The sequence below is a fragment of the Sander lucioperca genome, chromosome 6 (genome assembly GCF_008315115.2).
Source record: "Sander lucioperca isolate FBNREF2018 chromosome 6, SLUC_FBN_1.2, whole genome shotgun sequence".
In the NCBI taxonomy this organism is placed as follows: Eukaryota; Metazoa; Chordata; class Actinopteri; order Perciformes; family Percidae; genus Sander; species Sander lucioperca.
In genome coordinates this window covers 6,768,257-7,056,614 of record NC_050178.1, presented here as the reverse complement: position 1 = coordinate 7,056,614, position 288,358 = coordinate 6,768,257, and the positions used below count along the sequence as shown (strand labels likewise).

The 288,358-nt window shown below is 39.0% G+C and overlaps 7 protein-coding genes and 1 long non-coding RNA gene across 13 annotated transcripts in view; 4 read left to right on the top strand and 4 right to left on the bottom strand.

Annotated features, from left to right (window-relative positions):
- The window catches only part of slc6a1b (solute carrier family 6 member 1b), a 15,895-nt gene extending 383 nt beyond the window's left edge, over nucleotides 1–15,512 (top strand). The window contains exons 1-15 of one of the 2 annotated variants that reach the window (XM_031301663.2): nucleotides 1–30; nucleotides 1,379–1,799; nucleotides 2,075–2,206; nucleotides 2,460–2,560; nucleotides 3,069–3,178; nucleotides 3,646–3,778; nucleotides 4,392–4,526; nucleotides 5,604–5,707; nucleotides 6,268–6,392; nucleotides 6,840–6,952; nucleotides 7,285–7,416; nucleotides 10,148–10,250; nucleotides 10,423–10,523; nucleotides 10,965–11,132; nucleotides 12,916–15,512. The exon at nucleotides 1–30 is cut by the window's left edge and continues 383 nt beyond it. In XM_031301663.2, the coding sequence (XP_031157523.1) occupies nucleotides 1,553–1,799; nucleotides 2,075–2,206; nucleotides 2,460–2,560; nucleotides 3,069–3,178; nucleotides 3,646–3,778; nucleotides 4,392–4,526; nucleotides 5,604–5,707; nucleotides 6,268–6,392; nucleotides 6,840–6,952; nucleotides 7,285–7,416; nucleotides 10,148–10,250; nucleotides 10,423–10,523; nucleotides 10,965–11,132; nucleotides 12,916–13,029 (1,818 nt within the window). In that variant the 5' untranslated portion in view covers nucleotides 1–30; nucleotides 1,379–1,552 and the 3' untranslated portion in view covers nucleotides 13,030–15,512. Of the gene's footprint in view, nucleotides 31–1,366; nucleotides 1,800–2,074; nucleotides 2,207–2,459; nucleotides 2,561–3,068; nucleotides 3,179–3,645; nucleotides 3,779–4,391; nucleotides 4,527–5,603; nucleotides 5,708–6,267; nucleotides 6,393–6,839; nucleotides 6,953–7,284; nucleotides 7,417–10,147; nucleotides 10,251–10,422; nucleotides 10,524–10,964; nucleotides 11,133–12,915 lie in introns of both variants that reach the window. The other variant, XM_036001923.1, reaches the window with a different exon arrangement.
- Nucleotides 15,513–56,781: 41,269 nt separating this feature from the next.
- hrh1 (histamine receptor H1) lies at nucleotides 56,782–61,783 on the top strand. Its single transcript, XM_031301657.2, has 2 exons — nucleotides 56,782–56,913; nucleotides 59,781–61,783. Exon 2 carries the CDS (start codon nucleotides 60,033–60,035, stop codon nucleotides 61,659–61,661), a length of 1,629 nt encoding a protein of 542 aa, XP_031157517.1. The 5' UTR covers nucleotides 56,782–56,913; nucleotides 59,781–60,032; the 3' UTR covers nucleotides 61,662–61,783.
- On the bottom strand, nucleotides 60,159–67,969 carry LOC116051334. Its single transcript, XR_004105328.2, has 3 exons — nucleotides 67,882–67,969; nucleotides 62,945–62,946; nucleotides 60,159–60,170 (listed from the first exon to the last, which is right to left on the bottom strand). It is a non-coding gene; the product is annotated as an uncharacterized LOC116051334 (long non-coding RNA).
- On the top strand, nucleotides 65,731–133,878 carry atg7 (ATG7 autophagy related 7 homolog (S. cerevisiae)). Of its 2 annotated transcripts, none has more exons than XM_031301656.2 (19): nucleotides 65,731–65,876; nucleotides 68,566–68,777; nucleotides 68,997–69,051; nucleotides 69,698–69,815; nucleotides 69,965–70,042; nucleotides 70,172–70,288; nucleotides 71,494–71,640; nucleotides 75,839–75,927; nucleotides 81,299–81,420; nucleotides 83,404–83,494; nucleotides 84,400–84,544; nucleotides 86,802–86,960; nucleotides 89,090–89,284; nucleotides 90,542–90,781; nucleotides 92,471–92,586; nucleotides 94,890–94,965; nucleotides 96,829–96,909; nucleotides 102,194–102,316; nucleotides 133,561–133,878. In XM_031301656.2, the coding sequence occupies exons 2-19, from the start codon at nucleotides 68,606–68,608 to the stop codon at nucleotides 133,591–133,593; spliced, it is 2,157 nt and encodes a 718-aa protein (XP_031157516.1). In that variant the 5' UTR covers nucleotides 65,731–65,876; nucleotides 68,566–68,605; the 3' UTR covers nucleotides 133,594–133,878. The 2 variants fall into 2 exon arrangements, with proteins under 2 accessions (XP_031157516.1, XP_031157515.1); XM_031301655.2 differs by having other exon boundaries at nucleotides 65,738–66,237.
- A 1,130-nt stretch (nucleotides 133,879–135,008) lies between these two features.
- Nucleotides 135,009–177,897, bottom strand: vgll4b (vestigial-like family member 4b). 2 transcript variants are annotated; one of them, XM_031301661.2, is made up of 6 exons: nucleotides 177,714–177,897; nucleotides 175,918–175,991; nucleotides 151,401–151,632; nucleotides 141,681–141,948; nucleotides 140,703–140,820; nucleotides 135,009–139,914 (listed from the first exon to the last, which is right to left on the bottom strand). In XM_031301661.2, the coding sequence occupies exons 2-6, from the start codon at nucleotides 175,979–175,981 to the stop codon at nucleotides 139,658–139,660; spliced, it is 939 nt and encodes a 312-aa protein (XP_031157521.1). In that variant the 5' UTR covers nucleotides 175,982–175,991; nucleotides 177,714–177,897; the 3' UTR covers nucleotides 135,009–139,657. The 2 variants fall into 2 exon arrangements, with proteins under 2 accessions (XP_031157521.1, XP_031157519.1); XM_031301659.2 differs by lacking the exons at nucleotides 175,918–175,991; nucleotides 177,714–177,897 and adding an exon at nucleotides 158,568–158,943.
- A 2,478-nt stretch (nucleotides 177,898–180,375) lies between these two features.
- tamm41 (TAM41 mitochondrial translocator assembly and maintenance homolog) lies at nucleotides 180,376–194,067 on the bottom strand. 2 transcript variants are annotated; one of them, XM_036002358.1, is made up of 8 exons: nucleotides 194,049–194,067; nucleotides 187,324–187,506; nucleotides 186,693–186,785; nucleotides 185,344–185,494; nucleotides 184,486–184,631; nucleotides 182,967–183,132; nucleotides 182,019–182,081; nucleotides 180,376–181,368 (listed from the first exon to the last, which is right to left on the bottom strand). In XM_036002358.1, the coding sequence occupies exons 2-8, from the start codon at nucleotides 187,498–187,500 to the stop codon at nucleotides 181,277–181,279; spliced, it is 888 nt and encodes a 295-aa protein (XP_035858251.1). In that variant the 5' UTR covers nucleotides 187,501–187,506; nucleotides 194,049–194,067; the 3' UTR covers nucleotides 180,376–181,276. The 2 variants fall into 2 exon arrangements, with proteins under 2 accessions (XP_035858251.1, XP_031157518.1); XM_031301658.2 differs by lacking the exon at nucleotides 194,049–194,067 and adding an exon at nucleotides 188,286–188,681.
- Nucleotides 194,068–198,707: 4,640 nt separating this feature from the next.
- On the top strand, nucleotides 198,708–279,819 carry syn2b (synapsin IIb). Its single transcript, XM_031301650.2, has 13 exons — nucleotides 198,708–199,722; nucleotides 242,468–242,525; nucleotides 244,255–244,346; nucleotides 249,284–249,440; nucleotides 249,782–249,871; nucleotides 264,616–264,678; nucleotides 266,560–266,702; nucleotides 268,202–268,276; nucleotides 269,496–269,598; nucleotides 273,279–273,455; nucleotides 273,730–273,796; nucleotides 276,405–277,236; nucleotides 277,718–279,819. Exons 1-13 carry the CDS (start codon nucleotides 199,271–199,273, stop codon nucleotides 277,869–277,871), a joined length of 2,463 nt encoding a protein of 820 aa, XP_031157510.1. The 5' UTR covers nucleotides 198,708–199,270; the 3' UTR covers nucleotides 277,872–279,819.
- On the bottom strand, nucleotides 251,173–264,015 carry LOC116051328 (metalloproteinase inhibitor 4). Of its 2 annotated transcripts, XM_031301654.2 has the most exons (7): nucleotides 263,970–263,988; nucleotides 263,516–263,717; nucleotides 254,757–254,854; nucleotides 254,145–254,259; nucleotides 253,431–253,555; nucleotides 252,201–253,074; nucleotides 251,173–251,624 (listed from the first exon to the last, which is right to left on the bottom strand). In XM_031301654.2, the coding sequence occupies exons 2-6, from the start codon at nucleotides 263,652–263,654 to the stop codon at nucleotides 252,877–252,879; spliced, it is 675 nt and encodes a 224-aa protein (XP_031157514.1). In that variant the 5' UTR covers nucleotides 263,655–263,717; nucleotides 263,970–263,988; the 3' UTR covers nucleotides 251,173–251,624; nucleotides 252,201–252,876. The 2 variants fall into 2 exon arrangements, with proteins under 2 accessions (XP_031157514.1, XP_031157513.1); XM_031301653.2 differs by having other exon boundaries at nucleotides 251,173–251,626; nucleotides 252,196–253,074; nucleotides 263,516–264,015.
- Nucleotides 279,820–288,358: the final 8,539 nt, after the last annotated feature.

The window sequence follows — 288,358 nt, the reverse complement described above, 5'->3', positions numbered from 1 at the left end:
AAACAATCTGGAAAAGAAAAGGATTTTATTGTAAGTATTCTGTTACACAGTATGCATTTGATATGAATCAGAGATCTATTAGTATTTGTTGACATAACTACTTATTACAATCGAGGACCGTGGAATTTGGCATGCAGATGCGCTGAATTTGGCAATGCGCACGGATGTGCGACTGCACTTCACTTGATGACGACGCAAGAGACTCATCTCATGAGGGTCATTAGCGTATTTGACCCTTCAGTCCTGCAGCCAAATGTTTTAAATATGTCAAATGTAAATGTGTGATCTGTGGGAAAATGAATGTACATATAATTCTTTGTTCAATTATTCTCAATTTGTCTTGAGGCTGTGCGTCTCATTGAAGTCAAATGTTACATGAACGTGGACTATTATAAACAGATTTGATATAAAATGCTTATTATATAAAACATCAAAAAGATTTGTAACCGTGCTGCCTCATAATGCCTTTCACAATTACGCATGCGAGTTGATGGAGGGCGCAGAGAGCGCGTTCCATGTTTTATCATGAGCAGATTATTTTGCACAAGTATATAAGTAAATAGAAATTAATAACGTACATTTTTAAATGCAGAACATGTTGTGTAGCTAATTGTTTGCATCAGTGTCAGTTTGTTAGTAAGTTAAATGAATGTTAAATATTTTAAATCTGCCCCGCAGATATTTAATAAAAATGTCTATTTAAAAACTCCAGTGAGTTGTTAGCCTCTCCAGGTGATTCATTAGACATTACCGTCGCGCCTGACTCCTAAATGTGTTTAATTGCTCTTCTCTTGTACCGGGCCATTGAATTTAGAGCATAATGACTCAAGGACAAGAGAAGGCTCTAAATTTCTGCTAACATGCATTCACTCCAGGCAATTAAAAGAGATTCTTATTGCATGAGAAGTATTTATTTGATCCTGTTGGGTTCACGGATCGTGGGGCACATTTTCTTCTCTCCACCCTGAAGAAATACCATGCAATTACAACGGATGCATGCAAAATAATCGTGTAACATAATTATTATTTGTTTTACCAGTAATGTAAAATATCTTTTTTTTGCACATGCCAGTAAAATGCCCACCTTAGTAAGCAATTTAGTCACATATTTAATCTTAAAATATTATTTTCTTCCAGAAAACAACAGGGAAATAATTCTACTTTAATCGAACTGCAATCAAGAATCACATATTGTTTTTCCTAAACTGCTAATATTTTAAACACTTAAGGCAGAATTACGTAAATGAATCCTCATTATTAAGACCTGCCATTCGACTTCATAAACTATTTCATACAAGTAAATTGACATGGAGAGCAAGTGATATTTTTTAAATAGTTTTTGTATTTATATGTATACATATTTCAATTATGTTTTCAGGTTGCTGGACCGCTGCTAAGCTGCTCCTGATCACTCATTACACCGATTATTCGTCTCTACTCCGCACTTATCTGGGAGCTGGGTGAATAGGACGGAGAAGCTGCTGTTAGGCTGGACCGGTGCTGAAACCCCTTCCTCTCCACTGGTCAGGACGATCCGACACGCATAGTAACCATGGCCACCAACGGGACCAAAGCCTCAGACGGACACGTCTTAACGGAGACGGTGAATGACGCGCCCACCACCACGCCGAACGACAAACCCAAAACCTTGGTGGTGAAAGTGCAGAAGACGAAAAATGAGATACCCGAGAGAGAAACGTGGGTTGGGAGATTTGACTTTCTTCTCTCTTGTGTGGGATACGCAATCGGACTCGGAAATGTCTGGAGATTTCCTTATTTATGTGGAAAAAACGGAGGAGGTAATCAGGAATTCCTGGCAATGTTCCATTTATGTATACACCAAAAGGAATGCAAAGATCTCGACATCAAAAAACTACCAGTTTGCTCCCGGAGGTTTTTAATTGAAAATAAAGCTAAAGTCATCTAAGCCGTGCGTATTTGCGCACAAGCAAAAGCCTGGGACTGGGGTGCAGTGTAAAAGCAAATATTCCTTTTATCAAATATCTTATGTGGGTTATGATGAATGTTAATAGGTAATGATTCACAGCACATGTACCTCTCACCTCTCATTCAGGGGCCTTCTTGATTCCCTACTTTTTGACCCTCATATTTGCTGGCATGCCCCTGTTCCTTCTGGAGACGGCTCTTGGTCAGTACACTTCTATTGGAGGGCTTGGAGTGTGGAAGCTGGCCCCTATGTTCAAAGGTAAAATACACTTGTACGTTATTCTTAAGGCCTGCACTTATTATGTTAATTGGCTGCTTCATTAGGCCAGGTTGATTAACAGGCAAAGTCGGAAACTGGGGCTCTTTATAATTACGCAACAGAGGGCATAGGTTTATCGTCTGTAAACGACCAAAACTTACAAAATATCTTACATATGTTATTATTTTCGTTTCATGTCAACACACATATTTCAGCACAATTTAATATCATGTCTGTACTCTCCCTGTTTCAGGTGTTGGTCTGGCTGCTGCTGTTCTGTCCTTCTGGTTAAATATATATTACATTGTAATCATTTCCTGGGCTATTTACTATCTGTACAACTCCTTCACTAGTGTGAGTATTTTATATTTATATAATATTGTTGTTTCCTAATAAAACAATGTAACAGGACTTGAATACCTTGAACATTCAGGGAAGAAATAATCCTAAAGTAGTCTAGCTTCTTAGATTCCTACTGAAAAATCATTGTGTCCCCTTAAATCAGAACAAAGCACAGTTTTGGTTTTTGGCCAGGTTGTATTTTATACATAGTAACCGTTTTAGTTGTGTGGCAGGCTCTTTTTGTTAACACATCTTACATAGGCCAAAGGATGAACGGCCCTTAACAGAGTATGACATTTACTACTTCCTTTCCCACATAATTAGAATCTTACACAAGGTATTGATAAATGCATTTGGCGATGAGGCATTCACTCTTCTGAGAAAAGCATGAAATCTCAATGAGTATCATGGTCTTGGCTGCTCGACAGCCAGAGAGAATGGGAGCCGGCGGTGGGAGAGTGGTCCAAGTAAAAAGAGCTGTCTGTGTGATTTTCTCTCTTTTATTTTCTTTAATTTTCAGGATCTGCCATGGCAGACGTGTGGCAATTCCTGGAACACAGAGCGCTGCTTCACCAACTACAGCATCACAGACACCAAAAACCTCACCAGCGCTGTGGTGGAGTTCTGGGAGTAAGCTGGATTTAAGAGTCTGCTTAGATCACAAGGATACTGCTCTGTTGTGAACAGATTTAAACTACACAGAAAGGCCGTGGTCCCTACTGTGCATAATGATAATCAGGGTTGGAGTCTGATATTGCCATCTAGATCTGAGGATCCAATGGTTCACAAAATCCCTTTACATTCATCTATTCAGATACCTTAAGTAGAGGAAAATTGTGCACATACAATTAAGGGCCTCAAACAAACCTAAACGCAAAAAAATGTGTGTAAACATGCATGCATGCAAGCATGACTTATCTTAACTGTGGTGCCTTAGAAAAGCTTTAGGGGTGAGAAAGGAAAGCCAAGCTGAGGGCTTTTTGTGAGTATCCAGACATGTGTGTGCATATTTGTGTGTGCACCCATGTGTGCTGCATGTATAAGATCAAGGATGCATTTGTGCATTGTAGTAAGACTACTTTACTCCTTCCCTGCAGACGTAACATGCACCAGATGACTGATGGTCTGGAGAAACCTGGGGAGATTAGGATTCCACTGGCTATCACACTCGCCATTGCATGGGTGCTCGTCTATTTCTGTATCTGGAAGGGGGTCAGCTGGACTGGCAAAGTAAGTAGAGGGAGAAGACAAAGACAGAAACAAAACAAAATGGAAATAAATAAAATCCATCATGAATTGAATTTGCATCATCTTCATGCTCAAGGGTGTAAAATTGGTACAATGACATGTTGGATTATTGTTCAAATGAAGGAATCACATAACTTCATCATACTTTTCTTTTTTTATGTATGGCAGATTCATCAGTCATTTGTATACATAGCAGTGTCAATGACAGTATCTCTGTTAGTTCATGTCTTATTCAGCAGAGTTTCTCATGAATGATCTGAGCTGTGTTGACTTTGATAGCACAGTGCAAAATTAGTTCAGATAAGGAGGAAAATAGTGCAATGAGAGTGTGCTGAACCCAACCATTCTAGGGTTATTTTGCCTCTGGGGAATAGCTGGCTAGGTCACTGCGCTGTACTGTGCTTTTGGGATGGTGCCACAGTACTGTAACACTGTTCATGATGAGTTGAACAACTTAGCAGTTTTCACTTTTTTTGTAGTTTTGTTGCCTTGCAGGACAAATGTTTAGTAAAATAATGCTCACTAGCTGTGCGATTTAACAAGTTAGTTTTGGTAGACAATATTCTGTTTTCTAATATAACTTTGTGTCCCACAGGTGGTGTATTTCTCAGCTACATACCCTTACTTTATGCTGTTCATCCTGTTTTGCCGTGGCGTCACTCTACCTGGTGCAATTGATGGAATCCTCTTCTATATCACACCAGACTTTCAAAAACTAAAGGAGTCTGAGGTATGCTCTTTGTTTTTCGGCCTAGATGTCTGAAACAGTTTCTGTTCAGGAATACATATAGCTCTTTATTGGACGCCAAAATAAAGGTGTCTGCAAGAGGATAAGCTGAGCCCCAGTGGGAGGTGTTTTTTGGGGCAAAGTTATATAGACTGTTTACTGGTTACCGTAATACCATAGTAGAGGTCTCTTATTGTACCTGCATATAGGCGAAGAGTACTGTATTTAGTCTACAATCTTATCCAAATAGATTATTGGTGTATGCACAGTATTAATACTAAAATCTAATATCTATAATAATCACTGTTAATTACATAGGCAGCAAAATAGTAGAAGGGATGTCTATTAACGCACAGCTATAAAAAACTATCAGTGTATGTTCCAAATATCTAGTATATATATATATATATATATATATATATATATATATATATATATATATATATATATATATAAAGTTGAACTCCTGCGATTGCTATGTATATTTGTATTCATAAGGCAGGTTAATTAATTTTAAAGTATACAGTTGGTCTCATGTAAGCATGCCAGTGGTATTTACAGTAGGCTGATGCATCTAATTCTGAGAAAATAAGACCCTACATGTTAGCATTGTTGATTTTCTTTTTAATGTTATGTTTTATTATGTAGTGATTGTGAATAAATTACTTAGGCACATCAAGCTCAAGAAGAACATGAGATGAAGCTAGATGCGGTGTGGACAGACATTATCAGACAAGGCAAGGTCCTGCTGTTAAGTCGATCAAGATAGGATGCAATTATTTGGAATCAGAGTGGATCAGATAGGACCAAGAGTAACAAGACAGCACTTAGGTGTAACAACTTCCTGGAATACAACTTTTTTCCAGGTCCTGCCATTACATCAAAGGTTTACAAAAGACAAGATACATTTGTCCATTGATCAGCAAAGCCAGTTAAATTGGCTGAAAATGACAAACGCAGTCACATTATCAGCAAAATAAAATGAAATTTTGCCTTTTTTTAAATAAATATCTCTATTTAGCACAAATGATGTGTTTACATCTGTTTTTTAACCTCTATTTTCTAATCTTTGTGTGTCAGGTGTGGCTGGATGCTGCCACTCAGATCTTCTTTTCCTACGGGCTGGGATTAGGCTCTCTGATTGCTCTTGGCAGCTACAATCCCTTCAATAATAACGTATACAGGTAGGTGACTATAATATTTTGCATATTTCAGGTTCATTTACCCCATGAATCAAATACATGTTCAGAGTGTTTTGTACCGATCACTCACACGTTTGTTTTTTAAGGAGACTGTGCAGATGTCTGAGCCTGGGATTATTTTTGGTTCCCTGGTAACATAGTGTCTGCTGTACCTTCTATTTTGGGACTAATCGAGCCTCCAGCTGTATCAGTCGTTTCTTTATTTTGGCTCTACGTTCTGTTTTACACTTATAGGCACAGCCGTTTGGTTTGTCTCAGCCTCTGTCACATTGTCGGATAAACACTGCAGCCCAACTACATACTGTCGGATAAACACTGCAGCCCAACTACATACATCTATGGTTCCAACTATATTGAAACTGCTGGTGCCATTTTAAAAGAACGGGTCAATATAAATTTGCTCAGCTGCTATGTAACTGTAGGATGCAAAATGGCTCTCCACCTTCCCTTCCCCCCACGTCTCTCAACAATGTGTGACGGGTTGATAAGGAATTGATATAGGCGTGACAATGGCTGCCTTGTGCTTCGTCTCTCCCCTACAGAGATTCTATCATTGTCTGCTGCATCAACTCCTTCACCAGCATGTTCGCTGGCTTTGTCATCTTCTCCATCGTGGGATTTATGTCCAATGTAACAAAGAGACCCATCGCTGATGTGGCCGCCTCAGGTAATTGCAATCAATGTTGAAACTCGATAGTGACAATCAGCACATGCAAGAGATACTTGCGTCTGTGCAAAGATTTGCCCTTGAAATTGCTAGATGTTATTCTTTTAGTCCAAAAGAGAGGGTTTTAGCTTGTCAATAGATGTTAGTTCTGACTTCTGGGTTTATTAGAAAGAAAAAATGCTCAGTGATTTTGCAAAAACTCTCTGTCCTGTGTAAATACTCAAGTTTGACATTCAGCACTCACACTTTGTTCTTCCATGGACACTTTGGATGTACCCAGAATTACACTTAATTTCATTATGGCTGCGTTTGAGTGTTGAAAATGATAGACAACACATTAACATTATTTTTATTTTCTTTGTTGCCATTTTGTTTTTGATCTCATCTTTTAATAGTGTCCTACTGTGAGTACATACCACCATGTCTAAAACATTTGTCTTTTGTCAGGACCTGGTCTGGCATTTTTGGCTTATCCTGAGGCCGTAACCCAGCTGCCCATCTCTCCTCTCTGGGCCATACTCTTTTTCTCTATGCTGCTGATGCTGGGAATCGACAGCCAGGTAAAGATAACCCAACAAAAATGGTCTCAGCTGTGGTTTTTAGGCATATTCATATAGCAAAGTGCTGATGTTCCAGCTTCTGTCAAGCAATGCTTTGACAAATGGAAGCAAACATTTAAATAAATGGCCAGGATTATATTATTTCAGGGTGGAAACCTTCACAATGTGTCATTGCCACGTAAAAGCATTACTAAAACATAATGTAATATGTCTTGCTGTTACTCTTCATTTATGAAAGTTAGTTATAAACCTTAGAAATTGAACTAATGTTTTTATTGTGACAACAATGAATCACGTAACACAGTTTTGACATGACTCTGCAACCTCTCCAGTTCTGCACTGTGGAAGGCTTCATCACCGCGCTGGTTGATGAATTCCCTCACATTCTCCGAAAACGCAGAGAGATCTTCATTGCAATCGTCTGCCTTATTTCTTACATCATTGGATTGTCCAACATCACACAGGTAAATACTTCTTTCTTATTGGATATTCCACCAACTTGCAGAGACATTACAGAGTAGTTAGTTTAAAAAAAAACAGCCTCTGACTAAATGACAAGGTTCATATCTGTTGCCATTATTCCGGTCAATATTAAGTCTCCAGTTCATTAAGAAATCACACTATGAGGATATACACTCTTTTCCTAATATTTGCAGAATCCAGTAGAAATGCTGCACAAGTTCAACAAGTTCACCTTTAATCAACTGAGTCAATACTTCAAATATGCAGGCATCAACACGCCTTTGTCATTTAACATTGAACATTTCTAACTTTGGCAATGTAAGCATCACACAGAACACCAGTAGTTTGACTTCAGCAGCTGACAGAGTAATATGCAAAACTGTTAACTCAGCCTGTCTAGTGGCCCTTATATGATATCCCAAGAGCAAAAGATCATGGGGTCATACTCCCTCTGAGTCTGTTCCTGTTCTTGCCAAAGTGGTTCAGGTCATTTAGCATCATGTTTCAGCCTGTAAACATGAAACAAAGGTCCACAGCCATGATTTAATTTCACTTATTTACCCGCTAGCTGCTGTACATGTGTATGGGTAAGGATGATTACATGGTCCGTTGATTTTTCTGTCCATTTGTCTATCTGCCCAACACTTTGGTCCAGAGGAAGATGTCTCACACCTACAAGCCAGATTCCTATGCCATTTATTATTTTTTATTAATGCTACCCCTACAGTGACTCCTAAAGGTTTTGGGGACCACCTGAGCTACTTCTAGAACCACCATCAGGCCACATTTACCCTTGACCAATACTTTGGTCCATGACATGGACTTATTAATGGCAATCTTAATATATTTCCATGAAATATGTTGTGTATATTCAGGGTCCACAGAGAATGAATCCTATACTTTTGGTGACCCTGACTTTTCGGCTAGCACCACCATCAGGCCACAACTTCCTTTAGTTTAATTGAAAAAAAATATATTATAGTCTAAGGGGAAGATTGCTATGAAATATTATTACTGAACACATTCATGCTCCTCAGAGAATGAACCATTTTGTGCATTTAATGCCTCTAGCACCCCCATAAGGTAAAAATACCACTTTTGCACACACAAATCTGATAAACAGGCAGATTGCCATGAAATGGGCTCTGTATGTGAGTTCTAATGTCCTATGGGTAAATAGTATTATATTACACTAGAAGATTTAAAAAATATTTCAATCTATTATGATTCTAACGAAAGATTTTAGAGTCTCAGAAAAATCATTGGTCACTTTACCTGATCAGTAGAATATTACAATGAAGTTGCTCTTTCTTTAATTGTATTGAGCTACTCTTGGTCTCACATTGCCAGACCTATCTCTGGAGTAAGATCTGGCTGCTCCACACGTACATTCTGGTATAGTAGAAAAAAACTCTCTGGGTTGTTTGAATTTCTTTAAACCAATCACAATCTTCTTGCCGATGGCTCTGTAAAATAGTTTCGGGAAGGAAGTTGTTTAGGTGGAACATTTTCAACCTGCAAAAGAAAACGCCACATACAATATTAAATGAAGTTAACTGTTCACACAATACAGTAACGTGAGCTTTTTAAATTAGCTGGATACATGGTTAAACATAATTTGCTCTTACTAGTGTATTGCCATGTGTACTTCGTCCATAGCGTTCCCCACTCATCGGTCCCAAAACATTCCAGTTAGATAGTAAATGTATTAATATTACTAAATAATATTAAACATATTCTTTGTAAGTCTTTACAATCATTCCCCGAAAGAACCAAGCAGACCTGCCTTGTTGCACAATCCAAATATTCTTCAAAACAGGCAATTTTCAGTGTGTAGCATTCTAGCTCGAAGTTTGTTGTTGTTTCCCGAAGCGAACAGTTTGAGAATTCAGGCAATTATCCTGGGAATGTACTTCCGTTGATTCAGACTAGGCTACTTTTATCTCCCAACATGTTTAACATGCGAATTGAGCCACATTTTAAAATGGTTGGCATTATTTGTAATGTTCAGACTATCATGCAGCAGGTCAAAAGAGATGTTTTAAGTATTTACTTTATCATTTTTTACCATTTAACACCACTACTACTGGCTACTACTGCACAAGGTACAGTCATAGTTTTGTTGCAATGTGGTTCAAACGTTTAAAAAAAATAATACATATATATATATATATATGCAAAAAGTCAGCATAAAGTCGGCAAAGAGGCTTCTGTTTCTGTCTACTTGTGAGCTAACAATGACAGAATCACTGCAGGCCAAGGTCGTGTTTGCCAATGACACTCGAAGACCCTGCATTGTCCCTTTACTTCTGCCAAACTGGATTTCCATCATGCCACATGCACAGCCCTGTTAGAATGAGACAGTTACCCTAATCACTGCTCCAGGCAATACAAAATATATCAAGCTTCACAGAGTAGGAGTCGACAAACTGTAGCAGGTCCCTTTGATCTGGTCTCCTTAACACCCTGATAGATTGTAGACAGACATGAAATGTTTCGTGGAGATGCTTTATCTACACTGGCCCTGCCTGTGCTGCAAATTGTCACACAATTTCCACAAAGAAGTCTTAGCACCAATTCGGTCCTCACTAATGAAACATCACTAACACTCACCAGCTACAGTTGTCGGTGCTCTCGCATTTGATGTTATTCCACTGTCCTGCACACAAAACTATTATTGCTTCTTCAACGTTTTCCCGCTTGCCTTTCCCTTTTTTCCTTCTCGTTTTACAGGGTGGACTGTACGTGTTCAAGCTGTTTGACTACTACTCAGCTAGCGGAATGTGCCTGCTCTTCTTGGTCTTCTTTGAGTGCATCTCAATTTCATGGTTTTATGGTGAGCCCCCTCTATGTCTAATCTTCTTAAGGATATTTTTTTTTAACTAAAAACATTCCTGTCTTTTGTTGCTGACTTATTGGGGGCTAAAGTCGCAAGATCCAGACTAGAAACGTATCTAGTGTTGTGTGACAACTAAAACTGTTTCATCATGCTTTATCTTTGGTTCCAGGTGCGAACAAATTCTATGATAACATTGAGGAAATGATTGGCTACAGGCCCTGTCTGTGGTGGAAGGCCTGCTGGGTTGTTTTCACTCCGCTCATTGTGGCTGTAAGTGTTATCTGTGGGTAACATACATGATGTTCCAGACACCAACTATAACACCCCATCAAGGACAATATTTAGGCTTAATGTATAAGGTCTTAGGTGAAGCTTTATATTGAGAATGATTGCTATAATCTTTATATGCTAAACTAAGCTATAGTTTTTCTTGTCGCTTTACCTTGATGGTTGTGTGCACGAACACCAAAAGGAGTCTAGTTATGTTTACTTAATAGCATTTACTTTATGTAATGATACCTTCATATTACTTTACACAGTGTGTCTGTCTGTTTTGTCCAAAGATCATCCAAAACCAACAGCTTATTCTAAGGTTTTACTGTAATATGTATTTGAAATATGTTTGAAGCCTAGAATTTAGACTCTGTTATAGTTAAATGTCAAAACATGATGAAGGCGCTGAGATATATATTCTTTGCCCCTCTTGTCCAGGGAGTCTTCTTGTTTAGTGCAGTGCAGATGGTTCCCCTCACCTTGGGTGAATACGTGTTCCCAGCCTGGGGCCAGGGGGTTGGGTGGTGCATGGCCCTCTCCTCCATGACACTCATCCCTGGCTACATGGGCTACATGTTCCTCACACTCAAAGGCACATACAAAGAGGTAAGGTCAATGTGGATTCAGTCAAATAGTTGATACATTTACTTAAATAATAGTATTTGACTGTTTTTCGCTGTATTTGCTCAGCAACAATGAATGTGCAGTGTAGGGCAAGTATTCATATATCTATAGAAAGCAAGTAGAGTTACGAAATGCTTATACAATATCTAGAAATATCTGCATATGCACATTAAATCTAAATACAATCTATATACATACACTTAAAGTAAATGTTATTACACTCACACATATGTATACTGGTATATAAATGCTGAACAGGCTGAAATACTAAGAGTTTTGGTTAGTGTAATGCAAATATGATAGCTGCAGATTTTCCAGAGCATATGCATCACTGCATTTCACACATCTATTAGCTGTTTGACAGGCAGGCTCTGTGTTGGGAGTTTCAAGTGGATTACTTGGTATGCAAGATTTTTGGCTCTCATATAGTATTACATACTGTATGATAGATCAATCCAACACAGGAGAAAAGTGGTATATTTAGAGGGTGCTGATGTTTTGTGAGGATAATGTAATGTCATTTTACAGTGAGTTTTAACCATTAAGGAAAGTTTGAATAAAGATTTAAGGTCGGTAGATTTTTACCGACAGTCTGGCTCAAATATGTTTAACAGAAAATACTGATCCAGTATTTATATAATCCTCACTTACATTTACAACATTTACATAATGGCTGGCAGTGAAAGTAGTACCTGAAACGTAATTTAGCAGCAAAAAGACTTTTCAGTCCAATGTGATTTTGCTCTGTGCATTATAACTGCACTGTGATTCAGTGCTTTTGTAATGAGCAAACACATGCAGGCATGCTCCGCAAAGACGTGATAAATTGCCATGAAGAGTTGAACAGTGATAAAAGGATTAGTAAAATAGTGTTTCTAATTAGTACTGTTAAACAATTTAAGTTCCTTTTTTGCTATACCAGCTACTGAGTTCTCAGTAAATTACATTCATTTGTATGCAGCAGAATGGTATGCTGCATTTTTATTGATCTAATGATTCTAATCATTGGCACATAATACCTTTTCCATCATGCCATTTACATTAAGAGCATTTGATTTGCAGTCATCCACAATGCGCTGAATAATAACCTTACATCTACGCGGTCCCTAGTGACAGATATAGCTTTATAGCCGGCGCTGACAGAATAAATGGGCCATAATTGCAGGCAGTGCAACAGAAGCTGTCAGAGGCGATGTGCAGGTGTCAGATCCTGCAGTACCAGCTGATGGCTGATTGTCTAATTGTAGCAATCAGCCAGCTGATTAGTGCTCTGCACCCAGGCGGAAGCTTAATTTCACAAACACTCCATATAAATGCCTGCTGTGCCGCAGAACCCCGGGTCCAGCACTACCCATAGTTAAGAACATTTGAAAGATTTACCAAGTTTGGGATGGTTTGATTTAGTTTTGTGGGCTCAGTAAGTTTGACCCATGAAACATTTGTTAGTGTCATGAACATTGGTTTTATTTTTCTTTATCAATCATATCTCAGGCTGTATTAATTCTTATAACCATATATCACTTCAGGGAAACTGCATAGATGTCTTTTCTGAGTGTCTTGTAGAAAATGTACACTCAGAGCCTTAGGCTGTGTATTCATCAAGCTCACAGCTGTGTAGCTGGTGTGTTTTGTTACAGTTTATTGGTTTGATCACAAACTTTGCAGCTGTTTGGTTCCTACAAACGCTGTATGACAGTGTTTAGTTGTAATTTCGACACCATCAGTGCATTTTTCAGCTGTGTTATCAGTGCTTTTCCATTTTTAGCGCCTGCGGATAATGTTGAAGCCTTTGGCACTGTCGAAGGCTCAGGAAAATGCCCCAGACCAGCAGACAGAAAACCAGAATCAGAACCCTGTCAATGAGGAAGCCTACATCTAGAAACCTCTGCCTGTCTCTCTGTCTCGACGGCCAGACTGGCGATCTACACAGAAAAAACATAATCAAGGTTTGGAACGACCACCAGACTTCCATGTCTGCTTTTATTCACCTACCTCCTGGGGACACGTGAGACCAACCTGATTACAGTTATTTGTAGGGGTTTTTCTGTTTGTTTATTTGTATAATACAGAGTTAAACTAAGGAAAAACAAACCACCCAGCAAAATTGTTGTGATATTATGAATTTCATTATGCAAAAAAGTTAGTCTTTTTAGAAAAAGAAATGTGACTTAGGAAATTACTGTATATTGAATATATAATTTAAATTTGGAGGCCCGCGTTGATTCAATAGTATTGTGCTACTTTGAAGATATTCATTAATCTACTAAAATACAATTACTGTACAAAGAAAAATATTGGTTAAATGCATTTTGCTTGTACATGAAATAAATACATTAAAATGTATGCAGTGTAGTAGGTGGAAAAAAAAAAGCGATTTGAAAGTTTGTAAAGTGAAAATTTAATATTGACCATTTTATGGCAAAGACATTATGGGAATGTGCAACAGGTAAGGCCAAAATCTGCTTGTATGTGTAAAATATAATTTAGCCAGACTATCACTCCCTTGCAGGATTCTGCAGTTCGCCTGAAATGTTTACCACCCATGTCTGGGCCTACCTTTTGAAAAGCACAATATGGAATTTTGAAGTGTCCAACTTTTTTTTGGCTCGATTGACACTAGTGACAACAGCAAAAACAACTTACATAGGATACATAGCAAGACTGTTATAATTGTTTCTTTGTTTTCTAAAGAACAATAACTTTGTATGTTGTCTGAATCTTTTTTGTAGAATCATTTTTAGGTCATTTTCTATATGTGAGAGTAAGAAGGACCAAAATCATACTCACGTTAGAAAGATTGGTGGAGATATTTGACCCACTGACTATATATGGATTCAATCAAGCATCTCCTTTTATCTCTCTGAAGAGCAACAGCGTACAGTAGAGCTGTAGCCAATACAAAAAAATGCCACCTTAGCATTGTGCGTACAATATTTAATATTTCTGCCTCCTGATAACAAGTTAAGTTGAAAGAGAGTTGTGTTGCAATAAGCCAATACTAATTCAGATCTATATTTTAAATTCTGAGAATGAATAAGCTGCAGGGGCCGCTGCATTGGAGACTGCATGATGGATTTCTATGATAGCTACCACTATTCTGACTGGAATTGTTTACTTTTATATCTATCTAGTAACCCACTCCTCAGGAACAAAGGTGGACGTGACCAAATTCTCTCAGATACTACCATTATACACTGAAACAATGAATGCCGTATTTAAGAAATGAAAAATTTCTGGCATTTCCTCTCATTAATCCAACGTGCTACCTTTAATGGGCTGTACTCGATATTTGGAACATTAATATAGCAGCAAAGAAATATTTGTTATGTAAAGATCTATTGGAGTAATGGCGTTCTGAGCAGAGAATTAAGTCACACTCCCTCTGTGTGTTGTAATCTGAGCTTCTCTGTTCTTTGTTTTGATAGAAAGTCCGGCCGTGCATGCATGTTAGTGCATGTAGCCGTGAAAAAACGTGGGTATTTCACGAATTGGGGAACGGTCTTTGAGAGCGGTGTGGAGGCATCCCAGCCTGCTGTTTTTTTTTTTTATTATTTCGAGTACAGCCCCTTTAAGCAGCAACAAAACATAAACACACAAACCAGTATAATATATAAACATACTTGGGCACACTCGAAAAGCTGATCCAAATTGTTGCCTCTTTTAGGTGTGCTATTCAGCTCACATAATTTCTTTCAGTGTAAATGAACTGTGATGGCCTTCACTCAGTCATTTTAGTAGACGCCATAGTGTGTTTCTATCCTGTGGCGATTGTGCAGATTTCTGCAGACTAGGAGAGAGAAACTTGGGCTCAGTCAGAGGACAAAGCCGGCAAAAGCACTGTTAACACAACAGGACATAGCCAGATGCTATATAATGTAGGCCAACACCACTGAATCTACTCCTTTTAATAGGGTAAAGAAAAACCTATTGTTACATATCAAGTTTGCTCGGCAGTATAAAAACATACGCGTAGATGCACTGTATTACTATGAAGGAGGATCAAGACAATTTGCTTCTGTGGCAGCTACATGCGACAGGAATCAGGTTGAATCCGTCCCGTTTATTATCTTTTATCTATGTTTTTTTTTTTTCAAAGATATGTGAATTAAAATGTGCAATGACAAAGGGTTCTGTGAATTTTGTATAAAGTTACCATACTGCAGTTTTCTCTCTTGAATGATGTTGTAAACTGGACTGTGTAATACATGTACCTGTGAATGTCCGTACAACCTGAGTTTTTCTTTTCTTTTGTCTAAATGTTGAACAAAAAATGTGATATTATTTGCTGTTTTCTGCAATAATATTATTATCTCAGAAACTAAAGCACATATCTCTCTACTGTACAAATTATAATTACAATAACAAAAATAGAGTAATAAAGATAATTATAATAATAATAATGTAGCCTAATAGAAATGTCTAGTCAGACAATATTGTTTTGTATATTTCTAGCTGTTTCATGGGCCTAATGTAAAATATTCTATGTAAAAAATATAATAAATGTCTTTAGATGGTGTTATATGAAAAAGCATGATTGCAATATATGTTATCTGCAAAATTAAATAAAGACCTATAGATTATAACATCTGTGTCATGTAATCTTTCCATTAGGGGGTAGGCAATATTTGTGTCCATTTATTTTTAAATGCATACAAAACCAGCCAATGGTGAAAAAATACAATAATAGGTTAATTGTGAAACGTACAAATACCATTTATATTTGTTAAATGGATGTGACTCTTTCAATAACTACAAGTGCTGACTTATATATGCTCTTAAAATATGCTTTCTGCATTGTTGAGTGAGATGCTTTTGCATGGCACTGACCTGCTCAGCTCAGTGTTATGCTACTGCTCAATTTATTACATAAGTGGAAATGTAATATGCTATCAGCTTCACCAAAACAGATGTTCTCTGTAAACTTAGCTGATAGTTTCTGACGAAATGGTGTTGCCACAGCAATATCGTTATGACACCTGCACTGAGAGTTGTGCCAGGACAGACACTAGAGCTGTCCAGGCTGACAGCCAATCCCTCCCGGTCACAATGCACCATCCATCTCCCTGCTGTTATGCAGTAGTTAGCCTACATTTGTTATGATCCAAATAGCCAAATCATCACAAAATGCACAGTGAGAAAAGAAGTACAGAATGTGTAGACATCTTTATTTCAAATAATTTATAAAAAGGGAACAATGGAAAAAAATTCTGGCATTGCACATAGGATAGTGAGCGTGAATTACAAACCATGTCTTAAAATAACGTGTCTGGATTACATATGTTGTTAGTCTGTTATCTTTTAAGGTATTTGGTGTCAAGGCTCTCCCAAAATCCACATCCCCAACCATCCCTAGGCTACAGGCCTCAGTGTGCTTCTATTGAATTACATTAAGAGCCTGTTACCATGGTTGTTCTCCTGCTGGACCCCTCAGACAATGAGGGGAGCATACAGTACATCTTGTGAATTGAGATGAAGAAATCTAAACCTAGCTAAAAAGTACAAGTACAAGGGACCAGGTTAAGTTGGAGCACACTATACATGAACATTTTCATAGGTAATTTAATCATGTGAAATACTACCACTTTCAGCAAATCATATGTATACAAATGAAGTGTATTACCGTGTTTCAGAGTGTCCTCCTTAAAGCAAAAACACCAAAGCTGGGAAATTAACTACTGCCTCTTTGGTGGGACAACATACAGCAGTGTGTTTGTGCAGATCCATGTCTCTGGTGTGTTTCAGGTGTTTGTATCTAAGCATATCTTTGTTTTGAGAAATTATTATTTATAGGCATTGAAACCCACTGGTGCAAGATAATGAATGGTGTGTGTCTGTATGTTTGTGTGTGTGTGAGAGCGCAAGAGAGAAATTTGGAAAGAGAGAGAGGCTGATTTTATACCTGATCAGACACATCCTATAATGGTGATGACTGTGTTTTTAAGCATGTGTGAGTGTGATTCAGCGTGTCCTTGTGAGTATGCATATACATATGAGCAGAGCAACTCTGACATCTCCAGTGTAGCAGAGGTAGTAGCAGCTCAGAAGTCTGCTCAAGGGCCCCAACAACACACACACTGTGGAAATGGTTATATATTCCCCTCCCTGCCAGCTTGGCCAAGGCTCCCAGTCGCATGCACACTCTCCAACAGCATCATATCGTATCACCATACGCAGCACGATGGGGCAAAAAAAGAGAGAGAGAAAAATACTCTGTTTATTCTTCTTATAGCTGCAAGGCTGTATTTTTCCATAGTTGTTTCACGTGAAAGATGCAGTGACGTCATGCAATTGACTTTGCAATAGGAGACAGTATCTAATATTGGATGGGTATATTACGGGAGTTTTTTGGGGGAAAGTCCGCTAGTCAAACACACTGACACATCCTTTGCTTATAAAAAATAATAACAGTAATAATGATAATATCTACCTCAGCCAGGTTTTTAGAGTTAATGTTAAGATTTTACTGATTACATTTAAAACACTTCATTAATCAGACTTCAACGTGGGAGATCACTTTGTTTCCCGTTTTCCAACCGACAGACTATATCCTTCACGTTCCACTTCCGGGATTGCTCAGGTGCTGCAGGAAATTCCGCGGGATGCATGTATTTTCCATTTCCTTCTGCTTTCTTTGTGTTGGAATTTAAAATTTGATGGACTTATGAGGACCATTGTTGACTGCTCCTCAGATCTCTGCAGGGCAAATTGAGACAGCTAGCTAGACTATCTGTCTACTTGACAGATAGTATACTGACTATTTTGCAGCGGCTCTGTGTGGAGTTTAGCATTGCCCATGACGATTCTGATTAGTTTAAAGAAATGCCATTAAACCAGAGCATGTTTTCCTCCCATCCCCAAATGCTATGTGGAGTAGCCAAACCCTCCTTCAGCACGTTTTGGGGGATGGTCTGGCAAAGCAAGACTAACCGACAGTCAACGTAGTCTTTTTAAGCATGACCACGATCGTTAAATAACCTTGTGTTATTATTGTAACTATGGCAACAAAAGTCCTTAACCTTAAAAAAGTAGTCATTTAAACCAAAATTGCAATGTTTCCCTGTAACAAAGAAGTTACATTAACCCACACCATGATCTTTCCCTAAACCTAATCAAGTTGTGTAGGCTACACTGCCAGGCCTTCCCTTCACCTAGAATTCCTTTTTCTCCAGCTGACCAGAGCTGAATCAGAATGTTGGTGAGCCTTCATGGCTTTCCCTCTGTTCACCTTTACAACAGACTACTGATAGCATATCTGCTCCCAGCAGACTGACAGACAGACAGGCAGTGCGAGAAGCAAATGCCTTTATCACTGCCTGCCATATGATGGGATTAGCTTGAGTGTTGTCTAACAAAGCATTAATGAGCAGTTTTAATTGCCTGCACGGCATACCCTGCCAAGCTCTGTCTGAACTCTACATACACACACACACACACACACACACACACACACACACACACACACACACACACACACACACATGCACAAGCGCACACACACACACACACACACACACACACACACACACTATAACACAAGGTTGTGACGCATATTTGTCCCATCTGAAATGGCGTCCAAGTGATACAGAATTTGTGTATATCACTGAAATACAAACAGCCCATTATTGCTGTCATTCCAATACATTGGTGTACAATGTGACAGCGAATATGGATTTGAAGACGTTCATTGAACCACCATTCACTCCCTCACACAATACAGACTTAATTAAAATCAATAGATTTTGATTATCTTATGGTGCTACATTACAGTGCAGCCTATGTAGCCACAGGACTTCAGCACTCTTGTGACCTGCAAATCCCTCTGATAACAGCAGGGCACAGGGCAACATTTTCCATTTGATTTAACTTTATCATTAACGTCATGTCTGATGGGCCGATCAATAAACATCTCATAAACACAGGTGGCAACATGGTCTATCTCTGCCTATCTTTCTCCTTATGAAGGCCATTTCTTAAAGGGAGAGTTCACCACAAAATCAAAAATACACATTTTTGCTCTTACCTGTAGTGCAATTTATCATTGTTTTGGTGAGTTGCCCAGTGTTGGATGTTTGCTGTAGAACTGTAGAACCAGTGCCTGAATTGGACCAAAAAAGATGCAAGTACCCAGTCACCTGGCACTGAATGTAACAAGATGGCACTTGGCTTGTGGTGCTCAAAGCGCCAAAAAAATACATTTGAAAAACTCAACAGAAATGTCTCTTTTCAGAAATCATGACCCAGTTTCTCAAGTTAATCCATAGACCTGGTTGTGAGCAGTGGCTATGTGCTCTGCAGACAGAATAGTCCAAAGTAAAGACTGCATTTCTGTTGTTGTTCAGTTGTTTTTCTATTTGGAAAACTGTTTTCTATGCATTTTGCATTGTTTGGCTAACCACATTTCTATTAATAGATATTTTTCTTTTGCATAGCCTCCAAAATTATTACAGTTATTGGACATCAGACTCGGGAATACATTCCTAACCACATTCAAGGTACTAACAATCTTGTGCTTAGAGCTGAATGCTAACATCTGCATGTTAACAAGCTCGTGTTTAGTAGGTATAGTGTTTATTGTCAGGGATGGTCGAGTGCCGAGGCAGGAACAGGATTCTGGACCCAAAATGCACAACACAACGAGTAGCAGGTGCAAGTGTATAATTGATTTAAATTGAAATCCAGGCTTACGTGAAAGAAGACTCCAAACAAGGGTAGAAATCTAAAATTAAAACAAAATCCAAAATGGCTTGAAAGATCTTACCTAAGCACCAACCTACCTGTTCCATACAGTGCCTTTCTCATGACAGCTAATTTTGTATTTGTCAAACACTTGAGAGAGAGTCACCATGATACAAACATCCCAGAATGGTCAGTAGCTGCCACACTCCACCAATCATGCTAATAATTAAACAGATGGTGGCAAACTACGCTACTAGTCTGACTGTACAGCACAGGCTGCACACTGACCCAGGAAAAGGCCATAAGTACTCAATCAACACATACCAAAGGATAAGAAAAAGTGCCTTGAGGCAGTCCTTTTACAATCCAGGATCTGAGTGTCCTTCTACCTAACACAGCTTCTGAAGAAACAGGGAGCAGAAAATTTGGGAATAAGAAAATCAATACAAGCAATGTAGTTTTGCATCAGCTTTATGTGAAGGTAATGCACAGTTTGAGGCTTGAACCAAATGGTGTTCTTCAGACCCTCTCTGTGTTTTAGTGATGAATGGACACAGAGGAGGCCTGTGTGACAAAACAGGGAGCGTGACTTCCAGCTGGAAACAGCTCCCTTCTTCTGGGACAAAAGAGTAAAGAGCCCCAAACAGAGCTCAACGCTCATTCTCTTTGCTCTCCTCCTCTCCCTACTTAGTCTCAACTGCCTCTTCCCACCATATTCTTCTCTTCTCTTCTCTTCTCTTTTCTTCTCTTCTCTTCTCTTCTCTTGTCTTCTCTTCTCTTCTCTTCTCTTCTCTTCTCTTCTCTTCTCTTCTCTTCCCTTCTCTTCTCTTCCCTTCTCTCCTCTCCTCTCCTCTCCTCTTCTCTTCTCTTCTCTTCTCTTCTCTTCTCTTCGGTAGAGTGAGTGATTGTCATGCCAAAGCCTCAACCAATGAACCTATCCTATCCCTTCCAGCCTCTGGGGTCGTTTGCCACGCCACATTTATCACCAAATGTACCACGAGTGCTGGCGTTCGTTGCATCTCAAATCTCAGAGGCAGCCCCCTTTCCTTGAGGCATCTTCTTCTACACTGAAGCTGAGAAAATGGAACACAACTACTTACAATATCAAGGAAACACATAATGCACCTGTTAAGGAAATACAGTAGTGTGAGAAAATGTGTTTTTAATGTGTCATATTTTGCACAGTACTTTGACAGTGCTCAGTGACCCTAGTCTTGAAAAATGATGTTTTTGAGCCAATATTGTAGGGCAGCCTGTGCAAAACCTCATGATAAGCAGTAACATGATGTTTTTACTGAGTCTGAAAACCTTATCTTACTATTGAAAAAGGTTTAATTACTGTTCCCTTTGCTGTCAAGAGCCATCGCCTCATCAGCCCAATGCTCTCTAACTCAGCCCGTTGTTAAGGGGCTTGTGTCTCTCAAGAAACATCATGTACTTGACACCATTTTCTGAAGAGTACTACCCACACAACCGACAAAAAGAAAAAATTGCATCAAAAGTATGTCTTGTTCATGGTGCAAGGGAGAACCAAAAAGAGAGAAATGAACAGTTCAGTACATGATTGTGAAAGCTGCTTGTTTGAGATTCAGCCACAGTCGTCGCCATGGGAACACAGTAAAATCTAACATCACAAGTGATTCACATGTGTTTGCCTTCGTGAAAGGTTACAGCACCACCTCACCTCACAGCAGGATAGAAAGGTTGGAACATACTGTAATATTTCCTTGATGTGACAAAAAAGAGCTGCATATTTGAAGTTTCACAGAGCCCCTGCACTCTGGTGGCTACTGTGAAAATTCTATTTAAATAAGTAATTTATATCATAAATAAAACAAAATTTCAAGTTAAGCTTATTTTTTCTGGCTGTAAAGGACGTAAAACAATACTTATAATTCTTGCTTTTTTATATCTCCTTTTGGACAATGTACACTGTTATTTCCCCCCTCTCTATGACAGCCAGCTTTTAAAACAACTATAAACACTTGATTTCTGACATAATCAAACAACGCGTATTATGAACGAGCTCTGTTCAAACATAACTCCATCCTAAGACTCCACAGCCATGCTATCACCTCTTTAAGGCACAGTGGTTGTCACCATTAAACACAAAGTACGTCTGTAGATGATGGGAATGTCATTAGTTTTGCCGGCATTATTGCAAGTAATGGTTAAAAAAATTACAAACTTGCCCTGGTGATGGCACTACATGAAAAGTTATGGGATCCCAGAAGTAGAGGTTGAGATTTTGGGCACTATGGATGACTGTACCAAATTTCAGAACAATCCATCATATTCATCCATTCCATCCCTAAAGTCACAATGCTAAAATCTACATTTACAGTTGATCTGTGAGTGTGTGCACCAAGTCACATGACTATAATACTTGAGCCAATCCCCCAATTAATATCTGATACTGAAACTAAGACAACTCAATGTTGACACAGTCGTTTAGTAAGTGACAGTATGTCCTTGTATACAAAGTCCATATCAGGGATAAAACAGAAATGCTAAAACAAATGCATCCTTGAATAAATGTCTTCTACTGTGCAACGATTCATTGCTCAACAGCACAGCATCTAACCAAGGATGCATCATACACCCCCCAATATCTCTCTCTCTCTCTCTCTCTCTCTCTCTCTCTCTCTCTCTCTCTCTCTCTCTCTCTCTCTCTCTCTCTCTCTCTCTAATGCTGCTTATGCAGAGAGGAAGAAATCTGATGTCATGCCTGCCTGCCCTCGGCTGTCAAGCCCTCTGACACACACAAACACACATACATACACAGACAAACGTTATTTACAGTATAATTACTTCCATGACAGTTCAGATGCAAGCCCATCACTCAGTATTATCAAACTATTGAGGCGTGTAACAGCCTATATATAATACAGACGGATATTTACAGATCCACACATATGACCAACGATACACCAACTGTATTCCAGCAGATTTCTGCTCACAAAATAATTTCTACAGTCATCTCAGAAAAGAATTGTTTTCTTATAAATTAACTTATACTGGATTCCAAAAATCCTTAACTCGTGAAGAGGCTTTCAATAACAAAAACCTTTAGGAGCCAGAATAACTCATCAAAACTGAATACTTTTTCATCATATCCATTATCAATCAAATTCAGGCTAGTGTGCAAAACTTGGCAGGACGTTGCAGGCAAGGGATATTTTTATGGGTTTCTATGGGCCTACAGTTACTATGCAAATCCAGTGCAGACGAGAGATTCTCTCTCCCATCCTGCTGCTCTCTCTCTCCAACTTCCCATAACCTGAGACACCGGAGCAGAACATGCACTTGTCTTTGCTTCATGCTTCAATTTTAACGTTGCTGAGGGGCATACTGAGAGAAATCAGATGTAATTAGGTGGATGTTGGAGAGGCAGTTGGATATTAACATGGGTTTAACCACTTTACATGGTGTTGAATGCCAGGCGCACATTTCCTGCAGTCACTTTGTTTGCAGACAGATGTTCTTTAAGGCCCCCCACCCCATCATGAAATTATGAAGCAAGTACAAGTAAGCACTAATTGTAGTTCTTGTACACATTTATGATGGAGATAATGCGGTTTAAATAGAAGTTTGAGTAAAGTAATTTTGTTTTGATAGAAGCTTGATCATAAAACTATAGAGGTCAGAGAATAACTACACATTCATGAGCTGCATGTCAAAACCCTGTCTCGTTTATTTGCTACTAATTAATTTTTCCAAATACGTTTTGAAGGAAAAATTGCTGCCTCAATTATTTGCACTTGCAGTTTTTCTTCAGTCAATGAAGGGCTAGGTTATTGTGCAGAACAAAATGTAATTTGGGCAGCATTATGTTTCTCTTAAATGTATTTGTTTTTTAAAATGTGTTGTACATAAATGTCATTGTGGCATGCCAAAAGAGGAAAGCATATACAGACTATGGGACAGACCATGCACACATGTAAAAACCAAATTATATACTTAAGGGCCAGATTTCAACAGTTTTTCTGTGTATCTGATCACAACAGATTTACCACTCATTTATGTCAGGCCAACAATGATATCTAGTATGTTTTTTGGACTGGGTAAATTATAATTTCTTACTTTCTTACTTGTGCTACTTTAGAATAACATGAGTACTGTGGTTACTGGTAGGATTGCAACTAAGAAGAACGCAAGACTGACAACAACAAAACAACTGAATAGGACATGCTCCGAAGAAAAATGGCAGAGACAGATTACAGATTAAGCGTGCCACATCCAGCTTTCTAACTGTCCTCTCTGTCTCTTTTCTCATGGTAAATGCTTTCCTTTTCTCTGTTTTGGAGAAAGTAGTGGGAAACAGTGAGTCAGACTGGAGTGCTGAGAGCTGGACTGGACTGTTAATGCTGCCCAATGAATTAAGAGTCGGTTCTGCTAGTTTACCATTTGAATGACTGGGAGGCTTGGGAAGGTAGTGAGCTCTGGACACAAAGAGATGCTTCACAGCCCAAATGCACTTTGGTTCACATCGACATGTCTAAATATTTGCTTCCAGGGACACAGTATGTTGTGCATAAGTGAAAAGACATTATACTGTACAACAACACCAAAAGAATGTCATTTTAATTTGTTGTCTAATTTGCATTTACAAGTGGGTTAATCATTGTCTTCCAGCAATATTTTTTAAACAGAGGCCTAATCAGAAAAATGTTTAAACACATTTAAATAATCCAATTCAGAAGCACTGTTATGGGCCCAGGTTAAAAAACACAACCTTTAACTAACCATGTTGTTATAAATGCATTAATGTCTAGCTGTGTATCGCGTAATTACGTACCCATCTATCAGAGACCTGAAAGTCCACCTATAGTTCAGGAGGTGGAGCAATCCATCATGTTTCAGCTGTAGCTGCTTACACAATGTTTCCGTCGTCAGCCGTTATGAAACGATTGTGGTGGTAGTTCACATAGCCTGACTTGGTTTTATAATGTTGCAAGGATAAGTCCCCCATCAGCCTACAGCTGGCAGTCAGCTGTAGTGAAGTGTTAATGATCTGCTTTTTGTAAACTATCAGGTCAATCAGGGCAAAACCTGTGTAAAAAAAGATCACAGGTTATCCTTTGTAACCCTACAATTATAGTTCTATTTGCACAGGAGGGAACTTCTGATCATTTTGTCCTGGCACTCTTCAAGACATTGACTTTCTGGACACTAGATCTGGGCCATTGTAATGGCCATTTATATATTTATATATAGCCTACAAGTATCGGCTGGCTTATGGAGCTTACTGAAGAGTCTGTCTGTGCTCACAGATCTAGGGGTACAATGTCCATCCATCCATCCATCCACCCATCCATCGTCAGCCTCTTATCTGGGATCTGGGGTCAGGTTGCAGAGGCAGCAGCTTCGGCAGGTACAATGTGTAACTACTTATTATTGTTTTTACAGACTCTTTTTTTTTTTTTAACAGGGTGACTCTGATTGCGGGTTATCTGGAGTAGGATGGTTGTGTGACGGAAGAGTATACAACTCAAAGCAGGTGAGCACTTTATTCCCCACTAGGTGCTTTCACAAGCCTCATCATCAGTGAGGCGAGCCCATCAACCGAGTCCTGATTACAAAGAGAGCACTTTACTGCAGCCTTACAGGATTCCCACTGTGGGTGCTATTTATAGAATACAAATGTTCAAGTCATATTTCAAGAATAAATTTTCAAAGTTTATAGGGGGAATCCAAAAGGCAGTTTGTGACGTTACTGTCGCCCGTCTCTAAATTAACCACAGAGGCTATAATCAACATGGTATCTGAAGACTTTGTGAGTACAAATTCTAATGACTTTCAGGATCTTTATAACCTAAAACATGAAAATTGCAGCACTGTGTGGCAAAAGCCTGTGGTATACATATTCAGAATTTTTTGGCAAACAAAACAGATTGTGTCTACTATGTACAAGGATCAGGTGAGAGGTTATATAACATTAGGACTACACACCGAGCAAGAAGTAGATATGTGCACTCAAATAAACAACAGATGCAATTTAATGATCTCTCCCTGAAGCTTAAGCCACTTTAAGAAATGTTTAACCCACAAATCACAAAAACAAAAATTAACACATCGAGGATCAGTGTGATCCAAATAGCGGGGAAACGGTTGCATCTGCTAATGGCATAATTAATCATACAGGCCACTGCATGTGTCACATACTAGAACAACACTTTTTTTTCATTTCCACATGGCACGAAATTCCCCTCTCCCACCAACTGCGCTTCCTTGTCTGGAGCAGGAATATCTCCAGGCAGCCTTGCAAGACAATGGCATACAATTACCCTGAGCAGAAAGCACCGTGGCACTGACAAATGTAGTTTTTACTGAGCAGGATACATTATGTTCTCACATCAGAGATAAATACCTCCTATTTATCTCAGCCAAGGCGAGGTAGAGAAAAGAGCAAAAGGAAAAAGAGGGCAGGGAGAGAGAAAGTCAGAGGGATCAAGACAGAGAGGGGGAAGTAAGTTGTTGTCTGTGGGGAGATTGCGAGACATTCCATGACAACCAAGCAGGAGGATTCTGATCCATTTCGTCTATTAGCAAAAGCACAGTACGAAGGTGCAGCTGCGTTATGACCTATAACTTATTTCTCACACAGAGATGAACGACACAGGCTATTTTGTGCAGCTCAACTAAATTAAAATTTATATTAGTCAGACACATTGAAAAACATTTTCATTTTATATGAGTCACAATCAAGGTTTTGGATCAAGGCTGAAAAGTTACTAAGTTAGTTTCATCTCTGGCTTGTCTGGATAAGTTATGTGGTTGCATCTACACTAAAGCTAAATTTGTAGCCATTGAGAAGAGGAACATTTTGCTTACGATGCTTTTTTAGCATTAACGACTTTTGTTATCAAGTAATGTATATCAAGGAAGATGATTGCATAATCAAATCAATAGGCGAGTGAACTAATTGTGCTATTAAAGCAAGTCACAGCAAAGTGCAGCAAAATACAATGAATATTGATGTGAAAAATACATATTATATTTCCAAAAAAAATACAAAAAAGGGGGATACAATATGTGTGTACTGTATAAGTATGTATCCATACTGCAGTTTCATTATCTATAACCCTTAACCTCCCTGCCACAGATAAATTCATACACACAAACACTAATTTGTGCTCATGCAAGCCCTCTTACATGCACACAAAAGACAGAATAAAGGAAAGAAACGTCTTTGTGTTAGGTTTATATGGCATTTGCATTTTCTATGATTTGCCAACATTAATAACACCATCATCATAATTAGTTTCTTTTGTTTCTACAGAGGCAGTATTTTATTTATAGAAATAAATGAGACATAATTTTACTTCCAATAGAAAGCATCTGTTCGGTGGAGCTACTGCCTCCTCCTTACTACCTACTGACACATGAATCAAGGTGTTTGTGTTGACTGTGACCATTTGTTTGGAAAGGGGTCATTTTGGGGGTCAGGGTTATTATTGTTCCTAAAATAGTTTTCTTGCCTTGCTGGCTGAGTGAATTATAGCTTTCTTTGCTCAAATTTGGACCACTGGCCATATTCTGCGGTCATTCATAGTGAATAGGATTGTTACGTAAATCATTAAGCACAAATGGAAAAAATGTGCTTACATAGACACACGCACTTATGTTTTTGGGCACAAATTCATGTAAAGTTGGTCAAGTGATGTCAGAGATCAGCCCTTTCTAGTCAGAAATTCCAATTATGTTCATTATTATTATTATTATTATTATTATTATTATTATATTAAATTTCAGCGTGCTGCATTCACTAAAACAACCAAAACAACATCTTTGTATTATCGCTACATGGTGCCTCGGCTCATTAGCGTCTTATTCTACATTATAATGGCATTAGATTCCAAGAGAACTAAATGCATCTTGCTTTGTCTCCAAACAGGTGACATCAAATTCAATGTCACACTGTCTTGATTTTCTGAAAACGCTTCACAGGCATGGCTTCTGTTTGTGTGTTTAGTGGCTCTCCAACAATCAGAGGTCCTTTTTCTCTAGTCTTCTTTTCATTTCAGAAGCCCAGCAGTGATTGTGTAAGTCTGGCCCCAGTAAATTACTGGGGATTATGGCAGGTTCAAGGTCAGTCACAGCTTTGAGTGAGGTTGAATGGAGAAGATTCAGCCCCATCTCCACTTCACCCAGCTCCTCTGCAGGAGTAGCCACTGTGATTGCAGATAATTACCTCTGCAATGTGTGATGTTTGAAGGGGTCTAGATAGATACATTGATAGATATTTTATTGATCCCAAAGGAAATGTCGACATCCAGTACCTACGATATATAAACACCGATATACACATGAATAAAGAATAGAAACAAACACAGCAGTCAGGTGATAGTCCAACCACCAGAACTACTACAGAGAGCTGTCACTATAATAGAGTGTGTACTAATAAAATGCTGCAGGAATAAGTCCTTAAACCCAGAAATGATTTAGCATTTGGTACTTCCGATTATCTCGTTTCGAAGTCAATGAGTTTTTGAATGTTTTTGGTTAGATGCCTGAAATAAGGAGATTTTAACATTTTGTTCTACGACATAAAATACATCAGCGAATACCCCACTCGTGAAATTTGAAGCTTGTACATGTCTTAAAGGCAGTTGCTAACAAGTAGCTAACTGAGACTAACTGAGACAAACGTCATCAAGCCGAACACGCAAAATCTGCTACCATGGTGTAGTTTGTTATATAATATTATAGCCTAACGTTAGCTTTTTACTTCTGGCGATTGCATTTATACATTTCAAAAATCACAAAAGTGGTGTTCATTTGTGAAGATTATCTTGTTAAACAGAACATGTTAGTATCATAAACATGTTTGCCACAGAGCTTTCTTTCTGCTATAATCCAAATGTAATAATCCCATTGGCTTTTTGTTGATGATGCTAACTTCCAAGTCGGCCTACAAAAATACACCATCCCAGCAACACTCTATGGATGTAGTGCACATGTAAGGTGAATAAAAAGTAATTAAAAAAGTAAAAACGAAAGAAGTACAAATGCAAATTGTGCATAAGACTAACATAACCAGTAGTTGACTTACAGTTCAGCTGCCTAATGACAGAAAACAGGTGAGCATTCAATCAATTTGACCCAACCTTCGCTGGAAGGGGTTGAATAGCCATATAGCCTGGGGGGCAAAAGACTTCTTCAGTATGTCTGTTGAGCCGGACTGAGACAGCAGCAACATCCTCTGCCTAGTGAGTGTGCTGTGCAGAGGGTGGGTACTAGTGTGTTCATGTGTCTTTGTCCATTGGCTTCTGTTTCTTATTTTCTCTATTTCTCAAAGAATTAGTTATAAGCTTATGTATTAGCAGTTAAACACTCACCATGTTTTTTTTCAATTGGCTTCAATCACTTTCAAAAACATTATTGTAAACACTTCCTCCTTTAGCTTAAATTCATTCAAAGTGAATTTTCCTGCAGCATGTTCTTATGAAGTCCTTCATGGAAGAGATGTGTATCAGTTCTACCTTAGGTACTTTTATTGTGTTGTTGCCATTTCCATTTTTCTTTTAGCTATTATTATTTTTGCAAAGGCAGCTATAATCTAATTGTTCTTTGGTTGCTACTGTATAAAAAGCCCACAGCTATATATACCAAACATACAGGCTCTTAAGGCTCTCAGTGAGCTGAGGCATAAGGCATAAGTGGCTGAGGGCGATGGGTATTTGAAAAGAAAGCTCTCATAGCATTTACTGCATTGCATAGTGCAGTGGGCACCAGTGGGCTCGAGGAATTAATCCATGGCCCTTTTCATAAAGTTAGTGAATGCCCTGAGTGGTGCTAGGAGAAAAGCATAAGGCCCAGCAGCGTTTGGAGCTGATGATCCATGATGCCATTAGACTATGCTGGTCTGCATCACTATGCCTTCTTCTTCACACTCTTCATCTGCTGTAGCTGTATCTGCTGAGGGAGAAAATCTGACTGCACTACATGAATACAGAGAAGCTGTCCAGAAAGCATTTGCTCAAAGACCCTCATACCACAACATTATCTTTCTTTCTTTCTGTGTGGTGTTAAAAGCTCACTAATGCATGGTGGCGTTAAATGATTACAGTGAAGTACATTACCCTTACTGTAAACACTTTATAGCACTTGAGCATTAGCAATGTTTGATATGCTATAAGTAAGCAAAAAATAAATAAGTATCATCATCATTAGCGAGCTAAACACACTTTCAATAAAGGTTGGAAGACAGGTGTTTGTCTTTGAGGTTTTACTGGAAGTAATAGTGAAAGTGTGAAAACTTGGACAAAAAAACAATAATAGTGATTCGAAATCAGAAAAACATGATACCACAACCATCCCCTCATTCACTAATTCACTAATTCACTGTACCAGACACTTACTTTACTCAAAAGTGAGCATTAAAATGGAGATTTTACTAATCATTTAGCGTCCTCACTGACAGTTGTGGAGATGCACAACGGTCATTTTCTCCTCTATAAAAGGTGAAGCATTGCATTGTGGGATTATTAGCAGAAACTAGTGTACAGATAAGAAGATATTGGTATTTCATTAAGCTGTGTTACTCTGTCAAACCTCCCCTGCTTTAACTCTCTTCCACCATTGCCTTTCTGATTTGTATTTCCTTTAGGCTTGCCATGTCGAGTTGCTTCAGCCATCTTTTTCTATTTCTCTCTTTTCTTTTTCTCTCTTGTTCTCTTAAGCGCCAGTGAACCCTACTGCAACCTATTTTTATATCAAAAACACAGCTGAGAGGATCACAATGGCTTTATTGCGAATGTACATTTGGTAGCTCAGTGTGCTGCTCTAAACAAAGACACTACTCCAAATGTACAATGTTTAGACCCATTGACCCAATGTTGTTGGATTCAGATAATACACCAAGGTTTACAGTTACAGGAAGTCAAGGTGTCCTCCAAAACAGTACACTTGCAGTTGTAGCCTCCATCACCAAATACACAAAGACAAAATACTTCCTTTCAACATTCGTGCCCATGTGCAGAATTATGCTGAATGATAAGAGTTTTTTGTGTTGCTCTGTGAAACTAAAGTCTATACCAGTCAACAGTCACTTCTTCACTCAAGAAGGATTCACTTATTTTCTAATCCACAGAACACGATTTGAGTTTGGTTGAATTGTTAGCTAACATAAGCTATTTCCTTCATTTCAAAGGGTTTCTAAAGGCTGCAAAGCCCCCCAATCCTCAAATGACCTAAATGTGGGAATGAGGAGAAATGTCTTCGCAGTTGTTCAAATAATGGTCATTACTTTGATGGAAATGTTTTGTCATTATGTCAGACAACCTTACATGCTATGCATATATTTCTTATGTTGATGCTGACAAAAGTGTCAGATAGGTTGACAATGTGATACATTAAATACCAAATACCAAAATGTGCTTCAGCGAAGGCCGTTTTCTTCAAAAAATAATTTGGTCTTGCTGGAGGACAAATCAATTAAAATTTTTTCGAACAACACACATCAGTAAACCCCATCAGTCTGTTTTACTCAATAGTTTTGGCCCCATGGGGTGAAAAGCACTGGATAATTGTTACTTATTTCCATTATCACAAAGTTGGATCAAAATTGACAATTACATTTTTCTAATATAAAATACATAGCCATAATCATTAAATCAGTAAACATGACCTCCCAATGCCTGAGGCACAACAAGTGAGATGGCAGCATTGTTCATTTTAATGATCTCATGTTGCAGTTAACTCATTACTCTTATTACTGTTTGCAGGCTCACAGGACCTTTGTTACAAATATATGACAAGGAGCGGATTTGTCACATATTGTAATGTACATATTTCCAGTTGGAAACCTGACCTTTGCTAGTCAGGACAGATTTTTACCCAGATTGTATGACGAAATGTTGTGAATCACAAAAGAGCCTCGTTGGTCTCCGAGCAGACCATCTCCTTAAATCAGTGCAGCCTGAATCTAAAATAAATTAAAAGTTCCTTATGGAGTGACTTACAGGTCAGATGTATAGATAGATAGATAGATAGATAGATAGATAGATAGATAGATAAAAACACATAAAGGTGCCAAAGAGTACCACATAGTCCTTGAGAGATTATTGCACGGTCCAGGGGGTAACTGTAAAGATAGTGGGTATGTGTGGGTAGTGCTGGCAGCATGAGGCTAATCAACTCTGACTCAACAGCAGACCATGCTCTTTTCACAAGTTATTATGGGAGGAGGTGGTGAGGTGCCAAAATATGAGCCATGTCTGACAAATTTTGCAATGACATTTAAAACAGAAGTCATGTCTTGGCCAGTTCATCTTTAGAAGTCTATTTTTTATTCCACTTCATTAGCTCTGTGACTTTCATACACTTCCCTACTGTAAGTCACAACCAATGTACCTCAACCCTGAGCAGTAAGTGATATAAGATTAAAAAAAAACATCTGCAAAAGATATACTGATGGGTGGCAATATAAAGGAAACAGAGGATTCAATTTTTATCCAATTGAACATCTGATTTGGGAGCAATTAAGCTTTTCTGGTTGCACTTAGTGGCCCCAACACCTTACTAAGACCACTGGCCCCCGTTTCATGGTGGTATTAGGTAACAGAAAAACCAGCATTGGTATCTGTACATCCAGCAGTAACAAGATGGAAAATGATGGGGCTCATTCAAAATAATTAGCTGTGTCCCTCTACCAGCCATTATACAGTATATAATAATAATAATCAGCCCAGTAGTATTTATACCGGTTCATTTCCAGTAGTACTCTGGTTTTGACTCCTTGACACAGATTAGCCTCCACAAAAAAATGTATCTACAGCTCTCGTCAGAAGTCTGAGGAGAATATTTTAATCATTGCTTAAAAAAAATAAGGAATGTGTCCGCTAAACTGTAAATTTAATTTAATTCCATGGAGAATCTGGACCAATATTTCCCTCAGTATGAGCTTCTTACTGTTCTAATGGATTGTTACAAAAAGGACACAGTTTACAAACACACATAACTAGTATAACTAATAATTTATACAATGAATCCATTAAACTGACATACTGAAATAATTTAAGTTACAAATCATTCTTATGCATGTACTCAGGTTTTGCTTGAATGTCAGGTTATTTGGGTTGTTGAGAGACCAGTCACCATTCCAAAGTTCTCATTAAACTGGGTCCATTACACCTCCAGAAAGGTTATCATCACTTTGCCCTCAACACACACAGATTCCCCCACCAGCTCGTAACTCACTCATCCATACTCATCCAGACCCCACGACACAGCAATATAGGTCATTTGTTGCATGCATGTATTCTAATTAATATTAAATCTAATATGAGCATTATACAACTGACTAAGTGATTATGCTGCCCTCAAAGAATGCAGTGTCTGATATTTGTGAATATATATGTCTGTCTGTGAACTGTACCACTACATGTCTGCTGGAACTGATTCAGTCTCCAGTGGACTAGAGATCTGGACTAGCCTGACTGCCTCTGACTCATGGAGAGAGAGAGAGAGAGAGAGAGAGAGAGAGAGAGAGAGAGAGAGAGAGAGAGAGAGAGAGAGAGAGAGAGAGAGAGAGAGAGAGAGAGAGAGAGAGAGAGAGATTGTAGAATATGACCTCGAGTTTCCCCTCCATCCACCCCTCACCATTCATCCATCCATTGTTAATGGGATACTCTAACCTGGCTGTTTAACACACATTAACATCAGAGCTCCCCTCAGCTGGAAGTCTAGCTTTGGAAGCTTTTGACTATAATGGCTTGTTTGGAGGGCATTATCATATACATTTGCAAAAGTATCTTGTTGATTTGAAACGGGTATGACATGTCTGGGTGTGATATGAATTCACTAACATTTTAATAATGCATACTGTATGTTCAAATACAGTCCGGGATCTTACTCAAAGGTGTAAGGTAACTAAGTTATCCTATAGGTTCACAGTAACAAACTGTGGAAAGTGTCTAATAAATGTCTTGGAAGTAGGCATGTTTATTTTCAAACACATGTGGAAAAAGGAAAAGTGAGAATTGAAGACACAGTATGAACAGACAAAAGAAGAAGAAGCAGCCTCATGACTTGTCAGTCAGTAAGAGAGCACAGATGGCAGAGAGTGATAGCTGGATGCCAAGGTAGGGATAAAAATAACTGAATAACAGAAATAATAGAATGTAAATTGCTCTAATTTTCTGCTTAAACAATCTTTCGCTTTTACAAAATATCAATCAGATCTCCTAAATCCGAATTTAACGCCTGCATACATATATTAGGCCTACTAATACATATAGTATATACCACTTTAAAAGTTTCATTTCTGTGTTTAAAAAAATGTCATGTTGGCATTATACTGAAGAGCTATAACCCAATTACTATTCCCATATAAAACTCTATAGACCAGTGTAAGCAATGAGGTAAGACAAGTTCCCATGTTTGTTTATCTAATGATGAATATACATTTACTGAGGGCAAAAATGAAATGAAGTGCTGCATGACACAGAGTTCATTACTCTGTAACGAGAAACAGTGGGAGAGTGGTTATTGAGAACACGGCTCCCTGCTGTTAATCTGTTCTGGTTGGCGGGCGTAATGATGTTAGTTTTACATTAACTTGATAATATTCTCTCCCAGTGGCAAGACCAACTATGCTTCCATCAGGGAAGATTGTGATGAAACTAATTTCTACTGATGTTGACAGTGTGCTGGGTTATAGTCAATTTCTTTTTTCTTTTTTGTTGAGATTTTGTTTTAAAGTTGCATTTTGGGCATTTGGCTGCTCGGATACAGAGGGACCATGCTTCAAAAAAAGCTCAACTAAAAACAACAGGTAAACTATCAATTTTCCACCACTACTGTTAGCTTGTTGTGAACATTATAAATCATTACCATATCAACAATATGTTAACATGTTACTCTTACCCTAAGTACAGTTTGTCTTAATTATATAATATATAATGCATATGTCCATAACACAAATAGTTAATTCACTTGTAATTACAGTGACAACTATAGTGGTTAATACTGAGAAAAGTGATATTTGCTAATGTGAGTAAGTTTTTTCAAGCTCATTATGAACAACTGTCTCTTTTTATGTGATTTATCATTCATGTGAGGTTGTACTTGACACAGCAGTGCTTTGAGCTAAATGCAAACATGCAGATGTTTAGCAGGTATAATGTTCACCATGTTCCCCATCTTAGTTTTACGTGTTAGCATGTGAGAATGTGCTAATTAGCACTAAACACAAAGTACAAATGAGGCTTAGGGGAACGTCATTCATTTTGAAAATAGTTAATCATCACGAAAATATTGGACAAACTGAATATTTGACCTGATGATGATGCTTGATAAAAACAACTCAAGGGGCTGCGTGGTAAACACCAAAGATTATGTAAAAGATTGTAACATTCTAATTTGCTCTGCGAGATAGATACTGCTACGTATCTCTGGGCATTCTTAGGTGGGTATATAGTAAATTCCCACGGCCCAGAGGTGGGTATGAGCAGCATACCTGCAAACAAGCATCACTACACCCCTGCTTTAAGGTTTGAAGTATATGGACTTGAAACTGGCCCAATACCAGATGTGTCCTCATCCTGCTGGTGTGTCAATCCACATTTAACTTGTTTATTAAGCATTGACAATTACAATTCATCGTGAGGGGCAGATGAATGTGTTCGTCAAATGTCATGGCAATCCATCCAATAGTTGTCGAAACATTTCACTTAAAATCACAAATGTGAAACTCACTGTGGCGCTAGAGGAAAAGTCAGGGGATGAAAAAGGCATTTGGATTTATCCTCCAGGGACCAAGAATTTCTGTACAAAATTGTATGGCAATCTACCCTGTAGTTGTTTATATATTTCAGCAGCGATGTACTTAAGTAGATTTTTTAGATATTTTTACTTTACTTTACTATTTATTTTTGTGCCGACTTTTTACTTTTACTCCTTACATTTTTAACACGAAAATCGGTACTTTCTACTCCTTATATTTTACAAAATTGGCTCGTTACTTTAGTTTCAAATAATTTCAGTGGAGTTACAGTTATTATTTTTCACATCATCAATACCGAATTCAATCTAATTGGATGGGAATATACGTTGTTATAATGTGCTGCAAATTGTGCCAACCGAAACACCACGAACTGCTGGCTTTCAAGAATTCACCATCGAATTTGAAAAACACAGAGGTAAATGCATCTTTTTGTTGTTATCAAAAGCTATTTGTTGTTTGTTTCAGTAACTTTATTAAGTTTATGTTAATGGTCAGTTACATTTGTTCTCCTGCTAGCAATGACTATGCCTTGGTTCGCTAGCATTTAGTTAAGTAACCCAAGTAACGTTAAGGTTAGCGAGCGTTCAGTTTATTGGAAAATAATTTAATACTAGCTGATACAATATCTGCATGTATAGCTTTATATTAAAAACAAATTCAGTAACTTGATTTAGTGTAACAGTGCTGTAGTAACGTTAACGTTACTCAAGGCCGTTCTTGTTTTTGAGACCACTTAAGTTAACGTTAACGTTACTTGGTCTTGTCTCAAATCAACTTTATTTTGGGCTAATGTTACAGTTTTTCTCAAATGCACCAAAACCCATTGGCTGAACAAAGTTCTCAGTTGCCTGAACTCATTTAGCTAATTGTGCAGTCTGTTGTCAATACCTTAAACCATTTCACATGGTAAAACACAATTTGCAGATCTCACTTAGACTTTTCAGCAAAACTCTAAACACATTCTCAAAACACATTCTGCACTCTAATGTACATGTCATCCATACTGGTAAACACAAGTGGCAACAATCAAATACAAATAGAGAACACATGTCATTTATTGAACACAACCACTCAAAATTGATTTCACTTGTTTCAAATTATGTGACACAACCAATATAAGCCAGTTCAGAGAGCAAACAGGTTGTTGAAGGTGGGAAGGAGAAAGTCTGATAATGGATAGATGAAACAATGTGAGAGGACGAGTGCGTATGCGAGGTGTCAGGGCTGGATACTGCACACAAGAGGCTTCTTCCCCCATTGCCTCAGGAGGGACAATATTGCTTGTGATGTCGACGAAGTGTTCTGGCCTGACCCAGCCCAAAGACGAAGAAGAAGAAGAAGAAGCACATTGATCACATGTTTACTCCTTTGATTTTTGTCCCTTTGAGTATTGTATACTGTTGTACAGTGCATTGTAGGCTGTATACTGTACAATGAACACATTGTATGGCCCTAAACATTGTGCTTTCCATTTGTTACTGCAAAATGTAGATTTTGACTGGTTGCAGGTTCATATCAACAAATAATTACAAGAATTACAGTATCACAGAGACAAAGGACAAGTTTGTGAGATGCAGGGTACAGTACTGTAAAAATAGGGGTACAAGGAGGAGGAAGAACAAAAAAAATTGCAAAGAGCAAAGCAGAGTAGTAATTTCTAATCAGTTTTGAGCTACTATGATAGAACATGTTCATCTAAAGACAATGATGGAAAAATATGAAATTTGTTTTGAGATTAAAAATGTACTTCTCCCTGAGAACTATATGTTTTGAACAATGTGTTTTCTATTTTGTGGTGTATTGTTTACTGACTGCTTGATAGTGTATATCATTTTGATCACTTTGTTTATGATTTGAGAGCAGTGTTTGATTTTGAACACAGGTAAAACTGTTTTGAGGCGAAAGTTTCATTTTGCAAGAAGAGTCAGAGGTTTTGTAAATAGTGCTTGAAGATGAGGTTTTGTGTTTAATGTTTTCAGAAAATGGAGCAATTTTCAGTAATTGTGTTTTAGCAATTGAGAAAAACTGTAACATTAATGTCTAAAACCTCTCAGACGTAAGTTAGAGGACTCATGTTGGGTTAACACAAGTATCTGTACTTCTACTTGAGTACGTGAAGTGAGTACTTTTGCCATCTCTGTATTTCAGTGGTGAACTGAACACCAACCAATCAACCAACACAGACTGACCTATAGGGATATGCTGCTAGCATGAAAAAGAACAAAAAAAGAAACATTACAGTATTTTTATGAAGCATCTCAGACGTGTGGACCAGTGGACAATTTGTTTAACATACTAAACAGACAACAATGATGAAGTTACTGTGATGAAATTTCCAGCTTATGAATTTGTGTAAATTGAGACAGTGGTACTAAGGTCTCATTCTGGTCAGTGTCCAACATAACTTCCTAACCTGTCCAGAGAATTGAAGAGTTTTACTTCAACTCTGTGTCTTCATTAGGGATGTAACAATTACCGGTGTAACGGTAAACCATGATAAAAATGTTGACAATAACAATTACTGTTTTAATACAGAAAACCGTGGTAATTAAATTTTACTTTAAAGTGTTCATGTGTACAGTTTTACATTTTAATTTTGATTATGAAGAAAACAAGTATATAATTAGTGGTGTTTCTTTGATTTGTTTACATATTTTTCTTTATGTCTTAGCTGAATGTTTGGATTTGTATAATTTAAACCTGCACTACTGGAAATGTTCCTGACAAATAAGCTGTTTACATGCTGAACCCTTGTTCCTTTGATGTTAAAAGTTGCACTTTTTATAAGGTTTTGCCTATATTTTTGTAATATAATAAACACTCTTACACTTTTTTAAACTATTTCAGCTTGTGTAGGAAAAACCGTGATCATTTTGGTCACTCTAACCGTGAGGTTAAATCTTCATACCATTACATCCCTAGTCTTCATAGATGACCGGAGACGTAACAGCTGTATGATAACACAGTGCTGCCTCATCCTGCCAAAGTCATGGAGGAAGTAAACACATAACACATTATGTCTGTGCTTAGGAATTTGGGTTAAGCGTATGTGTTTACGGCCCCCGCAATATTTTTGTTTAAATTGAAGGTTCAGCTAAACTTAACGCCTCCAGCATGAATACTCCTTCAGGAAGACAGGAACTTCAAAGAGTTGGGATGGCACAACACGATAACACATCTTGGTTAAACTGTACTGCCTGCCTAAATTTTCTCCTCAAGAATTGAGAGTCCATTAAATGCTTCTCATCAAAGTCTCCTGAACCTTCTTCACATATGTGAAATGAGTTGTGGTGCTCCTGAGTTTTTCCTTAACAGTTAACATTTATATTATGTTCACATAGCTTGTGTGCTCACATTTGTCTCTATAAATTACAGCCTTATCTTCCTAAAAATTAGATCCTACAGTTGTTGTTTATGTCTGCTTCGCTTTTCTGAGGTTATGTTTGATTAACTTGAAACACTGACTTCCACCACCCTTACACAGATACTCTGGTGTATTCAGCATTGAATTCATTTTTCACTTTAAAAACAAGACCTTTGTGTATCAAATGGGCCAGCGGGCTACTACAACACACACACACACACACACACACACACACACACACACACACACACACACACACACACACACACACACACACAGACTCACAATGCGAATGGCATCCTTTGGTTTATGGCAGGTTGCTGCTCCTCTCAGGCGGTATGATTAATGGTTTACCTCCATGAATGTAGGTCACCAATGACACCGTTATTATAACATTATATGAATAGATTGCCATTATTTATTTAAGGAAAATGAGTTGTCTGTGTGGGTATATTGAACATGTGGGTAGCGGACCGATCATGGAATTGTCAGGTTGTCACAATGGCTCTATAAGTAATACTAAATGATGCCATGTTTTATGATAAGGTGAAAAAACGAAAAGGAGAAGCCTATTTGTCTGTGAGGTAAGTTAATGCACTAACTCAGTCATCATAGAAATGTCTTTTTAATGTCTCTCAATGTCATTCAAGCTCCACAGTAAAGGTTATTTATGAGTATGTGATTTGGGTGCATGGACTTAGGTAAGTCATTTTAAGGTAGGTAGGTTTTCTTAACAGGAGTAATATAACTAACTTGTACATCCATTCATAGGTACAAATATGTCTTCTTTATTCTAGTGAAGCTGTTAAGGCTGTTTTTAATGTCCATTCTGTAAGAGATAATGTAGAGCAAGCCGGTCGTTATTGTGAATTAGAAACCCAAAAGGGTGATGCAGGACCCCAACGCGAAGCGGAGGTGTCTTGAATCAGCCTGAAGGGTGCAGTACACTCAGGTACAGAGGTTACCTGCTGATAACTTTACCGCTGATGACTGCTCTCCTGCGGAAGCCAGCTCGCCCCGGTGAGTGTGAGATAACCATGGAGCTAACTAATGCTCTGTTGGCACTGCTGCCATTAGCGCTGTTAGCGCTCCCCATTTTCCGCTTGATTCGCTGATCATTGGTATGAGCTCCGTATGAGCACAAATATTGATTAAAAAACTGTGATTTGAAAATGGTCCTCAAGAGTATATGATCAGAACTCAATCAATGGCAACGGTCTGTTATACAGAAATAATAGACCATAAAATGCCATGGTTGACCAATCTGAATTGATTATTCAACAAAGCCATGTAATAAACAGTTGCAAGTGCAATAGCAACTAAAGTATGTTCCCTTGTGGGTAGTTAAAATATGTTGTATTTTACATATAGGCCTACCTGAACATTAGAGTTAAAGATTGTTGCTTTAAAAAATAGCATGCCACAAAACTAATTACAGTGATTCTTAATTTATTTTCATTTTAACAGTATTTTATGATGGCTAGGTTTACATGACAAAAGTATGGAAGCCCTGAAAGGCAAGGTAAAAAAAAAAGTCCTACATAAGGAAGTTTTCACCTATGTAGGACATACTATCTAAAAGTTTATCTCCTACGTACTAAATGTTTTCTCGTTCATATGAGATAAACGTTTATGCTAATATAGGTTGTTTTGACAGTGAGAAAGCCGTGCAGAATGAAGCACTCATAGTTCACCATTTCAAAGGTATTGAACGTTCAGCCAAATGCAGCATAAACAAAAGGTTTACCTTCTCAGTTAAGTACAAATGCCCTTGTGTCATATATTGGGTCAGTACCACTGTGCGTATAGTACCACTTTCCAGAATCGTCATTGAAGTTTTGGTCATTGAAGTTTAAAAAAAAGCAGGCATACAGTACTGTACATAATACCAATGGTTTTCAATCATGTGCCATTGAGGCTCAAGAGTCTGCTGGTTTCCGTTCCAGCCAACACTATAGCAGCTGATTTCATTGATTACAGCTTCAAACTGAGTCACAGAGCATGAGGGCTGTCAGCATGTGCATTTGGTAGCATTTTTAAATATATTTCCAATGGAATTCTTTTTGATTGACATGTAATTGTATCTCTCATATTGTTTTAAAGAATAGAAAAGAAAACATTTGATACACAGAAATATTCAACATTTATAACAATTGCTCTAAGAAAATGTAAGAAGCCTATTACATGTTGCATGTCTCAATACATGCTGATAAGATCCAACACAGGTTTAAAAGGCTTTTAAGGCCCCCAATGCTATGTGTTTACAGTGAACAAGTCACTACTTATTTCCCTAACATGTAACACATTTCTTACTTTCATAGTAATGGGACTTTTTAGCATTTAACAAGCCCATAAGTGTTTGACCCTCACAAAATCCAAGGTGGCAGTAGCAGTTGGGCTTGGGAACCGAAGGGTGGCAGCCCCATAACTGTGTGCGTGTGTGCGCGTGTGACATTTAAGACATATTCAGATTAGTTCAGTCTAAGTTTGCAGTTGTAACAATGAAGAGAGGGCACCATGAAGTACAGTAAACTGTGTGATTTCATGCACATGAGGTTTCTATGATTTGTATAACTATATCAACATGCTGTTGAGCAAGTAAAATGACAACAAGTAGATAGTCTGCTGGTTCTCAAAGAACACTCTGACCTGTAGTTGAGGTTAGGCTAACGGTTTGGGAAACATGGCCACCATGGTTAAAGGAAACACATAAAGAAAGAAGAAGAAATGTAGAAGACAGGACACAAACATGGTCTCAGACGCTTTGAACAACCATCCATCCACCTCCACTCCCTCACATTTCAGTGTGCTGTAAATGTATCATACTACGTCCTGCGTTGAACTTTAACTGAGGTCATTTTTAAGCTGTTAGAACAGATAATCAATGTTTTCATCTTTAAAGAAAGACTCAAAAACTCCTGATGATGGTTCCTTTATCCTCCACTTTGACACTATCACCTCCCCTGCCCTCCTGCAGTGGGGACTCATGTGGTCACTGACCTCAGACTATGCTGACCAACAAACTTTTGTTATTTGTTATTACTATTTTGAAAGTATTAAGGTCAGGACATAATTGGAAACCCCTCTGCTCTCTGACTTGCAAGACAGCTGTCTGGTCTTGTTTATTTTAAATGAAGTCTGCCTGCAGAAAGCACATCTCATTGTCCTCTCTTTAAAAATAACAACATTAACACAACGTCCTGAACAGTAACATCATTAGGGGAAGTTGTGCATGTCAGGCACTGATTCATCACCTGGACATTCAGGGGGAAAGCCACCCTGAAGCAAGGTTTTGAATGAGACACTGACTGAGGGGATTACATGTGAATTTTGGAATTTTTGAAATAAGTATTCCGATCATTTATTTTCTTCCTTCATTAGATCACTATACAAATCACAAGTAAAAGTCAAAATTGAAATGAAAAAAAGTTAAGAAGTGTTCTCATTAAAATGAATATAAAGTATCTAAACATGCTCATTATGCAGCAGACTGGCCCTACTCAGTTACCTTACTCTATAGTGTACTATTGTATTACAATTGCTGACACATTAATCTGTAATTAGCACTTTAATGTTGTAGCTGGTTAAGGTGGAGCTGATTTAAACTCTTCACACGACTTTTTCATTTGTTCCTATTTGATTAAGCTTTGTTGTTTTTTTTCACGTGGGGAGGCTTTTGTCTTTTGGCATAAGTGATTATTTGGTCTTTCTTCCCAGTCATTTTTCATGTTGAACTCATGCTGTTCACTTTAATGTTAAAACAGGTCACAGGTCTTGTTCTAAATGACTAACTACCCTGTGGTCTCTCCTCACACACACTCTATCCTCTCTTCAGCAGTGTACCAAGGTATATTGGCCTTTATCAAATCTCTGAATAACTCACACAGGATGCAAAATATTAAACAACTTGTGCTTTGCTTACGAACACAATGCAGTCCAGCTGGATTTTATATTTCCTCTGCTGCTATGCAAACCATCTTGATATTTTCTTTACCCTGTTGGAACAAGGTTAAAAAAAATCATTTGGATGATCTCAAATCCGTCATCTCTTCATCGTTATGAAAATCAGTCAATATAAAATAGGCTGAGGCCTGTATTTGATAGAACAGGGGGCCCATTTTAAAACAACAGCACTATTATTGTTGTGGAATAAAGCCATAAAAGGTAATAATTTAGTTTTTTCTTTTTTCGCGGCCAAGATCTGGGCTCAAAACACTATTAATCAAAGTGTAGATCTGTAGAACAAAGATGAATTTGATTGCACTGAAAGGATCACTGACTAGGAGTGTGTGACAGGAAGAGAGCAAGTGTGTTTGAGTGGGAAAGACGGATATGTGTGTATTTGTGTGAGAATGGGTGGGGGCCATGTGATATGTTTTCGTCTGTAAATATATGTGTGTGTAGGTAGGCTGCTTCTTTATGTGTTTGATACAGTGATTCATAAGAATCTCCAGATTTGTATTTGATAGGTACACTACATTGCCAAAAACATGTGGACACTCATATGTGATGGTTGAACATCTCATTCCAACTCTTCCAGGAAGGCTTTCCACAAGAATGTAGGCAGCAGGGATTTGCTCTCACTCAGCCACAGGAGCATTAGGGAGGTCAGACACTGATGTTGGGTGATAAGGCCTGGTTCAGTCAGTAAAAGGTTGTTAGATGAGGGGGTGAGATCTGGTCTCTGTGCAGACCAAGATGGAAACCAAGCTATTGTTGAAAATATCATTGCATGTTGTAGCGTTAAGATTTCCCTTCATTGGAATTAAGGGCCTTATATCCCCAAAATGTACTTGAGATTTTTCTGATAAAGATGTTTAGTTCAACACAATGAAACGTTGAGAACACAATCTCACCATGAAGTCCATTTGGTAGCTGTTCAGGAACTTGCAATCATATCCCAAGACCTTCATCAGCAGATAGAGTTTGCCCAGTTGTTGTGGTATTGATAGCTCCACGATAAATACTAAATGGACTTTGTGGTCACACTGTTTACTCAACTACTGTAACCAAGGACAAGAATGAACTAGAACTCAATGAAATCTGAATATGCGAGAACAACATACTCTGCTACTGACGCATTTACAAACAAAATAGTATTTTTTGTCAGACGTAGAGTTCCAAGTACCACTTTATATGAAGAAGGAGGGCTGTTTGTTCCTAATGAACTCAATTGGTGCTCAAGGAAAAATAACTCTTACTATCTAAATTGTTTTTTTGTTAGATTATTGTGTAATGCTCACATCAACTCGCCTGTACACATAAAACTATTTGTCTTGTGAATTTTTCTCATATGCTGTTGCAAAATGCATTCTCATTATATGTTCATTATAGTACATTGTCTTATAAGGAAAGAAAAGAAAAAATAGAACAGACTAAGAGAGAGTAAGAGAATGAGGAAGGAAAGTCGAAAGAAGAAAGGGACTGTCTTCATCAATAAATGCAACAACAATAGTTGCTTCCTTTTCGCATATACGAAGACAAAGAAAATGCATCAGTCCTCAGTCCCTTCTTCTTTGGCAAATCCTCAAACATCAATAAAATGTGTTATGATCATCTGTCATTTACAACATTTGTTACAGTGCTCTCCCAAAACAGTAGAAAAACAGACACAGCAAATCAGTTTAGTTTCCCTCCCTTTTCTCCCTCCTTTCCAAACATTACTGTAATTAATTGCCATGAATGACAAGAAGGCAGTGTAGTGAGAAGCATTTTCCTTGTCTCCATTAGCAGGTCCTGTGTTTCCAGGGAGGCATCAAAGAGAGAGGAGCAGGAGAACGCAGGAGGGGAGGCACGCGTTAAGCTTCAAGCTGCACACAGAGATAAAGACCAGACATATTGCGTGTGTGTGTGTGTGTGTGTGTGTGTGTGTGTGTGTGTGTGTGTGTTTGAGATTAGGCTGACTTTGACTGGCTCTGCTCCATTGTGAGAGCAGCTCCTAAGAAGCTGCACACTGCCACATGATGGACAGGGCTTGAAATTGCACAGATAACATCTCTCGCTCTCTCTCTCTCTCTCTCTCTCTCTCTCTCTCTCTCTCTCTCTCTCTGTCTCTGTCTCTGTCTATGTGTAGTGTATGTGTGTGATAATGTCTCTTAGCCTCAGGACGCTTGCGCTTTACAAATCTGTGTGGCTGGAAAAACATGCAGTATGGGCACTGAAGGTTATTGGCTCTTGAAACTGTGCCATTATTATATACATTTGATTTTATATTTGTGTGAGTGCTTGAGAAATAAATTGTGTAAGAGAGAGTGGGTAAGGCAGAGAGCATGTATATCACAAGAGAAACTGTTATGTTGTATTGTTGTATGTGTTTCTGCAAAGATGCTGTAGACCTAAAAGGGAAAGATGTTACGCATCAAAAGTGTATTTACAGGTCTTGAGGAGTCCTACTGCGTGTGAAAAAGATGTATAAAGCTTGCCTGATATAAGATAGAATTGTGAACTCATTACACTCCGTTTCCATCTTCAGACTGACATTGCCTCCACTCTAACTGATTTCCGTTGGGGACGGGGATTCGATTCTCCCTATCCAATCTCTAGTGAGCGACGTATCCGCCTGAATCTGGTGCCATCTTAAGTCACTAATGTGTAGACATGCCAACATACTGGTTTTGCCAGGGTTTTAAGAGTGGAGTAAGCAAAGTAAAAATAAACTAGAATATTGGCGATATTGAGACAGCTTGACAATGGCATTAGTCCCGCCCATGGTACTGACTGGCTAATTTTTAGTCCCCCTGCAGCGCTCATTGGATCAATTTTGTTTTTAACCGAGAAACCAGTGTTTCATATCATGATGCCAAACAAATCTGTCAACTCGGTGGAGTAGGCGGATTCAAAGGTCTGGACCTAGGCAAGTATTAAGCTGAATGTGGCTTCAGAGGGAGCTGCATGAAGTCTGATAAATTGCCTCGCGTGATGTCACTTGAGTCAGCCTCAGTTGGGGGGAAAGACTCCAAGTTTGAAAATGAAAAAATCCAGGGGTGTGGAGTTAGAAAGAACTGAGTTTGCAAGACCTATGTGGCTTGTTACTCATCTTTGCTTGAGGCACGCGGCTTAAGGCTACATTAGCCGCTATGAGCATAACCTGAAGTCGAGATGCATTGTGGGTAATGTAGGTGGCAGGTTTTGAAAAGGAAAAAAAAAATGACAATAAAGGGACAATTGATATAAAGAGGGAGGGAGAACAGCAGGGAAGTGTTATCAGCACCACCAAATCAAGAAGACTTTCTGCTTTGATGTGGACTTTCTTTTCCCAGCTAAGTTTGATCATTTTACATATGTGGAGAGGATCTGAAACATGAAACAATGATGCAACTATCCACGTTGATGTGTTTGTGCACACTGCTTTGTGTGTAATCTTCATATGTGTGTGGTTCTGGAAGGCTGTGTAAGAGCTATTAAAGGTCCCATAACATAGTGCTCTTTGGATGCTTTTATATAGACCTTAGTGGTCCCCTAATACTGTATCTGAAGTCTCTTTCCCAAAATTCAGCCTTGGTGCAGAATTACAGCCACTAGAGACAGTCCCACAATGAGCTTTCCTTAGTATGTGCCATTTCTGTGTCTGTAGCTATTGAGGAGGAGAGAGGGGGGAGCAAGGTAGAGGGTGGGGGTGTGGCCTTGACCAACTGCCACTTTGCTAGTTTGAAAGCCATGATGTTGCTCTCTCATGGGTGGGCCAAATTCTCTGGGCGGGCAAGGCAGAGAAAGAGGAGGTAACCTTGCTCCTTATGACCTCATAAGGAGCAAGATTCCAGATTCCAGAGCTTTCATTTTCTCAAAGGCAGAGCAGGATACCCAGGACTTGGTTTACACCGATCACCATTTCTAGCCACTGGGGGACCATAGGCAGGCTAGGGGAACTCATATTAATGTTAAAAAACCTCATAAAGTGAAATTGTCATGCCATGGGACCTTTAAAGCCCAGAAACTGGGCCTGCAGGGTCTTGGATGTGTGTTATAGGTGCATGTGTGTCTGTGTACAATGCATGACTGTGTGTACGTATGCATGTTCGTCACGTGTGTGTGTGTGTGTGTGTGTGTGTGTGTGTGTGTGTGTGCGTGCGTGCGTGCGTGCGTGCGTGCGTGCGTGCGTGTGCGTGCGTGCGTGTGTGCGTGCATGTGTGTGTGTGTGTGTGTGTGTGTGGGGGGGGCTTTTGTCTGTGTCCAGTGCAGTGCATTATTCTTCATTAGAAACAGATGAGTGACTCTGTCTATTCCAGGACTGCCCCTGGGTTCAAGTCAATCCACCACCCAGGCACCCACACTGACATACACACATTCACATTATGCACAGTGTCTTAAACAACGAGAACTGAGGCAGATGCTCAGTAGAAATTAACGTTTTGGAGTTGTATCTCAGCCAACATAGCAGATTCATCTCTGCTTATGAATACAGACAGAACGTATTAAGTACATTAATGTTTCAGTGGACTTTTTTATTATATAACTTTAATGAATTACAGAGGGAATTAAACAGAATGGAAACATCTTTAAAATGGGCAAAAATAAAGTGCAAATGAGTTGTGTTTCCTAACGTGAAGTGATTTGAATTAAGAAGTTTTGTAGGCAGTTTTAACATTATTTAAATTTTTATCATATTTAAGGTGTAACTTTATCATCCTCATCACATTCAGTCTTTTAAGGAGTCTTAAGGACAAATCCAAAATAAAAATGTGCTTCTGGCAAATAATATGAAAGGTAAATGCAAGATGTACACTTTTACAATTACTTATTTATTTACTTAAAATTAAGAATGTAACATTCACAAAATATAAATAATTCCTATTTGGGAGCTCATGTGCTGAAAGACCCCTCCCAGCCTATTGTCATTCAGACCACGTTTTCCTGAGGTATAACTGGAGAAATATAAATTGAATTTCAGTATGGATAGACTTACATGCTGAGCCTCTCTGCTATCTATCAGGCGGCTTTGACTGAATATTGCCTACTTTCACATTGCCGGCTACTTGGTGGGATGGAATTATCCAGTATGCTAACACCTCACTATTTCTGCTTACTCAGGACAGATAAAGCTTTTATATTTGTTTGTTTTTCCCCCCAATATTGAGACATTTTTCAACTGTAAAAATAATTTCAGCATAATATCTTATACAAAGATAAGAGGAAATGAGAGAGTGTGTATACCGGTAATTATTTAAATAATTTTTCATTTAAAATAGCTAATGGAAAACAACACAACCAGTTGACATGTGCATCCAGCTGTGTGCATTAAAGTCTGCACATGTATTTACAATAGGATTCTTCCACATAAAGACAAGCAGTGAATTTGACTTCTGAACCATCCACTTCATTGTTAAATTAGCACCACTGTAGAGAGAAAGACAGACAGACAGACAGACAGACAGACAGACAGAGCAAAAAAGAGAGAGAGAGAGAGAGAGAGAGAGAGAGAGAGAGAAAGAGAGAGAGAGAGAGAGAGAGAGAGAGAGAGAGAGAGAGAGAGAGAGAGAGAGAGCGAGCGAGAACAACAGAAAAAAGACTGAGAGACTGTATGGAGACAGCAGATTACATACAAGTCCTTCACCTCACATGCCTGATTATGTGACTGCAAAATGCCCAAGAGACTGAAGGATGGAGGAAGGCAGCAAGAGGAGAGGAGGTGGGGGAAGCGGAGTAAATTGGAGAAAATTGAGTGGAAGAGGGGAGAAAAGCGGGATACAAGAGAGAGACAGGGTGAGTGAGAGGGAGAATGAGTGTGTGTGAGAGAGAGAGAGAGGGAGGCTGATGAGAGGTTTATAAAAAGGAAAGTGAAGATGATGTAGGGGGCGTATGATGTGGGCCTCTGTCATTCTAGTTAATGCCAGTTGCCTCACCTCAACAACGGCAAAAAGACTGCAGCTGAAGAGGGCTCTGATATGCAACCTGACAAAAGCTCTTATCAGATCCAGCAAGGCTTAAAAAATGCTGACATGCAGACAAAATGTTGAAATCAAGTCAACTGGAAGGCAGATTGATGACCTTATTAAAATTGTCTGGTTGATGCAATGTGCCAGAGAATAATGTTTTGTAATCATAATTTTTTACCCATTTTGGAAATTGCTGCATTCATCCTGCACATTTTAATTAAAAAAAAACAACATTTTAATGATGTGATGAAATATAATTTCTGCTTTGAAAAAACCCTGTCATATTTCCTTATGTGTTCCGAGTGTTTTTTATGCTGAAGATAAATGTGTCATCAAAATAACATGACTATAAGTCCTGAAATTACATGTTAACACAGTTCTCTTTTAAAAGAGATTGGTTCATGCTGCGCAGCTATACAGCCCCTGTTACAAATCCAAATCACTGGAGCTGCTGAGGATTAAGTGTGATGCTCAAGGACACTTTAGAAGGACGGATGCTTTTTTCAATTCCTCTGGTTGAAAAGCAAGCTCACCAAGTACATTTACTCAAGTAGTGAACTTAAATAATTGAAGTACTTGTACTTGGGCATTTTCATTTCATGCCACTTTATACCCATACAGTACAGGTCAGAAGGAAATTATCAAATTTTTACTCCACTACATGATTACAAACAGCTAATAATAATAGTTACATTACTAATTATAATTTCACATACAAAACACCTAAAGAGCTCATAAAGTATGATGCATTTGTATACATAAACTAGCCAAAAGTGTATCAATTTAGAGTTGAAACGATTCTTTGATTAATCAATAAGCCAATCAACAGAAAATGAATCTGCAACTATGTTGATAACTGATTAATCAAGTTATTTTAAGTGCAAAAATATTCCAAACATTGTCTGATTTCAGCTTCATAAATGTGAGAACTTGATGCTTTTTCTTGTCTAAAATCGTGGTAGACTGAACAGTTTAGAGATTTGGATTACTGATTGGATGAGACAAGCAAGCAATTGGAAGATGTCACCTCGGGCTCTGGGTAATTGTAATTTTTTCTTACTTTTTCTGGACGTTTTACAAACGAAACAATCTGTAATTAAAGTATTTGTTTTTCTAAAAAGCTGAAAAAAATTGCTCCCTCTTAACCAACCACAACAGAAAAAAATGCTGCTTACACATAATTGCATGAGTAATAATATATCATTATATACACCATTTTTCTCAATTATACTTACAGTGCTGCTCATAAGTATTCATACCCATGCTGAAGTTGACTAAAAAGAGGAATAAAAAAATCATCTTTTGGAAATTGATCTTAATGCCTTAATTAAAAAAATGAGGAAAAATCTGACCTTTTAAGGACACCATTTTTTTTTGTGAATGAATAATGTATTGTAAATAAATACATGTTCTTCCTTAAAATACAGGGGCCATAATTATACATACCCCTATGTTAAATTCCCATAGAGGAAGGCAGATTTTTATTTTTAAAGGCCAGTTATTTCATGGATCCAGGATACTATGCATCCTGATAAAGTTCCCTTGGCCTTTGGAATTAAAGTAGCCCCACACCATCACATACCCTTCACCATACCTAGAGATTGGCATGGTTTTATCTCAGTTAGCCTAATAGCTAACTGAGATAAGATCCATATCAATGTAAATCAAACCAGCTATTGGGCTAACTAAAATAAAACCATGCCAATCTCTAGCTATGGTGAAGGGTATGTGATGATGTGGGGCTATTTTAATTCCAAAGGCCAAGGGAACTTTATCAGGATGCATAGTATCCTGGATCCATGAAATAACTGGCCTTTAAAAATAAAAATCTGCCTTCCTCTATGGGAATTTAACATAGGGGTATGTATAATTATGGCCCCTGTATTTTAAGGAAGAACATTTATTTATTTATAATACATTATTCATTCACAAAAAAATTGGTGTCCTTAAAAGGTCAGATTTTTCCTCATTTTTTTTAATTAAGGCATTAAGATCAATTTCCAAAAGATGATTTTTTTATTCCTCTTTTTAGTCAACTTGAGCATGGGTATGAATACTTATGAGCAGCACTGTACATAGTTTTACCCAAGTAAGAATTTCAATGCAGGACTTGTAATGGAGTATAATCATAGTGTGGTATTAGTACTTTTACTTAACTAAAGTATCTGAATACTTGCCCTATCGCTGCCTCAGTCTGCTGTGTAAATGTTATTAGGTTTGGTTGCACAATGGCTGAAAAAACCTGACTGTCTGTAATTTGGATGAAATTAAGAGTCTCAGAAAGAATGTGCAAAACATCATAAACAAAGTGACAGAGTTGGACAGGAAAGAGCAGCTGCAGTTAAGGAAGTTGTGAGGTGTCGAAATTGGCAAGAGAAAAGAGAGAACAAGAGAGAGAAGGGAAGAACACACGAGGAGGGAACAGGAGGATGGAAGAAATGAGGGTCAACTCCACCTTCTGCAGTATATATTGTAAAATGAAGAGCAGATTCCACTGTCTCAATGTAATGATTGGCAGTCTGGAGTCTACTTCACTACTGTTACTAAGGTTCACCTTTCTTTTCACCATGAAGAGTTAACATTTGATGGGTTTGTTTACAGAGGCTGAACAAAGAGTTACAAAGTCAATTCCCATGGCTATCAGGAGAGTAAATCCCACATGTGAAGAGAGATTAGCTAGAGACTTTCTCCTTATTTTCAGAGACACTGATCTACTGGCAAGTGGCGAATTAATAGTGGAGATTATATGACTGGTCTTGAGTTTACAAAGGCTGTACTGAAGGTTATGTTGATTCCGGGGACTAAAGGAAGCTTTGATTTGTTTAGTGAGCTCGTAAATGTCCCACATATTGCCACACACAAGATGATTGCTACATTGCCAGGCTTCTTTTATGGAATATTTCAGCAAGTACAGACCTGACCAGCAGATGTCACTGTTGGCCTACAAAACACAGACATGGTTGTATGACTTTTCGAGCGTGGCTATGGAAAGGGGCCACAAAAGAAAATATTGCTTTTTGTCTAATAGAAAATACTCAGACTTAAACCATGTTGATGCTCACAATAAATGTTTATGGTCAAATCCCATAACTGTGGCCTAAGATGGACACATATATTTAGTTTGGGCAAATTACTTATGGAAATCAGTAACATAAATACTAAAAGTCATGTCTCTGACCAGTGATTGACTTCCATTAGAATCATCTGGCTTAATTTGAAAGATATAATTACCCCACACAACCACGCACTGTAACTGGCCTGTTTCTTCAGGCCAGTTACAGTTTCTTCTCTACTGTATTATGGGCTCCCATAGTACAGATTGACCTTAATGAAATTAGGAAGACCTCTGACGCACTCATTCACACACACGTTCTCACATCCACGTGCACAGTGCATGCACACACAAAAAAATCTGATTACTCACACACAGCTGTGGAGCAGAAATAGAAAACCCTGTCACTACTGCACATTCAAATCACAGTCTGTCAGTTTAAATCTTCATTCATGTAAGGGTTATTATCATGGTGACTACATTTTACATCGATTCTGTATGAATTATAGAACATACATATTGATCAACCCATATAAAATCCCTGGTGGCTCATTTATCCCACAGCTACCCTGCTGTTGTCCTTGTCTACTACTGTAATTCTTTATCTTCATCCAGAAGAGAATTAAGCATCCAGGCTGTTCGTAAACAATGGCTGGCTTCCTGTTTTCATGACTACATTCAAGATGTCCAGTCTTTGGCCACAGAGCAGCTCCACCTTGATGGTGTTTGTTGAAAAGGAGATTTTCCCAAAGGGGATCCAGGAGTTCAATATCTGGAAACCTTGTGGTCATAAGGACACTTCTGTCACAACCTAGGTTACCATTTCCTCCTCATCTTATCCTCTCCTCACTACACACACACACACACACTCCCTTTCTTCAAACCTTCCTTCCCCTTTTCATTTTATCCTTCATTTCTCCCTCTCCCTCTATCCTCCCTTCCTTCCTTTCCTTCCTCCTTTCTTTTCATCACCTCTTCACCCGCAGCATTTCCTGTAGGGCAGAACAGGGATGGTAGTAACACTCTATCCATTTTCCCCAGTAATCCAAAGATAATTTTGTTCGTGCATCCAGTGTTTTGCGGCAAGACTGATAAACATCAAGAATTCATTGCTACGACTCTCCTGCCACACAAAATATACCTGGCAAATGAAATAGATAATTAAATGCAGCCATCTACAGCAGCTGTGTAACGGTTCACACTTCACATTATATGCACACCACAGTGACCCAGAGCCTCTACTACAGGTCAGGTCTGTGGCTGTCTGATGGCAGACTCACAGCTGCCACTGTTGTGCTGGTGACATGCTGCTTTCGCAGCACAGCCTGTATGTAAAACAGGTGCCTGACCTCTTTTCATGCCGAAGTTGAGCAGAATGATGTTAAGGATTTGGTGGGATCACTAAATTTTAGACTCCAGAAGGGGTATTTGTACAACTAACAGGTGCATGAAAAAATAGTGAGGATGGAGATGTCAATGAAGGCCTGTCTGTATGCCCACACAGCCCCTGAGGAGAGGTTTACTCTGCCCACACATCTGTGTGATATTTTTATATAGGTTATTATATATATTCTATTTTATTATTTTTTTTTCATCACTGTAAATGAGCCAGTGTTAGACAAAAGGCTTATTGTCAACGGTTATCTCCTGTAAATTTGCCATTAAAACAACAATAAAACACACAAAATGTAAAATTAGAGCAAGAGAAAGCAGCCGAAAAAATATTGAACAGGATAAAAAAGCACCATGTGAATTAGAACATGTACAATTACGCTAATACAAAATAATGTTGAACAGACAATCCGTGCAAGCAGGTAAAACATGACGTCATATAATCACATAACATAACAGAATAAGATAAACATAACAGATAAATTGAGCACAGAAATTCATTCTTGACCTTTAGCAATAGTACACATTACAAAATAATGTAGGCTCAAATGTTCTTACCACATTTTGATGCTTTCAGCCTCATGGAACTGAATCAGGTGCCATCAGATGACCTATAAGTGGTAAAACAAAGAAATATCACAAGTTGTAGTTACTGTTCATTAGAAAACTACCTGTTGCTGCACGCTTGGCTTACTTAACATCAAACTGGTTGCACAATTTGAATAAAGTTGATGGTGGAAATTGTAAAATAAATGTGATGGCATAAACAGACAGAATAAAAAAATAATACAGTAAAACAACTTCACTCAGTAAATTACTTTCAATTAGTGAGAGTGCATTTTCACATATTATTAGAGCTAATTCGTGTTGATATCAATATACTGACACATACTGTGTTACCCGAACCAATCAGCTCATGTGAGTATTTTGAAAACATTTAAGAAGAAGAAGAAGACGACGACAACATACTTTATTAATCCAGCAAGTGGAAATGATTTTTTTTACTCTGTTGTTAGTTACACACAATACACACAGGGCTGTAATATACACACATGCTTAGGTCATATACATGCACAAATGAAGAGATGTCAGCGTGAGGGGTCTACTGCCACCCCCAAAGACTAAATGACCATATGAATACTGTAGTTCTAATTGTATTATCTTCACATATTATGCTCAGTTTATTCACCTTTTATATCATGTTTAAAATATTGAATGTGGATATGATTTCTAACATGTTCATACCTTGTTTAAAAAAGTGTTGTGTTTTCTGATTTTACACATTCGTCACTATCAGGCAGAGCTCAGCCAAACCAGTCATTTGTTATCTCAAGATAATGGAAAAATTAAATCTGATCTGAAACTAATAGGTTAAGACAGAATTATGACAAACCACAGCTGCCCTCAGCTTTCTTGCTGCTCAGCAGTTAATTGTTTTTGCACTTTTCAAAAACCCAGAAAAAAAGTTGGCAATACTTATTTTGAAGACATCTAGGTATGCAATGATGGATTTACTCCAATAATGTCCCTACTTTGATTAAGGTAAATAGATAAATGTAGGTTTACAAAGTTCATGAAGAATGTATGTAACATACTCAATTAATGGTGCACTGACTTTGTGTAGCCATATAATGTTTGTGAGTTTTTTCTCCATGAATGAATTACGTGTTGAGAACTATTAGAACTATCTGAGTATGAACCTCAGGCTCTGCCAAGGAGTGACAGTTTGTTTAGATACGGCCAGAGTGGCATAACAATCTAGTAAACACAGTCAACCTCCCAAGAAGGGAATCTACTTACTTCAGTGCGATCTATCTTGTAGCACCACCATTAAGCCAAAGTTTTATTTTGGCTGTCTTTTCTCTTTTTATCTGTTGCTTGCATACAGACCAAACAATTTTATCATAGTTCACACATCCAGCTGGAAGAAACATGATGTTGGATGTTACCCTTCATGACACTATCAGGCTCACCTTTGTGTAATTCCTATTATTCTATTCTCTATTATATTTTATTTGTGTATCTCCTGACACTTTATCATAAATACGTGCTTTCAATAAAAATAACTAAGCTTTCTGACTCATGAACCTTCCCCTACAGTCTCCATGCTGTTATCAGGTCGTACACATCATAATTCCATTTGGCCTAGTAGCCATTTCACAATGAGTCAAAGCCCAGAGGAGCCCCAGATGAATCCCAGACTAATTCTCTGAATCAGCGTGTTAGCAGCATCATTAGTAGCCTCATTGCCCCACCGCTGTGCAGACCGTCCTCACCCAGAAAACGACTGTATAGGTTGATTGTGCAAGCAGTTCATAACAACCCATAATTATGTTTCTTGTTAGGCAAGCGAAGAATCAAGGTGACAGCGCCAAATTCTGCACAAGGAGACAGGTTGGGTGGATGGGTCGCACAAACAAACACAGGACTTTCACTCAGTGAAGGAGACCAGGGTCTGTGTCCCTTGGGAAACCAAATGTCAACTGTCATTTGAAATTAACTGAATTTTACGGACAGTAGTCCATGACTAATGATGTCTGTGATGTCACATTATGTCATAATTTTACATGATTTTACATGACTCATTTTAAGCCAATCCCTGATGTTTACTAACCCAAACTTAGTTTTGTGTTCCCTAGACTTAACTAGTTCCATTTCACAATGTTAACTACGTTTTTTTTAAACCTGATAAATACAACGGTCACGATTCAATTTCCACCAACGTCATGTGTTATGGTTACATTTAAAAACGGCCACTGTGCAGCAGTAAATAGAACGGTCATATATGTCGTTTCTTCATGTTCCAACAACAACATTGTTGTGCCAATGTCACATCAGTTCGGACAAAACATCTTCTGATGGGCCTTTGGTCAACTGTTTTTATCTTCTTTTTTCTCTATACTAGTTTAACGCTGCTGCATTAACACATTAAATGGGCATTTTATATTTTTTAGAGAGGATTGTTTTTTGTGGGTTACTGGGCTCTTCAGTTGAGGAATCAAGTGAAATATTATGCAAAGACTGCAAATTGACTTTATGCTTTAATATTAGGCTTGCTGAGTGAACTTGATGACACTAACAGCAGTGTTAGACAACTGCCACTGCTTGGCACAAGCATGTGTGTTGCTTGTGATTGGAGGAATTATTGATGTAGCTATGGCCCCTTGTTGCTACTGTAGTCGCCCCTAGCCCACTAATGATCCACACAACTCCCACCCTCACCTCTCTCTAATACAGGATTCCATAGAATTCAAACATTTACTATATCCAAAATCCGCATTTATATCCAATTGTTTTCCCCCTATTACAGTAATGTCCAGATTTCACAGGGTTCATGACATGGAAGAAAGTTACATCCCACTGCTCACAGTCTGCGTGTGATTGTAATCATACACCAATCCTACCACGTCACTCCATCAGGCGAAAACCCATTCCAGTAACACGGTCCGTTTTATGTTTATAATTGAAATTGTAATCCAGTCTGTATTCAGTTGCAACTCAGTTCAGAGGGGAAGGATGGAGAGAGAGAGAGAGAGAGAGAGAGAGAGAGAGAGAGAGAGAGAGAGAGGCAGGCTTTTTTTTTTGTTGCAATTCCAACCTCTGTCCTTCACTCCCTTCTGATTTTCACCCGGAATACAAGCTGGAATTAAACGAACTTTCGTGGAAATTCATCATTTGTAAGTAAAAAAAAATGTCTACTTTGACAAAAGCTATTTAATTGTCCGACTATTGTGTTGAAAGCCTAAAAGTTTTCACGCAGCAGCTCAACAGGTGGTTCTTTGCGCACGGACTTCGCACGAGAGACATTATTCACATATAGAAATGCTCCAGGTTTAAGGAGGGCAAAAGATTAATCTGTGTTCCCGCTTTTTTGTAATGAAATCAGAGAGACAGTGGTCATTACTGTCATAATCATATTGAACAATTAACGTTGGATAAATATCCTGTCCTTTTCTGGTGCGATAAGAAGTGCTGCTCAAATGCTGAAAACACGCAGCAGTTCCGCGTTTTTCTGAGATTCATCCCTCTTTATCTTGTTATTCTTTGCGAATTCGGTGAGTAATATGGTTTCCAAATATTTATGTTATGGAGGCAGTTATTGTGTAAACACGGAGGATATGAACACAGCGAGAGAGAAAAAAAAGTTTACAATCACACATTTCAGCCTATATTCACATAAAGCCAAAGAGATTCATGGAAGCTAATAATAATTCATCTAGGAGCCTTAATTGAGTGGCTTCAATTAAAATGTCTTATGTGAGGCTCAAAATAAGCACAGATCAGAATCAGAACCAGCTTTATTGTTATGGTAAGTAGCCTAGGCCTATGTTTTGTCATTACTATCAATGTACTTACACAGAAATAGACACAATAGCTAAGAACAAGGACCGCAGCGCTGAACAAATAAAGGTAAGGAATAAGACAGGACTAATATGTGGCATACACAAGTATGTGAAAAAATAGGTAGGCCTATGTGTATATAAATATATAAAGCACCAATGACCAATAACATAAATATTATGAAAAAGTATGTATACAAGTCAAGTGTTTCTGTAGCCTAAGTGGTAAACTATACAAATAGTGCAAAGAAATGAATACTGAATGATATACATGGACTAAGTATGTACAGTATGTGCATATACATGTCTATACTGCATGCAGGAGCTATATTGACAGTGACAATGCATGATGATATGCACGTTATAAAACAATGTAAAATGTACAAATATAGTTTATAATGGGAGCAAGTGGATGTTTTGGTGTTGATGGGTTATTGACATAGCTGATTTAAGTGTTGATTGTAGATGTAACTGTGCATGAGTGTTTTAGTGTGCCCTTTACATTATCCCGCAATTGCAAATTGTAAAGCATTGCATAAAAACGACTTTATCACCAATTTGAAGCTGTTGGAACTGTTGGAATGCTCCTATCAGTCAGTGTCTGCACTTGACTTAATGATGAAGCTGGAAGCCAATGGAGACTTAACATCCACCAGCATCCACGTGGCAGTGCCAAAGTTTATTAACTGCTTCCAATACTTTCAGTCTCCTTGGCTTAGTTATTTATTTAAGTATTGCATTAGTGGAGGCAAAGAGATGTAAACAGGGGGGCTGATTAGAGCAAAGAAATCTTTATTCTTCCAACGTTGCACCAATTTAATATGACTACCAAGGTTTCCGAGAATGCTAAAAAACATTCAGCCCCCCCCCCACCACCCCCAACTTATGACTAAACTCTTGTGAGCTTGGAGTTCTATCTTCTTCTTCCTCCTCCTGAGTGTGTCATCTGTGGGTAAGCCAGCACAGATATACAGAGATACAGACAAAAAAAGATATAGTCATATCCATTGGATAGAATAGGATAGAAAATAGATTAATGGGAATGAAAATGTATGTTTCTACAGGATTTCTGCTTAGTCAATAGGCAACACAGGTTTCCTTCCTCCCTCTCTATATTTTGAAGGATTATGATTCAGATTATGTTTAAATTTAAGTAATGAAGTGCTTTTATCCAGCACCTTAGTGCTTTTTGTACAACACTTTGGTCAGCTTAAGCTGTTTAAATGTGCTCTAGAAATAATCTTACTACTTACTTACTTAAGTAGGTTTTCTTATTGATGACAAACCTCACATGTTCATATTCTTCTCTATAAAGTTTTACATTTTTTTATTTGTTTATTTACTCTTTTAGCAGGTTAGCCTTTGCTGTATACCAAGACATGAGTTTTCCTTGTTGTGAGGAATGATTCAACATGAGTGGGATGTGATGGTATTGTTGGCAAATTAACACTCTCTTTTTTTTATGGATAATAAAAGAAAATCTACGTAGGTATGAGTCCAAGGGTCCTAAAAAGGCCATATGAGGTATTCAAATAGACAAGTCTGCACAAGCAATGTACAAATACACCCACCCTGCTTCCATGGCAACAGGATTAGTTCAGTCTACTCTTTTAAAATCGATATGTTTTAATATGAGACATTGCTGTGCTTTGCAGATTACTTTTTTTCCCAAAATGGTGCAGTGTAAGACTTTATGAATCCTAAAACTAGATTCCTTCATGCAACACCAGCAGCATTTCACTGCCACCTTTCCTCCGATCACACAGATTTGTCTTCTGCTGTTGTTGATGTGATTTGCCACCCTCCCCTTTGAGTGAGTGTTAAAGAAAGCCATCTGGACAGCAAAAGTGAAAGAGCAAGAGAGATTTTAGCCTGTACATCCGAACCAAAAAAGTAAAAAGATTACAGGAAGTGTCAAGCTGTATTTAAGTGTCTTTATATAGGCACTTGTGTCTGACTGCATCTGGTCTGCATATTGTTTTTCAGGATAAGACATGCTCACATGTGCATGTCTTATACTCAAACTCAGATTTAAGGTGAGGACAGAGAAAGGTTAATCAAGTGTCAGACTCTGCACATTCATCATTGTGCACAGTGGTCAGACTTTAAAGTGAAGTAACAAAAAGTGAAACATTTCTGAGTGAAGAGGGACTTTAATTTAAACTATGTCACACGGTGTAATGTTTTTTCTTTGTGTTTTCCAGGTATTAACAGTTTGGATTTATATAACAAATGGACTACAGATCAAGACAACACTGATTAACACCTTTAATTTACTTTACCTTTTTAACATAAAGGTGCACTGGTCGTTATGCTGTAAGTGTTGGATCCAAACTGCGTGTACACCTTCATCACCTCATTAAAACCTGTTCCATACATGTTATGGCCGTTTAAAACACACTATCCCACAATTTTCCATGATATGACTGGATCTAGAGGTGACCATCTCACCTACTATGATGGAAACTGGTCTGTCACCTTCCACAGACCCTCTTCACCTCAACACCAACAGCCATGTCAATAATAGCAACAACAGCTGGAGTGGCCTCCTCGATGCTGACTCACTGAGGAGCAATCAAACCCTCCATAACGCCCTGCTGGGGGTCTTTCTCGGACTTCTTTCCCTCCTCACGATCATGATGAATTTGCTCGTCCTCTACGCCGTGAAGAGAGAGAAGAGCCTCCACACTGTCGGGAACCTCTACATTGTCAGTCTGTCTGTGGCAGATCTGATCGTGGGGACCACAGTTATGCCTCTAAACCTGGTGTATTTGTTGGAGGATGAATGGAAGCTGGGACGGGCTGTCTGCCAATTCTGGCTTATTATGGACTACGTGGCTAGCACAGCCTCAATTTTCAGCTTGTTTATCCTGTGTTTGGATCGGTACCGCTCTGTCAGACAGCCGCTTAAGTACCTGAAATATCGAACGCGGGGAAAAGCCAGTGTGATGATTTCTGGAGCCTGGCTGCTGTCGATGATGTGGATTATTCCAATTTTAGGATGGAGGTCTTTCACTCATGTAGACCTTAAACCTGAGGAGGAGAATAAGTGTGACACAGATTTCCGCTTTGTCACATGGTTCAAGGTCATTACTGCCGTCTTCAACTTCTATGTACCTTCAATATTGATGCTGTGGTTTTACACGCACATCTACTTGGTAGTAAGGCAACATCTCAGGGACAGAGAGAGGATCATTCATCCGACCGACTCATTTGGGGAAAATGAGAATGGACAAAATGCCCAATCGCCTGTGAAATATGACTCCAAATCACCCAAGAGTGAGGGTGATGTTACAATGAAACTCTCTAAAAAACAACGCTTGTTGGACCAGAACACTCTATTTCAGCCATATTCCCTTGAGGATCCCGATAAAACAAAAACTGCTTCATCCAGATCTCACAGAAAAATTGGTGTAAAGTGCCAGAAGACGTCATTGCTTGCCATGACAACAAAACGACTCCGAATTGCACAAAAGGTCAAAAGGTGCTCGTTGTCTCCTGAGGAGAAGCAGTCAGACATTGAGATTCCCCTCAGTCGATCTTCGGTGCCACAGGACATGATTTGCTCAGAGGGTAGTAATGAGAACAAACTTCAAGCATCTTCAAATGAATGTCACATCACAGTGCCAAATTCAGTGAGCGGTGTCTGTGATATCAGTCAGGTGTCAGACATGGAGAGATACACCTCTTTGCTCTACAACTTTGACCCCAGTCACCCTCTGCCCTGGAATGAAGAAGGGGTCCAAGATGCCAAATTGGACCCAGCTAATGCAGTGACTCTAAGAAAGACGTGGCAAAGGTTTATTGACCAATCACGTCAGCGTATCCAAAGCCTGAGGATCCATAAAGAGCACAAGGCTGCCAAGCAGTTGGGCTTTATAATTGCTGCTTTCTTGTTGTGTTGGATACCATACTTTATAGCTTTCATGGTCATGGCGTTCTGCAGAGTGTGTGTGCACCATGACCTGCACATGTTCACCATATGGCTAGGTTACATTAACTCCACTCTCAACCCTTTTATATACCCGCTCTGCAACGGAAACTTCAAACGAGTCTTCAAAAATATTCTCAACATTCGTTTGTGACAGGCAGAGCAAAGAACAAAATCATAGGTGTCTAAATGCTGCTGATATAGATAGATAGAGGGAATATCTGTTGCATCAATTAATTGTCTTGAACATCCTTGAGTGAGCTTTTTATGTGCAGATAAAACTGTAAATGTACTTTGAGTGTCAGTTATTTTGTTCTAAATCTTATTTTTATAACTTACTGCCCTCTGATTCAGACTCATGGCAACAGTTGAGGCTATGTCTGACTTTAATGTTATTTATTTTGTCTTTGTGCTAATGATAATAAAGTGTGTCTAAGACCAGAGACCTTTAAACTAAAAGGAATTTGATCTCTCACCCTAAGTAAACAGGAACATGAATGTATTGTATTGGCTCTGATCCAGAGCGGAGAAAAACTATGTCCAAAATGTGTTTAAAAGAAAATCCTTTTATTTATTTTTTGCACTATCAATGTAAAAAACGGGGATGTAACATGATACTGTACAAAATATTTAACATTTTACAAACATGCATTTGTCCTATTGTTTTCTCACAATGGGAAATGAGACATTAGTTGTTCTTTCTACTGTCAGTCCAGGAAAAAAACGCAAATTTTGCCAAGTTCCTGCTGAGCCGTTACCCAAGGGAGGGCTGATTTGGGATCTGTTCAGTTGTTACTTTATTTCATCCTTCTTTTTAGAGTTTTTAAACATGCAACCTTTGAGTGACTTCATTCTGTTTTTAAATTACCATCTTAATAATAATATGTAGAAATATATGTTCCAGTCTTGTTTTCCTTGTTTTGGATACTATATATATATATATATATATATATATATATATATATATATATATATATATATATATATATATATATACTCACTTGCTAAACATTGGCTTTATGTGTAAATTACACATTTTCACACTGTCAACCAAAACAGTAATGTGTCTGAACAGCAAACACTTAACTCCTTCTGTCAAACTACAGATGGATTTAGTTTTTCTTCTAACAAAACTGCCCTTTACAAACTGATTGCTAAGCTCTTACACTCATCTATTTCATCATGTGATGTAGAACCTCTTTTCATCTGCAATGTGTCATTAGCAAAATGGCACCAAATATTATTCCACAATGCTGTGGAAAAGCAACCATAAATTTGAGGCCCATGTAATGAATTTGTATTGACTACATTTTGGGACAAAACATACTAAGTGCATCCATCAGGCTTTTGAGACACATTAACGCACAATTAAGTCTGCCATTAGAAAAGGTTATGCCTGTAATCCAAAGTAAAATGACATTACAATTAACATGTTACCACTCCCATAACATCAAATAAAACAATGTTTTCAGATTTTTAAAAACAGTTTCTCATGTCAGAGGTCTATTACTGTATATCACATTTTAATTTGTGAATTATACTGTCTGAAACAGGGGTGTAATGCGTTAACCAGCCATGACTCCAACAACACTTAATGTTTCCTGTATCCAGTGAACACAGACGGGTTGTGAGTCTATACTTAGCCAAATCAAACAAATCAGAGGGGGGTGGAATTAGGCTGGAAAAAGTGTGATTGCACTTTGTCATCTCTACAGTACATCTCTGTCAATAAGATGGAGCTGGTGTTAGGCTGGTATGATGAAAAATGTTTCAGATGTTCTTTTTTAAATTTTTTTCATAAAAAAAGCTATCAAGTTCTGCTAGTAGATACAATAAACATTGCTTATCTTCTACAAAGGTTCTGTCCCACAATGATCTCATGTGGCCGTTTAATGTTTTGTTGTTCATGTAAATCATATGGACATTTCTGCAAGAAATGGTTTTTCAATTTGGACACTTGTCACAATAAATTCTAACTGCTGTCTGGCCTCATTATAATCCTTAAGAGTTGTATTACTGGTAACAGAGAGCAATGGTCTTGGTCTAGCAATCAAATGATCACTTTTGTTTTTAATAATGCTCCTTGTTATGACTATATCTGTCATTTGAGGGATAGTAGTCACTTACCCTTCCATTCAAAATTAGGCATATATACTTTATTAGGCAATGAGGCATAGATACTTTAGTTTGGAAAGGAAGCTAAGCACGTTGTTAGTTGTACAAATACAGCTTGCATGTGCAGATTTGCTAAAACCAACATGAACGGTAATAAAAAATGTGGGAAGGTCAATGGAAATCTGAAAGGGCTTAATGCCCAGTTGAACAACAAAATCCATTCTAAAACAATTCAATGTGGTGAAAGTATTTAGCTTGTCTGGACCAATACAGAGTGTGGACTGGGTGCCAGTTCTCCTCCTGAGGTGCCCCGGAGCAAGGCACTGAACCCCCAACTGCTTGGTGCGCTTCCATGGGAATAAGCCCCCTTCCTCTGACATCTCACCATTTAATGCATGTAGTCCTGTTTGCATGAGTGTGTATTTTGGGCCTGTGTGTGTGTGTGTGATCGATATAATAACAGAGTGAAACCGTCTCTGCCAACCAGTCAAGTTGCAGTTTACATCCATGTCTGTCCTGACACAAGACTTTGAAGCAATTTGCGTTCACAAGAATTGGATGGACATACGTCAGAATACACAATTTTATTCTATTGCGGAGAGGGCTTTGAAACAGCATGAACACATTCATCCTGGTGAATAAAATGTACACCAAATATAACTGAACCGTTAGGCTACATTTTGAAATAATGAAAAAGAGATATGTTAGATTTCGTGACCTCCGTATTTCTAAATATCTTTGCTTCAGCCCTGGTCCTTAGGCCCTGTTTACATGATGACACTTGCGGGTGAAAACGAAAAAATATTTTATTGGATGTGCCTTTTGTTTATACGGCGACGGCGTTTTTGGGGCTTAAAAACGCAAAAAAGTGAAACCACCCTCCAGAGTGGAAATCTTAAAAACGCTCCACCATCGCGTTACCGTCTAAAGGGTAAAAATGCAAAACTCTGAAGACAGCGGTGTGGAGAGACAAGAAAAAGGCATCCAGGTAGTCTGTTGTTATGGAGTAGGCTACAGAAATTATAGGCTCCTGTTATCTAAAAGATTTTCAATGTAATGGCTCAATATTTAAGTGATTTTGACAATGTGGAAAAGGTTGTTATAGTTCGATGAGCATATGTAGGCTATTCATTTGAGCCAGAGTAGGCTACAATGTTGTGGATGAAGAGAAAGAGAGACAGTGAGTGGCAGCGGGCAGAGGAGGGTCTGCTTCAGCCTCCTCTGCCCGCTGCCTCTCGCTCTCAAGAGGCGGCTGAAGGGCTGCGAGGCTCAGGATATTGGTAGTGCTCCCATGGGTGCTGTGCTGTGGCTTATCACGGTCGACTGTGCCAGTCATCATCAGACAAACATGCAACTCTACCTCCTCGTCTTTTCCAGACAAGCTTCGTTGTTTTGGTTTCACGCTACTAAGGAGAGAAGTAGAAAGAAGGTTCTATGTAGGTGCGCGGCCTTGGTGGTAAAAAGTGAGAAAGCAACGCCACTTTTGCATTTTCTCTTCAGATCATTTTCTGTCTAAACATAGCCTTAAGGTGGTGACACACCAAAAAGACAGCCGACCGTCGGCAGAAAAGGCAGTCGGACTGATCAGTCGGGTCCCCGAGGTCCAAAAAATGCCTCAGAACACACCGAAGAGACGCCGACTTGAGCATACGCTCTGCTCGTGCGCGAAACGTAATACATCTCCATAGCAGCAGGCGGCGTTGCTCTGTATTGTTACCATTAACAGTCCGATTGTTTCCCAGAAAATGAAAATCGGCAGCTGATTGGACGAACGCGTCACGTGGTTCTTTTTTTCTCCGGAAATTCACAGCCAGACTGTCATGGCGGCTTGTTCAGAATACGATCTCATATTGTACTAAAATAGTTCACCAAAACGTGTTTCTGAAAACATTTTAAGCGAGAAATAGGCCATGCAGTTTCTGAATCTGTCTTCATTTCAAATTGACAAAGGTCCGTTTAAAAGATTTTCGTCTCGTTTTTGGGGGGTTAAAGAACACAACAGGACATCACACAAATAGGCCATTTAAGTGATATTTCCACCGCCGGCCCGACTGATCTAGTGTGAATGAACCCCAACCTCAACTTGAACCGTGCGTTTTGTTTCAGCAGTGTAGTTTTGAGACGCCCCCTAACTCACAGTCCGGTGTGCAGGTGAAGCCAATATATGATATACGGTAACCATTCTGATGTAAATGAGCTTGTAGCTCCTTTCCTACATTTCCGGGAATGTGAACTTCTTCCTGCTTAAATACAAGTATGTTTCGTTTGTAACCTCCCCATGCCTTTAACCGGTTTTACAGATAACAAAACATACGTCAACGTTACTTCTCGGTGGCTCGCAACCTTTTACCGTCCGTAACGTTACCCATCTCAATCCGTAATGAAAAGAAACGGCGCGTATAAGTTTTTGTCAGTTTTCTCGTGCTTCGTCGTTTGCGCGTTCTTGCTTTTATTTTGGTACTTTTTATTTTACTCAATGGTACTTGCACCTTAAGACACAGACACACTTCTTTAGCAGCTAAGCTAAGCTGGCTAACTACTTACCCACACTGCATTGCTGTATTGACAAGTCCCGTGATCACATGATCAACCTGACCAGGAAGTAAGGATTTCTGGTAAGTGTACAATCACTAATGTTATTATACATCCATGGTACAAACCTCAGTATATTACAGTTTGACAGATGATGTGTGTTGACGTTAATTTATCTGGTTTGAAATCCAGTTATATCGTAATATTGTGATTTGTTTCCTCGGAGATGCTCGTCGTGTTTTAAAACCGTTGAGAAGTTTAAGCTTTCAAAGGAAATGCTTTCACTGTGTGATCTGTGTAACGTTAAAATCCTGATAAAGTAAATGGAATTTATACATGGATTAACTTTAATTTACCTGTTAAACTTCAAAGTTCTAAACAAGATCCTTAAAGTGTTAAAGGGTTGAAGGACTTGGTGCCACATGTTTATCAATAGAAAAAACCCAAATAATACAAGACTGGGGCAGGGCTTTATTTTGCATGTTTTGTTGATATAAACAGCGGGATTTGCCAACATGTTATCACAACGTTGCCATTAGTAGTGTTATCAGGTGACATAACAATGGAATGTGCACAAAGTATCCTTTGTAGATTAACCTATATCACTTTTGAGAGTGACTGACATTAATTTATTCTGAAATCACCATCAGTTACCGCAGAGCCCAGAATTGTTTATTTAGTCTGACCAATAGTCACAAACCCCAAAGTACTCTTGGCTAGGATATCTTATGTTATTGATGCTATGGAAAAAGTGCAGCAAAGGGCTCCACAATACAACATATGACACCCTCTCCCTTTACCCTTTTTGTGAATGATTTCAACATTTATATTGTTTTGGCACAGACTATTGCAGATCGTTAGAGATGCACTCCATAAGTAGGTTCACTTTCCCATAACCAATGCACTTGTTGATACATCTATTATTTGTGTTGATACATCTATTATTTGTTTCTTGCTTTACCAATTAACTGATTGGTGAACTGACTGAATCGGCTGACTAATTTCTCTGAATAAGTGTATACTTTTACTGTTAACTTCACTGGCTTATGTATTTAACAGCACCATCAGAGGTCATTAACTCAGCACCTATTTTATTGTGTGTAGCCCAGTGTTTCCTTTAGGATTTTTTTTTTGCAGTGTGGGCAGGTCTGTCTGTCCACCCCAAATCAATTCACATTCGTATCCCGATTCAAGCTCTACCGATTCAAAATCGAACAGACATCTACAAATGTACCATACAAGATGACCCAGTGTGTCAAAAACTGAAGACATCAAACATTGCCATTTAAAATATAGACACTTCATAAATCAAGAGTTAGTAATATTAAAGATTGGATCATTAAAAAGAATTCCAAAAATCGATTCATATTTATTTATTTTTTTCGTTTTGTAATTGCGTGTATACTATTGTCCTGAAATGAGTTTAGCTCGCCATTCCCATAGATGGCGCTGCATCAAATTCACACTGACGCCTGGGCACTTGTTATAATCAAAAGAAGAACGAGTGCAGCAGAAGTAGTTTAGTCGGCGCAAACAATGGCAAACCTCACAGAAAGAATTATTCAACCTGCTCCATCCTCATTGAAGGCGAGAGTTTGGGTACATTTTGGCTTTTATAACCTTGAGGGTTTAGACGGAACTTGATAGGAATCATGCTATATGCAGGCTTTGCAAAGCGAAAGATTAGTATTTTGGAAGCACCACAAACTTGAGAACTCGCATGGTACGCCATCATCCAGAGATTAACATTAAAGACATGGACGAACAACAACTTAAAGTACCTAACATGCCAGTCAACCAACTCACTCTCTTTCATTGCTCTAAACTCCCACTGAACTCTGAACGAAAAGCTCTTTTTATTTAACAGTTTTTTAATTTTTTAATTAAATGTATTTGAAAGCTGGCCAAAGCTTGGCACTTTGCAGTTTTTAGTTGCAAAAGTTTTTATTTTTGTATGAAGACATATAAAGTAATATCAAACTACATTTAATTTGTTGTCTTTCTTTTCTTTTAAATTGTATGTCTACTGCAATCACATGGGAAAAGTAACTACATTTATATGTGAATCGTTTTTTTAATCGAGAATTGTTTTTGATACGAAAATCGATTTTGAATCAAATCTTGAGCCTAAAAATCAATATCGAATCGTGACATTTTATGAATGGTGCACCCCTATCGACTACATTGTGCGTCTGCCCTATTTCTGATACCGTGGCGGCAGAAATCCTGCCATGGCGGGCCATCACTAGAAAATCAACATAGACGAAACACTGGTAGCCTGTGTGTTAAGCCTGTTGAGTTGGTTGCAACAGTAGTGGGAAATGTAACCATCATACTGAAAGTGTATTGAAGGTATGACCGATTATAGACCCTGCCACTCTTTTGTAACCCACAACTGTTTAATTTCACAGCTTGTAGTACTTGGTTGTGCTTCCTGTTAGTGAAGTTGTGATGGCATCTGACACCAGTGAAGCAGCGTCCTCCACTCCAGACCTCAAGCTGCAATTTGCTCCCTTCAGCAGTGCTCTGGAGGCAGGCTTCTGGCACCAGCTCACTCAAAAGAAACTCAACGACTACAGATTGGACGAAAGCCCCAAAAGTATCAAAGGATATTACTACAATGGTGAGTGGTAATATCAGATGGTATCATTGTAACGATGACTCTTCAGTTGCTGTTTTTTCCCACTTTTTGACAATTCTAGGAACTATTTCATAAAACTGTTATTTAAGCAGTGTCACATACATGTTGCAGAGTGGAGGCACATTTGTTCATCTAGATCAGTATGTTTTAAATAACTTTGAAAAAATTGTTAACTGTTGTGTTCACATTTCTGTCCTATAGGTGACCCACTTGGTTTGCCCACTCGCCTGACATTGGAGTTCAGTGCATTTGAAGTGTAAGTATGATGCAGTATGTTGCCTATATAAACCATATACCTAACCCTTCTCATGATATTTAGTTTTTAAAAGTGCAATAAAAAATACTAATGTAAAATAAAAGGGTTGAGCCACCAACAAAAACACAATTTGCCTGCTACCGCTCTCAAATACATTGGGAAGTCTTAATATAATAGTAAATAATATAATATAAAACAAGTCATCTAAGTTATTAATGGTTTGTCATGCTCTAAAAGGCTTGATTTACATAATTAATTTTGAACACTGCAATGTGTTCAGGAATAAATCTGTGTTAGATTTCAAGATCTCTAGAAGTCAAATTTAGGTCAAGTTAAACATTCAGATATGTGTCAAAATGATGTGGTCAAGATGCAATTACTGTGGTGGTTTCTTTTTTTAAGCTTTGGAACTGTGTTCATAAAAGATGAGTGAAGTTTTGATAGTTAGGGAATTATAAATTGGGTGATCTTCCTTTTTTAAAGTGTATCAGCCAGTTGAGTTTAAGGTTGAGCTAAATTTGAATCAGTTCCCACTTTCCTGTCATTTGGAAGCCATCAATAAAGCAAAAATGTAGCACATTGCAAATAAACAAGTACAGTTAATATGTACAGTTTAATGCAAATGTATTATGTGTTTTGCTGTCAGGGATGGACCGACACCAGCCCGTTGCTGTCCAGCTATTGGAACGCTGTATAACACCAACACACTCGATGCCTTTAAGACTGCCGATAAGAAGGCTCTGCTGGAGAAAGAGGCTATGGAGGTAAAAGACAAACAATAGGAATTTCTTGGTGACACACACATTCACATACAGACATAGGTAGGGGATTTCTGTAGACACCAAGGCACTAAGTTGTGCAGATGAGAATTAAATGATTTAATGAATGCAATTTTTCACCTCCTGTTTTGTAGATGTGGGATGCTATACAGTCTGGGGCTGCATTGAAGGACCCATCCGTCCTCTGCAAATTCATTCTGCTGACCTTTGCGGTGCGTATAAACAGCATCTTATTAATGTGTTCGTTTTGTATATTAATGACTTCATGGGTGACTATCTTTCTATTTTTCTTTCACTTTTGTGCCATTTTTTCATTCCTTTTTCGGATCATCTTTTTTTAGGATTTGAAGAAGTACCATTTCTACTACTGGTTCTGCTTCCCTGCACTCTGTTTCCCAGAGGGAATAAGGATTGTCCAACAGCCGTCTGCCCTAGATCAAGTTTTCTCAGCAAAACAGGTTGGCTTTTAGAGCTCATTAGATATTATATTATAACCACTGGAATGAATATTTTGGACAGTACACTTTGAAATTTGCCTACTAGTGACTGATTACTTCTTAAGTACTTCTTTACTAACAATGTTCATTTATTTGTCATTTTACAACACAGGTTTGCACAATGAAATGCTAGTTGTAATCCCTTCATGCTCCACACACACATAGAACATACCGTATGATATTCAGAGTAAATACTTTTAGCTGACAATTTTCATTGACATATGCTGGCCTAAAAATTAAAATATTATTCCAATTTCCCTGTAAGTTACATCTTTTCCTAGAAAATGAGGTAGTTGCAGCCTTCGATGCTCTGTGGGTTATAGAATAGTATAATGAAGTGAAGTGAATTGTTCTTTTTCCGGTCTGTGGATCCAAGGAATGAAAAAGCCTCATTAAGAAAGAGTGAGAATGACTCATGAACAGCATGACGCCAACTACAGGCCATAGCGATTGTGATTTCTCCATCTTCCCCCTCTTTCCTGTCTCCCTTCTATTATCTCTGTCCTTGACACCTTGGCAGTTCATAATAGGGATTTGTGAGCCACCAACCTACCAAAGTTCTATCAGTTCAACGCTAAGATCGAGCCAGAATCACAATATGACTTCACCGAGCTCTGTCTCTGGCAGTCTTGACTTTGATTAACTGCAATATCTGCTGTACTGTAAAGTACATATATGAGTTAGACTTTTTTTATTTTTTTTATTTTCTACTAGAGGTCATCTGACGAGTATAAAGAGTAGACGCACTAAACAGTAACAGTGTATGCTGTCATAATTGCTCAAATACTTCCCTCACAGCAAGACTTATCCGTGTAATGAGTGCTATAATACCCAGGATGCGTCCTGGGCGCCTTCCTTTAGAGGTTTTCCAGCAACTTCCAACTGGTTGGAGACCCCTGGGTACACCCACAACATGCTGGAGAGATAATATATCTCATCTGGTTTGGGATCGCCTCGGGATTCCCCAGGAGCAGTACCTGGACTACTTTGCCTTGCGTCCCGCCACCGCAACCCAGACCTGAATAACCGGCAGAAAATGAATGGATGGAGAGATATTATTTATGATTGCCCTTTAAAAGCTGTATCTATATACATGATGGATGGTGTTAATGTACAGCACAGAGCTTTCTATAATTATAGCTGACTCCTAATTATTTCTGTCTCAGATCGCAGCCTTGCAGGAGGCCTATGATGTCCTGTGCATCAAAAGCGGGATCACTGCAGTGCCATACTTCCTAATGAAGTACACAGATGACACTGTACAGATGGCTCCACTTGGAGACTGGGACACATTCTTCACTGATACTAAGAAGGTACTACTTCAGTTTGTTTTCTGGGGTTTTTATATTTTAAAGGTGCAATATGTAATACTGACAGCTAGCGTTTAAAATGGTTACTGCAGTCCAAATTGTCCATTGTCCCACAATGTCAATGTTAACTAGATGCTAGTCTTTCATTGCCAGACATTACTCCACAGCGCAGCAAAGTATGCTGGCTATGTTGACAGTCATAAAAGCCTGTGTTCTTGCAGAGCTCTGTACCCGCTGACAGTCACCCTTTCACGGCTTAAAATTACTGCAACGGCTGCTAAAAAGACGCGGCCCTCTGTACCAGACTTTCTGAACCCAGGTCACAGTCACCGTTTGTCGGCTACGGCCGCTGAACAGAAGCAGGGGAAGAAATTTTGGCAGGGGGGAGATTTTCGGTTCTACTACTTTCCTGACCCCGTTATGTATACAATTTAAATAAACATATAGCCTTTCTTCCATATGCCCAGTACAGAGCCCGTTGAAAATGTGCCTGTTTGGAACAGGTGATTGCTTGGCTTGTGGTATTGCTGCTTGTAGAATTCTTCAAAACCAAATTATACCCCAAAATGACTTACAGAAGGACCCCAAACCACTTAATATGCAACTCCACTGTATAGCCTACTACTGACTTACAGTGTAGGCTATGTCTACATCAGAGGCAGACATTGTAGCCTACTAATATATTTACCAGAGAGAGAGTGAGAGAGAGAGAGAGACTTCAGCAGGGGTGTTCATTTCCATACAGGTTTAGTGGCTTGACGGTTAACGATGAAGTATGGATTGGATTCGCGGGGGTATTTTGGCGACGGTAATGTTATTAGTGTTGTAAATTAGCAGTAGACTTAATTAACCCGACCCAGGGTGAGTCTGATGAAAACTGCTGTGTCTGTCCGGTTCAACTCTGAGATTTTCTCGCATTGCACAGCGCTGTGAAGGAATAATCTCCGAGATTATGCTATGTTATGTTCTGCCAGCTCACAGCAATTTAATACAATAGCAGGAAAAGAGTCAAAGGCTGTAACCCCCCCCCCCTGCTGTTGTAAAGCGTTCTGCATTTGGCGTCTGCGTGTGATGTGCACCTTCACCCCCAAACACGGACACACATACATAGACACACATACATACATACATACGTACAGATACATAGATAGCCTGCCTATAAGTCACGCTCTGTCTGCCACTTGTTGTCTGTAGCTGGTTGTGCTTTGCATGTGTGGGATTCTGAAACGTCCTTAAATTCAGGAATTGTCGTTTGTTTATTCAAACTCAAAGACAGTCCAAAGTAGTGCTACTTTGCACATTTTTGTGGGTCTGAGGTAGGGGTGTAACGGTACGTGTATTCGTACCGGACCGTTTCGGTACGGTGTGCACCGAACGGCCGAACGCAATCTTTTGTGTGCGGAACATAGGTCAATTTTCGTGTTTCCACACGAACATATTAAGTGGCGGAAGTCTCCGCATTCAGCGCAAATCCCGCCCTGCAGCTGATTCTAAAGTTTTCATTGGTCATGTCAATATGTCAATCACTGTACAGATTGCCTACACCAAACACTGATCTCTAAACCTACCCGCCGTCACTGTAACTTAAACCAATGAAATCGACTGCAGGGCGGGATTTCCGCTGAAGTGGTTTGGGGAAAAAAATTAAAATCACACACCGCGCGCTGTACAACAACATACACGGCACGCTTTAGCCCAGCCTCTCGCTAACTAGCGTCATGGCCAATGCCGACAAGCCGGAGCTTGAAGAGCCACCCATATCATTAAGGTTTCCTGTTTGGGAACACTTCGGTTTCCCAGTGAAATACGTCAACAGACAGACTGGTCGATAAGACGAAAGCAGTGTGCCGACGTTGCTCAGGAATGATCGGGTATGTTTCTGGCAACACTTCAAACTTGTTAACGCACTTGAAAAGGCATCACGCGAGTGTGAACATCACTACTACAAGGAAAAAAACAACCGTAATTCAAACGCAGCTCCCGTTGGCATTTAAACAGACCTTTGCTGGTAATTCCGATCGGGCCAACGCAATAACGAAAGCAGTTGGTGTTTTTATAGCAGCTGATCTACGACCATACTCGGTTGTTGACAAGCTGGGATTGATAATGCTGCACTGTAATCCATAGTTATTTATTTATATTTTTCATTATATTTTATTATGTGATATTGGTTTGAGACTGAGAGTATTTTATTTAGTGAAGAACTTTGCAGCAGTATTTTTCTTATTCTTTTTTTATTTTATATATATTTTATTTATTATATTTTATTAAAAAGTGTTTTAAAAAGTGTAAACAAATTGTTAAAAAAAAGTTTATAGTAATAAACAACCTGCAGTTTAATGTTTGCATTTCTTTCCCTTACTGTACCGAAAATGAACCGAACCGTGACTTTAAAACCGAGGTACGTACCGAACCGTGATTTTTGCATACCGTTACACCCCTAGTCTGAGATGTATTTCACATTTTAGCTGCCAAAGCTCTGCTGCTTTCTTTGACCCTGTCTGTGTCTGGTCCTGTGCTGTGCTCAGTCAGTGTGCAGTGTGAGAGGGGGAGTGGCCAGCGACTAGAGCAGCAAAAGCCAATGTGTGCTTCTTTTACCGATATATATATTTAACGATCTCTTTTGCATTTCTAATCCGAACGACGTCAAACTTGGCACTTACTCGTGCCCGTAGCAAGACTCCTGTCAAGTTTGAAATCCATCGGCCTAACGGTTCGAGAGATATGCGCATAACACACAGACAGACAGACACACGGACAGACAGACAGACGTTCCTTCAATTTATATATAGATTATAACTTTGTCTAAGTTAATGTGTAGATGAATAAAAATATTAGTTGTTGCATGATCTACAATATAATTTACTAAAAGCAGCTTGTCTATACACTGTACATTACACATTATGGTTACATGTCAGTTTGTAACAAAGTGGGAATCCTCTTACTGTCCAACATATCATAACCGTGTAGCTGGCAATGGTAACGTTAGCCACAACAACATTCCTTAACATACTATACATTGCAGAGAGACCATAGAGAAGGTAAGCTGGTGTCCCTATTCAACAATGCAGGCTGCATGGTTGTTTTGCCAAAGTTAAATTGCATGTTTTCATTATTAGGAAGCCAACTTGTGGTTTCTCTGGTGTCTGTCATGGTAATCAGCTGTGGCCCGCTTGTCCTGTCCTCCGGTAGCATTAGCAGTTAGTGTGTTAGCATGGCGGCATTAGCAAACAGCAGTCAGGATCACTTCACCGGCTGTGTCTCAATTATTTTGTGAGAAACTAACTTGAGTACTCTATATAATGTAATGCAAGCACACTAAAATTGAAATGACTGAAAATGCCCATCCCTACTACTAGCCGTGAAAAGCTCAATACTTAGTAAGCTGTTCAGGAGGAAATTATCCAACTCAGTGTCCTTTTGGGTTCAAGCTGTCTCCATCTTTTAAATGCATCTCCAATATTTATCCGTGTTTTACCACGTCTCTGGTCATGCTACTGTTTAGAAAGATGCCACGTTTTTTTTTTTTTTTTAAGGTCGGGTAGAATGAGTCATCTCTGGTAATTCAGTTCGTTTGGTTGCTGCTATGGCTGCAGCACAATGTTTTTGCGTGTTTGCGTTTTGTGTTTGGCAACCCAGGTGTCAAAATGAGCAGTTGAGGCTTAAGCATTCTTGTCAGAGAAGATAGTATTTCAACTTAACATGTTTCCTTAATATCTGATGATGTATATTTGTATTGATGATGTATTTTTGGATTTTGTTTTTTTCTAAGATTATATTTTTTGGGGGCTTTTCCCTTTATTAGACAGTGACAGTGGATAGACAGGAACGGGGGAGAGAGATGGGGCATGACACGCAGCAAAGGGCAGCAGGTCAGATTCAAACCCGCGCCGCTGCAAAGGACTCAGCCTAATGGGGGCGAACACTCTTACTGGGTGAGCTAGAGGCCACCCCCATTTTTGGATTTAATATAATAAAGACCTTTTAAAGCAACATAATTAAAACATTTCTGTAAGATTAGTTCAATAGTTTAAAAGAAATTTATGTTTTTCAAACTTTCTAATTTTCAAATATTGTAGGATTCTTCTGTAAAGTACTTTTTGTGGCCCATCCCTACCATCGGATTAAATGATATTGTGTTACACTCACTCTCATTCACACACACTTTGGTAATGTAAACACACCTTGTTGGTTTTTCTAGGTTACTGTGGCCGTCTATGATCCGTGTACTCTGTCTCAACATCCGGGCTGGCCTCTGAGAAATCTGCTGGTCCTCTTAGCTAACCGATGGTAAGCCCTACTCTCTCTCTCTCTCTCTGTGTGTGTGTGTGTGTGTGTGTGTGTGTGTGTGTGTGTGTGTGTGTGTGTGTGTGTTCTCAGAGGACTCACTGTTCACAAACAAAACATTATTTCACTATTGAATGTTTTTCAGCTTACACTGTCGACTTTATATAGGCACAAAGCCACAAAGTAAAAGACCGGAAATCTCTGCTTAACTAATTTCCTGACTGAAGTGTAGGGAGCAGGTTAGATTAAAGTTGCTGATATGAACTTCCAAAGTTAACGCCGTTGCTTGGATAGCTTTGTATCAGTATAAAAAACTAAAATAAAAGCTTTTCTGTCACAGTGAAAAAGTTGCTTAGGCTACACACTGGCTGCGTGATCGTGTCAGCTGCGTGGCGTGTCCGTTTTTATTTCGGCTCCCATGTTAACAGGTTAGAGCTTACACACTGCCTGCGTGACATGCATGTCTCAGGCGCGGCTCGAGCCGCGCCGCAAACGCGTGCATGCTAGAAATAGAACCAGCGCCTATTTTTCACGCGACACATAAGTGTGTTGGAAGCGTTTTCAGGCAAAATAGAATAGGAAAAGAGGTTTATATGTCATTTTGACACGAATACATATTAATAAATGACATGTTGATGTTTGAAAGTCTCTCAATTTTCAAATATTGCACCTGTCAATACGAACGAAATACTCTGTAGCCTATTTTGCTGTCAATCCTGCCGACGTTGTTTTTGCTGTAATCAAATCAGTATATATTTATGTTTAACATGAAGTATACTACTGCTTGAGTGCAGTAAATCAATGGGAAACATACATGTGTACAGACAAGGCTAGTGGCAGCAGCGCCGCATCGGACACGATTCTGGTGTGAATAGAAAATCCACGCAGCTGACACGCAACAGAAATGCCATGCTCACGCCACGCAGCCAGTGTGTAGCCGGCCTTAGCCACAGTGGTGTCGTAAGAGTTTAGCGAGAATGAGATAAACTGGATGAATAACACTTGTTCCTAGATCGCAGCACGCACTTGCAGAACATGACTGCTGCTGTTAAGATTGGGCTATTTGTCTACACAGCTGTAAATGTTCCTGATAAACAAGGTCCATTTTTTCAATATCTTACATGTGGCTGACGTCATGGTCTTAAAACTAAAGTCAGACTTTCCGAACAATTACATTTTTGATCTAGTCATCCTTGTCTGTAGTGTGAGGACTTCATTGCTATCTGACAAGATTATTTTATCCACCTAAAGATTTTCAGTATTATCACAAATTCCTCAAAAATGGACATTTGAGTGAGTTATCAGGGCACTGTGCTTGCGATCATTGCACCCCTTCCAAATGTATGTGAAATGTTATTTTTTGTTAACCCATGCCAGACCCACACCATAGGCTTTCTTATGTAAACACACACATGGCAAGGCAATGCATTTTGGGTAAATAATAATAATGTTTTGGTCCAATCCACCGTGTATTTGTGGTTTGAACAGGCTCTGTTCTTCCATTCAAAAGTTGAAGGAGGGGTCTGGTAGCAGGAAAAATGGGAGGGAATTATGTACAACTCCAGTATTAAATGTTAGTAAGTGAAGAACACACATGAGACTTTTTGTTTTGTGATTAAGAATAACACATTTCACAGCATTATAATGTTACAGCTCATATATTGTTAAGTGTTTACTGACTCAAGTTGTTGCAGAAATGATGGTGTTGTGTGGAAGTTGTGTGATATTCTACTGAAATATTTACAGAGGAAATATTTCAGCACATCAGTGGGGAATTGGTGCAGATTGTTGGATTAAATGTTTAGCAATACATCTAAGAATCAACATATGAGCATATTCAAATATTTACACAGATTAAAACAAGTGACATAATCTGCAGGTGTCATGCAGACATTTGAATCCCATGTCAGTTTGTAACTTTGCAATCAAGAGTTTATCTTGTGCCATGTGTTCACAACCCCATACTGAAGTTTTAAGAAATAAAGACAATTGGTCAAATTGCATTCTGAGATTATGGGAAACCACTTGAAAAGACTAATGCAATATTAGGAAAGTATAAATGAAACAATATTGTTAGCCAGTTATGAAAGAACTTGGCTATCTACAGTACCTAAAATAGTTTTCAGTTTGTAACTAGAGATGCACCGATTACAATTTTCTAGGCCGATTCCGATTTCTTTTGACCTGCCGATACCGATTTTAGCCAGTTCAGATTGCATTTTTTTCTAACCACTTTACAGCACACTATTATTTTTTTATCTTTTCTTTAATAGAACATTTTACATTTTGCATAGAACATAGAACATTTTTGAACAGATAAGCGATCGCTATAAAATAGAACTATATAAATTACTCCTGATGTGGGAAATTCACACACATCTAAAGTGCAATGTTACGGAAGAACCATTTCCTTCTTTTCACATCCAATATCCAACTAAAAAATTTTATATATATTTAGCAAACTAAACTTCTGTATGAAAACAGGTAATGGCAATACAATAATATATAAATAACTGCCTTGCAGTATAAAAATATTTCTCAAAACACACATACAGGCCTATTGCAATCACTTGTACATCAATGGCAAGTGTTTCTTCGCAAACCAAAGCATTTCGGCTTTGTCACCAGATATTGTTTCTTCTCTCATCTGCCACATGTCCAGCCAGGCTAAACAAGCGCTCACTGTTTAAATGTCAACAGTAACGTTACCTGAAAACAGCGTGTAGTTCCTTTTTTTTTAGCAAGTTTGCTTTATTTGTCATTGTGCATAAATATGAACAATACCGTTGCTGTCCTAGGGTGCCGTTACCTGAAACAGATGATTTAACGTCACTGCTCATTTTACACACAGTTAAGCAACAAAACTAAACGCTTAGGGAAGATTACTACATTTTTAATGTTGGTTTTGAGCGGTATGCACCTCCACAAACCTGGAAAGCATTTTAAACAGTAGCGTTAATACAGCGTGTCGGAGGAATACAACGTCTCCTTCAGCGGGGCGTCAGAGGCAGAGGGACCGCAGCATTCGCTAATGTTAGCTTCTTGTCTCATCTGGGGTCTGATAAACAGTACATTTATCAAATTCAGTGTGCCCAACGCTATTTTCCGATAAACTGTAGTTGTCATATTTCATGGGACCCGCGTGAGTGCGGTTTTCATCAGTTCGCCTGAGATCAGTAGAGCAGACGGCTCTGCAGAGCCGTTTATAATTACGACTTTATGACATTTCATAAACAGCTGAAGGAGCGACTGTGCCCTGCGTGTGCACGTGTGATGCTGATGTTGCACGATGTTAATCATGCGGCGCCCAAGTGCATTTGACCGGCATAAAATTGGCATATGTCAGACTGACCGGCCGGTCGCCGGTCATGGCCGATCATGTGAAAATCAGCCGATTCCTGTCACCAGCCGGTCAATCGGTGCTTCTCTAGTTGTAACAAATTTAGCCTCCTACTTACAAATATAATTCATTCAGGAATTTAAACAAAGTGTATTGCCCTCCACATTCCATTTTATCACTGTAACCAGTTCTTATCTTGTTGCAAGATAAGTAGATGTTTCCCTGGAATATACAACAAGAAGTATTATTTCAGGTACTTCGTCCAGTCCTTTTGCATGTTTTTGCCGTTTATGACAAATCACTAACCCTTATCTAGTATCAGTGCCGGCCATTTCCATTTATAGTTAATTAGCATGTGTTTACCTACATTCCAGGTAGACATTGTTTATTTTGATATGCTTTTATGTGCTTTACAAAGTGATGCAACTATTAAAAAGTTAAAACATACACACAGACAACAACAACACAGACACACAGACACACACACACACACACACACACACACACACACACACACACACACACACACACACAGTGCGTTTCACTATCTTTGTGGGGACCCGTCATTGACATAATGCATTCCCTATCCCCTTACCCTAACTTTAACCATCAAAACTAAATGCTTAACCTTAACCCTTACCCTCACCTTAACCATAACCTAATTCTAACCCTAATTCTAAAATCAAGTCTTGACCCTAAAACAGCCCTTTTAAAGTTGTGGGGTCCAGCATTTTGGCCCCACAAAGCTACCCGGACCCCACAAGTATACTGTATTCCCGGTTTTTGGACCCCACAAATATAGTTAAACAAGAACACATGCGTGTGCGCACACACACACACACACACACACACACACACACACACACACACACACACACACACACACACACACACACACATGCACACCAAGGACAAGGGGAAAAAGTCAAGTACCAGCTATCTTTTTGTCTTGAGTTTATTCTTAAAAGAAAATAGTGCAGGTGCAAACCTTAAATCAGCAGGAAGGCTCTCTTGCTTTAGGAGCATAGACACTGAATGCTCTATTGCCAGATTTTGAATGATTGGTGGTTCTCTGTGAAATCAAAGTCAAAGCTGTATAAGAATGGAGCTGGAAATGCAGATTGATTTACCACAGAAAAACAACATGATTTTGACAAAGATAGCACTGGACATGATGATGTCTGGGATGGATTACTAATCATAAACAAGAACAAACAACTATCAATCTCTCCAAATTGATCTTAATGTCTGAAGATTAATGAAAACATTGTTACATCACATCATTATATTGCAGCATCATTCAGAAATGTCACTGCATGAATTATCACTGCATTTGGGTCTACACGTTTCACTGCTGCAATTACAGTTCAGTTTGGATGTGCCTCTAGGTTTAGTTCCACAATCAGTCATTTTTTTTGTCCCACTTCTCCCCAGAGAGCTTAGTTTTTTCTGGCACTTGCTTTTTCAGATTTTTATTGCATAATTATTTTTCATGTAAACAAGGAACTCCCATATGGGCCAGTTAAGCAATATTGTTCGGTGATACCAATGGCTTATCAGCAGCAAATATATTAAGACAGTTTAGACCTCACACTCAGTAGTTAGAGGCGTTTTTTATCCAATACAAACTTCATCAATCTTGTGCTTGACTACACTTTCTCTCAGTGTTAAATATAAACTGTTGATACTGGCTTAGATAGGTGAAGATAGAATTACAATGTAGCTGCGATGTCTCGCTTATTGAGTTGTTTCACTGGAGTTTGATTTTGTAATGTGACTGTGGTCATTTAGTACCATATTAGGGGAAATGGCTTGGTATGTGGATACGTGTTGATCATATTGTTGTGAGTGCTCATTTATCTGGATGATGTTTCTTATATTAGAGAGGGAGAGAGTGTATATTCCATGTTAAGTTGTATTTCTGAGATTTTATTTTTATTTCGAGTGTACACTTTAGATCTTCTAAGCCGTGCATGCCGTGTGCTATTTTCATTTTTGACTTTTGCATAATCTTTATTTGTGTGTGTATGTCAGGGGCTCTAAGCTGGACACAGTGGAGGTGCTGTGTTTCAGGGACAGAACTCTGCAGGGAAGCCGCTCCATTCAGCACAGTGTCATCTTTCAGATAAAACTACCTGAGCTTCCTCTCATCTCAGGTAATGTGTGTGTGTGTGTGTGTGTGTGTGTGTGTGTGTGTGTGTGTGTGTGTGTGGGGTAATGTAACATGTATGTGTGTTGCTATGTCACATGTCTGTCTGTACATGCAGTTGTTCTTTGTCCATCTGAATACGTGTATTGTAACTGACTCACTAACCTCACTCTTGGCTTAGTTTCCACTAAGACTTTCTGCTTCCTTTTGAAGCCACACTAATCTCACACAGCTTCTCCATTCATTCATCATTTAAATGGTAATAGCAGGGTGAGAAACAGGGTGAAGGTTTTTGTTGAGTTCAGATGAGGTGTCTTTGTTTACCTCAGCCTACCTCTTCAGCACATCATGGCTTTTAATAAACTCACAGAGGATGTATTCATGCAACAAAAAATGATTCAGCTATTCTGTTTGGTATTGCATGGACAAATTTGGTATTGTTTTAAAAGGGATTAATCAATCTACCTCAGCCCAACTTTTCAGATACACCAGGCTCAGTTCTTGCCACAACCAAAAAGTGTTTTACTCTTCAGAAAGGTGAAATAAAGTTCATAAAAATGAACTTAGTCCAGAATCAATTTTAAACTGTTTATAATCCACACAATCTTTTTAAATTTTCCATGTCCAGACAACGTTTCACTGACCAGTGAAGAGTAAACAAGAGTGCTGATGCATGGTACCATCAAAACTATATGAGAAATAGAGGGTTCAGTGGACAAGAAAAAGAAAGTGAAAATGTCATGGCGTTAAATTGAGCAAATAAGTTTTAATAGTTTGAGAGCAGCTCTACACTAAAATATAGCATATACTGGTTCTGGCCACATCAATCTGTAACATATCATACTGCTACAACTCATTGCAATTAATCTAATCTTAATTTCAATTAATTAAATAATGTACCTGGACAATTGTTTTTTATTAATAAGAAGTTGGCTGGCATCACAAATGTCATGTAAACAAATTACCAATATGAACATATGAACTGGTCTCCGTAGTTAATAATCTGGGAGGATAAAGTGGTAAAGAAAGAGAGAGAGAGAGAGGGCAATGGCTGGTGGTCTTATTGTGTTTACAGCGCCAGTCATTGTATTCTTGAAGAGCTCATATAATGGTCATTTTCAGGTTCATAATTGTATTAAGATGTTGTACCGGAATAGGTTTACATGGTTTAATTTAAAAAAACAACATATTTGTATTGTATTTGTATTGTATTTGCACATTACTGCAGCTCGTCTTTTCACCCTGTGTGTTGAGCGCTCCATTTTAGCTACCGAGTGAGGCATCTCACTTCTGTTCCATCTTTGTTGGGAGTCGCACATGCGCAGTACCTAGTATCTTCAGGGCTCTGCTTTAACTAGCTTGGTTTGAGGGTGTGCCACACTAGCAGCTAGGCGAGCATTGTAATGCGTGTTACAAAGTGAAGCAAAATGACGCGCATTTGTCATGGAAGTAAAGGCTCGACTACAACAGAGCTGTTTGGAGCAGTTTGTGAACAGTGTTTTCTGTTGGAAATGTTGGGGTGGACTTTGGGCTTTTTCACTTTGTAAACCTATTACATGCACAAAAAGCTATATAACACAATAAAGGAAAGGGAAAAAGCATAATATGACCTCTTTAAACAAAATAAAAAACATGTTTTTCTCATCCATCCTCTACTGTACAATAACAACTATTGACAACAAGGTCTGTATATATTCCAGAATAACTAGGACATTGTCCCTGAAAAGACACATTGCTGTTGCATTTTCTAAATGTGTTTTCAGTGCTGTGAACACTGAAATCCCATTTACCTCCATTGTGTTGGGATGGATGCAAGACATGTCAGATATGGATTTATCAAAACTTCCAAAAACCAAAATTTCTGTCAAAGTGACTGTGTTTTTGTTATTTGGGTGAATCAACACTTTAACAGTTTTAATGTTTCGTTGTTTTTCTGAAAACCGGACATGTTATGCTTATTTTACACTGTTGATGTGTTTTGTTTTCACAGCATGTCCTAAGAGTGTAGGTTGGGAGAAGAACCCAAAGGGGGCCATGGGACCCAGGATGGTCAACCTCAGTGAATGCATGGACCCTAAAAGGTAATAAACATAATACAAATGTGTTTAGGTGTAAGGGTGTAACTGGACTTTGCCAGCCTACAGCCCAAAACACAATTCAACAATTAATAAATATAAAAAAGGAAATAATTAAGCTTTTTGAGCTTAACAATGGACAACGTAGATAATCTACAGCAAAGTATTTACCTTTTGGTGCTTTATGTTAAGGGGATGATTTGGATTCTTTTTTATTAAAGTTATATAAATCATGCATGCTGTGTCATCTGTTGCTGTGAAAAGTTAAAGTAAAACAACTTTGTTACCCTACGCAAGTATGCGAACGCAGACGCTTTTAAATACTCTAGATCGATTTCAGGCGTCCTTGCAAAAGCACCAGCTGCAGTTGGAGCGTTGCCACTAGATTGAAATAACAGGAAAAAGCTGACCCATGACCGTTTGTGTTCACTTCCTCTCAAAATAACCACGACTGACCAGTTTGACAAAGCTCTAGCTGTAGCCTACACCTTGAAACTGTGGTAATTGTAAAGATTTTCAGTGCTGCCAGGTTGAAGATGTGTGTGTGAAGCATCCATGTTTGACCAATAAATACACTTCATACCTTGTATTAAATCGCTTTAACATCTTCACTACATACATTATATGAGTCTGGACAGACATGGATGTAAATTGCAACTTGACTGGTTGGCGGAGGCATACAACCGCAAGGCGGGAATTCTAGTTTACTACTGTGGACATGGAAACGCTCTGATTAGCTCTATCTCACCCCCCTGAAGACTGACGTTACCTCCAAAGCGCACGCACAGTATGTTTACCTGGGACACGTGTTTGTGCCATCTGGGCCAGACATTGTCATTCCGGTCGCGTACTTGCGTGGACCATGTTTCGGGCCAAAGAGCTTCTTCAGCTTCTTCATTGATTGTCTACAGGCTTGCAGAGTCATCAGTTGATCTGAACCTGAAGCTAATGAGATGGAGGCTGGTTCCTTCCCTGGACCTGGACAAGGTGGTCACCACCAAGTGTCTTCTACTGGGAGCTGGGACTTTGGGCTGCAATGTAGCCAGGACTCTCCTGGTAAGGGTGAAAGGATACATGGATGAATTAACAGACATATAGATTTAAAGTAGATTAAAGTATGCAGGAATTTGACGCTGTGTTTTTAGGGCTTAGCAAATTGTGTAAAATCGTACATGACCAATAAGGTTTTAGCAGTGTAGTGTGATCTTGGCTTTTAAACCTTGTTTAATTAGCACGTTCCTGTGTTGTATCTGCTGTAATAGCACCAGACTTGTGATAGCAATGTGCCTCCATACTCATCAGAATGTCACAAATGAAGCGTCATTAATTGTTACAGAAGACTGGTGTTTAAAAAAGAAGGAAAAAAAGGTTATTAACACTGGAGAAATATATTGTTCTCCACAAACTCTTCCAGTGTCTCCTATCAGTGAGCTAGCTCAACATGACACAACTTAACAGGATTTACATGGATCGCTATCTCTGAATGACACTTTAATTTCCCCCACATTCTTTAAACCTGAACCGAATCGAAAGTTTCTTGATTAAAGTGGATTCAACTTTTGAATAATCTTGATGCAAAACCTAAAAATAAGAGTAAGAAACTGTGCTCCCTAAAGACACAACAGCTACAGATATAGTTCAATCAACTTTTTTGCTATGGACATTTTAGGAAACAGTCCAACCTGTCACTTTAATTGAATCCACTATCAAAAATACAAGTGGCAATTTAAACGTGTTGCTTTCCAAGTGCTGCAGTCTGTGACATCAGAGAAAGAATACCTCAACGGATATCTGATCGTTATGCATGTTAAATTGCCAGTGTACATATCATTGACATTCGTGGAGAGCAATCAGTAACTGCTAAGTCAGGATTTTGATTAACTATTTAATGTCTTGGCAAATACGAGCCCAGTTGATTATCAGTGAACCGCTACCAACTGTAGACAGAGTAATCAACATGTTCCACAGACTTTCACGAGTCCGTATTGTAATGGCTCTGCAAAATGTGAAGTCTTTCAAGGATCAACTTCATTGATAGCTGTTATCTGTTCTGATGATGTATGTAGCACCTTTTCAGGACAGATGGGACAGATAGCCTCCATCCAAATTAACCTGCAGTACAATCACTAATGTTTTTTATAAGCTTGTCGTCTCCCTTGACACCCCTAACCCTGCCCAACTCTTACTGGCTGAACTAGGCAAAAAAGTGTACCATGGAATTTGCTGGATACTGTAAACAAATTTGCCTAGTTGCCTTGCCTCAGTCATTCCCATCAGATTCTCATAGAAGCTATACGGTATTACAATTTATTTCCATCTACATTTATTTCTCTCCAGTAAGCTTGTCAGAAGCTGTGAGTTCTGATAACCCTGAATTGTTAACTTGTAAATGTTTTTGTTTTACTCATTGTATGCATATTTGTTTAGCTTCATAACAGCATAATTCAGGATTCTGTGATGTTATTCACATATTTTCAATGGCGTTTATCCAATAACACTAGGAATAACATAATGCTAATTTACATAAGAACCTATTGTCATTCTCTGTGTTTACTGTAAAGTCTGTTCCCCTAGCATCAATTCAGTGACCAGATCCAAAAGGCTAGTACTCTGTAGGTTTTTCCAGATATTTTTGCTACACCACAACCTGCTTGTAATGAAGTCAATTATTTTTTTATTTTTCAAAAACTAACTTAGACATTTAGCTTCGCTGTAGTTTGTTCAAATCTCACCTTTACTGTGTCACACCATCTTTAGATGTGGCCATCTATTTTATTTGGCTTACAATTGAAAATGTTAGGCTTGTATAATGCATAACCTTGAATGCAATGTTTTGTCCTTTTTTGAAGTAAATTGAACTGCAACTAACTGACATTAGAGTGTTGCCAGTGTATGGCTGCCTGCAGTTATAATGTTCATTTTAATTCACGTCTGTACGCTGTAAGCTTTTTTTGTGCCTGTAATTTACCGTTCTGAGGGCACTTTAGACACTCTTTCAGTCAGTTTAGACATGGAACATGCCTGTTGTAATATAATTGATAGTGTGGCTCTATGTTAGCATAGTGATATAAATACATATAGAATAACCTAAGGTTGTACTAACTGCTACTGATCCATCCATTATTTCAAAATGAAAGTGGCAAGTATTCATTTTGATATAAACACAAGGTACACAACCTCTCACTCATTGTCACTGAAGCGGCTTACAAACTGCTGCTTAGGACAATGCTCATGTCAGTGAAAAGTGGTTCAGTATTTCAAATGACTGTGTTTTGAAAATATGAATTACGTATGTTTCTCTTGTGTTCTCCAGGGATGGGGAGTGAGACACATCACATTTGTAGACAATGCAAAGATCTCCTACTCCAATCCAGTCCGACAGCCACTCTATGAGTTTGAAGACTGTCTTGGAGGAGGGAAGCCCAAAGCCATGGCAGCTGTTGACCGACTCACTAAAATCTTTCCTGGTGTGGTGAGTATGTAAAGTCAAATAAAAATGTCCAAGCTGTGGAATATGATCTCTCTTCGTATCTCTCTGGAAATCTGAGATCGTATCATTTAGGAATCTGTCCTTTGTCTTTAGTATTTATTTATATAGTTGACAAGTATTATGGTTTTGTTGATTTGTTACCTCTGTGTAGCAGCTTTTACAAAATGTTACTGCTGTACAACTGCATTGACATTATAATCAGAATTTTGTTTATGTTCATAATCATATTCCTGTATAATTGTATTCCTGTTGGATTGGTCGTGTCTGAGATGTGATGGCCAAACCATGCAGAAAATGAAGAGTTGTGTTACTTGCATATTAATGCTGGTGGTTTTATTAATTTGTTAATTGATGAGAGAGTTCTCTGGGGGAGATATGTCCCTGTATGACTAAATGAAAAGCAGCCAAACACTCACAGCACGGCTCTCTTTTAGTGTGAAAGCACCCATCTCTTATTAAACTACTTGAAATAACATAGACCGAATTGTTACATTGCGAAGCTAACCTAGGCATGATTCATCATAAAGCAGAATGTGGCTGTCAGATCTGCACACAGAAAAAGAGTCACGGTTGAGTGGCACCGGCATTCCAGGATCCAGCAAAGTCTCCAAAAAAGGACATCACAGCCACCGACATCCCGTGGCCAGTATTTTTCATGCAGTGAAAAAAATCAGGCAACAAACAGTCATACAGTATAAACAAACACCTGGCAAACTACTCAAAACCACCTCTGTGGTAGTTCCAGCTACACCAGGTGTCTCCAGGAGCACATTTTGCCATGATGACACACACACACACACACACACACACACACACACACACACACACACACACACACACACACACACACACACACACACACACACACACACACAGACTTACAATGCGAAAACAATATCAGTGTCGCTATAGCGACTGGTAAGTATGAATACAGAGCAGAAAAATGCATAAATTGAACCAAGATAAATTCACACAAGGTCACCATGTTGAAAAGGTAGTAAGCTGATTTAATATTTTTTTCTGTGGACAAATACTGTCACCTGACATTTTTGTCAAGGTCAGAGCTGGTTGAAGATCTCAGCAGTGGCAATCCTGGATTGTCATGAAAGGCTGTTTATCTTTTCAGGAAAGGATTTTTATTTTCCACAATCAGAATATTTTTGTCTTTCTTGCCTGCAAGTGGAAATTGGAATATGATCTCTGCAACCTGAAATCACCTTCTCAATGCATAGCAACACTTACGTCAAAGTGAAATGTAAATTCAAGACTTGGTTAACAGCTCCCACTGTTGAAATGTGGAGAGCGAAGGCAGTAGGCAACTGATTTAGTAAAAGTGGCCTTCTTTCTTGTTAAGATCTCACAATTCATCTTTGCCCTTTTCTTTCCGTCTCTTGACTATGCAATTACTCTTGGCATTTCCATTTGCCTCACTGAGTCTGCAATCCCTGCCGATAGTCACAGTAATAGAAATTTGACAATGGACATAAAAGTCATTGAATATGTTTGGAAGTGGTGATTTAAGATTTCCTTTTCATACTTACTCTACCATCGACTTATAGAGGAGAGTCAAATACACACTGGCCTCATGTCAGCTGTGGCGATGATGTGATGACACATTCCTGTTTGGTGACTGCATCTGCTGTGCACTCACCTGTCTAGACTAGTATGTCACTTAGCAGAAAGAACACCAAAAATATATATTTGGTTTAGTTTTGTTTTCAGCTGCTGATAAGATCTTGAATTTCTAAAAAATGTATTGAAAATTAGTTTTTTTTCAAGATTTTTCTGTGAAAAGGCCTTATGGGACATAGTGTGGAAGTATGTTAAAATAGTACTGGAACACATTTCATTGCGTCTTATATACTGATTAAGACAGTGTTGCATTAAGTTATTCTTGAATATATCCATGTTGCAGCTGCAATTAAAATTCAGTAATTTTTCATCTATGCAAATGCACAGATATTGCAAAATTAAAACCAAAAAGAAAACATCTTTTCCTTAGGAGTATTTGGCCTCAAATGCTAGTTACTGTACATATGGGATCAGTTTGTCAGCAGTGTCTATTTTTTTTGTTTATTTTTTTGTTTATTTGTCTCTGTCTCCTCCTGCAGAATGCAGAAGGTTACAATATGAGCATCCCCATGCCCGGTCACCCAGTGAATTTCTCTCAAGCCACTCTTTCCCAGGCCCAGACGGATGTCGAGCATTTGGAGAAGCTCATTTCACAACATGATGTGGTCTTCTTATTAATGGATACGAGGGAGAGCCGCTGGCTGCCTACAGTGATAGCTGCCAGCAAGAGGAAGGTAGGAAGAACCGAACAGCGACACTGTCACTGACCAGCAGGGCTGGGGTCGGAGGTGTGTGGGTCAAGAACGCTGCACTTATCATATTTTCTATGTAAACAATGAATCATAAGACAACGTGTAATGTGAAAGCAGGCCCTTGCATTGATGAATGCACAGAGGGTTATCACTCAACTCTGCACGTCTGTGCAGCTTTTTATCCTTGTTTAGTGCATTGTTTTGGTTTGCAGATTTACTGTATGGCACAGTCAGTGTGACCTCTCCCATTCAATACTTTCTAGCTAACTTAACTAGCTGGTGAACACAGTTGAACATATAGCACATGAAGGTTGTTCAATTTACACTCAAGTGGCCAGAAAGATGATATCAAGTGAATGTTATGTTGTTTCGTGTTTACTGGATGTTTAAATGGGGTAATTGTTTTATACTGTACCACTAGCCAAAAACACTTTCTTCTGACCCCAAGTGGTAAAAAACGGACATTAATTGATGCAACACACCAGACAACTGTCTGTAATGTTGCATTGTTACAAAAAGAAAAACATGTTTTATGTGCATTATTTTGATGGTGGTACTAAGCTTAATTAAAGGAATCAAGACTGAGGCTTTCAACAGTTTGTTCTAGGGATCTAATGGACCGAGAGTCACAGTGTGGCACTATTGCAGGAGACATGACATAACATGACAAACATAACAATGTTTTTGTTTTACTTACTTTAAGCTGGAACTTGAAATTTGGAAACCCTTTCACTTGTCTTCCAGGAAATTGAAATTGCTCAATAACATTGGCCAAATTTTCTGTTTACCAGTTGGAATTCTATTAGTTGCCAGGCAACGTTAGATTATTGATATTGTGTAATTAATTTGTAATGCCTCCAGTGGTATCACTGATGCGAGTCCTATATTGCTATATGCAGTTAAGTGTTTTTTGGGCTGCTGATTAGGTTTTCTTCATGTCCTGCTCAGCTGAGAGGTTATTTGGCCATTTGTGCTGTGGGGATGTTTTAGAGTTCACCGCAAATTGGCATCACAATTTATTTCCATTGCTTCTCCGAAAGTCGAAATGCTTTCAACATTGTAAAAAGCCTATTAATGTTTTATGTCATTGCTCTTTGAAATTATTCAACACTTTGCAACTTCATTGTGTAAAACGAGCTATTTAGTTAATTTGATTTGGTTGAAATGTTGTGTGTGTGTGTGTGTGTGTGTGTGTGTGTGTGTGTGTGTGTGTGTGTGTGTGTGTGTCTCTCTTTCCAGCTTGTGGTTAATGCCGCTCTAGGCTTTGATACATTTGTTGTGATGCGCCACGGCCTGAAGAAACCCATTGTCAGTCAGAGTGTTTCTGCAGACTCCTCCACTTCCTGTTCTTCTGCTTCCTCTTCGTCCTCCACACCAGCCGGCTCTGCACCCTCTGTCCCGGGATCCTCTCTGTTCTCCAACATCCCAGGGCACAAGCTGGGATGCTATTTCTGCAATGATGTTGTGGCACCAGGAGATGTGAGGAAAACACACAGATAACAAGCATGCACTCAACTCATTCACTCCTGTAATGCACTTAGAACAAACACACAGGCAAAACGTTATTATATTATATATATATATATATATATATATATATATATATATATATATATATATATATATATATATATATATATATATTATTATAAAGTTTTTTTTTTTGTTTATATTAACAATGGGCCAAATGACTACTTGTATGTGAAAGGTCTCTCGTGGTAACGACTCTACAAATAATTAAAACCTAACTCTGCAGTTCCCTTCAGCTCTGTGGAGCCGTTTATTATGAATTGGATTATTATTATTGGATCGTTGTTCGGGGTTTTCAGCCTGCAAACATCTCTTTCAGCAAACTTGTTTGCAGTCACAGCAGGCAGCTGTTTCTCGCAAAAAACGCTATGTGACCAACACCAAATGGTTTGCAGACGTAGTTACAGTCTCGACTAGCTGGTGGACATAGTGGAGCATTTAGCAGCTAATGAGTCAGATGTTTGGACAAAACAGAGCTCAAAGGAGAGTAATTATTTGACTTACTGTACATTTGTCAGTTGCACAGAAACACAACTCCACATTAATGCTAATGTTGCTCTGTGCTAACACCAACTGATCAAACAAGTGATGCAGGTTTAAATTGCATGTGATTATTTTTTTTTTAATTCAACATTTTAATTTTATTAAAAAAAAAATGCCATGTTTAATTGTGATGTAGAAAAGACGGGGGGAGATGCCTGACAGCCTGTCCTATTTTCTCGCCACCCACATTCTTCCTGTGTCCATTTTTGTACACTTGACAATCTTTGTTTCTCTCAGGTCTTTTTCTCATTCATGACCTTTTTGATATGAGTATTTTATGAAAGCAATTCATCAGCTCTGACTTCTCCTAAAAATGCTATGTGGCTCCAGCCCACTGTCACAGGTTATAGTAATGTTAACATTTGATTAAGAGGCACAGCCTGCTCTCACTAAAGTTGAGTTTGCTGAATGAATGAATAGAAGTTGTAGATAATGTAATAAGGATGCAAGTGGCTTTTGTGTTGTTTTGTCTATGGACTGAAGCAAAATGGTACAACATATTGTCAAACACATGCCATCTGTCAAAACAGTGTCATTAATCAGCTGGTATACATGCTGAGAATTAAATTAAATTTTAACATGCTTTTTTGTTTTACTGTAATGCTTACACTTTAGTGTTTGTAGCCATGATTGTGGTGTAGCTCTGTGGATCTTGGTTAGTTTGTCCATTCATGTTTCCATCTGTCGGTTTTTGATTCAGCCATTTGGTCCAGACTGTTAAATGTGCCATGCAATACTGACACGTATGGGCCCATTCATGAAACTAGCATGGCATAATTAATAGGCTTCTTCCCTGAAAGGACTCCCATACCAGTCATTGTGCAGCAAACGATATAACATTTAGCCAATAATCGCTCACTTAACCTCAGTCACATGAATAACAGCCTCATCTATACCTGATGGAACGATTTTCTGCCTTCCAAACACGTTTGATTGGTGTTAACCTAACTGTCCAAACTTCTATTTTTTTTTTTTTTTTTTTTCCTTATTTCAGAATAAACGCTCGACATTAAGGTAATGCACGTGATGTCATTTCTGTGCTTTCTGTATATTGCCAGTTGTTTGCTTTATTTTATTGTTGTTTGTTGTAAACAGTCAACCAGGGATCGGACTCTGGATCAGCAGTGCACAGTCAGCAGACCAGGCCTGGCCATGATTGCTGGAGCCCTGGCTGTGGAGATGATGGTGTCCATTCTACAGCACAGTGAAGGGTAAGCACAGCAGACTTACGAAAATTAATTTAATGTTATGCTAGTTTTATGTTCATCAGGGAAACATTAAAACAATGCTGATCATTTATGGTGAGCCTCAGCCTGGCTTATCCTATTGCTGTGAGGAATGACCCTGATGTTCTGTGGTTGACAGCGGCAGATACTGTCACACATTCTACATCTTAATTTTTTTCCAAATAAAACACATTAAGATCAGAATCCAATAAAAGATCCTTGCACAAAGGACACTCACCTACCTTAGTGAGCCACCCTGATCACCAGTAGGTTTTCTGATGTCTTCTCATCAGAGCTTTATGCTGGTATCTCACTTCCGACTCAAAACTAAAGGAGATTGTACCTTTGAGGTTGCGGCTCCTAAACTTTTAGTAAGCCTTATTTGCTTACTTTTACTTTTTGATGGAGTAGCACTGCAGCTGAGGTCTTACTGCACCGCAGGTAGTATCCTTAATTTGGTTGTAGCACAGCTTTCCGAATTTACTTGAGCCTTACTGTAGAAGCTTTGTTGCAATTTATAATCCATCTCTCACTTTTACACCGAAAAGCTTGAACACTGTGATTCAGTCAGCTCTCAAGTGCACTTGGCAATCTGTACTAGCTCAATATTTTTTACTCTTAAAGTGTTTTTTTCACAATGATGTGGATGTTTTCATGCCTATTAAGTGTGCACAGATGTGTTATGGAAATGTAATTGTGTGTTTGACTGTTTCGGTGAAAGTCGTACTAAGTAAGTGGCAGCTTGCTGGGCCTGATAAGACTCAGAATGTTTTGAGATGTTATAAGCCGTTATAGAGCTGCTCTGCCTATCCTGGATAAAAAGCTTAGAAAGCAAAGAAGAGAAGGAGAGTTTTTATGTACACTCTGTACATTTATGGTTATATAAATTTTTCCTTTACAATATCTCACTCACTTGCATCTGCCCTCTCTGTGTCCTTGTTTTTCACTTCATAGCTTTTTAACCCCCTTTTCTCCATCTCTGAATCTCTTTTTAATGCCCTTACAACAGCATTCATATGAACAACAATGGGCTTTAGAAAATTGTCACATCAGAATTAATGTTGCAGCAGTTTAACAGACATTTCTTACTTTTTAGAACCACCCTCTTTGAGCTCAGTAAACTTGATATTTTGCTATCCATGGAGAGTCAAATCTTTTAAACATGGCTAGATTTATTGGCGAGCAGGAGCTCTCAGATCTCATAGAAAATGTAAAACCTTTTAAAGTGCCCATATTATGAAAAAATCACTTTTTCTGGGATTTGGGGTGTTATGTTGTGTCTCTGGTGCTTCCACACACATACAAACTTTGAAAAAAATCCACCCATGCTGTTTAGAGTGAGATACGGTTTCTGAATGCGTCCTGCCTTCAGTCTCTGGGTGAGCTGTTCAAAATCGGCACTGCTTGTGACGTCACAAGCCGAAACGAGCAGGCTAACCGCAACCATTAGCTCGTAGCGTTAGCATGCTAACGCTATGGCTAACGCTAGCATGCTAACGCTAGCATGCTACCTCGTTCTCAATAGCAAAGCACTGCTACAACACACACAAGTTCACCATAATCTACAAAAGAACTACTTAAATGTGCGCCCTCATTTAGAAGTCTCCCAGCTAATCCTGCCTTGTAACTGACCAAAGTTGTAGAAACAGCCTTTATTTTACTGTCTATGGAGCTAGCTAGCTGACATGATCTACATCTGAGCTACTGGGCATGTGCAGTGCAATCAAAGATAGTACAGAAGAAGAAAAGAGGTCTCACTCTGTAGCTAAAACAGAGACCAGCTGAAAAGAGGATCTGCAGCAGTGAGAGAGAGAGCACTGCAGTACAACACAAATATGGTGTTTTTTGAAAATTAAACCATGTAAACCTATTCTGGTACAACCTTAAAATACAATTATGAACCTGAAAATGAGCATAATATGGCTGCTTTAATATTTTGAGCAAATGGGATCTCTTAGTTCTCAATATAGGCTACCAGATTCACAGTTTTGTGACCTAACTTTTTCATAGATTTGCTACAACTGTGTATAATAAAATGAATCAGCATCATGCATTAGATTAATATTTAGGCCAATACCTGATATATAATGTGTAATATTGTGGTGTGTTTAGGGAGATTAATTGCCTTTTTTCTCTCTTTCAGTCACATTTTAAATTCTAGTTTCAAAAGCCATGGCAGGAAAAATGTTGCCAAAGTTACTCAAGTTATGGTTTCATTTATGTACTAAAATAAAAATTGGAAAAAGTGTCAAGTATATAATTTTCTCCCTCTCTTTCTCCACCTTCAGAGGCTATGCAGTGGCCAGCAGCAGTGACGACAGGATGAATGAACCTCCCACCTCTCTGGGTCTAGTTCCACATCAGGTCAGACACAAACACACACACATGCATCCACGTTTTATACTGAGGACACTTTATGCTGTTCGTCCAGTCCCCTTCACCTGTCTGCCTGTCCAATAAATTGTGAAATGGCCTCTTTCTTTCTCTTCTTGTATATTTCTACTGAAGGGTTTGCTATAGATATTCTCAGGGTAGAACACTGATTTATTTCAGATTTAGTTCAGATTTTGAAGATTTTTTTTTGAGAACACACCAACTGACTGGGGTTGCATCTACAAACCAATTTCAATGGAGTTGGGGCGTTGTGTAAATAAAAACAGAATACAATGATTTGCAAATCCTTTTCAACTTATATTCAATTGAATACACTACAAAACAAGATATTTAATGTTGCAAGATTGTGTGTGTGTGTGTGTGTGTGTGTGTGTGTGTGTGTGTGTGTTGTATATATATTTTGTCTGGAATGCCTGTTCCTCCAGCTATCTACTGCTATTACACATTGCAGATGAGTAGTTTGGAGCTGCAGGCTAACTTTTCCGTGGTGCCACAGTGGCAACTTGTGGTGGTTTTGAGAAACTACATTTATTTACAAGTGTCTGAACAAGTGCCAATACACAGCGCAACATTTTTTAGTGTTTTGAACCTTTTTTCTTTTGTAAGTGTATAGATGTCACCTCTTTCAACTTCTGACCGTGAAATCTGTTCAGTCTTGAAACTTTTTAAGCACCATTCCTAAAACTCAGAAAGCAGTGTTTTCCCTGACCATCTCTAAAATCCATAGAAATTCTCTGTGCTTGTTTAAGACTTCAGACTTTATTGTCCCCACATAAGCAACAACATAGCAACCTACAATGATAGATAACAGTACAGACTCCAGTTCAGTGAGGCCTCTTATTTAAGGTGGCTATGGTCGTGAGGAGTAGACTCTTCTCAAAGCAAGCCTTTCTGCACCTCAGTGTTCTGTATCTGCGCACGGAGGGCAGTAGGGTAAGGTGGTGATTGAGTGGTTGTGTGATGTCCTGTGCTATTGAGGTTGCAATGCATGCAGTGGCCTTATTGTTTAACTCTGAGAGGTTGGGTGTGGGAAGAACAATTATCCTGGCAGCATTGTGGTAATCCATCCATCTTCGTCCGCTTATCTGGGGTCGGGTCGCGGGAGCAGCAGCTCCAGCAGGGGAACCCAAACTTCCCTTTCCCGAGCCACATTGACCAGCTCTAACTGGGGGATCCCGAGGCGTTCCCAGGCCAGGTTGGAGATGTGATCCCTCCACCTAGTCCTGGGTCTTCCCCGAGGCCTCCTCCCAGCTGCATTGTTGATAATGTGTGAGGTATATGAGTTTGGCCCGATTACTATCGGACAACATTTTAAAGTAGCAGGTGGAACGGTACCGTAGGATAGGCTGAAGAAAGGATTGCGGTACATTTGTGAGTCTGAGCCCAAGCCCAATCACATAATCTACATAATGCATGCATTATGATGTGGTGAGCGTCTGGCGTCATAAGGCTGCCGTGCATCACCCAGGTGGGTGTCACACATTGGTGTGTGTGTGTGTGTGTGTGTGTGTGTGTGTGTGTGTGTGTGTGTGTGTGTTCTTTAGACAGTAATCAAGGTAATTAACTATGATCACTGTACCCATAAATAGGAGTAAAAGCTTTCAGTAGTGAGAGGTGTGCTGAAAATGTTTCACTGAAAAAGGTAGCCTCTCTGGCACCAGAGGGCGCTCTCAGCATGCTTTTAAAATGTAGAAAACATTAAATATCAAACTACCTCCAATGTTTACTTCTTTTATACCGTTACATTTACTTTTCCTTACAAAGAATTAAGGTATCAAGGGTACTTTATTCTCTTAATGTCCAGTTTTTGACGTGTTGATTTCTCTTCCACAGATCCGAGGCTTTCTTTCGAGGTTTGACAATGTCCTGCCTGCAAGCCTGGCCTTTGACAAATGCACTGCCTGCTCACCCATTGTAAGTAGCATATATTGTAACTGAATAGTTCAAATGATGTGTCTTCAGGGTCAAATCCAATTTACTAACAAGACTGTTTTGACAGTAAAAGAAAGATTGACACAGATGCAGGTTCTGATTTACTTATCAGATTAGATTCTGTTACTATGTAGCAACATTGTTTTGAAACACAAATTGCAGCCTTAGCAGAAATAGGGGGATTCCCATCTCTCCTGTTTCCACATTGTTAAGTCAGTGGAGCTGTGTTGAAATGTTGTTCCTTGAGGAATACTGAAGACACACACACACACACACACACACACACACACACACACACAGAAAAGCTGGTAAAACCATGTGGTAATAATCAGGCAGCAGTTGCTCATTGATGTCACTAACTTTCTTATGAGTGGAATTAGCTCCCACTGCTGTGTGTGCACGTGCGTGTGTAAAGATGGGTTGTTGAAGGGTCCACATATCCCAAATCAACCAAGCAGGCTAGGAGAAATTGCCTTTTGTGTCTTTTTAATGCGTCGTCATTGGTCCACAGCCAATTGGCCAATCATTGCCCCAGGTGGCCCAGTGGTTAAGAGCGTCCAGCAATGTGATTGGTTGATGTACATTGGTGTAAGACCAGCGGGGGATCACAAGTTAGGGAGGGAGAAAGTAAAAAAGAGGGGGAAAGCAATATTGGGGAGAATTGGGGGGGGGGTAAAGGGAGGAAGTGCAGGGCTGAAGAAAGGGTGTTGCAATGAGTGGAGGACTGGTTCCCTCTCTCTTTCTCCCCTGATCTCAATGCAGTCTTTGTTTCTATAAAGAGGTCATAAAGCCCCAAATCTATCACTTTCAGAGAGAGAGAGAGAGAGAGAGAGAGAGAGAGAGAGAGAGAGAGAGAGAAGCTGGCTAGCTTGTACTCAGAGTTTAAAGTTTTTCCCCACCTACGCTGCTTCTGGAAAAAAAGCAAAAAGTTGGAGTTACACTCCACTCTAAGGTGTCATGTTTCTTCCTGTGTGACTGATGAGATTATTCTGTCTGTGCGGAGGGTTCATAAGGTTTGATAGGGATTTGGGGGTAAAGCCTGTGTAGTCAGGAACAATGAACAACATGAGTTGGGAAAGACGATCCTTTGGTGAGGCAAGGATTAAGGTTATGTAGTGAAAATGGTGAATATGTTTTGATTCTGTTAATCCCGCCCACACACATTTTCCCTTTCTGTTCTGCATTTGCTTATCTGTCTTTTAATTCTTTCTTTTCTACCAGCCTCCTCCCATTTTATGTCTCCTCTTTTCCTCTTTTCTGTCTTACCTTCTCTCCCTTCCTGTTCTCCCTCCCCCATATCTCTCCTCCCTTTGTGTGTCCCTCTGTCCCTCCATCAGTCTGTTCACTGTGTGTGTGTGTGTGTGTGTGTGTGTGTGTGTGTGTGTGTGTGTGCATGCATGCATGCATGCGTCTGTGTGTATTCTTGCCGCAGTCAGCTGTGTGCTGCCAGGTCACTATGGAAACAAAACAATTCAGCCTCTGTCTGGGCTGTAGCAGTTCCTGTAGAGTTGGGGCTTTTTACTGTGTGTGTGTGTGTGTGTGTGTGTGTGTGTGTGTGTGTGTGTGTGTGTGTGTGTGTGTGTGTGTGTGTGTGTGTGTGTGTGTGTGTGTGTGTGTGTGTGTGTGTGTGTGTGTGTGTGTGTGTGTGTGTGTGTGTGTGTGTGTGTGTGTGTGTGTGTGTGTGTCCTAACTCTTTCTCAGGCTGGAAGCCAATAAAACTACACGCCAGAGAGTAAATCACAGCTGACGTGGCTTTGTCTTAAACCATGCCAGACACCTCTTACTACAACTACTTGTACTAACACCACCAAGAACGCTATCTCTATTAATAGCAAAAGCATTTTTTACATTTGTTAGTGCAGTGTTAAAAAGACACTGAACTCGTCACTAACCCAGCTCAATGTTTTCTCTGTGAAGGTATTTCTTCCTTCTGAACCTTTTAATAACTAGAGCCATTTTTTATACTTAAAATAAATCGTCCTTATGTCACAGATTGTAAATAATTAAACCTGATTTTAATGTTTAGGTACCTTTCTATTGTACTTTGGTTGAATTGTGTATGCAGCATTTATCCCATTACATTTTTATGGATGTGAAATACCTGGCCAAAGATAAAACCCTTCAAATAAACTAAAATACACAGGATGTGTACCACTACACTGAAACCAAGGCTCGAAATTGTATGTACAAGTAAAGTGGTATTTACAGTATATCCATTCATCGGCCCTCTAATTTAGCTTAATTATACATTTTAAAGCTGAAACAATTAGTCATTTAATTGATTAGTCGATTGACAGACAATGAATGGGTAACAATTTGATAATCTATTGATTGTTTAAGTCAATAATAAAGCATAAATGCCAAATATTTTCTGTGTAACTTTCCAAATGTGAGGAATTGCTGTATTCATTATTTCCAAATTAAATGTATTTGGGTTTCAGACTGCTAGTTGGACAAAACAAGCACAAGAGCATACCTCCGGCAGTGGAAAATATTTAATATTTACATTTATACCAGCAATTACTTCAAATTACTTCAAATTGTGCAAATGTCTCATTTTGAAAAATAACTCTTGATATTTTATTTTACTATGTGCTGTTTTTACGTATACTGTAGACACATATGTGTTGTACAGCAACCAAGAGCATTAACTACACACTTTATGAGCTGTGCTTCCTGTGAAGTGCACTGATTCTCAAAAATACCATAATTCAATTCATTTTTTCAATTCAATTTTATTGAATAAGGCCTGAATGGTTACTCACTGACTCAGTATGGAGTTTGTGTGTTTTCAAAGCGAGTGTTTAACCTGGCATGTTGACCATACATGTTAAGAGGGGAAGTCAAAGCTGTTTAATCACCAGGAAATGTTTACTCATAGTGTACTGTAAGTGTCACATCATGGCAAAGCCACTAACCAAGAACACCCTAAGCATTTCATTTCATTCATCCTTATGCATCAGTCCCTTATTTGCCCTGACTGTCACATAGTGATTGTCAGTTCAAAGCACGTATAATTTGAAGTATAACAGTCAACTCTTCTTGTTAAAGCACCTCTAAACCACCAGGACCACCCAATGTATGTTTGATATCTTTAAGGATGCTACACACACACACACACAGACAGACAGACAGACAGACAGACAGACAGACAGACAGACAGACAGACAGACAGACAGACAGACAGACAGACAGACAGACAGACAGACAGACAGACAGACAGACAGACAGACAGACAGACAGACAGACAGACAGACAGACAGACAGACAGACAGACAGACAGACAGACAGACAGACAGACAGACAGACAGACAGACAGACAGACAGACAGACAGAGCATATAGTGTGTGATACTTTCAGTAATATACACAGTATGGACCCACAAACAACTTCAAAAAGAAGTCATCACCATTGTCAAATAAAGCTAGAGGGTTGCGATTTATGTGGCTCCATAAGGAAGGAAGCTTAAGTGCACATGTACATGTGTGTGTATATATGTGTAGCACACCATCTAATCCAGATGTTGAGGATTGTTTGTAGCTTGTCTAAATTGGAGCTGTCCGTCAACAGCACACAATCACTACTGAAACCCATCAGCGCCTGATTAACACTGCAAAAACTTGTAAATGTTTCAAACCTCTTCAGTTCTGTGTCAACATAAGTTCATGTTTTTCTCATTTCCCACAATGCTTTTGGTGCAGTTTAAATTAGTCAGATATTCTGTTGTTTATCCTGAGTATGTAAACGTGCCAAACACTCAATTTTGTAAAATTAGAATCTCTAAATACATACAGCATTTGATGTAGGTACAACCTTCTGGTCATAATTCACAACCCCATCTGATTTGAGTTGACATTTTTCATATGGTATTTTAAACTTAATAATTTAATTGTATGTCTTCTGTTGATATGGACATAAGTCAAGGATGTAACTTTGTGTCTCTGTATGCATTGCTTGGAGGGACTTTATTAACTTTATCACAAGTATATCACTGTTTCAAGTTGCTTTCTGTGTCATGATGAGAATCTATATTTCAACAAAGTGGGGTTTGGCCGTTGGCGTCTCATGTAACAGATCCTGTAGATGGAAGAATCAAAGAAATAAAAGGGAAGGAAGGAAAGAAAAGAGAGCTTGAAACGATGAACGAGTGACACTTCAGTGTGTATTGTGTGCGGTGTGTCTGGCTCCAAGGCTGGACGCCAGGTCAGTCTGCGAACACACACACACACACACACACACTCAAACATTCACAGACGTTGATGCACCCACTGTGTTGATGTCTGAGGCAGAGGTAACCCTACACCTGCAGAGGAGGGTCTGTGGGCGTCCATGAAAGGCTTGGCCAAGGAAGGTAGTTGAGGTGTGTGTGTGTGTGTGTGTGTGTGTGTGTGTGTGTGTGTGTGTGTGTGTGTGTGTGTGTGTGTGTGTGTGTGTGTGTGTGTGTGTGTGTGTCAAAGAAGGTGTGGGTATTTGAAGTCAGTACTGGTATAAGATCAAGGTAAACATGTCAGGGTGAATTCAGAGGTGCTGGGTTGTGGTGTTTCACAGGTTGTGCTTATGGACCAGAGCGACAAGGGTGCATTTTAATTTCATACCATTAAAAGATTATTATTATTCGCTTTTAAGAGAAAGTTGCTCTTTGCCATATCATAATGTTTTTGATTTAAGTGGACAAGTCGCGATGCATCAGTATGACTCAGCCCTCAACTCAAAGTGTTCACATCAGACTCAAAAAGGGCTTTAACCAAGCATCTACTGTTTGGTGAAAAGAAAACGCTTTTAGAAATGTCTTGGACAATACGTAATGTTTTATATGAAAGTCAAGAGGTGCATTTATGTTGGTTAAGCTTTTTTACTCTTGTAACTTGAAGCTGACCTTTTAGGAAAATTACTAAAAAATAATGTTTTAATTATCTTCAAGCATCCTCCAAATAAGTTTATAACGTGCTATAGTGGAAATGTATAGCATTTATAGGTAGACGCCTCAGTAATACACACAAAAGTTTCTTGATTTTCTCTCTTTTTGTCAATTTTGTCAAGTATTCTGTATGTTCCAAATCATTAGAGAAGTGATGGTTATGCTGGTCAACTGTTGTTTACACATTTAGTTTAATGTAGAGTGTAAAACAGGCTCCATGCTGTGATACTCAATATGCACCTTGGACCAATCACTCAGAACGGATGTGTTGTTATCCTATCAGTAGACATTACATTTCTTTTTAAATCACCTTGACTTGGTCTTTGTTTATGTTGTTTTTTTGTCCAGGTCCTGGACCACTATGAGAGGGAAGGTTTCAACTTCCTGTCCAAGGTTTTTAATTCTTCCCACTCATTCCTGGAGGACCTGACAGGGCTGACACTGTTACACCAGGAGACACAGGCTGCAGAGGTAAATCACACTCGTATACACCTGCACAAAAAGATACACAAAACCTGCTGCACTACGAGACGCAGGGTGCGGTGTCAACATGTACACATGTACATGGATAAAAACACATCACAGTCCGTCCACGCACAACACTGTGAACAAGAGAAAATCATATTCATGTTTATCTGTCTTGCAACTTTATATATTTGATGTTCAGTTGGTTGTTCTATTTTATTTATAGTGTCAAATCACAACAGACATTATCTCAGGACACTTTACAGATAGAGTACCCAACAATTCCACCATTTGGAGCATGCAGTTGGTACGACAGTGGCAAGGAAAACCTTGACCCCTCAACCGGTAGGGGGAGAGGGAGACAGAGAAAGAGAGATACAGAAATATGACTCCTAATAATTATAGCATTGTCCATAATAGGGAAAAAGGGACCCCTCCCTGGAGCTGCTGACCTGACACACTTGACATGCACTTTGGTCACTAATAAACATAAAAAGCACTGCAAAGGCAAGGCGTCAGGAGCGGATGAAATTTGCTCTAAGATGCCGAAGGCTCTAGATATTTCTGAATGTCATAGATTATTGGTTCCTATTTTTAAAAAGGGAGCAGAGGCTGTGCCCCAATTATCGGAGTATGACACAGCTGTGCCTTCCTGGGAAATCCTGATGTTGAGGTTGCAGCTGATTGTGGGACCTCAGATCCAACAGGAGGCCTGCACATAGACCAGCTCTTCACTCCTGCAAGCATCCCGAAAGGGTTTGTGATGTGTGAACGTGTTGTGGAAGTTCTTGTGTTGGTGTTCACATAAGCGTTGTGGTCTCTGGGGTGTCTTGTAGGTGGTATTGTGGGATAATGGGGTGCTGCAGCCATAATTAAACAGCATCTATTTGTGTAACTAGAGTGAGAGCGGTCAGTCCATTACATCCTTAGTGGGCATTGTACTTCACCAAGGTGGTGTTTGTGATTTTCATGGGCAACATCTTTAGGCAAAGCTAAGTAATAGAGAGTGTCCACTTTGGTCATCTCAGGATTGAATCTCTGAGATTTTTACTTAGCCTGCTGGAGCCATGACCTGGCCCCAAATAAAGGACTAAAGCCTTTTGTAAGAATTTCATTAGTAGGACTTCTCAAATTAAATGTTTAATTGGAGCTACATTGTTTTAATTCAAAGGCAGCGATATATTTGGTCCCGTAACCTTGTTCTAATTATTCTGTTGTCATAGCAGCACACAGTTTATGTCTATGGAACGACGAGCGGCAAAAAGTTCCAACAAACATCCAGAATACTTGGTGGTAAAATATGGGTGGTTTTCCTCAAGACTCCTCTGACATGAGACAGAGGGAGTGGAGGGAGAGACAGTTGTTTGTGTGTGTGTGTGTGTGTGTGTGTGTGTGTGTGTGTGTGTGTGTGTGTGTGTGTGTGTGTGTGTGTGTGTGTGTGGTTGGGTCTGGTCATGCCGAGCTGTGGGAAAATCCCACGTACTTTCTCCCCAACTCCTACTCATAACACACATATGGAGGAGGGGAGAAGAGAAAAGCAAGGACACACGAGGGAATGGAGGAGAAAAGGAGTGTAGATAAGAGAAACTGTGAAGGGGAAAACGATGAGTAGAAGAATGGAAAACAAAATGGGACAGGAGATGAAAGAGAAAGAAAGTAGGAGCAAGTGAAGAAGAAATATATTTATATATATCTTCTCTCTCACTCTAAATACCTCATTCCCTCTCCTGCTGTCAATCTTGAACTCGTCCCCTATCATTCTCTCTGTTACGATTGTTCCATCCCCTCTCAATTCAACCCCCCTCTCCTTTTGATGAAGTGTGTTGAAGAATCTGGCGTAGGTCCCGCTCTCCTCAATCAGAAGATGGAGAGATTGTTTTGATTGCTCAGCCCACTAGCGCCAGAAGTCTTAGCGCCTGTTTCCTGAACACAGATTAGCTATTCCAAAAACTACTGCACTTGGAGGACATCCCTTTAAGTTTTTTTTCCTATTCCAGGAAGGGACAGAAGTTCTTCTCCCGCTCCTGAAAGCATATTATTACTTATTTCATGCGGGAACCCACTAACCCATATTTAAAGAAGTACTGGCCAAAAATAATGATAATTCTCAATGTAAAAATTAAGGGTTTAAAAGGTTCTTGTGGGATACCTTTTTATGTGAACATATTGGAATTGTTTACAGCTATGAGTCATCATTGGATAATGATTATCGTATCCCTTTCTACTACCACTTCTACTACTTCTACTGACTCGTTGAACGTGTCATTGCTTTAAGAAGGTTTTTCCTGTATCCTTAATTTAGACTTACTGTAGATCGGGGATTTTTAAAGTATGTGTCAGCCTATTGACTGATTAGGAACGCACTATAAGTGGTTATGTACTACAAAATGTTAGTGCATGGATTACAGTGGACTTAAATGACTATTTTTTTTACAATGCTCTCTTCTTTCCCTAAAGCATGGTACTGAATTCATTACAGGCCGTGTGTTTTTGCGTGTTCAAGTTCGTGTAACCATTCTAAACTATACTCTATGTCACCAGATAGCAGTACTATGTAGTTATGGCCTATTTTGGGCAAGTTTGAAACCTGAGAACTACTTTTTATGCGGTCACAACAGGGTTTGGGGGGAGTTCAAGTACGGTAAAAGTTTAGACTGACTGAGAGCTGCGTGTGTGTGTGTGTGTGTGTGTGTGTGTGTGTGTGTGTGTGTGTGTGTGTGTGTGTGTGTGTGTGTGTGTGTGTGTGTGTGTGCGCAAATCAGTGTGAATGGCTTCTTTGTGAGATCAGCCCGATTGGGATTTAAAACTCTGTTAGGAGTATGGCAGAGTGGAAAATGTACTATGAATCTGGCATCTGACAAATTAGATATATATATTTTAAAGTTTAGCATGCAACATGCTGCATCTTTAGTTTCATGAGTGTGGCGAGGAAAAGCAAACATGACAAACCATTTTAAATATTCATGGCATGATCTGTACTTGTAGTAAACTTTCCCCCCTTTTACTCTAAATTTGGTATGGCCAGTTTCCCTTTCATACTACAGTCCTTGTAACTGTTTTCTCCAGTGTCATTCCCCTGAGTGTAAGGCTTCAGTCAGTATACTTCAAACAAAGTGCTAAAAATTGGCCAAAAATGATGTTCGAATATTCCTTCTAAAAAAACAAGTTTGAATATCTATCTTTGTAATTTATTTCCACAAGAGGGCAAACCAATACAACGGGAGACAAACTACTTGTATAGGTATATGGATTTCAACATAAACATGTATTTTAAAAGATTGCATACCTAGCTAGTCCGTAATTTTGGTCCTAAACAACCAAGTCTCTTGCCATTCCTTGAATTTGTCTGACGATTTCAGCATCGATCAATCCAAGACCTCCGAAGAAGATTGTTATACTCAGTTGTTTCAACAAACACCCCAAAACGACATATGTTTACGCTCATGTGAAAAGCCCTCTAGTGGCTGTAGGAATTATGATTCTTCAGTGATTTGTTTTAACGGTTTCAGAAGGCACAAACAAATGATTCCTCCTGCCGATTGTCATTTCATCTAGCCAGGAGGAGTTTTGCAAGGTATGAACACGTCCTTCGACTCGTTTGAATTTTACTGAGGCCTTTAGACTGCCACACGTCTCAGCTCATCCACGGTTTCTCCAGACACGACTTTTCTTCACTTTACATTTGACAAGTCATGTGGTTGGTTAAATGTAGTTAAACATAATTAACATTTAACAAATTGACTAGCCATAATAGAAATGCCTGTTTACCAAAGGTATGTAGTGTTGGATCTGCGTTTAGCTAACCCAGTTTGGGAGGAAGGGAACCAGATCAGATAACACTCATTGGCCTATTCAGATCAACACCCAACGCATGTTCAACCCTAAAAGGCGTATAAGAGGGGTTAGCTGAACTAAACTCAGCCCATTTTGCTAAGCATTCAAACAAACAAATGTTAAACCAGGTATAGTTGTCGTAGTGCAGATACATGTTAGCATGTCAGAACAGGGTGTTGTGTCGGCTGATTAGCCTTCCGGAGTGTAACCTCGCTGTAGAGTGCTGGGTCAGACAAATCAGCACACACAACACTCAAAGAGCCGGAGAGGATAGGAGTGTCTGTACAGGATGTTGTACCTCTCCTCTGACGCACCCACCCGCTGTCTTTGGCTTGGCAGATTAAATTATTTAAAATACTGTATATATTCATCCATACATGCACATAAAGGGAGGTCAGGCTAATCCCTAATAAGTAAGAGGACAAAGGAGATGGATTTTCTCCATACATAATCAAAGTAGCATTATAGCCCTTTTATATTATTAGCACAATATAAAAGAGCTATACACAGCATGAAAACCTACACATCATAATCATGTGGTGCATTTGCTTCAATACAAATGTGATGCTGTAGTGGAGGAGTCTAGTTAGGTGGTAGCTATTGAATCATTTAGTAATTGTAGTGAGGGGAATGTTATATTATAATCTTCTATGTATATATTTTGTATTATTTAATGTAAAATACTATTTAGTGGCTCTGCAGTTACCTGAAAGGTGCTATACAAATAAAATGTATTATTATTATTATACCACGCCATGCTATTAAGTAACTCGGATTAAACCACTTAATACATTGGATTAGTAAAATTGAAAAAATGTGTGTGTGTGGCTACTGTATCTTCTCAGTGCCACCATACTTATATGATATATTATACTCATGTGATATCAGAGGAAGCCCACGATCATTGGTCATTCTTCATATTATATATTCCTATCCTCATTTTCAGTAAGGGATGCCATTTGCTAGCGTGTATGTGTTCCTGCACACAGTAATCGGACTAAATGTGAACGCCCCGTACAGAGGATGCGTGACCCTCTCAACACAAAGGGTCTTTCTGCAGGGATCATGTTCCACTCCCTTCCACCTACTCCAACTGCGCTGCCAGTAAGTCACAAGATAAAAACGTTTGCATTGAACTTTGAGAATAATGTGTCACTTGTCACACTATTTTTTTTATTTGGTTTGATCTTGTGACATTTTATTTAAATAAAATGACAAGTTATTAACATGAAATTGTAAAATTGCTGTCAAACTCAGCATTTTATTATTTAGTATAATGCTTTCCTAAGAGTTTTATGACCAAAACCCCTTATGTAGTTGACACAAATGGAGGTCCCGTAGGATTCAGTGCAGAACTGGGTAACACAGAGAGGGTTTATATTGTGTTTTAATATAGTTTTATTTATGCAGTAACACTGTTGAGGGTGTAACCTGTGTTTTTACAACATGATCATCTCACTGTCGTATTTTGAAATGAAATCATTGTAAAATGACCTCAATCCCTACTTAATAATATGAGACCTTCCTGGAAGTTTCCAGGTCCAGGACTCCTTGGAGTCTAGGGACCCCCATTATTTTTTTAGCTGATACTCCTGATATCCAGGGCATCACATGAGATCTGTGTCTTGCTCAAGAACAGTTCAACAAGACACATTTACAGTTCGGAGAATCGTATACATGGTGATGTAGTTTCAGGGCAATTTCTCCGCCAATTACTAGCTAAGTCTTTTGGTTTTACAAGATGATGCCCAAAGTTTGAACCATACTGGACTTCCAAGTAACATTGTTAAGATAACCAGTGCCTTGGTAAAAATCCTTGGTCTTTACACGGTCCTCTTTTGGGCCTGATTCCAGTACGCAGAGGCAGCGTTTAGTAACATATAGACACCTCCTGTCTGCTCGATAGCAATCTGTGCGTCATCAGATGCCACTAACCATCATCACCTTGAGTCATGCTAATGTGCCAAAGGAGCAGAGGTTACCCAACCACCCACGCTTGACCCCGTTCTGGTCTGTGCTTCTCTACGTAAAACAGTGTGCTGATGATAAAGTTGATTTAGTTATGTTGGTTCATCACCCAGCAGCTTGGAAAACACTGCACACATGTATATACACACACGCACACACACAGCTCTTTTCCTCCTTTTTTCTCTCTCAAACCCCAACACACACACACACACACACACACACACACACACACACTTGAGCATCAGAGGGCCCCATGTATGTCAGAGCTTTATCCAAACACAGCTACGGTTGCTACATGCTACAATTATTACCAGATGGACTCGGGGAAAGTCTGCTTTTTCATTAACACACTGCACCCTCCTGTGAGACTGAGAGAAAGAGAAAATGGGGAAGGAGAGACATTTAAAAAAATTGTATTCATTCCAAATCATGTGCAATTAACCTTTTTCAACCATTGTCCTTGAATTGTTATGTTATAATTTCCCTTTTTTCTCCATTTATTTATTATTTATTTATTTGTTATGTTTTCAAAGCATCCAGTTTTATGTCTGTTTATATCAAAGTCCCACCCTTTTCTTCTTTGCAATCTTACACTCGAGAGAGTATAAAGAGATTCTGTTACACAAAATGTGATGACAGATTGTGATCCAGCCACCCCACCCCAAACTACAACTTTGTCCTTTGTCCCTAAAACTAACAGCAGTCACATGAATTGGAAAAACTGCACACAAACGTTAATTAATCGTTAGTTAGTTGAACAAAAATGTTGGTAATTGTTTAGGTCATTTATCAAGGCAAAATGCCTAATGTTCTTTCACAAATTCTCCATGTTATAATTTTATTAATAAATGAATACCATATTGTTTGAATAAAACAAGAAATATAATGTCACATTGGCTGCTTTATTCACTATTTTATGACATTTTATAGATGATTAAACAATGAAGCCAGAATTTAAATCATCTTTAGCTGCTGCACAAATCTGAAGTATCATGTTTGCAACATTGCCACCATCATTATTGATTCAACCTTTTATTTGAACTTGAAAGATCATTGAGGGGCAGCCCTCATTTACAATGACATTGAGTAATTACAAAGACAACAACAAAACAACAACACAGAAAAGAATACACCATCATAAGAAAGGTAAAACAACAATAAAACTTTTTGAATTGAAAAATGTATGAATATAATTTGAAAAATAAATTAGGATAATACAGATACAAAAGAAAGTACACTTGTGTAAATCAAGTACAAGTTTGCAAGTTTAAAACCAGATTTCTAAATTGTCCAAATGGCACAAGTGAGTTTATTTTAAGAAAGTGCTGTAATTTGTTCCAGGAGTCAGGGACACTAAAGTTAAAAGCAGTTTTTCCACATTCGGACTGAGCTCGTGGAACATGAAGCAAAAGCCAGTCAGCAGAGCAAGTCTGATAATGTCCCTCTGAGTAACAGAGAAGTTCTGTAAGGTAAGATGGCAGTTTTCCAACAAGAGCCTTTTAGATAAAGAGATACCAATGAGTATCACGTCTCTCTTGGAGAGAAGACCACCCAACGCTTTCATATAAAATACATTGATGTGTACCATAAACATGACCGGTTATGAATCTCAAGGCGGAGTGATAGACTGTGTCCAGAGATTTAAGTGTTGAAGAGGATGTGTGTCTATAAATCACATTACCACAATCCAGGACTGACATGAAAACTGCTTCAACAACCCTTTTTCTACAAAACATGGGGAAGATGCTTTTATTTCTATTTCTTTAGCTTTTCTTTCCACTGCTACAGCGTCCAACATTCAGTTTTTGCATTACACATGCATGAGATATAGACATGCCTCCTTTGCGTCTGGCTCCCTTGCTCTATAAATGCGGTTGATGGCAAAGTGAAGGCCAATGTCACTCTGAAGTCTTTCTGCTTTTGAATTCTTAAATGAATTCCCTCTCAGTACCAACATCTTGTTTCAAGCAGAAATATGTCAAACCACAGAAGGAGTTATAATCTCTGCACCATTTCTTGTGATCAATGTGTTAAAGTAAAACATTCACACATTCAATTTAGCGCCCAAAACGGGCAGTTTTTTACGTGTCTGCTTTTCTGTGAAGAACTATAATATTGTACTAATTATTATAGATGAAATGGAGGTAACAATCTAAGAAAGTTATTTTAATTAGTTGTGTTGAGTTTGTAAGCAGTCATTGATTTTCAGAGAAATTAATTATTTCTTTCACTTACAGAAATGTGAAATATGTATACAGATAAGTTTACAGTCCTTCCAGGAAACCGTCAAGGGAATTATTAGGAAATATGTTGACATTCTGTACTGATAAAGTAAAAATAATAAAAATGAATGACATTTATATAGTAAGTACTGTATATAATTTGCCTGTTTTTTTTCTCACATTCATCCTGCATGTTTTATTTATGTATATATATATTAATGACAAACATAAAGTGCACACAGACACACGTATGTCACCATGTATGACTGGTACTAAGCATGTGTGTATTTATGTCCGGTATGTATCCCAGCTATGTCTGTTTGACATCTATTGCACTGCTAATTATAAATGTGTGCTCTACTTGCAGGGATGCTCTACTTGCAGGGATGCATGTCAGCTATGTACAGACACCTCCTATGCTTTATTTCTGTACATAGTTTCTCTCTCCGTCTCGCATGCACATACATGTTTAGTACTATATATATATATATATATATATATATATATAGTTGGTCTAAATCTTCCTAGTTCTTTACAGGCTAAATTCAGCAGCTTTATGTCAGTCCGTGGCTTGACGTATAACCTTGCTTGCTGACCTCCCTAACCCTCTCCTGAGTGTTTTAAGTTAAAGGTTTTTCTCCCTTATACAGTAGATGTGAGTATATTTTGGTAGTACATTCCTGGGTAGCTATATTTGTGAATAATTATTTACCTGACAACTGTCCCGACTCCAGATTTTAACTGACCTTGCATTGTGTCCTCCTAGGTTACAAATTATTCTGCATATCTCTTGTTGTAGAGAAATATTCTGTGAAATGTTTGGGACTCCCAAAGTTGACATGTATGTGATTATGTATTTACTACATAGTGCATAATAGCAGTCATAGTAGATAATATATATATTTTTTATTTCTCAGCTTTGTCTACATTATCTTTTCATCCCTCTTAGAGCACATTTCTTCATGAGCTATCAGTGCAGTGCAGCATCTGGCCAAAAACTACATGTACACAAAGGCTGCCCTGGTGGACTGATGCCAGAGTGAGACAAACCCATACAAACAGAATTGAAAACATTTTAAATAGAAGTAGTTAGTACAAATATGGCAATCAAGATGAAAACACAGAAAAACCTGTTACAGAAGTGATTTTAATCTTATATAACATGTCCAAATTATTTGTGCTGAAAAGTGTTTTATCATTTTATGACAGTCCAAGCAGTCATAGTGTTACTTACTTACATAATTTACTCTTTTTAATTAGACCTTGAAATCATAAAACAGACACTAGATATTTTATACCAAGCTGTTTTTCAATTAAGGTTTACAATAGGCCTATTTAACTCCATTCGTTCACCATGTTACAAGAATCCTAAAAAGTCTAAATTGCTCATGGACATCAGAGTGGACACAAATCATCTGTTAAATAACACACATTCTGTGTCAGGCCTGATACTCATCCAGGACTTTGGTCAGGTGGGCCAGCTATGTCATCATTACTTTAATCCCCCCCCCTTCTTTCCGTTTCTGGAGCTGAGGTAATATGAGTCTAGCATAGCTGCCCAGTGTTTCCAATTATTACAGGGTGCTATCTTAAGCAAAATACCAGTCATATATAAATAACCAGGGGTCTCATGTATAAATGTTGCGTACGCACAAAAAGCTTGCGTATGCTGGTTTTCCCGCACACGGTGCGATTTATAAAAACTTGACGTGAGAATGTGCGGTCCGCCACGCAAACCTTTGAGCGTACGTGAGATTGTGCGGGCCGTCTGCAAAGTCTTTCTGGCTCTGTAACGTGGCTAATTCTAAGTGAAAAGTGCCGAAACTCACCAAACATTACAAAATAAAGTTTCCACTTCAGTTACTGGCATACCTCTGTGTGTCTATGAAGAAACACAATTATATCCGCTGATACTAAAAGTTTGATCATTTATGTAGATACTGTTTCACATCTTTCACACTAGTGTTTATTTCGCAGGCTACTTAACCTCTGTTAAACATGAGAACGGGGAATTAATGAAAAATCCACTGAGAAAATACTTTCAGTCATCCTTTGTATTTCCCATAGATAAAATATCTATTTAATGTGCAACAAAAATATCGGCACTGAAAAATCCAATAGTGTCTGTGAGGCTGTAGTTGCTGATGCTCAGACATCCATGGCGTACAGGAGGCGGGATGCACGGATCCATCTCCCCAGGAACAAAAGTTGTGTCGGGTGGGCAAACTAATGTGATGCGTAAAGGCTGTTTTATGCTTCTGCGTCAACTCCACGCCGTAGCTACGCCATCGCTCCTAAGGTGTTGTGACCCTTTCGGAGTTCTGCGTTGGGGTTGCTTTGCATCGCGGTGCATTTCACCGCCATAACGCTAGGAGTTGATAAGTCTGAGGTTATTTGCGAGGTGTCTGCCAGCCAGTTTGTTATGTTAGCAAGCAAACTTTAGCACAACTGCCCACAAAGTACTACTTGCTAGCGAAGAGCTAATTTCAAAACGTTACTGACATGTAGACACTTTACAAACGGATAACCCCATCATTGTAACCAAAATTTGTCTGAGTTTATTTGCAAAGCTTATGTCAGTGAGCTAGCATGTTGCTACTCCCCACAGTAGGCTGTTTGAAACACCGACTATCAACACACAGGATGAGTTGACCAATCACAGTCCTGGCGGTCTGCGTCGACGCAAAGTTACACATTTTTGGAGGTGCACGTCGAGCTACGGCGGAGGGCTCGGAGGAGGGTTTGCGGCGACACAGAGGGGTCTGCAGGAGAACGCCGTCGATTTGACGCAGAAGCATACAGCCTTAATTGATCCCGTGGTTGATTTGTAGGCTATGTAAGTGGTGTGGAAAGGTGTAGGAAATGACCCCGACCCGGTCCACCAAACACTGGGCCGTCTTGACTGTCTTGATTCTGCACATATTTCTGTTACTGTAGTCCTGTTTACTGTTTCATTATTTCATTCATGCGTGGCGCAGCGGATACGTGCGCACTGTCACCTGCCGTGGAGACGCTGGCCTCACTAACCTCTCCTCCTCCCGAGTCGGGTGACCCTCGCGCTGGACTCAGTTTCACTGAACCTACTAACACTTAGAAATCAGTGAGTTCAAACTGCTTATTGTGCGTAATTTGGACTGACACTGAGATGCATGTTGTTCGGTAACTGGTGAGGCGCTGCCACTATTTTCTTGATTTGCACTTTGACATTAGACCTTTTTTTTTTTTTTTTTTATTTCTGCCATGGCATTCACCGCCCGGTCACCATTTTCCACTCCAGGCATTTTCTTTTATTGCTTATCCAAGATGACAAACCTCCAACTGAACATTTTTTTCTCGCCTCCTCCTCCACGATCAGCACCTCAACCTCACAGTCTGTGACATTTTTTTTCTGTCTGCAGCGGGATTACCCGTTGTGATTGGACAAAGAATGACGTCGGGGGCGCATTTATAGTAATTTTCATATTAATGTATGGGAGGAGGCAAGGCGAGGTTGGTGGCTTGTTCACGTGCGCTCAATTTCACGTTGATTGTGATGTATAAAGGAAAGGTGCGCAGGACCTGGCGTACGCCCGGTTTTATACATAATATTTCTGGTCGTAGGTACTTTTCAAGTTTTGGCCATACACCATCTTCTGGTATGAAAGCTGCACAGACTTTTATACATGAGGCCCCTGGATACATACAGAACGTATTAAAAAAAAGAACTAATATGTAGATATACAGTCAGTAATGTATCCTGTTCTTTTGTCTCATTTTGTATATTTAACATTTTCATGTGGTATGGAGATAACAGAGATTAAATAGATATTGAGTGTGAAAAATAATATTATTAATACACTTGGTAAACGCCGGTAAAGAGGTGTACTGTAGGTGGGGGCCAAAGGGGACACCAGCTGTCTTACATCTTGAGCCCAAAGGGGCCTATTCCGAATTAACAATTATTAATCATAGGGGACTTATTTTCATAAGTCATAAGTAGGACCCATAAAGCCAACTTTTTCTTCACTACGTGGGAAAACTTACAGTGACCCTGCTCCTATACATGGCCTCTCCTCCCCGGCGCCAGTCAGTCCAGAGTGATGCCTTCTTCTGGCCTGGCAGCTGGCTGTATGCATGGATAGACAGACAGATGACTGTGTTGCAAGAGACTGTGCAGTAGTCTCGTTGTCCCTGTTTAGCTCCTACTCTTCTTCCTCATCGGTAGCTTTTAACGACTATTTCTGTATCTGTGTCGGCTTTGCACTTTTAGAGTGAACTTTCACTCCCACCCCCTCACTCACTCACTCACTCACCCATCATGGGGATTGTTTTGCTACAGAGCTACTGAGGCTTATCATCTAAAGTATGCAGCTCAATATGGAAAAGCAGTCTTTAATATGGACATTATGATATAAAAGAGCAAAATATTTTATATAATCAACATTTTATGTCCTGTACCTGTATGTCTCTCCACCTTTATTTTAAGGCTTTCTAAAACCACATTTTTGCCAGTGTTTTTTTCCCATTTTGTTGGTGTTTTCAAATGGGGTCATGTTTACCTTGTTTATAAAAAGAGCCCTTTTGAATGGCTCGTGGTTTCACAGAATGTCAGAGCCCATGGACGTTTTTTTATTTTTCTTCAAATTACTTCCGCCAAGGAGGTTATGTTTTCATTTTAGTTTGTTCATTTGTTTTGTTTATCTTTAGTTTTTGTCAGCAGGATTACAGAAAAACTACTGGCCCGATTTTCATGAAACGTAATGGGTAGGTGTAGCATGCGCCAAAGAAGAAGCTATAACATTTTGGAGCAGATCTGAATCACGAGGCGGATACACTTTCATTAATTTGTGAGATAGAGCATGGTCTTTGTGAAAGTCTGCGTGCCCTTCTAGTTATGTTTGTTGTCTACCATTTATTTGTTGTTGGCATGACATTGAAATACTGAAAAAAAGCATCATTCACTATTTTTGTTAATTGCCTAGCAACTTATTTTTCACAACATACTGTGCAGCCAAAACAGCCTTGTGTTAAAAAAAAATGCAAGGACTCATTGATGAGAGCATGTTGTTTCAGGTACAGGTTTCAAATGTGATCCAGGGAGCCCAGATTGAGACATAGTTTTACAATTCTGGAAAGTTATCATGCTGACAATCTTTTTCTTTTCTACCCCCATGTAAATGGTAGAAGCACAGGGTTCATCTACCTTGAATGTGCACTTGCAAAGATAGAGAGAATTTAAAGGACTGACTTTATCGTGGAGCTCAAGTGTGGCACCTGTATCCCTCTGTATACTGTTGGGGTAGTTGATAAATCATTTCATTGAAATCTCAGGAAGTCAATGTTATCAGCATGTAAAACACACAATGTGTCCTGTTAATGTGCTATTGTAGCATGCACTTTGCAAGGTAACATTCACTTGATGTCATTTATTTAAGACTGTGTGTGTCAGCTGAACACATATAAGTGAAGGCCCACTCAGCAGCCTAAATATGAAGTCTAAATATAAAGTAACATATTGGCATCCCACTCTTAACTAGTTTTGGCTCCCTAAGACAAATTATTACAGCTATTTCATCTTAAAATGGTTTAATAAGCATATGCATGTATGAGCATACAAATTTAAAGTTGTTATGAGCCCTAGAATGAGAACAGGACTGTTTATTCCTGATTCTCGTCTGCCTGGCTGGTCACAGGTAATCTGCCCTGGAGCTCTGGCCTGAAAAAGAAATACACACACACACACACACACACACATGTACATCTGGCCACAATGCCAGTTCTTATCTTTTCCCCCTGATGCTGTTCTGTCCAGCACATAGAAGACGGTGATAGCATCAAGCCTCTGGTTCAGATAATTACTCACACACACACACACACACACACACACACACACAAACAGAAATGGCACGTGTACATGTGCGTGTTTGTTGCCTCATTTTCACTTTTTCTAATGAACACACGTCTGTGACTGGCATCATTCCCTCTGACCTAATTTCCACATGAAAACAAAATAGCTGTAATGACGCACTTCAGTTAAGCTAAAAAAAAAAAAAAAAGAAAAACTCTGTTATTATTGACTATTCAGGGACATCTGTGTGTAGCCTAATGAGCCTCATGGTTCCCAGTATGGCCAGTGTGAAGACCAAGAGCTGATGGCTGAATGCTTTTTGTGTTGTGTTGAAAATAGTTTTGGTTTATTCAATCAACTACTGAACAGGGATTTCATTTCCCAAAACTGTCTGTCACAGTTACCATTTCTGAAGTGTTCAATGTGTGTTTCAGGGTTATTGCTTCGTAAAGATTGATTCATTTGAATGTTATTTGCTCTCAGTCCCTTTTGAGAAAGGAGATTTGTTTGTTACATGTGAGGGAGTGTGTGTGTGTCTGCATATGTGTGCATGTGTTTGTGCGTGTGCCCATGGGGCCCTACTAGTGTTTGATAGCTCCTCAGACCACACGTGAGTTGGCTTGGACTCACAGTTCTAATTAAACTCAGGGCAGGTCTGAACTGGCAACAAACACACACACACACACACACACACACACACACACACACAGCCTCTGAAGTTGATCTGTTATTGCCATTTGGATAGTTGCACGCTCAAAACGGTTCATTAGGTAGAGTTTATACTGGTTGCACACACACACTAATGCCTCACCAGACAACTGAGCTCAATGAAGGCTTCAACCTGTTAAGGACTTATTTTATATTTTACAGCAATTGTGATACAAAGAAATATGTCAGTGTCCTCATTATGGTCAGAAATAAGTATAAATGATGAAATTGTTTATAGTGTCATACTTGTGTAATTTGGAAAATGAATCCAAGCTAAATTTGTACACTATTTTTTAGTGTGTTGTTAATGTTGTAGTTGTTTAATAAGTATGAGAAACTTTGTATTGTGTTACGAAGCCCTTGTATGACTCAGAAAATGTGTTGATAACCTCCTCTAGTATACAGGAAATGTGTCCAAGGGAAATGGGGCCCAGGAGGAGATACATTGGGAGAAAGGAAGAGGGAGATGGGGACAGACGGATTAACTGAGAGAAAGAACAGAGAAGTAGAACAAGAGGAAATCCAAGAGAGAAGAGGAGCTAGGAGTGAGGGGATATGTCAGTTGTTTGGCAAAGACCGTTTAAAAGCAGTACCTGAAAAGTGAGGGATTCATTCTGAGAAAATCAGTGAACAGTTCAGAGAAAGGCAGATAAGAGTTGTGCCTAGAAAGGACAACAATCCTAGGAGAGCAAAAAAAAGGCTAAATATTTTATTCAAAAATGAAGTACCCCAAGGGACCCCAGGAGTCCTGTCCTGAAAAAGAAGGCGAGCAGTCAGTCTGTGTCCCAGGAGAAACAACAGGATCCAGCTGTTGCTCTGCAGGCCACCACACCCAGCCGAGAGAGACTCCATTTGTTGTTGTAGCTGGCCTTATGACTCGCCTGAAAGGGGAGGTGGTGCCGAGTCTGAGTAAAGTTCCCTAAAAGTGGGGAAGAGGAGTGAGCGTCCGTCCTTTATTAGGAAATGGGAAGAGCGAGGAAAAGAGAGAAGGGTGCTGCATCACTTCCTGGTTTGGTGTTTCTGTGTAATGAGGTTTGGCTCCAAGGTTTGCTATCTGGGTTGAGTGTTACAAGTGCCGGCGCTTTGTTTGATTACCCTGAGATTCAGGAGTTTATGAAAACACAGCCGGGGGATGTGACCTCAGCTGGGACCTTCAAACTAACTCTGTTCCCACCAGAGCGCCTCTAAACCATCTCTTTTGTCAAACCACTTTCACTCCCAGCCGTGCTATCCTTTACTTTCCCTCTGTTGTCCCTGTTTGCTACACCTACCTTCAACCTTTTTCCCGTCTCAGGCTTTATTGTCCCACTCTTTTGTCAATCACCCTCTCCCTTATCTCACTCTCTTACCTGCCCGCTGCCACCTAATTTTAAATAGTTGGACTTAAATTAAAGAACTAACTTTTTTAATGCACTATTTAGTGTCAGGTCAGCACAATACAGTATGTGGCTGTATCATACCATGAAGCACATTTGTGTCATATCACAAAATAAAAATCTGTGACCGTACCCTTATAGCTGATGAGTCACATTTAATGAATATTTGGCCCACAGGTGAACCACAGTGGTAGTACTTCATTTTACAGCACAAAATAAATACCTAGTATGTGGTAGGTAATCAGGTTTCGAAAAGAATGAACTGCTGGCTAATTATTCCGAAACAAACCAAACCAACAATAATAATAGCTGTTTAAGGACATTACTGAGCCTTTTTTGAGACATATATGAATTGCAACATGTTCTTAAAGATGTACATCTTCAGTAGGAACCAATGGGCTTGAAGCTGAGAGTCAGAGACAGGTTAGGGATGTCGAAAGTATTGAGGGGCTAATGAATGAATTGTTGATTTTGCCAGCCTTATCCTTTAAAGTTTTAATGGCCTTTTCAGTCCTAATTTTTTTTCTGTAGGTATATTCCACCTTAAGGGGCCAGTAAACTCCATCAGAAATGCTTGTCAGATTGTCGAATAGTTTTGGAACTCTCCCCTGACACCTGTCCGACGTCAAATTAAAGGAATTTTTTTATGATTCATAGGAAGTCATGGTACATTTAGTGTTAAATGTCAGTGTATGGGTCAGTTTTGTATCAAACCCAGTGGACTGGACATGTGCTGCTGAGAAGGGAGGTTAGGTTAGGTTAGTAGGTGACCATCCTTTTCCTGTTTCCACCCATCTCCTCTTCCTCTTCCTTTCTCAAGTCTCAGGGGAATACAACGTGTACACACTCAGATACGCACACACACATGGACGTATCCAGCCTGTGGCCTATTCGCAGTGTTTCCCCCTGAGAGCTGTAGGCCTGGAACAAAAAGGCCACACGAGAGAACACAGAGGATAGCTGCAGGAAATGGAAGAGCACAACATGATCATTTAAAACACAGGAGGGGAAAAAAGCTACCTAAATCTGCGTGATCTCAGTCCAGACATATTGTAGTGTGGAAAAAGTTTAGATTTGGCTCGCTTAGTTTTCCTCAACCCAAGGAATAGCTTGTGTGGTGTGACAGGCTGCTATGTTATGTAGAGGTTTGAGTTATTGAGGCCGTGAGTTGTTGAACTCAGATTACAATGTTTTTTTGGAACATTGCATAGTAGTTTGACTGCAGAGAAAACGAGACACTGCCCTTCAGGCGAGGCCACACATTACAGTTGTTAAACCAATCATATTGTAGTTATGTTTTGGGCGTCATAACTAATTGGACCAAGATGGACAGAGTCTATTTCCAAAGAGTATTTCCCAACATTTCGAAGTGTTGCTTAAACATACTGTACATGTGCCCCTTTCTGACTGTCAATACTTTCAAATCTGTGTATGTTGGTGGAAATAGTTGTCGTGTATGGGATGTCTAGACTTAAACACTTTTAAGGTCTGTTCCCAGTTTTTAGATAAACTACGTCCAAATCAGACACACCTACAGCTTCAAATCTGGAGCACACAGTCCCAACATGTTGTATCCACTGAGGCATCTGGAACTACTTTATCAAATGAGTGTTTTTACTGCCAAGCAATATTAGCCAAGGCTCTGTGTATTGTGTGGAATTGTATACGCTGCCTGGAGACATTACTTTATTAAACAGTAGGCATTAGGAGCTTTAGAGTCCTTCAGTAGTATATTTTTACTGTTGGGTGGCTTTGGATAGCCTGAAGTGGTAATGAGCAGAAAATGAAGGACTGAAAAAGCAGCATACAAAGAACATGATGGCCCTCCTCACATGGGCTCTGACATGTGTGACTTTTGTATACATATATTTTACAGATTAGTCATATTAAAGATGAGATAGTGAAATGAAATAAACCACACGTGTTTGTTTTAACAGCAGTTGTTTCTGTAGTCATCACAAACACTAGGTGAAAAGTTAAATTGGTGTCTTGGTTGGGATTTTCTTTAAAAACAAACAAAGGAAAAACATGCTTGTCATTTGTGGCAGAGGATCACCCCTGGGTGTCTGGTACGATCTGCTTCTGTGAGAAAATGCATTGAAATTGGCACAAATAAAGTTATATCAGTTTGCTCTATTCTGGACTCCCATCACTAATTAGCAACATGTATGTTATGTATGACTGCAGATCATAAATTCCCACATGCAACACATTGCAAAGGGTTGCAATAAAGCTGGTTGAACCACCACTGCTGTGCTTTGTTAGAGAAATGTGCATCTTTACATCTTATTTTAATTGTATCCTATATTTTATTTTTCTTACTGTACCATGCCCCTTACTTTACTTTGATCCTTGTTTAGCACTGCCGTAAACTACATGTTTTAACCACAATATTAGCATCTGCTTTATTTGTCTGCCTATTCTATTGCCTGATTTGTTTTGGATTAAAGGCATATGTTCATTGCCAAGAAATTAGCTAGACACATTTAGAATTTATTTTTCAAAATACTCAATTTAAGACCTCGAAGGCGCAGACTGGGTGCGGCTGATTTCAATCATCTGAATGCACCACCCAGAAACCAAGTCAAGTGCCTGCACAGGACAAGTCTGAATATGGCAAACTTTTCCCACCAAGCAACCCTCTCTAAATGCGACCCATAGTATCCTGCTGTCAGACTGCAGACGCCAACATGCTTTTACAGATTGCTTTTATACTCTAAATTTATGAATGATCTGTGCTTATTTTTGCAAGATAAAGACAGACAAGTGACAAATTAAAGGGAGAGAGTGGAGAAACAACAAATGTTGATGCCTCCATACAGGGGCCAAAGGATTTGTTTTAGTATTGTATTCTCTCACTGTCTCTCTCACCTTCACTACGAGGCACTTGTAACTAAGAGACACAGAGACTCAGGTCACAGCCTCTCTTATTTTCCTTACTTTGTAAGCAATTTGACCTTTTACCTTTTCACCTTACTTTAAATTGCCTCTCTGCCGGTGAAATCACCACGCTGCAGATTCCCGCCACATTGTGCAGGAATGTCTGAGGGGAATTCAGGAATGTAGTTTGGAATGCAACGTGCTACAGCAGCAGTTGGAGTTACATTGGGCCGCATGAGGTCATTTTCTCTACTTAAAGTGGGTATGCATATGCACTCATCAGCATCTGTGTACATTTGCTATGTGCGTGTGCGCGTGTGTCTTATTTAAGTGTGTTACTGGAAGGGAAGACAAAATAGAGTTTAACACTAATCCTACTTGATCTTTTTATGGGAACAGGACACAGTGTCTTCCCAGAACAAAATTAAGTCTGAATATTTATTTAACCAATAGATTTACAGCAACTCTAAATTGCGCAAGAGCCATAATAGGTCAGAAATGGAAGGCTGCTGAATAATTGCGGACTTTAGATAGACTTGTGCAACCCACCAAGACTGTTCCCTCATTTTAAAATGACCCAGAATGTTACAATTCTCATTTTCTGAAGATGGCTGATTATCTTACCATGTTTACTTAACAGTTATTGTAGCATCCTGATACAGCTATTGGCTTAAGATCAGTGTCAGTTTTTATGTATGAACAACAGCATTAAAGCCTTTACACGCATGGGTGTCTATTGGATACAAACTAACAGTATATCCCATTCTTTAATTACTACTAGACTACAGCACAGCCTTCTGCAAGACATGCACTTTAGATGATTAATAGAATAATCTACATATTAAAAATAATGAATGATCCATCTCACACATGATGAAATATTTTAAGAGATCAGTAGAGATGGCAGCACCAGGGCACATGTAGGAGGCCAAAATATCTTATATATTAGTAAATCTGCTTGGCCCAACACAGCTATCATTTGCACACATATTAGGATTAAAAAAAGGATCACTGAAATCTGCAGTTTTCTGGAGCCACATACAGTAACGCTGACAGGCCTCCTACATTACTCCAGATAACATGCTGCACCTCCATCCTGGTGACAGTTGCTGCTTCAGCTGACAGGGTGTTACAGGATGGGTTATATCTCCGGCAGCTCAGTCCAGCTGCCTGTTACATATTCTGAGCAATAAACAGAACACTACAAAGGGAATGTATGTTGCCATCAAGTATAGTCAAACAAGATTAGGAGTCTACAGCCATGCTAGCAGCTTATTGAGGCTGTACCAAAGAATTTCTAATAAGGGAAGAAGTTCCACTCTCTCGATACTTCTGGCTTCTGAACTGGTTGCAGTTCCCCTCTGGTTCCATATAGGGGGCGCTCACAGGCGAGTGCAGAATGAATGGTGGTCTATGGAGCTATACCCCTCAAAATCCACTCTTTTCAGGATATAATTTTTTTGTCTAGTAATTTGAGTTTTGCATTCGAAAGGGGAGGCTAAGAAAATACACACTGCTGGGTGTTAGATTTTGTGTGCGTGTTTTGTGTGTTAGAAGTGGCTTTTTTGTTCTAAAAAGCCTTTTAAAATGTCAATGACGGCATACACATCGTACGGCCAGAGCTTGCTTTACGGTAGGGTGACCAGATTTCCCAGAACTAAAACCGGGACACTTTGCGCGTGACCGGAGTGCTCGTGCACGCACATGCTTTTTAACGTGAACATGTGCCAGCCCAGGTCAGACATAGACACAGACAGATTAGACAAAATTTTGCCAACAGCACACGTAGGCCTACTGCTCACAACATAATGGGGTATTTCAGTTAATATTCATGAATTTTCTTGGTATGAAGCTACATATCTAAGAAATAATATTAAAAGACATTGAGTGAGTTTCATGTGGGACCAACTTTATTTTTTTTTTTGGGAAAATGCACCCACTGAACTTGTGAAACTTGCATGGCACTAAAATTATTTGGAACTGCTGCCACAGGCTTGAACTAAAGTTATGGTAACACTTTACGGTAAGGGTACATGAATTATGAATTCATGCATGAATTAATTCATGATTTGTGCATTACTTCATCCCTTTATATCTTATGAATCATCAGGAATTGACATGAGTTCATAGCCTCTCATTCATGACCTCATGCACATGCATGAACACATCAACTAAAGCATTAGGTAAGGTGGGTACATCATTATGCACAAGTTGTGTTCAAATCAGAATTTGCGCAGTGATGACCACATTTTTTTGCAGAAAAATAAATAATCATGATCATTAATAAGCTTAATAAGCTTAATAAATCATAATGATGTGCCCACGTACCTAATGCTTTAGTTGTGTTGTTCATGTATGAGGTCACGAACACGTCAATTCCTAATGATTCATGGGATATTAAGGAATGCAGTAACACATAAATCATTAATTACATAATGCATAATAATACATAGCCTACATCAATTAATTCATGCATGAATTCATGATAATTCATGTACCCTTACCGTAAAGTGTTACCAGTGTTATTCTAACCAACAACACACACACAAATGTAATCTCATTTGATAGAGCAGATAGCTTCCCTATTAGAAACATTAATTCCGTATATTTGTTAGAGGAGTGAATTTGCTCAAGAATCAATTTGTTGGCTGAAAGCCTACTGTGAAATTGCGCACAGGTGTCAGCAAAATTGACCCGTGTGACGAGTAGCGCCTTTAAGATAGTCATGCGGTTCCTCTCGTCAGTCCATGTGTTGTTCATGAGCAAAAAGATCCGCTCAACGGGTGCATTTGTGCCCGGTAGACACATGGCGAACTGACAAAGGAGACCTACATTTTTGAACGGAATCTCCCTGCTTTTGAAATGTGCGAACATTTCCACCCAGTGCTCGTCTGCTGACTTTCCAGCGGACCTGGAGGGACTGGTTAAAACGAGACAGATAAGAAGAGGCATTGCAACAATGTTTACAAATATACATTGTAACGCTGGCTGTACAGATTATGCAGACGCAGACCACTACGATTGACTGACACACACACACACACACACACACACACACACACACACATTGTTAAAATCATACGCTGGACGATTCTTTCTACATGAGTTAATGATCGGGCTATAATAAGACCACGTCGGCTATCGCTAATAACTGGGACAATTTCATAATGGTTGGTGTAAACCGGGACATTTTAGTGTCCCGACAGGCTTTTGTCGGGACTCGGGACACGCAACTCAGAATCGGGACTGTCACGGGCCAAATCGGGACTGTCCCGGTCAAATCGGGACTGTCCCGGTCAAATCGGGACGTCTGGTCATCCTACTTTACGGGCAAGCTCTGAGTCACTTCCTTTTTTCTCTCGAGGCATCGACAACACAGCTGACAGGTTAGGCTCTCCCTGTCAATACATGTGCTAGAAAGAGGTTTGCTGTTTTATGAGGTTTAATGTTTTAAAGACCACGCCGAAATATTCACTCTGACATTCTGGTTTCACTTTGGATGCCATCAAGTGGGATCTCTGGTCGTAATCAGTCCTTCACTGACCAATCAGCATTCATTAGCAGAATGCTAGCGTGTTATGGCTTGCAACGACTCAACCTGTAAGAAATCGAAAGGACATAAGTACTTGTTCACTCAACTTTCGACCTATAATCCATGTTGAACTTGCAAAAGCTACAATCAAATCTGAGATTTGTCAGTGGCAATCAGGCGAAAGAGACAAATTTAGCCGTCTAGCTCCATAGAGTCCCATTCATTTTGCACTCGCCTGTGATCACCCCCAGTGGAACTCTGGTGGAACTGCAACCAAATTCGGTACAATGGGGCTAAATAGGGAGTGAAATGGCTCTCCGTAGACCGGCTGTGGCTGTACTTAAGCACAGCTATGCTTTAAGCTAAACGCTAACGTTAGCATGCTCACAATGTTAAGGCTTGCATGTTGATGTTTAGCAGGTATAATGTTTACCATTTTAGTTTAGCTGAAAGTTAGCACGCTCACATTTGCTAACTAGCACTAAACACAAAATACAGCTGAAGTTGAATATATATAGTTTTATAGTTTGCAAGTATTTGGTCACAAACTTAGTATTTGATAAACAGAAATTATTAAAAGTGCTCCCTATAGAAAGCCTAAATGGAAGACACAATAAAGGGAAACCGTAGAAAGATTGTCTGCCACATGAAAATGACAAAGGTGGCAAGATTCTCAATAAATCCAACTTCAAGTGAAGGGACTCCTGTAATCCCCAGAGCTCACATTCAGTAGATAAAACTCAATCTCTCCCTTTTTTGTCTACCTTATTTTCACACATCACTACATGGTTTGAATTGAGCCCAACATTAGGATTAAATAAACCTTAATAATGGAAGTGTTTCTTTCTTCTTTATAAAGGCTCAGCTTCCAGCTAAACCAGATAAAGCTTGTCCTTAGCTTTATCTGAAGCTTAGTTCAGACTCCCCTCAGGTGATGGTAGGCCTTATCACATCTTTTGTACTTCAAAGTGCTCCCATTTCACAGCTGAATACTTGCCATACTGAATCCTCAGAAAGGCTACACCCAAACTACATTATTTATTTACATCAACCACCCTGAACCCACAGTTAAACTGTGAGTGTGAGATTCATGTGTATGTGTATTGTCAGTGTGTATATGGTGTACACATGTGGATGAGTGGGCATCATTTTAGCATTATAAGGTCAAAACACACACCTGCTATTGTTTTTCTTGCTTAGGTAATTTCCATTTCAGTGTGTTTCCTATATATTGTGAAAGTCTCCATCGATAAGAGATTGTGTTAGCCACTTCTGAGCAAGTTCATCTTGAATTGTAGCTGTGTGGGTCTTCCTCCCGCCTTCTGGGTGTAAAACCTGCCCTCAGGGGGCCTTATGAGACGGGATGAAAGGGGAAGTACCCCCCTCCCCCCCTCATTTACATAAATCATCAAACGCATCCCCCTAGCCAACAGATGTTAGATCATTTGTTGGAGGAAACAAGAATTTCCATAGCTGACACTCCTTGTGAAGTTTGAAGTAATTGCCCAGTGCCAGTGGTCCTACATGCTGATAGATTCATCAGCGTTAATTTGTAGATCAGAAAGAATGAGTTAACACAGTTTGGGATCAGGCAGTAAAGCTGTGGTGTGAAACTAACTAATCCTTGTGACAACCGATTACAATTGTCATTTTTTAATCATGATTTGCATGCATTATTTCTCGAGTCTTGAACACAATTATTAATACTGAATATGAACAACTATCTGCCAAAACTCCAATTTGTGATATTAACAATCAACCGTTTCTGGACTTGTGACTTGTTTGAGCCTTTACCTCTGTGTGAGTTTTAATTCACTGTAGTGCTGAGTAAAGCCATTTTCAGACATGCCGCTCATAAAGTACCATAAATGTGATGGGAGATTTTGATTTGGAAGTCGCAATGTCAGACCTAGTAAGATTTTCAACACAACACAAGTCTGAAGTGAATGCTATCTAATTACTGTAAAGGCCACAGTAGCTCAAGGTTAAATACACAGAACGTGAAAAAAATGTGCATCTTGTTTTCTTTATTAAAAGCAGTAAATAAATGTATTTAAAAAACAAAAACAGGAATCAGCTGAATTTGAAGTTTGTTGATTAGATTGTTTTCTTGTAAGCTAGATACAGATACAAAATGATACACCCACCATAATAATCCGACCAACACTCCCTCCCAACAGTACATTCTCCATTTTCATTCATGGTAACTGTGAGTTTCCCTTGGTGTACAATGGTCGTTAATTAAGACTTCAAGGTTCAGAAATGTATCAGTGATGCAGCCTGAGAGAACTGAACACTCTCCTTCATAGTATTGTTCTTTTCAACTCACCGCTAAGCAGCACGTGCCAAATTTTGCCGAAGCATTGTGGCTCTTTCCGTAAATGTCTGAAATAAAAACATTTCCAAACAACAAAAGATGGAGCATGGGCGCATGGGCGTGAGTTTGGTTTGAAATGTGCTGGGGACAGAGACGCATTCGGAAGTGCATTTTCAGAAGTGCTGGGTACGATGACACATTCATTTTTTTTTTCTCTTTCGTGCAGGTCATGTTTTGAAAGACGTTGTCCTGTAGCTTACTAATGTATAAATTAATAAAAATGTATACAAAAATGTGATGATGTCCGACACGTTTTATGAAGAAGAAAGCCTTTAGTTTTCAAAAAGCATTAGACATATGACCCACTATGTTCTGCTTCCTGTATCCATGTACCATGTTGACAATGTGACATGACGTGACATCAGACTCAGAGAGAGGAGCTGCGCAGGATAAAAAAAAAACACTTCTGGAGTAGCCTACTTTTGGGACACTGAATAACTGTGGAAAGAGTTGCTTCTGGGGTTTCAATGCAAACACAATCCTCTTGAATGGAGAGAATGATTCCTACAGATCAGGGTGCAGGATGCAGGAACAAACCATAATCGACTGTTGCCTACTGATGTTACTTGTTGATTTTCCAGTCGCTACTTTTTTTGGTTTTGCCTTTTGTTGTCGGTTGTGTTCGGACTCCGCTACATTCAGGAAGTGCCTTTTTTAAGAGAAGATACAATAATAAAAAGGGAGTTCATATATAAATAACTGACTGCTTGAATTTGTTGATGAAAACCATGTGTAGCAATATATAATAGTATTGAGGAGGTGACACATCATGATGCATGATATCGAATCGATTCGAATCGTTGACAGGATAATGGTAATCGAATCCTGAGACCAGTGAAGATTTACACCCCTATGGTCACTTTTCCACATCTGAAAAGATGTTTGAGTTGCCGCATCTCTCCAGTGAGCAGAAGGGTGACAGAGATCAATCATAGTCCTCCACATAGTCTCTTAAGCTTTGTAAAAACTCACATAAACTAACCAAAATCACAAGAATGGAACAGAAATGTAGTTAGACTGGATTCTTCCTTTTCTTCCTCAACCAGCAGCACACAGTCACTGTTGTATCCAGCAGCCATAAACCACGTCACTCTGTGTGGTCCACTAATTGCACATCAGATGGAGCCAGTCTCCATGATGAAAGCTTGACTTTGCTCTTTGTGCTTTGGTGTCAGTTCTAATATGTAAAACAGATGTGTGTTTAATATCAAAGCCCATCAGTGGTTGTGTAGCGCTGTCTGGTTGAATGGCTTTAGAGGTTGGATTCCCGCTGTGGCCACCCACACCCCACACTTAGGATGTATTCCTGTAAGTAGGCTTAGTAGTTTGAATCTCCGCTCGCCTGAAGAAAAAACAATCCAGAGCCATATCTGCCTGAAAGTGGTCATGTCATTGAAATCACCTGAAAAGTTGTTTCTTGATACTTGAACTGTTATGCCAGACAGCAAATAAATGTTGTTGTTCTGGGGTTACTTTTCCAGAAGCAGTGCTTTGACCCAGGCCTGCAGAATGATAAATATTTCTAAAGACCCTCATGCTGAGGCTTGTGTTGTATTTGTGGGGGAACAATAATCAGCAGCAGCAGAGAGTTGGCGGACTGCACCGGCCTCAGCTTCCAGCTAAAACCTCCTCTATCTGATCAGATCCCAGCCTTGTTTCAACAACTAGCCTGGATTATAGTTGTCATATCAGCCGGAGCCCAACTGATTACAAACACATTCACACAATGATTACATGCAGCTTACTCTAGGACTTTATAAAACATCCAGCAATCCTCTTTTTAACCTGCAGTGACGCAAGGTCCTGAAGCGATAAGGCTGCTTCAAAGTTAAAGATGTGTCGTTGATTGTGTTGCTGCCAATCCCTTTGAGATGCTGTCATGGTGTGTGTGTGTGTGTGTGTATGTGTGTGTGTGAAACTAACAATTAGTTTAATTGTTGCTTATTTTGTCGATAATGTTTAGTTTTTAAAATAGTGCCTAGGCTATCACAATTTCCCAGAGCCCAAAGTGACAATCCTCTATTCTTCACCAGAATATTTTAGGGTTTTGTCGAGTCAATACATGGAACATTAACTCTCTTGAATCATCACAGTATGTACAGTTCATAACAAAATGGGACTAAGAATAGAATAAAACAAATAATAACAAAATAAGTTACTGATTTCATTAAGCTCCTGAGAAGTAATATATTAGGATCTGGGATTTACAGAAATCTGCTTATTGCAGCAAAAAAGCTAATGGTTGAGAAACATCCAAAGTACTCAGTCATGTTTGAAAGAGTGTAGTAAAGTTTTTGGCTTCAGTTTGCTGGAGCTATTCATGTTACATAAGGTCACCTCTTTTCCCTCCCTCCCCCTCTCTCTTTCATTTTGCACAAAGGATTTCTCAAAACACAGACATACACACACACACACACACACACACACACACACACACACACACACACACACACACACACACACACACACACACACACACACACACACACACACACACACACACACACCATCAGTGCAGCATGGCAGCCATCCAGAGAGGGGCTCCAGTGTCACTCTGTTTCAAAGAGCTCTTTGCTTGCTGTCCTTTTGATGCTCGCTCCCCAGCAGCAGCAGAGCAGAAATGCCGAATGTCCAGCTTTGATATGAATTTGTCCCTCATTCTTCACAATGCCCTGCAACTCTCCAAATACTCTCTTAAAAAGGCCTGCTGAAGTTACAATAATGAAAACAATAACACAAAACAACAGTTTCAGCCTGTACTCAGTAGACTGTTCAGGTTAACATGCTGCAGAACAGGTTAGACTCCTAGGCCGCAGTACTGGCACAAATGACTTGGCCACATGGGTGAACGCCGATGGACATACATGTAAGCTTCTGACCATAACAAAGCCAAAACGAAAACGGTTCCAAAAACGCCCTCGTTAAAATGGAATGCAAATAACAAACGGATGAAAGAAAAAGTTACAGCATGTTACTCCTAAACTACACACTTTTTACTTATTTTAAACAAGCATGATGCAGCTTTAGAAGTTTCAGAAGGTATATTTTTAAACTTTGAAAAGGTATATGCTAGGTGTTTACAACTGCTTCCAATATTTATGCTAAGCTAGGCTAATCAACTGCTTTAGCTCTGTAGTTGTACAAATAAGAGTGGTATTGATCTGCTTACTTTTGGAAAGAAAGCAAATGAGAGTATTTCCCAAAACTTCCTAAAACCATACGTTGAACATTAAACTTCCAACTTTAAAGGACATTTACTGTATTTCATTATTTTAAAAACAAGTTAAAGGCAAACAGGCACCTTTTGTGTATGTTGCTTGTGAATTTACATATTTTCACAGAAAGATTCCACATGGGATGTATTGTAGTCTAACATAAAAACCACATGCAGTGCAGCTGCTGGTTCAGAGTACTACCGCCCAGACGCGTCCGTGATGAGTTAAGTGCTTGTAAGCTTTTTTTGTGAAAGATGATTTGCCTTAATGCATCATCCCAGAGCACAATCTCTTGACATTTTCAGAATTTAAAATGGGTTCATCTTTGTTTTAATGAGGCTGAAATTCAGTGAGATTTGTACTGTTTATAGTGAATTGATGTGTTAACATTGATTGTTTCACATGAACCTGCCAAATCTGGATCCACAGTATAAATAACTGAGAGCTCTTGATGTGTGTTGAAGACATGCTGTACTTTGAGCAGACTACATTTTAATTTACTGTGGGGCCTCAACACACAGCATGTACTTTAATAATGTGTATTGTTATAGTCTCTTCTCTGTACTCTCGCCCGTCTTCACAAACAGAGGCACAAAGTGTTGGCAAAATCATTAATACTGACAATTTCCTCTGAAGTCTCCAGGAAATACTCATTTAGTGCTAATATTAGAGAATGGCCCTGTATGAATGGGTCCATGGAAACCTATGTAAATATTCATTCATTTATTATTGGATCATTTCTTTTCCATACTGATGGTATGCTCGCCTATAGACAAGTTTTTCCATGTTCATCTGACTGCTGTACACTGACTAGAAAACCTCTTATGGAAATAATTTGGAAAATAATTTAATTACAGACCCAAAAAATAAAGCGTTAACAAAAGTAGTTTTGGAAACCAATTTTTGGAAATCAGTATAATAGTATTATAGTATAATATGTGTGTATCTTAATTTGATTTTCATTTTGATTTATGCATTTATGTGTGTAATCATCACTTTGGTTTAGAGCTGAAACAAGTAGTGCTATGGACCTGACCAATTAGTTTAATTAATCAGTTAACTGGAAATGAATCAGCAACTATTTTGATAATTAATTTCAGATTTTATTCATAAAAAGCCTGTCAAAAAGAAAAACACTTTTTCTCGGTTTCTTTAAGACACAGGTTTTGTTAAGGCTCCCTAAAAAGACATTGGGTCTGCATGTGTGTGCACAATATCCCTTGTTTGTACTCACTGCACAGACTCACTGAGTTGCGAGGCAGCACATTCAAAGGAATGCAGCAGGTATGTGTCAAGCTGTGTGTGTGTGTGTGTGTGTGTGTGTGTGTGTGTGTGTGTGTGTGTGTGTGTGTGTGTGTGTGTGCACACTCAGAACCATGTGTGTGTAACATTCCAGACAGTGTTAGAGGTATGTGAATTACGTCTTCCAGAGAGAGAATGTGAAGAATCTGCTGCCATGAGAAGACCGCTGTTGTTTACTGACACAGTAGTGAAAAGGAGGTGTGTGTGTGTGTGTGTGTGTGTGTGTGTGTGTGTGTGTGCGTGCGTGTGCGTGTGTTTGTGTTTGTGTGTGGGGGCTTGTTTAACTATATTCGTGGGGTCCAAAAACCGGGAGTCCAGTATACTAGTGGGGTCCCGACAGCTTTGTGGAGCCAAAATGCTGGACCCCACAACTTTAAAGGGCTGTTTGAGGGTTAAGACTTGGTTGTAGGATTAGGGATAGAATTAGGTTATGGTTATGGTTAGGGTGAGGGTAAGGTTAAGGTTAGACATTTAGTTGTGATGGTTAAAGGAACACGCCGACTTATTGGGACTTTAGCTTATTCACCATATCCCCCAGAGTTAGATAAGTCCATACATACCCCTCTCATCTCCGTGCGTGTTGTAACTCTGTCCGGTAGCTTAGCCTAGCACGGAACCAGGTAATTGGTTCCAACTAGCCTACTGCTCCGAATAAGTGACAAAATAACGCCAACATGTTCCTATTTACACGTTGTGATTTGTATAGTCACAGCGTGTACAAATAACAAGGTCACATGAGACACAGCTATCTTCTAACCGTATATAAACTGGGAACTATATTCTCAGAAAGGCGAAGCATTGCTACTCTCTGCTCGGGGCTTCTCAGGTGCTGCAAGCATATCACTCCGCCTGCCGTATGTATGGACTTATCTAACTCTGGGGGTTACGGTGAATAAGCTAAAGTCCCAATAAGTCGCCGTGTTCCTTTAAGGTTAGGGTAAGGGGCTAGGAAATGCATTATGTCAATGATGGGTCCCCACAAAGATAGTGCCACAAACCTGTGTGTGTGTGTGTGTGTGTGTGTGTGTGTGTGTGTGAGTGTGAGACACTGCTGTCACTTCCTAGTAAGAAACTACTTAGCACTCATTGTGGGTAATTATTACTATACTAATTAGTGCATGTAGCCAATTTATAAGTCACCTGTTCAGAAGGAAGTCTGTCTGTTCATCCTGTTTATCTGCCGTCTCCTGTTTTTTTTAAAATTGAATCAAACATTCAGGCCTGTAAGTAGAGGTGTAGTAAATCAGTGCAGCCTCTGTGGTTTGAACACTTTAACCTAAATCAGTGGCTTGCCCCAATCAGAGCCCTTATTGCTTTGTATTGGATTGTATTACAATCTACTGGGGTTTGTACTGTATCATTGTGGTTACTCAGTCCAGTAAATTATGTCAAAACAACTTGAAGTTGTAACTGTAGTCTGACAAAATAATATGAAAGGTTCCCTTGGGATTTTTGTAACTACTAGCGCTATGGAACTGTATTTTTCCGAGTGGGTGCTTATTTTGTTTGTACTGCATATGAAGACGCACATAACACAATACTTATTTCTGCCGCCAGTTTCAAGCTATTCCACTGATGGACAGCTGGTGGTGGTAACACGCAAATAAGTAGTGAAGAAGACTGCAAGCTAGCAAATGGATGTAAACAATGCTCGTTTGCATGCAAAGTTGTTGTTGTTTTTTAAATCAACTTTGCAGATGTTTTATGAGGAAGGGAATGCACTCAACATGTTTGTTAGAGCTCAAGGACACAATTAATATATCACCTTTGTTTGTTTACATTACACAGGGCACCTTTAAAGTCCACTTGCAGGCTTTTTCTGGAGTTTTCAATCGCATCTCACTGAGCAAACTCAATGGAAAGGCTGCAAAAGCCCCAGAAAGAAAAGAAAACTAGTAATTGGACCTTGAGTTAAGACTATTTAGTCGAGCTATGTAGAGACATCCTTTTGTAGACAAAATAATGACTTTTGTGTTGTTTCTTTTTCTATTGTGTGTTTTTCTCATTAGATTTGGGATATGAGCGATGATGAGAGCATCTGAAGGACTGGAGGAACAAACCCTGTGCCTCCGAAGGACGGAACACTCCGATCCTTCCATTTCTGTCTGGTTTAGTCTTTTTTTAAGGAATCTCACATTTACGGTGGACAAGGGCTTTGCAGGGAACAGTAGACACTGACAAAACTTAAGTAATCAAAACCAAGCATATTATAAAAACTTCAGAAAAGAAAATACTTCAGCTGAAAGAAAAGCCTTAAAATTGCTAATAGTCTTCATTTGGATTCAAGATCAACCAGAGGGATGGACCTGCAGAATAAAGCAGTTATACGGTAAAAGAAATAAACCAGATAATCTGATTTACTGCTAAAATATTCAGTGAATGTCTGTTTTTCACTGTTACCTTAGAAAGTTGATGTTAAATTTCCACATTGTGTGTATAAAGCTGTTGTATTCAAGGGAGAACGTACCTGTTCCTATAACTTCATGATGTGTAATCAGTCACATTCATTTAGTGTTTGGAGTCAGTTCAATTCCCTGAGACAAGACACAACAAATCACTCTGCATTTGTATTAAGGGATTTTATGTTTGTCTAAAAAAGTCTAACTGAATGGTCACAGGTTCAATCCCTCCCACAGTCTCACCATCAACACATGTAATGGGTTTGCAGAGTCCTTTGGCAAGTCATTGACTAACTACATCTGCCTGCTCATTCAGTTAGCTTCAGATACATTGTGAAATTACAAAAACACAGTTGACAACTAAGCAAATCCTTTTATCTCCCTGTCTGTTTACTGGAGACTGTGATACATGCAGTACAGTTAATACTAAAACCAGCTTTGTTCCTTTGAAAGTAGGAAACCTGCACACAGATGTTACTGTGCAACTGTGTCTTCTGATATGGAAACGATTTACCGTTACTGTAGAAACCTGGAACCTACAACTGCACAGTTTAATCTAAAAGAGCCTACGGACAAACTACCGGTCTTAATGGTTTGTTTGTGTTGATGCATGCATGCGTATGTGCAATTTATGTTGTTTTTTTCTTACTCCACCATGTCCTATTTGTCTGAACTCCTAACATGTACAACATTTTCGGTGTTTCGGAGGAGATAAAAAAAAAATAAAAAAGTTAAGTCACAATTGTCCTGATTTTATTCTGAAAATCGAGATTAAACTCATAATTCTGACTATTCTAAGCGGTTTTTAATCACTTTTGTCTCTATTGTAAGTATGGTAACCAAACAACTGGAATAAAAATGTCTCTTTATTTCTGTTTACATCTGTGAGCTTTGTACTGCTGTGAAAATAGTGGTTTATGTGGAATTCAGAATTTAGCACATCCTTCCATACACTCAATGTAGCTGCATCTTTCCAATACCCATTCTGCCTTTAAGCATCTCTGTCTTAACCATTACACAACCACCCACACAGTTACAGAGGCCCACACAGTCAGACAGTGGTTTAAAAGCACTTTATTGTTCATCAAGGCTACTTTACGTACAAAAAAGGTGGCCTGCCAAAACCTTTTTAGTAGGAGGAGACACAGAGCCACACATTGACTGTTTTCTTGATACAATATTTTTTTTTTTTACAGTTCTGAGTATTACTACCACTAAGTACATGCTACTTCCACTTCAAAAAGGACCTGGAAAATGTGATACAGTCAGAGTAAAGAACAAATTCTCTTTGATTTATCTGCACAATTTTCATGTTGTTTATTTAATTACAGATGCAAAATGGCCTCCACAGATGGGACAAGCGACATCAAATACGAGTTTGACGACTTAAGGCTTTGATCTCCGCCTCCGTGACTGGTAACGGAGATGAAGCAGATACACTTGAGTACAAGAAATGTACGAAAATGCTGTCAGGTTTTCATCAGTTCAGCTTTAGTGTGATTTCCGTGAAGTTAAACCAATCCGACAAGCATTCTCAAATTAACTGATGGTTTTACTTGTAGCTCAGTTCCCATCTGTAGACCAAAAACAAATGATCAGAAAAAAAACCCAGAATTTATATTCCTTACATGCAGTGGTGGAAAACTTACCTGCCTGCTAGCCCATAACTAATGTTAATTTTTATTGTATTTTTTAATAGTTAAATAGAAATGATTTAGAAATGGTTGGCAGGACTCACTGGGCTAGTGGCAAAATTATTGTTCCATTAATGCAAAACTTGCAACTTGCTCAAGAGGCCTCTTAAAGTACAACCTCTTTTGTTCAGCTGTCTCAGAAGTGACATAATCGAACACAAGTTAAATGACTGCAGAACATCAGGGACCAATGGAAGTAGCGATTTTCACCGACACACCAGTGGCCTTATTGGGGTTTCATACGTTTACTGTGTTCCTGCACTTGAACCTTTACTCTAACAAGACAAACTCTATAAACAAAAAAGATCAACTTTTTTCACAAAAAAGAAAATGCAATGATTACAATATAAGGACAGGGAAAACAACAATTAAATAGCTACATATCATTAACAAATTAATTGTTCCTCAAAAAAATACCTACGATTTTTTTCTCTGTACATACGTTACGCACAGCGTAATGATAGTCTTATAGTTACCTATTATAAAAAAGTATTTTTTTTTTTTATTAAGTGATTTTCCTACAGTGTGTAGGGAGTGTGTGCCGAAGCAGAAAGAGAGCCTCCTACTTACAGGGTGGTAGTGAAATGATAATGAGAAAGAATAATAGAAAAACAATCTCCTCTGGACACTAAGCCCTTTTCCCTCGTGTTTTCTAGCATGTTGCTTAGAACATCAAATCTTAATCAGGGTCAGCTGAATCTGAATCTGAGGGGAGGAGGGAGGCTTTAAAAGACTGTGTCCGCTGAACGTATCCTGGCTCACAGGTCCTGCTTACAGAAGCTCAGCTCCTGAAGCTCTGCTTCGCTTTCCCCCCCCCCGCCTGCTAAAAATCACCATCCAAATCACTCTGAACCTGTCACAGAAAGCACATTTAGATTGAGTACTTATTTGTATTTGGGAAATTCAATTATTGGCAGTTGCGTTCTGATTGAAAATGTGTATCTGAAGATTCTAGAACTTTCACCATCAGATCTGTTGAGTTGAGGATGGAATGTGTGTACATCTAGAACACAGAGAAAGCGTTCCATTTAGAGAAATCTGGTTCAGGTCATTATTATCAAGTATGATGAGTGCATCCATCACAAACACATATATGCCTTGTCGTCTTTCAACCTCTGCTCAGAGACATGAAATTATTCTATACTTCTGCTACAGAATGACTCACATCTGTGTCTACTGTTACAGCCCCAGTTCTCTTTATTCTATGCTCTAATGTCCTCAAAAATATGTCATAAATGCATGCTTGTTCCTTTGTCAGACAGTGTTAATTTATGGCCAATTTGCTTGATGCAAAAAATAAAATAATCAATTATTAAAGCAAAAGTGGACACCTTGTAATTCTGGTAAAGACACAAGCAACCCTGTTGGCATGAAACTCTGGGACAGTTGTCCTTGGCTCGTTATCAGCTCTGTCTGTTGATATGGAGATACTGAGTGTATAGGAGGCCTTTACAAAGTTCCTTATAGGAGGAATGTTTGCCACCACGTTGCAGGCTCTTTAACACGAGTAACGAGTACAATTCATTTTCTCAGACTGCAGCAGTCTGGCTTAACTGCAGCAACAATACAATGTTGTTCAGAAAAGAAAGCATTGAATTACAAGAAAAGAAAAAAAAAACGTCTGGACACCAAGTCAGGACACAAAAAGTCAACTGATGAAGGCTGAAGGAGCTGTGACATCACACCATAAATTCAGATATAGACCCTTATTATCAGCAAATGTTTTGTTTTGATCTGTGTTTCACAGCTTTTAAACATAAATGGAGCCGGCATCACTAGCTCTTACCATAAACAACATTTTGTCTCCCAAAAGCATCGTAGCGTTTTAGCCTGTGCTGTACAAAGTACTTTTTGAAATGCAGCAATATTGTTTGTACCAAGGTGGTGATTTTAACAGGACATCCAAACAGAATCATAAGAATAAAGCCCACATTATCTCATTATAGATGTTTTTCAGGAAAACAAGGCCCTGTTGACTAATTTGTGCCAATTTGGTGTCTCCCCTCGGCCATGCTGAAGGTTGTAGCATCACGTACCACCGATGGATCAACATCTTAAGAAAACCTTTACGGGCTGCATATCCTGAAGCCAACTCAACACTCGAACGATTACTGCTCTGCTGCGGGAATGAGCCAATCAATCACCGTGCTGAGGTGGTTTCGAGGAACACAGCGTTAAACAGAGCCTGTCCAGAGGCTGTCCCACTATAGGTGTCTGTTACCATACTGATATTATTGGAAAACAAAAATAAAAAATGGTAATAACAATAAAAATAATATGGAGTACGACTGACCCAGCAGTGAGTGTATAGTGTCTATGTCTGTTACTGACAACGAAAGAAGTAACAACTAACGTCCAAATGAAAAGGCTAATAGTAGTTAAGATTGAAATGCTTAAAAACATTAATAGATACCAGCTATTAAAAAACAAAAACATGCATCTGTAAAAGCATTAGTTTACCCTTCAAACCTTGTAGAAATCTACCAAACCACAGTGTGTAGGAGGGGGAGGGGTCGGCAGGGTGTAAGCCAAATACAATTACAACACCCGTGTTCAAAGAGACACAAAAACAAAGGCGTGTTTGAAGAGATCTGAATAATCTTCTCTCCCCCGGTCGAGAAACCAGACTTTTTTTTTCCGACCACAAAGTGACATGCAGCGTTGTTTTCAGCTCTGATCTCCTCTCATAATGGCTGGGATGTCAATCGACACCACAGTTGGCTAATTTGACAACCTGACTGTGCTTGTAAAATGAAATGCAACAATTTGGCACTATTCAAGCATGTTAAGTAGATTAGGCCTGACAGTGGTTGCCAGAGGACAATGCAAGCAACCTTTTTCTTAACGCCCGCCTTCTCTAATCACGCAAGCATGTTTGTTTGTAGTTTAAAGCTGCACTAATCAACATGCACTGATGTGACAAAATTCACTTTCTATTCGAACACATAGTATCCACATCCTTATTACTTTGCCTATCTCTAACATTTTATACTGCCCAGCCCCACTGGTATGCATTTTCCATTTTTCCAAAAAAAATAATACATAATAATGTGGATCGTACTTTTCTGTCAGAGCCAGGATGAAATTATGCCCAGGTCGATATTAAATAACAGTTAATGGAATCAAATAGAGGTTCCAACAAAAGCTGGATTATACCAGACTGTGCCAAAACAGCTTTATCAGTCCCAGTGTGTGCAGTGCCAGATTACAATATTGACATGCCACCCTTTACCCTCTACGGCAGTAGTGCAAATTAGACCGAGTCGATCACCTAAGTATGAACATACAGTAACAACACCACCAGAACACATACACACTAGCGAGAGGGGGAGAGAGAAGGAAGGTGAGAGAATTAAAAAAAATATATAAAAACAAAAGGGTGATTACAAGATGGCTTTTTGTTGCTATGTTTTCGAGGTGGCCGGTGATAAACATCAGTGTCTGAGGTTTCTTTGGTAGCACAGTCAGGTGGTTTGTGATCATTTTCTCCAAAGTGTTTCTCACTTATCTTTTCTTTCAAATGTCGGGCATCCCATAACGCAAAAGCAGTACACAAAACTACTGTTAAAGAAATAAACAAAATAAAACAAAAGAAGAAAATCAATAATTAAAACACCACCGTTCCTCTCTCTTTATGTACATATAACTACAGACACTTGCTCAGCTCCAAGCTTGACATGCAGGGATGATGAATGATTGGAAGGAGCAGCTTGATGCTCCAGTCGAGTCCCAAAGTTGAACACTCATCACTCATTACTGATTATTTTCTGGCAATACCATACGAGAGGATAGACGGGGAAAAAACAACCATGTTGTTATTGCTTGATTGATCCTCTGAGTGCATAGAGATAGAGCAGGCTTGAGGGTTTCAGATGTTTTTAGCAGACCAGCAGGCAGGCATTCCCCCTGGGATGCTGGTGATAGACCAAAGTGACAAGGGTGTGGGTGTTGGAGCCGAGATGATTGGGAGAGCTGGGGAAACGGGGGCGAATCCCTGTTAAACCCCTCCTCCTTCAGGAGACCACAGAAGGGGAGTGGTTGTGATTGACCATGTGACTGTCGGGGGAGGAGTTTGGGCTGCTGCCGGATGACGAGGGACTCCCCTTGTTTTTAATCTGCAGCCAGGTCTCGCCCAGTGCCTTGGCAAAGTGGTCGTCTACGGAGCCTGTGATGGACACCGAGTTGGTGGCGGTGGGCTCGGGCTCCTTGTAGTTCTTCCCGAGACTGCGGCGGAAATGCTCCTCAATTACTGGGTCGCATGCTGTATTGGCTAGAACAGGGATAATATGAGAAGGCAAGAGAAAGTGAGTTTTTAGTTCCCATAATGAAAACAGAAACATCTCTAAAACTCACTTATATAAAGTTCAGTGGGCAATTTATTGCCTAGCATCAGTTCAATCTTTGGTAATGGGCATTTTAGGTCAATGGAAAAATTCTAACTCTGGCAACTACTTCACTTTTTCATTGCAGTTTTTTGTATTAAATCACTGTTTTAAATTTCACTATTAACCTCAATGAGATCATAGGGATTTCACTGGGATCATAAAAAAGGCCACAGTTAAGTTATCAACCCACAGAAAACATAACCGACTCTCACAGACTGGACAAATAAAACAGATGTGTTTGGCTGAGGCCTCAAGTGACATTTACAGTACAGAGATAACAGACAACAGCCTCTGAGACTCTGGGGTGATTTTTTTAGAGCATCCCTAGTTATATAAGTCAGTCTGAATGTGGAGAGTATGAGTGGTTGTGTTTTCTCTGGAGGGTGATTTGCACTCGCGGAAAGGATTTGCACCAAACTGCACTGTATGGGGAACTAATTTTTCCAAAATTATATCCACTTTTAGGGATAATTGTGCCAAGTAAATGTTACTTGGTAACAATCTGTTTCAAATTAATATCTGCGATATGTTCATCCGTCACTGCTCCTTCTACCATAAATCTATGTATTGAAAAAAGCAAATATAATATTGATAATTAGGATGCCGTCTGTCTGTCTGTCTGTCTGTCTGTCTGCCTGTCTGCCTTTCGGTGCACTTGCATGAGTGCACTCACTGTTGATTCTCCTGTAGTTGTTAGCGAGGCTTGCACAGCCGTTGTGTGAGACTGGACAGTGAGACAGGTTGCAGTTGCGGTTGTTGGCGGGGGCGCATGTGATAACTGAAGGACGATTCTGAAACAGAAAAATACAAATTCAACATTTAGGGATCATCAAAAACAACAAACCGTTGTGTCGAGAGTGGGTGTAAGAAGAGTGATTAAAAAGAGAACAGCATTTAAAAAAGGGGGAATAATTCAATTAAAGAACCAGACAAAGGAAGGTATGAAGCTTGAGGGAGAGAGAATGATTCAGTGACCACCAACACTTCTTGGCCAACAAGCAAAATAGGAAATGTTTACTCTCCACCATCCAAGGAGACTGGCTAATAAAAGCACATTAGTCACATCATGCGAGGGACCTACCAGAATTGAGGTTTTATACACTGTACAAAATATGGACGTAGTCTCTGTGACGTCCGAAATAAAGCTCAAAGAGGGCGACTCCCCAGTGGCTCCGGCTGTCGCCATCTTGGCAGTGCCTGATGTCGGCTAATCCAAAAATGGGCAAAGAGGTGGAGCATGGATGGAGCTGAGGTGGGCTGAATGAAGCCTACAGTCTATGCTCGCATCCTGTGGCGGCAGCCACCGGTCACTCAAAGCGGAATCCCCTTATTTATGCATAACTCTAAGCCTGAATTGAATGGGTGAGTTCTAAAAACAAATTCACCTCTCACCACTTTTATCATGAAGCGGGTATTTAGCTCAAGAGACCAAAACCGTTTTTCTGTACCAGGCTGTTTAATTCTGCTGTAGAGTTGGGCATTTTAACATGGGGGTCTATGGGGATTGACTTCCTTTTGGAGCCAGCCTCAAGTGGCCACTCGATGAACGCATTGGCTTCATTTTTCAGCACCGGAGGTTGCCGCTTGGGTTTTATCCAACAATTTGCAAAAGTTTAGTGTCAGAACCAAAGAAACAGGAAGTGCAAGTTACCTGCTGGCGTTCCACGGCGCTGACTGTGTGCGGCACTGTGGCCATAGCTGCTGTGCTACTGCGTGCAGACTCCACCATGCTGTTTTTGGTGAGTGCCAGTGGCTGGTCCATGCCGGCTAAGCTGGCCAGGTGGTGATGGTGGTGGTGGGCATGGCTGTACAGGTGGTTGCTGTGGACTCCCAGAGTGCCGGGCACCACCACACGCTCAATGGGGCTCCGGCTCCGGTCCTTGACGATGGAAGAGCTGCGGTAGTCTCCATGAGGTTTCCTGGGGAACAGAGGAAAAGAGAAGCAGAGACAGAGAGATGCACATTAATTTATGTTTAATACATTGCTTGGCATCTGATCCAAAGTTATCAAAAGTCCAACCCTCGGTGTGAGGGATGAGCTCAAAAGAAAAGATGAGGAAAGACTGGTAGCAGATGGTGTGTCGTGGTAGAAAATAGAAAAAAAGATGAGCAGTGGAGAGACGAATGAAGACAGAGGTAAAAAGTGGCTGAAAGAGAGTTGCGATGAGGGAGAAAAGAGGGAAGATAAACAAAGAACTATTGTAAATGGGGCTCTGTTAAAACCCGCAGGACCAGCAGAAGCTATTAATACTGACCTCACAAACACTCATACTTCTCAGATTGCTAGAGGGTTTGATAAGACGGTTTTCTTCAAGCACATGCTCTCACATACACTCTCTCTTTGCTGTTAAGTCTATGAAGGAGGAAGTAACACTCTCCTAACTTTATCCAACATGGATGGTATCCCTGTAGAGAGGGGCAAACGGGTACAAAGTTCAAAGCTCTAAAGTGGTTTCCTCAGTACAGCGAATTAACTTTATCTCTCCAGTGAGCCCGAAGACAGCTGCCATCACTGCTGTCTGAGGAAAATCCTGCAGTGCTAATGCAGCATAGACGCGAGCTGAGGAGTTGTCTCTAACTGCATCTCAACACTAATCACTAAACACTAAATTAATCTGCTAAAAGTTGTCGCTGGCTTAGCTGCCCCGCCTCCTGTTGGGCCGACGTGCAGCGGTAATGTTAAGCTGAAAGCGTTTTGCTTCAGTGTTGCAGTGATACACTACTGTAGTTTATTTGCTATGTTGGAGGCAAGGCTCCGTACCAGGGAAACTTAATCGTTAACGTTAGCTGCTGTAACTTAGCCCCCAGTAGTCAGTGCTGACCTAATGTAACGTTAGCTCCTGTTAGCCGTCCCCTGGCAGCAGCCGGGAAGCCAGGGAGGCTGAGTGACTCCGAAAGAAGCATAGCCCATCAAGCGTCAGATCCATGGAAAAGAGACGGAAGACAGGTTTGTAATTAACGTTAAGGATTTAAAACTTACTAATCACTCGTGCTGATTAATGTGGCTCAGCGGGCGGACTTACCGCTCCACCAGAAATATCTCTAAATAAACAGAATGGTACAGACTCTAGATATTATTTTTTTTATAACATCTTAGTTGTGATAGTAAGTTAGTTAAAATCACTTTAATATAGGCGTAGGAAACACCAATCGTCAATCATCTCTTCAATCACCGATGTACGATCTGATCCCCAATCGGCACAAGTGTATTGTCCACACACTTTCCATATGAAAGAGACTCAATTCCCACCACAACAAAATCCCTCTGTTCCCTCCAATCTGTGAGCTCATATTTTAATCATTGAAAAAGCAGCGATACAGTTAAGGGATTGAAGTAACAAAAATTTGACACAACACAGATTTTGGCCAGCCTCCTCTTTTTTCCCCCCAGCTCCCAGCTCTGTAGATAATTACTTTGAAATGTTTGATATGTAGTGAAGTGGTGATGCCTGATACTATGCACACTTGCTTGCAGTTCAACAGGTAGCAATTATTTTGCTCAGTGCATCAAATGTCGTCTCTCTTCTGTGTGTGTGTGTGTGTGTGTGTGTGTGTGTGTGTGTGTGTGTGTATTACACCCTCACTGCAGCTCCACTCCCCTCCTACAATTTGAGGCCCAGTTACAGGGAGCAAGATTTACTGTACTCGCCTCTTACGATCTCTTCTTTTTTCTCCAACTCCATAGCCACATGCATAGACACAACCATTCAAATATATATACACTCACTGGCTTCCTCCTTCCTCCACTGACACATACACTACATAGACCCTGTATCCTCAATCGGGGGAAAAAAACAGTACAATGTAGTACATTCATGCTGCACTCAAACATTGGTGGACAGAATACATTATGGAATTCCCTCTTGATTCTTCACCAGATACCGTGTGGAGGCATTTCTCCAGAAAAAAGTCTGAATGAGAATACAAAACAGACTCAAGATTGAAAAAGCTGCAGCAGCCCTTTAAGGTTTTGGTTGGATGCAAAACAACAAGTTCAGGAAAACAGTTGTAGATCCATGTGACCAGGCAACCTGACTGCTGGGTCAAGCATCTGGAGCCCACAGCACCGTCCTCCACAAATAAATAGTCTCCACAGAATACAGAGAGGGAGAGAGGAAGAGCTGCAGAGAGGTGGGGAGGGGGGAGCTGAATGTGAATGGTCCGGACCTCTACTATAAGAAAGAGCGAGGTCGGTAGTTTCCTTCATTTGTGCCGAGAGCTTACATTAGCAGAAACCCCCCCCCCCCCCCCCCCCGCCCTTTCTCCCTTTATCTTTTTTTCTCACAATCGGCAGCAAACTTCCTGAAGGTTGAAGTGGGAAAGACTTGGCAGCGCTTTCATAAACCCTGGCCGACAGCTCACCAACTAGCTTTCATGTTTTCCCATAGTGGTATCAGTTTTCTGTTTCCTTCTTTATCAAATAGTCAAAGAATAACTGCATTGTGGAGAAAATCACATACAAATTAGATCATAATAATGAAAACATTGTTTAAATTATTTCTTCAGGAAACTTTTAATCAAATGCTATAAACCAAAGTCCTCCTGTATAACTCGGTTATCTTCAAATATAAACAATCGGCAGATTAGCTTAGAGGCAAACCGATAATAAAGCTCTAATAAAGCCCTTTCTCTCTCCTCCCCTCCCCGCAGCTGGGTCTTGAGTTAGGTTGTGGAAGTTGTTCCAAACTTTAATCATTGCCAAAGAGCAGACATGCCCACATCCTCACACAAGAGGGGCCGTTGCAGAAGCCAGTGAACGGGATCAACAAATCCATCCAATGAATGGCATAGCTGTTGAATCCACTGCCGCCCCCGCCTTCCCCTCGCCTGATTGCCCTCCAAACCCGCATTTCATGCCAGGGTTCTGGTATTCAAAAACCACTCTGTGTCTTTGTCTCTCTTACTCACCTCTCAATTATCATTAGGGTCGCAGCTGGGGAGAGAGGGAGAGGATGCAAAGGGTGAACGGCTAGGGATACACATGAGACACCGACATTGGGCTGGTGACAAGGGCTAGATCTGAAGAGAGAGGTTTGCCATGTCTGGGGCTAGAGGGGGGGTACGGCCTTTGAAAAGTAGAGAACTCTGGGACTTGGCACCTACAAGAGGTATGGGTGGGGGGGGCCCGACAAACTGAATAAAATAAGAGGCGAGAGCAGACAATGGGAGAGGTTGGGGACCCAGCTTAATCTCATTTCTCAATAAATGTTTACTGGGTTACTTATTACTCTTGGATCAAGTATTGATATGGAGTTAACACCACACAGCACTGAGGTGGTGTCAGTGCTGTTATTTGTACTGTAGGTACAAATTTTGTACTGTAGGTACAAAGAGTGGAGAGGGGTGATACTTCAGGCTTTTTTTTGTTTTGTTTTTGAAAATGAGAATTGTGTAACTGACATCAGAATGGACATCTTGACACAATGAAATAGAGAGGATATAGCTATTTGATTCTATTTTACTAGAGAATGGGTTATGTGTAGCCTGGCATTAGTGGTAGACACTGTGGTGGGCATTCATTGGAAGATCCCTTAATTTAAAACCCAGAGAGTCCAACCCTCAATACATAAATGATATAGTCTTATATCTTAAACAATATTACACCACTCAGATCTGTCATTAAGTACAGCCTTTTAAGTAACCATTCACATGACACCCTGTCTTCAAGTTAACCTCAAGTTAAAGCTCACGACTGTGATCATATGTTTGAATGACTTAAAAAGAAAGAAAAAAAACACAGTTGCGAGCCTGTATTCCTGTAAAATCTGAACACTTAATTTGTTCTTGCTGGCTTAACAAGCAGCTTTGTATGAGCTAACTTGCCTGACTATCACAATGGGAAACTAAACAAAACAACTAGGAACATATGAACTGAAGACTTTAAAGATATATAGCTTAGATTTCCAGGGTTAACTCTAAAGTAGACTGCCAATTTGGTGAGTTAGCTATATTTTACTTGAGGCAAAGATACAGGAGCTATAAAAGTTCTATGCCTTTTCTCACAATTGTGTTCTACAGTCTTCAGAGAAAACCTCACTATAAATCTTCGGTGGGCAGAGGTTCATATCCTACTCCTTTAAGAAATAAATAAAGAGCGAGAACAGAGAGAGAGAGAGACACACACACACACACACACACACACACACACACACACACACACACACACACAGGAAACATCTGGGAAGAATCAGGGCGTAGAGAGGAGAAGACGACAAAAAAGAAAAAAGCAGAGGAGGATGAAGGCTCAACCACAGGTTACAACCAGGCCCAAATACACACACACACACACACACACACACACACACACACAAAGTGAGCCACAAGGACTATAGGCTAATGTATATAAGGCATACAAACATCTCTACCCAGTTTTCTCTGCTCAGTCCAGATTTTAGTAGCGGGACCGAGCGGAAGTTAGCAATAATATTTGTATTCTTTAAAATAGAAAAGTCAAAACACAGAGAAAGTACACCTTAACAGATTGACAGATTTACAGATTATTGGTATTCATCAAGTAATCATACTTGACATACAACATGCATTATAAAACAATAAATAAACAATGCCTAATATCTAAAGCAAAAAAGATAAACGTTGGCACCATTTCCAAACATCTCTTTACACAGCCATTTTAAATCTTTCAGATTTCCACTCATGCAGAAATGCTGATAAAATCAAGCATATATTTAACAGCTAACTGACTGCAGAGAAAGAACTGAAGAAAATCCTTTGTTATCAAAGCTGGGACAGATCGGATATGGGAACAACCACAACAAGAAGGCAAAGAAAACAACATGAGAGCACACACACACAGAAAAAAAAAAAAAACACCCACATGCTCTCCCTCCTTTTCTTACATGCTCACACATAAATAGTCCAGTCCCATGTAAAAACAAGAGGGTAACAATGACTTCACCTGCCCCCCCTCCCCACCACCACCCACCCACCCACACACACTTTCTCCCCATTTGGCCTATGGGGAAACTTCCATGAGAACAAGTTACTGTTGAAGTTCCCAGTAGAAAGCAGCTGTGGTTTCTGTATGCTACAGTACTTACTGCAGCAAACTGACTAAATTGGATTTTGCTTTTAGGTCTTATATCTACAGAATTACCTTTCAGAGTAACATAACATGAATGCAAAAGAAAGATTACGTGCGTACTACTGTGAAAACATGTAGCTTGATATCAAACCTCTGAATCATTGTCAATATGTCTGATTTTTCAGCGATTCAAATAATGACATGAAAAGAAAGGGCAATTCACCCAGATTAAGAGCATAACCAAGAACAACAATGGGAACATTTGCTCCAGGTAATGACTACCAGACATTGTTTACACGTTTTTCAGTATGTACAAAATATGATTATCATAGCAGCTTGTTTTATACCTATCATGTAGACATTTGTAAATAACAGTTAATTGGTCAAAATGTTCATATCCGTGCATCCCTACTCTTATTCTTAAGGAGGAATGAAACAGCTGAGCAAGAGGACTTTTATTCTGGCGGGTCTACAACTGCAGAGTGGCGGGCAGGCAAGCAGGCAGCAGCAAGCTTCCAGCCCGCAGGCTCCAGTGGACAGGATAAGGCTTCTTTGTTCAAGACTCCTCCTACTCCTCAGAGAAAATGAGAAAGTATCCCCTGCTGCCTGACAAGGAGCCCTCTCACCACACACACGATCACAGATGGGCGAACACATGCATGTACGGACAGTGCACACAACAACACATGTGCATACCTGCAGACACATGCAGACTCGGTGCAGACATAGAGATCACGTCAACATATCAGCCTTCCTTTTATATGCAGAATTTACCATGCCATAAACTTGTCTGTATTGCAATAGTGACTTCACTATTAAAGCACTAAGACGGCTGAGAAAAATATACTCACAACCACAAACTTAAATACACAGGCTGTAGACAAAAGCAAAATCCACTCATTTAGCATGCCTGTTAATACCGTCCCACATAAAAAAAAAGAAAAAGTTTTCTTTCTATCACCCCAGCCTGTGCCTCCCCCCTGACTTCAGCTTGTTTTGATTGGACAACAAAAGAAACCTGAGCTTCCTCCTTAATAGCCAGCTCAAGTCTGAGGTGTCAGGTCAGGTGTCTGTCTGTGTGTACACTCACCGAAAAATATGACTGAACTTACAGATAAAAGAAAGCCAACTACAAGCAGCTCGACAATAACACACATTTTTTAGCAACTGATAAAGCCAGCTCAGCACACAGAGAAAAAGTTGTTGTGAGGAGAATGACCACAAAAGCTCCTAAAAACATGCAGGAACAGTCAACACTGAGCAGAGCAATTCGTGCAGACTAAAACAAGCTACACAGACAGAAGCAGACAGCAAAATCCAACAGCTAGAATGGTGTCAGATAACCATCTCTGGACATTTGAACTGAGCGTGTGTGTGTGTGTGTGTGTGTGTGTGTATGTGTGTGTGTGTGTGTGTGTGTGTCTGTCTGTGCGTGTCTGTGTGCGTGTCTGTGTCTGTGTGTGTGTGTGTGTGTGTGTGCGTGCGTGTCTGTGTGTGCGTGTCTGTGTGTCTGTGTGTGTGCGTGTCTGTCTGTGTGCGTGTCTGTGTGTGTGCGTGTCTGTGTGTGTGCGTGTCTGTGTGTGTGCGTGTCTGTGTGTGTGCGTGTCTGTGTGTGTCTGTCTGTCTGTCTGTGTGTGTGCGTGCGTGTCTGTGTGTGTGCGTGCAGTGAAGGGGTTCATTTTCTGGTTTTCTGTCTAGCTTTTTCCCAAGAACCAAGTCCATCATTTTCAAATTAAACCTAATCACTGTTCCTACAACTGTTAGATGAGTTAAATGAAGCAGAAAGCTTGTTTATGTTAAATAAAGACGTGTCGACTGAAGAGGCTGTCTTAACCCGCCATTTTTAGCTTGACTTTTTCTGTAACAACAACCCATCATTCTCCACTTTAGTGTAAGCACTGATCTTTGGACAGTTCAAAAGAGGAGAAAAACTTTTCAGTCTCCGACTGCAGGTTTCAACAAGTCACTCAGCAGTTACCTTTGCCAGGGAAAGAATGCCCTCAGAGAAACCTCAAATTAAATGACTAAAAAAAGATACATTTAGGATGGCCCAGAGGCAAATGGGTTTAAAAAATATATATCTTGATGAAGCTATGGAGAAAGCCCTGGATTTAACTTCAGGTTGCAGCAAGTCAACTAGCAATTGACTTTTCTTGGGTTGAGATTAACCTACAGCACATAGCCAAATGACTTTGAGGTCATAATTAAAGTGAAGATTAAATAAAGGGATTATGGTTCATCATGGGTTCATTGTACAATGAGCAGTTTAAAAAGTCTTCAACATCACAGACTTTTTAGATCAGTTTTATTTTCATAGACACCAACTGAAAGCTGATATGACAATAAGTCCCATTGTACTTTGGCAGACCTACTTACAAAACAAAATCCAACTCGTGATACACGAGTAGGAGAATTTGCTTATCAATGTATGCAGTTAACCGCATCGTGCATCAAAAATATCTCGCAGAGAGTGAAAAACTACTGAGACAACAGAATAAAACACCAAGTGGGAAGATGGATTTACTGCCTGGATAAAGAGTATAGTGTTAATTCTCCCACCACTGACACATCTGTAACAGAAAACAAGATGACTCTGCACTAATGTCAAGACCCACAAGCTAATCTTTTGTTATGTGATCCCAAACGGTCACAAAATGAAGGAACAAAGACCCTTCCCCATGTGCCACAGATTTCCTACCTGTAACATAAGCCACGCAAAAATATCGCTGCTATGTCAAACAAGCAAGTGAACAGATACAACTTCTGCAATTACTTTTGTCGTGGTGAGACTAACAAGGTATAAGCCCTTAAAAAAACAGAATCTTCTTAGATTTATTGCCGATTTATTCATTATCTGTATTCTGCTCATTATGTTCCCAACAACCACTGCTTCACCAATAAACTGCTAATACGTTACGACCGAAAAAGTAGTGTATTTAGTGTGTGTGTTTGGAACATACTGAACATTTAGATTATTTTGTCAGGAGTGAATTATACTGCATGAGTGATTCTGATCGTTTGCTACAACTCTGGTTCTCCATTGCAATTAATTGTAATTGCTATGAATACAAGCCGACTACAGCTGCAGACTTTCCAGAGTAACCTTTAAAGTCTAAATGTGGTGTTTGATACTAAGAATTTCTTCAACAGTGATTTCAAATCAACCATTTCCTTAATATGCAAATGTGCAGCAAGGGTTTGTGCAAGTGTGCACAAATGGCAATATGTACTGCTTGTGCATCCACATAGATGCACAAATTTACCACATTAATACACTGTCAGTAACTGTGCTCTACTCTTAATCCAGGGCTTCCAGTATATCCAGCATTGCATCTACTGTGTTCCATTGTGTCACCTCACAGCCATGTTGACTGACAAACACAACTGCAATAAACAAGTGACATAAAACAACAGCTGTCATTAATACAAATTACTTATATTTTCAGCAACAAGACATACTGAAGAATTAGCATGCACACAAAACTGCACAGCTCTACCTAACATCTCCTTGACTCTCTGCAATAAATAGCAATGGCTGGAGTCCCATGACTGACTCAGTCAAACCGAGTGTGTGTGTGTGTGTGTGTGTGTGTGTGTGTGTGTGTGTGTGTGTGTGTGTGTGTGTGTGTGTGTGTGTGTGTGTGTGTGTGTGTGTGTGTGTGTGTGTGTGTGTGTGTGTGTGTGTGTGTGTGTGTGTGTGTGTGTGTGTGTGTGTGGGGGAGCTGCTTTGACTCCATTGCCCCTGGCCCCAGCAGTCCTTTACAGCCAATCAGCGCTCCAGAATCTCTGGAATCTCTGGAAGTGGGAATGTGGGAACGTTGGAGATGTGAGTAATCTTGCTGTTGTGCAGTCCCTGTTTCCAAGCTTCCAAAGACCTGCAGCTATAAGGAGAACACTGTGGAGCCAGCTAAACCTGGCATAGCACCCTGGAGTCCAAACTGGGACTTCTGAGAAAGCCTGCCTGTGCACAGCTTCACCAAGGGAAGAGCCCGCAAAACACATGGCCAATAGAAACACTGGCATAAACGAGTAAAAAAAAATGACTTCTTTTAAAAACAGTGAGTTTTGTACGTGTGTATATGTAGCTTCTAGGGAGCGAGGTGAGCTCCTCAATGGCCACACTGTGTGTTTGTGAGAGAAACAGACCAAAAAGAGAAAGATGCAGGGATAGAAAAATTGAAGATACATGATTTTTTACTAGCCCCTCAGAAAATGAGCATCTAGAAAATGACTAAATGTTAAGGTTTATAATGGATTGTATTAGAAAGTGTCTAAATGCCTGTTCACTCATGCAACAATAATTGAGTGTTGCTCGATATGTGTACTCACAGCTGTGTAGCAAACAGTCGGCTCATCTTTGCCACATGCTCGTTATCGTCCATGTCGCTGTCCCCCTGGTCCCCGCTTAGCTTCCTCTTGGTGGGGCTAATGGGAGGAGGACCTGTCCTGTGGTTGGAGATGGAGGAGGAAGATGAGGACGACGATGACGACGAAGAAGAGGAGGATGAGGAAGACGAGGACAGAGACAGGAGTCTGGGGTCACCCCTTAAAGCGGCTTCACCTGAGGAGGGAAGACAAGAAAAGATAAAGAAGAGGTAGAGAGTTACGAAGGGTTAGGGAAGTGATGTTCAACCTCTATTCCAATGTTTGTCAATAAGGCAGAGATCAGGTGAGCTCCACCTTTACATAAACTCTGATAGAGGAAAAGAAGATAAAACCAGACCAAATTTAAAGTATAGCACCAGCACAAATTTTAAAAAAAAAAAACTGTTCAACTGTACAATTTCAAACATGTCGTATGAACTGACACTTGCTCCGTTGCTGTCAAATGACTTGATTACACTTCCAAAAAGACGCTTTGCCATAAATGTAAATTATGATAATTTGTCAAGATTGTGGTATTTTCAAGTAGAAGGCAACTGTTTTATTGCCACTTTAAACAAGCTGACCACAAAAACTACTTCATGACAGTGTTACTATACATGCTGTGTTCCAGCTCAAACTTTGGATTTTGTTGACTTATACAGTTTGCTGAGTGAGGTACAAACCTCTGGCATAAGCAGAGGAGTATCTGGTTAGGAATGTTTTGGAAGAAATAGTTGTGGATGGTTTCTGCATACGTTTGTGCGTTTGATGTGAACTATTTCTCTTTGTGTGTCTGACTCTCTCTGCAAATTTCCAGTGCTGTCCTAGTGCAGGAGGCCTACAAAGTCGTCAGTGAGTGGGAGTAAGAGCAAAAGAGAATCAGGAAAACTACCACTGGCTCTGTCTCAGCACTGGGACTTTCCACTGCTTCGGCCTCATGTATCTGTCTGACTTTTCCCAAACAAAACATAAAGCTCAGACTAAAACTCCCATTCTTATGTGCAGCTTCCTCCATAACTACTCCCATAGCAAAAACAGTTAGTTACTAACACAATAGAGATTGAATCATTCAAACAGTATTGTATTAAATGTTTTAAATTGCTTATTCTGCTATGCTAACTAATTACATGACTTACAATTTAGACATGCAGTAATAAACAAAATAAAAGGTACAAAGTAGTAATGAATCTAGTGGACATTGCTCTTTTTTAATTATTATTGATTGATGAGGATCTAAATCAATGGTTTATTTTTGAAAAATTAAAAAAGGTGATAATAGGATTTTACAAATGAAAAGAACTTTAAAGGCTTTAAATACTGTTACCCAGATTTTCCACCGAGTGCATCGGTGCTGCGTTCTGGCTGCACCGCGGTTTTGTTCCGTCCTACACCACGCGCCATACCACACCGGGAGCAGATTTTATTGTCTCTACAAGTACTTGAAAGAACAATCATGTGTTTTTTAAGCTAGCATCTACCTTTCACTACAAGCACTCCTGTAATTAAAGTCCATGCTTTCTCTTGGTGCTGTCCTCATAAAAAGGACCTGTGATGTCTATTATGTTGTTCCACCTCCAAGACGGATCTCTCCTCGTCCATGGTGTGGTAGAGGAGACGTATACAAAATTGGAGGGTGTCTTTTGGTAAATTGACTGGATGCTCTCTCGGTTTCACTTCCTGCCCAGTGGTTCAAACGTCCCGCAGCTCGCGTGAAAATAGCCCTGGCGCGTATCTTTATCGGAGCGCAGAGGCACTTCATGCACGCTTCTGGGACGCGCCACGACGCGGGTGGTGGAATATCAAGCATTGACTTGAATGGCCACAATTGCTCGAGGGGCCGCTGCGCCTCCGGGAAAGCATAGCAGACGCGCCTGATGGAAAATAGGGGCTAGCGCCATTATACTGTACTGTTTGTTCCCTGCAAACATTTTCTGAGCTGTCTTAACTGGAGAGGAAACACTGACTTTTGGATGCATGTATAACAAGTTTAAACCGGTAATACTACGACTGATAACAATTATATCATTAAGTCATTCAGAAGGCCGTAGCCACCCACACACACACTCTAAAATGTGTGCTCTATTCCTCCACTGTTCCTCTATGTATGTTTAGTTTTAGCATGGCCTCTCAAACACAGCAGCAGCTCCTCCCCCTTCTCTTTCTCTCTGGCATGTTCCTGCTCGCCCCACTGTGTACCATGGCAACAAGGGTGACATCATTGTTTTTGGCAGGACAGAGGGATGGCAATAAAAGAAGGGAGACTGTGACACCACGCTGTCCAATCAGGATCCAGGACAGATAATAGCTTGTCAGTGGTTCAGTAGTGAAGCGCTCAACAAGGGGTGAATCTGTGAGTGTTTCCCCTGCAAATAAATAAGACATTTGACCGTTTAGATTCAAACACTGTTGACCTAACTGCTACTCAACAGTGAACTGAGCAACATTACACTCAGTTACTAATTAGGTACACCTATCTAAAACTAATGCAGCCCTGCAATAAATCCTACGTTTATGAAGGTTATGATTTTGTTCAGTTTTTGTTAAGTGTTTAAAGAATTGATAATTTGACTTAAGACATTTACTTCAAAAACTTACCTGTATGAGGCATGCCTCTTTTACCATGACAGACTTTTAATAGTACAATGTGAGTATTGGTGTTTCTGAAGTCGTAGGAATGTAACTGAATGATATCTGTACAGCAGCAGGTAAAATAAAATGCAGAAATAGGAAGAAGCACATAATAATAATGCTAGAGGACTCGCTTATATTTACCATCATGTTTATCTATTCTACATATGTTCTGTACATAAAGATTGTTGCAATTTAAGAGAAAATGCTTGGAAGGAGGGCTGTAGCACAGAAGTAAAACTCCATTCTATCCTTTCCCCTCTCTGCTCTTTCAGTTTATTAGGTTCACATGATCAAAGCCCGTTTCTCTTGACAGAACTTCAAACAGCTTGGAATCACGATGAGATTGGATTACAAACAGAGGTGAACCCCTCTATCTGTTCATTTCCCTCTAGCTTTCTCCCTCTCGCCTTTCCCCCTTCAGATACTTAAAAAAGGATGAGTCCAAGCATGCCCTCCACTCTCTCTCTGCAAAGTGTCAAAGTGATTATTTTTGGCCGAGTTCCTCTGTAACCTGAACTTGGCCCTCTGGGTTGCCTTTATTTTCTAGGCCCATAGAGGTTTTAGGCTTTAAATACTTAAAAGGACATACAAAAAAACTCTTACACAGAAGTTCTAGTCTGTGTGAGCTGAACTTTTAAACCGGATGTTAGATTGGTTTGATCTCTGGCAGTGAGAGGAAGGGAGAGCAAGACAGACAGACAGACAAAGAGGGAGAGAAATTGACAAAAGTGTATGGCTTTGAGGAGGTTTTCAACCTTGTTTATTTCCTACTGCTCAGCAGCAAAAATGGACAGTCAGCATTCCCCTGCACCCCTCCCTGTCAGGCCTACAACTGATAGCAGCTTTACAGAAAGGGAGAGCTGGGGAGAGCGAGAGAGAGAGAGAGATGAACAGATGGACAAACAGAGAAAGTGAGGGACAGAGTGATAAAACATTGCATATAGCACATGTCTTTCAACAGAGTCTGAAAGCAAATCAATCAATCAGACAAATGGCTAAAAAAAAATCATTTCCAAATATAGAATCAACAGGACAGCTTAATGTGGTTGGAAAATAATATGATTTGAAATTAAATGGGAACAATCAGCTGGTGTGGTATTGCAGGAGACTGGAGCAATCGTTTACAATGCTGCACATGTAGACAACTTGGCATTGCTGATTAGCAAATGATGGACTTCCTTAATCAGTAACTTTAACAACAATGTTAATGTAATAATGTGATACAGTATAATATAATGGGCGCTAAAGGGCACACAAGGAAAGGTTGAGATTCCTGGTTTTGTCGTCGACAAGATGCTTGCTGTACGTCACTTCACATTATTCCAAAAATAGACCTGATCCTCAAACAAATCATTAAATCCAGATTACTGGGGAAATCAGGATAGTGCAAATTATCCAAACACTTTAATCCAACTATTGGATTTATATGGTTATATAGGCATCAGATTGTGTAGTGTATGTGTATGTTTGAATATGTCACATACTGTAACACACTTAACACTTGTCTTGATCAGGGTACGGGTACACACCATAGACTGTATAAATAATGGACCAAGCATCCGGGCCTGAAAAATTAAGCCAATGCGGAAGTGCCTCAAACATGCATTCTATCCAATTTCCAGCAGGGGGCGACTCCACTGGTTGCAAAAACAAGTCCGTTTCTATAGAATATGAGAAAATGACCCTACTTCTCACTTGATTTATTAGGCCTACCTCAGCAAACATTTTCATGAGTATATGGCCTCAATCGCTAGTTTCAAGTCTTCTTCAATACAACATGATGTTCATTTTGTAAATTATGGTCCTATTTATTTTAAAATTGTGATAAAGCAGGGGATGCTTTAGGGCGTGGCTACAAGCCAACCTGTTAATCATGACAGAGGCTTGGCAATGCTATTCATGGCACTGTGTATATTAAAATAGTTTAAATAGCCATGAACTTGTTTTTGGGTATTGTCCATGTTTTCATCTTAAACTTTGACCCTCTCACTGTGTTTTCAAGTTAATTGAAACATTTAGTCACCTAAAAAGGTCTTGTTCAGCTGTATGCCAACTACAGCTAGTGTTAACTGGTACCTTATGGTAGTGTTTGCCGATGTTCTGTACTTCCATGAATAGCGGCAGTACCCGGAGTCCGCGTTTACCAGCCGGTTACCGTCCACTGGATGACTCGCTTCAGAAAGATAGAAAATCGGCAACGTTCCCTTGTTAGCATTTAGCTCAGCGCAGCGCCATTGAAACCATAAACAACACTGACTTGGCCGCGTCATCCTCCCCAGCTCCACCCTCTCGTCAAAAATCGCCACTTCCCATTTGCAAAAAAACCAAGATGGCGACAGCCGTATCGCCAAACTCGAGGCTTTGCGGATGCAACGTCCACTATTTTTACAGTCTATGGTGCACACGTGAGATAACTCGTTAGGCTAAGTGTCAATAAATGTTGATGATGACAACATTGTGAAAGCTTAAGAATACAAATGAAGCTCTTGGGACAGAGTACAATATAAGCATTTATGTGTGCATATGTCAGGGAATGTATTTGAGTATGGGTGCTCAGGCATACACTAGCAAGTCAGCACACCAACAATATCACAACGCTTCTCCAACCCCTTCTTGGCTCAACATGTTCGAACATGAAGGGCTTTTCTTTCACTCTTTCACTGGTTGGCACTTTTCCTTTTTCTTTTATTTGTTTTCTTATCATTATGGAGTCATATTTTAGCTCTAGTTCGCTAAAAACAACACATACAAAAACAGAAAAACCAATAGATAGGCTAATTCTGCAGAGATGTGCTTCCCCTCTTCACTCCTGTAATTTTCTTCACTGAGATAGACATGTTGAAACCTGAGAAAGATTAAGCTTTACAGTGACACAGAAAACCCTTCTGGTTGGCTTCAATCCCAGGCCAGAGGCAGTCTTATCTACAACACCATCACTGCACTGAGGAGTGAACTTCTACCATTACTGAAATTTCACAAAAATTGCATGTGTGCCAAAACTCCTGAGCAAAACTTGAAAAGTCACATGCCTAAAAGCAAGAATTTTGGATCTAACAGTTTGTCAAACAGAAATTACAGCAACACGTCTTTTTTTCCACAACAGACAAAAGCACAACGCTGTTGACAAAGACCATAATCACACGCTCAACCACTTTAAAAAACATATTCCCTCTACCTGCTTCTATAAAATGGCACTTGGCCACCTGCCTCTCTGACCCTTCCTGCAAAACTGCAAAATGCTTTTCAGTCACACAGTCTTAATAGGAGTGCTATTAAAAGTTCATTATATGATACATGTAGAGAGGAGCTGCTAACTGTGACACAGCAGCAGTAGGGGGATAGTAGGCTATGGTAGGCTACTCCCCAGCAGAGATGAAAAAAAGCCTGCTGATCAGTTTATCATGAAAATGTTTTCCTTTCTTTTGTCCTTTTGTATTTTGTATAGCCTAAGTCAAAGTCACCACCTTCAAAAAACAATTACATCATACAGTTCTGTCTTTTTTAACTAGGTCATGTGTAGTAATGCCTTGCTTAAAAATATATCATTAGTTGCAGTTCATGTCAAAATCTGACTTCAGTGGACTTTTTTCTTACCAATGTTGGAGTTGATTCTGCACGTTGCAATAGAAATCAGGGGCAGAGGGACAGAGGAAGGAACTTGCATTTAGCCTCCATAAAGACTGATGGTATTATGCCTGACATGGGAGCATTAACTGCAGAGCACAGGACTGGAGTTACACTTTCCAAGTCAGTCACTTTGTTAATACATGGAAGCTTCTGCTCTGTACGTTCATGACATAACATTAAATCATACACTGCTCATGCTAGAAATAACTTTTAGTCCACACTGAGAAGACGAGAGCAAAGAGAAGATAAATCCCAGCCCCTATCAAAAAGACACTGGGTCAAATCATTAAACAACACACTGTCTATCATTAAGACTTTGTCACAATCTGATTCAACTAAGGGAAGACATAACCACAAATAGCACACAGTTAGGAATGCAAGACGTTGATGTGAATAATCAAAGCAAAAAGTCGGAATAACTGAGCAACTAGTAAGCATTGGAGAAGCGCCATGCAATTCACTTGAAGTCTATTAGTCAGCCTTTGGTCTCAATCATTAGACAGGTCTTCTTTTTGAGAAGTGGTCAATAGATCAGAAAATGATATGACGGACTTATAAACACACTTCCAGTTTTTCAGATAAGTAACGTAAAAAACCAACGTTACTTAATAGTGAAATTAGAACGTTTGTTGCTAACGTTTAAAAAAAAGTGGGCATCAAGTTCAACCCGTTGAAAGGTTATTATTCATAAGTCGAGTAGAAATTCAATTAATCAACATGTGTTGAAAGCTACAACTTTTCTCTGCAAGGTTTGGTGAAAGCTAGCTAAAGTAAGTTGAGTGAAAACTTCGACAACGTCGCTAACGTTAACTCACAGCGTTAAAAGCAACGGGCACTTCGAGGTTTTAAAAACAAACAGCCCAAACAGTTTACCTTCGTAGCAGAGTATGCCAATGTTGTTGTTGTTCATTTTGTCCAGGTACTGGTAGTTCAACAGGTCCATTTTCGTTAGTAGCATTTATCGAGTTTTTACAAAAGAAGACCAGCTTTTTTCTTCTTCTCCTCTCAAGCGACGATCAAAAAGCTAAAAGGCCCAGCCTCCAACTTTAGTTTTACAGAAACCCCCCTTTAAAAACAAATAAAACCCTGCGGAGAAGATTGACACCAAGTTTTTTTTTTAATATGGGTAAATGTATCGCGGTGATAGAGCAACAAAAAAAGAGTAGCGTCAGTTCTCCTCACAGCCAGCTGTAAGTCGACTGCACTGACACGCAGGCTATGCTTGGTATGACTCCTATGCTGCACCAGTGGTTTCCTCTGTTGCTGAGAGGGGCGCACTGGGCATGCTCCCTAAATCCCTGGAGCGCCTCAAATATCAGAGATGTTTTACACACAAGATCAGTCTCTCCAAACACATCCAGACACCCAACGAGCTGCAGTAATCCCATATTAAATTTGTAGGGAGGTATAAAGTATAGAAAATGCATAACAAGGAGGCTACCAATCTCGTAGTTTTGCCACAGAATATAAAACATGCCCAAGATAGTTGAGGTACAGGATATAGGCCTATGTCGCAATAGGTAATAAGTGATAATTAAGAAGATTAAAAAATGTCATAAAAAGTAGGCCTACGTTAAGATTGATAACCTTATCACAGAGTATGAATCCCTTCATAAATATTATAGTGATAGCATAGAAGCTATAAAGTTAGATAAGTCAGTGTACACTTGTCTGTATGGGAATAATGCAGTGATTGTTCATAGATATGGAAGCAGGGAGCTAGGAAATATAAACAGACAAATGAAAAGGAGAAGGAAAAACTTAAAAGTGACAGAAGAGAGACAAAGAAAAAAAAAAGGCAGGAAGGTAAAAAGCAAGGAAACTGTGCTTCTCTGTATGGGGTTTTGCTTGTAAGCCATTTCTTTTTTAACAAAGATGGTGGTTTCCCCTTAATCTACAGTTGTTTAATGTGTCAGGCTTCTTACAACCGAACAGAGTATAATATAGAGATTTAGGATTTTTCTTTATACCAAGATTACCCCTCTGGTAGGTATATGGACAGAGTTATACATGTAAAAAGAAAAAAATAGTCAATTTATATATTCTATGTGCAATATGACAACAAATATGTTCAAATTGCCTATAGTTGTCTTACAAATGAAGGGAAAACAAACTTCACTGTGTTGATGTTAATGGATATAAACAGCTCCAGAGGCCCAGTAAAGTCTCCTCAGTTTCAGAGTGGTTCTCTCCTGCCCCCTGGTGCTTCTGATGGGCTATACCGAGGTTTGGGTTTCAATGAAAGGGGAATGATGTGGAAAAAGGCAAATGGGATGAAAAAAGTAAATGAGTATCGTTATCATAGCTGAATAGAATGTGAATATGACTGTAATCATATTACATGGTTTGTGTGGAAAGAGTGGAGAACAGTTGCCTCTGTGTACTTAAGTGAGAACACAATGAGCAGGGTGTGGCTGCACTTTCGAACGTGAGTTTATACACAAACACACATTTGCCGTGTGACACCTACCCGCAAAACACACAGACGGGAAATTAGAGGAAAAGCTCAGACAAAGAAATAAATACCTGTGATATCACTGCAACCTCAATAGGTTGGACCCAGCTTTGAAGCCAAAATGTACATGTACTCAAAGCAATAGAAATGACTCAGAAAGAAAACAAATGTCAAAAGAAAATCTGATGATGACACAATAAGAATTCGCTTGGATACAAACTTTGAATTACTTATTCTTTTGAATTACATTTGCTCATATATACTTTATAATCATACAATATATGTGTTGATTGCTGTTAGATTGGATTTAGTTACTTGGGTGACTGATTTATCTGAAGAGGCAGTTCAGTCAGTAAAGCCTTTATCGTGCGTTTGCCCTAAATTAAATTTCTTAATCAGTAAAGATTAAGACAGAGAAAAACAGACCAATATTTGTAGCCAGATGGTGTATGAAGATCAAATCCTAGTAAATCAGGGATCCGAATCCAAGCAAATTAAGAAATGAACATGCAGAGAAAGAAAAAGATGCTTATTTTCTTTAAAACTCTTCATTTATCACATAAGCAGGTTTCATTAATGCAGAGAAAAATATGTATTGTGTACCGTATAAAGCCACTTTGTCTTGTCTCAGGTATTATAACACAGAACAATGGAGGTTAATTAACAACCAAAGACAACTCCAAGCAGTTATACACAAAATAACTGGACCCCCAGCTCTTTGCTTTGGTAAGACTCGCATGACTAAATACAACAAGGAAAGAACAAGGAAAACAGCAAGAGAGATGATAAATTATGAGAAACCTAAAAGGAGGAGATAAAGCTTTCAGGCAGGTAGATTTAATGTTATATCCTGGGCTCCACGCAGGTTAAAAGCACTGTAGATTACATTTATCAAACGAAGTAAAGTAAAGTTATGGCTGCTTTGCTGATCTCTGTCTTACTAACAGGGCTCTAACTTCTAACACAGCTCACAACTGGATTAACAGACTAATTTTATATATATATATATATATATATATATATATATATATATATATATATATATATATATATATATATATATATATATATATATATATATATATAGATAGATAGATAGATAGATAGATAGATAGATATACAGTATATCCCTCTTTCTCACACTCACACCACACAACTACACACATAAGGCCTCTCCACTCCTCCACTCTAACGGTGGCTGAGAACTAAAGAACATGGCTCATCTCATTGGATACCAATTGTTTCCAGTTTCACACACACATCAAGTCTGGCAGAGAGTCCATTCAGTGTGACTGATTGTACTACAGCTGGCGCTGCAGGTTACATCTAACTCAGGGGCTCAACTCAAAGCAGTGTATCTAAAAAGTAAGAAGCCTGACACTGAAATTTGTTGCTCAACTCATATAGTTTTGTGTGTGACATTAGAGCTGCAAAGATGAATCAATTAATCGGTTAGTTGTCAACTATTAAATTTATCGGCAAATATTTTTATAATTGATTAATTGGTTTGAGTATTTTTTACAAAAAAAAAAAGAAAATTATTCACAAATTCCAGCTTTTTAAATGTAAATATTTTCTAGTTTCTTCACTCCTCTGTGACAGTGAACTGAATATCTTTGAGTTGTGGACAAAACAAGACATTTGAGAACGTCATCTTGGACTTTGGGAAACACTGATCGTCATTTTTCACCATTTTCAACATTTTATAGACCAAACAACTAATCAAGAAAATAATCGACAATGAAAATAATCGTTAGTTTAAGCCCTAGACAACATACAGAAACATTGTTGCAGAAAGTCAAAATTAAATTGTTGAAGGCTTTATTAAGGTTTGGTGTCAAAACTTTTCAGGAAGTATAAACCACAAAGCTGTGATAAGACAGCTCAACGGCCTCACGGGGCATTAACAAAGCTTCACACATTTTCAAACTGTTGGAAACAAGAAGTCAATGTGTCCATTGTTGTGTTATAATTAAATAAAAAATGTTAATCACAAAATATAATGTGTCCAAGAGGCAATTCCAATACAAGTTAAGAGTTAAGCCTGAAGTTATTCAGAGGTGACATCTCCACCTTTTAATGTATGATAAACCATATATTACAGTACAAATTTCACTATTAAATGTTTTTCAAAAGGTAAAACAATTTAATCTGAAGCAATTTTTAGAAGTCTAAAACAGAGAGCAAAAGGATACAATTCAACATAAAAGATCTGTCCTTGACAGCGCATGGAGGCAGCTCATTGGAGCTCCCACAGGCAGATAAAGACTTAATAGCTCTCCAAAATCTTCTAGGACTATTAAGGTTAGAATAGATAAAACGTCATCTCGATTCTGAACCTGTGCTTTGGTTTCTGCCTAAAATTGACCCAGTCTGTCTTTTTCACTTTTGCTCAGACTTTGTCTCTCGTGCAGCGAATTAGAAAACACGACCACAACGACCAACTCATGACTACAACCCTTTCCTTCTATATTTACAACAATGGAAGCATGCTTATAAAAATAACTAATAAAGCCACCATGAATAAACTAAGACTAAAAAGAGAGATATTTTCATGTACATCCGTACATCAGTTTAGCTGAGTCTTGCTTCTGGTTATTGGATGCATAATTTGTTTCCTGTGGCTGCATTTGCTTCAATGTACTCATTGGACTCACTGTCTTAAAATTATCACAAACACTTGACTTTATGTACTTAAAAAGGGAAACAGTCTCTAACACTGTGTCTTTGTTCTGGCTTGGCATGCTGTAAGATTGAATTAAGTACTGTATAAGAAGATTAATGGTTACACAACTTGGTGAAACCCCACTTCTTACTACCATAGGGACAGGTTGTTACACATAACTAAGCCTACTGTGGTAATAACCTTTTCTCCTCACTGTTTCCCCAACTTGCCTTTATCAGCATGACTCAGAAGTAGAGAGCTCACTGTTTGGCTGATGACCTATAGTGATGTCAGCGATTATCAGGAAAAGGCAGGCTGTGCAAGTAACCATGCATGTAATTGAATGCAAACTTTTGTGGAATTTTACATTTTACCAATGAATAATTCGACTACTGAACTAACTAATGAACTGGTTTGTAATATTCTCTGTCCTTACAAAAAAACTTCTGAAAGTTGGACCTCGTTAATCAGTTTTGATTTCTACTCTGGAGCACTGAAGCTTACTTTAGTTTCACAGGATCTATCAATGCACTCCCCCATTCATTCATCTTTCATTTAGTGGGTATACAACTGCCCTTCTTCTCCAGCAGAGAATTCCTGCCTTCCTGTCATTATCCCTCTTACTTCCTGCCTGTCTATTTATTTATCTAATCTATCATGCCAAGGTGCTACCACACCTATGTCCTGCGGTGTTGTGTGTCTCTCTGAACAGGTCTAGGCTTCTCCAGGGAGTGGGTGTGTCTGGATAACAACACTGCACAGGACAGGTGATGATTCATCCTCATGCTTTATTAATACACTCCAGTGCTGTGACACAAACACTGACAGAATAAAAGGCAGTAGGATGATAGTAGTGTTAAAAAAAAACAAAAAAAACAAAAAAAAAACTTGCTTCTGCCTTTCTCACCTTTCCTGCTTCCTTCCTTGAATTCAGTCTTTCCATGTATTTACTTAAGTAAACTATATTTATGCATTGATGAAAATAAATAAAAAGGATAAAACTTTGTTGTAGATTTCTTAAGTTGGCCTTAAACTTTATTATAAACACGATCTTTAATAAGTCCTCAATGACTTTATGGTGCCCACTGTTGAAATACCACCACACCATTACAAGCTTTGTTTACATGGTGACATAATGGATTGTAGATCTCTTCAAACATTTGTTGTCTCAGCTCTTGGTATCAGGGCGGTTACTTTGACTTTTACACAAACTTTGAGGCTGTGAAATTTGATTACACATATGTCAACAAAGACCTGAGTAGGACAGACCTGCATTACAAGTTATGATACTATAGGTTGGCATTCCACAGTTTTTAACATCTAGTCTAGTCTAGGTAGACTTTTTACAAGACACAATTTCAGAAGGTTCCTGGGAGTGTTTGGGTAAAAAACACATACTCACAGGAGGAGGAAATATCACGTTACTGCACCCAAACAATGATAACAACAGTTGATTATGTGGAAGTGAAGCTATTCGTCATTCCCACCTTTGTTGTCTGTGTGTGTGTGTGTGTGTGTGTGTGTGTGTTTGGAGACCCTGCTGCCAGACGTTAACAAATCTAAGGTTTTGTTTAATATTAACCACTATGTCATTTGATTTTCTTTTCTTGAAAAACTAGGTACAGACTACTAGATGCCTAGTATAGATACTAGATGACTACTAGATAACTAGATACTAATACCCCTGGTCGGAATCAAACCACAGACGTTGTGGTTATATGGCAAGCTACAGGTCTTAAACACTAGGCCACAGGACGCTCCCTGATATAAAGTGCGTCTTTGCCTTGTGAGAGTTTGGTCTGTGTAGAGGCTAAGCCCAAGCTTTAAGCCCCTGAGGTGCTGTTCCACCGGTAGAGTAATTGACGCACTTTTTACCTTTTTGATCAATGAAAGTCCAAGTCATATTTGCAGTTAAAACCTTTGGTTCCATTTAATTCCATGAGATCTTAGTTGGGTTTCCAGACAAATCACTGCTTGTATGTATGCCTGTGTAGTGTTGTGGTGTTGGTGTGGGTGTGTGTGTGGTCAAAAACTGTATGTGTTTCTGGGTTGCACCTGAGGAACCAAATATTGGTTCCTATTTATACCAAGGGCACTAATTGGCTCTTACAGTCTGTATTAGTGACCCTCTATTTAATTATCAATGTAGTAACTCAATGCTGTACATCAGTATAGCATCACAAATTACTGATTAGAGTCAGTTGCCTCTGAGGCCTGTTCATATAAATATTGATATCATAACATCATTCTTCTAGTCTTATTAAAGTCCCAAGCCGTGATCAGTGTACAACAGCTTTCAGCCACAACCATCAGAGTCCACATATTTTATCCAGCTGGAATATGAACCACATAGACACATGGCAGTGTTCTTTTGCAGCCAAGACATCTAAGTCATCCGAGTCCTACTCTTCCTTATAGCCAATTTGTCTGTTGAGCAAACTTTCTCACTCTTCTCTCAAACAGATCTGCTCTTTTTTTCTGTCCTCTCTAATGCTGTCTGCACTCCTTGCTCTATCGATTTAACAAACCTCTTCTCTCACAATGCAATAATGTTAAATGTCCATCCTGACCCTCTTCTTTTCTCCAAATCTTTTTTTCCTTTCTCCATCTCTAATCATAAGTGCTCTCCCTCCTTCCACCTTCTCCTCCCTCCTGGCTTGCAAACAGCAAAACAAACAATAGGCAGACAGTGGCTTGGCTGTCACACTCGAGCGGTGCAAGGTTAGATATACTGTGTTATAACAAGCATGCAACCGCCTGGAACACAACTCGGATCTGATTGTGAGATGCAAATCTTTTCTGAGCAGCAACCTGAGACACAGGGAAGGTGAAGAGGATATCTTTTGCATAGTAGGGACGCGTTTTGTCAACACAACATTCAGACTTTCTAAATTAAATTTGGAAAAATAATGTTATCCAACTTTGACATAAAGAATTTGAGGCTGATCAATGTCTGTTTTGATGCTAACTAAATGAAGCTCAAGCATTTCAAATATATAACCAATCACATCTTATTTCTGGTAATAGAAAATTATCTGTACTCTTTCATAGGCTAATGGGACCTGTGGAAACATTCTTGCCATGCTAACAATTAGCTGTTAAAAAACTAACCACAGGGACTTATCATTTATTAGCCCAAAACAGCTCCTATATGGGACAGGAGGCTCTGTGCCATTACCTCTCATGTTCTGCATCTGTATCTGGATAACAGCCTCAGCATGCTCAGATGTCCTCAACACAACCTTATCACTGGATGCCGAGACTACAGATACAATACATACTTTTCTGAGAGGAGTATGTTCACAGTTCAGGTATTACCATGTACCACCCTTTGTATCTTCTTCAAAGGAATATACATTCTTGGACAAAATCACCTTGAAACTTAATACTCTAAATCTTTTTATGTTGTGCGATAACTTAATTTCTGAATGCCTCACATATTGTATAAATAAAACTCTGACTCATTAATCAAAGCAACTGAATTCAGTCTTCACAAAGAAAACCCAGTATGTCTCAGCAGGAATACGTTTTTTTAGCACTATAAAAGCTTAACCTTTTCTTTGTGAGAGGCTTTGCAATCCTGTTTCATTTCATTTTCAGTAACTATGGTAAATGCTATCAAAAAGAGAGGAATGTAAAGTATGTGTGGTCAGCACAGCTCTGAGGAAAATGTTCCCTCGCTAAGACAGCAGAGCTGGTATGGGACCAGCAAGCGTGGCATTTACTGAGAGCAAATGTAGGTCATGAGTTCAAAATTTTCAGTCCAGCCAATATTAAGAGTCAATCACTGTTCAGGTAAGGAAGGACCCATAAAAATCTGACCATTTGACTCAGGCAGTTGTTTAGGATTATTTTATGTACAGGTGGGAGCGAGAAACACCTATGAAAGGTGGTGGCTACAAAAAGTATGTACAACATGGCCTGTTCAGTGTGGTGGAGGACTCTTCATACAACATTGTTCTAGACTAAAAGACCTGGGGCCTCATTTATCAACCGTGCCTACGAACAGATGTGTGCGGATGTAATGCGTATGAACATTGCCACGCAAAGTGTGGAATTTACTAACTGGTACTTACACTTAGGAATGTGTGTAAATATAAGCACAGGTCTGGCCATGCTTACAAACAGAATCTAGTGGTAGAATAGCGATACTACAAATAAAAAGTATTTAAGAGTGTCACAGTATGCATAACGCAATCAACATCCACATATGTCCTGTGTTTCCTTTTATTAGAAAACACTCAATTAGTCATTTATCTAATTTTAAACAGACAAGTTGCCTAATTGGTGTCAAACCCTATAAAAGACAGCTGTGACAAATGTTTGAATTGAAATATAGTGCAATGGCTTATCTTGCTTTATGGGAAGACTTGGCAAACTGCGCTCAAAGATCGTGCTGATCTGCTTGGCGAGGGCACAGAGTGGCTTTTCTTAGTAGGTACCGCTTCCCCAAAAATGTACTGCTGGATTTGGCTCGTGATATTCGTGACCTTCTCCCATGCAGCATTTTTTCTTTTGTTTTTAATCCCTCCCTGCACTGAGTGAACCAAACAATATTTGTTGGTTGGATTCAACCTCATCTACCAGTACCTCTATTTGTGTTTGAGAAGTTCCTCTTCTTTGCCATTATTGTGGCGAGGGGAAATAACACATTCACATGGTTAAAAAAAGGGATGTGTTGTTACCATATACAGTTAATTGGAGGCGTTTCTAAATGCAAATGGCCTAATCGTGAATGAGCATGGTCGTTAAGAATAGGTGGGATTTATCAAGATTGATTACTTACTGATGTGCTTACGACTGGCTTGCGCACATTTGCCGATTTTTTTGTACTTTAGCACATACTAAATTTCATTCAGACAGAAATTTGAACATTTTTTATGATAAATGAGGCCCCAGATATCCACCTCAATGCCTTACAGTGAAACTTCTTGCTGGCAAGTGAAAAGCTTCAGCATGGGGCACAAAGTGTCCCAGAGGATACCTATGGATTTCTGCACCCTCCCAGACCAATAAAAGGAGTTTGCAGCAACAAGGAAGGCCTTACAACAGAATTTAACAAACCATATTTGGGAGAGAAAAAAAAATCACTTACTGTTTATATCTCAACATAAATGGAACAAAAAACAGCCGGTGAAAGTAAATCACTTAAACCACATCTTTTATAGCTGCAAACAACTCATTTAGAAATGAGACTAATAGTCTGCCAATAGGTGAAAAAAATTGTTCTCTTGTTTAGAAAGAAAAAACAGCAAATAGTGCATAAATGATTACTGGTATGTAATTGTACGTATGAAAGAAAAACAACAAAAATTCTTACATTTTTATAATCAAAGTGCAAAACAGAAATGCTTGGAAACAAGGGTTGAATATATTTAACCTTGTGACTTGCAACTGTGACCCTTTGACACTTGACCTTTGACCCTGTGATTCATAACGGTCGGCCACTGAACCACGACACTAACAAAGCAGTGACAATGACATAAGTGCCTGTGTGCGTGTGTGTGCAGCAGTCAACAGAGTCAGTTAAACTGCAGAGGGAGGTGTATTCAGAGCACAGAGAGATGAATGTGGGAGGAGGATAAGACAACAAGAGAAGTGACTGGAAAGCTTTCACTTCCCACCACAACCAGCTTTTTATTCATCTTGAATAAGAAGCACTGAACTGATTTACTCACAGTTTACATTACAAGCTCTCTATGAGCAGCATGATTGCTGAGTGACCATGCCTGCAACAACCCTACTTCTTTTTGATATAAACTAAATATACACTTATAAATGAATAAATATACACTTGTTATAGTGGTTCAATTTATTAAAGCAATAGTTTGACATTTTGAGAAATGCACTTATTCACTTTCTTGCCAAGAGTGAGATGAGAAGATTGATACCACACTCATGTTTGCTCAATATGAAGCTAAAGCTATCAGCCAGTTAGCTTAGCATAAAACCAGCTAGCTCGGCTCTGTCCAAAGGCAACAAACACTACCTATCAGCACCTCTAAAGCTCACTGGTTAACAATTTAATCTGCACAAAAACCAAAGTGTAATCAAAGTGTTTCTTGGGCTGGCGCAGTGACATCCTGGAGTCTTATCATCAGCATGAGGTTGCCAGGCAACCAGCACAGACTCCAGGATGGAGCCAGGCTAGCTGTTTCTTCCTGTTTCCAGTCTTTGTGCTAAGCTAAGCTAACTGGCTACTGGCTCCAGATTCATATTAAACAGGCATATTTGAGAGTGGTATCAATCTTTCATTCCTGCAAGAAAGCTAATAAGCGTATTTCCAAAAATGTTGAACTCTAGCTTTAATGTATGTAGGTTACAGTTTCAGTATTTTCAGACCAGGATAAGGCAAGGGTGAAAATGTTCTGTCTTTTGCCACATTGTGAAAACACTTACCGATAATAAGATTAAAAAGTTACCTACATTATGTAACAACACGATACAGTATAACAGTAAAGAGTCCACAAAATGAGCAGACCAATAATCGACTGCTGAAGTTTAGGAAAGGTTGCTGCTAAATTGAATATATTCTTAAAAACATCAAAATGGATGTTGATTGGAACTGAGCAACAAGTCATTATTATAAAAACAAACACAGTATGACAGAATACTGCCCCCCCCCCAAAAAATCAAGCTACACTACTACTTTGTTAAAGTAAAAACGTTTGACCCTGAGGAAGATCGGTGTGCGAAATGTCATGTAGCCGTTAAATAAAAATATTTTGTACATTAACAAAGCAGTGTGCTTTGTTTTTTTTGGGAAAAGTCCACTCCCTGTCTTGTGGACACTATTCCTCCCCTTGTTATCCAACACTATTACAGACTTTGGTCAACTCTGTCCATCACAGAGCTGGACAATGATGACAGTGCAACCAGTTGTTATACTTTATCATTTCTCCTACCCTAACCATTTAGGAGCAGTGGGGTGGCCCCACAGCGCACTGACTCCTGTTTTAAAGCCAGTGCCTCAGTCAAGGGCAAGGAGAGGATTCCTATAGTAATAACTCACATTCTGTAAATGTCTTCTGTGATGACAAAAAAGAGATAAAACAGGTGTGAGAGAACAAGAGCAGGAGTGTAACAATGAAGTCAGCGTTAAAGTAGGACGTTGTAGTTACCTTGTACATCATCTGTACATCACTTTGACCTAGTCATCCATGACATTGTTATAGCACTCCTAAAACCTTTGCTGATAACCAAGATTGATCTACTGCAGACTCCTTGACCCACACCCACACTGATAGCAGGTGATACTGTCAACACTGTTAACAGGTAATGACATCATAGTATCCCATTTATCAATAAAACGGCAACAGGCACTGACCGGGGAACTGGCAATAAAACACTGGTGGTGTTTGAGACAATAGACCATGCAGTCTTTCATGAATACACCTCTGTTTTCAGCTTTTATGGCATGCACACAAAAAAACTACAGGATGCATACACAACAACACTAAATGCCAGTGTACTCCACATTGTCCCCAACTATTTTGTTTGATATATTGACTATGTTTTATTTGCTGCAGACTTCTACCATAAACTTTTAGTCATAAATGATACACACTTCTTTCTTTTTTTTACCATATTGAACATATTCAATTCATGTTCAGTGGTGGCAGCAACACCTTGTCTAATGCTATGTTTCAAATATATCAGTGATAATCCTGTAAAATACAACACCACCAAATACAGATCTGAGAATATATATATATATATATATATATATATATATATATATATATATATATATATATATATATATATATATATATATATATATAATAAAAAGACTGGCCATGGGACTAACATCACACATCAGTAAAGAGAGGCTGCAGATTTCAAATTAATACTTTTTTTTTTGTTTATCAACTGTCAGGTGCAAATAATTATTACATTTATTAAGAAAGAGTAAACACTGACAGGAAATGCACTGGCACTTCTCACAATCTGGGCCAGGACAAGTGATATTAAATCTGAATGGGTCACTTGGCCTTAATTATTTGTTTAATATTCACAGTTTCTACTTTGAATGTATTAAAGTAGTAAAAGTACCACTGGGGCTATGCTCTATTAAAGGGAACAACAACCCTGCAAAAAGAGCTCACTGGCAGCCTAAATTGCATCAGTGCTAAGGTTGCAAAAGGTCAGATTTCAATTTAAAAAGCATGCCTTTTAATAGTGAACTTCTTTTAGGGGTTAACATAAAAAAGCAATACTAGGTTTCATGATATGTCTGTAAAGGGTTCTCAGTCATCCAGGTCATAGTTCTTCTAACTTCTAATCATCTTAAAGCAACAACAACATCTTTTGTACCTTAAAGTAATGTTTCCAGAATTGTTTCAGTGGTTCATCAACTCGTAACAGGGTGAACGGCACTTCTGCATTCGCTTTGCGGCCCTCTATCGGTTATAACCGCACTATGCAAGTTTGCCAGATCGGGTAGCGGATCTGTAATTCGATTGAGAATGGTAATGGTCAATTCCACTTCCAACCTGTAGGGGGACCGAAGAGGAAAAGTGCTTTGGTGTTGCTTTAACAAGACCTACAGGGAAGATGAGTTACAGAGATGGGAGATATACTGCTCACCATATGCTTACACTACTATGTGTAGTTGTTTAACACCTGTGTTATGTTACACAAGAAGAACGGAGAAATATCTGTCAGAAAAAGGCTGGAGGGCAAACTCACTCTTTGCTGAAAAAGCTCAACACATACACACACAAACTCAACCCATAGCACCCACGGGCATGAGTCCTCGGTCAAATTATCTCCCACTGAGAATACCGTTTGCCTCCAGCAAGGTTTAGACAAAGTTTCCCTTTCGTGTTGATCTGACTATACACCACTGAGCATCAACAAGCCCTGACTAGTTTTGACTGCTCACTGAGGACTACCACACCACCCTTGAAACGTTTTAAAGGTCTGATTAATCAAGCTTGCAGTAGTTCAATCATATACACCTTTAAATTAGGACACCGACAGGATTGGATTACCTCAGATAATCTGGTCCACCTTAGTGTGGACCTGCAGAACATGATCACATTGATCAAATTACATTTGCCTGCCTGCCCGATGTCAAATTCAGATTTCATAAAATCTATTCCATGAAGATAAAAACTATGAACACAGACAATACAACACTGTTTAAATGTTGCCCTAAATAGGCCCTCCATCAAAATGTAGATGAAAGGGATGGAAATCCTGCATGCGTCACATTGAGTTAAATTTTGTCAGTAACCGGTGCTTTCAATAAGCAGAGTAAGAGTTTTGAATCTGACCTGTCAGATATCATATATTATACTCAATATTAACACAGTGTTGAGTAGATTTAGACAGTTGGGATCAAGTATTTACTAGAAAGCAATGACCATATTTACTTACACCCACCCAAGACCGGATATTTATACTGGGGATGGACAAAATTACAGTAACACGAAGAATGTATTATACCGTAAAGTGTTCCTATTATTTTGTCCACAATCTACAGTATATAATACCCACGTAAAGTGGTATTCAGCGCAAGAATTAAACAGAAGATTATAGAAAGGCCTGTTTTAATGGACTACTTCCCTTTACTGGCAGCTAGGAAAAGACAGGGGGTGTTTAAACAAACCATGGAAACTATAACAATGAAGGGGGGATTCTGTTAGTGTGTGTGTGTGTGTGTGTGTGTGTGTGTGTGTGTGTGTGTGTGTGTGTGTGTGTGTGTGTGTGTGTGTGTTTTCTCCAAACAAACAAAGTACAAGAGTACAACATGTGTATCTTTGCACGTGTAGAAGTAGAGCAGAGGGCACTGTCTAGATCTCAGCCAACCACCTTCTCTTGGCACCAGTCCTTCTTTTGTTGTGGTTCCTGTCAGAAACAAAAGGTCCATATTCCATCTCTTTAGTCGGGCTCTAAACCACCGGCCCCGTTTTGAAAGGCTGTCTTTGATCTAACATCCAAGACCCTGTCGCCAGTCAGGGCCTGCTGACTGATGTCTCTAAATTCACACTAAAACTAAAGAAATGACCTGCTATATTCTAAAAAAGCTACAAACAAAAATATTTCGATTGGTCCTTGGAGCTGGGCCTGTAGTGCAATCCAGACCGTTTAAGGTTGATCTCAAATACAGGTTTGCTTCCAGGAAGGGTGGAGCACACTCCAAGTAGCCACCAAAATTGCTATGGAGGGGTGGCGGCAAGTATTAAGCATTTCCCCACACTTACCATTAAATATAAGGCACAGATTACTTCACAGTTTTTTTAGATGGTGTGTAATTATAGTCAAGGCCAGGACCATTTGACTTAAGGCCTGTGATTATTGTTGTTCACAGACAGCTTGCCCTCCAGCCAGAAGGGGCGAGTTCAAGTGTGTGTGTGTGTGTGTGTGTGTGTGTGTGTGTGTGTGTGTGTGTGTGTGTGTGTGTGTGTGTGTGTGTGTGTGTGTGTGTGTGTGTGTGTGTGTGGTAATGGTGAAATGAAGAGGGCATGACTTGTTTGCATATGTTCATTCAATCAAGCAAATTCTGACAAAAAATGTTCACACTTTTCCGTACAATGGCATTAAAACAAGAAATTCAAAATTTCTGGTCTGAGAGGCAAAACCCAGGGCAAAAAAGACTGCAAAGCACTCACTGCTACTCCCTGCGAAAGCTTGTTTCCTATTAGCGCATGGTAATAATAATAATGAACGATTTGATCACCGACACCTCCCGTCATCCCTCATCTGGATTATGGTGGTTTTAGAAGGTGTATCAAACTGAACTGCTATAATAAGGGGGACACAACCTTGTTGCTGCTATCAACCCATCACAAGTAGTATGTGTGCAAACAGAAATTAATTATTTTAAAGCAGAACAAATCTCAAAGGTTTAACCAAATTTTAATAAAAACTTTTTATTTTTAAACACTTATATTCAAGAAGCCTTAATTAATCCGGGGCAAGGCCAACTATTCTATTTTGAGACATAACTATATCATATTTTTTACCACTTTGAAGCCAAGCAGAGTGACTTCGTACCAATTATACCTGTAATTCCATTTCCCTCAAGACAGCATTCGTGTAATTTTGTGAGAAATTAATTTCCAACAGAGATGGGTTATCTGTAGGAGTGTGGTTTAAATAAATTAAAAATGCTTTTTATTTCTAGCTCTTAATGTTGTGAACTGTAGCATCGGCCCTGAAGCCCCACTTGGTTCTTCCGAGTTTTAGAGCGGCTGTTGCCAAGCCTCTTCCCATTCTGTACTCTGGTATCAAGTGCTGCACACGCATTACAAAGGCTTGTCATAAATGCATACAAGTAGGCAGAGGTTATGACTCAACTGCCTGTTGGCCTGGTTGGCTAAATGACTCGTTGCTAGTTTGGCAGACTAGCTTGTTGGTTGACTAGGTTAGTAGGTTGACTGACTCACCCATTTCTCCTGCACAATTTTAAAAGAGGTCGAGGGCATTGTTTTTGGACAATGAGGCTTTGCAAGACCCACAACAAAAAATTACATCAGCAAAGAGGAAAACACAAAAACACTGCAGGGGAGCGAGGGAGCAGAGGAAGAGGGGAGGAGAGCTCCCATTTACTCAGAAGTGCAAGGAAGCTGATATTCAGCTCATTCAAGCCAAAGCATTATGGGAACAAAGCGGTGACATGGGAGATGTTACAGCTGAAGCACTTTTTAAATATTCCCAGTCTCTCAATAAACCAATATACACTATCTAAAAAAAAGAGATCTAAAACATTCCTGTATATATACTGAATACTCCAAGATGATCAATTAGCATGCATTTTTGAAAAGACAAGCAACTTTATATAAGAACTTAAAGAACTGTATGGAAATGGTTGTAACAACAACTAGCTTGCACTTCTACCAAATTATAATATTCATTTATCTTAACAGAGTTAAGTACGTTATTTGGCTTTCCTTTAAAAGCTCAAATCATACTCCCTGATGCTTGAGGAGCTTCAAATTCCACAAACAAATTAATAAAAAAAAAAAATTACAAATCCATCTGCTTGTCACTGCTCTACAACGACGGTAAATTAAGTTTAAGAGCTGCACAGCCAGAGAGCAATTATTAAATACATGAATCACAATCTGCTAAGGTGTCGAAGACAATACTAAAAACAACAAACTAAACTTCCAGCTCCAAACAGTGCAGAACAATTATCAGTGGTATATCCACTGAATGTAAAGTTTCCTCGTAGGTTTAACTCTGCTGGCTGTGGAGAGACAAGGATGGCTATTTCCATGTCTACTTGGTTATAAAGCAGGTTAAGGTGCTATATTAATACTGTGAAAGTATCAAAACTCTCAATCTACAGAGAAATGGAAAACAGCCCATATTCAGGGACTGTGTACGGTTGTGATGTCACAACTATACTATATTGCAGTTATAGTCTTTCCCCGGCCGCAATGATGGTGCAGAGGATGAATACAGGTATATTCAGAGAGACAGTATGAGAAAAATAATGTGTTTTTTAACATTAAAGCATGTAAACATGTTCTAGTAGAAACATAAAATACAAGTATTAACCTGAAAACGAGCATAATATTTAATCTCAGAAGGGTTTTATTCAGCAATGCCAGAAGTCCTCAGACATGATTAGGAGAGGAGAAAATAAAAGACAGAAGAAGACAAGGGAGGCGGAGAGACTGAGAAGAGAATGAAAGAGAAGATGGAGAGGGCTCAACAAGACAGCAACACAGACACAAAGTCAGAGACAGACAGTAATAGACTGAGACAGCAAGAAACTGAAATGGAGGTAAAGACAGATAATGACACAGAAATCTACCCCACCCAGATTCTAGTGAAAGCAGGTTAACACAAGCAAACAGCCGAGTTAAAAAACAGTGCTGATGGCAGTTGAGTGCGGTTGGTCTTATTTGCCTGCTGCAACTGCAAGCTTGCACAGCACAAAGACGCCTATTGTCTTATGGCAGAAAACAGGGCCGAGGCTTATGGGTGAACATAACATTGCACTTCATCGATATGTAACGCAACTGCAATCATACAAATCCTTTGTCCACAGGGCACCTTTTAACAGCAAGACAGAAAAAGTGGGAGCAAAATCGTCTTCTGACACACAAACCCAAGAGGAACTGGTAGTCTGATTAAAAACTTACTCTCTTCTTCATTCGCATGAACAAATGATGCTGCTCTTGACAGAACATCGAGTGGAGTCTCCATGCTTGGATGCCTGTGGGACAAAGGGGAGGGTACTGTGCTGAACATGAGAGCTGTTTGGCTTTCCTCTCTATGTAGCATTTAATACAAAAACTAAGTTAATATTTGATAGATGCCAAGTCATTAAGAGCTCCACAAGAATGTCACCACAATCACAAAGAAAATCACTATTGTTCCCATAAAGCTTAATAATACAGTATATAAAATATATATTATTATCCACATTAAGGAGCCAGCAAACAGTCTTCAAAGTTTCACTATGAGTTGAGCATGTTAGGTCTTATTTTTCCCCATAGAGCAGTAACATTTAATCTGTCAATACCAGAACCAATACAATACCTGAATTTTGGTACACACACACACACACACACACACACACACACCAAAATGAGACTTTTTTTGCGAAGCATAGTTTGGAAAATATAAATGTTTTTCTACTTAACCATTTAACAAAATATGCTAAAGTTATCAGCACATCAGTGTTTAACATTGTCTTAAAACATGCAGCTTAACATGAGCTTTGCCTAAGTAGAGTGCAGTCTTCCCTGATTTTTATATTTGCACATATAGTAGATATAACATCAGGGCTAGAACTAACAACCATTTTCACTATGGATTAATTATTCGGTCTATAAATGTCATAATTTCCCACGGTGACAAGACGCTGGAAGCAGTACATTTTGGCATTTAAAAAAATGCATTAAACAATAATCAAAATAATTGATTATTAATAATTAATTAATAATTGAATCATAGCAGTACTTTTGATACCTATTACACTTTGCCAATAATACTTCTGTACTTTTACTTACGTTTGAATGCAAGACTTTACTTGTATTGTAGTATTTCTAACTTGTAGTAGCCTATTGCTCCATTAGGGATAATACTTCTTCACTTTTATTATCCTATAGTTTGTTGTATTTATATGAATTTTGGGGGATTTTTGTCCTCCAGTGTTGAGCCTTCAGTGCTGTGCTATGAGAGGTATTTTGTGAAGAAAAACTCTCCAGCGCGCTTCTCTTCCCTCTTTCTGCATTCCTGAGATACCTTTCCCTCATTTCTGCAGGAAAAAATCGTTTAGAGGAAGATTATCATTAAAAAACTATTCCTACAGCTTTAGACTAAACTGCAAAGAATTCAGGTTTGTTGTCATGTTAGCTCGTCACAACACAGTCAACGTGGAGCGCGTGAAGAAAGGCGACAAAGTTTTCATACGACCAACTCGGGCAAAAATGAAACCGATTATTATTAGTAGCAAGTGCGTCCACGTTTATTCCCACCAGTGCTGCATCAGCCCGCCTTAGTGTTTGCTCATCGATCCTTTAGGAGGTAGCCTATATCCAGTCAAAATAACGAAAGAAATGTATCGCTACTTGATTTAGTGATAGGTTTCACTCTTTTCCACTACACCCACAGCTCCACAGATAGACAACTAAATGTCCCCAGATCCCTGGAGGAAAGCGTGTGGCTATAGGGGGTTTCTTGGCGTGAGAAAGTTTGGGAACCCGCCAGTACCGCCTTATATCGTGAATGAAATGTCAACCTTCGTATAACGAAGCGGATATTATTTCAGCCCTGTCTTATGTGTGTTTACAACGCTGTCTTCATTTTCATGCTGAATATTTCACAACAACTGACTGAGTTTGCAGCGTAGGGAAAAAAAAGAGCGCACTCTAATCCTACAAATGCGAAACGATGTCAGACACAACTTCATATTTAGCAGTAGAGTACATACCTCCTTCAAGCGCCACTTTGGTATCTTCCAGTATGATAATATCCACACAGAAAAAAAAACAAAAACAAGATAAATATCCCACAGAGACACAAAACAAAAGCTGCGGTTACACGGCGAGGGAAGACAATAGTAGCAGAGCTGTCGGGACAAACTTGTTTGTAGGCTAAACGAGGAAGAGGAGGAGGAGGAGGAGAAGGAGGGGAGGGAGGGAGGGAGGGAGGGCAGGAATGCCTGGAATGATGGAATTCAGTTCCTAGCAGGTGGTGAAAGTGAGGCGCGCTGATTGGCTGACTGGAGGACTGAAGCGATGATATCAGCATATATTATGATAATTAACCATTGCATCACATCCTCTGAAGGTTAGGCTGCTGTCACCGTGTTTACTAATAAGGGAGCTGGTGAAAGATTTAGTAGGTGATTAAGGAGAGCTCCCGCCCTTAACAGCTCCTTTACAAGTGCCTTTGAGCAAGGCACTTAACCCTCAACTTTTTGTTTGTCTGAATACCCATACGTTGTTATTAAAGGTCCATTAAATATATTGTATACATGTTTACACATACACCACACAGAGTAAGTCTCCTACCTAGTATAGGCTATATAATAATGTAATAAATGAGAGATAACACACTATAATGTAGCCTAGTTGTACACAGCAGCTATAGCTTACAATAATTTCTAGGTTTAGTAATATAATATAAATAGACAAAGTATATTTATAATACATTAATAAACAGTAACATATACTTACAACTACATTGTAGTGTGTTATAACTATGCAACTCTATCACTGTGTATGTGTATGTTTTATAAAATGATCATCTGTTTTGTATATAAAATCTTAATCTGCAAAGTGAACTATAGCGGTCAGATAAATGTAGCGGAGTACAAATACAAGAGTTCCCTCTGAAATGTAGTGGAGTAGAAATGTAAATGTACGTAGTAATTTCATTCATTCATTACAATAGTAGTTGGACTATGGACGGGCATTGGAAACTAGCAATAGCTATAAATACTGTGATGCTGTACATTGGAGATTTGTTGCAGAAATGTCTGTCACAGTATCAGTCCCTATTCAAATAAATATGAAATGAAAAAACAACAAATCACACGAGGTCACGTGAGTCTACCTTAAGATGATTCATGTGTCTGTAACTGAATTCATTGTCAAGTATGACTCATGATGTTGTGGCGAATAGAAAGGTGAATAACAAAGACAAGTGGCAGTACCAGGAAGTAACTGGTCATTTCACAACTGACTGCATTATGATGGAATGAAGGACCAGTATATCTTTATGACAGCACAGACTACATTCAAATGTATACTTTTTGAATATTTATTTTTGTAATAAGATGGTAAATGAAAGAAAGAATTATAAGATTAACCTTATTTTTAATGGCCAATATACATTTTTTGTTCGTCCTTTCTAGTTTGTTTTGCTGCTTTATCAGAGCTGAAATGTTTGACTTTGCAGGAAATTCACAGGAGTAAATAATAACTTTAATGATGACTTTGTTCCATTTTGGTATAACGGTGCGTCATGCCACTGAGCCAATATGCACAATACCAGCTGAAACTGGTAATGGAATTCACTAATAAGTAATGTTAGTAATGCTCATATTATGCTTTTTGGCTTTTCCCCTTTTCTTTATTGTGTTATATATCTTTTTTGTGCACATTATAGGTTTACAAAGTGAAAAAGCCCAAAGTCCACCCCAAAGGGACTTACCATCTCCAACAGAAAACACTGTTCACACACTGCTCCAAACTGCTCTATTGTAGTCCAGCCTTTACTTCAGTGACGAACGTGCGTCACTTTGTAACACACGTTATGATGCTCGCCTAGCTGCTAGCGTGGCACGTCCTCATACTCTGCTTCTGTCTGGGTAGTAGTCCTTACCTAGCTACTGTGCTTGTGTGACTCCCAACAAAGATGGAAACAGAAGTGAGATGCCTCACTCTGTAGCTAAAACAGAGAGCTCAACACACAGAGTGAAAAGAGGAGCTGCAGCAATGTGCAGTACAACACAAATATATGGTGTTTTTTGAAAATTAAACCATGTAAACCTATTCTGATATAACCTCTAAATACAATTATGAACCTGAAAATGAGCATAATAAGAGCACTTTAATGAAATACACCTGTGCTTTTTCTGCTATAACATCAAAATATCGGCAGAGAAAAAGGCCTATGAATATGATCATTTTGTTGGATTTTATATTTATCTTTTGTAATTATAAAGTAATAAAATATAAGAGTAACTTACTCACAATCAAGTTTGCTCTTCATTAATCCCCCGGGTAGTAGAGCAGACAAACTGAGGACGAGAGAGAATCTAATATTGTATTTGTTACATTTTGTTATATTATTTTGCAAAAATGCAGTGTCATAATTTATTAATTAAGCCTTGGTGAAGCCAGGCAATCCTAATTACGTAGACCAACAATGAAAGCAACACAAACAGACAACTGCAAGAGGATACAGTTACAGACAGTATCTCTTGTATTATGACAGTCAGCAAAGCAGCAGTGACTTAACTTAGAGGAAAAGCTTGAGTTGTGACTTCAGATGGATGATGTGGACTCAGTTTGGATATTTTTTTTATTTGACTTAAACAATGTAAAAAAAAAAGGTCATGCAAATGAAAATAATGTAATCATAGATGCTGTTGTATTAAAATGTTTATTAAACCCAATTTGTGTAATTCAATTAGACTACAGCAAGTATTGAAGACCTCCAGTTCTTAATATGACATGCTGATAAAAATAAGTAACAAGTAACAGAGAGATAAACTGTTAACAATGAGGAACATTTTATCATAAAATAAATTTGATCCTATCTTTTATTTTATGAATACCAACATAAAGATTGTACAAACATCAAGACTGCCGTTAAAATGATATTAAAGAGATGAAGGATTTGAGATCTTTGGCAAGCTAAGAGGGGTATAAAGTGTGTGTGTGTGTGTGTGTGTGTGTGTGTGAGAGACATGTAACGTCAGACCACATCTGCAGAGAGTTCAATAAAGCCCTCTCTCAGCACAAAAACAAAATAACCCACAGAAATATCATTCTTAATCTCTTAGCTGCCCGTCATCTGACCGTTCACAAAGAAAATGCACAGATCTAACACTCGCATAATTCAAAAGATGACAGAAGACAACAAAGTATTTTCTTGACTATACTTATGGTACTTGATGCATGCTGTGCTCACACTGATTTAGTGCTGTGGCTCCAGAGATAGCCGATTCAGCAGCTCCCCAGTCACCGTAGTCATTATGCCGAAAGGTCCGATCCGTAGTACCATTAAATGTCAACCATAATTAAGTCAGGGACGTGAAATGTCACCCTTTTTTCTACAACTTTCATGAATTGCATGATAAAGGGCAGTTGTACAGTACAGATGGTTCTACACTATTCAAACACAGACTGCTCAGTGATCCCGTTCATAGAGGCTATGCAGTGATATAACCAGAGGGGAGTGTGTGATTCTTCCAGCCACAGTTTGTCAGAGAAAAATCAAGGATGGATGTTGATGGATGAAAGATCTGGTCAACCGACAGGATCAGGACATCTGAGAGACAGACGGCTTCCTCCTCCAACCCTTCCACATCTTCATCAGTTTCTTGGAGCTGTATGACACCGTCTTCCACATGCCTGGGGAGGACCAGGACACAGAGCACACTGAACATTAACAAACACATTAGAAGAACACTATTACCGGTACTACATTAGAACTGTTGTTAATACACAGTGGATGGTTTGAGAATACACTTCTGACCACGTCAGTAAATATGAAGTTACAGCCAGCAACCAGTTAGCTTAGCTTAGCACAAGAGTGGAAACAGTTAGCCTGACTATTTCCAAAGGTAATAACATCCACCTTCCAGCACCTAACCCTGAACTAAACACCCTATAAAACTATAAATTGTCACTTTTACATGTACACATTTTATACAAACTAAACAAATCCGATAGAACGTGTTAATTAGTGAGCGTTAGGTGCTTGTAGGCTGATTTCATTACCTTTGGACAGAGCCAGGCTAGCCGTTACCAGTCTTTATGCTATGCTATGCTATGCTATGCCATGCTAAGCGGCTGGTGGCTGTCGCTCCAAAGTTAGCATATAGACGTGAGAGTGGTATCAATCTTCTTATGTAACTCGACAAGAAAGCGTATTTCCCCAAAATGTCAAACTATTCCTTTGACGAATCTGGAGCACCACATCAGCCTTTACTGACAAAACCTGACAATGTATATATGATTTCCCCCAAAAAACATCGAACAACGAAGAAAAGGGTACCTACCAGCTGTAGCAATGCCTTTGATACTCTGTGTTATACTGGAGTATTTCACAATAGATGAAATACCTGAGGAGGAACAAAGACATGCTCAAACGTGCAATCATACTACAAGTAATTTGTCATCACTCTGAAATATGATGTTATGATATGCTACTTATGGGTAGAGGCCATATAATCACATGATTCATATGCACACAATTTCAACAAAAGTAACAATTAAGAATTAATTGTTTGCCAATCATTCTATCCATCCCTTGGTTATGGATAAAATCTCAAACTATGAATCAGCTTAATTACCTTTAACATGGCAGTAAAACATCTACACAATCAAACTAAAAATAGTACTGATCAATCTAACAAGTGTGTTACAAATAAGGGTTACATATTCTTCTATTCAAATGTGACACTGTATCTCAGACAGCACTAGGACAACGTGGAATACTTTTGGAGGAATGTGTTCCAGTACTTAAAATTACATTTACTGGCCTAAAATTTGAAAGTGACAACAAACTGCAACATCTGCTACACTACAGGTCTGATTTTGATGAAGGCAGGAGTGATGATGTATCTTGGAACTGATGGGCCTTAGGTGCGAAGGGGATGACATGTTTATTTCATTTACTAGTTGTTTATCTGATTTACTAGGTGTTACGTTTTTCTATCAATCCACACATTCATTCTGGCCATGTTTTGACACTATATTAGCTTTGTTAATATGTTGGTGTAATGAATTCTTAACAGTATTCATTTAGAGCATCATCCTACCTTATTTAATATTCACCACACACACACGATATCAGACTTGATCTGTACAACCAACATGCACAGTATCTCAGAAGTACTGTATCACACTCACAATATCTGATGACTTTTTCCCAGTCCATCTGTCCCTTTTTCTCTGCCTGCCTCTCCCTCTATTCTACATCCCTTAACCCGTTTTTTAATCCGAACCTTGTTGTACGACAGCTCCACAGTCTGGGTCCTGAGCAACCTGCAGTAGAATCTCCTCCACGTCTCGGTTTTTCCCCGGAGGATCGACCAGCTTTGTGATCCTTTGCTGAAGGGTCCGGGGCAATGCCATCAGCTGGATAAACTGGCCCTCTGGGCTTTTGTCAACCTGCAGGCACACAAACAAGAATAAATAAATAAATACATACATACAGTAGACTGAATATTGGCTGCACAACTATTATGCATTGTTATTAGGAATCTGTATAAATGCATCTCAAGATAATAAAACTATGTAGGAATTATTGGAGAGGGTGAGATGATGTTTTTAAAACCTCAACATTTAAAACACCAATCACAGCCTTGCAACGACGAGTAAGAAAATATTTAGTTACTGCATTGACATGGCCACTAAAGTGGGAAACTGTACTGAGTCTGGAGCTCGTTCGTGCATGTGGGACTTCGGCCGCACTGTCTAATAACGTACAAAGGCACAAGTGTATTTCCCATACGCAAGGCTCACAGTACACAATTCCCCAAAGCGCTGTTTACTGCAAAATGTGTTACTCACACACATAAAACTCATTCCTGTTATTCCAGGATGGTGTGATGAGTAGTTCCTTGGCATAACAGGGAGTGGTGGTAACATCTAATAATAATAATAATATTTAAAATAAAAATAAAAATGAAACCTTAAACCAATAAAAATGGAGAGGAATATGTATTCATGCTATTCAATATGCAAACGTAGACACATGCACACATTTTCCATGTTGCACATGTTAATACTGTATGTAATGCAGGTAACAGGGCAGAGTGCCAGGTCAGTCACACCCGTAGACTGTATGGTCACACCCCATTTAAAGTTTACTACCAAGGCTGTGAGCACACTCTGTACTATTCACGTCAAAGCTGTGTTTAAACATGCGTTTGCCAGTTTCACTGAAAAGGCATGACACATAGATAATATATTTCTCAAAAAGGCAGTACAGGTAAGAATTGTTTGGCAGTAATGGCAATCCGTATGTTTTTTGGAAATCTTCCTGTTGAGTTTTTTTTTTTTTTTTATTTCAGATGTATTTTTTTTTAAGATTATTTTTTGGGCATTTTTAGGCCTTTATTTGTATAGGACAGCTGAAGATGTGAAAGGGGTGACAGAGGGGGAATGACATGCAGCAAAGGGCTGCAGGTCGGAGTCGAACCCGCGTCCGCTACGTCGAGGAGAAAATCTCTATATATGGGTGCGCGCTCTACCAGGTGAGCTACCCAGGTGCCCAATTTCAGATGTATTTGTACAACTTTGTAGTTGAGACTCAGTTTATGCAGCAGGCGCCTTTTAAATCCACAAACTTTGCTTCTGAGGAATGAAACTCAAGAGTGTTTTTTTACATTGATACCCAAGGATTTTTTCAACCCACAGGTATTGAAAGATGAGTGACGAGGTAAAACTGCAGAACCAGCACACAACGTACTCTTGTGTTGCTCACATATCAAGTGAGATACTAAAAGGGCCATGTTTTACCTCTAGTTTCCCTTGTTGAGGTTTGTACACCACTTGAGGGCAGTCCCGTAAGATGTTGCTGTACAGAATCCGGAAGTGTTGAATGTTGTCTTTGACGATATTTGCTACCTTGGATTTATCTTCTCCGATCACCATTCTAAAATCCCCTGAAGAGGCACAGACAAAATGTAATATTGCAGTTCTTAGAGTTCTTCTTAGAGACTGTAGTAACATCAGATAAGATAAGGCTTTATTGATCCTCAGAGGGGAAATTCAGTTGTTGCAGCAGCCAAGGACAGAAATAGTACCACAGTAACAACACATTCTGAGATATTAAACTCCGACTGGTGTTCAGTTTCCAGTCTAAAATGTTTAGCAATGATACAACACTCATTTCCTAATTATTCCTGACTTTCCCTTTTGCTTTTGTAGCTCGGGAACCTAAATGGTAACACTCCCCTTCTCATCCCATTCTTAGCATGTAAACATTTGTAGGGTTCAACATTAATTTATCTGCTTCTATTTCACGTCACTACATCTGTACAAATCAACCAGCTTAGTTATGCGTCTTGAGGCACTAGAACCATCAGTCTAATCACTTTCATTCATACACCAGACAACTAACTCAGAACCCTGCTGGGAGATGGATTACCAATAGTGTCCATGTTGGATTGCACTGTACTTACATCAGTATTCAAAGTGTTTGAACTACACAGGCCAAATTATTATTACAAAGAAAACCACAACCTTGGATATAATTATATAATTCACTCTGCTCTCTTTGAACAGTAAAAAGTGTGTGTGTGTGTGTGTGTGTGTGTGTGTGTGTGTGTGTGTGTGTGTGTGTATTTGGCTTTTGTAGTTGTGCAGGCTTGTTACCAGCATAAGAAAGACCAGCTATCTGCAGGAAGAGGTCTTCCTCAGTGAAGCTCTCTGGCAGCATGAGGAAGGAGGCTATCACAGCACTCTTCAGGTTGGCCACCAGAGCAGCACGGAGCTTTCCATTCTCATTCTGCACCATCATTTTCACCTGTGTGAGAACACACAAAAACGCGTAAGCATGGATGGAAAACCTGAAGATTTAAAGGATAATTCCGGCGCAAAACGAACCTAGGGGTTATTAACAGATGTGTACCCACTCTGTCACTCTCTGGGACATGTTTTCATGCTAATTGATTGTGTTTGTAGCTTGAATGAAGCTAGCGCGGACCGCTGGTTAGCTTACAACGCTAGTATTCGGGGCACAGGGAAAGTAAAAACAAATGGCTATTTATACCACTAAAAAGGCTCAAAATGTCACCACACTTCAACGGTAGCATAATGAAGATCCCTAAATGTTAACCGAAGCATTGAGAACTCTGTAAGTGTACAGACAGTTTATTGAACGAAGAGCTGCGGGAGCTCCGTGAAAGGGCTACGAGAGAGAGAGAGAGAGCTACCGGTAGTCAATGCCGCAACACAGCCTCGTACTTCAGGAAACTGGTGGTGTACCTGCGGACATTGTGAAGCTATGGTCACCGAACAGGAGTGTCTGTGTTGCACGGAGTGTGACCTGTTGCGTCGCGACACCAAAGAGACGCAGTGTTTTGTACAGTCTGAAGATTTCCCCCCTTTGATAAACAGGGCTGTACTTGAAACTTTTTTCCATGTCCCGAAAATAAATTGGAGACGGCGACCCAGACCGGAGGAACCAGATGGACAGTTATCCACTGAGTAAGTACACTAGACAAGTTATGTTTTACATCGGTGCGATTATTTCAGATATATTGAGCAAATTGCTTTTGATTTTAGTTTGCATCGCCAGCTGTAAGTCATGACTGGTTTCCAAGACGGCGGCGGCATGTAAACATGAACGCGAGTGTCTTTATAATCTATCTTTTCAATAAACTGTCTCTACACTTACAAAGTTCTCAATGCTTCGGTTAACATGTAGGGATCCTCACTATGCTACCGTTGAAGTTTGGTGATATTTTGAGTCTTTTTAGTGGTACAAAATAGCGATTTGTTTTTACTTTCCCTGTGCCCCGAATACTAGCGTTGTAAGCTAATCAGCGGTCCGCGCTAGCTTCTTTCAAGTTACAAACACATTCGATTAGCATGAAAACATGTCCCAGAGAGCGACAGAGTGGGTACACATCCCTTATTAACCTCTAGGTTCATTTTGTGCCGGAATTGTCCTTTTAACTGAATGGTGTTATTTACATTCCACTGTTATTCATGGTACTAACTGGTTTGTGAAGGCGTCCAGCAACATACATGGTCTTCCAGTGACTCAGGTCATCTATGAGAGACTCTGTACTAATCACACCATATTTGATTATCTGAGAAGGAGAGGAGAAGGTCATTAAAGTATGTATTATTTAAAAACAAAGTCATTACATTGGTAAGAGCAAATTATGTTTAACCGTGTATCCAGCTAATTTAAATAGCTGATGTTACTGTATTGTGTGAACAGTTAACTTAATTTATATTGTATGTGGCGTTTTCTTTTGCAGGATATAAATATTCCACCATAACAAGTTCCTTCCCGAGACTATTTTGCAGAGCCACCGTCGCTGCGTCCGGAGCTTAGCGCCGCCCAAGACGATTGTGATTGGTTTAAAGAAATGCAAACAACACACAGCGTTTTTTTTCTCCTATCCCAGAATGCATCTGTGGTGTAGCCAGACTATAAGACCAATAACAAGAATGACTTCCTGTGAGAAGTAAACACAGCCATCTATGACTGCTTAAGAAACACATGAGGAGATTTCAGTATAAAAGGTAAAACTGGGCAGCTTTATTACAGAAAAAAAAAAAAGTAGTCATGGTGGACAAGCAAAAGGTGCTGCTGAAATATATATAAAAAAAGTTATTTACCCTCTCCTCCACAGGCACCAGCGTGTTGTAGTATACGGAAGCGCCGTGTTCATTTTGTATAGAGCTGATCATCGTGGGCCCCAGCAGCTTGAGGATGGAGTAGTGTTTGCGATTTTGCAGCAGATTCATGGTGTGCCACGTCACTGGGTCATCCACCGCAAACACAAAGTCCAGCATGTTCTTCTGTATATAACATATAAAAAAGTAATCACAATAGCATCACATTTTCTACTAATAAATTAGGATACAACAGCTTTAAATTCTAACACTCTACATGTTTTTTAGCAACTTTCGCTGGAATCATATTGGGATGTTTTGATCACATTGTGTAATTAAATTCTGTTGTTCAAATAAATAGAACTGGGCAGATTGTACAAGAAAAAATTATGACAAAATAAGTTATCGAATGAGTTATTGTTACACACGTTTGAAGAGTTTTGTCTGAGGTAATGCATAATAGTGACGAGCAGCTCATAGCACTGAAAACAATTTCATTATTTTATTTAAGATTTTTGGAATAGATATTTGGGAGATTGGTATTTGGAATACTGTGATGCAAACTGTATTTATGTCAGAAAAATATGAATAAAGCAATATTTATATTAAACACCAATATTATAGTGATATTGATGTAAAATACTCATATTCCTAGTGAAACTGGTTTCCAATTTCCATATCAACATGGTGATATTGACTTCAACCACATTGCCTAACGTTACTAACTCTAGCTCTTAACAAAATGCATTTTTTATTTGTGTGTGAGGCTGAGAAACTACAAACCCCTGTAACATTGGTGACCGCAAAAAAAAGTATAGAGCATGATAAGTGTCTCCTTAGTCTGATTTTATTTAGTCTAAAAAGTCTATAACGTTACAACAATGTCACTGTACCGTGTTGTGCAGTTAACTACAGTGCAAGTGCAATGGGCAGTTTGTAAACTAGGCAGGGCAGGTGTCACTTACGTCCATTTGACCTTGGTTGGTCCCATGTTGTTTGAACACGCCAGATCCATAGGCAAAAGCTAAACTGATGTCCTGAGGAAACTGTGATAAAATCCGTCTATAAAGCACGCCGGTGTTGTGCAAAGCTGGAAGAGTCATTTTGAACTAAGTTAGCTATGATAGCTTTCCAGCAACAGCACGTTATAGACGGAATAACCGACTAAGTAAAGGAAAAAACGAAGTTTCGGCCGCACAAAATAAGAGATACATTTCAGACTAAGAGGTTCAGTGCCACTAAACACGAGCGCAGTCACTGAGTCGCACTAAAATCATCAATGTATCGTTTAAATACGTCTATCAGGTGAGTTTGGGTCAGCTGTGCGCTTGACAGTCGACTAAAACTTACGTCACAGAGTGCGCTGCGGGCTGGAGGCTCACGGGAAATCGAGTCAGAGATGGAAGGTAAGCATACTGAACCGTTAAACTGCCATTAAACAGCCAAAATAACGACTAATGTGCGAGTTATTTTGCACGTAGGTGCTACTATTATTGAATACAGTTGTGAAATGTAAACTGGGCAACACACTACAGCATTTTAGTACTCTTAAATTAATTTCTAACAGCTTTAAATTTAGCCAGCAGAGGGTGGTTTTCGACCATGTTTAGCTAACGTTAGGTGGCAATGAGGTAATGCTGATTTGTATGATATAGGTATAGCCAGAGCCATAGAGATAGTGATGTCTTTCTCTATCACTCTGGGTATAGCCATGTTGTATGGGTATAGCTATGGTTTAATATGGATGGTTATGTATACACTTCATTAGCTACCTGCAATTGCAACAGCCAGTGTCTGCTGCTACATTTAGTGTGAAAAAGGGAAATGATTAACAAATTAATTATATGTAGTTATCACATATAAATAAAACATGTTTATTTCCTTTTCTTTTGACGTAATGCATTTATTTTTCAGAAGTTAATAATAATTGTGAGAGTATTTCAATACACAATAATATAGATTTTGTACATTTGATGCCTGAAGTTTTTTTGCATAAAGCATAGTAGCTGCATGTGAAGTGCTAGCCTGAACAATAATAAAAAGCCAGTTTTTGTTTGGGCTGGTCATGCAATAGTTTTTTTTCTATCTATAAGATTCATTTTGGTGTTTAAATTCATATTGCATTACACGTCTTGTAAAAAAAAAATCAATGAGATGATAACAGTGATTGCTTCTGTCGGATCCAGTCACATTTGGCAGCAGCTTTTTGGGCTTGAACTGCTGAAGATATTAAATAAAACCTATGAAAGCAAAAACATGCATTTAAACCTGCAGTTTCCTGTTTTTGATTGCTTGAAAACTTGCTTTGCTTATAACATAATACCTGCTTAAAATCAAAAGACACTAGCACATCTGTGAAAGTAGAATTAATCTTGACTGTGAGATCATGTGAAAATACTACTGCAGCAGTAAAAGCCAAAATGCTTCTGAAGTCTTCTTCTTATGGGCCCACTGCCCACATCTATTTGAATTAATTAATATTGAATGTAGACTCATGACATGTCAGCGATATGTCTGCAGCCCATTATGGGATTGTCAAGAGTAGGACAAATATTATCTTCATAGTAATTGTCTTGAGCCATCTTTTCAGCCAAATTAATATTGATAAGGTCACTAGCTCACTCAGTATATGAAAGTGTCTTAATTTAGGGAAAGTGAAGCACCAGTGAATACTTTTTTTTTTTTTTTTTTTATTTGTTCAACATAAAATTGAATTAATGCCTAGAGAATAGGCTACATTAGTATGCTTTCTGCTAGCCTCTAGCTATTTCATCCTGTGTTTTAGAATCAGTGCTGCTGTATTACCTTGTGAATCTATATTATAATCCTCATAGTATTTATTCTGTTATGTATTTTCAAGGTGTTAATTCAGTTGTAGTTTTGGAGCAGGTTTTTGTGAAGTAACATATTGGAAGGTAAACTGAAATGGCTGTTTAAAGCTGCATTAACTCATGTCTTTTATTTATTGTCTTTCCACTTGGGGGCAGCAGTTGTGCTTAACATAATGCTGACATATCATGTTAAGTTATTAGGTGGATACGGGGGATGGGTTAGAAAACATTTGGAGTCATGTTTATAGCAACTCAACAAACGTACTGTAAGTCCATTATTTACTCTCCTGTTAGCTCTGGTTTGGTCTCCGCTCTTGCTCTTCCCTCTCAACTGAAATTTCTCTGACTCTAGCGACTACGTTCACCAGCTAGTGGCTAACTGTGTGTGTCAGCCATTTGGTGCTGGGCATGGATCATATAGCGGGTTAAAACAAGGCTGATAAAGGCTGTGAGAGTTGCAGCCTGTAAAAACACAACAAAAAGCTGAGGGGAACTGCAGAGTTGGGTGATGGAAACTAGCATTAGCTAACTCTGGTACAAAACATCTTTTCGTAAGATTAATGTATTTTGTACATTGTCTCTGACAAATAAACTAATTAAATAAATAAATAATTCTCTATGAGCAATAGGGGTGTTGTAAACAATCGATTCATGTAAGAATCGTGATTCTTATTTTCTAAGATTTTGAATCAATTCACAACTTTAAAAAGTCGATTTTTTTAAACTTTATTTTCCACAAAATGACCCAGGTATTGCTTGTCTGATATCAGACTAAATAGTCATGGTACAGTAGAAGGTGGCAGCAATGCAACATTGCAGATGCTGTGAAACTCCAAAGAAGAAGACGAAGAAGAATTGTTAACTCGTTACACTCCGTTTCTATCTGAATGAGCCCAGAGGACGTAGCGCCTCTTTAGCTCAATGGCGCTATCAAGAACGCCGCTGTTGTTGTTTCAATATTACAATGTTTCCGTGAAAAGCCACAGTTCATTTGTTTGTTTGCCAGAGACTAGGGCTGTGCAATTAATCAAATGTAATCAAGATTACAATTTCGATCACAAAAACAATTTTGAGAAAAACAATTATTACGCACATTACGTTTTGCAAGTTAATTCTTATTTTGTCTTGTGTTCTGAATGAAAAAAACAGTTCAAATGGGAAAAGTATTAAGGGAAATTTCACAGTTTCAAGTTGTTTTCACTGTTAATATGTTTAACTGTTTCACTGTTTTTTTAAGTTTAATAAATGCAACATCTTTTCAGAAGCCAACGAGTAATCGTGTAAATAATCGTGATTTCAATATTAAAATAATAATCGTGATTATGATTTTTTCCATAATCGAGCAGCCCTACCAGAGACCGTACGTTGGGGGGGGAAATGCTGCGAGGTGATAGCCTATAAGGAGATAGTTTTAGCCTAACCCTTAGCCCTCCTCTCTTCCCTGTCTTTGTTTATGGTCTGTGAGCACTTCCGGTCGGCGGAGCTGGGTCAGTAGCTTCCATCGGTTTATAGTACTCATTTTTACTCTTTCTTGTCTAGGCCTCAGACAAACAGGACTCAGCATTTTATATTAAGACCACACCTCTGGGGATATTACTAAACTCGTGCTTTGTCTGATTTATTTGCATATTTACATCCTTAGCGTGTCAGCTCCGACATAAACGCTACACGCTTTGGTATTGCTCCCTCACTTGGGTGAGAGAGCAAGAGAAGTGACAGCAGAGTAATTTTGAGTTTAACACATTGTCTTCAAATTGCCATTTGATACATTGTTATTGTAAAAATATTCGATTATAGACACTTTTATTGTTAACTGTATGTGAAAATTAAGGACTGAAATATCTTAAGTTTAAAATATGTTTCATGCTCAGTGTTGCAATACTTTACAGCAGTAAACCTATTTAGGCACAGGGACATGGGCTAAACACAGGTACTGAGGCAAATAATAATAATAATAATAATAATCATAGGAGATTTCACTGATTTCACAGTTTTTTTAGTCTTTAAAGCCGAGTCCACCACTCGTCTACTTTTGTAAAGCTTGCAAAGCAACAGAAAACTGGTTGCAAGTAGAAAGGAACAAAGGCTTGTAAATATAAATTGCTAATATTGCTAACCACTATGAGCATTCTGCCATCACACCTTAATCTCTTCCCACAGTGTTTGTGTGGGCCAGTGTGAAAATGAAAAGTGAAGTGACTGGAATGAAAGAGAAGATTGCCTTTTGTAACTTTTTGTTTGGAACAAGAACAACTAGCCTAATGAGTGGCCGCATCAGGAACAGTTAATTTGGATGTCAGCAGCTCTAATGGTATGGCTTGGCAAAGACCCAGACTGCAGTTAACTGTTTAAACATAAATATCAGTCAGTTTCTTAGTGTTCATGAATTTCAGCAGGCATATTATAATACAAATACAAGAAGAGGAATACAGATTATAGTGAATGGTGCAAATCCTCTGAGGCCCTCTGAAGCTCACCTGATAGTGATGCACGAGCTCCGATGTGTGTGACTACAAACACAAATACAAACATGTACGCACATGCATTGCCTAGGGAAATCTTTTCAGCTTTTGCACGCCTGTTGCCATGGAGATTGCCATTGCTGCCCATGCCTAGTGATGGTAATTCAAAAGAAAATGCACCAACACACACACACACACACACACACACACACACACACACATACACACACACACACACACACACATATACACACACACACACACACACACACACACACACACACACACACACACACACACACACACACACAGACACAGCTGCTCCATTCCCGCACAAGACAAACAGAAGAAGCTGCTTTTATCCTACTCCACTAAAGGTGGATGTTTAGTGAAAGAGTTAATGTAACCATAACATGAGGGCACTCAAAATGAGATCCATTCCAAATGTTCCAGTTATTCATTAGTTGTTTTATAACACACGTGCACACACACTTCATTACATTTCTCATATAAATCACACCTGAATGTCTTTGTTGACACTAAGACCCTACGAATTTATACACTCGATGTCGGGTCAATGGCTGGTTAATCTTAATTTTGCCTACAGCAATATATTTTGAGCCGGGGACTACTTCATGATAGCAGTGACAACATCAACGTTAACTGACAATATTTTAAAGGGACAGTTCACCGCAAAATCAAAAATACATATTTTCCTCTTACCTGTAGTTGCATGATTGTTTGATGGTGCTATCGCCGTAGTATTTAACATATTTGCGTTCCAAAAAAAATCAAAATCAACCCGGTTCCTATTGATTATGAGAACTTTGAGACAGATTATTGCCATCATCGCTTGTCTTTTATTTGTGTATAATGTTATATTAAATAGTACGGACCAGTGTCACATGTAAAAAGTTCCGTTATAGAGGGTTACAAATGTGTGTAATGTTAGTGTGTAATACCACATATTTTGGGTCATGTTGTATTTCCAACAAACCCTTTGCAATAGGGCTGCAACTATAACGATTATTTTCATATAGTCGATTAATCTGTTGATTATTTTCTTGATTAATCGATTAGTTGTTTGGTCTATAAAATGTCAGAAAATGGTGAAAAATGTGGATCAGTGTTTCCCAAACCCCCAAGATGACGTCCTCAAATGTCTTGTTTTGTCCACAACTCAAAGATATTCAGTTTACTGTCACAGAGGAGAAGAGAAACTAGAAAATATTCACATTTAACAAGCTGGAATCAAAGAATTTTTACTTTTGTCTTAAAAAAATTACTCAAACCGACTGATCGATTAGCAAAATAGTTGGCGATTTATTTAAAATTTGACAACTAATCGATTAATCTTTGCAACTCTACTTTGCAATATGCTGTTAGATTTAAGCTCTGCCTCATCTGCTGCTGCACCGCTGACCGGAAAGCTTACCTGTAACTGCTGCAATCACTTCCTGCCACCATTACTGCTGTTCATAAGCCCCCCCTTCACCCTAGCATCCACCTGTAGGTCTATTCTTCTGGGAGTATGATGATATATAATTCCTGTAGTGCTTTTTTTGTTGTGCTTCCCAAGCCAACTTTTGTTTTTACTAGTTGCCATGGCAATTTTAAATCTTGAATTTTGTGTTGTGCCTTAAAAGGCACACACACAACTAGGCCTATCGTAAAAAATATCAACATCAGTCTCTGCAGCACTGCAACGCATTCTGAAGAGGAGGTTTTGCTGTGTGTGTAAACATGGTGCATTATGTGTGGTGTGTAGCCCTGGTTAAATGGTGTTTTGGGGGATTTGCTGCAGATCTCTGAGTCGTTGGTGGGTATTTTAATCTTGTAGCTCCATCCATCCATCTACACAGTACTGGTAAAGAGAGATGTAGCCTATCTATTATAATAGCTCGCCTGAATTATTTTATTAGCTACATTATTCCCTAAAGTAGCTTCAAAGGCTAGGATAGAAGATTTAGTTTTTCCTCGTTTTAACGAAGTAAATAGCATCAAGACTCATTTCCATTGCAAGAGACATAGTGAGATGGTCTCTGTGTTAAAGGTGCAGTAAGCGATGCTGTGCAAAGATTGACAATATTTGAACTCAACTGCCAAACAAATACAACCCGTAGGGGGTTGTATTTGTATTTGTACACTGTATATAGTAACAGTACTTTTACTTGAGTACAACTGTAACCTTATAATAGCACAGCCCCATAATATCCCTGTTGTTTACTGGGTTGAGCTCCCTGTGTTTTCTATTAACCTCCTGGGGCATCTGTCGATTACGTCCTGCAAGGAATACTTCCATTTATTGACTTTTATGCTTCAGTATTAGCTGCCCCATTATATCAAGTCATTTAAGTTTATCAATGAAATCAATTAAACAAAACTTGGATTGAATGGAAATTGAATTAACTAATTTATCAGGGAAATTGGAATTTGAAATTGTATGCGTGCCCTGCTGAGGTTGTAGCATGTATTACACCATGTCATGAGCACATACCAAGATGCCAGATGTACACAGAGCCCTGATTTGTCATGGATTATCTGAATTGAGCTAGGGAAGCCACAGGAGGTTGGACCCTGACATACTCACCCACACACACTTGGACAGACATAAACAAACACCTATCTCCTACTATCCTACCTCCACCAAAGATTATATATATTTTATATTGTAATTCTAATTAAGGATCATATATATATATATATATATATATATTATTACTGAATTAATTAGTTTTTGATAGTGTTTTGTGCAAAATAATGAATAAATAACCCACACTCACTCAGTTGCAAAATGTTGAGTGTGTGTGTGTGTGTGTGTGTGTGTGTGTGCGCGTGCATATACTGTGATGATGTGTAAGCTCACATGTATTTGAGTCTGTGCTTGTAGTATATGTGCACATGTGAGTGTGTTGATAGATGAGTGATGCTCCTGGCATTGTGAATCTACTGTTTGCGTATTCTTACTGTGTTTCCTGGCAGCAGCACAAGGCAGATCCTATCATAGTCTTCTCTCTAAGCTACTGTAGCTACACCATACTTAACAACACATACTCAAGTCAAAAGATGGGGGCGGGGGGGACATGAGGAAGGTTTATGGGGGCTATTATCTATTTTAGTCTTTTTTTCAAAGGAGATGATGGTTAACACTAATCATTTATGCTATAGCTGGAGTGTGTCTTTGTAAATTGTTGTAAAAAAAGAGAAAAAAACCACTTGAGTCCCCTTCTAATGCACAAATTGCCACTGCTGAATCTTTGACTCTGTCGCCTGCATAATTTCATGGACACATATTATATAATGGCTGTTTGGAAATGTGTTATGGGTTGTGTATGTGTGTCATGAAACATGTAGGCCAGGATGAGCTCAGGATGTCGCTACAGTTCACACTGCAGCTCTGTGACTCACGCGGCTCTTAAGCGACTTAACAATGCTACTGGGCTTGACTCGTCACGACTACAAATGTGCATGTTCAAAAGTCTTTTGAGGACTGAACACAGGTCAATTTATAATTTTTTTTATAAATTGACCTTCAACTTTACCGCTCTGAGTCCAAAGAGGGATTTATGTACTGACATGTCTCTTTGGACATGTCTTTTCTTTTATGACAAGAAAAGGGGGTTCACCTTTTTTTTGTTCGGTCAGCACATTTTGTGTCACATCATATTAGTTCCGATGCACCCTAGAGGCATTGGTCTTTAATAGATTTAAAAGCACAGTCCACATCTAGCAGTTTGATGTTAAGCTGTTAAATCCTAAACTGAAGGGTTGAATAGAAAGTGAGTGCTTGTGGCTGATGGAATACACTGCAATATTGTCTAGTAATCTATGAGGCACTCACTCCTTGCCTGTATAAAATGGTACCCCAAATAATGAGTCACTCAAAAATAGCTGAGGTTCAAAAGAGATATGGGTATACGAGTGGTTTAGATTACAGCTGAAAAGCAGCCCTTCAGAGGCATAAAGGTCAGGGAAAACATTTTCATCAATTTTAGATAGAAATGTCAATGCTTGATGCTAAATGACAAGTCGAATCTGATAAATGGGTCGGAGAATATTTCTAAATTTGTAAAAATGTTACATCCTTTAAGAAATAATTGCCCATTGAACACATGATAGATGTTCTGTAGGTCTATATTTTCTTCTACTGCAGTCTTTCTGTTCTTCTTCGTGTGGTTCAGATGTGTGTGGGATTTTCTTTTCGCTCAAATAATCTCCTTTCTCCCTCTTTTGTCCTGTCATCTTCGGGCTGTTTTTTTTTTTAGACGCAGCCTGCTGCTGCTGGAATTTGGAGAAGTGCTCTTCTAATGCCCTTAAATAGTGACTGCATAATGAAGCCATGGCATAGGGAGGAGATGTTTGTTTAGGAATAAGAAGTGAAAGACAAACAGTCTGATGTACTAAAACTGGATCTACTCCTTAACTGAAAAGAATGTATGTATTTGAGTATTGGATTCGTCATCCATGTTTTTGAGTGTTCTACTAGAAAGTCGAGGTTTGCCAAAACTGTAATTTGCTTGCTAAACAGTTCCTATAGTCATTATTAGGGCTGAACGATTTTTGAAAATAATCTAATTGCGATTTTTTTCCCAAATATTGCGATTACGATTCGATATTCGATTATTTTTTTAAGCTCTTTGTCTTCTGTATTATTCAACAAAGAATAATATAATAATGTATAGTATGAACACACAGTTACACATTAGACAGTTAAATAAGTAAAAATATAGTATATATCTACACACACACACACACACACACACACATACACACACACACACACACACACACACACACACACGCCAGTGTAATTTTTTTACAGTGCACAGAGAGGAGCTGCCTCCAGCCCCTCCCCCTCATGAAGTTGCGTGCTGCCGAGTGCACTTGCTCAGAGAGGCTATCGTTGCGTTAGCTAGTTGCTGGTGTTCTTGCCGTGGGATTAACTGTACTAATAACACCGCGGCCACGCTGCTGTGAAAGCTCCCCGAACGTCATTTATCAGTCTGGTTGTTACCCCTCTCAGTGGCAGCTCCTCCACTCATATCTTTATAACGGAGCTAACCGCTAACCGGAGCTAACCGCTAATCAGAGCTAACCGCTAATCAGAGCTAATCGTTGCCAATCGAGCCTTGAGTTCTGTGTGCCTGTATCCATTAACTGCATGTATAGACTCAAGCCCAAATAAAACCCTTCATTTTATTAAAATGGCTGTAGAAGTTTTAAACTACAACTCAGAGTTGTTTGAATGACAGAAATCAGCTCAAGGTACAGTGTAGCGTTAGCATGCTAGTTGATGCTTTCTCTACGGAGGGCAGACTGATTGCTCTCGCGAGTCATGTGACCAAATCGCAGCCTTTGCGATTAGGAAATCGCGTTTTAACATATCGCGATATTATCGAAAATGCAATTAATCGTTCAGCCCTAGTCATTATAGAAATCTACCATTTAGGTATCCTTGGATGTTGCTGCTTTACATGCTGATGCTACAATGCCCTTAAGTAAAATCATCAGGAAGATCTTGCTGCAATAATAATGATCTGATTACTGGCGAGCTTGTGCTAACTCAAAGCCCAGCGCACACCAGGTTTAGTGTAAAAGGCCTATTAGTCAGCACCACCATTACCTTTGTGTGCTGCTGTCTTAGGCTGCAGAACAGCACATGTTATTAAGGAGCAACATGTTCCACTTAACAGGAGGGAATCATTTGACTGATTAAATCAGTCGATAGGAACTATTAGAGAGAAAAAATGTGGGGGGGGAATCAGCTCTATGAGAATTCATCTACTAGAAAATGTGTCAGCACAAACAGTACATGTGCCCACAATGGCGGGAAAAGGGATGAGGGAAAAGGAGGTTTATAAAGATGGATGGAAGGATGGCGGGAGAAGGAGGTGGGGCTTGCAGGGCAGGGTGGATGGTGTTTCCATCTCTGAACTCCACCTTGTGCGCGCTCGCAGGAAACCCCTTCCAGTCGATGCACACGGCACGCAGTGCTACAAGGCTGCAGCACGACACACACACGTAGCCTATGATGTAGGAGGATGATGACAGGAGAGAGGAGGAGGCGAGGGGGAGGGGGAGAGAGCCAGTGAGCGTGCCGAGTGAGAGAGTGAGTGAGCAAGAGGGAAAGGATGAGATAGGCAGAGAGAAGCATCTCTTGAGTGCATTCAGCTCGCAGCAGCTCAGGAGGCAGGAAGGCAGAGCAGAGGGGGGAGAGCACCTGCATCACACATCTCTCTCTCTCTCTCTCTCTCTCAGACACCCTCTCGCACGTCACACACACGCATTTGTGAGGAGGCGTGAGGCTCAGGAGGAGGAACACCACATACACGCACGTTGTTTCGCTGGCTTAGCTGCGCTTTGGAGAGCTGTCTCTTGAAGACTGGACCAGAGCTGTATCCATCGCTTCATCCATCCTTTTCCTTCCTTCCTGCTTTCCATTTCTCTAACTCAGAAGCAGCTCTCTGTCACCCATCCCTTGATTATTTGGACTGATTTGCTCTCTGTCATTCATCTAACCTCTGAACAGTGTGTGTGTCTCTCTCTGTAACCATCTCCGCCTGTCTCTGCTTTCACTCCATTCAGCCAAGAGATCAAGAGACACACTTGGAGAGCAACTAACCGACCGCCTGAGACACCGACCTTTCGAGCGCAATCATGAACTTCCTTCGACGCCGTCTCTCTGACAGCAGCTTCATGTCCAACCTGCCCAACGGCTACATGACAGACCTCCAGAGGCCTGACCCAGCTGCTCCTCCTCCCCCCACCGCCACCTCCCCTTCCCAGCAAAGTGCACCCCCAACCACGGCGCCCGCGCCTGCCCAGTCCCCGACCAAAGCTCCAGCACCGTCCCAGGCACCCACCAGCTGCCCCGCAGCTCAGGAGCGGCGTGCGAGCCAGCCGGCTCAGCAGCCTCAACAGGCCCAGCCCTCCTCCTCCTCCTCCTCCTCTGGCTTCTTCAGCTCCTTCAGCTCCATCAGCTCTATCACCAACGTGGTCAAACAGACGGCGGCGTCTGCCGCCGGGTTTGTGGAGCAGTCTGCCACATCTCCCTCGCTCTCCAAGAAGTTCAAGATCCTGTTGGTCATTGACGAGCCCCAGCATGAGTGGTAAGTGTTAAGATTCAAATGACTTTGATGATGGGTTGAGTGTTGGCCAACTGACTGATGGGAAGTTGGTTGTGTTAGCTGGCACGCTGTTTCTGTGTTTTTTGGGCGCTCTTCAGATTTGGTGTAAAAATCTTTGGGTTATAGTCAGCCAGAAGGAATATGATTTAATGTTAATTTGAAAAAGCTCACTTAAGTGTGCGTACATTGGCCTAACGATGACTGACACATTGCGATTGATTTTAATCTCACATGAATCCTGAAATGAATTCTTAAATCCTTTTCTGTTTGTGTTCTATGTCTTTGTATTAAAATGTTTTCCCTCCTCTTACTAAAGCTGCTCCCAAAATAGAAACGGCTCCATTAATCTAAAAAGACAGGACAGCTTTTCTCTGGAGTTCGAATTCACACATCCCACCACCCAGCACTGTCACCTGCCTCTGTTTTTGTGTGTTTATGTGAACCTTTATGACGTCGTGTACATGCATGCTTATGTTAGAGAGCTATGAGTAAGTGTTTTCATCCCTTGACAGCACAAGTTGGCTAACAGGATATTATCCTTACACTATCAACTCGTATATCATACAGTCATAAAAGAGCAATGAAGCTCTGAATAAAACATCACACAACACAAGTGAAATGTAAGTCCTTGGCTGTGTAATAATGTTTGCTATCCTACTCGCTGCTTTCTGTTTCTGCAAATCACATTTTCAGGCTGTAAAGGTTTTCTGTGTGGTGGATAATGATGGATTTTACAGCCGTTCATTGCTGTCATTATGTCGGTGTAGTTTCATCTTCTTAGCCCTGGATTGGATGGCTATGTGATATAGTGGCAACACTTTTTACCTTTTCAATTTAATAGGCAATTAAATTGAAAACTATCTCACATAAAATTGAGTGTGTTTACTGTTGCAAACAAAAAAACGTGATATGGTCAAACGCATAGCACAGTGGTTCCCAACCTGGGGTCCGGGGACCCCTAAGGAGGGCGGCAAAAATCACAGGGGGGGCGCAAGTCTTTATCTGGTTTGAGGTTGAGGTAAAAAAAAAACTATTTCCATGTTAAAGAAATTATGATAATACACTAGAATATATAATGTATACAAAAGTCTGTATAAAAACTATATATTTTTGTTCTCGCTTAAACTTATAGGCAGGCTACTTAGTAGGCCAAACCTCTGGGACCTCTTAACCTGTGGCCCATCAGGTCAGCTGCTAGCTGCTAGCGTTTTTCCTGCCGCCACAGCATCACTATTTTATGAACGAAACATGGCGGAGAAACATAAAAGTGCTGATAACTCCTCTGTATCAAAAAAGAAAGTACGGGAAAGTTACCTCAACTTCGGTTTCGGAGGGGGGGCTCAGCTTTTCTTAAACATAAGTAGGGGGGGGGCGGGGAAAAAAGGTTGGAAACCACTGGCATAGCAGAACCATTGAGTAAGTGGACCATGAGTTGAGATTGTTGCTGGTTCAAAGGTCAAGAATGAAGTGGCTTTTGTGGCCAGGATAGCTCAGTCGATAGAGCGGGCGCACATATAAAGAGGTACAAGCCTCGACGCAGAAGGTCCAAGGTTCGAGTCCGACGTGGGACGATTTCTTGCATGTCTTCCCCCTCTCTCTCCCCCTTTCATTGCTTTCCTATCATTAAAGGCAGAAATGCCCAAAAAAAAATCTTAAGAAAAAAAGAATGAAGTGGCTTTTAAGCTTTTAAACCAACAAGGAAGAGAAGTCCTTAAGGGGCTGACAATCGTTAAGAGTTTGAACGTCAATGAGTTCAATGACAACTGAGCAAACTCCATCTGCTGATGACTATGTGATATGGTCAAAAGCTCCAGAACAAGCGAGTAAGTAGGCCTTGAGTTGAGATTGGTTTGTGAACTTTGCAAGTGTTTGAGGATATTTGCTATATAATGATTTGAGAAGTTGACTATTTTCTGTTATGCATCTTGTTAATGCAAATGAATGCATTGCCACTATTAACCATTTTGGCTCCATTCTCTTTAAATAGTACAGTATTGAAATGCCATATACTAAATATCTATAATCCTGTATGTATTACTGTCATTTGCAGTGAAAATAAGTGGTGCAATTTACCATTGATGAAGTAATGTCTGAGACACTGGTACATAAAAGATTAAATGGTTTTTCACTGTTTAGTGCAGTGAATATTATTTCCAACACAATCAGAACAGGATTAACTCTATAATGGTGAATTATACATGTGTGGATACATGCATGAGTGCTGAGGTTTCAGCATGATTGGATGGCTGCCACCATCATGTTATGGCGTAATGTGAGACACTGCAGCTTACATTCAGAAAAGTGGTGTTTAAATGCATTGCTTTACTTAAGGAAGTCCTGTTTTTACAAAATATATAATGACCATACTACAGACTTGCATATGGATATAATATCTGAATTATCTGAAATATCTGAAATAGATTCAGTCAGGTTCGTGTTTACTACCTCTTTGCACCTGCTGGCACATAAAGAGCCAACTACTCTACATAGCCAGAAAAAAGACATTTAAGAGTTTATTCCTCCAGAATAAGTTTATTCCTTAGCTGCCTTTACCACCAGATTGTTGCCCTTTAAAATCACTGTAGCCTGTCATTTCTGAAACCCCTCATGACCTACGACAGTCATTTTAAGTGATGTGTAACCACCACTAACAATGTGGTTTGACTTACATTATGTAGTGTGGTTTTAGAAGAAAGGGATCTGATTGCTCTACATTTGGGAGACATGTACAGTATGCATAGAAATAAGTATTGAATTTGAATTTGTTTATTTTGCACACTAAAATCAACAGTAACACAAGAAAAGAAAATAATATAAAATAAAGATTGTGCAGGTGAGATTAAGAAAACCCCTAGGGGCTTATAGAAATAATCTCACCTAAGGAAGAAAAAAATATATAATGAGCAATTACAATTACAAGAGTCCTAAACAAACAACAACAAATTGAACACAAGTAAGCACTGAATAAAACAAATAAAAAAAACAAGCATTAGGTTGGCTACATAAACAACAAAGTCATAAAATAAATTACAAGAATATAGGCGGTGACTATTAAGTTGGCGGTGACTGCCAAATCATGTTACATTACAGATGTGTGCTAAGTGAATGCTGTGAAATATGTGTAGATCCAGCCAATGTAGAAATAAATGTTCAGGTTCTTGCAAAATGTCTGTCACATCTTTGTCCTGGTCCACACCAGAAAAGCCTAAATCCTAAATCCTGTAATACATATGCAGACTTGTTGCAGGGCAATGGTGCCAAGTACGTAATGAAATTTCACATTTAAGAAATGTAATGGAATGAATTTGCAACTTCACCTGCATTATTTCCAAACCTCCTCCCATTTTGTTTGTAAACAATACTTCATCCAAATAGCTGAACATAAATATTAATGTTGTTTCTTTGAGGGCTTGCAGATAGAGCTTCACTTAAAGCATCTAGGCCAGAGAGGCATTCTGCTAAATGTTATTGATTTTCCACTCAGCACAGAGCGTGGTCTGAGACTTTCAGTAATATACTAATAAAATAAAAACCGAATTTCCCACTCTTTAAAGATTCTTCATGTCGTTCTCATCAAGGCTATATTCTAATCAATCAGAAATGAGAGGACACGTCTGTTTGACGTTGCTTGTATCTGCACACACAAAAATAATTTGTATTTTATAAAAAAAACATTTTATTTGATTTATTTTTTTATATGTTTTTATAGATAGCATCAACCTGAAGCCAGACTTTTAGGTGATCCTCACATCGTGAAATTTGAAACTATCCTTCATGTAATTTTCAATGAAATCACAAATTCTGTGCAAAATGAGCGCACATTTGATTTCTATATTTAGGATGCCATCAGTTGGGGGGAATAATCACTTCTTTACGTTACATAGCGATGATCGTAATAAGAAACAATGAGGCTTTTTTTTTTCTTGCTCTGTCTTCTTTTAGTTCCTGTGTACCTTCATTCGCCTTTCCCCAAATTAAACTTTTTCTATTCAACTCAGAATGTTTGTGTGTGTGTGTGTGTGTGTGTGTGTGTGTGTGGCCTTTCAAGGTGGCTTCAGCACACAGGGGCGGATGAAGGAAGATAGAGGGAGAAGATCTGGGAATCTCCCTTTATCGGATGTCTATGTGACGCTCTTTCCTGTTTGTCTCATTGGGTGTTCTTCTCCGCCTTTTTCCTCTTTGCTTCCCTCTCTCTGCCTTTTATCATGGCAGTTTCTCTGTGTGTGACTCCAGAGAAAGTGCTCTGGGTTCCTGATGTGATGAAGTAATGAAAAGAGACGTGGTGATTCAGCAGTTTCAGCCCAAAGGCCACATCTGCACTCTTTCCTTCGCTGCGCTATATCTGTCTGCATCTCTCTCGCTGCCTTTTTTTTTTTGCTCTCCTTTTCTTTATCTCTCTGTTTATCTATTGAATATATGTACTCTACAGTCTGTGCCTGAGTACCATTGAGCGTATTTTCCACCTATATTGCATAATTACCCATCAGAGGAGATTATTTCGGACTGTTGACTTTTTAATATGACTCATAGCCGAGGGTTTTGTTGGTTTGACTGCAGGTTGACACAGTTCTCCGAGCGGGGATTGATGGTGAATGCCACCCAATCGCCCTGCAGTTAAAGCTCAAGCTCAAGCTTTAACTAGTTGGTATTTGACAGCATACTGAGTTGAAACATTTAAACTGTTTCAAAATAAGAGAAACAAATCACCATGTTTGTGTTCTTCCCTGTGGTTGCACAGCAGAAAAGGCACAGTTTTTATCAACTCATTCACTTTTTTAGTATGATGATGATGACCTATACTTTAAATTTAAACAAGACCATTACATTTGTACATGTCTGTGTGCTTGCATGCATGCATGTGCTTAAAAAAAGTAATTCTAATTTTCTCCATAGCCAGCAGACACAGGAGTACACAGTGAGAGCAGGTGGGGAGGTGGAGCAACATCTCACACATGCACACACTCATGAATTTACAAGCACCTTCATGGTGTGTTTGTCTTTTCTGTCATCTGATTATACACGATAGGAAAACAAACAAAGTGTTATCAAACTGAATTCAGCATTTTTCGGTGATATGCTCTTCCTCGTTTTTGCTGAACGAGTTTACTATAGAAATGTGGTTTGGGAATAAAGCAGGTCATTGTTAAATGTTATTTGCTAAAGATATACACTCTAAATACACTTTCACAACACACCCACATACAGTGCAGCACATACACTAAAAACTGCAAACATGTCATGTCTTTTTCAAGGGTGCTTGGTATTTCTGCTGGATGTAGTTTTGACTTCATGGCCATTATTCGGAATTATTCGTGGCATTGTGGCACACACACACACACACACACACACACACACACACACACACACACACACACACACACACACACACACACTGATAACTAACCTTATTATAGCCGGTGGCAATATCATGTTGACTTTATAGGGTCCTCTTGGTTTCAACCTCCTGGTGTCTTGTACCTCTCAGCTGTTACTAGACCAGTGGCATTTCCAGCCTAAGGGATTATACAGAAACAACTCCAATGTAAAATGTGTAACCTCGTAATTTCCAAAATAGGACGTGATGGTTTTTAAAGTTCAAAACTGATAAAACCATGATGAAAGTATGTTTTTAAGCCTGTTTTGGGGTTCAAACGCAACTGTCCTCGCAAGAATAAACGATAGCATTTATCATTTGTTTAATGGCTAATATGATCTATGTTCACCTTTACCCTTACAAGGATCTCTAGCGGCCAAGTGAGTTATGTCTCACTCATTTAACCACTGGAATGGACATTTTTCACATTTTTAGACTCGGCATGTACTAAAAGATTAACTGTCAGTGCTGCCCTAATTATCATGGTCACAATCGATCCCAAACCTCAATCTTTCGTCATCCAAACCTGAATATTTTCCTAATCATAATCACGTTTTACCAAAACAAACCTTAGCTATAGCGATGGCAGATCAGAAAGCGGTGAATCATTATTTTAACGTATTCAACTGTTTTGGAAGACACTGAGAAGAGATGTGATCCTGCCTATAGTGGGGTCAGGTCAGAAAACCAGTTTTGCAATGACAAACTATGTATGTTGTTTGTTTAAACTTTTGATTGTTGGAGCTTGTCTGTGCAAAGAAATGAAAAGCTGTTAGGTGTCAACTTGTAAACACAATATTGGCATTATAAATAAAGACCGATTGACCAAGTTATTATTATTATTTTTTTTAAATGTATGAAATCTATTCATTTATTTATTTGTCATTTTCACGAGAGTCTTTGAACACTCATAAATATATAGTCATATTTTAATGAATGGTAGAAATATACACTGATTTTATTGTGTAGCTTTTATTATTTGGCATTTTAATTAATATGATTATTTATATCATACTGTCTCTGTGAGGAGTAGCTAGATAAACAGAAGGCTTGTGTTTGCTCACAGGAGACCAGGCTATTAGTGATTGCAAATTTGTGGCACTGGCTATGTCAGTACTGACTGACTAATAACCAGCATTGAGAAGAGCTTTAATCCCTAAGGCCTGTTAAAGATTACCCATTACATTTATGTCAATAAAAGCAGTTATCCTTTTAGCTCATTTAAATGCAGCAGGAAGTAAAAATGTCCCCCCTTTGCATTGATAAGTAGTGTGTACGTTTCCTATTACTTTTTCATGACTGTGCTGTTTTTTCCCTGCTCTCCACTGTGGCAGACATTTTGTAAAGACAATCATATAAGCACAGCACTTACTGCCTATGCTATCTCCATAAATTGACACCTCAACAGGCTGTTAAACTAAACGAGCCAAATAGCTTGAGTGGTTTTATTCCCAAAAATATAATCTAACCAAGAAGCCAGAGGCTGCAGTACAGTCTGAATGAATGGTTACGTGAATGACGCCAAAACAAAGCTAACAAGGAGCAAAGGAGATTTCACATTCTTTTAAAGGAATGTGTACACCTATGAATTAGAGCTGGGCAATATGGAGAAAATCAAATATCACAATATTTTTGACCAAATACAGATGTCGATATCGTGGCGATATTGAAGGGTTCAGTATTGGTTCCTTTACAGATATTTACACAATGAGAGTTTAGATAAATAATCACCAATAATGTGGATACGATGGCAAATTATAAAACAGTAAGTAAGTCCAGAAAATGACATCACTTCACTGTAATGCAGCCTTTAAAACCAGGAAAAGACAACACGTGTGTCATATCACAATATCCAGAATGTAAGACGATATCTAGCCTCATATATCGATGTCAATATAATATCAATATATTGCCCAGCCCTACTATGAATAGAACTGCTGTTTGACCTCATTTAATACGATTATACTCGAAAATACATAAAAAATTACTTTTGTGAGGTGGGTTTATCAAGCAGTTTTAGCAGAGAGGCTAATGAAGACAGCCTGTCTATCCACACGTCAGCACTAAAAAAGCTTATTGCGACCCATATTTACTTATGTTTGTTCTAAGGCGGTGACCTCTAGTGGCCGTAGTAATCATGACGGGAGCAAAGGAGGAAGTTAAGTAATGTAGTATAAAGAGCGCCAAAGTCTGTGGAAAAAAGGTTGGGGTGGTGAGTCGGTCAAACAAACATAGGACTTTCACCCAGGAGGCCGCTGTTCGTGTGCCATGTAAAACCAAAAGTCCAGTAAGTTAACCAACGCAGCTACATTAGTACCTAACCACGTCACGGACGTAACTACATCACAGATTTACACCCGTAACAATCATACTCAATTTTAACCCAAACCATAATCGTTTCCTTAACCTAATCAAGTAGTATTGTTGCCTGAATCTAACCAAGTAGTTCCGTTTCACAATGTTAACCACGTGTTTAAAACAACTTTTGTGCGACCGTTTCACAATGTTAAATAGAACGGTCATATGTTGTTTTGGGAGTCATTAAAAATCTGATTTGTTTCTATATCACATATTTTATTTTAATGAAGAGGTTGTGAATGAAGCCTAATATATGAAGTTATGATTTATTTTATGTATTTTATATTCTTATTTTTTACAGGTTGGTTTTGCACTAAACCACTAGAATTAAGAAAGAAAACCTGCACTTAACCTTTTCACTGGCATTTTGTATTCATAGTTGGACAGATATTGTAATGTATCATTACAGGATTGTCTAGCAATATATAGATTATCGCAGAATCGCTGTATCGTGATATTATCGGTATCGTGAGCCGTGTATCACGTATCGTATTGTATCGAGAGGTAACCTGTGATTCGCATCCCTACTAATTACCACTACATATTTTTAGTGAAAAGCCTGCTCCTTGTGAGAATGCTAGCTGACGGATGATGGGAGCAGCACTGTGTTAGCTAAAAACTATTTTTGTCCATTGAAAAGCCAAATAGGTTTAGCCTGGTGAAAACTGTCTGTGGATACCAGAAGCGAGACATTTGTTGTGAATTTAGGCTAAGCAGGCATTAAAGGGGCTGTACTCAATATTCAGAAAAAAAGTGGTCTGGGATAGCCTGTACATGCCAGACGTTTCCAGACTCGTCATATTCCGACGCTTTGCATCTGACGCACAAGGCACTCATGCACTTACATGCATGCACAAGAACAGAAAAGCTCAGATTAGAGCACACACACAGAGGAGGGTGACCTAATTCTCTGTTCAGGAGGCCATTACTCCACTATATCTTTGTAGCAAATATTTGTTAACTACTATATTAATGTTTTGAATATATAGAGTACAGCCCCTTTAATATACTCATTATACCCTGTAATGCTAATCGTATAATTTTGTTGTATTGTTTGCCAGCATTGTTTTTGTTTTTTTATTATTATTTTGAATAGGGAATAATTTGCTTGGATAGAGACATTTTTTCCATGCATGTTTTGTAAGTATGTATGGTCCATATATCTAATGTAGTCGAAATGGAGCCTCATATAATATTGATCGCCGAAAAATAGATTACCCATTTTACAATAGAAGTCTTTTTAAGATAGTAAATTAATTTGAGTCTAGCTAAACAATCGTGTGTCAATACATTACACAGGCAGGTACAGGAAGGCAGACAGGCACAGGTCCAGGTAAACATTAAGATAACACTCAAACACAAAAGCACAAAACAAGAAACCAAAATGAACTGACAACAGGTAAACGAAAATGAGCTGGATGAAAGGCAGAGTGTGCAGTAATATACACAAGTGAGGCAGATGTGACAGTAGTATACTTACTATACTACTATTTAAGACAGGCAAAATATTTTACGCAAGGATATCATACTACCCTCACGGGCTGGAAACTGAATAAATTGGAGAGTAAATGTATATGTAAGTGCTGCACTTCAAAGTGAATTATTTGCACATTAGTAATCACTAATGATGTAAAAATCAACTTAACTCCAATGATAAGGGGATCAGATGAAAGATCAATGCCCCAGGAGACATGCCAGATATTTCAGTTTATTTATTTCTTAATATAATCCTGCATTTTGACCTTTGGTCTGATTGTAGCATGTGCACATTGTATAAACAGACCTCTTCAATCCTCTTCTTTTAAATAGCCTCTTCAGTAGAATGAGGAGGCATTATTCAAGCAAGGGCAGATGCATTAATTGGAGCTACTACAAAATTGCTGATCTTTTTTATCTTTGGGTGCTACTCTAACTCCTCTGCAGTATCTCAGTGATAGACCTGTTATTATGCATGCATGAGGCACACAGACTTTCTAAGCGGGCCATAAACGAGACCAATCAGCATTACAACCTCTGGTGAAATAGTCCACTGTTGCTATGGCAACCGGTAATCCTCTTCATGATTGTGAACATTTATGGTTGAAAGGAGGCATTGATTTGATTTTACCACACATAACTGTTTGCCGTTTACATTTAGTTTCTCTGCATGGGTTGCAGAAACAAATGTAACAATTAAAATATCAAAGTTGACATTCACACACTAAAAGCTTCCTCATCTCAAGTAGTTTGTACGAGGCGTCATCCACCCACATCAGAGGTGTTTCTGTTGCTATTCTAAACGGCCACAGCCTGCCATCATAAAAACAGGGGAAACATGATAATCATTTAAATGTGGGGATAACAGCGCAGCACATTTTCAGACAGCCATTCCTTGAAGGAGAAACCCTGGCAACTTTTGTTTCAAATATTCTTATTATGAAGCTTAATTTCAAAAATCAATTTACAAAATTGTTATTACAGTGCTTCTTTTTTACAGTATACAAACACAAATAAGGAATGGAAATAAGGATAAATTAAAAAAAAAAAAAAAAACTAACAAATGAGAGGCCCTAATCCCTACCCGCAATAACCCACCCTGGACTGCGATCAGGAAACTGCTTGTCCTGTAAGATAAGATTCCAAAGGTCGCCAAATGTTCTCAAAGTCTTTTAGTTTGTCCTTAAGGATGAACCGGATCCTCTCAAGGTGGAGTGTGTCCATCATCTTCGTGAGCCATATCTTCAGTGTTGGTCCCTCTTTCTTTTTTCCAGAATAAGAGGATACACTTCTTTGCAGTGAGAATTCCATATGCCAAGAAGCGCTGTTGCGCCAGTGTCAGTCTCTTTGCTTCATTGGATATCCCTAAGATTACTAAAACTGGATCTGGGACAATTTGAATATTTAACACCTTGGACATGAAACTAAAGATATCACTCCAGTAACCTTGTATTTTGCAACAGAGAACAGAACTATGAAGTAAATCACCAACCTGAGTGTCACATTTTTCACACAGAGGACAGAGCTCAGGGAAGATCCTATGAAGTCTTTCTTTGGAATAATGTAGCCTATGTAGGATTTTAAACTGTATTAGACAATGATGTGCGTTTATGGAGCACTTGTGGATATATGCTAAACTCTTGTCCCATAGGTCATTTTGTATGTTCGTACCCAACTCTTTTTCCCAATCCGCTTAAACAGTAGCAGTAGTTGGGCGGCTTATCGCTTGCAACTTATCATATAAACAGGATATATTGTGATATTGTATACGTTTTTTTTTTTTTTATCATACACAAGTCCACAAGAATAAAAGTAAAAAGAGTAAATACACAACCCAATCCCAATAATAATTCAATAGTTACTTGAATAGCATTGCATTAGCAACACATTTGCTCCAAACAGCTAGTATAGAGGCTATCTTGGTTTGCAGTAAACTAATCATAGAAAACAAATTGTAAATTTGTAAATATACAAAATATGTATACAAAAAGGGCAACCTTGTACATGTTTTCCTGCTCTTGCTGAAATTGAAATGTTCAACAAGAGGAAAACAGCTGCTCAATTCCTTCAAGTGCTCTTATTATGCTCATTTTCAGGTTCATAATTGTATATAGAGGTTGTACCAGAATAGGTTTACATGGTTTAATTTTCAAAAAACATAATATTTTTGTTGTACTGCACATTGCTGCAGCTCCTCTTTTCACCCTGTGTGTTGAGCTCTCTGTTTTAGCTACAGAGTGAGACCTCTCACTTCTATTCCATCTTTGTTGGGAGTCACACATGCGCAGTAGCTAGGTAAGCACTACTAACTTGTCAGTTGCAGAGTGCCACGCTAGCAGCTAGGCGAGCATTATAACGTGTGTTACAAAGTGACGCACGTTCGTCACAGAAGTAAAGACTGGACTACAATAGAGCAGTTTGGAGCAGTGTGTGAACAGTGTTTTCTGTTGGAGATGGTAAGTCCCTTTGGGATGGACTTTGGGCTTTTTCACTTTGTAAAGCTATAACATGCATTAAAAAGCTACATATATATATATATATATATATATATATATATATATATATATATATATATATATATATATATATATATATAACACAATAAAAGAAAGGGAAAAAAGCCAAAAAGCATAATATGAGCACTTTAATACAATTGTCTTATAAAATTTGCTTAAATCTGACATGACTGACTCAGACATGCATTTTCCTCACTTTCCTTTGCTTCTGAATAAGGAGAATGAGTCTGTGTGTGTTCCTGAGAGAGATCAGAGAGCAGTGTTGGCTGTGATAATTTCACCAGCAGAGGAAAGGGAGTTTTTATGCAAACACAAATATTTAACTCATTTCTTGACTCTAATTACAGCTGAGCAAAGTAGCCAGCAACTACTGTCATGTAACTGTTCACATGCTGGATCTAGTTAACGGCGTAAGGTTACTCGGATAGTGATGAGGCTGGCACAGGGGGGCTTAAGGCTTAAGGCAGTCGGGAAAATGTCCTAGGATGTAATGCTGTATGCTCCATACTGTTCACATGTCAGGAGACAAATAAACGAGAAGGCTCTCGAGTTGTATGAACGTGTCACGGAGCATTCATTCCGCAAGTAGAAACTTGTACAACTACATCCTGTACAGTTTTTACAGTAGGCCACATGCATACTGTGCATGTTCTGTAAAAGAATTGAATATTTGTGTTCAAGGGTGAGAACTACTCTGCTGTAGGTAATTAATAACATTTCCAACAAATGAAAAATAAACTTCTTAGGAGCTTCTTGGAATTTTCAAAGAGCTAATGTTACTATGGAACAAGCTTGTGTCAATGCACACTGTATGTACAATGTGCACACTACAGTGTACTTCAATAGGCTTTTTTGCTTCACTGTCACTGGATCTGCTGTCTTAGGTTAAGTTACCCGTTGCACTTACATGTGACTCTTTGTAGTTGGGCTTATTTGAAGCTAATGTACTTTCACTTGATTCTTGCTGTCCGGAGTTTGTAACTTCATGGTTGAATGCACTTAATGGAAGTCGCTTTGGATAAAAGCATCAGCTAAATGACATGTAATGTAATGTGTCGAGGCTGTAGCCACCCCTCTCTTCACAACAATCCACCGCTTCAATATTGATGTGTTAATTATTTATTTCTACCTAATGGGCTTTACAAGATGGATGATTTGCTGTAAAACTGCCCCCCAGGCTTATCGGCATGGTTATACCGTCTGATTAATCGCACATTTCCGACTAATTTGCAGCACAAAATTACAGCAGAGGAGGCATCATTGACGTCACACACAGGGCATGATGTTATTATTGTCGATAAAGTAAACTGCATCTTGTGTACAGCAGCTGTGTGTGTGTGTATGTGTGTGTGTGTGTGTGTGTGTGTACTTTTCTTCTCACACACACAAATGCATAAGTGCAAGAAAATAAAAATGTTACAATGGTTTTGCGCAGTTTTCATAACTTCCTCCCAAAACTCTGTTTATCTCCGATCTAACTGTGACATAAAGACACACATGGTCTATCGTACTTATTAGGTTGTTTTGCATTGTAGAGGATGACACACATTATGTGCTGTATTGTTATCATCATTAGTGTACAGTTACAGCCTATTAAACGTGCTCATAGTGCAACACACTTTCCCTGAGCCTCACAGAAGTCGGTGCTTGACTCTTCTCAGGTCAACAAAGACAACAATATCTAAGACATTTTCCCTATAATACCTAAATATTTGCTGTACTGTAATTAACACTCCACATTGTGTGTATAGCCTACAGTAAAATTATAATTATACCTTAAGGCAGCTGTCGGAGTGAGATAATTTTCTCTAGCGCTGAGGTTGCTGTGTCAAAATATAAATAATATTAATATTAAAATGATGTTGCAATGATGATGATGATATGGTGAACACAATAATAATCTTTCATTAAGTTTTTCTTAGTTTTATGTTTTTATTCTTGTAAGTTTCTGTATCATATAAATTAATTCAGATTAATGCATTATGATTTCAGGTCAAATTAGTTTTTTTTGCTCCCCTCTGTGGAAACATGACTGTGCGACAGGTCTGGAACAGTCGTGAATTTTTATTCGTACCTAAGAGAAAAAGTACAAGAAAACTAATTTTCATCACTCATACTGTACAATGTTCAGACGAGTGGTTCTTACATAAGGCCCAGTGTTCCTTGTGTCTTGCAGCTTATGCCATTAAATTACACTCTAATTGCACGGAAAGTACACATAATTTGATCAGCTCAGGAGTAGTGCAATGCAATATGCTAACTGGGTGATGGTTTTTCCCCTTGAGCCAGCCCTGTATGTACCCACAGCACTGTACAAAAAAGAAGCACCTATACCTAATGGCATAGAAGTCAACACAGGGTTGAGGGTTTCCCAAATTAAGGTCTGAGGTTCTGTGAATTTCCTATAGCAGAATTTAGATGGAGAGTCATGTCTGCTCGGTGTATCCCTTTTGTTTAATAGAAGAGTAGGCTCAGCCTGCCTTTGTTTGTCCTCTATTACGCAAGGGTCGATGTGAAGCACTGTTAGTCTTGGAAGTCAGCAGGGAATCAGGGCTATCTGACAAATAGAGGAAGTAAGGAATAATGGGGGGAATAGAAAAGAGAAACCATACAAGAGAACAGGGGTTATAACAGAGAAAGCTGGTTAGAAAGGGAGAGACAGACATGAAAGAAAAAAGACAGAGGGAAAATGAGCTTAGCAGAAGAGAAGATTTCAGTTTTCCATCCATAACCATTAGCTACTTATGGTGTATCATGAGAAGCTCCATCACCAGGCTTTTTCTCCCCTGGTAACTATCTCTCAGTGTCTGTTGCTCTCTTCCCTTCTTGCTTTCTCTTGCTGTCTCAGTTCAAACCATATAATGAGAGGCACCAATCCATCAAAGAATCATGGGCTTGAGCCACTGGCTGCCCGGCTCACTATGGACTCTTGGTGTTGCCCACACATTAGCTGCCAAGCGCAATCTTATTTTACAACGAAAAGTCTGATGCATTACAAGACATTTCCTATACCTAGTATTGATTTATGCACATGACCAAGGAAGGAGTGTCTCATATTGTCTTTTTTACATTCACACCAAAATAGGACTTGAGGGGCAAAAGAGAATATCATTATTTGTAAAAAAATTTTATGTGGTATTTGAATGTGTGATATAAAGGCAGTGTTTTCAAAATTAAGTGAATTTTGTAAATTATGCGTTGCAAAATGCAGTTTTGCCAAGTTCAGAACGGGACAATGGACATTATCCATCTTGATTATCTAGTACGAAACCAGTTAGACACAAGAGAAAATATGTTTTATCCTCTCAAATCTGTCTTTAACTTTTGATTGTTGATATTAGGGGTTGGGGGTTATAGATAAACTGTTCTGCCACAGTATATTTAGTTTCAGATTATTATAGAGATATGTACGGAAATATGGCAATTTTAAAACTGAATTATTGATATAACAATATGGCAATGTCTGCTTTCGTCTAATCCTGTGAATTACATACAAATTCAGGTGCTTAATCATATTGATGCAAACATCATTAACTCCAATGTTGTCTATACTCACGGTATACCTTCATATCACCCAAACCTCACTGAAGTCAGTGGCATAAAATTATAAGCTTTGACAGTGTTTGAAAGGTGAGGTTTTGTAGTGGCCACTCGTACACTGTAATATTAATCAGATAAAGTGTTTTGTGGAAGATGAAGTGGTTTAGATAGAGACAGCTCTGACCTTGGTTCTGCAGTGTTTTGTCATCACTTTCTGCAGCAGGCTACATGCCGTCAACAGAGAGGACATAAAGTACCACTCAGCAACAGGGAAGCTGCAGACCCTACACAAATACTGGTACACAATACTGGAGCGGCATCTGTCAACCATTAGCTCTGCAGCATGTGCCAAATTTAGTGTCTGCTGTAACCTGTTCCTCTCTCTCAAAACTGAAATGCCACATTGTAAAGAAGCTGTTTGCTAGTATTAAGAGAACATTTGATTTTTACAGCAGAATTAAAGACAGGAAGTGGAAAGTGGGACTAGCTGAATCTAGCTTTGACTCTAGCCAGGCTTTAAGGGTTTTAGGCAGCTGCAGCATAGCGCCCAATAGTAATTCTCTCAGGTTTTAAATGCTTCACTTGACCATATGGTGTAAGGTGCAGTGGTGCATTTTGGCAGGAAACAAGCACAGTTAACACAAACACACACTCACACACATATTTGCACTTCTACCTTGCGAGGTCCTTAGACATAGAGCATGCCCTATAGCACCAAATTATAATCTTAACCACTGCGACTGCATGCTTTGTAGCATGAAAGCACAGAGTAATTTACTATATCTCCACAAGCGAATCCACTGTTCGCTGCAATTCCATTGAAAACAATTGATTTGATCCCAAATGGTCCTTTTAAAGAAGATGACTGGCTAAAATGTCCTGGCTCTGCAAAGTGGGCCTCATAAGCACACAAACAAATATGATAACCCTCTTTTATTTACTGTTCGTCTCTCTCTTCTCTCACATATGTGCACACACCACACATGGTGTATAGCTTGCTCATGACGTGCAGCACTGTGGTAGGTGTAAGTGTCAAACTATCAATATGGAGACACTATAAACTGCAAAGGCCAAGCGGGAGATCGCTTCCTCTTGACGTTCCATATAAACAAACAGTACACACACACACACACACACATACACACATGCTGAGAGGGGAAAAAAATGGAAAAGACCTATTTGAATTAAATGAATAAACTGCGAAATTTGAGAGGTGACATTAAGTAATACAATATCTAGAATAAGAGAATGCAAATATTAGTGCAAAACAAGTCCAGCAACTCTGGCATGTTGTGTGTTTATATTCTGTAAATAGTATAAGTATAGGAATTGGTATGAATAATAAGTGCAATATATATAATAGTAAAGTATATTGTGTTATATAAAATCTTTTTTTACATCACCACCCAGCCCATTTTGTCCTTCTGCTTCTTTTCGTTTTCTAATTGACAGTTGCTTTTTCAGTGTCTCCCTGCGACTCACAGTTATCCACCTTGTCTACAAACAGAGGACTTATTAAGCTGGGAGCACATGTCACTACAGCTAAACCATACTCCAAAGGAATAATTACTGCTACGCTAAACAGATTTGGAGAGAAGAAGGGACGTGCCAATGATACGTTTTTGTGTGTGTGTGTTTTCATATGTGCATGCACTGTAGGTGTGAGCTTGTGTGGGTGGGTTTGCAGCGACTGACTGTGTGTACTGAAGGCTGCCTTCTGCATACAGTATATACACATGCTTGCATTTAACACACCTCACTCAGGGGCAGTCACCTAACATGTCTAAGCAAGTGCTTCTCTAAAATGGGTTAGAGAATTATGGCAGGAACACACATCAACATTTAGCTAAACGCGTGTGTGTGTGTGTGTGTGTGTGTGTGTGTGTGTGTGTGTGTGTGTGTGTGTGTGTGTGTGTGTGTGTGCGTGCGTGCGTGCATGTGTGTGTGCGTGTGTGTGTGCCTGCTGCCTGAGTCGTGACCAGATAATATCCTCCTTCCTGAGCTCGTCTCAAACACCCACATTGAGGTTTTGCTGCTGGATAGGGAGCTGCAGTATATGCTGTGCATGTATTTGCTTGCTTTACTTCATGATGTAGCAAGAGTTTAGGGCAAAGAAGAAGCTGTGGTGAAATAGTGGCTAACTCTCTCCAACACCGCAGGAACCCTCAAAGGATTCACTTCAAACTGGCACTTTTAAAGCAGTAGTGAAGAGGCTTGTTTAGCTAAATCATCTGCCTCCAGCTTCTTCCTCACAGCTGGTGCAGCTGCTGTGGAGGTTGGGTTTTCTGGAGTGATGCTGCTGTCTTCAAGAAACTCTCTGGTAATCCTCGAGTGCGCAATAGCAAGCCATTTATCATGGATGAGACTTTAGTGAAGTGGTCCTCAGGGCCAGACCAAGGTCCTGCCTGATTTCACTTCATTGACTTTTGGCCACAAGACAAGACATAAATACGGTGCCTTTTATAGATCATCTCTCTCATCTGGTTCCCTACTCAAACTGCTTGGTTTGTCCTTTTCTAATTATCATACCTATCTTAATCCTTTTTGGTGACAAAGAGCTTTAATAAAAATATAAGAGAAAGGAGGCAGCCCATATGTGGCAATCAACTTCAAGATATGATCTATCTGCAGGGTAGTGTATTATGTTTTCACAAACTAAACAACTTGTTGTGTGGTCCATTTAACTAACTGGGGAGGTTTATTGCGTTCTTTTAGTGTTTAATGTGTTTTTTTACATGATGGGCAGATAGAAGAAGAACCATCCACCATCCACAGCTCAATTGATTTTGAAAGCCATTGAACTTGCTGGCACACATTCACCTCCACATCTCTGCTCCTCATCTGTTCTGATCAAAAAAATCTCTCCTTACCATTTTTTGGGGGGGTTTCTTGTTGCAGTTAAATCAGCACCAGGGTGGTTCAAAAATTGTTTTCTTGTACTACTTACTGTAGAGCCACAATATTTGGTCTATTATTGTCTAATCCTTTATTGGTAACTATTTTGATAATTGTTTCATCATTTATGTTTTAAGCAAAAGTGAGAAAGACCAGACTGATCTCAATAAGTGGCGTATGTATGACACGCCAATTTGTTTGCCATTTTGGCGTGTTATCAAGACGCATAGTCGCTTTGTAGCATGTTTATCAACGCCGTTTGGCCTCCATTGACTTACATTACCTTGCGATTGCGTGTCGATTTACGCCAAGTTCTCCTGAGAAAAGAACTTCTGTTCGTTTTTTTCCAGCTAAATTTCTTTACGTTTTTTAAACTAATGTATTTCAATGGGTAGCATGTTTCGTGATCACAGCACGATTCCCAATAAGAAGATGACGTAGCATTAAGAGTGACTACGGTAGCGAGTAATATGAAAGGCCGAAAATCCGCATAGGGTTGGTTGGGGTGGTGGATGTGTCAAACAACACAGGACTTTCACCCAGGAGACCGGGGATCGTGTCCCGCGTGTCACGTTTCCTGAACCCAACTGTCCCGTTCTTCTTATACTAAACCCAACCCGTCCACTGTATACGGCGTAGATATACATGCAGATAGCTCAAAATGCGTACAGACAAAGTGGCGTGTATGTTTACGCAAAGTCATGATGTCACGTTGCAGAGACGAGATCACTCAGATGTAAAAAAAGAAATGCTGTTTATTTTTTGTCCTGGTCTATGATATTAAACTAAACACAGCTAAACAAGCTATTTGAATATGTCAGTATGTGACATTTTTACTATTTTCTTACATGTTATATTTGACCTCAGAGTCAATTCTTTTGCATTTGCACCCAGCAGCATGTTCAACAGCCGCTGAGAACATACCAAATTTGACATCAAACTGAGAATACCGGAGCTCTTAGATAGGTACTTTTTTCAGTAAAGAGATAATTAAAAGAGCTACAGGTCCCATGGATAGCAGAGGTCGGGGGAAATTAATCTTCTTGTATCCCCTGGGACACTTACATGATTTTGTTAATTAGTGTTCATTTAGCAGAGGCTAGTGGAATCTGCTCTGCATCATATTACACTATTAGGTATTCACTCTCACAATGTTCATACTGACTGAATACTGTAGTATTCATTTTAAAACTGTCCATCATGCACATAATCTGTATTTATCTTCCATTGATTTTTATAAATTCACAGTTTACTGTTAATGTCTCACCCTCTACATTTACAAGCCTTCCAGTCAACAGCTGTAAGAAGCTTATCATAAAATCATACATAGAATACAATACATCTTAAATTAAATGTTGTGCACATGTAAATTAAGTTAATTAACTTTTCAAAAATGACTGTAAATGAGACAATTTAAAGTTGAAGCAGAGACATTAGGAGACACGTGGGCAGTTTCTAAAGATGACCCCAGTCTTACGTTGCTCGCTGATTGATTTAGAGGCTACTGAATCTTATATTTTCATTTTTGCTAATGCTCAGGCTAATGTATATCAAAATAGTTTAGTAAGTTTATTAGATACAATAATGTGTGTTCTAAGCAGGTTCAGGAACTTCATACTTGAAAAGCACCAAGTGCACAAATATCAGTAAGTAAGTAAAGTTTTATTTCATTTAGAGGTGGTCAGAGATGTCTTGGGTCATTTTGTCCTATATTTGTGTAATTCGATGATGGCATGATTTTTGACAAAACTATTTTTAATCTATTATTTACACTCTTGAAATGAATGTGTAACCATTTTGCTTTTGGTGTGATATTCTCAGCTTTGTTATTGTGAGATGATTCCTCATAAGTGAAAAACAATCCAGAGGAAATAGATGCTGGAATGGCAAAATGCAATTTATTTGTTGAAGCCCTTGGCTTCTAAACAGAAGTGAACACATAATATTTAGCATCAGTGTCTTGTGGCCAATAAGTGGGCAAGAAGAATAATTACATTTCAGCCTTTAGCAGAGAGAGGAGACGGGGGAGAGGGCATGCAGAGGGGATGATAATTGGTGCGCAGATGCCAGGATTTGAGGGACAAAACAAATGTGAGCAGAGGAGTATAGGATGGGGTCTTCACCTCCTGTCTGTGATGTCACGGTGTTCATAAAATGGGAGGATGATCGGAAGTAAATAGAGGACGTTAGAACTGCAGAGACATGTTTTAAAGAGAAGAAAATGAATAAAAAGGCTCAGAAGGACATAAAGGATAAACGAATGGAGAGGAAGTGTGTGTGTGTGTGTGTGTGTGGGGAAGAGTGTCACGGTGTAGAGAAGGCTTGGACCCAAATGCAGTTCAAACAAGATTTATTCCAATCAAGAAAAACACTTACAAAGAATCATCCACAGGGCAGCACACAACACGACATAAACCACACCAACAGAAAGCAAGAGACAACAGAAAACAGAGACACTAAATACACAGGGTAATGAACACTAACAAGGGACAGGTGATAAAACAGGTGGAACAAATCAGGGTGGGGCAGAACAATCAAAAAAGGCGGGAAACAAACAAAGACAGGAAGAAAACCCAGACAAGACAGAAAACCAGACTATCAAAATAAAAACAGGAAACAGAGCAAAACAGAAAAACAAGACTACCACAATAAGACAGAACAAAACACCAAAACCCTGACAAAGAGAAAGAGGGTTTAAAAGAGAGAGACAGGTTAGCGCTGAATGGTAACCAGAAAATGTTCTGCAACACGTGTCTCCATCGTCCGACTGTGCATCATGGCGCATGATGGCCCCAGGCCTGCTGCACTCAGCCATGCTACTGTATGGCTCAAAGATCACACACACACACACACACACACACACACACACACATAAACACAGTATGAGAGACTGACAGGAGGATGAGATGGTGAAAGAGAGGGAGAGAGTATGGACAGAGGAAATGGAGATTGAGGTGTGGAGAGATGTCAGGTGAGGGAATAAGATAAGGCGGGGGAGGAGGGGCAGCCAGCGAGTGAAAGAATCAAAGGCAGGGATGAATGTCAGATTCAGATACGGACATTCAAACAGAGCAGGAAAATGAGAGAGAGGAAAATTCTTCCACTGTACTGTATGAGAACTAAATGCTGCAGCTGTGTTAAGCTATTCCCTTGACTCGTGTATCATTTGTGTACACTAGGTATGCTTTAATATCCTGACTAACCAAAGTTCAAATACATGCAATAGAGTGTGACTGGAGAGACAGCTTGATGGTTCAGTAATGAGATGTGAAGCTACTGTGAGACCACTGAGTTAGAGCTGGGCAATATATCGATATTTTATCGATATCGTGATATGAGACTAGATATCATCTTAGATTTTGGATATCGTAATATCGTAATATGGCATAAGTGTTGTCTTTTTCCAGGTTTTAAAGGCTGCATTACAGTAAAGTGATGTCATTTTCTGAACTCACCAGACTGTTGTAACTGTTCTATTATTTGCCTTTACCCACTTAGTCATTATATCCACATTACTGATGATTATTTATCAAAAATCTCATTGTGTAAATATTTTGTGAAAGCACCAATAGTCAACACTACTATATCGTTGCAGTATCGAAATCGAGGTATTTGGTCAAAAATATCGTGATATTTGATTTTCTCCATATCGCCCAGCCCTACACTGAGTCTCAGAGGGACTGCTGCTGCCTGTGGCTTGTTGGGCTACAAAAGACTCAACATTTATCATCCTATGTGTTTGATAACTTTTGTACATTGTGAATTTCAAAGCCCTCAGCGCATGGAGCTTTAGAGAATATAAGCACTGCAAACTACGCTCATACGGAAATACTGCTGGCCAAAATAACTGTACTCTAGTAGTGCACTCCAGGTCCTTGTATTTTTATGGCTATTTTCTTCTTGTGTTGTTTTAACTGTTCCCAAGTCCAGGTTGAAAACTGTGTCCTTCCTCATGATTCCTCATCCCCTTCATAAGAAAAAGGTTTTAAAGTATTTTGAATCCAGCATTGTTTCCTAGCTTGCAGCCTCACAGTTTGACCTAATGGTTATATTAGCAGCCTGTTTTTTCTTTGAATATGGACATAAAAAATAAACTCAGCAAGATAATAAATGAATGAGTCCTACCCACTGGAATCAAATGCCCATTTAAATAATTTCATTTGGCGCCAGGATGATCCTGCTGGAATCCTTAGATGATAGTATATTCTAAAGTTTAAATGAAAACTGTACTTGTTGAATTAGTTTTCTTGCATTCAATAAGTACCATCTCATGAGATTTTGACAGTACTTTCAACTATACTGGAGCTGTGTTTATTTTTGCTGTAGTTGCTGTAGTAGTGTAGAAAAAGGACAGGAAAGATGCAAAAGAAAGCTTGGGCATTCTGTGCATTCAGTGTGATACTCTTTCTATCTATGTCTAAAAACACACATTCACACCCACACAACAGCAATGCCAGGTGACTCACAAGATGCAATTAATAAGTTGCAGTGAACCACAAAGAAGCAGAGATCCTTGGTATTACCATTATGTGACAAGCCATTATGCAGAACCATGAAAGAAGAAAACCAGATTAGGGACATTGTGTGTTTGGGCATGCAAAACTGATCGACCCCAGTGAGTCTTGCTTTGGATCTTGTTTGCTATAGATGAGAGGATTAATACCGCTCTCATGTCTGTATGGTAAATATCAAGCTAGAGTAAGCAGCTGATTAGCTTAGCTTAGCATAAAGACTAGTAACAAAATCCACCTACCAGCACATTTAAAGCTCACTAATCTGCACGTTGTCGTGTTTGTCAAATCTGTACAAAAAGTCCATGGTTGTTGCCTGTGAATAAAAATGCGACGACAAGATGCCCTTTCTGATCTGCCATCCTTTAGGCAACTGGAGTTATTTGTTTAATGCTATTGATTGTGGTCATGGTTAAAACAAACCAACTTCAGCTGCTGGTAGTAGATTGGATGCAGGCCGCAGTCTCTGGTGTCAAAGTCAGAGATTCCGGGGCACTCTGGTAGCTGACCTGGTTGAGCGTGCGCCCCATGTACCAAGGCTCAGTCCTTACAACAGCGGTCCTGGTTTGATTCCAACCTACGGCCCTTTGCTGCATGTCCCCCCTTTTCCTGTCTACATGCTTTCCAATCAATTAAAGGAAAAAATCCCCCAAAATAATCTTAAAAAAAAAAAAATGTCTGAGATTTCTTATCCGTAACCATCCATTTCACTCACTTTCTTCTCTGATACAAAGCCACTTCTTTTCACTTGTTGTTTTATCAGCACATGTACGAAGGTTCACGCTATACCCCGAGCCCACTCTGTACAGGTCTGTGATAAACTAGCAGGAGTTACAGAATTCAGGGACAAGTCTTCCCACCCACAAATACTGCCAGTTGCATTTGATTGAGCCAGATTAATCTGCTGTACTCTGTTACTGAATGGAGGGTGTGTGTGTGTGTGTGTGTGTGTGTGTGTGTGTGTGTATATGTGTGTGTGTGTGTTTATAATCTGTGTGCCTATTTATGTTTGTGTGTGCTTATGTGTGTGTGGGTGTAATATTTTAATTATCGTGCAGTGATAAATGGTAACTTGCAGGTCAGGTTTAATTTCCATTAACCTCAACGCAAGCTACTTCCACCTCCCACCGATTCAACAGACTAATTAATCCTTTAGAATTTCTAAGACAGCCCTTTCTCTCTCCCTCCCTCTCACTGTTAACACCTCTTGTCGTCTTTCTACTCCACTCTCTCTCTGTTGGAGAGTTTAAAACTTAAAACAAACCAGTGAAGGGAAACAGAATCATCTGTTCGGTTACTTACATTACATGGTACCTGTTCGACTCGCCTCGACTCTACTCGCCTTTTTTGGTTTTATATTACGAAAAAAAGTCCCTGGTACCTGCTAACAGATACTTTTTTAGTATCACCTCCGTCCAGGTTCCAAGCAAGTTGAGCCGATACCAAAAGGTGACGTGAAAACCTGCAGACTACTGAATAAAGCTCGGTTAGATATGGATCCAACGTTACACTGGACTGATACAGTATAAAATGCTGCAGATGCCCTGTAGTGCTGTTTTAAAAATGGTAGTACTAATAGCAGCTGTTACACACCGATTACCTGCAATGCATTCATCTACAGTGCACAGACACCAAGACTCCTCTTACATTTAACCTTCAGACAGGCAGGATTTATTGCAGGACTGGTTAATTAAACTGCAATACTTTAGCTAGGTGAACGTAATAAACTGGCAACAGAGTGTATATCGCCTGTTGCTATTATCCTCATATTTTTCCAACATCTCAGGAAGGTGAACTGATTACAATGGGGTTGTTGCTTCAGAAAGTAAATTGCAGTCATAGATAAGATCTAAACTAAATTTATAATATTTCTGAGGTCAGAAATGTTAATGTTAATGTTGTGATTTGTGTGATTTCGTAATTCATTTGTGACATTTAATATTAATGATAACTGATCCAGATGAAAGAACACTTATAAATGTACTTATAAATAAAATGTGAGACACATTTACAAATGTATTATAGTGTCTTTTTATAATGTTTTCCCCATAATTACAGACAGGATCATCTTGCCCTCATGAGGAAGGAATAAGGAATTCATCAGGAATAATCCATCAGTACATTTTATCCTGGCACATACAGGACAGACTGCTAAGCCATGCAAATTGCATCTGGGAGAGGGTTACCACATTGAGTAAGCACAGACTACCTGATATCCAGCAGATGTATATTATATAAACTCAGCACAGCAGTGATCTCTGTGCAGTATACAAACGCAAAAGTATTCGCTTAGTGGTACAAAAGTTTTAGCTTTTTCCTTATGAACTCTAATGATAATATGGTTATTAATCCCAGTCCCAACAGCACTGCAGCCAAATCCTCTTTTTTATTATACACACCAGTGTTTAATTTAATCATGGATATGGTATATAATATACTCATTTGTAGGGGTTGATTGGTAAAGAAAAAGTCTCTTAATCATTTTGCAAATACAAAATGTTTTGTTCCTATGTAACCGTTGATGAGAGGACACTCTCACAGGACACGACACATTATAGGTCTTGGTATTTGTTTGTAGTGCTAAACCAAAGTTCGTAAAGTTCCAACATTGAATACCCAAAGATAAAAAGGTAGCACACAATACAGATCTTCAGGACAAAATGGACTAATTTCAATTTCACCTATTTATTCTGGCCATAACAAACAAACAAACATGCTAATGTTTCAGCCAGTGCTCTGATGAAGGCCACTAGTCCAAAACATTAGCATGTTTATTTGACATGGCCAGAATAAATAGGTGAAATTGAGATTAGTCAACTTTGTCCTGAAGATTTGTGTGTGTGTGTGTGTGTGTGTGTGTGTGTGTGTGTGTGTGTGTGTGTGTGTGTGTGTGTGTGTGTGTGTGTGTGTGTGTGTGTGTGTGTGTGTGTGTGTGTATATATATGTGTGTGTGTATATACATATATATATATATATATATACACAATCTTAAATAGAATAAATAATAACATTGCCTGTCTGTGGACAGAAAGTGTTTATGTAGTGAAAGTGTTTCCAGTTGTTTTGCCTGCAGCTGATTTATGTCAAAAGCATTCTCGCTTTATCAATACTTAACACTCACCATGCTTACACTACATAAACACTTTTTAATTAAACTTAAGAATGAACTCATTTTTGCATAAAATGTCATGCTAATGTAAGCCTGCTTTAAAAGCTTATTTCCTACACCACATCCATATTAAATCATATTCTTCTGAAACTGTACTAGTTGATTTCCTTGGTGTCTGAATAAACAGTAATTTGTGAGGCACCATTTTTGTGCAGGTGCAAAGCTGGTGATGCAAAGACATGAGCAATAACACTTGTCATTTGGTAATTTTGTTTGGTTTGGTTATTTTAGCTCCAAACAAACGTGCTCATGCTAAGTTAGGTGTAGTGACTAAGCTAAATATGTGTTTATGTAGATCAGGTGCTTTTTGGTACCCGTGTTGATATGAAATTGTGCTTTCCACTGCATCAAAACCATTAAGCAATTTATGTGGATTTGGTTGGTAGATGTACACACACTGACCTCTCAGTGTTTTGTTTCCTTCTACTTTTTTAATGTTTTCATTTAATATATTTAAATGTATGTTACACTTCATGTTAAATATGATTGAGGAGTGTACTACTACTACAAACATATACTTTATAAAAGCACCATCATATGTCCTTGGGGGCATATTTGGACTTACTGTATTGTGTTTTGGGACTCCTTTTTGACAAAAACAGTTTTCTCTGAGGCAAAGCCAACTCGACTCCCCACGTGGCCCATTAGGAAAATGTCTGCTGCTGCTTCTAAAGATGGAGCCAACGTTACCAGGCATTGTTGGTGCTTGTCCCAGCTCCGTTTACTGATAGTGTATTCCCTTCTACGAACAATGTAAAGTATTAATCTCACTACAGCCACTCTCATCAGATTGCACAGTGCTGTGCCAACGATGATTTGGTGTCCATGATCAGCAAAATTGAAAAAAGGATGTATATCAATTTCCCAAAAAATAGAGCCCAATATTTTCCTTATTCTGCAGAGCCACAGGCCACTCTCATCCATAAAGGAGGGAAAGAAATAAAAGCTGCATTAATGTTTTTTTTTTTTTTTTGGGGGCACTAGGCGGCAGAACTCCAAAACAACCTGAACATCACTTACATGTTTGTTAAAATGGGTAAAACATTAGCAAGCAGTGGATTATTTACACAACCAGCAGATACAACAGCAACATTATATATATATATATATATATATATATATATATATATATATATATATATATATATATATATATATATATATATATATATATATATATACAGTCATGTGAAAAAATTAGGACACCCATGCTAAAATTGACTAAAAAGAGGAATAAAAAAATCATCTTTTGGAAAGTCATCTTAATGCCTTAATTAAAAAAATGAGGAAAAATCCAATCTTTAAGGACACCAATTTTTTTTGTGAATGAATAATGTAGCATAAATAAATAAATGTTCTTCCTTAAAATACAGGGGGCATACGTAAGTACACCCCTATGTTAAATTCCCATAGAGGCAGGCAGATTTTTATTTTTAAAGGCCAGTTATTTCATGGATCCAGGATACTATGCATCCTGATGAAGTTCCCTTGGCCTTTGGAATTAAAATAACCCCGCATCATCACATACCCTTCACCATACCTAGAGATTGGCATGGGGTACTTTCCATAAAATCATCTCTCAATGCAAATCAAACCAGCTATTAGGCTAACTGAAATCAAACCACTCAATCTCTAGGTATGGTGAAGGGTATGTGATGATGTTGGGCTATTTTAATTCCAAAGGCCAAGGGAACTTTATCAGGATGCATAGTATCCTGGATCCATGAAATAACTGGCCTTTAAAAATAAAAATCTGCCTGCCTCTATGGGAATTTAACATAGGGGTGTACTTACTTATGCCCCCTGTATTTTAAGGAAGGACATTTATTTATTTACGATACATTATTCATTCACAAAGAAAATTGGTGTCCTTAAAGATTGAATTTTTCCTCATTTTTTTAATTAAGGGATTAAGATCAATTTCCTAGAGATGATTTTTTTATTCCTCTTTTTAGTCAACTTTAGCATGGGTGTCCTAATTTGTTCACATGACTGTGTGTATATGTATGTATGTATATGTATATATATATATTAGAGCTGTCAAAATAACACGTTCATTTCGATTAATTAAAAAAATAATGCAGATTAATCTATTCCATATTGCCGTTCTAACCACCATTGGACTGTAAAATGAAGGAGGGAGACGAGAATGTGCTGCCTGGATCATTAATTGGAACATTTACTTGTAAAAATCTTCTTCCTGCCAACCCTGGCTACCGAAATCTGGTGCCACTGATATGTCTGCGCTTCTCTCTGATGCTCTGAAACAGACGATACAGGCAACACAAACCATCGCTAGCTAGTAGCTGGATTAAACACGGTAAAAATGCTGACAGCTAACGCTAAATGGTGTAAAGTTTGACTGTGTTTTACTGTAGAGGGTTTAACACCGGTATGTAACAATCTGCAGATGCCGTCGGGAAAACAACACAGACGGTGCGTTCAATGAAACTGGTAAACTACAGCCTCGTGGTGCATTTGAAGTTATTGTAAATGTCCATTTCCCATCTGGTGGTTGTTTTTGTCGTTCAACAGCAATTTACTAGTGAAATAAGTTTTTGTTATTGTTACACATTATTATTAAATCGTTTAATTTTGACCATATGCAATGCCTTAGCAATAAACAAGCCGTTCTTTAATGTCACCGACTGTTGTTTAGTACACTTTTTTTTTCTTTTCTTTTTTTACTTTCTTAAAAAGTATTGGTTCAGGCACTGTTAATAATGTATGCGATTAATTTTGATTAATTAATCACAGAGTATGTAATTAATTAGATTAAATTTTTTAATCGATTGACAGCCCTAATATATATATATTTGGAGTCATGTCTCTGGCATTTTGGTGTCCTCCAACTGAGGAAAATATCTGTCTCTTCAGCTTTAACTAAGACTCCTACAGTCAACTACAAATTATAGTAAAACAGTAAAGTCAAACAGCAAAATCATCTCTGACACACATGGTTGCTGTTTCATGTTCCTCTCAGTGTCTGAATACATGTATACTTGTCAGATCATTGCAAAAAGCACTTGCTATAATGCTTTAAAGGGAGTGATGGCTTCCTCTGTGAATGCATCATTTACTATATATCTCATCTGTGTTTGCCTTTTTTAATTTGTTATAACCTGGAACTTTGTGTTTGTGACTTTGTATTGAGCGATGTGCCAGTTGGTGGATTAGCAGTTCCTGTGTCCTCTCTCTGTCTCTTTCTCCCTCTAAAATTAAACACTATGCTCCCAGTGTTGTCAAGACAAATAGGCAGTGTGGGCAATGGAAGAACATGCGCACACACACATGAAACCACCCACAGCGGTGCATCGCACACATTCTAAACAAAAGCAGAACAAAAAGTGAAGTAATGATGACTTTTTAAACAGTTAGATTGTGTCAGTTGGGTAGTGTTGAGTGTGTGCAGAGTTGTTTGTAGGTGTATACTGTATTCATTTTTTTCAGGATGCTGAAACGAGATCCAGCTCAGAACATGGAGAAATCTGTGGATGTCCACTAGATGAACTTATCTGAGACCCTTCAGTTTTCAATGGTTGTAGAGTGCTTGTTGTGTATTTGTTGCAGTTTTTTTCTGTGCGGCTGACTCCAAGCCCTTTTTAAGTTATAGGCATTTAAATAGTTGATTTGGCGACACCTGTGGTTACCATGTTAACAGCAAGTACAGTTTATTCTACATGTCGCAGAACTCAGGAAGCAACAAAGATACACCATCAGGACGATGGTACGGTCTGTTGTATGGTATTGTACAATATCCGTTGTTTGTACATGCTGTCTGTGTTTGTTTGTTTTTACTATGGCTGCAGCGTGGGTTGGGTGCCCAAGACAAATTTCCCACAAGTGGGACAATAAAGTTAATCTTGAATCTTGAATCATTGAGCAGCTACTTTGTCAGAAATACAACAGAGGAGCGACAGGTGCATCTGTTTACAGAGCAGCCAAACAAACTCATGTTGTTTCAATACATTTTTATAACCACAATCTGGTTTCAGGTCGAAACACGGCGCAAGTAGTTTCACCCACAACAGCGGAGCAAAGTAAAAGGAGTTGGTGGCCTTGCTGAGGAGTTGTGCTGGATGCGTGCAGCTCACTGTGGCTGTTCCTTCTTGTACCATTACTCCAATTGTACCAATTTTTAAAACTGATTCACTGTCAAAAAAAGGAAAATGATTGTTGTCTTTTTTCGTAGACTCATTTTATATGAAGGCTCGCGGTTGGAGCTAACCACAGTGACAAAGGCATTGGATTTCCTGTGACTGCTTCACGGTTTGTGTTAGCAGTAACTTAATACAGCTCTGATATGGCTGTGGAAGAGTGAACGGTAAACATTGAGTCTGTAACACTGTATTGCATGTGTGCATTTTCCCCTGAGAGTTCCTTGTGCGTAGGGAGGCTATTTTAAACCAATTATTAGTAATGAAAACTACATTGAAAGGCTAAATGTGGACCATAACCTCTATCAAAAATGGGGTTTGATTGAATAAAAATTAGCATTAGGGATTATAACTATAAAACTACCGCGCCCATAAATGACAGAGGATGGTCAGGAGTATTACTGCTACACCGCCTGAGTGCGCCCTGAGAGAGCCTGGTTAATGAAACCTGAACCGAGACTGAAATCCTGTTTTTATTCAAGTGACAGGAAATGCTCCACAACAAGCCGACTGCAGATATGAACCCTAACTTGTTGCCAAGTGACGAACTCATGTGCTGCTTCACTGACACCATTTTGTGGCTGACTTCATCAGTCAACATTGAAATAGTCCTATGGTTTATTGTTTGCACCTTGAAAGAATTCAGTTTTCTTTGCGTGTAAAATCTGCAGAAATAAAATTAAAAAAACAACAACCTTGAAATAGTCCTTTTGACTATTTCTGTCACTAGGCTGTATTTGTGTGTGCATTTAAAATAGTCACAGTTGTGTCCAGACAGACAGCGGGACAAAAAGACAATAACCAGACAGACATCTAGGTAAAGTGCACATAAAGTCTCATTTGTGCCAAGCCAGGGCAGGGTTGTCTGCAATAATGTATCTTCTCTCTATCTTGCTGCAGACAGACACTCCATCAAACCAGGAAGAACTCACCCTAACCTCAGTTTCACTTCACTGAGAGATGAATCAGACTTTTAAGACTTATCGCAAAGATCAGAGGAAACAATTTTGTGCCTGGAGATGTAACCCGTATAACTTACACATCTTCCTGCTACAGTGGGATCAAATGTCCAGCTAGTACATTTGTTGGGGAATATAATGGTGTCTGTGCAAGAGACAAAAAAATGTCCCTTTGCAGAAGGCCTGTTTCACAGTTGTTCCATCACAAGACAACATGATCAGATTGAAGCACTGCTTTTCCAATGCAAATTATTAGTGGAGAATTGTTAGATTTAAACAGATGTCTCATCAGCTTTGTATCTATCTCAGCCTTTCAGTCAATGAATAAAACATTTAGCAGGAGTGGAAAGCCCAATCTTTCAAACTGAGAACTCTCTTAATCTTAAAAGCCCACAGTGACTGGAGGGCATTTATCCTACCTTTGAAAAGAAACCAATAACAGGCAGACTCTGAGTTGAATTTGAGTTCAGCCTGTGAAAATGTAACCAGTTGTAGTCAAACTTTCTTTTGAGCATATCCTGTTGCTCATGAACACTTCTGTCAATTCCTTTGTGTTATTGTTTCAGTTGTGTTAAAATCAAACATCAGCAGAGCCTCTGGCACAACCTATAGTAACTTTGGAATTAACACCAATAATAAATAGACAAAAAGTCATGTGTTCTTGCATAGAGAAATTGCTAATTACAGCAGATATTGAACATAAATGTCAAAGAAGCAATCCTCAATGTAAAACTGTCAGACGGAAAATGAGCTTTGGAAGGTAGAGATGTTGAGGTGGAGTAATAGTTGAGTCACTGGTGTAAATTTGACAACCCTCTTAACTCCTCTAGTAGTGATACATTGTTCAAATGTTATGAGACAGTGTTGCACCTGCATTTCATCTGTTGTGTGCGCGTTACTAAAAATGATCTGCTGTAGAGCTGAAACAATTTGACAATTCATTCATTAGTCGATAAACAGTAAATTCCCTAACAATTCTGATAATTGATCAATAGTTAGTATTTCTAGGCTCTATAGGGAAGGCAGTGTCGGCTAACTATTGATGGATATGGATATTGTTGATGAATCCTAATAACTTTTATTTTTTCACATTGTTCCCCTCAGGATGAGTGGTAATAACTGTTGTGATCCCTATAAATGTTTTATCTAGTGCTATCATCAGGACCAAATTTTGATTTGTCCAATATTGGTTTATGACCAAATACCTGCAAAACTAATGACAATCCCATCAGTCTCAGCTGTACTTTGTGTTTAGTGCTAATTAGCTAATGTTAGCATGCTAACATGCTAAGATGGTGAACATGGTAAACATTATACTTGCTAAACATCGGATGTTAGCATTGTCATTATGAGCATGTTAGCATAACGATGTTAGCATTTAGCTCAAAGCATCACTGTGTCTAAACAACCTCACAGTGCCAGCATGGCTGCAAACTGACAGATAAATTAAGGCATTCGATAATGCCACCTAGGGCTCTTTGAAACTATAATGAATATATTTTCTGACATTAGACAAAAAGATTCAGCAACTAATCAGGAATAAAATCAGCAGATGTATCGATAATGAAAATAATTTTGATTTGCAGCTTTAGTGTGCTTTCATAAAAATCCATTGTAAATTAAATGGCCATTATTGCTGACTTAATGAGAAATAAGGACAGATCCTGGCCTATACAGAAATACAATAGGCATAATCAGACTGTTTTACCACCACAGTCATTCAGGCTGTTCTGACACAGCCAACAATTTGCAGGAAAAAAGGAGGTTGGTTTTCTTCTGCCTGGAGAACATTATTGTGAAGCAACCATGCCCCGTATTTGACTTTAATTGTTTGGCTTTGTCAAGCCCGCTAATTAGTGAACTGAAAACCAAATACCATTGCATTCAGTCTGAATGAAAACAATACTGGCTAATTGGCTGTACTGGTCACACTTTGATGGGAGTAAGAAAAGCAGAATATTGACACTGTGGCACCAAAGTGGATAACAAGTGCACAGAAAATGTATGTCTAAAGATTTATAATGTTGTTAACAGTCACTTTAATATGCCTTTTGGTTCCAGTTCATCTTAAATCAATTTCCCAAAAAAATCCTTTTAGTCCGATAAGATTACATTTTGGCTTCTTATATATGCATCAATTAATATTTCCTAATTACTATCTCTACTCTCAGAGTACCCAGTTAGTCAGTTTCTGTATTCTCATCTTCATTTGCATACTGATAGTAATAATAATGATTGAAAGCCATGATGGGCTTACACTGCTGATCAATTTCACAACCCCTCCCCAAATTGCCCCACTAAAACTTTTAATCTAGCCATTGTAATTACACATCAATCACAAATTCAGGAAATGCATGGCTGCTTTCTTTTTACGCCTAAAATGTGGAGGTGAAATTAGAGATTGTTTTTGCCCAAACTGTCATGTTTTGCTAGTTTGAAATCCATGGACAGATTCATTTCTAGTGACTTGCTGCTGCTGTCAGCTGCCATTCAGCAGCTGACTGTGGACCTGGTAACTGTTTTGCAATACCAAAGTATGAAGTCTTACATTCAAAATTGTACTCAAGTAAAAGTAAGTCAAGCATCAGAATCAAATTGAACTTATCTTTAAAAAGCAAAATAATCAGTTATGCTAATAGCTCTGTTTGTGTGAGCAGCATTTTAATGTTGACAAGGTGGAGCAAATTTTAACAACTTGATAAGATAAAATTAAGAAGTTAAAAGTACAATATTTTAGTATAAAGTAGCATAAGATGGAAATACTTACATAAAATACACAAGTAAATGTACTTTAGTTACTTTCCAATACTATGCATCAACATAACAGTTTGCACGGGGTGGTGATGGCGCAGTGGATATGACACGTGCCTTTGGTGTGGGAGACCTGGGTTCGATTCCCACTGCGATACATCAACCAATGTGTCCCTGAGCAAGACACTTAACCCCTAGTTGCTCCAGCAATTGTAAGTCACTTTGGATAAATAATGCACTGTATTGTAAATACAGTTGTTGCAGAATAATACGCTTTAGCAATAAAAAAACATTTTAACTGCACATGAACTTGAACTAGTAGTCTTTCTCAGCCACAAATGTCCTGTAAAAGGAAATTTGTAAAAGGATTCAGCAAGATATATGTCAAATAAACTACAGGAGACCCTGATGAAGAAACTGTGAGGTAATGAGGGTGTGCGAGGGACAAGAGAACGTACAAGAGAGAGGCAAAGAAAGCTGCAGCATAAAGTAAAAAACAAAGCTTTCAAATTACAGGGACAAGTTAAAAAAGATTATTGTCACTTCTGCCTGCTTTCCAAGGACAAGAAGTGCAATAACTATACGCTGTCGTAAACGCTCACAGAGACACAAAACCAACCCACTCTTATCACATCATTTATCACTGTAATGTAACAAAATCACACAAACACACCATAGACACACACACTCACATCTCTAACACTCATTTGTTAAACAATGGAGAATCGTACAACCAGAAAATTAATGTTTCATGTATTTCTGTCTAGTAATGTTCAAGTGTACAAGCACAATATTTCTGTTGTTAATTATCTGGAGTTGGTTATATTTTAGCCTGTTAGACATTATTAATTTTTCAAGAAAAGCATTTTTTTAAATCTAAGATTATAAATGTGCATTCTTATAAATAAGAACGTGTTCCCAGTTTTTGTGTAAAACAATTACATTTTTTTCTTTCTTTTCTTTGTTAATGCTTTATATATCAATAATAATGACACTTGCTTTGTCCTTTTAGCTTGATTGTACCAACCTAGATGAAAATACACTAATTGACAACATATCAATATTTAGAACTGCAGAGTCAATTGAATTATTAACTTTTAAATTATTGAAATAAAAATGATTTTAATCACTAATGCTAGGCAACTTACTTGAAAACTGTTATCATTTACTTATTACATATTACTTATAAAAGTGTAATTACGTTACTTTAGTAATTACTCAACAGCAAATGTAATTACATTACTCACAGCGCCGGAAGAAGTACTGAAATACTTTACTTAAATACATGTAGAAATATCATAATCTAATAATACTTTTATAATCTCATAAAAAAATGACACTCAAGTAATAGTACAGAAGTATTATCAACGCAACATTTACTTAAAGTATCAAAAGTACAAGTCCTCATTATGCAGAATGGCTCCTTTCAAAGTGTATTATTATATAAGTGTACTATTATAGAATATTATATTATTCAGATTTTATGACCAATAAATACAGTACATGTAAGAAGGTTTGATAATGTTTTAGTTCGGCAATGTGGAACCAATTTGAGATACCTTGTATACTACAGTGCTGAGTAGATTACGAGTAGCCTAAGTAAGTACAGTAACGTTAGTTACTAACTAACTATTTTAAGCTATAATGTTCATCAAATGTGCTCAGTTCAATTTCTGACTGTGTTGAAGATGTGAAAGAAGAGACTTGTGATCCCTTGTAGTTGTACAGTATTCGCCACTACTTTTGCCAAAAAAACACGAGGAGGTGTTACAGCCTGCAGTGCTGCAGCTGAATAATTCAAGCGCCAGCTTCACCTCAGTGCAGAATACATCAACACATACCACTAAAGCTTTGTATGCTGTGCATGTTCAGTCAGCGCAGCCAATCAGAGCTCTGGGTCTTCTGGCAAATTTTTTTCTTCACGCATAATGTGCACAGAGCCACACTCAAACACTCGCACACACTGAAGGACAAATGTCAGACTGAACACTGATCCTCTGCTTGGAGAGAAAAAGTTGAAAATTGAAAATTCTTTGTCTGTTCGTGTTTGTCTTTGCTTGAGCATGTTTGAGTGTCTGTTTGTCTGATGAGTCTCTGAACAATTTACTGTGGCCCTCTAAACCACTCTGTGTCATCAAATGGCTGGTTTGTCTCAACACAGTGTCGGAACAAGCTTGGAAACATGCATTATGATAGTAAAAATGATAAGACTATTAGATCATTAGTAGACAATTCAGTAAGTAAATAAGTATGCTAATTGTTACCTTTCTAGTTTTGTTCCCGTTGAGTTTTTTTAATTAGACTTGCTTGTGTTTCTCTTCAGTCCAACATGATTAAATAACCTATGAAACTGTGGTGTGCTGCTGCTGAATCAGTTGGTCATTAACATGTACAGTATTAGTGTTGCTGGGTAAAATCCTGACAGCCCTCTTCAGTATGCAGCATGCTGTTTTCTGACTCCCAGCTTTCCTTCTTCCTGTCTTCTCTCTCTGTTTTTTTAGGTGTAATTTTTGGTTGAAATGTTCAAGTTTGTTGTACTTATATACTTATTTCACATCCCAGCCAGCGATTTTAGAGCAGGTGTTTTCCACCTGGAGTTAAACACCATCACTTCCTGGGGTGTGGCCAGAAGTGTGAACTGTTTTTTGACCGGTGGTGGAAAGTAACTATACTTTTGCGCAAGTACTGTACTTAAGTACAGTTTTGAGGTACTTGTATTTTACTAGAGTAATTCCATGTTATGTTACTTTATACTTCTACTATTGTACTTTTTACATTTATTTTGTGCGTTGAGTTATTTGTTACTCACCATATTCAGATTATTAATATAACATATAATCAATAAATAAAATATAGTATATCATTATAAATTAAGCTACACAGCAGTATATATAGTAAATTAGAACGATACCCACATTTACAAGCTATAACATTAAAGCTATACATATATGAATCAATCAATAGTTAAAATATAATATACATTATTCTGAAATGGGACATTGCATAATGAGTACTTTTACTTTTGGTACTTTAAATTTATTTTGATTCTAATACTTTTGTACTTTACATACTTACCAAATGTATCAGTATTTCTACACTGCAGTGCTGCCACTTTTACTCAAGTGAATGATCTCAGTACTTCCTTTACCACTGCCTATGGCATTCAAAAACAAGGATGCCTTAAAAAACGTACTGTAAGAAGTAGCATGCAGTCAGGAAGTGTCCATAGAGAATAAAAATAAATGATTGGTCTATGGCCAGTAGCACCGTCCTTTGCCCCTGTGTTATTCCTCTCACTCTACTCTTATTTTCATGCTCCTACAGTGACATGCCAGCTAACCAAGTAATTATACTCCATATCTCCCACTACACTAAAGGTGAGTGGACTGCTCTAACACTCTTTGTGCCCTTTCACCTAGTTTGAGTCTTATTTTACACAATTTGCACTCCATTGGTGGATCAAGTGATGAGAAGGCCAGGGCTTGTATAGTCTTACCTTGCTAGAGCCATTGTGCTGTGCCAGGAAAGGAGGATGGTCCTTTTTGTTTTTTTCAACTCGGCTTAAGATAGTCTGGCTGTGCTTTATTCCTAGCCTGACAAGCCAGACCCACATCAAGATGTTGGGTCTGGGAACTAACCATTGGCAGGGCTCAATCCGAGGGGCGGGATAAACAGTTGTCTTTCAAATTCCCTCTGCAGACAATAGGATAGCGCTACAACCAACCAGAGCAACGCTAGTTGATAGATTAAACGTATCCGGTCGACAAAACTCCGAACACATCTTCTTTTTTTAAGAATGACTTCAGTGCCGTTCTTTGTTCTTTTCTCAAAGAAAAGCTTAACTCCAAGTCTTCCAGAGTTGCGGCCAAAGCCGATTCGAAAGACCGCTGTTCGCCAGCAGCAGCCATCGTCTTTGTTTTCAAGTAGCAGGGAATTCACGTGGAACCGTCGTAACTCTGCCATCATTATGTTTACCCGCCCACCGACTCTATACACGATGTGATTGGCCCGGCTAGAGTTTGGCTTTTTAAGCTCGCAAGCCAACGGAGAGTTGCTACTGCAAATTACATTTGCTGCCGATAGGGTGTGTCTAGATTTCTAGGCTAATTTATTCCTTGACTTCTTCAATATTGCCATTGATTCTTTTCATTGGTAGACAATCATGTCATCATGGTGTTTCCAGAGACTGATAGCAACCCAGTCTGCCTTGCTCAATCACTCTTGTCTCACTAAACCCATTAAAATGCACTCGCTTATCGGTTCATTTGTATGCATACATTCCATTAATGTGTCTTTGCCTTGAATCAATCATGATAGATAACCACAGAGGGGAGATGGGTGGAAAAAAATTTCACTTAGAGGGAAAGTGGGGAATAACTACAGCTATGATAGGAGAGAGAAAAAGAAAAAATAACAAAGAAGTGTGGGAGAGAGTGACAAGGAACGTCACCTATCATAACGTGATATGTATAATGCGTTAATGTGCAGCAGACTAAGTAATTAAACCCTGATTATGCTGTCTTTTCTTGATAAACTGTGACTCATTATATGATACAGGACTTCCATCCATGTGAAACGTTTCTATTGAAACTATTTCTTGGGCTAATTCTGACCATTTGATGACACCTTTAGCAATCAGGCATCCATATGTATTTTAGGAGAGTTATTTTCTTTCAGAGTCTCTGGGAACAGATGAAACAGTGGAGCCGTATGAACATAAATCATTGCGCAAACATGATGATGTGTTGAGATAAGTAAGCAAAACCAAAAATCAAGAATGTAATATCTTGATAATTATGCAGAAATGTTTATTAAGTAATGGCTGCTAATGCCACATAATAAGTCCACACTGCAGCTATTGCACATTATTATTTTTTATGTTTAATGTACTTATTGTATTGTTTAATGTACTTACTATCTCCATAATTTTTAATACTTACTCCACTTATTCCTTCTTTGATATTTGTCTCTGTCTTTGACATGTTTTTCTCTCTGTCTCTTTTTTTCGGTCATAACCGTGCATTGACTGGCTTCATTTCTGCAAGACCGTGTGGCAGCCTCAGACTCTCAGACTCCACAGATCAATAATGAAAATGGGATTGCATCAAATGACTCTGAAAAGAAACAGAGTCAACAGAGCTCAGCTGTTGAATTTAGTCCAGCACAGAGCCTTTAGTTGTGTTGTTTTTCTGTGGCAGCATGGTTAGCTCCACAAACCTGCATCAGAGTTATTTCTTAGTGACTTGTCCATCTAATTTGGCCTCAACATCCATATGATGTCATGTCATGATGCAGCTTTTACAGGCAAAACATCAAGGTTTACAGAATGACATAGAAATATGGTGCCCACGGGTCAAATTCTAGTCCAGTACCGCCACACCAGCCTGTTCAAATGACATAGGTTCACTTTAGCCACATAGTACCACATGCTACTTATTTTGTATGGTTTTCTGGTTTTCTTTTAATTTGCACTTATCATTCTATTATTGCTATATATCTATACTGCCCTACAAAGCAAAAAGGCAGTAACTACGCAACTAAAATTATCCTGTCATCCAGCTAAGTAGTTGTAGGTAGATTATTGGACATGTGGCTGTTTTTGTTACTTTATATTAGCTTATTCTTTGTACATATCAATCCTCATATTTAATTTGATATTTTATCCCTATTTTGCAGTTACTGTATTCTTGCTTTGTATTACTTACCAAAAACGTAGCACCATACCAAGGAAAAAGGCAGTAACTATAGATTCTTCAAAAACTATTTTGCCACAACTTGGGCTCTGGGTGTGTTAGATACACTGTATTTGAAATAATTGGAACCATTTGTTTTCCTGAACATGGATATACCAAAACCAACACTAATTTGACCATTTTAGGTCAATATTTTCCACCCGGAAGCTGTTCTGGTGCTGAAACGGCTGCTTAAAGTCTCACATTGCTAAGCTGTTATCATGTTATCCTGTCATCCAGCTAAGTAGTTGTAGGTAGATTATTGGACATGTGGCTGTTTTTGTTACTTTATATTAGCTTATTCTTTGTACATATCAATCCTCATATTTAATTTGATATTTTACCCCTATTTTGCAGTTACCGTATTCTTGCTTTGTTTCACTAGGGCTTTTTGCAGTTACTGTACAAACGACTACCATTTTTCTCCAAAACGACACACATTTGAGATAAGATGTTTTGTCACATAACAAAGGATGCCTTGAATGTCATGAAAATTATAATAACTCATTTTTGACCAAAAATGCAGTTACTGCCTTTTTGTTTTGTAGGGCAGTATACCAGTTAGGATTTCTCATCCTCAAAACACTTTTTCAGTGGTGTGTACTCTTTCATTTCTGATGCTTTATATAACAAACTTCAAGTGTTGTACCTCATGTAACACAGGCATACTATAACAAAACATGTGGGTGTGTTTCTCTGTGGATGTATCAACTCTCCCCTTATTAAAGTAGTTGTTTTGCCTTTGCAAAAGTTCAAAAATCCAATTATAGTCATGTGTTGAAGATAGTGAGTCTCTTTCTTTCGCCGAAACTGTCCCAAGTGAAGAATACATTGCTGACTTGCATTCCTTGAAGTTTTTGGAAGTGTTATTACAAGACACTCATGGGTACTAGAAATTGAATACAGGAAACTGAGGGATGCCCTGTCAGAGATGATATATTGCTTATAACTTCATAAAGTGAGCAGTCATTTGGCCTAATAGGCTAAACTAAAAACTATAGCCATTTTAGCTGCCCGGTGAGGCTGTAATGATCATTAAACACCACAAAACAAATCGGATAAATGGATGAAACTGAGAGAAAACTGGTTAATTGCCACATCCTCACCACTGTGTGGGGTGAAAGTTCAGCCTTAGGGTAAATTTGTGTTGGCAGAGCTTGTAGCCAAAGTGCTACTTTATCTATTCATAATATGCTTTTGGTGTAAACTGTTTTCCAAGTTTATACATTTTTCTTCTACAATCTGAAATGGATCCTACGGAACAAACAAGATTGTTTTGTCCTAAATAGTTTGAATGCCGAGCAGGATGGTGGAAGTACTGATTAGCAGAGTAATAGACCATTGGGTTTCATGCTACAGGATTTGTTAAAGCTGCAGTAATCTGATGTGTTTTCTCAGCTTGTTCTTCACACACACACACACACACACACACACACACACACACACACACACACACACACACACAAAATTAAATATAAAGGTGGCCTTTTTTGTTTTTGTGACAAATAGGTCCGTTCTATAAAAGACATCTCAGAATTCACGTACAGCTCTGTTAGAAGGAGTCATATTGGTGTGTTTTGCAATGCGGCAGCTACATTATGCTGCTTGATGGAATCAATAAGGGAGCTACATCAGCAGCCTCACAATAATTGTCCATTACCGTGTTGGCCTGACATCCCATGTCTTTGTGTATTGTTTTGCATTGTGCACTGCGGCTTCTGACTGGTACTAATTGCATTTTTCAGTTCATTGTTAGAGAGATTATGTGTTTTTGTTGTGTGCTGCTTATTTTGGAAAATAATGTTTGGGCGTCATCGTTTTAGCAACATTAATGTGTGTTCAAGTTGCTGCCCATGCTGAAAACACACACACACACACACACACACACACACACACACACAAACACTAACAGAATTACAACTTCGAGCAGGACTGAAAAAGATATATTGCTGTAATTCTAAGCTCACCAATTTTGCTGGTGTAGCTATTGATTGGTGGATGTAATTGCATCATACACTCAGAATGTTTCTCTCACAGATGGCCTTATCCTAATGAACCAGACTAACGAGACAGATGCCTCCGTGCTGCACTACACAAGGTCTCGTGAGGAGATATGGATGGAATCTTACATACATATTTAATTGATGCCACAAAGAGAAAACATGGGGGCACATACAGTTTGATTTATCATCATATTGTTGTACATAAGCTTGCATACTGTTTGTAGGGATGCATTATTTTATTGGAGGATTCAAGGGGGGTTCAGGGACCTGTTGAATAAGTCATTACATCTCACAAACTATTAAACTTATTTTTTAAGATTATTTTTGGGGCTTTTTATTTTTATTTCCTGTCTATCTGACCGGATAGACAGGAAAGGGGGTAGAGAGAGGGGGAACACGACACACAGCAAAGACCCGCAGGTCGGAATCAAACCCGGGTCGCTGCCAAGGACTCAGCCTACATGTGGCGCACACTCTACCTTGTGAGCTAGAGATCGCCCCCTCACAAACATGAACAAAAACATGATGACAAGGAAAGGAAAAAAAGATGTCTTGAGGGTTAGACACTGTAAATGTATCCCTGTTTTTATTATCAGCCATGGCTTCAACCTTTTCAGTTCATGCTCTTTGTTTTTGCTTTATTTTGTGTCAGTGTATGGGATGGTGATGGACGCAGTGCAAACCATCTGCAATCCATTTACAATGTTGTGTAAGACGTCATGAACATTTTGGTTGTTGGTTGGCAGCCTGTGCCTCTCTGCTTGACTCATTCTCCCTGTCGGTCTGTCTTTGTCTGTCTGCGCTCCATCTGCCTGCCTGCCTGTGTGTGTGTGTGTGTGTGTGTGTGTGTGTGTGTGTGTGTGTGTGTGTGTGTGTGTGTTTACTTGTAATACATTTCTACATCACTCTTGATCAAGTAGCAGCCAAGATATTAAGAAGTCAACATCAGACCACACTGTTATTGGATACATCCATCATTCAAATGGCAAGACAGCATTTAATATTGCAGCAGAATTCTAATCTGAATTTAATGTTAGCAGCTATTGATATGACACTAATTGCAGTTTTGGCATGGCCACACTGATCTGCTGCATATTTGTTAAGCAGTTAAAAAAGTTCATTAGAATAAACAGCTGAGAAAGTTTGGCCATTAAAAGTGCACAAGCAGGCGTCCATTTTCTCTCTCATTTGTTCAACAGGGAGTGTGATGTCCAGTAGAGGGCAGTACAGACAACTGATAGTTTACAAATGGAAAACTAAATATCTTCTTTTGTCTACTCTTCCAGGGCCAAAGTATTTCGGGGAAAGAAGGTCCTTGGAGACTACGACATCAAAGTGGAGCAGGTATCATATCAATTTTATAGACCTGTGATGCTGCAGAATCCAGAACAGAGATGAAAGTGAACTGACACAATATTCATATGGAAATGCAAAGGTTTCAGGTGACAAGCCAAGATACTGGCGCCCCATTTTCAACAAAAGACTCTCTCAGATGCTTCTACTTGTCTATTGCTTTATACAGCTGGTAATTTAATTTTAAAAACACACAAAAGTAACCGATACGCGACCCGATACCGGATGAGTGGACGAAGATGGATGGATGGATGGACAAAAGTAAAAGGTGTCACTCCAGAAAAGAGTGAATAGCATGCAACCTTGCTGTGTGGTGGTTGCAAAGGTAGGAGGTCACACAGATTTAGCAAAGTGTCTCAGCCTGTGTGTGCAACAAGTGGGTCCACCATTTTGATTCAGACTAAAACATCTGAAAAGCTATTGGATGGATTCCCATATAATTTTGTACGGACCCACAGGCTCAATCCAACAGACTTTGTTTAACTCCTCACTGTTTATTTTTTAAGTTTTAACTCATTCAGTGAAGTATCTCAACATCCACAAGATTGGTTGGCACAAAAGTTAGTACAGACTTGATAGACCTACTAACAGCACCTGGTAAATATTACCTGCTACACATCGACGTGCTAGCATTGTCACTGTGAGCATATTAGCACGCTAATACTAGCATTTAGCTCAAAGAACCTGAGAGCCGCCCCCATGGCTTTGGAGTCTTAGTGTAGTCTTGTATTGAACACGAAGGTTACAAAAATTTAATCTTGGTCAGGAATCTGTATGCAACTCTGTCTGCCTCGTAGAAACTGAAGAGTCATTCTGTTAACATTTTGCACTTGTCATCCTCTGCAAAACCTACTTTTGTGCTGTTTATGTTTACCTGTGTATAAATATATAGCATAACCACGCTTTTAAAACCACCAGTACTTCATATGTAAAATTACACCAGCATCTTGATATCATGTGTATTTACTGTACATACTTAAGTCGTCAGATATTATATATTAACAGTATGTGACATTTTGGTTTTTATATATTGGTTTAACCAGCAAACCATTTTGATATTGCAATACATTGGCTACTTAGCATCTCAAATAAATATTCTCTGGGGTTTCACACCAAACATTTCACACCTAATAGATGTTGACAGGGAAATTACAACCTCAAGCCTCACCACAGAAACAAAAATAGATACAAGAGGTGACAGGAGTCGGCAGCTATGAGTCACAGAGAAATTCTCACTATGTTTGCAACCCACTAAAGACAATCACACATGCATTATTTTACTAGAATAACTATATGGTTTATGTATGCAATAATATAGATGTGTTCATATCCCAATAAATACAAAGTACATTGAAAGAATGCAAATATAGTGTATAACAGCTGTGCACAATGTTAGTGTTCCTTTTCCTCTCCTTTCTCTGCTTCTGAAGTTTGTTAAGCAAAAGTAATCCAGTATTTCAATCATCATACAATTATGGAATAGAGTTGAAATATTAACATTTTTCTTGCACAACGACCTTAACTATTGAGAATATAATCATCTGATATTCTGCTTTTTATATATGGGATTCTACAGTTTTTAAACCACTACGAACCATTTACAAAATCGAATTGTATGATTATACAACATTTACAATTTAATAGGATTCATGTGTATTTCATCATTTCTGTATATCAAGGTCTTGTGTGCAGCTAATGAAACTGTCTTGTGTCCTCGTAGGCTGAGTTCTCAGAGGTCAACCTCATCTCACATTCAAATGGAACCTGTATCGTGGACATGCAGGTCATCAGGAGCGGGACCAAAGTGGTCAGGTCAGTGCTACATGCAGATACACACTCACACATTGGTTCTTCTGTGATTCTGGAAAGATCAAACTTTGTTAATTCTGGAGTTGAATCTTTCTTCTCAAACATCAAATCCTAATCTTATACCTTCATTTAACCCTAACTATTATCCTGACTTTGACAGTAAGATTAATTCCTAAATACAACTAAAAGATACCTCACCGCCTAACCTACCAGATGGACCTCATGCCGTGACACTAAACCTGCTTTGGTCCTCACAAAGATGGCACACATCAATTTTTAAGGCCTTTGATTATGTATTCAATTAATTATTCTACTCTTACATCTTAATTTAAATTACCTACAATGCCCAATACAACCCAGAAATACAAACCTGACCTCAACCATTAATCTCACCCTAAATCCAAAACCTAGCCCTAAAATAACGTCATGAAAATATCCCTGCTTTGGAAGACAATTGGTTCTCACAAAAAAAGAATAAGACCAAACAAACTTCCATACATTTTCAAAGCCCAGCACAGTGTTGCTGTATCATGTTTATGCATCAATTAAAGATGATCTGCAAGATCAGACAGAAATCCTCAGAATGCTCTTAGACATCATAGATACGCTTGTTTACTGTAAGCTCGATCAGTGGAAAAAGTCAGAGGCGTATGACCACAGTCTCTACCCACAGATTGGCACAGTACAAACATGTGAACGTCCTGTAACCCAGACAATCACACAGACCCACTCACACACCACAAACCACACTGACACAGACACCAGTGCCCCAGCTGTAGACTGCCAGTGATTAAGCAAGACTGTAACTCCCACTGCTCACCAACCAACAAAACCAACAGGAAATGAAGACGACAGCCTCAGTCTGATTATCAGCATCTCTGCACTGTAATTATGCTTTATGAAGGGTTGGTCCGTACATGCTCACACACACAAACAGTGGCCATTGCCTGAGACAGATTGATTCACGTTCACCTGTCCTGGCAGTATCATGTCCACAGAAGCATTATTTTTTACAACATGCATCATCTGAGATCCTCGTAGACCCCCATCATGGCCTCAGTCTCACCCAAACATGGACTTGCTGTGGAGAAAATGAATGTGTTTGCAACATAATTGTCTGTCTTGTTGTCTGCCTGTCTGAATTTAGACTTGGATGTTTTTAACTATCTACATTTGTCACTGTAATTACCAGTGTCCATCGATTTCAAGTCAAAGCAGTGATTTGCTAACTGCTCTGTGTTTTGCTAAGTAGCCCTCACCCCGAAGAAGATGTTTTCCAGACTCTGAACATGTCACTATGCAATCTTCAGCTCCTCTTCTCTCTATTCTTCTTTTATGGCTTTAGCTCTTTAATTTTGACTGACTACAATTGAAAGAACATACAATATATTGAGTAAAACATTAAAAAAAGATGAAACAATCTACCATGACCCTACGATTTATGAGAACTATTGTATAAATAAGATTAAATTTAAAAGTATAAAGGTTGCAGTTGGAGTCTGTACAGTTAGCAGATTTTGTGTTTAAGGATTAGAGTGCATTAACTATCATACTTCAGCACACAGCAACACACAATTTATAGTCTTGGCAGGACGTGTAGCCTATGTGGGATTGACTCAAAACAAAGTACAGTGCCCACTTTCATTGTAATGTAGGAACATGTCACCCGGTGAAAAACTGTGAATGATGGAGGTATATGGAACAGAGGAATTGTCTGTGTTGGCTTTGACAATACATGATGGTAAACTCAATTCTGTGATGATCCCCTGACTTCTCATCAGGTCAAATTTTCAATTTGTCTAATACCTTGGTTTATGACCAAATACTTGCAAAACGATTGACATCAGCCTCAGTTGTTCTTTCTGTTTAGTGCTAATTAGCAAATGTTAGCATGCTAACACACTTAACTAGATGGTGAACATAGTTAACACAAAACCTATTTCTCAACATGTTAGCATTGTTATTTTTGTTTTCTTCATATTAGCATTTAGCTTAAAGTGCTGCATTGTCTAAGTACAGCCTCACAAAGCCACTAGCATGGCTGTAGACTCTTAGTTTCATTTCTTATTTGGTTCAGGGCATTTAGTTTAAGATGCAAAGTTAAAGCTAGTTCAGATTACTGTGGCCTTGAGGCAACACTGATTCAGTATTAAATTGATAGTCATGGCCATGTTGATCTTTACAGCTAACTGTCAGCAATGAAGAGATTGCAGTCACATTAATTGCCGTGTCCTCTCCACCAGGGTCTTTTTCAGGTTCTTGGAGTCTGATTAGTATTCTTGCTGCATAAAGAGCTGGTGGTGGTCTCACTGTGCCAACGTTTTCTCTCTCTGTGTCTCTTTTCTCTAACTCCTCTCTACATCTCTTTTACTGTGTATTTTTTCTTTGTATCCCCCCCCCCCCGTCTCTCTGGCTTTTCTCACATTCCCTCTCTCTCACACACACACATTCAGAGATAAAAGGAAAAATAACAGAAGTCATGCCCTATCAGCATCAACCTTTTACTGATCTGAACTGCACTGATATAGTTTTTTGCCCTTTACCTGCTGGTCACTAGTTGCTTCTGTGAGCTCTAGAGCTATGTTTTAAGTGTTTTTCTATGGGATTTTAAAGATCCCTACAGTATGCTGTGTCTCTGTACAGTCTTTGCAGCTGGGGAATAACTGTGATGGCACTGTAGTGCCACTTATTACCTATATACTATATTTATATATTTATACTGTATATAGTATAGTTGTGACATCACAACCGTACGGAAGTCCTGACGGCTCGTTTATAATTTCTGAATATGGGTGTGCATTTCTCTGTGAATGGGGCATTTTGATACTTTCACCATATTCATATAGCACACTGAACTGCATGGAAACCTCAGTTTTTACAATATGGGACCTTTTAAAGTTCTGTATAACATTTAAAAAATCATAACAATCCTACACAATGGTAATAGATCATAAAACCCCACACTTGGAACCCATTATTGTTTGCCACTTAGCATTTGTTTTCTGTTCACTGTGTAGATCTATCATCCATTTTCGCTCAAGTTTTGGTTGCCAGATTCCTTGTGCACTGCAGTCCAGACCTCATCACTGTTAACTCTACCTTTGGCCTGGGTAGAGCTGCAGACAGACACCGCTGTGACACACACGTCACCAGCAGCTTTATTTCACCAGGAGGGAAAAATGTGTGGGAGGTTCACACTATTTCCTCCCCACCCAGTTCTACCTCCAGCTAGGGTTGGGCATTACCACCAAATCTGGTTTCTATCTTATACCAAGTAATACTGGGGACAGAATCATCAATAACAATAGAGATAATTGTGACAACATACCGTACATTGTTTGTGTGTGCTCTGTAGAACGACACATAAGTCACGTCATTTTGTCTCCAAAACCGTTACAAATCAGTTTTGAAAAATAAATCCATTTTATGATGTGACAATGCTATGGTTAAGATTTGTTTAGGTTTAGGCACAAAAGCGACATGATGAAAGATCCTGCTCTGTTAAAAAAAAAAAAAAGTAGTTTGTTAAAGGTTATAGGGAGACATTGTGGTTTGGGTTAAAATTATAATTTGTTAAGGTTAGTTGAGCGTCGTCATGGTTAGAAAAATAAACACGCAGTTAAGATTATGGACCAATTGTGGTCATGCTTTGGACTGGAAACCAGTTATTTAAAGACACATTTTAACATCCTTCCGGAAAACTACTTTTATATACAAGTATATGAGCAGCGTCTGTTCACTAGAGAATTTGTGTTGAGTTAATTATCACGACAGCCTCTCCCAGTTGTCTGCTTACTGTCTTACTAAGTGATGTATTAAAACAGAAAGGGTCATCACTCATTTTGCTCAAGATTCAATGTTTAATTTTGTTAATGTACCCCAGATCCCCCACTCTCATGTTTAAAATGCAAAGATAAATTTAATTTGAGAAATATCGGACATAATCCAAGGTGAGGATCCAACTGAAGCAAAACCCGTTTTGTTTCTAAACTGTGTGGTTGCAGAAGAGGACACTGGTGCAGGAGGGGTGCACTGTAAAACAACGAACAAAGCTTTGACCACTATTGAGGAGTGTTTCTTTAAACTATTTTTAGATGGTAAATGTAATATCACATTTTAGAACAAACCATGTGACAAAAGGAGGTGAAATAGTGACATGCTGACAGAGCAGGTCAGAGAAACAGTTTCAAACATGCAGGTTACACTTGTTTGTTAAACTTCCTTTATAAATGACACTGTTGATGTCACAGATAGATTTGCCACTGTGAATTGATCCTTGTAAAATTCTATATTATAAAGCCCTATGATTTAAATAGTTGTGTCATTTTAATTATAGATAATGTGAAGATAAATATAACATAATTTACCCAAGCTTTATTTCCAATTAAATGTACCTGTGTTTTTGTGTTCCAGAAAAATAAGATTCTCTTTTCTTTGATTTAGCAATCCAAAACAGAGAGCTTAGTAAGGATCCTTCACAGATGATGATCTATTTTAAGAGGAGAGATATGGCCATTTCCTTGTCTTTCTTTCTTAGTCCAGTTTTAGTCATTTATGTGTGCAGACAGACTTATTCTCTCACTGCCACAGCATGTTCAGTGGAAAAGACAAATGTACTACCTTTCACTTGTGGCTTTGTGGGTTTTTCCTCTGTACCATGATCTTTGTTTGTTGTCCCTTCTCATTCTTCAACGCAAAAATGCAGGTCAGTGACATCTGAAACCATAAATGTCTCTTTTTATCAAATAACCAGGCTTTGGCCCTTTTGCCTGACACTATAAAGTGACTCAGGCCGCATTCACAAAGTCACAAAATCAATTATTTGGATTTTTGTAACAACACAGGTTGTGTGGGGAAATACTCATGTAAGTGAGGTACAAGAAAACTAGAAATGTAAATGTATTTTTATTTATTTATTTATATCTTTGCTTTCACACCAGGTCTTTCAGGCCTGACTTTGTTTTGGTGCGCCAGCACGCCTTCAGCATGGCCCAGAATGAGGATTTTAAGAACTTAATCATCGGTCTGCAGTATGCAGGCGTCCCCTCTGTCAACTCTCTGGACTCTATCTACAACCTCTGCGAAAAACCTTGGGCTGTAAGTAATTTCAGCAATTTACACCTGCAACAACCTACATAGTATGTTATTCACTACATTGTGAATAACATAGATGTGGAAAGATGTTTTAATGGAGCTTGCAGCTGTTTCTGTAAATTTCATTTTGAATGAAGATAATTTGGAGGAGTTTCTTGTCGTGACTTTTTGTGGCTTCATGTGCAGTTTAAAAAGCGCTATGACAATGATTATTACATGATATGAATAATGTCACTGTTCTGTACTGTATTACTGTTGTAATACATTACACTTACCTGTCTTCACAATGCAGTTGACTCTCTCTTGCTGTTTTTCTCTCTTTTCATTGTCCTCCTCCCCGCCAGTTTTCTCAGCTGATCAATAATCAGAAGAGGCTGGGTTCAGAGAGGATCCCTCTTATTGATCAGACTTTTTACCCCAACTACAAAGACATGGTAAGATTTACACTTTGTATACTGTCAGTAACCCTTCAGCAAACTCACACCTCCAAAACCACAGCTTCTCAACGAATGACAAAATGATTCTATTAATGATCTTGAGATTTAGATATTTATATTACCATGTTTATAGTAGTTTAACTCTTTGTCTCAGGGCGGTGAGACGTTCTCTAAAAGCAGGAGATAATCTTGTCGGCCAATTACTGTAGACTTTAGGATATCACCGGTAAAAAAAATTAATCATATTTTATTTTGAATTACTTGCCAAAATGCAATTTACCATATTCTTAGCATAAACACTTTCACGTTCAGTATATACAAGTGTTTACCACAAAGCTGAGAATACACATTAGAAGAAGCACAAGTCATGATACTTTTCTGAGAATTCTTTACACTTGCTATTTAGCTACTGCTGAAGCCCCAGTTCCCTAAGTTCAATTCATTGTGATTACTATGTGGTACTTTTATGTTTTGATGTCTCAAATGCTTTAGTTAAGTATTATTATTTTTTGAGGTTACCGAAAGATTACAAAATAAGACAAATATAAAATGTAGTATTTTACTGTATAGTACACATGATAAAGGTGAACTTGCTTATTTTCTTTATGCATTTACTTACTATATTCACCAGGTATATTATAGAGGTGAAGTATAAGAAATATATACTTCACTCTGGAGGCACCAGAGTGCTTTTTTATTACTACTCTGGCTTGTTAGAGATATTCTCTCACACCTGAGCTTTCATCAAAGTAAGAGTCTTATTTTCTGACATTTTGGTTACTGAAGAGGAAAAAAAAAATCTGTGTCACGCTATTCCATTGAGACATTTTATATACAATCTTTTTTGGTACATGGAAATAGAAAACTATATATAGACAGAAACAGAGACATAAATACAAACCCAAACAATTCTTTCAGTATAAAACAAACATGAAATTGTTTGATATTGCTTCACTTAAGCCATACAGTTTGTACGCATTATTATATCATGTCATGAAAGTCTATATTTTATTATTAAAATATTTCAAAAATAGTATGTTTGAAACATGTCAGCCAAATTACTTCATTGTGCAACTTGAATTGTGACCATAATATGATCTTTGAATAGTGGCTCATGCATAGAGATATTAAGTGATAATGCATTTTTATCGGTATGACTTTAGTGAAGTAATCCAGTAACAAGACAGGGGTCAATTCAGATCTTTTAATAAATGTTGTGTCATTATATTAAATAATGCCTATAAAACAACAATTAAATCACTAATAATAGCTCATATACAAATATCATATTATTTCTGTTTTTGTTGGTTAACGTCTTGTGTCAAAGTGTTTACTATCTTTTCTTGAACTTGAACATTGAGGAGAATCCAATTCCTGTTTTTAAGGAGTTGAAAACAGTGAATTGAACCTTGTCCTGTTACATCATTTCCTCTAAGGGGAGGTGGCTTGGCTTCTACAGGTGGCAGTGCTGTTGTTAAAGCGCTGGGTTAGATTTTTGGCACAGGAAATAGTACAACCAAGGAAACTAAACACACACAACCACAAGATAACAACTTCTATGCTATAAGACAAAGATCTGGTTAGCCTTTAAAATGTTAATTCTCACCCAGGTAAAATACTTACATTCTCAGCAATTTGAGAGCATAAACTGTGATGATTTAGATGTGCAAGAATTATGGTCATATATAATTGATGTCAGATTTTGTCAAAATATAATTAATTGGGGCAATGTCTGGTGTTGCTTTGCTCTCTCTCTCTCTCTCTCTCTCTCTCTCTCTCTCTCTCTCTCTATATATATATATATATATATATATATATATATATACAGTCATGTGAAAAAATTAGGACACCCATGCTAAATTTGACTAAAAAGAGGAATAAAAAAATCATCTTTTGCAAATTGATCTTAATGCCTTAATTAGAAAAATGAGGAAAAATCCAGTCTTTAAGGACACCAATTGTCTTTGTGAATGAATAATGTATCATAAATAAATAAATGTTCTTCCTTAGAATACAGGGGGAATAAGTAAGTACACCCCTATGTTAAATTCCCATAGAGGCAGGCAGATACTATGCATCCTGATAAAGTTCCCTTGGCCTTTGGAATTAAAATAACCCCACATCATCACATACCCTTCACCATACCTGGAGATTGGCATGGGGTACTTTCCATAAAATCATCTCTCAATGCAAATCAAACCAGCTATTAGGCTAACTGAAATAAAACCATGAGAATTAAGGCATTAAGATCAATTTCCAAAAGATGATTATTTTATTCCTCTTTTTAGTCAACTTTAGCATGGGTGTCCTAATTTCTTCACATGACTGTATATATACAGTGTATTTTCATTTGCATGGGACAGTTATTCAGTTATAATATGCAAAGGTAAGAATTCAACACCACCATAATGTGTGGGGAAAATGTGGCAGTGCTGCGGTCTACCTGCAAAAATTTTGTGCATAGAATAATTGTTTACAGTGTGTAAAGTAAACTTTGCAATGCAGGATTGTGGCAGACGTTGGCAGCTTTTTTCTACTTTCAGTAAATGTGTAATCTAAATGACGACATAACCTTTTGTAAGTTATGCATTAACAAAAATATGAGGTCTTCAGTATTTGTCAAGGTTATGCATTTCAAAAAGGCCATCAGAAATAAAGAAAAGATTCACTCTGGGGTGAATTTGCAGTGGATGGTGTGCTGCTATTCCTATTCTGTGGAAAACAGCAAGTGAAGTGGAATGTGTGAGAGGGAGAAAAGTCTGAGTCAGAAGAAGGTTGAAAACCCCTGCAGTTTGCAATGATATTCCTAGCATTGCTTTAGCAACCACCTGAACTCTGCAAACAGAAGCTCAGTAATGGGACTCCCTTGAAAATCAGCCAATTGTTCGATTAAATCAGTTGCTACTTGCGTGCCAAATTTGAGCTACATAAGCGAAAGCAGGATATGTTTCTCAGGACTTTGCAGTAGTGAAATGTAGTAAAATGAATGTCAGAATTACAGGTCAAGGGTCAGCCATGTCCAGGAAGTCTTTCTCAGGTGGGGGTCCACCCCGGTACCAGCTACAGGTTGTGTCAGAGCGGCGGATACAGGCATACTGCCGAGCCTGCTCCCCATTTAGGCTGTTATCCAGCAGCCAGTCAGTCCACAAGCACTCGTTTTCTCCTGTAGACGCACACGGGACTGTGTAACAGGTGTTGATCTGTGGATAGAAGAGTTTTTGAGTCATCCTGTTTACTTACTCATTCATCACATTATTTGTCCCTGAAGTTGGCCTCCCCTGTGTTATGAATAAGAGGTTTGTTGGGGTAAAGGTTGGATGGAAACTGTCTCTATAGACACATGATGCTACGAACCTGCGTTGACTGAAAAAAAACCACACACTTGAAGGTCTTTTCTACTAAAATGGAAAGCAGGTTTGAGCAAGAGTGAGAGATGAGAAACGTAACCTTTTTTTACTTTATCTGTTGCTTTGTTTCTTGAGGCATCTCTAAGACAGATAGATAAGTGGGACAAAGATAAATATGCATGAATGGAGAACACACTGTCCTTACTCACTCTGCATTCACAGCCCATCTGGTATTTGTAGTTGAGATTCTTCTTCTGTGACAGTGATAAGTTGTCCCAGGACTCAACTAGGTCGCATTGGCCAATAGAAATTCTCCCATCACTCCACATACTTCCTGTTTAGTGACATTACAACACCACCACTTACTAAATTTCATCTTGTATTTAGCAAATTAAGTTATGTTGCTGTATTTTACAGCTTTAGGGATTATTATTTAACAGCAAACATTAGTTCACATCTAATAGAATTCAGGTTGACTGCCATAAAATGGCCAATATTTTACAATGTTTACAACACATCTGCTTGTTAAAAGACATTTTCAGAAATACACATATTTGCTTTCTTGCCAAGAGTTACATGAGACGATGAATACCACTCTCATAATAGTATGGTTAGCTTAGCTTAGCAAAAAACTTGAAAGGGGGAGGGGGGTGGGGCTAGCCTGGTTCTTGGTTTTTGTATGGATATAGTGATGAGATACAGTGTAAGGTGTTAGCTTTAGAGGGGCTGGTTTCGTGGATTTTGTTACCTGTATCAGTCTTTATGCTAAGCTAAGCTAACCGGCTGCTGGCTATAGCCTTATCTTTACCATACAGACATAAAAGTCATATGGATCTTCATATATTTTCCAAAATGTCGAACTTTCTCTTGCTTTTTCCTACAAAAGTGCATTATAAAAAAAATCTGACCATTGCATACTGTACCTGAGAGCAAATACCCTGCTTTATTGTTGGAGTCTAGTTTGACTCCACACAGTGAGGAGAAGACTGGAGTGTACACATACTGGATGTCCTTGGCCTTGTCAAAACCTTTAAACATCTGGACACAAACATACAGGGGGGAGAGAGTGGAGAAGGAACTGTATAAGCCTGGCCTAATATGAATTAAGTACACTATATACTGGATGTGGCAGCAAGTAAGCAGGAATCAGGAGTCTCCAAAATATAACATACTGGGTCTCAGTCATCAAACAGGTGTGAAGTCAACTCCTAAATTTATAAATAAAACTGGCTGTAAATTAAAAAAGTATATATACATTTTGGATATTTAGCAGACACGACTGCTCAGTATTGATTATTAACACCGCAAGGTCAAGTGGAGACAAACTTTTGCAGACATTTGGACCATTTGAACTAGACTGTTTCTGTGTTTGAATGTTGTTAACAATAGACTGATCAGAATGTGTTTACTTTTCCTGACAGACTACATTCAGCCAATACTGTATCAATTATAAAGCTACACACAGCAGCAAAAAATTGTAAACATGGTATATGTCTCCCCCCGCAGCAGCTATTACTGCTGTCCATAGATCTCACCTTGATCATTTTGATTTCATATTGGATCATCTTCATGTAAGGTGAGGAGCTGTTGCTAGGCGACACAATTTTCTCTCCAGAGATCTTTGCCCTTATCACTGTCAGGAAAAGAAAGAAGAAGAAAAAAAGAAAGGAAGGAGGATTATGCATAATTGAAATGCCAAATAAATGCAGGAGATGAGATAAGAATCTGATTTACATGCCAGAGACAATGGAAAACATTATAGTAGATAGATCGATAGATACTGTAGATAGATAGATAGATAGATAGATAGATAGATAGATAGATAGATAGATAGATAGATAGATAGATAGATAGAAAGATAGATACTGTAGATAGATAGATAGATTGATTGATGTGTTTTTTTTCTTCCTTTTCTCCTCCTCCCTCCTTTTCTATCTTTTTACTTGTCACTGGTCTTTCTCCCCACACAGACAGTGTAGCAGTCCCTCTCAGTAGTGATACAGGATGTGTCCCTCCTCTCCTCTGGGAGGGAAATCAAAACCCATATGGAATAACAAGTAGCTTTCTGCTTGCACACTCCCATTAACTGACTCTACACGCACACACACACACACACACACACACACACACACACACACACACAAGCCAAACCATGTCTGGCACAGAAGTGACTTCACATTATTTTATCCCATACTGTAGTCAAGTAGAAGGGTAAAGTAGCAAGAAGCGATAATTGGTGTATGTTTCTTACAGTAACAGGAAGGTAGCAGTGAAGTCTTCTAATTGTACAACCTCTCATTTAAAAACAATATTAATATTATTATTAATGATGCTTGTTTTACTTACACAGACCACACCATGTACTTGTGCCAAATCAAACAGTGTTATTACAGACTTCATTGCTACAGAACCACTTTTTTTCTTTCCATCAAACTCATAAAATCTGCACTTTTAGACATCTGCATGAGTCATTATGTTGAGTGCCAAGTTAAATTCACTGTCAAACATTTCCTTTAAACTAATAACACTGCTGTGGCTCAATCAATCAAACATAATTAAGTTTACTATTATAGCTTTTTCTATGGTTATCAATAAGTCTCAACACAGTGACTTGGCAGACAGCTGCATTAACGATGAACTAACATTAACAGAAAAAACGCAGTAGAACAATGCAGTAGTATTGAGTAGAGTACTTTAGAAATCATCATGTACTTAAAACTGTAGTAAGGCTGTAGTTAAACCCAAAATACAATAGCAAAAGTCTAATGAATGGATCAAACAGTGTATTAAATATGTGTGGATGACTCCTCTAACATATAAGCTGCAAACGTTAGCATGTCCGGCTAACTAGCTTATTTTTTTATTACAGTAGTAACCTAGCATTTTGTTCAAGAGAATGGAATCTCATAGGCTACTACATTGTTTTGTGGGGTTAGAGGTTACACTTAAAAGCTTGAGGATAATGTTAGCAGCTTTGTTTTGCTTTTTGGATTTGGGGAAGTTTACAATGTAACAGCTCTAGGCTAACTTGTTATCTGAGATAGTGTTTAGTTCTGCAAACACATTGGTTAAGGCATATTTATGGTTGTACGTAGGCTCTACACAGAGCCTACGCCGTAGTCTATGTAAGTGGCCTATGCCATTGCGAAGATATATACTTGTGCGCTGGTGTGTGTGTGTCGATCAAGCTCTCTTTAAGAGAATAGCAGAGCTGGTATGTGTGTGTGTGGGGAGTGTGTGGTAGAGACAGTGACGGTATTTAGCTTTGAAACCAACACCGACTCCGGCGGTGGAGTAGAAGAAACAAAGTGTCTCCCCTGTGCTTTCTGACCACGGTCGGAAAGCAGGTGGACCAATCACAGTTGTTGTGGCCCAAGTCGCCGCAATGTGTAGTTACATTTTTAGGCAGGTGCACATCAGGCTACGGCGTAGGGTCCATATCTACGCATACCTACGTACGTACCTACAGCGTAGATTCAACGCAGAACCATAAATTGGGCTTTAGTCCTCAACCTAAACAGCTTTTCTCTTATGATGTTAAAATTAAAACATTCTGTTTATAAATATGAACATTAAAGCATAAAATCTATTATGTCTTGCTCATTCTATGTAAGCTAAGCAGCTAAACAGTGTCTTAGACTGAACCAGTCTGATCTTACATTTTCCTAATCATACTTGTAAAACTAGGTCTAACTTGATTTACACTGAAATACAAGAACAACACTGTCATTAGTATTTCTATGTTTTCTACTAGAATCATATAACTGATGAGGATGTTGACTCATACATGTAGCTTTAGCTTCAGTCTTTTAGCACAATGTCAGTATAGCCTTCAAGTGCATATTTAAGATACATTTACAGGGTTCTTCTTTTAAAAGGACTCATTTGGGAACATTAAAACGTCAGCCAGAGACAGCATTTTCAACCAACTCGTAAAGCTAACATTTGTTTAACTAATTAATTAATTAATTAACTAGCTACTGCTAATAAAATCTGCGAGCGACAGTCATAATTTCAGTTAACAAAATCAAATCCCGCCAGCTAGGAAATATAAACCTACTTTTGTCTACCACTGTAAGAAATTATGAACCAATTGTTTCAAAAATTACCAAGAATTTTGAATCTGCCTCCATTATCATTGTAAACTGCACTATATGCTGTGTGAGATGTGCTTAACAGGCATAGCAACAGTAAGGGGGCAGGGCTTATCTTAGATGCTTGATTATACTGTTGATTATGTTATAATTCTGGTGAGCAATACAAATCGTTAAAACCCATTAACTCTGCTATATAACTGTTGTTCCTTGTCTTCCACGTTGTTCTCTCTAAAATAGAGAAAACAGTCCTAGATGCACCAGAGTGAGATGGAAATAGAGAAGGGAAGAAACAGATAGGACCAAGTGGAGAAAGTAACCTTGGTGTAGCCGTAAAGGAAAGAGAAAAGCTACAGTATGAGAGAGAAAGAGAAAGTGTGACCCAGCACCCCTCCTTATCTTCACCCTCTCACACAGCTCTGCAAACTTTGTTTGTGCTTCTCGCCTCATCACATAACTACACCACCGAGCTCTGTGTGTTCTGTGAAATTGGTTGAGGAAAAAAAAACTTAGTCAAGAAGATAGAAATGCAGGCAGACATTCAAATGCACAGACAGAAAGTTAATGATAACTTGTGAGAGGTGCACAAGCGCATAGATGCTCTATAATACCTTACAATACACTTTACAATGTCTGACACACCTGCCTGTAAACTCACCTACACATATGCAGCTGTGACCTAAAAACTGCATGCAAAGAATAAAAGCTCAGTTTGATTAATGGGTTCATACATTGGAGTGGCATGGATACATTTTTGTAATCTTCGTCATGTTTTTTTTTCAATTTGTTGGTATTTATATAGGTGAAGCCATAAAGAACTGTACTTAAGTAGAATTTAGAGTTGCTTGTACTTTACTTGAGTATTTCCATTTTATGTTACGTTATACAGACTGAAATGTTGTACTTTGTATTCCAGCAACACTGGGTATATTGCTGTTTAAAACATTAAATTGCACTAGTACAGTATATTAGGTTGTAATAGTATGGTAGTTCAATGTAACACCAAATGAGTAAAGTATATATTAAAATGCAGCTAAAAGGCCAAAGTGTCAATACTTTATAACATAATAAGTACTTTTACTTTTTCTACTTTCTGCCCATACTTTCCTACTTTGGCTCAAGCTAAATTTTGAATGTAGGACTATTACATGTAATAAGAGCCTGACCAATACTGGATGTTTTAGGCTGATGCCAATATTGTTTGTTGAGAGTTTCAAAATTTCATGTGAGATGATATTGATTTTTTTTATATAAACACATAACGTAAATAAAATAAAGAAATAAATAAACATGTATTCAACATAAGAACCATAAGTATTCATTGGTTATGCATCAATGATTTAAAAATGTAATTTTAGTTGTTGTAAACAAGACAAGAATGTAATGTGATTTTATCTAGTGCGCATGTATTTATATTTGTATTTAATGTCATGCTCATGTTAGGATGCCTATCATTGCTTTTAAGGAAGCCTATTGTAACATCTGGCCAGGGACTGCAAATCATAATTCTGGCATATTTACAGAAATGTTTATTAATACACACTGTCCCTGACAAATAAAGATTAAATTAAATTAAATTAAACAATTGTGACCAAGAAATGTACTGAGCAGAACATTTTACAGCTGAAAAAATACATTTTGTCTCTGGTGGACAAAGTCTGTAATGGAGACACATTGTTTCTAAATTGCCTGAAACATATCTTAGGCATTTGTACTGCAATTTCTTGTTACTTATTGGCTGCTTTATAAAGCAGTACGATTTACGATGATAGGCTAAAGCTGCCAGTATACTAAAAAAGCTTAGGAAACACCCTCCCCTCACACCTTTTCGATGTCGGCTTAGTGGGGGCTGTGTTTGACCTTTCTGTAACTATCCAAAACTAACAATCTGACATTAACTCCCACTTCACACAAACTAATTTTGTACGCGCATAATCCAACCTTCATACAGTCTTACTTGCCTATATATCAGGCCAGCAGATTTATCCGTCTAGCTCTACTTAAGAAAATACTTCCACCACTAGTTATTGGTATTCAAAAAAATGCAGCAAGTATTGTTTTTATGGGGTGCCTGGGTAGCTCACCTGGTAAAGAGTGCACCCCATGTACAGAGGCTCAGTCCTCGTCGCAGCGGCCTGCGACCGACCTGCGGCCCTTAGCTGCATGTCATTCCCCCTTCATGTCTTAGCTGTCCTATCAAATAAAGGCCTAAAATGCCAAAAAATAATCTTGAAAAAAAAGTATTGTTTTTAAAGGCCAATGTCACATCTTCTATTAAACACCGAACACCCATCTCCTCAGCTACGATTACACCACTAAATATGGCTGTTGTGATCACTACACAGAAAAACACTGTGCCAATGATGACTATCATCTTTAATCTGCACTTCCTTTGGCAAGAAGAAACATATCTGAAAGTAGATGCTTTGGCAAATTAGCTGTCCCATTAAAATCTTCCTTTCTGAACAGAATAAGGAGTCTATGTGGCCAATTGATGGTAAGTAATACACCACAGCATAACTGTGTTCTGTGTAAGGATCAAATAGTTGGCAGTCTGAGCATTGGCCGTATATCAGTCAACATGGAAGAGGACAGAAGTTGCTATAGCCAATTAACCAAAAATAGTACAGTAATTTTTCATTGCAGCGTCAGTGATTTTAGTTGGATCACCTTCCAGACATAATAGTTCTTGGATAGTGATTGTACATTTTAAATTACATTTATTGTAGAAATTACTAGTAATAACTGAACAGCAAAACTCATTTTATTCCAAGTTTGCTGTCTCCTAAAATGATTCTCTTGGCCCAGATTCTCTGAAATGTTTACCCCCCACCTAGACATCTTTGAACTGTGCAGGCTTGGTTACCGACTCAATCCAGTTGCTGCAGCTGTGTTATGAACAGGAATAAGGACATACATGCCTGCAGAGTGAAAGTGGCTGTGCATCTGCCTCAGAGCTACATAACCAAACAGAAATATTGCAAACTTGTTCCATGAGAACTGATGTAGTAAGTAACTTCCCCCCTCCCTGATGAATTGGCACCCTTGTCATGCTCACAAAGCTGGACTGTCAGCGGGCTTTCACACTGATATTGTTAGTATGCAGACCATTAGACCAAGCCTTTAGACATGGAAATGAAGTGGGGAGAGAGAGGGAAAGAAAGAGAGAGATGGAGTAGGCTGTGTTGGCATGGCTTGGCCTCTGTCCAACACACACACAGTCACACTCATACACACAATCTCAAATACACAAACACGGCCAGGGAATCGTCCAAGGTTTGTCCAGATGGGATATTACTCAGATGTACAGCTTTATTCAAAGGGCTCATCGACTGTGACAGCGCTGTCAGGTCAACTAAAGGCCACCACCAGCCTATGCTTAGAAAACAACCAGGACAGTGTAACAACAGATGACACCAAATGAAAAGTTCTCTTAGACACACTAAGTATAAGTGAGGGATTTTCCTTATTTTATATTCATGGGTCCAGTTGCATCCTACCTAAAAGGGACCACTGGCTCTTGTATCCATTCAGAGGTGGACTCATACTAACTAAACACAGACCCGAGCATACTCCAATGAAATGGGATCCAATTACAAAAGAACCTGTGGTTAATTGACCATTTGTGAAGTCCCACCCCCCATAGTTACTGTTGCTATGCTTTGCAAGCTTTTCGCTGCTGCTCAGTACCTACACAGTTTACAATGATAGTGGTGGCAGGCTTACCGCTAGAATGTCTTGATGAGACATGAAACAGTAGAAACACAACCTTAATTTCACACAGAGACAGAAACAGCTTCTCAATTCTAGCTAGTAACCATCATTTTTCCAACTGAAATGACAACTGTCACTAGCATATTTTATTGTTGCTAGCTAGCTAACTAATTTTAATTAGCTCCATGGCTTGTCCGGCTGACTCGTTCAAATATGTATGATATATATATATATATATATATATATATATATATATATATATATATATATATATATATATGTTTAGTGGCGACATGCATGATATCATGCTAAAAGACTAATCTGAAGCAGCATTGTTTTTTTACTGCAAAGTATAAATAGTTAGCCCTAGTATTACATGAAGTACAGTATATAGGGGAGAACTTAACGTCAATTTGTTCGGACATACCCGTTTGGATGCTTAGCTTACAGAAAAAAAGATACTTGTGTACTTGGACTGGACAGAAGTTATGATGTTTATGAGATTTTTGCTTTATTGTTCATATTTTAAATCTGTATTTTTAACTTTTAACATTAGAGGAGAAAAGCCTTTGAGGATGAGGGCTATGTGTGTAATATAACGTTATCTTGGGTAGTGACTGTGCTGAGGTTGCTGACGTGTTTACTTCCCCAAGACGTGGACAGAGCGGCTAACATTACACTAAACTCTGATAGCAGCAGCCCAAACCGACTCTCGCACAGGGGCGAACTACTAGACAGCGGATGTCTCAGTCCTGAAGGAGGCTTTTTCTAACGTAACCTGTAATCCTACAAATTATGTAGTTAGTTCATGATATGCTGCCCGGCTTTGGAAGTAATGCTAGTAAGTTAGTTAGCCAAAACATGCTAATGTTTGCAGCTCACTTTAGAACAGAAACACACAGTTTATAACACTCTTTGCATTTCAGCTCTATCGCCACATCCCCATGCACACAGCTTTAAAATGTGGAGAAATCCAAAGCTCGACAGACCTACTGTAACTGGTTACAGAGTGATAATTGGACAATTGGGGGAGGGGTTTAGCTAACGGTCAATTGGAATCCATTTTGTTTAGGTTCAGTGGTTCAAACAGAAAAAAAGAGAGAAAAAGTGGTTCAGTATGTAACGTTTGCTGATGAGCTGCATTACTTTGTAACATTTTAGTTTTTACATGTTGGCTACACGGTTTACGTGAGAATAACATGCAGTATGCATTGCTTTTGTGTCTTGTTAAACAGTTTTGGGGTTGTTATGTGACCAATGAATGAATAGAACAGAATACCAACCGATTATTTGGTTGTTCAGCGTAGACTTCATGATCATACAGGACCTCTATCACATGTCATATGTAAAACTCTGTCCTAAAAACACTGCCCCAAATACTCTCATTGTGTTCTCATAACCCAGATCTAATTTGGCATTATGGCGGTTTTAAAAACAGGTCTCAGCCTCAATTTCAGACTGACTATTTTTTTGAGACACATTTGCAGAGTACTTTGAGGGAGCTGACCCTCTCTAAACCTGAAGCAGACCAATTAGAAAAACAAGACTAAAATACAGTCAAAGCAATTCCTTCGTCTACTTTCTCTTTCTCTCTGTCTTTCTCCTCTGCTGGAGAGTAACCTTTGACAGAAGCACATACTCCAGCTTTCCACAGTCTGTAGCCAAGTAATCAAAGTCAAAGTCAGAGCAGGCCTGTTTTGCTTAGACAAGAAATAACTGGATGATGGGGGGCGGGGCGTTATACAGACAGATAGATAGATAGATAGATAGATAGATAGATAGATAGATAGATAGATAGATAGATAGACTGTAGGCTGGGGCCACTTGACACTGGCTGTTTTGTTAGGGTTTGTTTTTGTGATGTGTGATGTGATTGAGAGCAAGAAGACTCAATTATGTAACTACAAAAACAGAAAGCAGGCTGCCCTGTTTTCCAGTAAAAGGCCAGTAGTGTATTTACCTTAGTATATAAGAAAAATAAAGGACAATAAGAGAAACTGATCAACTGTGTGTAGATGTAAGTCTTTTAAATATTGTTCACTTATAAGTTATAACTGATATTAATCAATAATCAGTCCACTAACAGTCCACCACACTTATATTTCATAAAGCCATCATATATAGTGCTTAAATATCTTTCTGCATAAAACTGATCATTTCTATGAATATAATTGGGAAAAAAAGCCACAATCAACATTTCTTTCAATTAACTACCATGAAAAGTTTGGCCCTGAAGCTCTATTGATTTGTTCTTATCACAGTAGGTTTTCACTCTGGATTTGATAATTGGATTTTCTGAGAGGGAAAAAAATAAAGTTGACCAATAAGCCAAATCATCAATCAGTAAGTTAAGAAGGAGTGGCATTCCTCCAACATTAAAATCATACAATCCCATTTTTCCACTATCATTAAATGCACCAGCTTTTATATTCTTAACTCCTATCTGGGTGGACAAAAACTAAATAGATCTCCAGTTATTAACTCACCAATCTCAGCGCTGCAGAATAGCTGCTGTGGGTGTGCTGGATGGCAGCTACATCCCTCCACAACTTCCTCCATGCCTGCACCGAGCAAAAGGAGCACCCAAAACCCCAGACACACACTCCGCTCCTGGGACATAGCCATGATGACTCTGGCTGCCTCTGACCGCTCCACCACTCGATGAAAGCTTGGCAACCTCTTCTGATCCTGTTAAGTTCCACGGGAAAAGCAAATCAGGCAGCAACGGGGGAAGCACAAGGCAAGAGTCAAAGTAGTAAGATGATCTCTGCTGAGCTGAAAGGCAGCTGTGGATTGAAAAGTTTAAAGTACACCTCTGAATTCAAGCTTGAGCAAAAAACTTGAGTTGAAGAGAAGCCTGCTGCTGCTGCCACTGCTCTCTCTTTCTCTGTCTGTCTCTCTCTCTCTCCCTCTCTGTAGACAACACACAGAGAAACTTACAATAGTTGGAATCCTCACACTCTGGTCTTGAATGCTGAGAGGGTCGCACACAGGGAGCCTCTTATGTACTCAACAATTTAGGGACAGCCTCCTCAAATGCAGGGGGGGAAAAAACACCATCCTTTGCCTCTTCTTGTACCCTCTTTTGATGTCCTCCCTCTTCTCCCATTGGCTGCTGTAGGTGTATTCATCCAGTTATTCATGAAATCTATGAACGATTGTTGTGAAGTAATTGTTGGACAGGTTTGTGAAGCAAATATTAGAAATGACCTTTACCCACCCAAACAATTTAAAATCCTTGGTGCAGGTTTTTTTTGTGAATTTCATGATTAGTGTTCGGTGGTAGAGTGCAAGTATTGCTGTTTTGGTGGCAAATGTAGCAGTTTCATGTCAACACAGCACTTCATGACTAATTTTGAATAAATAGACATATGTCAGTACATCTAAAAATGGCTGTCAACTTTACTGTTTTGATGAAATAGTAATTTTTTGCAGTGCTAGATATAGGCCTAGTTACCAGGATAGATCTGTGAATGGTGACTGTTGTTCATTTTTCACCGCCGGGTCTTTCCAGTGTGTTGATATGTAGTCTTAGGACTGTATTGTTCATCATTATTCACCCTTTAATTATTCTACTACCTTTCAGATCACATCACCAAGTTTCCCAGTGGTGGTAAAGATTGGACACGCCCACTCTGGAATGGGAAAGGTAATGTTGATTCATTTCATTTAGCAGATTTGAAATGCTAAAGTGAGTAATCATCTAAGTACATGAACGTTTTGAAATTAACTAACATTTAAGCAATAGCTGTGATACAGGCATCAAACTGTTTAGTCTCGTTTGATTGTAAGTAACATTCATGTATTAGTAAAGTGGAAAAAAACACATGTTGAACTGAAGCCCACCCATTACACTGCTGCATCATTTAACAAAGTGCCATTGGGGAAGTGCTTTAAAATCCCTCTGTGTGCCTAGAGATAGTATGAATGGTTTGTACTAAACACCATCACGTCTGGAACCACATCGTTTTTACTGTGTAATGCTTTTTCTGACATACACTACATCCTCCTTTTTCCTCTTTATGTCTTTCTTTATGCTTTCTTCTTTTCATTACTGCAGCACATCCTTTTTTATTCTCCCTCAGTCCTTATTTTCTCCTCTCATTGTGCTGGTATTGATTGACAACTGTGTTAATATTTTCTGGGTGAAATCGGAGTGAAGTGTTTATCCTCTCTCCGCCAATTCTCATCGATCCACCTCACATCCTTCCCCTGGACTGCTCAATCTTATACTGTGTGACTGTCCTCTCACTTTGTCCAACTGGGCCTCTTATCAGCCTCTACCTTTTTGCCTTCCATTATCCTACCATCTCATCTCTTGCACACCTGTATTGTACTAGATTTAGTAGCTTTAGTCTGTTTCACTGTGGTAGTTTTAAAAAAAGACACTGTTCTTTATAATAAATACTGTACATAATAGTTTCATCACATTGCTTTTTGTTTAAAGTGGACCATGTCACTTCTAGGACATTGACTGTGGCTACTGCAGAGAGCATCACATCATTCATTTCACCTCCATATTCACCCAGATCTTTAATTAAAGCGTAACTCTCGCCAAAATGCAACCTAGGGTCTTTTTGTGAATGTACCCGAGTCAAACTTTCGTTTAAAAGCATATTTAGGACGGAAGCGCCACTTTTAAGATGTACCGTATTTTTGTTTTTCTGTCAAATGGCCTTTTGAATGGGAGTAATAGTGGCACTTTTATGCTAGCCTCAAAATAGCTATTTTTAAAACACTAAGAAGGCTCGACACAACATGAAACTTTGCTTGAAGTATCACCAGGGTCTCTACACCTTAACTACACCGGTGCACAAGTGATATACTAAATCTGTGTAAAAACTTGTTTTGATATCGACTCGTTTTGACTGCCGAGGTGGTAGCAGCCGGAAACAACAAGAGCTATGGTGAGTTGTTCAAAACCTCTTTTTAGTAAACTCTGGGTACACAAACAATGTTCTCAATGCTCGAGTTCATGTGTACAGCCCCTGGTGATACTTGGAGCAAAGTTTCATGTTGTGTCGAGCCTTCTTAGTGTTTTAAAAAATAGCTATTTTGAGGCTAGCATAAAAGTGCCCCTAGCACTCCCATTCAAAGGGCCATTTGACCGAAAAACGAAAATACGGTACATCTTAAAAGTGACGCTTCCGTCCTAAATATGCTTTTAAACGAAAGTTTAACTCGGGTACATAAACAAAAAGACCCTAGGTTGCATTTTGGCGAGAGTTACGCTTTAAGTCTGCATTATTGATGATATATGACAGTATTTACACTATCAACACTAGAAATGCAACTTACTGTTTGACGTTTGAGAAGCACTTCTTTCTTGCCAAGAGTCAGACAAGACAATTGATACCACTCTCATTAGGGTTATCTTTATAATCCCAGGATCCTACAGAATATTCCTAGGGCATGTGTGGGCATATTTAACATACAGACATAAGAGTGATATGAACATTTTTATCTTATTAGATATAGCCCAGCCTTACTTTAAGTACATGGTGTTTCTTCATGTGTTATCCCTCTGTAGGTCAAAGTGGACAATGTGAGTGACTTCCAGGACATTGCAAGTGTGGTGGCCATCACTCAGACATACTGCACCACAGAGCCATTTATAGATGCCAAGTACGACATCCGGGTCCAGAAAATCGGCGTTGACTACAAAGCATACATGTATGTTCATGTGTATACTGTACAATATGCATATTTGGTGTAACACATTGTATTTTGGGCACAGGACAAGTGCATCAGTAGAAAGGGGAACAGTGAGATACAGTACATAAAAAAGCATAACCTTAGCAAAGTGGAATGTAAAGTCCTCATTTAACCCTTTAATGTGTGGGTGTTTTGTGTTTTTCAAACATTCCTACATACCTTTGTTCTTTATGCATTTATATAACGCAGATTAAGCCATATATTTAAATCATATTGCTTGGAAACATTACCGTTATTTACAATAACAGACACACAAAAATATATTCTTGCCATTTATGAAATCTATACAATCATTTCTAGATGTTTTTATTATTCAATTTTATATTTAGGTGTAGCCTGTTACATTTAATTTTGAGCGGCTACTACAACTTCTCATCATTTGGCACCTACCAAATCCAAATTAGTCAGCACAATAATCACAAATCACAGTTACTTGCTTCATTGCAATTGCAATTGAAATTGTGCATGGATGGACAGATGTGGCATCTCCAGTGTTTTTGTGGGAGCTCCTTAGCTGAAGAGCAGTTCTGGTTCTGGAAAAACCTATAAGACTTTTAACATTCTTCAGCTTTTGGAAGTCGTGGCACCTCTTTCCTTTTCCCCAGCCGTGGCCACAACAGCTGACGTCAAAGCTTTTTTCAGGAAAGATCTTCTGGCTTTCTAAGTTGGACATTAGGCCAGGACTTCTACTTGCATGTTTATAGCAGTAAGGTTGAGGCAGTTAAGGTGACTATGTAAGTTTCCCTCATCAGTCCTAATTTCTCTTGGGGCCGCTATTTGGATCTAATACAGGATTCCCCATTCAGAGCTCATGTCGTCTGAACTAGCTTCATGGTTCTCATGCTCCAGTTCTGCTTTTAAATTTTCTGAATTTAAATGGCACAAAAACGAATTCATTATCATCACTTGTGTGTCTATTTATTTATACAACAGTGTAACTGTTTATGTAACAGTGAGCTACAGCGACGTCTTGAGGCCAAACAGGAAAACACTACATACACGCTATCACTTGCATCCAGGATCCGCGAACAAAAAATGTAACACGCTTACATACCTAGTGTGTCTAGCGACCCAGACACTAATTAGAGAAAAACAGTGTTTTATTATTTTTGACATTTTGATACAAGAAAATTGTTATAAACAAATAGTTTGAAGAATATCAGGGAGTTGAGTGCTTAACTGAATGAAAAAGATGTGGTGTATTATAGTCCAATTCTTTAGCTATTTGTTGTGTGTAAACCTGTGCATCTACTGTCAAACAAAGAGCCTCAATTTGTCTGGATGTTGATCAGCTTAATAACCTGCAGCTGTGCATGTTGCCTGCATACAGCTAATGATTTAACCACAACCCTCCTACTGCATGGTTGTCTAAATCTATCTTGCCTGTATTTACAATTTCTAAAAGTAAAGGTTGGTGTCTGTAATAATTTAACGCACAATTTCCCCCTGTTTTCTAGGCGAACATCCATCTCTGGTAATTGGAAGAGCAACACCGGATCTGCCATGTTGGAACAAGTAGCCATGACTGACAAGTGAGCACCGCTTCCACATTAGTGATGCTCAGGCTGCCCTTGTGTCGCACATGTCAGTGTTAGTCACAATGTGCTCACAGCCCATTCTTTGAGCTGCTTTGAGAATGTTTCTTGACCTTTCACAGCAGGAAAAGCACAGGTGTAATTAAAAACATTAATAATTAATAATACATGCTGGCTAACTGGCAAGGCTTACAGACACACTAAAATTGAACAGAGCTGTCATTAATGTTAAGTTACAACTGTCTTTTTGTGCTATAACAAGTCAAAAGGTCATCTATGAAAAAGGTCTATTGTCAGATAAAAGAGAATTGAGTCGTATCATGTGTAGTGTTGGTAAAAAATAGCTAAAAAAGGTATGCATATAAATACTAACCTGAAGTCTATAAAACCATATCAACATATTTGTTTTCCTTTTACATGCAATCTGATTTGTCAAACAATGTTTAGCTCAATTTGCTAATATTTGAACTCTCTAAGCCTTACACTGCCACTAACACAAGCCCCAACAGAATGAGATATTCTCCACTTTTTCTCATTAAAGTACATTTTGTCATTCATTCCATTTTCTTACTGCCATAATGCGAGACCAAAAAACATTTAAATCTGAAAAGGCTTCTTTAATCTGTGACAGCTGGTAACAGAGTACAGTACAAATACTTACAAAACCTTACAAATGTCATCTTAAAATGGTTTGGTGAATCTGACTCTGTTGAAAAGGAGAATACCTGCCCCAGTGCAGTTACATGGTCCTTTTGGTCAGTATTGATGCGTCTGTTTTGCCCTAGTTTGATTGTGTTCACTTTTCCAGACAGCAAGTCAATAGACCCAGCCTGCAGCCGACCCAGCCTAGAGCCAGAGAGGTTCTGTAACAGGTTTACTGTCAGGATAAATACAAACATTTGCTCTGACTTACTGTGCTGAAGTGTTAAATAATTCAATAATATTGATAAAGCAGTGTGCAAGAACACAACTCTTTGCTTTATTAAGATTAGCAAGATGGTGTACAATAGGACAAGTTCTGTTTTCATAGTTCTTTACACAAAAAATGTGAAATACCTGCAACACTTCTTGACCCACTTCAACTGCAAACATTCCAATTCAGCAAAACAGTTACAGTATGTTACATATAGTAGTGGTACCCTATATGATTACTTTAACTTCCCTGTTAACAGATTATGACTCTTTGTAGACCTAATCCATCTTCTCTCTGTGACAGGTATAAACTGTGGGTTGATACCTGCTCAGAGATCTTCGGAGGGCTGGATATCTGTGCTGTCAAAGCCATCTGTGGCAAGGATGGTAATGACTACATTACTGAGGTGAGAAAAAAACACATACAGAAGGGAGGAAGGGATGGATGTTAACTCAAAAAAGATCTTTAGATCGACCAAACAGTTGACAAGGCACTAAATCAAACAAGTCACACAATCAAAGTCTTATTTTACAGCTGCCCTATTATCACTGCATCACTGTATTTATCGATTCCTACCTTTTCTTTGAAAAATGTCACCATGTTGACATCAGCTTGTGGGAATGGTGTTTTATAAGAATACTAATAAGGTCTTTGAGTCTTAAATTAAGCATGTCTGGCCTAATTTACACCGCTGGGGCCTTAGATTGTCTGGCTGGAAATAAACCGATTCAACCTAACCTGAATACACATTATGAGTATGATAACTAACATCTGGTGATGTTTAAGTATTCTCTATGGCTAACATATCTCTATCACTCTGTTTCTTTTCAGTAAGTTTTCAGCATATTGGTTTCATGTTTTATAGTCTTTAGTCTTTAAGTCATGACCACAATGGTTGTGAATAGCACATTAATGTAGGAATGTGCTTTGCTGTAATAATACCTTTCTTAAAAGTCAAGTGGTTATGTCTCAGTATGGAAAATTGCTAAATACTGCTTAGTAGGGTATGTTCTACCCAACTATTACAGGTCCAGCCTGAGGCAACAAAAAGCAGGACTCAAACGCACTGTGACGCAGCTGGTAGAGTTAAATCTGAAGAGGCAGGTCAAAGGGTGGACAACCAAGCTCATTGTCCAAGGTGGTAACATGGTGCTGGTATGCAGTGACGGCTAAAATGTAAAATGTAGACAGACAGGTTTAGGTTCAGGCTCAGATACAGTTTCACGTTTATGCTTAGGCTAGGATGATAGAAACGTCATCAGCGCGCCTGTTCGCGTGCTGTGATTTCTTAGGATTTCACAAATGGGCTCAATCGGGCTAACAAAGACTTTGTACTCAGGAGCTGGCAGGGTAAAGTCTGTTTAATGTTCTCTGTCTGTTGGATGCAGCTCCGCCGGGTAATGTCTAGATAATTTCAGCTTTGCAGTGCATGTGTGAAAGGGGCTAGAGTCAGGTTAAAGTTAAAAATTAAAGTTAACAATTTAGTGACTAAGGATTTGCAGCAGGGACTAATTTGGCTAAAGGATTGAGCTGTTGAGTGGCCAAGATTTCAGCTTAGAGAGCAACTTGACAAGCCAGAGTTTGTAGGACACGAGATTGAGTGCTATAGAGAGAGCTGCTTCTATCTGGATGCATTTTGGCAGTAAGTACAGAGCCACTCAGTGGTGTGGGTCAACTCAGCCCCCTCATCCATGGAAAAAGCTGGGTCAGCTGGGTCAAATTTTGTCAAAATTCTGGCAGCTGGCAAGGAGGAGCTGGACCCAAATGTAGTCCGTGATACTGCACATGTGGTTAAATACACTTTGCTACATTTGAAAGTCAGTAAACAAGCTCACAGTTGGTCATGGGCTGGCAGTCAAAACTGAGGCAGGACAGCAGACATGTTTATATAGAGTAAACAGGTGAGACAGGTAGCTGAGGAGATCAGAAGACTGGCAGGAACCAGAAAGTCAAGGAGGACATTTAGTGGTAAAGTGAGGCATGACGAAGTTTAGACAATTATGATTACAAATCCCAGTGAGACAGTCTGAGGCTGATGATACAGGAGCCACAATCACACCCACACTCGGCCACTGTGGTATCCAAGCAGTGATCTAAACATCCCACTTACACTTTGAAGTAGGCTGACTGTCAGAATGAAATATTCAGTAGTTTAATTCTTACGGGTCTTTTGCTATTCTTTATTATTACATTTCTATTTTTACTCAGTGGTTTTAACTCATATATTATGTATGTGTTTTAATTGTGTTTACTTATGTCTAATGTTTTATCTTTACACTATCCACATAGTGTTTGTCACTGCAACTTCCGTGGTAGCTCACACGTTGTGCAGCACATTGTGCTTCCACCTAGAATGGAATGAGCTATATAAATAAGGTTTTGCTTGCTGGTTTGGTGGAAGGTACTGTAGATTAGATACTTAAGTGGAAAACATGTCTCCCCATGGGTCATCTCCACTGGAGAAGTGTTTTGGTTTTCATAATGATTTTCATTATGAAAACAAAAACAAAAACAAAAAAATTACCATACAGAGTTACTCATATTATAAATTTTAAAACAAAACCTTTCTGGCAGTATCCATAAAAGGTTTACCCATATAAACCAAAACCATTCTGACCATAAAACATCACATCTAAACTAATTCTACACACATGTTCTATCTGGGAGAAGACGTTACAATCCTATAAGCACACCAGAGAGCTATTACCACACATTAAAGGGATATTTCACCGCTGGAAAGATGAATATGTATTAAATTGGATAATTTATGTAGTAGAAATGTGAAGAAAAAAAATGTATAAGTTGGTGCCTTCTAGACCGAGAAAAGACAGAAAATGTATTTTTGGCTCATGTGAATGAAAGACAACAACTCCCAGAATGCACTTGCTTCGCTTCCCTACGAGTCCACTCCTAAGCCACGCCTACCGGTTACAGACATAATAGACAGTGAGACAGTCAAGTCAACTCAAATGTGTTTTATTGTCATTTCAACCATATACACGAATTAACGTTTCACCGTGGCTCAAATAGTGTTACACATTTAAAATATATAAACGACATTATATAAAAACGACATACGAAACAGGCTACATTTAGTGCACATACATTATAGGCTCTGTAAAGTTCAGCTAACGCATTGGTAGCGTTAGCGCTTGGTGGGCTGTAAACACCAAGTATAAACACAGCCGTGAATTTGCGTGGAATGTAGAATGGTCGGCATTTAACAGTCACAAACTCCACCAACGGTTAGCAGTAGTTGGATAAAAGCACCCCATTTCTGCACCAGTCTGTCCGTGTTAACACAGCCCACCTCCATGAGTCTTACCCGACAGAGCAGCATCTGCTTGGAAGATGGATGTAGTCCAGTTTGTTGTCTAATGAGCAGACACTTGCAAGCAGGATGGATGAGACAGGTGGCCGGCTAGCATTAGCTTTCCACCTAGCTCATACTCCTGCCCTCATTCCGCGTTTTACCGCTTTGAATGTCCCCTTACCCGGCAGCGGCATAGAGCGAGACCGCAGGCTGAGGTGCTGGTCTCCGTAGCAGGCGAAGCTCGCGTAGTGTGTCGAGTATTCCATCTGTAACAAAGTTTCCTGCATATTCTCCGATCTGTACCAATGTATCCTGGTGGTACACATGTGCGGTAGTTTGAATGCACATTATTGTTGTAAAAGTTTGCTGCTGAAAAGAGAGAGCTGTAGCTTAACTCCAAGATGGCTGACACTCGACTCGCTTCGGCGAGACGACAGTCCAACCCCCTATGGTCGGGTTGAAAACATGCGGAACTAGCTGGCTGTAGTCCACAGACTCTGGTCAAAAATGCCTCCGATGGCGCTAAATGACGATTTTTGCGTCATCAGAGGCTTTTTTCCAGATCCACAATACAGAGAAATCTAGTCTCAGCGTGACATGAGGGAGAGAAGCACGGTCATTCGAAAATACTACCGGGTTTCTACTGATACAAAGCTTAATTCTAATCGGTGAAGTATCCCTTTAAGTGTTGACCACAGTGCTGTCTAACCTCCTTTGTTTGTCTGTCCTGATCACACATTTTCTGATACATTGTCTGTGGCCTCTTTGTCCAGGTTGTGGGTTCATCTATGCAGCTGATTGGTGATCACCAGGCGGAGGACCGCCAGCTCATCTCAGAGGTGGTGCTGGCTAAGATGAGCCAAGCACTGGCCACCAGGTCGTCTAGTGCTTCCCGCTCACCTGCTCGCTCCCCTCAAGGCCAGAAGCCAACTACTGTGCAGCCCCAACAGGTAGAGGCTGAATGAAATGAAACCAGTGCATTTGTGATGGATGACCAAAAATAAATAGCTACAATGACCCATGCTCTTACAATGTTTGCTTATTGTGAGCATTAGGAGAGGCAGGTTCAAAAATCCAAGACGTTACAAGGTCTGCAGGAAAATCACTTCATTGTAGCCCTTCACAGTTCACTGCTGATTCTTTAACCATGTTTGCCTTTCTTTCCTACTCTCTCTCTTTTTTTCTTTCTGTCTTTCTTCCGCCCCCTCACTCTCTCTCTCTCAGAGTGCTGCCCTTAAGGAAGGACTGGCAGATCCAAGCAGGACGTCGGTTCAGCCCCCTCATCCTCAAGGTTGTCTGAACACTGTTCTACAATCTAATACAAGTGCTGCCACTGTAGGGCCAAAGCATGTCTAGGAAACACTCTCTGAATCAGTCGTGGGACAGTTCACTCTCAGACATCTTAAGAGGTTTTTCTGAAATGACGTATCCAGTATCCAAGATTTCACTAGATATAACCTTTTAATTAGAGGGGCTGGTAGGTGGATTTTGTTACCCTTGACAAAGGCAGGCTAGCTGTTTCCCCCTGTTTCCAGTCTTTGTGCTAAGCTAAGCTAACTGTGCTGTATTTACCGTACAGATGAGAGAGTGGTATCAATCTTCTCATCTAATTATTGGCAAGAAAACAAATGTGTATGTCCCAAAATGTCATATTCCTTTAAGACTAAGAGCAGTTTGTATTTTATCTGCATTGTTCTCGCTGTTCCTTGAAGGTAACAGTGTCCAAGAAAAGAAAAATTCTGCTGTCTGTTTGAGCTACGGCCTTGTTTTTGTTTAACTCATGACTGCTAAAAGCAGTGGTACAACAGCATATAACATGGTAAATTAGCAAAGCCATTATTATTGTACTGTTAATATGCGCAAGTTTGCATGTGTGTTCATTATCTTTAATTCCTTTTTTCTCATTTTGCGTGGATGTGGCAAATGCTGGTATTTCATGTCATGCCTAATATGTTAGTGCTGGTTGTTTTAGGAATGCCAGCTGTTTAGCTTTTACAGAAATTGTTAGAGATGAACATGTGCCGACAGTGTGGAGATGTTAAGGTGTGCAAATTTGATTCGTTTGTTTGAATTTTACATACATTACAAAAATAATAATCCAACACTGTGAACATGATTGCACAGTGGCAGACAAGCATATTTATGCACACATCTGTGTATTTTGTGTTCACTCTTATATGGAAAGAAAGTTCACTTTTTAAATGTGCTGCTCATGATCACTGTGCACATTCTGGTCAGCTCAGTTTCTGTCTTAGTTGTTAATGCTTGACTTTTGGGTCTTTTTTTAACTTTTAAATGTTGTACATTGTTATGGTGCAAATCAGTTTATGGTATACACCAGATAGATGTTTCCTTCTGTCAAGCAACAAAGCCCCCTTTGCAAGACCGGAATGTTTTGTATATAACTGCTCAGAGTTGTCTTTGGTTGTAACCTCCATTGTTCTGTGTTATAATACCTGAGACAAGACAAAGTGGCTTTATACGGTACACAATACATATTTTTCTTTCTTTGCAATAATTAAACCTGCTTGTGTGATAAATGAAGAGTTTTAATGAAAAAAGCATCTTTTTCTTTCTCTGCATGTTCATTTCCTAATTTGCTTGGATCCGATCCCTGATTTACTGAGATTTGATCTTCATACACCATCTGGCTACAAATATTTGGCCTCCTCTGTCTTAATCTTTACTCATTGATATTAAGAAATTTAGTTCAGTGCACACACACGATAAAGGCTTTACTGACTGATCTGCCTCTTTAGATAAAGAAGTAACCCAAGTGACTAAATCCAATCTAACAGCAATCAACACATATATTGTATGATTATAAAGTATATATAAGCAAATATAATTCAAAAGAATAAGTAATTCAAGGTTTGTATCCAAGCAAATTGTTATTGTGTCATCCTTTACAAATTATGTTTGTACAAATGGTATTTTCTTTGGTTTTTATGCGTTGTGAGTCCCAAGCCACCATTGGGATGCTTTGACAATCTCGTAAAACGTAAGACTCGTAGCCATTTGCTGTAGCTGCCTTACAGTAATGACTCTCTGAGAATGCCTGGGATGAATTTTCATGAAGGTTTTGTTGTGGTCATATCATGTAATCATGTATATGTCATTAAACTCTAAATCTAAATGTATACAGTAAACACAAATGAATATACATTTTCCAAGCTATCGTCTAAGAAACCTTTTTATAGAGGTTTTAGCATATAATTTACCTTCCCAGCTTTAATCCTGCATCCTGGAAAGTGAATTATCCGCCATTGGAAACTCATCCCTGCCCAGTCACTTCCTACTCAGCATGCATAATCATTTGTTTCTTTTGTGCTGCATGATAGGTTGCTTTGCTGCATGTGTTTGGGTCACTGAGTTGTTTGATGCCAGTATCCTTTCTTGGTTGTGTCATCTCCACTTTTGTTGTTCACTTCTTTCCTTTCCTCTCTTTTTTTTCACCACACTACCTCCAAACGGTCACATAAGTTGTTGTGCATAAAAGCAACCAACACTTGGCATGACAGGCTAGTCATCGCACCTTCTCTTAACCGTTGATCTGCCGCCCCCTGCTGGTAAATGCAGTCCCAACACTCAGAGCCTGCTTTGCCCCAGTCTGTTCTTGACATATGAGTTGGTTAGGGTTTCTATGAATGTGTGAGAGGTCATTATGTCAATGGGCATGTCTAGACTCAAGCTCATTATCTGTATCATGTTCTGCTTTGGTGTGTTACAGGCGCCTGGTTTTCTAACTGCTGCACTAAAACAACACATCCTAGATCTAAGAAATAATTATGCTTATTTATTTCCTTTACTCCTCCCCTTTTTGCTTTTTTGTTTGCTGCCTGTATGTGTCATATAGCCATATAACTATAATCTAATATAATTATATTTTAATCTTTTAGGTGCACCAGTGAAATCACAGAGTGTGGAGACATCATCAGAGTCAGCTAAGAGAGCATCTGAGCCGTTACCAAAGCCCAACCAGGCCCAGAAACCAGGCCCAGGTCCAGCACAGAAACCAGCTCAGGCACAGAAGAGCCCAGTCCAGAGGGCCACCTCCGTCACAAAGCCTCCAGTGCCAAGGCCTCCCCCAATGACGCGAGCCCCATCCCTCGCAAAGTCAGCCCCAGATTCTGCTTCCATCCCAGCCCCAGCCAAAGCTTCACCATCATCCCCAGTTCCAGCAGCAGCAGCAGCAGCAGCAGCTGCAGCAGCTCCAGGCTCTCCCCCAACCAAAGCAGCAGCAGCCGTGGAGGCCCCAGCCCCGGCCTCAGCCTCAGCTCCTACCACAGAGCAGCCCAAGCCCCAGCCTCAGGGCTCCCCATCTCCAGCTCCTGGCAAACCAAAAGAGCTGCCCCCCAAACCCGCACCACCTGCAAAGCCCATCCCTCCATTACGCAGGAATTCAAAGCCGCAGCTCCAGCCAAAGCCGCAAACCCCGCCGCCACCCAAGACTTCACCTAAACTCCAGCCCGCTGCCCAAGCCGCAGCACCCACTCAGGCCTCAGATACTGCCTCAGTCCCTGCCCCAGCACAGGTTCAGTCCCCAGCCAGAGCCAACCAGTCCCCACCTAATGTCCAGTCTCCAGCTAAGGCAAAGCCCCAGGCCAAACCGGCCTCTCCTTCCCAAAACCCTGAGCCTGACCCAGATGAAGCTGCCGCGGCCCCCGCTGAGGCAGAGGCCCCTGTGGAAGAACAGCCAGGATCCCAGCAAAAGGCCCATCCTCTGCTGAAGTAAGAGTCGTCTTATCTACACACTGTTGCTAATGCAAAGACATGCATTACAGTGGGCCATACTTTGTGTTTAGGATAAATAATTAAATATCTATATCCATTCTTCTGTAGAACGACAATATATGTAATTCCAATCATTTGCAACACTGTGTCACAAGTGTCTTTTATTGTGTCAGTCCAAGTGGTAACATGCTGAAATTATTAAATTAACACTTTATTTTAACCCTCCCTATTTAGCATGTATACGCTGTGTATAAACAATCTACAAATACAATGTACAATACAATTATATGTATAAATATTGTGTTTGTGACTTTTTGGCTCTCTTACACATTTCCCTGTTTGTCTTCCATCCTTACTACCTAACTTACTGTATTCACATTCACATAATCCTCCTCCTGCATCCCTTCATTTCCCACTTCCCTCCCTCCTCGCTTACTTGCTCTCTCCCCTCTCTTTTTCCTTCCTCCTGCCTTCCCAGTAAGTCCCAGTCCCTGACCAATGCCTTCAGCGCCTTCAGCGACTCCTCTTTCTTCCGCGGGGTCTCAAGCACTGGAGGTGACGGCCAAGACGAGGTGAAGGCAGAGACCATTCGCAACCTCCGAAAGTCCTTCGCCAGCCTTTTCTCTGACTAGACATAGCCGAACCGTAGTCAGCCATTTATTGATTCTGCCCACCACCCCTTTTGCCGTTGGCCAGTGATGACTTGATTGACATTAAACGTGAACCAGTCTGAGATTAAACTCTGTGTGTTAACTGTACTGTATTCCCTCCGTCCCGGTCACTCCCCTCCTCCACTTTCAGTTTCTCTGTGTGAGTAACAGTGAGGCCTGCTGGGTAGGATACTCAGTGAAGGATGCTGTGCCAGAATAATTGGACTGAAGGAGTTACGTCATTGATATATACTAGAGTAGAGTAGAACAGAATAGAATAGAATAACAAAATATTTATTTTTCCCAGAGCACACTTTAAGGAACTCTTTCTGAAGTATATAAAAAGTAGAATATTTAAGACTACAGATAGAATGTACATACAGTATATATATATTTATACATACACATATATATATACAGTATTAATAATAGTATTAATACAAACATATGTAACTATAAAGGGAGATAAGCCAATGAAAACAATAATAACCCAGTAGCACCTTTCAATTAGTTTTTGTCAGTGACATAACTCTTTCATTCAGTGGCTGGATTCATACATATTTAAAAAACAAAATCTGATATTTGATGTTTGATGGTTTGACCCACAGTGAATCAGTTTTAGTCAGTAAGTGACATTTTGTCATTAAGGATTTGTTCCTGTGTAAATGCAGCCAATGTGTCTCTGGTCCTTGGCTACTGACTACTGGGCTCGTCATTGCTGCCCCTTTTTTTGTCAACAAGCCTTGAAGTTCATTGTCGTGTGAGGGAGTTGGAAATATGTGTATGTTCGTCTGTGTTCAATTGTTATGCATGGCTCCTCCAAGTGGCTCAGTAAGACTTTTGGAGAAGGGAGCTCTATCAGTGTTGAGTTTTGCCCTTCGTTGCCTTTCTCTCTCTCTCTCTCTCTCTCTCTCTCTCTCTCTGTCTCTGTCTCTCTCTCTCTAGATGTTGTAGCCTTATTGTGAACATGTTTTCAATTCACAGCTACATTTGTTAGCTGTGCAGACCTGGGTCGATTACAACTTGAAATGTATTCATTTACTTCAAGTGTTTAATTAAGTAAACTATTGAGGGCAAGATTGATTGCAACTGTTGTAGTTTTGGGAGCATTGGGATCGGCCCTATTGCTTACCAGACTGAATAAAGCAATCCTAAAAAGTAACTGAATGCATTTCAAAGGGTAAAAAAGACTAATGTCTGTAGCTGTGACTAGTGATTTCTTGTTTCACCTCTGTGTAGATCTATCAACAGTCTCGTAATGTGTTGATTATTCTCATGAAAAGACATTGAGACAGTAGTGCAATAACACCTCAACATGCCTGTTGAGCGCTGTCACATTATCAATATAAATATGATCATACAGGACCTGTGTATCTGTTAAATACCTTACTCTTACATTCCCTTTAAGATTCCTTTCAGTCGCGACTTTCCAGGTTGCTTTTTACTGCAGTCAGACGCTGGCTTTCAGATTAATATTCCATGTTAAACTGTTGGTTTCTGTGTTTAACCCTGTTTGTGGGTGGGACTAAATTTAAGGCAACCTGGAATGAACCCAGTACCTTGACTGGTCATTTTCATTTGAGTTGCTGCTGCATTTCAAGTTCATATGTGGAAAAAGAAAAAAGAAAAACTTAACCTGTCTACTTATCCATTTCCAGTACTATGTTGCAAGTAAATTATAGCATATTGTATTTGTATGTAAGTATGTGTCTTCTCAGGAGTTTATTTTTTGTAATATATTGATTGATAGATGTTTTGGAGGCTCCATATTTATGGTAGAGTATATCTTGTTTGTTTTGTATTGTGTTTTTATTTGTAACGCAATACTGCTTTGCATGATTTGGTGACTGATTATGTTTGTTTGTTTTTCTGTACAGATAAAAGTTAATAAAGATGTGGTTCCATCATTCCAATAATTCACTAAGTAAGATTCATCCTGTTGTCTCGCTTTTGTTTTAAGGTCAAAGTTTTTTGATTTCATACATAAAGATCAGTTTAATCATCATTAGGGGTAACCATGTCTTACAAACTAGGGGCCATTGGAAAATATTGGTACCAAGCATGGAGGGTCTAAGGAAAATATGCTATTGAGTTGCATTATGGAAAATGTAGGATTCAATGTTTTGGGAGTTTGCGCCATTCTTGGAACAAAAAGTCAGGATATCTCGGCCTCTGCTGCTCCAGTTTCGGCCATTATTTTCTGAATCTTTCTTTCACAAGCACCCCAAATTAATGGACTAAATCCCTGTAGTATGCCATTAATTTATATTGCAAATAGGCTACATGTAGCTGCTTGTAATGCTAAAAACTAGCATGTTGAGACTGTAATGAGAAAAGGTACGGAAGAGGATTAGGGCCACGTGAAAAAATGTATTGAGTTCTGACTTTTTTTTTTTTTAAACTTAAAAAAAATAATTTAGAAACAAAAATTAAAAACAAAACAAAAATGTTGACTTTAAAGGGGTGATATAATGATTATATAGGGTATTTCACACTGTTCCTTAAGGTCTTCTAATAGGGTATGTAACATTGGTTGGGCTGAAAATGGCCCGGTGCTTTTCTTTGCTCCCTAAAGCAACACTGTCAATTTTTGTAAAACTGCCCATATTTGAGCTCTAAATAGTTGATTTCTCGCATAAAAAAGTCTGCGAAGTGAGTTTAGTAATGAAATAGCAGGCGAACGATGTATAAAATATCAGGTCAGTGGTGTATGTACATTTTGGGGTGTGACAAGGGTAGAGACTAGAGCCAAATAAGGTAGGAGTTGAGGAGTTGACGTCAACTATGAGCTTTGTTGAGATTCGCCTGTTTTCAGCAGCAGTTTCAAATTGTGAGATTTACATAGGAAAGGGATGTCAATGAAACTTTGAGGTACTATGTATGCCTATTTTACCCACCGAACTGTCGTAATTCAACTATGACAAGGTAAACTCGGTTTTGCATTCTATCACCCCTTTAAAAGAAAAGTCAGAATTCTGATTTTAAACTCAGAACTCAAATACATTTTTTCCCATGTGGCCCTAATCCTCTTCCGTAGAAAAGAGACCTTTTACAGGAACTACTAAAAAGTAAGTTACAAAAAAAGGATGATTCAAATATGTGTCTGCTAAGCTAACATTTTGATTAGAGTTGAGGACTGCAGCTGCATCTCCATGTCAGTCCTGGACCAGTATACAGCTTAAAGTGTCATGAAGAGATCAGGATCATGTTACAGAGACTGCCTTGATCAAAATGTTACACAAACCTACTGGTTGTTGCTGGAAACCATCAAGTTTTAAGGCCACGCTAATGATAAAAGTGTATCAGTTTCTTAGTGTTTGCACAGTAGAGAAATGGCTGTGCTTTGGCTATTCCTAATATGACAAAAAGGCAGTTGTGTTAATGTTTATGATGGAGAGAAAACCAAGATAAGGGATTAAGCTGGGATTTATCAGTTATCCTGGATTTATATATTCTGCTTTTGTGAAACCGGCCCCTGATCAGGTGGAAGGCCACACCAAATTAATGTTACGTGTCAAAAGTTTTAAATTGGTGCACAGCTTCTCTCTGTGGGTTTTTGCTGCAACATGGCTTTTAAAGTACACAGTATATCTAAAATCATGTCACTGAGTTGTACTTACACCAGGTAATTCTATACCCTTGAAATGTCTCTGTGCTAAAGTGTGTGTCTGTGTTTGAGGCTTTTTTGTTTGATTGTCGTGCATCATGCAACATAAGTTTAATAGTGGTCCTGACTGCTGGTAGTCACAATGACTGTCACTGCCTGTGCGTATTTAACTCATTGCTGTGTTTTCTGGTTTTCATAAATATATGTGAAATATTTTCAATTTAGAAATACATAATAAATGTGAAGCTGATGAGGCTTCAGCTAAGCACAACCATATTTTGACATAATTTTAATAGTTTTGGAAATATATCCAGACTCATATAGTGGTTGCACTTGCAAAATTGCATATCATAGAAGACTGCACTATTGGGCTTGGCAGAGGTCTGCGCTCTCTGAGGTCGTTTCTAGTTAAATGTTTTATATAATCTACACTGTAAGAAAAGATACACCATATCTACTCAATAAAAATGAGACAGAAACAGATTACAAGCAATATTATTAATTAAATTTCACATGGTTTGGTATTGAGTAAATATGAATTAAATGAGACCCTTAATAGTTATCCATTTAATATGAGTATATTCGAATAGAAAACAGTACAGAATTAATTATAATCTAAACAAAAATATTGAGTTGATTTAAAAAAGATAAACTCCCTAATGTGTAAATAGTACTAATACAAATTAATTTAATTCTACATATCAATGATATATAATTGAGTAATAATCATTTACATTAATCTGCACATCGATTTGAATTTAATCAATGCAATAAATTAAATCTAAATATTCTTTCTTAGGAATAACTAGTCTATGGCCCAGAAAGTACAGAACTTAACAAATACTCAAATAAGAATTTTATTAGCAATTCACTTTTGTGATTTCATCTCATTGTAGTAGTGCTGGGCAGTATACCGGTATACGGATATTAATTTCCCATATGATATGAATTTTTCACATACCGTAATACCGGTGTAATGCCGAAGAGAACGCTACGGCCGAATTGATCTGCGAGTGACTTCAGAATGGGAGCCCTGTTAACTTCGTACCTTTCTCACTCATGGTTGTAAATTTACAACGACAATTAACCCACAACTAACTCTCTTTAATAGGATAAAATACCATAGCACACAACGTTTTGTGACTTTAACAATTTCTAACACTAATAATTTTACATTTAGCCTACAAATTTATACAGCCGAACGGTATGCTGGGTAACATTATAGCTGCTAGCTAGCTAGGTTGACAGGAAGTGCTTTTCAATTAAAATTAGCCTGATTACATTGATTTGAATTAACTCAATATTCTCTCTATTTGGGATTAGATAAATATAATGCTTATGTTTTATTTAACTACAATGGTTGGATTTTATTCCAAACATTTTTATTTGAAATTCAATTAAATATTTGCCTCAAAATCAAAAACACAATCATATTGAAAATATTTTACCTAATACATTAATTCAAATCTACATGACCACAGAATCATTTCTTACAGTGTACACTGAGGGTCTGAGGATAGAAGGTGGCATATGATGTATAGTTTGCAAAATACTTTGACAAACTTGTGATTTTGGGCCATACAAAATTGACTTGCTCCAAATGAAGTCATCAGATATTTTATTTGACAACAACAAAGGTATAGTGTACTGCTTCATTTAGCTAAATGGGGAACTTCCCTTTTTACTGGCCTCCATCCAGAGAGTTCAGTGTAAGGTCAATGGCAGCTGTTTGTTCTGTGTTCTTACTCAAGGATATATCAGCAGGGCAGGTAGATGAACCTGTTTCCTCCAGCTAAAAAAACAATCTGTGCAACTACAAAGGCATCCATGACTTTGTAATCACAGGACAATCTTTGACGTAATTAGTGATTGTTGCAACTTCTCGCCATTTGACTGAAATGCCATTGTCACAGTATTAACTCACCATATATATATATATACACACCTATGGAACTACCTGTGCTGAGCCAGCAGATGGCACTATATACATTTGGAAATATTCTAGATGAGTATATTTGCCTGTGCCATGTTTGCTTTTCTCTTGCAGGGTCATGCAGATGTAGGCGGGCTGCACAGCCCTCCACTTGGGCTGACAGGGAGAACCTGGGCCCAATGTTCCCAGTCACTGCCACCTGACAGACTCTTTCCATGCACTCCGTTTGGATCATTTATAATTTTTCCCGCACTTCACTGACATTACTGCCATTCACATCTAATCTCTTTTGCAATTTGTATTCATATTTTTGTAAATGAATCTCTTGAGATAGTTTCGTTTTAGTTTAGTTTATTTCAATCAATCAATCACATAAATACACAACATCACTTACATAACCTAAATGGTAAAAAAAAAAAGTATCACCGTAGTTCATGCAGTGTCATCTTAACTCGTTTATAATCAATTCTGATCGAAAAGGTGAAAAGGCGAAGGACAGCCACAGACAGATTCCTTGCTTCATAGTTCGATCAACAAACTTAGCAGAACACTTACCATCACCTTCATGTCCAGACACATACAAACAGACATCTATGATAACCAATCAATAACACCCTAGTTTACTCTGCACACCTAATGCCCACATGTTCCTACCTTTGTTCTCATATTTTTCTTAGCAAATTCTCTCATGTCCAACCTTTTATGGAAATGGCCCTTTATATGTGCCACTAACAGTGTTCAATCTGTACCATAAACCACACAATTTACATTCTTTCTTTTATTGTAAAAAATAATAAAAATAAAAGCCAAAAAGTATACGCTGATGATGAGAAACACATGCACTGATCGCAATGATGGACAGCAAAGAAAGAGGAAACACACTCTGCTCTTAGTTCTTGGTCCAAGGTTGACCAGTCTGCAGAGATCTGTGGGAACGTCTCCATCACCCTGCTGATGGGGACATGAACGTGGGCGGCTAACGCACCAAAGCAAGCCTGTACTAGCCAAACCCTGTTTGTCTTGGTGCTCATCCCAACCAGCTGGAGCCAGACAGAGAGCGAGGGAGTATGAACGTTAGGAGGAAGGACCAATCAGTACATGGTTTAACAAGCATCCAAATTAAGTTTGTATATCATTCAATATGTTTGGGGGGGGTCGCCTATTTCCTAGTGTCAAGAACCATAAGGGTTTCATTTTTGACACCACAGTTCGATTTTAAAAAGCTTGCTCCCCTCCTCAGCCTAAAAACAATACATGTATCAGTTCTACTTTATAATAATTACAGTGTCATGGCAGTAGTTGGATAGTCTTCTAAAGATACATAACCACTTGGATGATGAACTTTCTTTTTTTTTTATTATATACCAGAGCTCCAGTCTCCTGGGACTTAACCGTATAAACAATCAGAAATTATTGGTTATTATTGCTTGCTGTGTTTTTTTTTTTTTTTACAGCAAAACTCTCAAGGGTGTCATTTGTTTTAGTTCAGCACAAATACATTCTGCGTGGGGAGGACTGTTATACATGTCAGGAGAATGTGTGTGTGCGAGTGTGTAGGTCTGTCAATAAGCAAAGTGTGCCAGCTGTCTTAGTTCACATTATGGAGTTATGATAGATCAAAGGCAGCTGAAATCAAGCCTGCTGCACAATCGACAGATGCACGGTGAAAGTAGCATAATTGAAGTACACTTAGATTTTGCTGCTTTTAAAACAGTGATCACACAAGACGTGGCAACGTTCTGAACGGTGTGCAGCAGGGTTTGATGTTTTTTTGTGTTTTAATGCTTTATAAACAGGTTGAAAAGACAGGAGGTAAACTGTACCTTGATTTTTGAGAAGCATCACTGTCAAGTATATGTTCACACGTTTTGTTTTTGTTTTTTTATTACACTGAATTTTGCTACGCGTTCAGTTATTTATTTTCTATATTGGCTGAAATGTTTGGGCTGTAATGCAAATTATGACATACACAAATGCAAACTCAATAGAGTAATAATTAGGTCCTTTCATCGACATACCCAGCCACCACGCAGTGTCATTTAGAGGTGCATCACTGGAGCAGACAGAGGGTTTATTTATTATTATTATATCTTCATGGGCTGAACTTCTTGGTAGTGGAAATGTTTATTCACCAGGCTGCTCTGCTGCCTGTTGCGTGTGCTACCGGAAGTATATAAAACCACATCTAACCAGAATCTGTCAGCTTGTCAGGTGAACATTTAGCCAGCAGGGCTCATGTGATGTCACATTTCAGTCTGAACGTCCTCAAAGTTTCATGTGTCAATTTAATGACATTTACACCTCAAATGACACTAGTGGGTTGAAAATTGAACATTGGTATTTGCGATCTAAGCGCATATGAATGAAATTATTACATTAAACACCCAATACCTTGACATAACAGACTTTAAGAAAGAGGGTTTCATTTTTTTTTTTTAAACCACATCTGCTTTCAGCCAACAGAATAAAAAAAATAGCCTATAAATTTCAGTGTATGGTTTAGTGTTAAATATAGAGTGAGGTTTAGGTTGAGGTTTGTCTAAGATCCTCAAACCTACAAGCTATAGAGCTGCAGCACGTAGGCAGACGGCTATTAGTTGTGCATCTATTTCTGCACCTGATAGTAAAAATTAGTTTCAATAGTTGACATTAAAGAATCAGTACAGTAGATTACAATTTAGAAGGAACTCTTTTTAGGTTAACTTATAATAAACCTTTTTTTATTATTATTTTAGACTTTACCACTTAGAAAATGAATAAAAGAATGGACAGGCTGTCCTGTACTAAACAAACTGTCAATGAACACTAACAGGTTTCCTTGACTGAATTTGGGCTGATTTAAATCCAAAATCTATCAAATTATCTCTCCTATATGACTGTCTTTCAACAGGTGAATTCAGTCACACCTAATGAGTCCAAAGCATGTGTGTCAACATGATTGTGACCCATTAGTCAGCATTAGTCCAATAACTGATTACGAGGTGTGTAACCCTACAGTCAGTCAGCTAAGAAAACGAGCAGTCACTCATTGACTAGTCTCACATTGCCAGACCTATTCCCCCAGTGCTGTGGAGTAAGGTCTGGTTACTCCACACATATATTCTGGGATAAGAGAAAAAAACACTCTGCGTTGTTTGCATTTCTTTAAACCAATCACAATCGTTTTGGGGGGGGACGCAGCAACGGTGCCTCTGCAAAATAGTCTTGGGAAGGAACTTGTATTGGTGGAACATTTGCACCCCGCAAAAGAAAACACCACATTAAATATTAAATGAAGTTAACTGTTCACACAATCCAGTAACGTGAGCTATTTAAATTAGCTGGATACACGGTTAAACCTACATTGCGTAATTTTTTGAGTTGATTCTTAGCAAAAACCCCTTTGTTCTTTCACAAATATGTGCTCATTCATGTGTAATTACTTCCACCAACTAATCAAAGTATTCTCGTACGCGTAGAATCGTATGTATTCAGAATCATTCAGAATACATACGAGCAACTCGCTCAAATGACGGCTGCCATGCTGCACCTCCATCTTTAAAATACATTAGCCAAAGAGGGACATACCTCCGCCTTTTGTGCTTTTACACTCAGTGGCACCGTGACGAATGCCAGGGAGGGGGAGAAGATTACTCGCGACTGCTGGCAGATTGAAAATGGAGGATCACACCTATTCTCTAGGACATGTAACGGAATCGCCAAGGAAGTTACAAAGAGAATTAAAACGATAACGCGACAGGCAAAGCAACAAGACCAAGTTAATATTGGAGTGGCTTTTCCAAGATGGAAAGAGCTCATAAGGAGCAAGGATTTTAAAAGGGACGCCGAAGTTGCTTGCTTTCTTCTCGACAGGTAATTCTGCCTAGTTGTGTAAATTCAAAGTTTCATAGTTGCTTGGCTAACTATAGCATGGATGTGCATAACGTTGTGATTTCCCTGGCAGACAACTCACGTCATGCAGTTGTAACACAGACAGCTAGAACAGCTGCGTGTAAACGATGGAAATACTAAGAGCTAATTTTGGGTTCGGCTACCATAGGAGTTAGAACGCGCTCGGAATGGGGGGGGGGGCTAGTCATATACAATTTCACCGCTAGATGGGAGAAATTCTTACACAATGTAGCTTTAAACGTAATTTGCTCTAACCAGTGTACGGTGTTGGGCAAGTTACTTCCACAGTGTAATACATTATAGTAGTTACTGTCATTTGGGTGGCCGTTAAAACACAGGACTTTCAAGCCAGGGAATGGAGTTTGCTTCCCGGGGAAAACGAAAGACATTTCACCCAGGAAATGCGTGTTGGAATGGGAGTGTTTTAATCCAAACCACAATCTTTTTTCTAAACTTAACTAGTCGTTTCGTCGCCGCATAACGCTTACTTTTTCTTGCCTAAACTTAACCGTAATCTCCGCCGAAACGACCGGCTCACAGTCACCTATTACTCACCTGGTAACTGAATCACCAACTACCGCTGACCTGACGGAGCACCATGCGGAGCACTGTAGCCGGTGTCGCAGAGCTCTGTAGCAGCTAAACACATCTACTAATTACCGCTGATACGACAAGCTGTGATGGAGGTCAGTAGCCAGCGTCTGTAGGCGATGTCACATGACCCGTCGGTGGTCCTAGTTTTCATATGATATCATATGTTTTAGTGTGCATAACTTTTCGTATGATATCATATGAACCCGTTCATGAGAATGCGTTGTGTTGTTACGCAGATGTTCTGGTTCTGGCTCTGACCAGGTAACAGTGACGGGGAATTCCTAAAAAAACAAAACACCACTTAATTTCGAATTAGAATGCATTGTAACTTGTGTTACTGAGAACTGGTATCTATATATTACCAAAATTGTACTAGTAATGCGTTATATTAGGCTATTGCTTAGCAAAAAGCAATACATTACTGTAGCCTAATTGCTTTACACC

Coding starts and splice junctions, on each gene's coding strand:
- LOC116051328 (XM_031301653.2), bottom strand. CDS start 263,654: ATGGCTATGTCCCAGGAGCGGAGTGTGTGTCTGGGGTTTTGGGTGCTC. Junction 254,855..263,515: donor ATTCTGCAGCGCTGAGATTG/GTGAGTTAATAA, acceptor TTTTCCTGACAG/TGATAAGGGCAAAGATCTCT. Junction 253,556..254,144: donor AGCAGGGTATTTGCTCTCAG/GTACAGTATGCA, acceptor GTCACTAAACAG/GAAGTATGTGGAGTGATGGG.
- hrh1 (XM_031301657.2), top strand. CDS start 60,033: ATGATGGAAACTGGTCTGTCACCTTCCACAGACCCTCTTCACCTCAAC.
- atg7 (XM_031301656.2), top strand. CDS start 68,606: ATGGCATCTGACACCAGTGAAGCAGCGTCCTCCACTCCAGACCTCAAG. Junction 68,778..68,996: donor CAAAGGATATTACTACAATG/GTGAGTGGTAAT, acceptor TCTGTCCTATAG/GTGACCCACTTGGTTTGCCC. Junction 94,966..96,828: donor TGGGTCTAGTTCCACATCAG/GTCAGACACAAA, acceptor TCTCTTCCACAG/ATCCGAGGCTTTCTTTCGAG.
- tamm41 (XM_031301658.2), bottom strand. CDS start 188,423: ATGACTCTTCCAGCTTTGCACAACACCGGCGTGCTTTATAGACGGATT. Junction 183,133..184,485: donor CTCAACAAGGGAAACTAGAG/GTAAAACATGGC, acceptor GTGTGCCTGCAG/GTTGACAAAAGCCCAGAGGG. Junction 182,082..182,966: donor TGGAGCTGTCGTACAACAAG/GTTCGGATTAAA, acceptor GTTCCTCCTCAG/GTATTTCATCTATTGTGAAA.
- syn2b (XM_031301650.2), top strand. CDS start 199,271: ATGAACTTCCTTCGACGCCGTCTCTCTGACAGCAGCTTCATGTCCAAC. Junction 242,526..244,254: donor ACGACATCAAAGTGGAGCAG/GTATCATATCAA, acceptor GTGTCCTCGTAG/GCTGAGTTCTCAGAGGTCAA. Junction 268,277..269,495: donor CAAGTAGCCATGACTGACAA/GTGAGCACCGCT, acceptor TCTCTGTGACAG/GTATAAACTGTGGGTTGATA.
- vgll4b (XM_031301659.2), bottom strand. CDS start 158,652: ATGCTACTAACGAAAATGGACCTGTTGAACTACCAGTACCTGGACAAA. Junction 140,821..141,680: donor GCGCCGTGGAACGCCAGCAG/GTAACTTGCACT, acceptor TTTCTGTTTCAG/AATCGTCCTTCAGTTATCAC. Junction 139,915..140,702: donor CAACTACAGGAGAATCAACA/GTGAGTGCACTC, acceptor TCCCTGTTCTAG/CCAATACAGCATGCGACCCA.